At 35.3% G+C, this 288,358-nt stretch overlaps 10 protein-coding genes, 1 long non-coding RNA gene and 1 other non-coding gene across 33 annotated transcripts in view; 5 read left to right on the forward strand and 7 right to left on the reverse strand.

Moving 5' to 3' along the window:
* Positions 1–10,092: 10,092 nt before the first annotated feature.
* On the reverse strand, positions 10,093–38,757 carry LOC129923325 (uncharacterized). 5 transcript variants are annotated; one of them, XR_008775260.1, is made up of 11 exons: positions 38,600–38,757; positions 32,419–32,576; positions 27,509–27,695; positions 25,977–26,165; positions 16,850–16,924; positions 16,415–16,619; positions 15,626–15,739; positions 14,078–14,195; positions 11,061–11,199; positions 10,735–10,824; positions 10,093–10,157 (listed from the first exon to the last, which is right to left on the reverse strand). It is a non-coding gene; the product is annotated as an uncharacterized LOC129923325 (long non-coding RNA). The 5 variants fall into 5 exon arrangements; XR_008775262.1 differs by lacking the exon at positions 32,419–32,576 and having other exon boundaries at positions 25,977–26,160; XR_008775258.1 differs by lacking the exon at positions 32,419–32,576.
* Positions 38,758–46,482: 7,725 nt separating this feature from the next.
* On the reverse strand, positions 46,483–64,024 carry LOC106078846 (dynein axonemal heavy chain 6-like). 5 transcript variants are annotated; one of them, XM_056013656.1, is made up of 10 exons: positions 64,006–64,024; positions 60,082–60,175; positions 59,196–59,322; positions 57,741–57,827; positions 56,302–56,395; positions 54,680–54,833; positions 53,303–53,466; positions 52,546–52,652; positions 50,876–50,985; positions 46,483–46,643 (listed from the first exon to the last, which is right to left on the reverse strand). In XM_056013656.1, exons 5-10 carry the CDS (start codon positions 56,347–56,349, stop codon positions 46,540–46,542), a joined length of 687 nt encoding a protein of 228 aa, XP_055869631.1. In that variant the 5' UTR covers positions 56,350–56,395; positions 57,741–57,827; positions 59,196–59,322; positions 60,082–60,175; positions 64,006–64,024; the 3' UTR covers positions 46,483–46,539. The 5 variants fall into 5 exon arrangements, with proteins under 5 accessions (XP_055869631.1, XP_055869629.1, XP_055869630.1 ...); XM_056013654.1 differs by lacking the exon at positions 64,006–64,024 and adding an exon at positions 63,880–63,987; XM_056013655.1 differs by lacking the exon at positions 64,006–64,024 and adding an exon at positions 60,279–60,735.
* A 2,382-nt stretch (positions 64,025–66,406) lies between these two features.
* LOC106065090 (dipeptidyl peptidase 2-like) lies at positions 66,407–81,585 on the forward strand. 2 transcript variants are annotated; one of them, XM_056013659.1, is made up of 12 exons: positions 66,407–66,668; positions 70,155–70,294; positions 71,949–72,112; positions 72,211–72,346; positions 74,231–74,318; positions 75,156–75,322; positions 76,525–76,585; positions 78,915–79,027; positions 79,440–79,596; positions 79,792–79,856; positions 80,242–80,312; positions 81,410–81,585. In XM_056013659.1, exons 1-12 carry the CDS (start codon positions 66,512–66,514, stop codon positions 81,489–81,491), a joined length of 1,401 nt encoding a protein of 466 aa, XP_055869634.1. In that variant the 5' UTR covers positions 66,407–66,511; the 3' UTR covers positions 81,492–81,585. The 2 variants fall into 2 exon arrangements, with proteins under 2 accessions (XP_055869634.1, XP_055869635.1); XM_056013660.1 differs by having other exon boundaries at positions 66,630–66,680.
* Positions 81,586–89,045: 7,460 nt separating this feature from the next.
* Positions 89,046–191,932, forward strand: LOC106066346 (microtubule-actin cross-linking factor 1-like). 5 transcript variants are annotated; one of them, XM_056014851.1, is made up of 59 exons: positions 89,046–89,076; positions 101,273–101,365; positions 102,645–102,773; positions 103,274–103,330; positions 103,980–104,051; positions 106,961–107,071; positions 107,363–107,458; positions 108,071–108,193; positions 108,453–108,599; positions 109,838–109,900; positions 110,043–110,134; positions 110,372–110,477; positions 110,740–110,887; positions 111,982–112,052; positions 112,246–112,367; positions 113,213–113,721; positions 115,375–117,119; positions 117,364–117,471; positions 118,017–118,196; positions 119,000–119,173; positions 119,335–119,418; positions 120,249–120,454; positions 125,264–125,415; positions 126,073–126,255; positions 127,419–127,575; positions 128,716–128,947; positions 129,804–129,989; positions 131,286–131,405; positions 131,492–131,818; positions 132,427–132,636; positions 133,517–133,636; positions 134,184–134,283; positions 135,659–135,891; positions 136,161–136,385; positions 136,740–136,775; positions 139,334–139,435; positions 143,585–143,752; positions 144,010–144,165; positions 145,726–145,926; positions 147,311–147,439; positions 148,258–148,431; positions 151,176–151,331; positions 151,445–151,651; positions 152,577–152,696; positions 153,434–153,451; positions 167,049–167,221; positions 177,259–177,418; positions 178,352–178,513; positions 179,027–179,152; positions 179,844–180,176; positions 180,432–180,535; positions 180,671–180,803; positions 182,252–182,414; positions 184,306–184,415; positions 185,309–185,446; positions 185,701–185,818; positions 186,331–186,492; positions 188,647–188,769; positions 189,224–191,932. In XM_056014851.1, exons 2-59 carry the CDS (start codon positions 101,303–101,305, stop codon positions 189,559–189,561), a joined length of 10,461 nt encoding a protein of 3,486 aa, XP_055870826.1. In that variant the 5' UTR covers positions 89,046–89,076; positions 101,273–101,302; the 3' UTR covers positions 189,562–191,932. The 5 variants fall into 5 exon arrangements, with proteins under 5 accessions (XP_055870826.1, XP_055870823.1, XP_055870827.1 ...); XM_056014848.1 differs by lacking the exon at positions 89,046–89,076 and adding an exon at positions 89,114–89,342; XM_056014849.1 differs by lacking the exon at positions 89,046–89,076 and adding an exon at positions 96,346–96,418.
* Positions 191,933–196,436: 4,504 nt separating this feature from the next.
* On the reverse strand, positions 196,437–198,098 carry LOC106066705 (deoxyuridine 5'-triphosphate nucleotidohydrolase-like). Its single transcript, XM_056013868.1, has 2 exons — positions 197,729–198,098; positions 196,437–196,958 (listed from the first exon to the last, which is right to left on the reverse strand). Exons 1-2 carry the CDS (start codon positions 198,022–198,024, stop codon positions 196,619–196,621), a joined length of 636 nt encoding a protein of 211 aa, XP_055869843.1. The 5' UTR covers positions 198,025–198,098; the 3' UTR covers positions 196,437–196,618.
* Positions 198,099–203,436: 5,338 nt separating this feature from the next.
* Positions 203,437–217,663, reverse strand: LOC106075815 (tubulin polyglutamylase complex subunit 1-like). Its single transcript, XM_056013866.1, has 9 exons — positions 217,301–217,663; positions 214,160–214,250; positions 212,187–212,326; positions 211,409–211,472; positions 209,067–209,182; positions 208,297–208,432; positions 205,654–205,711; positions 204,650–204,733; positions 203,437–203,772 (listed from the first exon to the last, which is right to left on the reverse strand). Exons 1-9 carry the CDS (start codon positions 217,371–217,373, stop codon positions 203,755–203,757), a joined length of 780 nt encoding a protein of 259 aa, XP_055869841.1. The 5' UTR covers positions 217,374–217,663; the 3' UTR covers positions 203,437–203,754.
* Positions 217,664–221,935: 4,272 nt separating this feature from the next.
* LOC129923352 (uncharacterized) lies at positions 221,936–227,256 on the reverse strand. Its single transcript, XM_056013865.1, has 2 exons — positions 227,097–227,256; positions 221,936–223,404 (listed from the first exon to the last, which is right to left on the reverse strand). The coding sequence occupies exons 1-2, from the start codon at positions 227,158–227,160 to the stop codon at positions 222,440–222,442; spliced, it is 1,029 nt and encodes a 342-aa protein (XP_055869840.1). The 5' UTR covers positions 227,161–227,256; the 3' UTR covers positions 221,936–222,439.
* A 10,510-nt stretch (positions 227,257–237,766) lies between these two features.
* On the forward strand, positions 237,767–243,065 carry LOC129923367 (uncharacterized). 2 transcript variants are annotated; one of them, XR_008775329.1, is made up of 3 exons: positions 237,767–237,982; positions 240,059–241,987; positions 242,086–243,065. XR_008775329.1 is itself a non-coding variant. In XM_056013916.1 (2 exons), the coding sequence occupies exons 1-2, from the start codon at positions 237,922–237,924 to the stop codon at positions 240,898–240,900; spliced, it is 903 nt and encodes a 300-aa protein (XP_055869891.1). In that variant the 5' UTR covers positions 237,767–237,921; the 3' UTR covers positions 240,901–243,065. The 2 variants fall into 2 exon arrangements, 1 of the variants encoding a protein (XP_055869891.1); XM_056013916.1 differs by having other exon boundaries at positions 240,059–243,065.
* A 1,102-nt stretch (positions 243,066–244,167) lies between these two features.
* Positions 244,168–246,987, reverse strand: LOC106060956 (uncharacterized). The gene is made up of 2 exons (XM_013218991.2): positions 246,763–246,987; positions 244,168–245,286 (listed from the first exon to the last, which is right to left on the reverse strand). Exons 1-2 carry the CDS (start codon positions 246,836–246,838, stop codon positions 244,328–244,330), a joined length of 1,035 nt encoding a protein of 344 aa, XP_013074445.2. The 5' UTR covers positions 246,839–246,987; the 3' UTR covers positions 244,168–244,327.
* A 16,819-nt stretch (positions 246,988–263,806) lies between these two features.
* Positions 263,807–271,035, forward strand: LOC129923368 (uncharacterized). The gene is made up of 2 exons (XM_056013917.1): positions 263,807–263,964; positions 269,741–271,035. Exons 1-2 carry the CDS (start codon positions 263,916–263,918, stop codon positions 270,652–270,654), a joined length of 963 nt encoding a protein of 320 aa, XP_055869892.1. The 5' UTR covers positions 263,807–263,915; the 3' UTR covers positions 270,655–271,035.
* On the forward strand, positions 266,057–266,128 carry Trnam-cau (transfer RNA methionine (anticodon CAU)). The gene has a single exon. It is a non-coding gene; the product is annotated as a tRNA-Met (tRNA).
* A 5,923-nt stretch (positions 271,036–276,958) lies between the features above and the next one.
* LOC106071555 (uncharacterized) overlaps positions 276,959–288,358 on the reverse strand; it is a 368,124-nt gene continuing 356,724 nt past the window's right edge. For all 8 annotated transcript variants that reach the window (XM_056014089.1, XM_056014088.1, XM_056014087.1 and 5 more), the window contains 11 exons: positions 287,539–287,630; positions 286,806–286,969; positions 285,600–285,683; positions 283,807–283,935; positions 283,558–283,650; positions 282,899–282,976; positions 282,629–282,715; positions 281,871–282,039; positions 281,698–281,766; positions 281,234–281,278; positions 276,959–279,635 (listed from right to left, as the gene is read on the reverse strand). In XM_056014089.1, the coding sequence (XP_055870064.1) occupies positions 279,488–279,635; positions 281,234–281,278; positions 281,698–281,766; positions 281,871–282,039; positions 282,629–282,715; positions 282,899–282,976; positions 283,558–283,650; positions 283,807–283,935; positions 285,600–285,683; positions 286,806–286,969; positions 287,539–287,630 (1,158 nt within the window). In that variant the 3' untranslated portion in view covers positions 276,959–279,487. The remainder of the gene's footprint in view (positions 279,636–281,233; positions 281,279–281,697; positions 281,767–281,870; positions 282,040–282,628; positions 282,716–282,898; positions 282,977–283,557; positions 283,651–283,806; positions 283,936–285,599; positions 285,684–286,805; positions 286,970–287,538; positions 287,631–288,358) is intronic.

Raw genomic sequence — 288,358 nt, forward strand, 5'->3', positions numbered from 1 at the left:
ATCATTGACATAACATTCTCAATGTAATCATTGACACTAAAACATTACCATTCTCAATGTAATCATTGACACCAAGACATTACCATTCTCAATGTAATCATTTACACTAAGACATTACCATTCTCAATCTAATCATTGACACTAAGACATTACCATTCTCAATCTAATCATTGACACTAAGTCTTTACCATTCTCAATGTAATCATTGAAACTAAGACATTAACATTCTCAATCTAATCATTGACACTTAAGACATAACCATTCTCAATCTAATCATTGACATAACATTCTCAATCTAATCATTGACACTAAGACATTACCATTCTCAATCTAATCATTGACACCAAGACATTACCATTCTAAAGTAATCATTGACACTAAAAAATTACCATTCTTAATCTAAAAACTGACATAAGATTCTCAATCTAATCATTGACACTAAGACATTACCATTCTCAATCTAATCATTGACACTAAGTCATTACCATTCCCAATCTAATAATTGACACTAAGACATTGCCATTGACAACAAGACATTACCATTTTCAATGTAATCATTGACACTAAGACATTGCTATTCTCAATGTAATTATTGACACTAAGACATTACCATTCTCAATCTAACCATTTGTACCGTCTTGAATGGTGTGAATGTTGATTGAATGGTATTAAGGCCTCTTCTGGCCTTGATGTAGTGTTCTTGTATTCTTAATTAAACACATCACATATTATGGATAAAATAATCACAAACTCCTCTCTGGCAGACAAATATTTATTACATCAAATAATAGTTCAGAAAGTAGGCAATCTCAGCCATAAAATATCATCACGAATTATTTCACATCAAATACAAACTACATCCATAGAAAAAGCTCCAATTAGGTACTCATATTATTTAATCCAATTTCATAAAACAGAGACACCTCCGTCTCTTGATACATCATGGCGCTAACTTACTAAAAAAAATGTGGTCGCGTGATCAAAAATGGTACCTCTTTGCTTGACAATGTGTAAGACCCATTTCACTCTAATCATAGTATTACACCATTGACACTAAGAGATTACCATCCTCAATCTAATGATTGTCTCACTGTTATCATTGGCACTACGACATTACTATTCTCAATGTAATCATTGATACTAAGACATTACCATTATCAATCTAATCAATAACACTAAGACATTACCATTCTCACTGTTATCATTGACACTAAGACATTACCATTCTCAATCTAATCAGTGACACTAGACATTACCATTCTCAATCTAATCAATGACACTAATACATTACCATTTTCACTGTTATCATTGGCACTACGACATTACTATTCTTAATGTAATCATCGATACTAAGACATTACCATTATCAATCTAATCAATAACACTAAGACATTACCATTCTCACTGTTATCATTGACACTAACACATTACCATTATCAATCTAATCAATAACACTAAGACATTACCATTCTCAATCTAATCATTAACACTAAGACATTACCATTCTCCATCTAGACAAAATTTACATGGTCACAGTTTAAAAGTGAGGAAAGCAACAAACAACAATTAAATTTAAGAATCTATATTCATTACCCAGCTCAAATACAAACAGATGCTTAGATAATAATAAATAATTAATAATATACATAAAAAATTAGTATAAAAAATATCAATAGTGCAACAACTTGTATTTTTTTTTTTTTTTGCATTTGCACAGTAACAGAACTGGTATAGAAAAATACAAGACATAAATGTGGGAGCCACTGCTGGGCCAAAGTAAAAACACAGCATATTTGTATTTTTTTAAGCAGTGTTTACCCCAGCAGCAGTAAATCTCTACATGGCAAAATAACAAAGCAAAATTTGAGTAATAGTTTAATAATAATAATAATGATGCTGAAGATAAAAGATGAGTGCAGCGTTTTCATAAACCCTATTACAACCTACTTTCCTCAATGCAAAAAGGTGCCTAAATTAATCTTTATAGTGCTTACAGGAGCACCCCGTTACGCCATCCTTGAAGATACCATTTGGCATACAGTCGCCCCCCATGTGGTATATTTTCCAACCCATCACAGCTGTTGAATGATAAGTATTTCTTCTATACTACCCACACCAGCCTCCAGCAGAACATTTTTTTAAGGTAGTTCTGCCAGTGTATGAAAGTTTGGTGAGAACTACTGCTTGGATATATATATATATATATATTTAATTGTGAAACTTGAAAAATCTTCTTTTTATGAAACAAAACTAAATATAACTTTTATTACAACATAACACTAACCTTAATACTAACCTAGATGAAATGAAATAAATCTAGTAGCAATAATATAAAATGGTATTTTAAGTATTTTAAACAAAATCTAACTCACTACAAAAAACCTGTCTGTACAGTTTCAGATCCCTGGGTAATTTGCATTACACTAGACCATTTTTGTAATTTCACCATCCTCACTGCATATCCGCCAACCAATCGCTAATTTCTCAACGTTACCTTGGAAACACCCACACACTCCATAACACTGCTATACACATTTTTATGAACATACAAAATATAAACATTGTATAATTATGTCTTTATATAACTTTTGTTTTATAATTATTTTATCTAAGTAATTGACTAAGTAATTGTAATCATCGTCCTAAATATAATTTTGAGATCTTGTTTTCTAGTCTTAACATTACGAAAGATAACAGTCTAAAAGGTTAATAGTTATTGAGCTAACAAACTAATATTAGAAAATGGTAAAATAAAAAAATCACTGAATACAATATATTTACAGGGTGCGTCAAAAAAAATGTATACACACTTTGAACTGTCATAGACAATTTATTTCCTGTTCTACAATGCTAAATTTCAGCACATGGAAAGCTTACTGTCTAATTAAAGTCAAAGTCATCAAGATAAGGCAGAGGAAATGGTTGGGAGGGAGGGGGTCTGTCAATGAACGTTGAATGGTGTAATATTGAGTTCTTACTTCCTGAAGTACTCTAGACACGTGACAAGACAAACACTATAGGACTGACTCAAGTCCGTTCAGCAGACAACATGAAGTTTATTTTACTATAATAATAATAATATACTGCACTCCTTGTTAGTGCTACAAGTCAAGAAATAATAATCCTATCCGCATAACAGCGGTATCAAAAGTATCCAATACGTTAACAACAAATCATGTCTGCATCTCAGCGGGCAACACTGTGTAGAAATATAGATTAACTAATACATGTCTCAAAAGACCACTGGCAACAACTGCCCACAAGTTACTTTCTAACTGAAATTACTACAGACTTTTCTAAGTCGCTACTGTCCATCCCGGACTAAAATATACTTGACCACTCGGTCCAAAGAATAACACTTGACTTCTAACTTGACTGCTTTACTTGACTGACTGACTGACTTCAAAGTCAACTTTATTCATTCTACTTCCTGTTTTCTACATTAGGAATTCCACGTGTCTTTTAAACTATTAACATGATGTGAACTTTAGATCATGCAATGTCAACTAAGACTGTGACATTACGCCCTTTCCCTCAAAAAAAAAAAGATTGTGTAAAAATCTTTTGAAATTTAAGTAATAATACTATTATATGTATAGTCACATCTTTTGAGAGAGAAATAATCCATACAAATGTACAATGTGTGCTATAATCTCTGGCACATGTCTTATCATGCCATCAAAAAATTTGATGAGACTAATATATGGTCTCATTTGACCTTAGAATATTTGAAAAAATATTTGTCTGTGTAGACAATACTCATAGTTGTCAACATTACTCAAAAAGCAAGTGTTTCTTTACACAAAATTTCAAAGTAAATTCTCAATTTATCAAAAGAATGCTTTCAATATTAATTTTACAAAGGAATGAGCAGCCATGAAAAATGCTCGTATACAAATATACTTAGTTTATCCCATCAGGTTACATAATCAAATGAAAAATATTGACAATGGTTACATGGTCAAATGAAAAGATATTGACAATGTTCTTTAAAATAAATCAATGCAAGTGAAATGTATCTATAATAAATATTTATGTTGTCTCAATGGTTTATGTACAAAAATAATGGCAATGTTTTGACAATGCTACTAAATCATGAAAGTCAAGAAAATATATTCTTTAATGATTTATGAGGAACATATTTAAATCATCAAAGTCATAAGCATATTAAAGCATCAAGGTCGTTATCATGATATTCATTTGGCTCATATGTCTTACTGTGAGCACAAGTTCTTTTAACATAAGTGTAAGTTACAATCTTCTCTGGAAAAAATGAATCAGCTTTTCACGTTATGTAACATCAAATATATGTTACTTCGAGCCATTAATAGTGCTCTAATAGTCTTCATCACTCAAATATAATGTTCTATTCAAAAATCAAATATATTACTTTGAGCCATTAATAGTGCTCCAATAGTCTTCATGAATCAAGTACAATGTTCTTTCAAAAATCAAGTATATTACTTCGAGCCATTAATCATGCTTCGATAGTTTTCTCATATCCATACAATATTCTTCTCAAAATTAGTGTTATCATCACATAATATAAAATATACTGCTTGAGCCATCAATAATGCTCCAAAAGTTTTGTCATTAAATACAATCTTCTCCTCAAAAAATATCAGTGTCTACATCACACATCATCAAATATATTACTTCACATGCCATCAATAATGCTCCAATAATTTTCTCATATTAAATACAATCTTCTCAAAAAGTCTGTGTCTACGACACACATCAAATGTATTGCTTCACGAGCCATCAATAATGCTCAAATAATTTTCTCATATTAAATACAATCTTCTCCTCAAAAAATCAGCTATTACATCACACATTATATATATTACTTCATGAGCCATCAATAATGCTCCAATACTTCTCATATTAAGTACAATTTTCTATTCAAAGATTCAGTTTGCATTACACAGTATCAATTATTTTTCAAGCCATCAGTAATGCTCAAATAGATCTCACTAATTAAATACAATATTCTTTTCAAAAAATCATTGTTTGCATTACATATCATCAAGTATATCGTTTCAAGCATCGAATTAAGCTCAAATAGTCTTCAAAAATGATATGTGGGAAAAAATAAATTCATCAGTGAAGATCAATGTCACAGTCATATCTATACAATTTACAAAGGTTATGTACATTTGAAAAAATGAAAAATACATTTCAATAAATAGTGTCACATACTCAGGTTTTAATATGACTGCGTTCTGTTCAAATGGACTCTTGGAAAAATAATTTACACATATGCAAAAATTGGGCACATATGACCTTTTGAAGTGTCATGTGTACAAATACAATCAAAGTTATCTGTAGAATATGGCATCAACAGATTCAATGAATTACACTTGTACTGGCTAATGAGTCCTTAACGGTGCTAGTGTTATGTAAAATAGTGTGATAATTATAGTTGTTGACTTATGTGAACAATGTCATTGTTTAGTTATATTACTGATATTTAATGATTTTGTGATGGTGTTGTATCCTATTGTATACCAAAATTGTATGTTGTGCTGCCCTATGTCTAGCTTGCTAACTACTAGTGTCATGTGTGTTTCCAGTTCTAATGTTACTGTTTCGTGATGCGTTGTCCAGCCCATTTGTAAGTAATGGATAGGAATTATTTTCTGGAGTTGAGTTCATGAATGCTACATGTTCGTGTTCGTGAGTGTCGATGGTTGCGGCTGAGTTGTCATAACTGCTAGGGCGTCTATGGATTCTATTGTTGCTGTTACTTTGCTATCTGTTTGAAGTATTTCTGTTGTATCTGTTTCGTTCGTAGCCATCACGTCTGGATTGTCTGTGATAGTTCTGAAAGTTGTTGGTATTGTATTGCTGTCTTCTTTGATAGTTCTGGAAGTTGTAATTATCGTTGTTGGTGTTGTATTGCCTTCTTCTATCATTAGGGCTGTAACTTTGGGTTGCTCTGCTGTTTCTTCTGTTGTCATATTTATTGTCTCGATATGTGCCACTTTGATACTGGAAAGTGCTTCTGTTGATTGATCTACATTGGCTCTTTATGTGACCCTTTATGCCGCAGTTAAAGCAGGTTTTATTGTTGCTGCTGTATTTGAATTTACTTGAATCAGTGTTAATGGTGGCAGCTATTTGATGGTCTCTTCTGTCGATGGTGTGATTGGGATGGCTGTCTTTGAATAAATTCAGGTTAGTTATGAGTTCTGTTTCGTTTTTAATTTTCTTCTCTTTCAGGAAAGTGAAAATGTTGTCTGTAACATTCAATAGTACACTGTCAATTAAAAACATATCAATAATTTGGTCTGGTCTCGTCATATCACAGTTGGAGAGTTCAAGCCACTTTAAGATATTTTGCTTAATTTCAAAGATAATTCTGTTGTAATCACCGTTCTTTTGCAATCTGATGTCTCGAAAGAGTTTTCTGTAGTGGTCCTCGGATTTGCCAAAGTGTTCGAGGAGTCTGTTTTTCACAGCCTTGTAGTCAGTCTTTTGTTCAGGTGTCAGGGTGGCTATTATGTTCAGCGGTTCACCTGCAAGATTGGCGAGTAGGTGCTTGGCCATATCTCTAGGAGACATGTCATACGTTGAGGCTATGTGCTCAAATTGCACTATGTAGTTTTCAAGAGTTTCGTTTTTCTCATTGAACTTATGGAACTTCGAGACGTATGGTTTGGCTTGCTGTGTCAGTGGTTGTAATATGTTCGGATTCACTTTTGCAGCTTCCAGTTTAGCTAACTCAACTTTTCCCTCTATTTCTTTCATTTCTTTCTGATGCGCTCTTTCTGCCGCTCGTTCATCTCGTTCCGCTACTTCACGTTCTTTCTTCTTTAATTCATCCAATTCTCTTTCGATAAATTCTCTTTTCTTTTCACCCTTCAATTCCATTTCTCTGGCCAACTCCAAGATTTTATCATAGGTAGACATTGTTGATAGGTATGGGTTTAGGCTTCAAGTGTGTATAATGTCAATAAATATTAAATAATCTTCAACGTGTATAAAATCAACAAATATATAGGATTCCAATCTGTATGTAGTATTAACTGTGTAGTGAGTGCTTAGTTATCAAAATACAAATAATAATGTCTCACTTTGCATGTATCTTTGATATTTAAATAATAGATGGCCAATAAATGTGTTGAGTTTGTAATCAATGTGTGCCAAATACAATGTACAAATGAGTCAATAGTAATAAGTGTTGCGTCAAAATGTACCAACAAAATAATCAGAGTACGAGAAATGTGTCAATACAAAATAAGTACAAGAGCTCAAAAAATAAGGCTCTAATTCAAGTGATAGTATATATGTACACAATATTATTACTTCAAATATATCTTTGTAACATGTTATATGTGCAGTGAAAAAAATGAAAAAAAAAATTAATTAATGAGAGAATAAAGAGATTAATTAAAGTATAGGTGACGACAAGAGAATCACAGATATGTAAATACAAGACTTACACAAACAAACAATATGAATACAAAGAGAAATCACACTACGATTGTACAAACAAAACTATATACCACTAAAAAAATTTCCAAATGATCTAGAAGTCCCTACCGAACAAGGCTGGTCTACTCGGACCTTATTAGGACTAGGAGAACAACAAGAAAATCTCTAAAGATCCCTATCAGATGAAGTGAAATGGAATGGAACAAATAAATTGTGCCGATTCAGTCTCAAAACATAAGACAGACCCACGCCGACCGCCCTTTAAGGTAACAAATATAAAAAATGAAAATCAATTTAATATGGTTCCAAGAGTTATCAATCACTAACTCTATATATAATCAACTTCAATTACTGCTATACCACAGCAAAATCAATGTACTTTATTAATCATATGAATATATTCAATCCTTAATTATAACTTACAGACTTTCTTTTGTAGACTGATGTAGATTAATCCTCTCTTGTAGCTTGTCAAATACAAATACAGCTTGAGTAGTTCAATAATAATCCATGGGTAAGGTAACTAAGTAATCCGATTGAGAATACATATCAATGTGAGCATCAAAGTAGTAGTAAAATAATCCAGTCATATGCCATAAGATGGCTCAAATGCTCAAGTAATGTCAAAAAATATTTCCTCTTGACCTTTACAATTAACACAAGTCCAACAGGTAATCCAAATAATCCAATAAGATAATCCAAAATGTAAGTGTAGTAATGCAGGCACGTGTTATTTCTTCGGCGTACAACGATGACTAGGAGAGCGCCAATAGGTACAAGTTAGTCCAACTTCAACGTCAAAGATCAATAATCCAAAAGTACTTGAACATTCGTATAAATAATCCAACAGTACTTAAGTGGAGAACTTCAGCTTAGATAATCCAAATATGTAATGTAAAGTCTCTGAAAAATTAGAATGACCATAAGTGAACAGAGGTCTAAATGGAGGACCTTCTGTATAGCAATGTAAGGTGAAACCTCGACAATGCAAGAGCGTGTCAAAAGTTGGTGACAAGCGCTCACGTGGAAACGATGTATCATCTGTCTTCAGGCGACGCCTTGAATTTTACACCCACACAAATGTATCAGCTGTCTTCGAGCGACGCCTTGAGTTTTTCACCCACACAAATGTATCAGCTGTCTTCAAGCGACGCCTTCAGTTTTTCACCCACACAAATGTATCAGCCGTCTTCGGTTTCTGCCGATGGTGATGTCACGCCGTGCTAAATCTCAAGATGTCGACAATAGTGGAGAAATAGGCATTGACCAGGTTTAAAATATACAAGCTATTGATGTTAAGTTCGAATTGGTCAATGATAAAGTGGATTCTAGTAAATACGGGTCAGGTCAACCGGTGAAAAAGTGCAGGCTCAGGTTAGTTCAATGATGATCTACTTGAATACTTGTGACTGGTTTCGCTTGAGTGGTGTTGAGTTTTCAGTCCGTGCGTGTCTAGAACACAACATACTGGCCACCAAAAATGTCAATGAACGTTGAATGGTGTAATACTGAGTTCTTACTTCCTGAAGTACTCTAGACACGTGACAAGACAAACACTATACGACTGACTCAAGTCCGTTCAGCAGACAACATGAAGTTTATTTTACTATAATAATAATAATATACTGCACTCCTTGTTAGTGCTACAAGTCAAGAAATAATAATCCTATCCGCATAACAGCGGTATCAAAAGTATCCAATACGTTAACAACAAATCATGTCTGCATCTCAGCGGGCAACACTGTGTAGAAATATAGATTAACTAATACATGTCTCAAAAGACCACTGGCAACAACTGCCCACAAGTTACTTTCTAACTGAAATTACTACAGACTTTTCTAAGTCGCTACTGTCCATCCCGGACTAAAATATACTTGACCACTCGGTCCAAAGAATAACACTTGACTTCTAACTTGACTTCACTTGTCAGCTTTACTTGACTGACTGACTTCAAAGTCAACTTTATTCATTCTACTTCCTGTTTTCTACATTAGGAATTCCACGTGTCTTTTAAACTATTAACATGACGTGAACTTTAGATCATGCAATGTCAACTAAGACTGTGACAGGGTCAGAATAAGATCCTTTTTTGTCCAGTAGATATAATGGTCAGTTTGTAGACTTCATCAAGCCCTAACTTGAGAACTGCTTGATCAGACACAAACTGTGAAAGATGGAATGTGATAATATGAATATATATATATATGAATACAATATTAAAGTGCTGACTTATTTATTACTAAAGCATCTCCAGATTTTCTTTTGCTAAGTCTTTCTTTTAACCAACTGGTGTGGCACAGCAGTAGGCTCTTTTTTTTTTCATTGCAAGTCTATGGTTATTTTTTAAAAATCTTTTTGTCTAACAACACTCTTTAAACTATTTCCCAGGTGGATTCCCTTCTTTAAATTTCTGTCTGTTAACATTTCAGCAAAGGTACAAGATATGAATACATTGCTTATGTCCTGAGAATGTTCTGCATTAGACACTTTAGGCCTACTCTGCTACTCTATCACCTAAATAAATTAAGTTATGCTTCTTTTCCTTGGTCTTTGTTTCACTGCCAAGTTTGATACTTAATACAAAAAGAGTCAAAGGAATTCATCAGATTTATTTAATATTTAAAAATAGAATTGACTCACCATTAGCTGTCCCAAATGAATGTCAGGTTGACCATTAACCCTATCTTACTGTACCAGACATTCATGCTTGTTAGTTTAGCCTAAAGATAACAACGGTAGTGATATTTAGCTGCAAACATTTAACTAAATTTATATAACTGGTAATAAATTATTGTTAAAACAAAAGAAAGTCCATAGAAAAGAGATACAAATAAAACATAAAACAGTCTAATTTAAAACTAAATAAAATGATTAATTAACACATTCTTTTTAAGACTGGATGGCTGCCTGCTTGTGCAGTATGCACACTGGATTATCTTTCACAATGGTGGGAAGCGTGGTCGAGAGGCCAAGTGCGCTTGAAAACCAAGGCAGCACAGAAAACCAACTCCTAGATACCCCCTCCCCCCCCACCGGTCCACAAATGAGATTGGACCAAAAAGCGCTCTGAGCATGCTATAAGCATGAAAGTAGCGCTATATAAAAGCTATAATAATAATAATAATGGTGCCGGGTTCATATTCTGCCAGCTGACATCAAACTTTTGAATTCATTTGTCAGTAATTATATTTTCTTTTTTTTTTTTTTAAATACAAGCCTCATGCAATAGCAGTCTTTAACTTTTTCTTTATTGTTATAAATTATTTTAAGTAGAAGAATCTAATGAAATATACTTACAAAACTTCCTTTAAGATTTCAAGTTAAAAGTTGTGGGTGAACATCATCCCAGGGTATACCAGGACCTATACAGATAGAGTGGTCATGAGTCTGAAATACAAATAAAGTGATTGTGTCTGAAAAACTTTTTTCTTTTATTAATCAGAGTTAATATGTCATCTAGGTATGTCAAATAGATAAGTTTTCCAACCTGTAGGTATGTCTGACAGATATGTCATAAAGAGTCTTACAGTCTAGTAATGTAACATGCTGACAAATTTTTTCTTTAGAATCTTAAGGGGAGGGGAGGGAGGTAAGAAGAGTGCTTTTAAGAAATTATTACTCACTATGGTTTCAATTACAATGGTCAGGTCAGTTCATCAGGGCTGATCAATCCATCATAAGATCCACTATTTGGTAATTTACCTACGCCACTGTCATGCTTTAAATATTTCCAGCCAATAGAAGTAAATTGAGTTGTATGTGCTGAGAAAGGAAGACAAAAAAATGTTTGTAAAATGTTTCACATATTTTAGTTGTTCCTTCAGAGTTGAAGATAATTTACTTCCTAGTCCTAACTTCCAGCAGGATGACAGCAGGCAGGGTATTAACCCAGGACCATCGAGAAGTCCAAACAATATACCACACGACCAGGCAGCCAGCCTGTATGTATTATAAGAGTGATTCAATATGTTATAAATCTATATTTTATATATGTTATAAGTGTGATTCAATTTGTTTAAAACTACAAAATTCATTTTTTTTAGGTTTACTGTTTTTGACAGTCAAAATAGTGGTTTACATTTTTTTCCCACCATTTAAGAATTCCGATTACAATACAAAATTTAAAAAAATAGAAAAAAAAACCACATACACACATACAAAAGATTTGTAAAAAGCCTTGGCAGTCACATCAAACATTTTTTCAAAACCAACAACATGCATATCCTTGATACAAAACACACACACTGGTCATTTTAGCCATAAGAGATGTACCTGTTACCAGATGTACCAGTTAGGTTGATTGGCTGTATTGTTAAAGATTAAAAGCAAACCATTATCCATACAGATCTAGTTTCACTAGAGAAAAGATTTTTTTTCTTGGTATCCAAATTCTTATGTATAAGATTTCTATAATGTGTCTTCTTTCTACTATACTACTATAACATGCTCAGTACACTTTTATTGTATAAATACGGTAAGGGTTATATAATTTGGCTCTAAATGAAAGATTTACCTGCTTTCCATATGAAGGGAGGGAGGGGGGGCAAACATTATAGTTGTCTGACCAATGTTCTAATGCAGTCATAAGACCATATCTAGTATGACAGTCGACAGTAGAAACTTGCAATTAGATTCCAAGCAATAGTTCTACAAGTATATAGTGAATGTAGCACATAAATTATTATTTCCAAAATCTAGACATAATTATTGCACAAAGTTATCCAGCTAGAGCTAAATTTTAAAGTAAGAGGCAATTCACAGTTGGAAACATATGAAAATATAAAGTAAAAATATTAATGTCCATCATGCATCAGGTTTAATTACAAAATGAGGATACTGAACACTTCAAGAACTTTAAATATTTCCTTTTCCACAACCAAGGTAATTAATCGAGCCTAGTAGGAAGCGTGGTCAAGAGGCCAACTACGCTTGAACTTGGCTCAGCTTGGCTGCCTATGAAGGGGGCAAGAGGTTCGACACAAAACTCGAGTTGAGTTGTGTTTACTGAGTGCTTTAAGGCAGTTAGAAAACCTACTCCCACTGGTCCACAAATGAGATTGGACCATAGTGCTTTGAGCATGCTATAAGCATGAAAGTAGCACTATATGAAAGCCATAATTTATTTATATAGTAAATATTTAGGGTTAGAAACATGCTTACAATTCAAGTAGATTTCCTTATTGAATGACAATACAAAATGTAATCATGTATAATCTGGATATTCTTCTTTGTTTTTATTATTCATTAACTTCAACAGACCTACTTTTTTTGCAGTGTCAGAGCAGAAGCACCAACAGATGGTTCATTTTTTTTTTATCTTTTAAAAAAAAAAAAGACTCACAACATAGCAAGTAAACTGCTTTACTATGGAAGTTAGTGGAATTAAATCGATATCTATTTAGGCGAATAGATAGTTCCAGACAGGATGCATGCCATAGTTTTACTTCTTCTAGACTTAATTATTATTTCAATTTATCAGACAATAGTTACCCAGATAACGATCCTGACTGCCAGGTCGTGCAGTTTGCGCGCTGGACTGTCAATCGGATTTATCGATGGTCTCTGGTTCAAACCCTGCCTGCTCCCATCCCCCGTCACCCTGCAGGAGGTTTGGACTAGGAAGTAAACTATCTTCAACTCTGAAGGGACATCCGAAACATGTAAAACAATTTACAAACATTCCAAAGATAAATACATGTTAAATTAGTTATAACTTATGAAGACATATAGCTATTGACATAGTTTTGATTTAAATTTGAGGATAAAATGTAAAAACAAAAAAACCTTCATTAAAATTATAACAAATATATAGTTGTATATTCTATAGCCCCATTTTCTAAAAGATCAATAGCAAATATTCTTTTTTTATGCTTTGTTTAAGCCTGCTTAGCATACTTTATAAAAGTGCATAATTTGACTATAGTAAGTATTGCTTATAATATTAGCTTTTTCTTGCATCAAAGTAAATCAGAAATATTATTTTAAAATCAATTGTTGATTTAACATAATCATCAATTTAGTGGCTCAGAAAAGAAAAAATGTCTGAAAAAATGATTATAATTTTTAGAATAGTTGCGGATTAAAATGTAATAAGAATGCCTTTTAAAACTTGCAATCTATAGGGCAGATGATGTAAATGTCATCTGTTTCTGTGGCCTACAGTTATAAAGGTATCATGATATGGCCAGCACAATGATAAACCTTCTTTACTTTCCCCAACTAATGTCATTAAAATTGCACAGACTTGAGGCACTCTATGATCCTGAAATTCAAAAACAATCTTGACCAAGATTTCAACCTGAAAACTCTAGCCCAAAATAGCAGCACTTAACCACTTAAGTCCTCCCCCCCCCCCCTTAAAAAAAATCAAATGTTCCATTATGAATCAGCACATCATCATTTGCAGAGAGAATTGCTGCCAATCTTTTGCCTATACAGGATATAGCTAGCTTAAGAACAATAAAGATAACTTTATTCAAGAATTTTTAACTTTGGCTGAATGTGCATTGTGACAAGCTAATTCAGGAACTGGCTTATACTGTAACATTTATTTAAATATTTTAGACTAAAATTACAACTATTATACACTAAAATAAAATGTTATTTCATTTACTAAGCCATTATGTTATGGAGTGTTTACCCTGGCCCAGCATCCTCCTCCTTTTGCAGCATTACATGTACTGTAATTTTCAGGGGCCCAAAGACTTTTTCCAGTGATGTAAGCCTCCAGAGAATCATATGTCCTTGGATAATGGCACCTGTGAACAGAATCACTTTTGCATAACACTTTCCAAAACTATTTACATATATTAATATATGCCTTTATTCTAAAAGCAACCTCATAATAATATACTTATTCTTTTAAAAGTTTCATAGAATTTATTACATGCTAGATATCCTTATATGTTCACCTAGACGTCTACAAGCTAGCAGAGCTGTTTGTTAGAAAGTTGATTAGATCTTTCCAAACTCAGAAAACCACTTTCAAAACTTAATAAATAGTGAACAATACACAAGTTACACCTAAAATAAAAATGCCAACAAAAGAGCTATTTAGGCTTCAGATGGGAACCCACAGGCACAAGGCACAGAGGAAGACCAAAAAGAACAGGACAACACAATCTTCATTTCTTCTAGATTACAGGCATTACTTCAAAAGAGAATATAATTATGTTCTATGCATTTCATGATCAATCTAGTCATGCATGTTAATAAGTTACTTCAACTCTACTAAGTCATTGGTTTTCCTGGCCGATTGAGGCATCCCATTCCCTCTCTCTAATGGCATTAGGGAAAATTGAAAATAATTATGTGGTGTTGTCTTTTTATCTGTTTCTATCTCATCATCACTAGCTTTGGGGAGTAAAAAACTTAACCAACATACCCAATAGCATAAACAGATTTAGCTCATTTTTTTTTATCTTTTAAGATGTCATGAGCAATATCCCATCCTCCATCATGTGCTATAATTAAAATATTTTTAAAAGCCATTTAAATCCCAAGCCTGGGTGAAAAAGGAGGAGGGTTTGGCGTGGGGCTAGCGACCCCCACCCTGTATAACCACTATTGCTACAGAAACGGCAAACTCAACACACCAGGTGGGAGGAGGCTTCAGACATTGCCAGTGACAGATCTTTATGGAGACAGCTTGCCGCCCAATGCGCCGAACGGCGCGGGAGGACCTAAGTCTAAAGTAAGTTTAAATCTAATGCATTTCTCAAAGTCTGCAAATAGAGAGATAACAAAGATGTCTGGTAAATGTATGCAGGCCTTCTAACAGAACTAATAATTTCAAAAACAAAAATGATTTGGAAAATATGACCCTAAATATACAATCTGTTGAATTTCAATAATCAATTTATTTATGAACCATCTGGTTTATTATATATTCAAAAAATATTTTGATAAGTTTAAAAGCTATAGAAGATTGTCCTTATGATCACTTGAGAAAAAATGTCAATATACATTAAAAGTCAGAATACTTTTTATATCATTTCTACAATGATTCCCTATAGAATAAGTGATGCCTTTTGATGACAAGAAACTAATCTTTAACTCTTGGACAACTATCAGATACATCCAATATGATCTGGTAAAAACAAAGATCTTCACTTTTTCCAAAAATATACAAGTATTATTATACAGTATGTCTTATAAAGATAGTACAGTATAAAATGTAGACAATTACCTTTATAATAAGTCCCAAGATAAGTTAGGAATGCAGTATTTCCCGTGGCTGTGCAGCCCCAGCTGAGACCTACATATTTATTTAATCAACACTATAGCCTCTCTCATTCCATATCTGATGAAGATAAATTAAAATTAGTTGTTAGAGTTATACAAAGTCCCAGTGGGGCTGAGGGGCGTACACCAGTTGGCTACCTTTCAAGGGGGCTGGATTTAGAATTCCAGTAAGCACCATACATTTTCATAAATTTTCAATTTAGATTTGGCTTGAGCTATGTTGCAGAAAGGGTTAAGTAAGGGTTGGAAACAGCATGGAAATCTTCTCCCAAATACTGCTTCTCCCCACATGTTCCCCAAAGAGCTTAAACTGAGTACTGAGCAAGCTTTATGTTATGATAAACCAAAGAAAAATAATAAATAAATAAACATCTAAATTTCATTCAACAGAAAAGTAAAATCTAGACAGTCAACTGTTAATTAAGGCTAGTAGAAACTAGAACAAATATATTCGTTTTGTAGAGTTCATTTTCAAGAATGTTTTTTTTTAATGTTGCTATCTTGACTAAGGCTAACTCATTTGACACAGAGGGCATTTCAAACCCAAGCAAAGGGGCATAGCACTTGTAATACATATTAACATAAACTTTTTCATATAGAGTTAAATATAAATATCTTTATATTATGAACTAAACTGTGTATGTAATAGAGACCAACAAAAAAAACAAAAACAGTCTAGAGAAAACCAATACATAAGATCATAGAAAGTGTAGGGGCAGCTACAGAAACTTACCCCAAAGTAGTCTATTGTTAAATTATGCCTTCTTTTAGCTCCAGTAATCCATCCCTTCTTTGTCTACTCAATCAATCATATACACTCTGGACTATCGTTTGGTGGTCTCCATGATCCTAGGTTAGACCCCTGCCTGCTGCCACCCCACATCTTCTTGTGGGACGTTCAAGCTAGAATGTAGTTGTTTTCAACTCTGAAGGAACATCTGAAACATGTAAAACATTTTTACAATAACCAGAATGGGTCACCACAATTTAGATCCTGCACACATAATAATTCCAGACTCATCACAGATAATCAGTAAGTCAAATTTAATAAGTAAATACTGTTTGCATCAGTTTAATTTAACTGAAAAAAAACTTTATAATAAATATGTCATAGAAAAAAGCAGTTTTAAAATCAAAATCAAGAAATTACTATTTTTCTAAAATTTACCTTAAATAAATAGTCTAAGATTTCATTCCCCTGAATCTCTGGATAGTTGACAAAGTACTGTAGTTTTGAAGTTGCCTAGGAAAATTTTTTTTTAAGGAATTAGTTTCAAAAAGATCAAACTCATGCCTGTAATAAACCTTCCTCAGTTACCAGTACTATAAAAAAAATCCTGTGTTTGGTACCATGGGGTCAGTCTAAGCTTTATTAGTCTCATTGTAATTTTTTCATTTATGTTTTGAATTCTCTTAATTAAATAACATTAAATCTCTAAAATCAGTGGCCTGACTTTTAAACTTATCTGTTTGTTTCTAGTGTAACAGTGTAAGCTTACTATATCAACTCTATGCAGTCTCATTTATTCTATTTTACATGTTGTTTTTTTTTTTTATTTGCTTAGTTGTTGCTTTTTTTTTTTAAAGCATCAAATTTACATAAAGAAAAAAATAATATCTTTTTGATGTATTTTTTTTTCTGCCTTTTTATTATGTTTTTCTTTTAATACTTAAATAGGCCTACATAGATCTCTATATTGAACTTCCAAATTACAGCAGTTTTTTGTTTAGAAGCCATAATGATATTATGCACATTACCAAATTAGTTAATTTAATTAGGTTTGGACAAAGATGTACATTAGATTTATACAGATCTAGAGTCTAGTAATCTTTAATTCATAACATGTTATGATGACTGGTAATCTGATTATAATTATGACATGTCACATGCTGTAAAATAAAAATGATAAGATTCAACTTGGCAGAATTTAAGTCATTGCATGACTAGATGCATGACGCGTAGGACATAATCATTTTCTTTTTTTCGAAGTAACGTCTGTATTTTATAAGATAAGAAGATTCAACTATCTAATTCTAATATATCTAGATATCTGTCTAGTCGTCTAGATCTAGATCTACTTACGCTAAAATCCGCGGCGTCCTTGTCCTTATCTACCTACGCGTCCTTATCTACCTTTTGTTGGCAGTGGGCAGGGAATGGTTGAGTGTGGTGACTTTATTATAGGCTAATCTTATCTTTTAAATTACAGACACGTCTTCAAGAAGACATGCTAATTACGTCAAATGCGTTTAATGTGTCAATCTAGTCATGCATGTTAATAAGTGGCTTAAACTCTAAGTTGGTTTTCCTGGCTGATCCAGGCAACCCATTCCAGACTCTAATGGCACTAGGGAAGAAGAACTTGTACTTGTAATCAAGGGCGGATTGGATGTCAAAATCGGTCCAGGCATTTCTAAACAGTACATTTCGTTAATTGTATAGCATTTGATGGGTCTCCAATTATATGCCTATCTGTTCTCAAAATCATTGGGTTTTTTTAATGACGTATCGATAAATGTATGCAAGCTCTATAATACTCTATATCTTTAAAAGAAATATAGGACTTATGTTGCTTTTGAATCGTCCTAAAGAATGAAGCCTACTAATAGCACTGTCTACGTATGTAGGCTATTACATTATTTTTTAACATGTGTGAGATTAAATGAGTATTACACTGTAGTCTGTAAAAGATGTATTTAACTTGATGCTCATATAGCCCCTTATATAAGAGAATATTATAAAACCTTTAAAAATTTTATGCGTGCCATAGTGGCATTCATGAGACCATTTAGGCCAGGCATGTCAAACTCATTAAGGTGTATGGGCCACATAAAAAAACTTACTATGACCTGAGGGGCTGCAGCCAAAAATCAGTTGCAAAACAACCTACTAGTTTTATGTAAATTATAAACAATAGAGAGGAAGTGGAGATGGATTGGTCAGACCCTTAGAAAAGATACCAGCAACAGCGCTAGGCAGGCCTTAGAGTGGAACCACCAGGGAACAAGACGCAGAGGAAGACCAAAAAGAACATGGCGCATCAGTGTACTTGAAGAAGTAGAGAAGACCGGGAAGAGTTGGGAAACCATAAAAAAACTAGCAAGAGACCGTGGAGAGTGGCGTGTTTTTGTCGAGGCCCTATGTTCCACGAGGAACTCAAAGTAGTGATGATGATGATAAACAATACAATAGAATACATTATTTAATAGCATACCTGTCCCATAGTTAGCTAAATTTGTAGTAGCCTACTATTTGGTAATTATAAATTACTATGATTACGCGTTATTTTCTTTGTCCTGATGCTTAACATTCTTTCTGGGATACAAGTTTATAAATGTCTGATTGAAGCTTGTTTGCCACTGAGACTTTCATCACTGATGACAAATTTTGATCAGATAATCTCGAACGGGAAGGTGTTTTTGTAGCTTTCATTATGGAAAAGAACTGCTCACAGAGATCAGTGCTTCCAAACAAAGCAAGAATTCGGGCTGCAAATTTCCGCAATTTAACTTTCTTTACAGGTAAATAACTGTAAAAATTTTGGCACAGCCACTTCTATCTACTTTGCTTTCAACAAAGATCCAGACTGCTTTTCCATCAGCTCTAGTTGCACATTATAGCAGCATTTTCAGAAGCAAATAAAAATGGAGATACAAACAAAGAAAATTCTTGCTCGTATGAAACGAAGTCAAGAAAATGGTCATTGAAAAGCATCTACTAATGATTCCAGGTGTAGGACATATTTACCAAATGTATTTAATCTTTTTAGTTCCTGACACGTTGAGACGTGAACAAGATTTTCTATTCATATTTGATTTATCCATAGTCGTAATTTTGCTTGAAAGCACTTGACATGATCACACGCAGTAGTGACAATTTTGTCTTTACTTTGAAGTTTTAAATTCAAGTCTTGCAGGTGACCATTGAGATCAACTATAAATGCAAAAATCCTGAATCCATTCGTCAGTTTGGAAATGTTCAACATGTTCAGAAACAATACATTTTCTTCACGCAGTGCAAAAAATCTCAGCTTTAACGACACACTCCTTCAGAAACTCACATTCACTAATGATTTGCTATGGCTTGCAATTAAGTTCGACAAAATGTAGCTTGCTTTCACTGCAGACTCATTCTCGTTGTTCAGCTTAACAAATACTTGTTTCAATTCAAGTAGCTTGTTATCTCTTATTTTCCAGCGTAATAGTCTAATATTATTTTGATAATTTTTGAGCTGGCCAAGCGGGCCGCATGCAAAGTGTCGCCGAACGCCGTGTTTGATATGCCTGCTTTAGGCCCCTTTGAGTACCGGCCCACCGGGCATTTCCCCAAATGTCCATATAGCCAGTCTGCCCCTGCTTGTAATAATATAACATTATTATTGTTATAAAGGAGGCTGTTACATTTATATGTGTATCTGTGTATGCTGTGTGTTTGTTTTCTTGTAGTCTCCCTTATTCTACTACTGTTCAGTGTTTTCACATCCGAACAGATCGAGACAGCTGGGGGTCACTTACAAAGGCCGCGGCATACACATTTGAGACCAAAAGAAAATCTGCTGCCGAGGACAGACGCAGAGGGCGAAAAGAAAATCTAATTCGACCACCTGAGGACAATGGTTATTCTTGCCCTGTGTGTGGCAGGGTATGTAGGTCACAGCTAGGGGTGCGCATTCATGGGTAATACTGCATTCCTCACTAATCTTCGAAGACAAGCCTTATTAGTGTGTTGACATGTTTTTCTCAAGTTTGTTTGGCCTATAATTGTGTATTACAGTCTCCTGTTAGTGTGTGTTTTTTTTAATCTTTTAGCTCACTTGGTTACCTAAACTAGTCCATATCAATATACTTTTTATAAAGCTTTTATCAAGTCTGACTGACTTTTTGATAAAAATTGTGTACATGTTATTCTCCCACTTCCCATACTCAGATCAAGTTGAAACATAGCACTATTATTCATTGTCCTTAACAAAACATAATTAACCAAAGAGTTAAATGATTATTGGCTACATGTAATTTTAATTGGGGAAAAGTAAAGGCGGTTGGTCATTGTGCTGGCCACATGACACCCTCACTTACAATAGGCCACAGAAACAGATGACCTTTATATCATCTGTCCTATAGACCACAAGGTCTGAAAGGGGAACTTTCCTTTTTTATGTGTTCTTACAAACTGACAGGAGAAGGGATGAAAGGCGGAACACTGGCGCCTCAAAAACAGTTTAGCTTCCTGTTGATGGGGCACGTCAGCCTAAATAACGCAACCCATCTAGGAGAAGGAAAACTCTGACTCCAAACCGCCACTCTGTGGCGATACTCCCCCGTGTGGGAACAGACGTCAATTCAACCTACACAACTATAGTCTCCAACATCTTACAAGCAGCAAAAAAACACATCCTTCAAGGCCAAGTTAAGAAATACAAACCTTTTTGGACACCTGAATTAGATAAATTAGTAAAAGAAAGAAACATGGCCAGGAAGACTATAGAAAAAAAAACTACTAGAGAGAACAAGACAACGTACAACAAATTGACAGGGCTTATAAGATACAAAATTAAAACAGAAAAAAAGAAAAAGTGGACCACAACATGCGAACAACTAGATCTAAACAAGGATGATCGAAAGGCCTGGACCCTTCTGCACCGGTTAACAGGAAAGAAACAAATAACAAACCCCCAACCTATAAAAGGCACTGACGACATAATAACAGAAAACCTTAAAAAGGCTGAAACCTTCAATAAATATTTTGCCAGCATTAACAAGTCAAAGCCAAGAAAACAACTGGACCAGGCCTTCAATAATATCTTAAAGAAAGAAGAAAAAGCTCCAACAGTCAACTGTCAGATCTTTGACACTCCCTTCACTCTACATGAGCTCAATACTGCCCTCAAGCCTCAAGTCAAGAAAATCCCCTGGACCTGATAAAATAACAAATGAAATGATTCAGGGACTAGGACCACAGGCCCAAAACTGTATACTTAACTTTATCAACCATACATGGAAAACTGGAGATATACCACAGGAATGGAGAACCGCAAACATAATACCCATTTTAAAGAAAAATAAACCACCTGGAGACTCAAAAAGTCATAGACCAATTTCTCTAACATCCAACATTGGTAAAATGGCAGAAAAATGATCAATAACCGACTTTATTGGTGGCTAGAAAGTACTTGCTCACTCCACAATGCACAACCTGGCTTTAGGAAAGCAAGTAGAACAGAAGACCACCTCTTTCGTTTTATCCAGGAAATAGTAGAAGGGTTTCATGAAAACAAGCACACTACAGCAGTATTTATAGATTTGCAGCAAGCCTATGATAGAGCCTGGAGAAAAGGTCTATTTTTGAAGATGAAAAAAATGGGCATCCATGGAAAAATGTACAGCTGGATCAGGGCATTCTTAAAAAACAGAACCATCCAAACCCAATTCGAAGGTGCCATCTCTAGTAAAAAAAAGTTTGTAAGAAGGACTACACAAGGTTCAGCCTTAGCTGCACTCTCTTTCTAATCTTCATGAATGACCTTCCGGACCTCATTTCGGTCAATAAGGCACTTTATGCAGGCGACCTTTTAATTTGGACTACAGAGAAATATCCAGTGCTGACTAGATCCAAACTAAATAGAGCCCTCACAACTATCTCCACATATTCAAAATTATGGAAAATGGAAATAAACAAAGAAAAGTCAGTTTATTCAATCTTTAGCCACAGCAACAAAACAGCAAAAAGAAACAACATCCTAAAAATAGACTCTCAGCCAATAAATAAAGAAGAAAATCCAACATATCTTGGTGTAAAACTAGACCAAAGACTGTCTCTAAAACACTTTATGGCAGATTTAAAAGAAAAGGCATCACTAAGATTAAACATAATAAAACACCTAGCAGGAACATCCTGGGGAGATGAAAAGAAAACCTTAAGACAGTTATACACTGGATATGTCAGATCTGTAAATGGATAACTGTCTCTCCATACAAGTAGCTGCCAACAAAACCTATCAATCATCATTAGATACAATCCAAAACACTTTATGGCAGATTTAAAAGAAAAGGCACCACTAAGATTAAACATAATAAAACACCTAGCAGGAACATCCTGGGGAGATGAAAAGAAAACCTTAAGACAGTTATACACTGGATATGTCAGATCTGTAATGGATAACTGTCTCTCCATACAAGTAGCTGCCAACAAAACCTATCAATCATCATTAGATACAATCCAAAACACTTTATGGCAGATTTAAAAGAAAAGGCACCACTAAGATTAAACATAATAAAACACCTAGCAGGAACATCCTGGGGAGATGAAAAGAAAACCTTAAGACAGTTATACACTGGATATGTCAGATCTGTAAATGGATAACTGTCTCTCCATACAAGTAGCTGCCAACAAAACCTATCAATCATCATTAGATACAATCCAAAACACTTTATGGCAGATTTAAAAGAAAAGGCACCACTAAGATTAAACATAATAAAACACCTAGCAGGAACATCCTGGGGAGATGAAAAGAAAACCTTAAGACAGTTATACACTGGATATGTCAGATCTGTAATGGATAACTGTCTCTCCATACAAGTAGCTGCCAACAAAACCTATCAATCATCATTAGATACAATCCAAAACCAAGCCTTGCGGCTAATTAGTGGAGGTATGAGAACTACTCCCAGCCTGAGAAATAGACTCCAATATTGAACCTCTTAAGTTAAGGCGCAACAGAGCAGCATTAGAAGCTATTGAGAGATACAGAAGGTTGGAGGAAATATAGGAAAAACAACCAAAAAAAGCAAAGGACTCTGAATTAACTTACTGATGAACTAGCCCTAAAACACCACCTACCCAATAACAGAGAAAAAATTACCAGGTTTTCAAACATTACACCCGGACTAAACTACAAACAACCAACCATCAAAACACATTTACTAAATAACACCTTAACAAAGAATTAAATCCACTGGAGCTCAAAGTAGCACGCTTGAAACAATCGAAAGCTATCAAAAAACAGCTTTCCATATTTATACAGACGGATCGGCTTTCAAAGCTACCATCAATGCTGGTCTTGGTGCCTTCCTGGTCCTCCCTAAAAATAAACACTTTGAGATAAGCACACCCTGTGGCGATTACTGCTCAAACTTCCAAGCCGAAATTGAGGCAATTACCATAGCACTTCAGACAGTGGAAAACAAATTATATGAAGGAATGCAACCACCATCAGATATTGTTGTCTTTACAGACTCCCAATCTACTCTGCAAGCACTTAACAGCAGCACCTCAAACAGCCCAAGAGAGTTGACAACACTCATTGTGATAATCCACCAGATGATATCAAAATTAAATATCAATATCACACTACAGTGGATCCCTGGACACATTGACATCATGGGAAATGAAAAGGCAGATAAGCTATCAAAGGCAGGTTCATCTATAGAACAACCAGATAGACCTGTTACCTCACCCTAAGGTCAATCACAAAGAGGAGTGGCTCAACCAATGGGCATCAGGAAACACAGGCAGAGCCATGTACAGAGAAATGACTACGCCTAACAAACTGGACAGTACTAACTCCTCTCCCGCAAAGAACAATCTACAATCTTCCAACTAAGAACAGGACACACACCACTATTAAATTACCACCTGAACAAAATAAACTCCACACAACTACCCCTTTGCAGACACTGCGCCCACCCCTTTGAAACCGTAAACCATATCCTCTTTGAATGCCCCTCCCTAATCCACCTTAGGCAGACCCTACTTCCACTACAGCCCAACATAACCAACACCCTGTACGGCAGTGCTGAACAACTGAAGAAAACAGCACACTTTTTTTCCTTGGCACAGTCTACAAAAGAGCTCACAGCAATAAAGCTGGCTAGAAGAAGAAGAAGAAGAATGTGAAAAGTGAAATAGAACTAACAGTATTGAGATATATGCCTGTAAATGTGCAGCTATTTTATAAACTTTGTTTATTTTTTATTTTGCTTGTTACATTTCTTTCTTATTAGAGGCTCAATGTATTGAGAAACTATATTGTGATCTTATATTTCTGTATTACAACATTGTTTCTTTATAAAATCGACTTGTCAGGATGTAACCTTACAAAATGAAAGCTTTAATTCATTCTTCTTCAAGCCACATTTATGTTGCTGACTTTTAGGCTCTTTAGCTGCCCACTTTTCCTCATTTAGACCTTGTGATTTATAAGACAGATGATGTATAGGTCATCTGTTTATGTGGCCCACAGTTAATGAGGGTATCATGTGGCCAGCACAATGACCAATGGCCTTTACATTTCCCCAACTATTTCCAGGTGCCCATTACAGTTTTGTGGACTCAGGAGCGCCCTTAAAATCCTGAAATTAAAAACCCAGTCATCACTCGGATTCAAACTCAAGACCCCTCAGTTTGAAAGCCAAGTGCTTTACCACTTAGTCACCACAACCTGTCCCATAGAAAAAAATGTGCTGTTTACTTTTTAGCTGTTCTACACTGCCATACAGTCTTGGTTATTTTGTGGTAATTGGTTCTGTCTGCGATGAATTAACTTCTGTGAAATTTCTTTTATTAATTCACTATTGTGTTTATTATATTTCTAAGTAAAAAGAGAGAATGGTGTCAAATCATGTCTCAGTGGTTCAAGTGTAGTTACATAAATAATTTAGTGTTCTTGCTACAAGTCTGGAGCATAAAATTGAAAAAATTTCAGAAAGTCAATGAAGTCTCATACAAACTAGAAAATCTTGATGAATTTTATTTTTATTTAATGTACATAATCCAGCTCAGGCTTTAGAAACAGTGTTTCTTGTTTTAAGCACCAAAGAGTTGTTTTTTTAATATTTGGCATGTTCAAGAGAGAAAAATATTATGGGGTAATAGCTTGAACAAATTTGCTTCTTTAATTTTTTGTTATTTTTTTGTTGCCAGTTTCAACGTGACGCTAAATGCTGAAACAATGAACAATACATACATATAGCATATGTGAAGCACTAGGGTCCACATTTTTATAAGAGAAATTAGTGAATTATATAAACACAATAAGGGACTGTAACAAGCAGGGCAATAACCAGTAACCCCAGAAACAGTCATGTAATATGTATGCATCATTCAGTTTCGAAGTGAGACTTTTCAGTTAACCAGGAGATTATTGCAAACTTCATTCAAAGACCAATGTCTGAGTACCACTCATGGAATCAAATTTTTAGACAGTCTTACTTACATGAGGTTAAGTGAAGAAACATGAAGTTAATCTTAAAAAGAAATTTAAAACAAAAATCTAACATAAAATGGAAAAAAATCTTACAGTATGTGCTTTGTCTTGTTAAATGAACAGCCAAAAGAAGCAAGCAAAAGCTTCATCAGCTTGACACCACATCAGGTCCACATCTTTTAGTGCTGATCCCTTGATGTACATGACTCTATCAGACCTCTAATAGAAGACTTGCTTACTGGTTTCCAACTCACGGGGACACAGCAGAATTACATCTCTATTCTTGAAAAAAAAAAAAGATATATAAGGTTAAGCATTCTGATAGCTGAATTAAACATTTTTAAGTTTCTTGGGTTAAATTTTTTCTTTACAACTAATCAAGTTTTCAGTCCAATTTCTTTTGAAATATAGACAAATGGTCAACATCTTAACAAACTATATTTATTACAACTGTTTCTTATTGCCTTAAACTCAGATTACTCTGCTAAGTCATTGGTTTCCCTTGCTGATTCAGGCAACCCATATGAGATAGGCATTAGAGTTTAGTGGACTCTAAGGCATCCTTGATTCCAGAAGTTCAAAACACAGTCTTCACCTGTATTTGAACTCAAGATCCCTCAGTTTGGAAGCCAAGCATTTTACGACTCAGCACCCATGCTCCCAGGTATGTTTGTAACTAAGTTTTATTACATGGTTCCCTGGTCATATGTTATGCACTCTGGGATCCCCACCACCCTAGAGGAGGTTTGGATTACTACATAAACTTCATTTTTCAAGGAACATAAAAAAAATCTTTAAAAGAAACACTTTTTTTGATAACTAAAATCAAAATTTTCAACTAATTAATTAATTTATTTATTGCTTTTATATAGTGCAACTTTCATGCATATAGCATGCTCAGAGCGCTTTGGCTCAATCTCATTTGTGGACCAGTAGGGGGTAGTTATCTGGGAGAAGGTTTTCCGTGCTGCCTATCTCAAGCGTACTTAGCCTCTAGATCCCACATCTAAAGGCAAAGATTAGTTTTAGATACTGATGAAAATAAATATTTATAATGTCAAATGGCCAAGTCAAATACATGCCCATGTGTACCTTTCTAGATTATTTGTGTATAGTTAAAGAACAAGGTATAACTAAGAGACATTACAAAATATTATTAACTTAGCTTCATAATGAAATATGTATATGATTGATTAATAAGATTATGGAATACATTAAGATTATTTATTTGATAATGCCCAACTATATAACATTACATTGAGACATGGTGGCTGAGTGGCATCCGAACCAGGGGAAGTTCTGGGTTCAAATCCTGGTGAAGACTGGGATTTTTATTTTGGGATCATATGGCACTTATGATTCCATCCAGTTCTAATGGGTACCTGACATTAGTTGTGGAAAAGTAAAATCGGTAGGTCATTATGCTGGCCACATACCACCCTCATTAACTATGGGCTACAGAAACAGATGACATTTACCTGATCTTCCCAATAGATCACAAGGTCTGAAAGGGGAACTATAAAATAACATAGCAAAATTATGAAATAACTGTAAAAATACTTAGCTAGATTATGAACTAATCCTAAAAATACTTAGACTAGATTATGAGACTTGAGTATGATTACCTGGCTAGGTATAAAAACAAATGCCAGGGAAATGGTTAGAATCATTAAGAGTCAGCCCAGCCAAATGTCAGAGGAAACATCTCCATAGCCAACAGTGGAGAACGTGACAACAGCAAAATTGAAAGACTCAAAAATGTTGAAGTTTGAGCTGCTGCTTCCTCTCTGAATGTGTTGAATAGTGCAGATACTTGAAGGAAGGAAATCAAAAAGAAAACTTAAGTTAACTCATGTAAACCTATGTATATTTATGTTTATTACTGACAAAAAAATAAGGCAAGCTATTAACTCAAGAAACTGGGTCAGAGAATACTTGGTCACTTAATTATAACTAATTATTTATTCAATTTAACTCACACTCTGTCAAAAACTAACTCTACAGCACAATTTCTAGAGGCTATATTTTAGATTCTGATAAAAAAAAATTTAGGCTATATTACATTTTACACAGCACTATATCTAGTCTAGGCTACATAGCACATAGACACACACAGATTTATTTATTATTGTTCTTTGGAATATACATATTATAATTAATAATTAATAGCTTTTATATAGCGCTACTTTCATGCTTATAGCATGCTCAGAGCGCTATGTTCCAATCTCATTTGTGGACCAGTGGAGGGGGGGGGTATCTGGGAGAAGGTTTTCCGTGATGCCTTTAGGTGCTTTGCTCAAGTTGGGTGTCGAACCTCGAGCCCACTTAATAGGTAGCCAACACAAACGTACTTAGCCTCTGGGCCATGCTTCCCAACATATGTCAAGATCTGTAAGTCTGTTAATAAGAGTAATACTATGTGTACAGAAACAATCAATCTTCTGATCAACACAAACTCGACAGACCCAGATTAGACATATTATTGATCTAAATCAGACAATATGAATAATAATAACAATTGCTAGAGTTCTTAATGTCAACATGAAAAAGCTAATGAAAACATTGCTGCTTATGTAATGTGTCTAGAAGAAAGTGGACTCTTCTAATAAAAATAGTCAAAAAAGTTTGTGATACTCGCTATAGCTCTGCATCAGCAATCGTACACAAAATAAAACTAAATGAATCTGAACATTGACACAAAGAGATGCAGTGATAAAGGAACAGCAACATCAACAAAATACAGATGACATCATATGTAGCATCCTCTTGAGTGATAGTTAAAAAAAAAACCAGATTAGATTTTGCTGTGTTATTAGAGATCACATTAATGTGAGACACTTGAGACTTATTTAAAGAGATAGGCAACTCATTTATTAAATGTTTTTGAGTTCAATTATTGTGCTTTGGAATATGTGCTTTGTAGCCTAGATATAGTGCTGTGTAATATGTAATATTCTGTTCTACAGAATCTAAAATATAGCCTAAAAATAGTGCTATAGGGTTAGTTTTTGATATATTATATTGAATTGAATACTAGAAATACAGATGGATGCCTGCCTGTTCATATGGTAATCGATCAGGCTGACTGTGTATTTTACATGTTTCTGATATTCCTTCAGATTTGAATTTTAAATGTATTTTATCCAAGCCTAAGGATTGCAGGAGATGATGACAGGCTGAGTTTGAACCCAGGACCATTAAGACCAGCAACCAGGCAACCATCCTGTCATCTAGATGTTGTTCCAAGTTTTAACCAAGCTCATCCTCTCGCCATCCAGCGAGAAATTTTGGCTTGGTTGAAGAAATGGTTATTTCTGAAAGATGCGATAGGGTTAACTGTCTGTGATAACCTGACAAATGTGACCCAGGCCAGTAAAACAGTTCAGCGTACTGTGTTGGTGTTCAAGGGACAGTACTGGTATGAATGTTACACATAAATATGACCCATGTGATTTTTGGGGACCAAACTGTCAGTCTACCGTGAAGTCGGTCTAGGGATAGTGAATCCTTGAGTGAAGCAGTCACAAGTCCAGAATGAGATAGAGAGAGAGCTTAGTATGGCAATTTTGAGTTTATTAAGCATTTGTAGTCAGTGTATCCTATAGCCAATTGTGTAGTATTTGATGTTATTTGTTTGTTTTTAAAGTACCACATTATTTTGGAACTCTTGTTGTCAAGTTCATGAGTTAGATGTGTTCTGTTGAGTAGTGTTTACAGAAGGCCTGTTAGAGAGAATCAGAAGGCTATGGCACCTTACCTGAAAATAAAGGCAGCTATCCAGAGAGCTGAAAGGGGCAGCCCTAACTACTTTGTCATATAAAAAACAAATACTGTTATGAAAGCTTCTACTCACAAGAAAACCTGGACAGATCTCAAAGGAAAACGGCCTCGGCCTGGAAAAGGACATGCAACATGCAAAGCCTTTATAGAGCAGGTGCGCTAGCCCAACTTACTGAAGTGTTAAAGAAATAAAGGATACCTCTTGTAGCCATACAGGAAACCAGGTGGAAAGACATTCTCAGAACTAAGGAGTATACTATATTTTATAGTGGTGGAAGCACTAACAACTTAGGTACAGGTTTTGCTGTAAAAAGAAAATGGCAGGTAATGTCATTGGATTTATACCTGTAAGTAATAGACTCTGCTCACTACCTTTTGAGAGGAAAATTCTTCAACATATTATTCATCAATGTCCATACCCCTACTGAAAATGCAGATGTTAACACAAAAGAAGCCTTCTATGATGGACTGGAAAGAATTTATGATGAAGCACCAAAGCATGACATCAAAATAAATCCTAGGAGATTTTAATGCAAAAATTGGAAAAGAACCAGCATACAGACCAACAATTGGCAAAGAAAGCTTACATGAATAGTCCAACAATAATGGCATAAGATTAGTGAATTTTGCATCAGGAAAAGGAATGTCTATCTGCAACACTAAATTTTAACATGAGAGTATTCACAAGGTAACCTGGATCTCACTCGATGGAACACCCAGAATCAAATAGATCATATACTCATAGATAAGAGACATGGATCGGATATACTAGATCAGAGGTGTGCAAATTACGGCCCACAGGCCACATGAGGCCCACCTAACTGTTTTATGCGACCCGCGCATACCTACAGAAATTAGGTGAGCTCATAGATTATACATATAAAGAATGCAAATATATAAAAAATAACTTATTTTAAATATCTATACTATATAAATTATTGAAATTTCTGATTCTTATCAGTTATGATGAAGAGGTGAAAGAAATAGTCTCTACACATCATTCTAAAAAGCCTAAACTAAACGTAGCGTAAATTCTTATTTGCAATATTTTAAAGATCCAGTCAAAGATTCAAACTCAGAGAAGTACTTGAAGATTTGGAAATAAAACATTCCAATGATCGGTACCACAGTATTGTCTGCTGGCTTAGCATAGACAAGATATTGAGAAGAATATACGATCTCAAGGAAGAAATTGTTATGTTCCTTGAAGGACATTGACTATGACTTTGCTACTAATATTTCTGATGAAGAGTGGAAGACTCAAACTGTTTTTTCTTCGAAGGTAATGCACATGAAATGTATGTGTATGCTAAATCTTTTCAAACAAAACTTTCCCATTTTTCCAGGCAAGCAAGTGAAAACAGATTTTGACATTTTACTTTGCTGAAAGGTAAAACTATTTCTAGTAAAACGGTTGAATTATTTGAATTCTTTGATTGTGGAACGGGCTGAATACTTTGAGGGGACAATGAAGTATATGAACTGCCACATTGGAGGACCAGATCCCTTAAGAACCAACACTCATTGAAACATCAGAAATAATTAGGACCACGAAGAATCACAAAGCACCAGGAGAGGACCAAATTACAGAAGAACTAATTAAATATGGAGGAAAAGACTTAAATTCCCAAATACACAGACTAATATCCAGAATTAGGGAAGAAGAAGTAATACCAACAGAATGGAAAATAGCTCTTATAATCCCAATACACAAAAAAGGATCCAAGCTAAAGTACTGCAATTACAGAGGAATCTCTCTACTAAATGTGACTTATAAGATCCTGTCTAGGCTTATAACTAAGAGGCTTGGAAAATACTCAGAAGAAATCTTAGGTGACTACTAATCTGATTTCAGATCAGATAGATCCACAAATGATCACATCTTCACACTAAGATGTATACTAGAAAAATGCCTTGAATACAGCATACCTATCCACCAACTCTATTTAGATTACAAAATGGCCTATGACAGTATCAAATGGAAATATCTAGACATGACACTCTACAAAATGTTTGAATACCTAACAAACTGACAAGACTTATACATATGACTTTAAATCACTCAAAAAGTAAAGTCATAATAGAAGGAGAACACTCACTGGAATTTAAGATTAAAAGAGGATTAAGACAAGGTGACTCACTAACTTGCATGCTTTTCAATTTGACACTGGAGAGTTATAAGAAATATACACATAAACACAAGGGGAAATATTACTAACTTTTTAAATACTTCAGGAGAGAAAATATGGGTCTACAACCAACAGGGACGATATACATCTAACCTCTACAATACCTTGCTTATGCCGATGACATTGCCCTATTGGGTAAAGAAACGTCTGACATTGCTAGTTTTTTCACACAACTAGAAGAAGCATCTCGACCAGCAGGACTTGAGGTCAATGACAGTAAACCCAAGTACCTCGCAATGACAAGAGACAATCAAAAAGATAGGACCATATATTAAAATCATAAATCACAAATTTGAAAAAATGACCCACTAACAGAAATAAAGGAAAGAATAGCGGGAGGCAACAGAGCATTTTATAGCACCCATCATTTACTTAAGAACAAAACAATATCAAGAGAAACCAAGAAAATTATATACAAAACCATAAGACCAGCTGCAGTGTATGCAAGTGAGACCTGAACGCTGACAAAGACTACCAAAAATATACTAAACACTTAGGAACGAAAAATTCTTAGGAAAATCTATGGTGCTATACAAGATGAAACAGGGTGGAGGACTTGTACTTACAATGAGATATATCAATTGTATGAAGACCCACAGATAGTGACGGAGATAAAAGGCTAAGGAGAGATCTGAATGGAGGGATGTGTTGAAGCCAGCTAAAGCCCTCCATGGGCTGTAGTGGCATTGGGATGGATGGATGGACAGTGTTTCCTGCAAAATGACTGAAAAATAATGACATTAAAACAAAAACAAAAATTTGCTCTATTCATATTTTACTATGTCTTTTAACATTATTTCTTTCAAAATAACTATTTTGTATTAAATAGGTTAAATAAGATCTAGATGTAGTGATAAATTTCATCATCTTGACATCATATATATGTGATAAATATACATGACTTGATCATCATATACATAAATCATACAGGAATGGACTGGATTTCTAGATGCACTAAGATTCTACATCATGCAACAATACAGGATTACAGGCAGCACTTTGGCTTTCTTACTGTCACTAATACCGTAGTCTTACTGTAATACTTGATCTAGATTCAGATCTAGACTCTAGTAGACTGTCCCTTACTTTACACATAGTCATAGTCACCATATAGATCTAGATATCATAGTTTGGTCAGACGTGAAGACCTCCTGCAGGAGGACAAGGGATGGGAGCGGGCATGGTTTGAGCCCATGACCATCAATAAATTCAAATGACAGTCCAGTGCGCAAACCGCACGACCAGGCAGCCATCCACAAATACTAGATCTAGAGAAATAAATATATATATAGAGAGAGAGATAGATCTAGAAAATAGAATCTATATACTAATAATGTAATATAGATCTAATATAATTATATAGAGTAGTTTATTTAATCCGGACATTACATGAATTCAGACACTAGCTGTTTTTGTTGTCATTAAATCTTTATTTTGATATTTAATATGAAACTAGCATGTCCATTTCCAATGATTCTTACCCAATTTCCTTCCATTTAGCTGTCTTTTTATGTAAGAAAAAAGAATTTCAAATGTCTACATGGTATCAGGTTTTTGTTTTTTCCTATGTTACCCGGATGACTTTACCTCTTCCTAGGGTTAAGACTATATTTTTTGGTTGGCTAAGTCTATGCTAATGAGCCCGGCAATACTTTTATTCTGTTTTTGGAGCTGTTTTATTTGATTCATAAGCCAAGTTGTTTTATTTTATACAACAAAAATAATAGGGTGTTTGAATTAAATTACAATTTTCTTACCCAAATTTATTTCAGACAGCCAGTTTTGGACATCAATGTTAATGATCTTATATTATATTTGTTTGTTTGTTGTTGTTTTTTTATAGAGAATAAATGGGCAAATGTTTGTAGTGAGCTTGGTACATTGAATGTAGTTAAATGCCTAGATCTAGACCTACTAGATAGATTTATAGAGAGAGAATATAGAGGATTCAGCTATTTAGGCAAGAATGGCTATCCTAACCTGTACTATACTACAAAAGATCATCTGTATTAGAAATGTATTAAATTAATAAACAAAAAACAAAAATTTAGTTAATATTAATGCCTAAATATAGAGACTGTCTGAAATAAATTATATGGTCTCCGGAATAAAATAATGTGAGTCAAATTTGTCTGCATTAAATGAAAACACACGGCCTCTTTGCCCTTAAATATAATAACAAATATAGGTTAGGGGTACAAATATAAGTAGTCATCCTTATTCTCCTTAAACTTAAACTAAAGAAGATTTTGATACTTATTTCTTTTCTATGTCGAACCATTGTCAAATAATGCGCTGTCAAAGTCAAACTTTGAAATTTTGGCCTATAGGTGTCCAAATAGCATAAACTACTCTAGATCTAGTTTATAAAAGATCTATTATAATTTATTATTATTTATATAAAATATATTACTATAGATCTAGACAATCACAATAGTCATTATTATCATAATAATAATAATAATAATAATAATAATAATAATAATGCCTGGATAAGTGTGGCATCATAAGCATTAAAAAGGGCAAGGCAACGAACACCAACATTGAATTTGAAGGCATCGAGGAATTGAACTCCGCCTCTATTTATAAATATCTTGGAATAAACCAGAATGCCAAGATAAACCATAAGAAATTAAAAGAGGACTTTCTTGGCAAATATAGGCAAAGAGTTAATAAAATCCTCAACACCAAACTGTCTGGCAGTAATCTCATCACTGCAATAAACAGCGGGGCCATCCCTGTGCTCCTTTACACGTTCGGTGTGATCAAATGGACTGACACCGACCTACATGACATTGACAGACTCACTAGAAAATTACTAACCAAGTTTCGATGCCTACACCCCAAGTCCTCCACCATAAGGTTATACCTGCCCAGGAAGGATGGGGGTCGTGGATTGCAGAACATCTTCAAATTGTGTAAGATGCAAGTTTAAAAAATACGATCAAAACTGCTCGCCTCCAGCAACAAATTAGTTTCCTTCCTACGGAAATACGACTCCGATGCAACCCCTCTGAACCTACACAATGCTGATGTCAATATCGGTTTGGACGACGTAGGGCATGAGATTCGCCAATGGGAAGAAAAAACACTCCACGGAAAATTTCCGGCTTCGTTACATGGGGACAACATCGACAAGACTGCTTCCTTAACATGGCTCAAAGCAGGTCATCTCTACCCTGAAACAGAAGGCTTTGTTACAGCAATACAGGACAGAGTAATGAGGACAAAAAATTACAAGAAGCATATCCTGAAACTCAATGTTGTCGACAAATGCCGAAAATGTGGAAATGTGGGCGAGTCGATTGAACACATTATGGCAGGATGTCCAGCCCTATCAGAATCAGCCTACCTAGGTCGCCATAACCAAGTTGCAAAGTTAATACACCAACACTTGGCTTTGACGTACAAATTGATCGGTAAGGACACTCCCCCTTATTATAAATACTCTCCGCAAGAGGTTCTCAAGTCTACTGATCATCTGCTGTACTGGGATAGGCCTATTCTGACCGACAAAACGGTAGATTTCAATCGCCCGGATCTGTTGTTCATCGATAAAAAAGAAAAAAACGCTACTATTATCGATATTGCCGTACCACTGTCTCATAATTTAAGAAAAACTGAGATAGAAAAACAAAGAAAATATGGGAACCTAGGCTTGGAGATTAAGCGTCTATGGAAATTGTCCAAAATAACAATATATATACCCCTTTGTTATATCAACCGAGGGGATAATAACAACTGACCTCACAGACACCTTCAAGGCCATTAACATTCCTAGGAACATCTTCGTTGCCTGTCAGAGGGCGGTACTGCTGCAGACCTGCCACATCACCAGAAAATTCCTCAGTGGAGACTGTTAAAGGGACTACGATGAATTTTGTTTCTCTTTAGCGAAACTCGACCCTGGCAGCGCCAGAGAATGACTACTCGTTCATTTCTAACATAATAATAATAATAATAATCTTTATTATCCATAAGGAAATTTGTCTTACAATTTGTGCATTACACCAAACAAAAAACATTATAACTATAAGAAACCAAAGTGTACATACACACCAGACTCACTCATAATTTACATGTGACAAAATTTATACCAGATTGTTCTTATTTAATGATTTGATTGCCAGGGGAACAAAAGAGTGTTTGTGTCTGTTTGTCTTTGCTATCGGTGTCTTGTATCTCTTTTGTGATGGTAAAATCACAAAATCCTGACACAAAGGGTGATTCTTTATTTCGAGGATCTTGTTAGCTTTTTTAGAGATGTTTGTCTCAAACAACTGCCCAAATGGGGTTTGTTTTTTGCCAATGATTTTGCCAGCAGCATTTAGGATTCTATAAAGTTTATTCCTATTTTTAATGCTCAGATTGCCATACCAGGCAGTGATATTGAAACTTAAAATATTGCAGATGTGAGCGTGGTAAAACATATCCAAGGCCTTTTCGCTAACATTAAATGAGGACACCTGACGCACCAGTAGTTATACTGGGTGATTTTAATAAATGCACCTTGAAGGGTGACCTACCCACCTTCTATCAACACATTTCATGTCCGACAAGAGAGAACAGAACTCTGGACTTATGTTATTGTAACATCAAAGGAGCATTCATATCTCGTGAAAAGCCACCACTAGGATCATCGGACCACAAAACAATACAACTGCTGCCTACTTACCTCTACAAAACTTAAAGAAGGAAAAATCATTCAAAAAAACGTACAAGAATGGACTCAAGACAATATTCTCAAACTACAGGGATGTCTAGACTGCACTGACTGGAATTTGTTTAAAGAGACCACTTCCAATCTGGAAGAATGGGTCGACGCAGTGACAAATTACATCAAATTCTGCGAAAACATGTGTGTCAGCACTAAGAGCATCAAGATATACCCCAACAATAAACCATGGGTCACTGCAAAAATAAAATGGGAAATAATAAAAAAGAAAAGAGCATTTATGAGTGGCGATGGACAGACAAGGAAAATTGCTCAACGAAATCTCAACGTCGTTCTTGAGGAAGGGAGGAGAAACTACCGCACCAAGCTGGAAGACTCAATTAATACAAGTGGCATGAGACAGGCGTGAGGCATCATGAACAAAATGGCAGGAGCACAAGTAAAAATTAAAAATAATCTTGCTACAAGAGACGAAAAAACATTGGCCAACGAGTTAAATGATTTCTATTGTCGCTTCGACACGAAAGATTTTAATTATCTAAGACTCAAAGCCCTTGAGGATGTCAATGTTAACAACTATTTTGAATTATACTATGACTATCTCACACTATCTGTCTATACTATTAGTCTGAGTATAGTCACTATAGACTAGTCACTAGACTACTTAATTATAATACTAAAATAGTATGACTATCTCACACTATCTGAGTATCTGTCTATACTATTTGTCTGACTATACCATCACTATAGTCACTAGACTATACTTAATTAAAATACTACTATTTTATACTATATTTTTTCATACTAAATAAAATTATAATATATAGTTAATGGACCTTATTCACTAATTGTAAACAAACAACATTTAGCCACGTGATTATCTATATCCTCTATTACTATACAAAGTATGCCATCCATAGTGGCTGTCACGTGATACATATTTTTTATTGTTTTATCAATATTACAATATAATGCCGTGGCTAAATGTGTTTATTTACGATTGGTGAATGAGGTCCATTAATATTATTTATACTATAATTTTATATTATATATAGAGTCTATACTTTATTAAATTATTATAGTATTAAATTATAGTTACACTACTAACTAGTTATAGATCTAGACAATGTAGTCATCTAGTCAGTAGATCTACTTATACACATTATAATAGTATTATACCATTTAGTCAGTTTAGTATAGATTTCTATAGATCTAGATCTAATCAATCTAATCTATCTCTAGAGATCTATAATCTATATATTATTATATTTTAGATCTAGTCTATATTAACCCTTTCACCACTAAACTGTCTAAACAGTTGTCAGAAACTATCTATCACCGAAGACAGGCTTAGAGAAGGGATATATAACTATAACTCTGATGTATCAGTTATTTTAAAAAATCAATTTTATGCCTAATTTCACAGGAAAAAAACTAATTAGATCTAATAAAACCTAACAAAAATGTCAAAAACATTCTTTTTAACTTTATAATAGAAAAAAATACAATAGACCTAGGGTTCACATTCAGCATCATTGAATGATATTATTATTAGATCTAATTATTATGATGATCATTCACTGATTTTTTCATCATGTTTTAAGTCATAAATAGGCCTGCACTGCAGAGCTCAAAAACATTAAAATATCACGTCATATTTAAATCTAGATCTAGTTGCCTTCCAATCTCCCGTTTCACTTTCACTAGATCTAACATATTCAATACTGGATCTAGATTCTAGATCTAGTATCTACATCTAATCTACTCATCTCTAAATTATAGTCTAAATCTAATCTAGCTGCCTAGCATCAATTTTTTTTATTATTCATTTTCACTACTAAAAAAAATCGTTCTGAACTCAAATTTGTCAAATGAGACAAATTCAACAAATTTATACAAATGGCTCTAGAAACTCTAGATTAGTCTAGACCCTGAGTAGACCTAGCCTAGTCCTAAGTCAATACTAAAGTTAAAGTAGTCGAGACCTAAAACAGTAAAACTTACTTAGACTTAGAGTTAGAGTAAAACTCTAAAAAATTCAATTGAAATTCTAAATTAAGTAAATTACTTACCCCAATCATTATTTATATCCATATAAACATTAATATTCCCATTAGAATCTTATTCTTTTAAAGCCTACACATAAGCCTAAATATGTTCCATTTTAAAGGCTAGCAAAAAAAAATTAATTTTCAAAAAATCTTAAAACTACATGCTGTAGAGATATAGATAAACATCTAAAAATAGCTTCACTATCGCTCTTCTAGGTCAGAGTTAGTAAAGGTATAAATTTGTATTTAAAAACTAGCAGTGCGTGCGTAAACGAAACAACCCAAAATCTGCGACTTTAGTCGGCGCCTTCGACATTGAGGTCACGCTCTAGTTGTCCAGAAGGGCGTCGGCGCCGTAGGCGCCATTATCCCATTGGTGGTTAAAAAGGCTTTTTTCTAACTACCAGGCCTGGACGTGGGGCTCTTTACCTCTGTCCTGTCTGAGGGCTCCCAACGGTAGACGGCCATATCGATTGACTGGGCCAGACCGGACCGTGACGTGTAGGCTACACAGCGCACCGTTCCTGGGCCCCACTCGCTACAAGTGGCTGAGAGCAATGCTAACTGAGGGGAGCTTGTCTCATATTCCTATACTAATACTGTAACCGCCACTGTTCCGTACAAGGACCGCCACTCCAGCTAACGGGACACTGATGACGGCCCCCTTGTGGAACGGCTTGACGGACTTTTTGGACTGGGTTCCGGGCGTTTTTTCCATCCCAACCCCCGAGTGAGAGAAAAAAACAAAACAAAAGCTCACCCAGGGAAGCCCGACCGGGCCTGGTTCGCTACACGTACGCTACTTAGACTATCTAGTTTCCACCACTAGACGTTTCCTCCGGAGGGCCACGCTGAGGCGACGGGTAGCTGGAATTTCCTCCGGCTAGTTGACTACCAGTAGCGGCGACTCCCGGCAACTCTAGTTGTCAAATGGTTAAATATTGACTCTATAGCTTGCCATGTTTGTGTTTCAGACGTCAATAAGATAAACTTCTTGCAGAAGTAATCTTTTTTGTAATTCATATTTATAATTTTAAGTTCTCACTTTCTGGTCTTCGCTTTAAATGCTCTAAATTTTAAATTATCTCGAATTATGTAATTTGAGATCGATCTAAGTAAGAAGGAATACTAATAAAACAAATATTGATCAATAGTCTAGGCCAGGCCCTAGACTATGCTGACATAGTTTGAACGTAGAATTTGTGTACGCTATTAACTTACCCACATTTTAACATGTTCAGATGATTCGTTTAAAAATGATAGATAAATTTAGATACAGGAATTTAAGTTTGTAATGAACATATTGGTTTTCAGAATACGCACATAGATTACTTTGACTGATCTTGCTCCTCGTCAGCAATGCAAATTACCTGGAACAAAAAAGTCTTTCAGAAGTACTGGATACACTATCTGGACAAGAATAGGAACATAAAAAAGGCAAAATATGAAAATACTTTTTAAAAAGCTTTTCTATGGTATGGGGAAGAACTCCACATTCGCAACTATAAATTTCAATATTGTAAAAGGAAATTTTCCCTTTCAGACCTTGCGATCTATGGGGCTGATGATGTTAAGGTCATCTGTTTCTATGGCCAACACTTAACGAGCAGGGTGTCATGAGGCCAGCACAATGACCAACCGCCTTTACTTTCCCAAATTAAGTCAGGTCACCATTAGATTTGGGTGGACCGAAATTCAACATCCCAGTCTTCACCAAGATTCGGACCCAGGACCCAAGGTTTGGAAGCCAAGCGCTTAGCCAATCAGCCACCACGCCCCAGTACAAATTTGTTAATTTTGTTGTTATTGATTCATGTATTTTCTTCGCCAAGGAATAATTGTGCAAAAGATTCACTCAACTTGATCCAAGAATGAGAATGGGTGAAATGACATGTTCAAACTTTTTACAGACAAGAGTTGGTATACGCTTTGTAAAAAACAGGTCTATTGTGTAAGTGATGTGGTTTTTTTTTTAAAGTTTCGGACACTTCTTTTGAAATGAAGATCATTCATTCCAGGCCAAACCTCATGCGTGACGTCGGGGGGATGACGTCATTGACGACGAGCATTGAAGTGCATACCACTCGAACAGGCAGCCACCAGGGGCGTAGATAGGAATTTTCTATCGTTGGGGGGGCCAGGGCTTGACCTCTCCTCTTTTGAGGCCTCAGTATTTTGCGTAATATTTTTTTTATGTAAAAAACACACCAATTTGGGTGCTTTCTCAAGTGGGGGGGGGGGCCGTGGGGATTTTCAAATACCCCCCCCCCCCATTTTTTTTTGTACAAAGCTTATATCAACTCTGTCTGTTTGGTCAAAAAGTTTTGTAGTTTTTTTTTTTCAAAAAGTATTTTTTTATGTTTTCTTGTTCATATATTAATTTTTAAGAGATGGGAATTTCAAGTCACTGTCCACTGAAGGAAAACCTAGATCAAAGTCAGCGCTATTGTGTCTCTAGTGCAATGTTTCCCAAACACTTCGCACGTTCTGAGTATTTAGCGAAACTTTTCGCTTATTTGTTTTTCACTTGGTGGCCTTAATATGGATTGTGTATGTGTGTGTTTATATTGTTACGATCTTCTCTATCAGGCCTTCTGCAAACACTGCCAACAACACAACACATCTAAAACAACTTGACTACAAGAGCTTCAATAAACAAAGTGGCGGTTTAATGACAAATTACATCAACAACAGCCAATAAACACAATTGGCTACACTAACTGAAATGCTTTTCTTCACAACAGAACTGCCTAACTAATCCCTACAAGTCTCTCTAGCTCGTACAGCTACATCTTCGAGGACTCTCAAGGTACTGCACAGTTTTTCTCTTGCTGTCCTGGACTCAACTGTCCTTTCTTTACACCAATGTTTCTCAAACTGTGTGCCGCGGCAAATTAGTGTGCCGCCGAAGATTTGCAGGTGTGCCGCGGGAGTTTTTAGAACGCCACACGTGCAGCGTTACACAGGTCTGCCTACTATTAAATTTTGATTTTACGTTGCGATGACATCTCCACTTGCAATGACCAGTAGTAGTAGTGGATCTTTCCATTACGACGGAAAGGGGTGTTAGCTATTCAGGCTATGGAATTGTCCACTATACATATATTATTATAATGAATAAAATGTTGGCCGCCTTAGCAGACGCACAGCAGTTCTCGAATTGGTAACGATAATAATAAGCGATGTGTTTCAAGTAAATTGGTTAGGTGTATGCTAATAATAACAAATTAATAATAAGCCTTATTCATTGTTATCCATGGAGAAATACGTTAGCAAGAATGAAACTGCGAAAGCGTTAAATGAAAAGCAAGGAACCAAACGAAGGTACAAAGAAGATTACACCAGATATGGTTTCATATCTTCTGAACCATTGCCATTCTTTCTGATCTGCAATGCAACTCTGTCGAATAAGACGCTTGTTTCAAGCAAATTGAAGAGACACTTGGAAACTAAATATCCAGCTGTAAAAGCGCAACCGAAGAAATACTTTTGAAAACATCAGGGCTCAACAAAATAAACAAGCTAAGACACTTACGAACTACCTAAAGCTGCCAGAAAAGGGATTGATTTCAAGTTGGATTTTCTATTCATGACGAGATCTGGTGGTTAATGTGACGTTTCTCTCTGATTTATTTGACAAATTAAATTCAAGGACCATCGGAAACCATCATCACTGCATCTTCAAACTGAATCATTTGGTGAAAAATTGTCTTTGTGACAAAGTAAAATCTCGAAAGGAGTCTTCGACTGCTTTCCTACTTACAATGAATGTGCTTCAACTAAAGAAATCACCCCCGAAATTCTGGACACTTGCAATCAGCATTGTGGCATTAATTTTCAACAGTTGGAAGTAATGAATATGGATGGGTCAGTTATCCATTTGGAAACAATGAAGCTACAAATTTGACAACTGAAGAAGCAGAGAAGCTCATTGATTTAAAGCAACGATGCCGTTCTTAAGTCAAGTTTTGCCGAGAAAAGCCTGGATGTGTTTTAGATTTCAATCAACAAGTTATATCCTGCAATCAGTTTAAAAGCAATAAAAATAATTCTTCATTTGCATCTTCATGGTTTTGTGAGTTTGGATTTTGAGCACTGACTGAAATCAAGTCTAAGAAAAGAGAGAGACTTCTTACAATAGACGATGAAATGTGAGTTTGTTTGTCGACTCTGGAGCCTCGATTAGATCACATTTGCTCTAAAAAAACAGGCACACCCTTAACATTAAATATATTACTTAAAAACAGGTAAAATCTTTTTTTCTTTTTATTATAAAACAACTGTTGCTCTTCGTGGTGTGCCGCGAAACTGTTGTAGTTTTTTTTTTTTTACTGTGCCGCCAGACAAAAAAGTTTGAGAAACACTGTTTTAATAACACACTCTTACATAACACGCACAACAATAGGAGGTTTCTTACCAAGGGAAATAACTCTACATACAAACACATACACATCAACACAATGTCAACATCTCTAATTTTTTCTTTCTCTCTTTGTGTTTCTCTTCCTCTCTCTCGTCGTTTGGTATGCTTTGATTCTAGTATCCTCCCTTTGTTTCTACAAAACTGTATTTAAAATAAATTGAAGATAGCATTAGGGGCACGAATATTTGTACAATGGGCTGGAGGTGACTAAAGATTCTCTCTTTAGGCACTGGAAAACATTGAAAAAAAAACATAACAAAAACATAAAAATAATATTTTTAAAAAGCACCAAAAAAACAAAAACAAAAAAAAACAAACAAACAATGTTACAAAGACATTTAAAAAAAAAAACCTATAAAAAAAACAAAAAAAAAAAAAAACAATGTTACAAAGACATTAAAAAAAAAAAAAAAAACGGACAGAAGCGAGGCTCACTACCCGATGTTCGCCTATCTGCTTCCACTAACATTTCTACCGAGGCGCCACCTTAAAGGTCAGGGGGATCTGGAATTAACTCGGTGTCATTGAACCAGCTGTCTCTGCACCATTTGTCGTGGCGCCTTTATTGACCTCAACCTATCCCTTGGTTTGTTAGCCCGTTGGGCACCACTCACGATCGCTCAACCGTCTTCCTCCATCCCTGTCTATCCTTTCAAAGACAAGCCCCTCCCATCCTTTTATGTTTGTTTTCTAATCGCTTTCTCTGTCTGCCTCTTCTTTTTCCTGGTATTGTTCTCTGAATGAAGGACTTTGCAAGTACTGAGGACATAATGGTATTGCCATAATATATTTTTTTTACAGTGGTCAGCAGGCCTTCATTAACCTATTATAATGTCTTGAATTACTTTCCTACGCTCTTGCGCACGCTCCATTGGCTTCCCGTGAAAGCGAGAATCGATTACAATTTCGCCACACTTTGTCATCAGTGTATTTATAACAGTGAGATGCCCTTGTACCTTAGCGAACTGATTACTCCATATGTCCCCCAGAGAGCCCTGCGCTCAATGGACTTTTAGTGGTGCCACGTTTCTCCCTCAAAAGCTACGGTCTGCGTGCTTTTTCAGTTCACGGCCTACATTTTGTTTGTTAACAGCGCTTTATAAATAAAATTATTATTATTATTATTATTTCCGACCCAGTGCAGTCTTGCCAATGTTGACATTATTTTGACGAGAAACTCGTGCGCTAATGGACACACGCGATGGCTGTGTAGAAGCACGGAGATACTTTTGGGCTGTATGACACGTTGCGGGTTTGACTGCAGTCACTTGGTACAGCGCTTTATAAATAAAATTATTATTATTATTATTATTTCCGACCCAGTGCAGTCTTGCCAATGTTGACATTATTTTGACGAGAAACTCGTGCGCTAATGGACACACGCGATGGCTGTGTAGAAGCACGGAGATACTTTTGGGCTGTATGACACGTTGCGGGTTTGACTGCAGTCACTTGGTACTAGATTGACTAGATTGATATGACGTAATTATCTTCCTTTTTTGAAGTAACGTTTGTAATATGTAAGATAATTTTTATCGACCCAATCAAATGAAAATTGTTTGTCTAGAACTGACCACCTCAAGTAACTACTGTAACCATAATAATATAGATGCAAATACGAATAAGATTCACACACGGAACACATACATACTTACAACCAGCGCTCTATAAGTTAGATTTCTATGTACTTCTCGATTACGACAGATGACCTTTCGTGTCCCTTTTTTTTTTTTTTACATTTTTATCATCACTGACATAGACATTGCAGTGGAATAACACAATGGTAATAACCTTATTTAGAACACTAAGGCTTTTCACACACGAATGACAAAACAGTTCATAACAATATAGTACACACACACACACGCTGACATATTCTATGACTGTGCAGCTGAATGAGTCAACCTTGCCTGGTATTGGTAATGTAGCATTAATTTTTTTTTGGGTCGCATGGACATATGGTCATTTTATTAGGATCAAGCTTCACTCCCCCCTATATTATTTTCGAGCTCTGCCAAGCGCATTAAATTAGATCCATTGATTTCTATTTCCAAAAGACTTTTAGGCTAAAATGTCTGTAAAAGCTAAGAAACTTTTAAAAGGTAGATTTAATTGAAAAAATTATTTTGGGTAAGGATGATATAGGTAACAGGATTTTCTATTGGCACCGATAAAGGCAAACAACTGAAGACAAGACCTCACTGAATGTAGCAGGCCTATATATAACTGGATAGTCCATAAATTAATGAAATTAAATTAACCATTTAAAAAATGTTCCACTTAATAAACAAACATGCTCAAGCCAACATATGTGAAACACAAACATACATATGCAATAAATAATATATCACATTTATTATTGTGCATAGTGTGAGCTATGAAACTACGGATGGCTGCCTGGTCGTGGGATATTGTCTAGTGATATGTGTCTCGAAAATCCCGGGTTCAAACCTTTCCTGGCATCCGTGGGAGTTTTGTTAATCCTCAATATAAAAATTAGGAAAGGTAAGATTTTTAACTGGAACCATGATAGCCTACACTTTCTTTTATGCAAAGACCGGAGGCCAAGCCGGGACACTCCATATTTCTATTATATTTATAGTATACCAGCCTTTAAATACAATAAGTTATGTAGTCATGAATGCATCAATTCAAGTCTCTCTACAGTATCCTGTTCACCAAGGCTAACAAGCCCCATCTGCCTGAAGCTTACTAGTTTGTGCAGTCTATAATAATATTATCAAAGAGTCGACTTCTGTGTCATCTCCTTCAAGTTGAATATAAATAGATATAAATATTTATTTATTATACTTTGAATGACCAGAGTACAATAAATATTTATACTTTAAATGACCAGTACTCATTGCTCTATACATTTAGTATCACACCCATAATCAGTTGATTTTCTACAGTTGGGGGCATGGTATTATACCCCACTAAGAACCAAACCAACTTCCACCGGACTCAAATATATGAGCCACACATGAATTAGACTGGTTGTCAAAGGCTATTTGAGATATATGCCATTAGGAAGCAGATATAGGTAGTGGATTGCTTATATCCATTACCACTTCCAACAATTACAACTTTGCGGACCTTGAGAATAATTTATTGCTTAACTATTCAATGTGATTCTGACTGAATGAGAGTGGATTTGAATGCCTGGATCATATAATTTCAACTGTATAGAAACATAGTCTCATATTATTTTCTTTCATGTGTCAAGAGAAGCTCAATGTATAAAAATTGTATTTTATTATGACTAAATAGAAATTTTTATAAAGAATTTTTTACTTCATTTTTATAGTGGTAAAAAATATAATTATCTTCAAGTAGTTAAAGACTTTATTTTAGTGATATGAACACAACATGTTCTAGATAGTCATCAGAGAAGAAAGTTGCTCACTAACATATATAACATTGTGTGAGCCTACAAACAAACAAACAGGAGAACAAACACAAAGTAATAACTAGAGAACCATTTGTAATGGACATTGTTTTTATTGTTAAATGCTTTACAACTTATCTGTAAGCAAAATTAATCAGAAATTTGACATAAGAGTGCTGCACCTTTGGCTATCCAGTAATCTTGTGTGTTGCTTGAAGGAAGGTGGACAGTTACAACAAAGTTAGTAGAATGTCCTGCCAAAGAAACAAACAAGGAAAGCAAAGTCAAAACAGTGGAGTTCAAATATTTATAGATCAAACTATACACCTAGGGTGCAGCAGCTAAAAAAAACCTTTTATTTTTTAATTTTCTCTAAAAATGTGAATATAATAGACCAGGGCAGAGGCTCCTAACATCATTGCATAAAGAATATTACTGCCTGTTATTATAAAACTACATCTATAGGGTTATTAAATCAAAGCCTGAAGCTATGGTCTTGGTTAGGAGATCTTGTCATCCACAAAGAAGCCCCTCACCTGGCAGCTGCTAGTTCCAAAGGAATGACACAAAAAAAAAGGATATATAATATTATAACGACTCTATCCAGGATTTCTGCCAACACAACATAACCAACTTAAAGAAATTCACAACTCAGGCTCCAAATAATGTAAAAACTTTATTGTCTAATAAATACACAGCCAATACTGAATACTGAACAATAAGTGTACTGCAGTCTAAGCCTCTATACATCTGTACCAAACTCTACAGGCCTTTCCACCTCCTCCTGGATTGAACTGTTTCCTATTGCCTTCACAATGAATCGTGAGACCCTCAATCATGAATCCTCTAGACTGACACCTTTGTTCTTAATATAGGCTTCTCAAAGACCTTCTAGAAAGTGATTGATGATCATAAGACTATCATCATGAATCATCTAGATTGACACCTTTGTTCTTAATATAGGCTTCTCAAAGACCTTCTAGAAAGTGATTGATGATCATAAGACTATCATCATGAATCCTCTAGATTGACACCTTTGTTCTTAATATAGGCTTCTCAAAGACCTTCTAGAAAGTGATTGATGATCATAAGACTATCATCATGAATCATCTAGATTGACACCTTTGTTCTTAATATAGGCTTCTCAAAGACCTTCTAGAAAGTGATTGATGATCATAAGACTATCATCATGAATCCTCTAGATTGACACCTTTGTTCTTAATATAGGCTTCTCAAAGACCTTCTAGAAAGTGATTGATGATCATAAGACTATCATCATGAATCATCTAGATTGACACCTTTGTTCTTAATATAGGCTTCTCAAAGACCTTCTAGAAAGTGATTGATGATCATAAGACTATCATCATGAATCCTCTAGATTGACACCTTTGTTCTTAATATAGGCTTCTCAAAGACCTTCTAGAAAGTGATTGATGATCATAAGACTATCATCATGAATTGCATATGTAGTATTCAGAATACAGATCATTCTTGAAGTGTCATCCCTCATCACAGTAGACCACTCACCGAGTTCTGGCCTGTGCTATCAGTGTCAGCTGATTGCACACACAATTACCCCTACATGAATCAGTAATAACAATATTCTAAAACACAAAAACACCCCTAGATGTCAGCCAATCTGTTTTGTATGCTGCAATCTTACACAAATAAAACACTTTTTAAATCTACTTAATATTAAAAACCAATCTATTGAATGGTCAAAGGTAATCTTAGAAATGTCAATGTGAACACATTTCGTCATTAACCCTAATAAATTATTGTCTATTTTAGCCTTCTATTATAATATATAAATATAACTTTATGCTTATTATTTAAAATCAGAAAAAAAAAGTGTAAAATAAAATTAATTATGATGAAATAAGAACATAAAAAATTAGACATTAAATGCAAGCAATTAAAAAATAAATGCTCAAAGCAGGCACTGAAGCCTGATCATAATTTTAAATTCAGTAATTTCTACTACTAAATGGTTGATTTTTTTTTTAAGTTTCTTATTTTTAGCATTTTGTTAACATCATTTCTCAAAATAGTACATCTCTTGTTTCAGTCAACATATAGGAAAGAATAGGAAACATGTCTAGCTTTCTATAAAGTACAGTTGGTCCAAACCATACTACATCAAAGAAAGCTTCTAATCAAACTTAAACTTAAACAAACAAAGAAACCAGATAAGCCTACTATACCAGTATTGAAATACATAATCTGATTGTCATTTTCTGGGCAAACATGTCATCGGCCATTTTATAGAAGTAATGGCATATTGCTATTAGAAATACGCTCAGCTCATAATCATAACATAGGAGGCACGGTGGATGACTGGGGTCCAGGGTTCGAAACCTGGTGAAGACATTTTAATTTTTTGGGATCTTCTGGTGCCTCTGAGTCCACCCAGCTCTAATGGGTACCTGACATTAGTTGGGAAAAAGTAAAGGCAGTTGGTTGTTGTGCTGGCCACATGACACCCATAGGCCACAGAAACAGATGACCTTTACATTATCTGCCCTATAGACCACAAGGTCTGAAAGATGAACTTTACCTTACTTTATAATCATAACATATACACTTTTTCAGTTCCCTTGAATGTATCCCAAGCAGTGGCATCAAATAGATCTATACCTAACTATTGTCAGGCAATCACAAAAACTATGTACTGAGCTGAGATCTGGACATATATTAAAACTAAGCTGTAAAGAAAATGGACAGCTTCAGGAAACCAATCATGTTAAATCAATGGATGTACTAAAGCTAAAAAAAAACAACAGAAAGCAAACAGGAACTTATCAAAAACCTCAAATACAATCTTTACACTGGAAAACCACTAGAAAGATCACATGCACTCTATATACTGTGACTAGCACAGCCAAAATGCAAACACCATTATTGATTTGATGAAACCAATGAATAAATCTGAGAGTTCCTAAAACACAAACAACACGGCTAGAAGCCTTATAGTAATACTATGACATCTTATATCTCTCTGATGCAGGTCTATTCAACACACAGAGACTGAAGACTAAAATATGTCTGCATTAGAGATTTGCTATGGACTGATGCTTGCACCCTGAATGCCTCAAATGAAGCAGATCTTATCCCTGCACACATTTTGGCTTCACAAACACAGTAGGCATGGAACCAGAAATACTATGACCATAAACTACCTGATGTCAGGTCATTGATTGATAGGTTGAGCAGTATGCACTTTGGATTGTCATCAACCTAGTCCCAAGTTCAAAGCCTGCCAGCTGGCCGTCATGCAGGAGGAATGAGCTAAGAGGTAACAATCTCCATTTCTAAAGGAACACCCACAATGTATTAAAACAAAGAGTCAACATGCAATAATGTGTCCAGTTGGGGAGCACTGTAACAATATATGCTAATATAGATGATTAAACAAACTTGTGTTACACATGCTAGTGCAGCATTTGGTAGACTTCAAGAACAAGGAGGACCAAGGTGAGGACTCAGCATCAACAAAGCTGAAAGTCCACAGTTCTTCCCTCACTTTTATAAGCCATGGTCTCTATAGTCTTGACACATTCAATAGCTGAACTCTTTTTTGATCTGTGCCTCCTAAGAAAAATTTCACATGTAATAGTAAGATCCTTTACATCTCAAATCAACAGTGTCCATACTTTAAAAAAAAATGTCCAAACTCTGCTGGGCTGGGTATGTAGTAGGCATGACTTTAGTCCATTTCCTAAATGAATTTTTGAATGAATAGCTGTGCAAATGAGGATGTTCTCAACACAGAAATGATTGAGAAATTCAGGAATCCTCTTCTTATTCACAGAAAGACTAATTGTACTAGCTACAGAAACTATTGAACACAAAAATCTATCTTGATATTTAACCAATCTTGTTATGAACAGAAAAAAATGTTGTATATTGTTATGACATGATTAGGATTTAGTTATTTGTTTCGGGAATAAGGGGAAAGTTTTACTTAGTGACAAGTGACGTGACAGATCTTTAAAAAACAAGAACGCTCCAAGTGACGCTAAAAAGAAGACGCTTCGTGTAGAGCAGTAACATAGATATACGGATTTACGGACATAGCTGACATCAGACAATTCCCTTCTTGATTATTAAATATATTTGTAGAACAACATCAGCGTCGACTACATATTTTGATTGTTTCGGCCTTTCGCCGGTGTAGTTTGAGTTCAGTGTTACTTCCAGGCAGACGTAGATCTACACTAGTTATATTTCAAAGAATCAATACCGTGCGGAAGCCTTAACAATATCTATATACAGAGTAAATCAGTGAGAGATATACAAAGAAGAAACAAGTGAGAGCTAGATCTTAAAGTAAACAAGTTAGGTCTTGGAGAAAATAAACCTGTGAGAGCTGTAGCAAGACTTAACCAGACATGCCCATGAAAGCTATGGTAGGAGTTAACAAAAGATAGAAAGTGTTTTGTGAGAACATTGATCCCAGCTGTAAAGAAATTTGTTAACTTGTTACCTGTAGTGGAAAGTGTGCCAGCTCTTGCAGCAGTTTTGTAGAGTGGCGCTGGATAGAGAGATAAATCTGGTTCATAGTCTAGGCGAGGATCCATGTGCATTACAGGCAAACTGGATATCATTTAGAAACAAAGAATTAAAGATGACTCAATTTGTATAGAAATAATGAAAGCAGTAATTTCTTTTTTTCTGATTTGTTCCCCTCAATATGACTATCAAAACAGAAAGTTGTTTCTTTTTTTTTATATTACGGTCAATTGATGGAGGTCATAAATAGTCCTACATGTTTCAAACTGCTTAGTTCTTTTTACACTTTTATAAGGTTAGCTTGAGGCCAGTTTCTTATGAAGAAAAGCACAGATCTGAACAACATTTTTTAGAACTATTCTACTTGGGTCTGTTTCGCTGGTTCAGATTTTCATCTTCCAGGGAATGCATTTCTAAATTACATTGTCCTATGTAGTTGAGTTAATTTTATTTTTTTTTCTTCAGGCTGAATTTTTTGTAGTGTGTATAAGAGTCATGTTCACATAAATTGTGACGAGACTAGGACACTCTTGGTTTCATTTCTGTCATCACTTTCTCTAAGTCTAACAATATTTGTTTGCATTATTTTGGATCTTCCATTTTGTCAGTCATTTTTTTTATAGTTGAAACATGTTTTCAAACTTGCTTTTTGAACTTCAACGAGCACTGAGAGATGACTTCAGTTCAGTCAGTAAAGACAGACAAATTCTATTCAGTCAGTAGAAGACAGATGGCTTCTATTCAGTCAGTAGAAGACAGATGGCTTCTATTCAGTCAGTAGAAGACAGATGACTTTTATTCAGTCAGTAAAAGTTAGATGGCTTTATTCAGTCAGTAGAAAACAGATGACTTCTATTCAGTCAATAGAAGACAGATAACTTCTATTCAGTCAGTAGAAGTTAGATGGCTTCTATTCAGTCAGTAGAAGTAAGATGACTTCTATTCAGTTAATAGAAGACAGATGGCTTCTATTCAGTGAGTAGAAGTTAGATGGCTTCTATTCAGTCAGTAGAAGTAAGATGACTTCAGTCAGTAGAAGTAAGATGACTTCAGTCAGTAGAAAACAGATGACTTTTATTCAGTCAGTAGAAGACAGATGGCTTCTATTCAGTCAGTAGAAGTTAGATGGCTTCTATTCAGTCAGTAGAAGTAAGTTGACTTCTATTCAGTCAGTAGAAGACAGATGGCTTCTATTCAGTCAGTAGAAGTTAGATGGCTTCTATTCAGTCAGTAGAAGACAGATGGCTTCTATTCAGTCCGTAAAAGACAGATGGCTCCTATTCAGTCAGTAGAAGTTAGATGGCTTGTATTCAGTCAGTAGAAGACAGATGGCTTCTATTCAGTCAGTAGAAGACAGAAGAAAGGAGGAAGGAGTTACAGTTAAATATTGAATACAATGAAAAAGTAGATATTAATTAAAATACATTTTGTTTGTTATATCCATTACAAGACACACACTGCAATACATGTCAAGTTTGTGGCTTTACAGGCTATTAGTTTGCCCTATGTTGTACTATCTAAGAGTATTTAAGTATTGGTTCATTTAGCTAGATGATATGTAGCTGAATGAAAGTTGTATACAATATTAATAAGATCGTGTTGCAAACATTAATGCCAATGTGGCCTTTTTTTATGAGCTCTTACTTTGCCTGCATCTGGCCTTTCAATTGGTCACCAACAGTCATGTGATCCCAGGCAAAACCATCCATATAGAGTCCATATACAAGCACTCCATCATCAGGAACATCCAACTGAAAATAGATAGGATTGAAATATAAGTTTACTAGATATGCTGTTTTTTTTTTAAATTAAACATGTTTGGGAAACATTTAAGTAAAGTAAAAGTTTCCCCTTCTCCGACCATGTTTTCTACACGGGCAGACGATGTTATGGTCATCTGTTTCTAAGCCAACGGTTAACGAGCAGGGTGTTATGTGGCCAGCACAACAACCAACGGCCTTTACTTTCCCCAGAGTTGGGTGTTCCAGGGGTGCCCTAAAAATCCTGAAATTCAAGATCACAGCCTTCACTGACATTCGAACTCTGGCCCTCAGGTTCGGATGCCAAGCCCTTAACCATTTGACCACCACACCCCTGTGAAGCATTTAGGTTCCTCATTATGTTATGATAAAATTGAAATCTGACAGAGGACGAGGAGGAGAAAACAACAAAAGTTTAATTAAATTTCTCTAATTTTTTTTTTTAATTAATGGGAAATAATTTCATTGAATCAAGTGAAATTCTTTTTATACTTCCTATATTTCCATATCAAGTCTGATCATTTGTTAGTGTTTTTAATTTTGAAGTTCTATATTTTGATTTCGTAAACTGATTTAACCATTGTTTTAAAAATAAATATTGATTTATTAGAGAAATAATTTGATTTTAACTAAGAGTTTACATTTTGATCCATAGGTATTGTTTCGCCCTTTTTAACTGTACGCAACTGCTCCATAACTAGTGCTTCTTCTCTAGAATATGGCAGGAGAATGAACTTGAATGAGAGATGATCAATAGGCTGGTTGTACTTTCTAGCAAAATTTTGAAGAGTTCCAGTCAAGAAACCTGTAAATAAATAGAAGATATAGTCTTCAATAAGTTTTGATTTTTTTTTTTTACTGTTTTTAAAAAAAATGCTTAAGTACAAGTGGAATCTTTTACACATTTTTCTTCCACTTCCCATTCTTAAACCAAATTGAAAATGAGCACAATTATTGATTGTTGATGACACACATGAATCAATCACAAAATCAAGCAAATAGTTAATTACCAGACAGCAGGCTTAGTGTGAACAAGACAGCAGTAGGTCTGTTACAAAGGCAGGAAGGAAACATAATTTGAGATCTAAAGGAAATCTACAGAGGACAGACGTACACTACTGAAAGAGAACCTAAACGGATCACAGCAATGTCTACAACAATTATGTCTGCATTGGGTGTGGCAAAATATGTAGGTCACAGCTAGGACAGCCTAGCCAAGTGAAATACTGCACTCCTCCTTGAGACTCAAATACAAGCCTTCTCATTATTAGTCCTAATGTACTAAGCTAAGTGAGATAAGCCTTGTGTAGAGAATAAGGTGACACATTTTTTTTAAGACTGTAAAACCTTCTATTTTTTATCAATACTTGATCAGCTCAGTGACTAGTACATTAGCCTTTCATCCTAGATACTTGAGACCTCCATTTCAAATACAGAATCAAGCAACTTTCTTACTTTTTAAAAAAAAATAAATTGGTTTTGAAAGGGCAGCACCAAAACTTTCTCCCAGATTCAACCCCTTCCCCAACAGAAACTTATTGGACCATAGTGCACTGAGCAAGCTATTAGCATTAAAGTGGCAATAAACAAAAACAACTAATTAAAGTATTTCCGATTGCACAACTTTATTATTATTAGTCTAGCTCTGTTAAAGATTAATTAGATTATTGATTCAAAATAAGTAATGCTATTAGTTTTTCAAAAAAGTACTTTTTATATTCCTGACATGGTTTTGACACTTTAACTTTGTAACAGCAATCATCTGCAGTTGCCTTAAATCAAGGTGATCATAAATGGGAAGATCAAAACTCATCCTTTAATATAGGGCAATAAAGTCATACCCAATCATGTTACGTTACAGCTTAAGAAACATAAATAATACTCCGAAAAAAACAGGTAGCACAGTAATTTATTTTCAAACACATTTTCATGATGTTTATAGGACACATAAAACTTTGTGAAAAGATATTGTAAGTATCTGACATTTAGATCTACAACTTCCCAACAAAATTACAAACCTTGTGGAAAGAAGAAGCCAGACAACCAAAAAGACTTAGGAGGTCCATTATTGATCCAATTGTCAATAAAACAACATCTCATTATCAGGTCTTTAACCCAAGATGCTAAAGACTTTAACGAAGGATAAGCGTTTCTGGCCCATAATTCTGGGACCTGAAAATGTGTATCAAAATGTGTATCAAATATACTAAAGTGCTTCTAAACATATCGTTAAAACTATTTGATTATTATTGTTACATAAAACACATTAGTGATTTGAAAAACTCGGATTAGTTTAAACCATTAGTAAGCACAGTTGATTTAAGATAGTCCATAATTTATTTTCATTGAAGTTCTAATAATTTATTTTCATTGAAGTTCTATTTTTCTTTTTTGTTATAATATGTGAGATGTGTGGCTGAGTAACAAGAATTCCGTGGCAACCCATCGAGAGGAGGGGGAGGGGGGGGGGGCCTGAGTTTTATTCCAAACTTGACCAGACTTGTGTTTGCTGAGTGCCTGAAGGCAACCCATTATCTCCCCCTGATCCACAAAAGGAATTCTATAATTCAAGAAGCTTGCTATAAAGCAAGAAACTTGTGCTTTACAAACAGAAAGAAATAACCCTAACCAAATGAAAAATCTATTGAAAATGAGTAAGTCATATAATTTACACAACAATGATTTTGTTAGAAAAAACATAATGAATGGAAAGTTGATCCATACATGTGTCAGGTTGTATTTTAAAGCCTTGCCTTATCTGTCCTGGCCCCCTGACACAGTTAATCAATTATGTCAAACAAGAAACACCACTACATCAATTCATATATTGACTTGATGAATGTTTAATGTTATGATACATTGAATGAAGAGTGATGACTAGAAACTCAAAATACCTAAATAAATGAAAAGCTACCAGTATCTTGAAATTCCCATATTGACATAATCAAGAAATCAAACAAAAGACTATAGTTTATCATAAATGTTTGCAAATCAGACAGTAATATCACAACAAAATTCTATTTCACCTTAAACCACTATGCAAAATTGCATCTTAATTTGGAGGATCCTTCAACATGTGATAGATAAAGAATCTAAAAGATGTAATATAGAGCTATGAGGTATAACACAAATGGATACTTACATTAAACTAAATTAGCACCTTAGGATATCACTAAACATTTAGAGGAATTCCAAGACAAAACACTAGAAAACAAAGTAGTAGTAATACCTAAAACACTAAACTGTAGCTTGCAAGTACAATAACATTACCTAATATAATAAATACTCAGAGACACAAGGCTAAAGACACATTTCTTATTCCATATGCTAGAACAAATTAACATAAATAATCTTTCTTTCCAAGAACAATTTGAGAATGAAAAGGGTTGCTTGAATCAGCAAGGAAAAGAAAAACAATGAGTTAAAAGAATTTTAATGCTCTGTTTCACATGAGCCAGTGGGTAACAGGATGAATTCAGGTTGGACATTATTATCTTCTTTTTGAACTAAATTTGTGTAAGAGAAGCTGACTTTAAGTTGAAGCTTCCAATAAAATGTGTGAAGTTTTTCTGGAAAAATAAGACTAAAATTTAACAGATAGATCTACGTTCATTCTAAATGTAAACAATAAATTACTTACATGGTTATTTAAAAAAGCATTGTATACATTCTCCAATTCCTGACTCATCACTACGAAACCTTTGATGGCTTTTTTTCAGTTGTTCTAATGATGTCTAAAGGAGTAAAAATAAATTTTAAAAAACTTGACCAAATTATCTCTTAAAATGAAGCTCTGACTTACTATCATTTCACCATTATCACGAGAATTCCAACAGTTATTGCTGGGTATTTTCTATTCTGGTATCCATTGAATAACAGTTTTTTTGCTGTTGTTGTTGAGCTTTGTAAGTGCTGTTCTGAGGTTTTTAATACAAGAGGAATCAGAGTTTTGCAAGCTTTGGAGGGTTGTTTTCGCATCAGTTAGAAAGACAATCTGACTGTGTGGGGAATTTGGATGATTTGCTAGCATGGTAGCAGCTAGTGCTAGTGCTTCCCTTTCTGCTCTGTGACTGTCAGAGAGCTCTCCAGTTGCAATGGATTTTTCTAGTTTTCCTCCATCTGGTCATTCCATGAGTATTCCAGTTCCTCCATTTGTGGTGGCTTTATGGTGAGCCGTCCGTGTAAACTCTGATCCATTGATTGCTAGGATAATTGGTTTGTAGAAAACAGTTCACTATTTCCTGTTGGTCTGTAGTCAGATTTTCTTTTTATGTTTTCAATATGGTCCCTTATAGTAGGAAGAGGGCTTTCGTCCCAGGGTGGAGATTCATTGTAGTGTATCGAGGATCCCAGAGTAATTTTTTTCAAGTTGTTGAATGCATTGAAAGCCTAGAAAATTGAATGGAGCTACCAACTTGCTTTTACAAGAAATGGCCAGTTAAGAATTTTTGATTTCACTACATGAGATATTGAGGGCGCGGTGGCTGAGTGGTTAAGTGCTTGGCTTTGTGATTTTTAGGACGCCCCTGAGTCCACCAAATTCTAATTTTAATTTAATTCTAATCCAAATTCTGACTTTAGTTGGGGAAAGTAAAGGCGGTAGGTCATTGTGCTGGCCACATGATACCCTGCTTGTTAACCTTGGCCAGCAAAATAGATGACCTTGACATCATATGCCATAAATATTGCAAAGTTGAAAGGGGAACTTGTAAAAAAAAATGTTTTACAAGTTTCGGATGTTCCTTCAGAGTTGAAGATAGTTTACTTCCTAGTCCAAACCTCCCGCAGGACAACGGGGGATGGGAGCGGGCAGGATTTGAACCCTCGACCATCGATAAATCCGAACGACAGTCCAGCGCGCAAACCTCACGACCAGGCAGCCATCCATATTCTGTGTCAATATCATATCATAAGCAATCTTCTTGTAATTCGCCTCGTGAACTATTCGTTAAATAAATCTAGACTTCAGATTTCGTTTACATTTTATTAAACCTTTTATAATATCAGTAAGGTCTTTGTATACAATAATATAAAACATACTCATTAATTATTCTATATTTAAATCTTATTAACATGTACCTTGATTATTATAAGCAGCTTATTGAATCTTTCAGTTTCTTGCATCAACACTATGGTTAAAGAGTTTGTGCGACCTTTGGCGTCAGGCTAGTGAATAAAGAAACAATATTTTGCAATCAATTTGTCAATTACTACTAAGCGTATCTAATATTATTGAAAAAAAAAACACATGGTTTTTGATATTTTAAAAAATATTGTATGCACTATTATGTTGTTTTTCTATAAATAAGAAGCTTTTAATAATGTAGTAGTTTTCACATTCAGCCAGATGTAAGACTGACTTATAACAATTTTGTTTCACTCAAATGTCATAAGATGTAAATAATAAAACAATGACTTAGAATTTTTCAATGTTTAATACAGTCAGATATTTGATATTTTTGGGGTTTTGGCACATCAGCACAATTTAAGCCATGTTGTGCCCATAATCCCTCAAGGGTTATTCTCTCTTCATATCCAAAGAGCTAAATTGTATACAGTTAAGTCATTTGGCTTTTACATGGCTGTATTATTAGAGTCATAGTATTTATGTTTTTTAAAGCAGTTAAAATAACTGAAAACAATGCTGGGAAATCAACTGGTATATCTTAATGTTATTGTTAATCTATATACTCTGTTTGTGTATTTAAAGTCATGGATATTTTTTTTCTTCCTTTTTTCAAGAATACTATTTTTGTAAACTATCACAAGGCTTATAGATATATATTAAAAAATTAATCTTGCTTAATACAAAATAATGGCCATACTACAGGTTTCTTTTTTTACAGGTTTTTCTATGATTAGCTTAACAGAGCTATAATTCTACTAGCTACCTTGTCTATCAAAACTTGCATATTTTAAGACTAGTCCTTCTAAACAGGGAAGATAGTAACATTCTACATATGCATCACACATTTCTACATATTTCTTAAATGCAAATAGGGCTTAGTTTATTTTTTTCCTTTTTTAAAATTTTATTTTGAGTAATGGTGCATTTTTTTTGTCTAGTCATTGTCAACATTCCAGTACAACAGAGACTCGTATCCACAAGTTGTACAGAAGTGCTACATCAAAACAATCTCACTCGTACAACAGCAATCTAGAAACTAAGCAAAGTTCAGAACTATGACAATAAATGTCACACTAAGAACTTTGGCATATTAAGAACAAAGAAAGCAATCTATTATGTTAGGTATTATTGCATGCTAAGAACTACTACTATATAAAGCTAGACACTAAAGCATCACAAGAACTAAAAGACTATCATGTAATACTAAAAACTATGGAATGATAGGATCACTAACAATATTAGAAACAGAAAGGCCTACTAAGAATTAAAAGGATGGCCCAATAAATGGGAATATGGAAATCCATTGCTGGTGGCCCATACTTAAATAGGGGTGATGGACTGTAAGTAAATTAAGTACTAAGAATTGAAAACTACCATTTTTACTTTGAACTAATAATAGTACATACTGTTAACACTCTTTCAATATCCAGTTTGTCAATCCAGGACAGCCTCAGCAAGTTCATAAGTAATATCATCAATTGGACATCCCACCGTCAGCTGCTATGATTCTCGATTGAACATCAAGTATTTTAGCTAGATAAATATTAATTTTACTCTTTTAGTTGTAATGAAAACAAATTTAGTCTTAAATTCCAAACATCTCACCTTTTTTTGTTAATTTATTTGAATAAAAATAATCATTTGATTTATTAGTGCTGCTAACAAACAGTAGGCTCAAGGTAATAGGAGAAAAGAACAGATATATAAAGCAAGAGTTAAAGTAAACTCAAGTTTTGATCTGGTTTTAATGTTCTTCTTGAGCATAATCATATGTGGTTCTCCTGAACTCAACAAAAAGCAAGTTCCAAATCTCAGTCTCTTGTAATGAAACGGCCCACAATCTGTATCTTTTTAGAGAGAAAAGTGGCACAACTAGAAGAAAGTAGTCCATAGAGCACAAGACTTACTGATGGCTACAATGTTGTAAGCCATAATAAAGCAAGGTAAAAAAGACTATATGACAATGAATTATTTTCTAAACTAAAGTATTTCAGAACAAAACCAGTGTAAGTGTGTGTATATTATAATATAGCAGTAAATTGCGCCTGTTTATGCTAATCTGGTCTTTGGTCCCACATGAAGCTGCTTGAGAATGGATAAGAACCTAGGTGGGCAAACGAGCCTGGTCAATTTCAATGACTAAATTATTCATTCAGTTATCTCAAACTATCACAATAATTCTCTTTAAAGTTACTCTAATTACATGCTTATTACAAAACCTAGAAGAGTAAAGATAAATATTTTTGGCTTAAAGTTTTATAAAGAAACTAAATATATCACACAACATTCTACCTCTGCTGTTATATAGACCAGTGTCTCCCAAGAGATGTAACGATCTTTACAAAACATTTCCATGTTGAGCGATGCACACTTTCTGTCACTATCACTACAAATGTATAAAAATAAAAATAGATACAGCTTATTTATAAGAAGAATTGAGAATAAGCAATTTTTTTTTCTAAAAAAAAAAATATTTTGAAATGAATTACTTTAGAAAACCGTTGGTGTGACACACCCCAAGAAGAACATCCTTGGGATAAATGTGATCATCCAAAAAGGGCAGGTGACATTCAGAGACCCTATTTTATGAGAGAGAGTGGCAAAGTCAAGACAAGTCTGGTACGGTAGAATCCAGTCCAAATTCAGAAGAAGAGAGTCCAGTACAGGTTCAGTACAGTATAAATTTAGGAGAAATTTAGTGTTGCCAATTGTACAGTATTTTGTAGTCAACTCATTAGACTCAATAAAGTATAACCCTATTTGGAACCTGAGTTGCAATGTTCTCCCAATTGGTGGCAGCTGTTGTAATTTCAATCAAGAAACAAAGGAGAGAGACACAACAATATCATTATTGTAAACTATGTTTTAGGTTTCATACTCTAATTTAGTGGGGGTTTTTGTTGGCCTAACCAAGGTTAAATAACATTTTAGTTTTAAGTTCTTATTTGATTTACAGAAATTTCTTTTAATAAACCCTAATGCTTTGTTTGATTTTTTGATAGTTTCATCAATATGGGGATTATTCCATGATAGTTTTTCATTTATTATAACACCTAGACATTTTGCATTTTTTAGTCTGTGTGACTGGTTGGCCATGTATAAGATAAGTGGAATTAATTTGTTTTATTTTTTTTGTTACTCTTAACAACTGACATTTTTCTGGGTGGAAAGGCATGCTCCAATTTGATTCCCATTTCTGTAATTCATCTAATTCTCTTTGTAAAATTTCTGTAACTTGTGTTGTTTTTATTGTTCTATATATTATGCAATCGTCTGTGAATAATCTGACTTTTGTTCCTGAACTAATACAATTTGGTAAATCATTTATGTAAATTAAAAATAGTAGTGGACCTAAGACTGTTCCTTGAGGTACACCTGAGTTTACTGTTATTGGTGTTGATTTAGAGCCATTTATTATTACAGTTTGTTCTCTCCCTATCAGAAAATCTTTAATCCACTGATGCAATGGACCATCAATGCCAAAGTATTTTGATTTTTTAAGCAAACTATGGTGGTGAACTTTGTCAAAAGCTTTGGAAAAAACTAGTAAGATAGCATCTATTTGCTCACTGTTAAGTGTTATCTAAACCTTTTGGAAAAATCATCAATTATTCCTATTAGTTGTGTTTCACATGATCTATATTTCATAAAGCCATGTTGGTATGGAGTAAGGACATTATGACATTATGTTTGTCTAAGTGGTTAAGTTTATGATGTTGCTACATGTTATGTGTTCTAGGATTTAACATGTAATGCTGGTAAGTGATACTGGTCTGTAGTTTCCTGGGTCAGATTTTTCTCCTTTTTAAATAGGGGGTGACATTAGCTTCTTTCAAGTCCCTTGGTACTTTGCCCTGGTTAAGAGATGCCTGAAAAAAGTATTTTGAACACTGGTGCTAGCTCATTGCTTAGTTGTTTTTTTGGTATTCATCATCATCAAACTCCATTAGAGTGAGGGCTTGAGAGGCTCAAATCCTCTCTTGCAAAAGCCCTGGACAGAAACCCTGCTGTCTTGCGTAGTGCATAAATGTCGCCATACAGGTCGAGAATTTTGGGTTTCCTAGACCTGTCGAGACGGAGATCAGCAAGTCTGGGGCAGTCAAACAGAATATGAGGCACGGTTTCCTCTTCTTCCCCGCAGCGGGAGCACCGTGAATCAAAATTTGGCCATAGCCGCGAGAAATATGAGCCAACAGGACAGTGGCCTGTCCTGCACTGTGCGTCAGGGGGCCTCATGCGCTCCCAGACTCCACTGGCTTTTTGGGACTTGTCACAGCACTCAAACCACTTTTCCATTTCTGTTTTTTGTATTATAGCCAGGGCTTGATGAAAGCTTACAGCCTTTTTTTGGTATTAGTTTACGAGACTAGAAATCTGCGTATCTAAACTATTACCTTTTGTTTTTAGTAATCTAGGGTTAGATTAGATCTAGATCTATAACAGTAATATTATTTTAGGTGTAGAATATTCTAGAATTTAAAGAATTTGATGTAGATCTAGATGTAATTACTTTACTTAATTTACTAATAATTACTAAGACTAAGGCCTAGAGTAGATCTAAATCTATATTAGATCTTGATCTTAGATCTCATTCTATAGACAGTAGCCTTTGCCTTTACTATCATGCTATGATTTTATTTTTTAAAAAAATCCTTTTCATAGAAACAGGTTAGATTACTAGATCTAGTGAATTCTAGATCTAGTGTTAGTGATCTAGACAATCTAGACTATTGTCACTATAGAAAAATAGATCTAAACCTAGACTAGTAATTTAAATTAAGTAATCTAGGTAGTAATCTAGTCAATCTAGAATCTAGTCTAATCTAGATGGTAGATCTAGATAGACTAGACAGTCTAATATAATATCTATATTATAAAGTAGAATGTGAGGGGTATGTATGTATGTATGTTACTTATAGACATCAAAACCGCTTGACCAATCTTGATAAAACTAGGCAGGAATGTTCCTTGGGTACCAACTTAGACCTTAGTGAATGTATTGTAGCCCTAAAACAAATGTAAGACCCTCAAAAAAAATAAAGTTGTCCGACTCTATTACAGCTATAGTATTTTATGGATCTAGGCCATGTCTACAATGTTGACATGAGAAAAGATAGAAAGGATTTAGACCTAGATCTAATTTTAAGAAATACACTTTGCGCAGATAGTTTTTTACTTTGACACATGAAAATACAAAAGAAGATCCATTGATTTCATTATATAATAAAATTAATCTTCAATTTTGTGTTTCAAAAGCATTTTTTTACATTAATTAATTCCTTATATCTGTGATTACAGATTTCCTGACGAACATTCTTTCATTAGACAATACCGTAATGAATCGCGTACTAAATATTAATTCGTTTAATTGTTTACTTTATAATCCCATCCCTAGATCTAAAACTCTAATTCAACTCTAAGATGATAAAACTTCTCTTCGAACAGATAGTTTTATACTTTAACACATAAACAGATTAATTAAAGTCCATTCATTTCATATTTTGATCAAATAAACATTCAAATTTGGTTTTCTAAAGCTACATTCGTTTACGACAGCTGCAAAGCCAAGTTGAGATAGGCCTAGATCTATATTCATTCATGAATCGCGTACTAAATATAATTTCGTTTAATTGTTCACTTTATAATCCCATTTATTTAACAAAGCTATCGCTCTTTTCGTTTTTAATAGATAAGAATGTATCGACTTCGGGTAAACCATTTTCGCAAAACTAATTTTATTTTCGTAGCGAAAGAGAAATAACGTGAAAGGATCATTAGCTACGTTTAACATACATCTAAATCCAATCCACTAGATTATTCAAAAGCAAATGTTTTAATTTTAAAAAATGGATTTAAGCCTATTAGCTATTTTGATTTGATAGCTTCATTCACACTATTTTTACATTGACACATTCGCTTTACTTATTACATTATTATTTCGTTTAATTGTTTACAAAACACTCTCAGTGACTATATCGACAGTAATGCGCAAATAAAGACCCGCGGGTCGCGGGTAACATATGTCTAGTAAGATTATAAGATCGATCTAATTATCTGAAAAAAGCTATGTTAGCTTGTGAACTGTGTTACCTATACATCTAAATCTAGATCTAGATATATTCTGCCTTCTCCAAGCCACCTGGTTGAAAAAAAAACAACGTATTTTCGAGCACGCTCAGTGTCTGTCGCACACACATACAAAAAGCATCAACGTACCAGCATGCTTAGTGTTTGCGTGACCTAATTAACGGCTTGACCTTAGCTACTTGGTCGATCAATAATTGGCTCCTCCCCCTTTTCTCTCGTCATTGTTGTCAATAAAACTAGAGCAATGTTTTGGGGCTGTGTAGATGGCCTAGTTTACAAAGTCCAAGAAGGAACTAGCAAAGGAGGGAGACATGAGAGGAATGTATATGAAAATTAAAGATGAAAAGAACGGATTTCAAGCTAGATCACACATGTGTGAGAACAAAGATGGTCAGCTCATTACAGAAAACAGCAGGGTCATTGAGAGATGGGCTGAATACTTTGAGGAGATCCTTATACCACTGAAGATGGAGACAATGGAGAATATAAACTGCCAAATGGGGGACCAGATCCCTTAGTGAACCCTCCAACACTCATTGAAACATCATAAATAATTAGGACCACGAAGAATCACAAAGCACCAGGAGAGGACCAAATCACAGCAGAACTAATTAAATATGGAGGGAAAGACTTACATTCCTAAATACACTGACTAATATAAAGAATTTGGGAAGAAGAAGTAATACCAACAGAATGGGAAACGGCTCTTATAACCCCAATACACAAAAAAATAAAAAAGGATCCAAGTTAAAGTGCTGTAATTACAGAGGAATCTCTCTACTAAATGTGACTTATAAGATACTGTCTAGGCTTATAACTAAGAGACTTGGAAAATATTCAGAAGAAATATTAGGTGACTATATACCAATGTGGTTTCAGACCCAACAAATCCACAACCGACCACATCTTCACACTAAGATGTATACTAGAAAAATGCCTACGGTTAGCGAGGGTGTCATGTATATATAGCCAGCACAACGACCAGCCGCCTATACTTTTCCCCAACTAATGTTGGATTCCAAAGTTGAAAATCCCAGTCTTCACCAGGATTCGAATCTGGGACTCCCGGTTCGGAAGCCAAGCGCTTTACCGCTCAGCCACCGCGCCTCTCCTGGCCTAACTGATGTCTTATAATTGATCTAATTGTTTTGAAAAGGCTCAATCTCTTATTCAAATCCTCAAATAAAAATTAAAAAAAAATAAATTCCGCAATAAATAAAATGTTCAGAAAAATGGAGTTTATAAGATTACTACTCAATTTAAATTAGGTCTAACTTATAATGCATACTAATTAGCTTTTTCTCTTAAAAAACTGCTTGCATAACTTATTTTAAAAATTAGATTTTTCGCTTTAAGAAAAAAAAAATAGCCGTTGCATCAGAACTTTGAATGGTCTAAAATATTGTGATGTCGGATTTTCAATATCTTTTCTAGTTTACGATATCTAAACGGGACGGACGGACATACGGACAGACATTTCGCACAAAAATAATAGCATCTTTTCCCCTTTCGGGGGTCGCTAAATATGACTATGACAGTATCAGAAGGAAATACCTATATGACACTCTACAGGATTTTGGAATACCCAACAAGCTGACAAGACTTATAGGCCTACATATGACATTAAACAACTCAAAAAACAAAGTCATAATACAAGGAGAACACTTACGGGAATTTAGGATTAAACGAGGATTAAGACAAGGAGACGCACTTTCCTGCATGCTTTTCAATTTAACACTGGAGAGAGTTATAAGAAATATACACATAAACACAAGGGGAACTATTACTAACTACTTCAGGAGAGAAAACACGGGTCCACAGCCAACAGGGACGATATACAGCCAACCTCTACAATACCTTGCTTATGCCGATGACATTGCCCTATTGGGTAAAGAAATCTCTGACATTGCTAGAGCCTTCATACAACTAGAAGAAGCATCTCGACCAGCAGGACTTGAGGTCAATGACAGTAAAACCAAGTGCATCACAATGACAAGAGACAATCAAACAGAGGGACAAAATAGTGCGGTTTGAGCGCTGGACTGTCGTTTGGATTTATCGATGGTCCCGGGTTCAAACCCTGCCCGCTCCTATCCCCCGTCGTCCTGGATTAGGAAGTAAACTATCTTCAACTTTCAACTCTGAAGCAACATCCGAAACATGTAAAACATTTTTACAAACAAACAAACATCACAAACAAACAAATATCACAAACAAACAGATTCAAATTGTTAGAATTAAATTAGATCTAGATGATAGATCTAGTAGATCTGGATCTATATATCTAATAGCTAGATTATAGTCGTTGCTTACACCTGACTTATACAGGTCAAAATAATGCACCCTGGTGTAAAAATTGATTTTATTTTCGCATTTTAACTTTAACATGCATGATGTAAATGGAAATAAAATAAATTACCCTCGACTAATATAAAAACTGCGATCACAAGTTTCGCCCATCCTAAAACTGTCAACATCCGGCAATTTCACATGTGAATCTAGATCTAGATCTATATAGACTATAATAGATTCTAGATCTACGCGGATAATCTAGACAATTTAGACTCTAGATCTATATTTATAATATTACAATAATATTTATAGATATAGTAACTGTAATAATAGTTCTTGCAACATGTCTTGTCATTTGTATTATCTCATCTTTGTGTTTTATTTGACACAAACTTTTGCTGATTTTCCTTATAAGAAAGGGTTTTTTGACCAATATGTGGACCATTTTAATTTGATTTCATTCTCTAACAGAACATTCAAACAATACTATTTGTATCAAGGTTGGTAGTCTAGTTATAAATAGACATATACTTAATTCTATTAGACAATCTAGACTAATCTAGAGTAATTTATTCTGGACATAGAATCATAAAGTAAAGGATCTAGATTGAATAAGATTCTAGATCTAGAGTAGTTTATATGCTATTCGGACACCTATAGGCCCAAATTTGAAAGTTTGACTTTGACAGCGCATTATTTTACAATGGTTTGACATAGAAAAGAAAATGACGTATCAAAATCTTCTTTAGTTAAAGGAGAATAAGGATGACTACTTATATTGGTTCCCCAAACCTATATTTGTTATTATATTTAAGGTCAAAGAGGCCGTGTGTTTTCATTTAATTCGGACACATTTGACCCACATTATTTGATTCCGGACACCATAATTTATTTCGGACAGTCACTATATTTAGGCATCAATAAACTCAGATTTTAATTCTATATTAACATTAACTAAATTTTAAGATCCCCAGGCATAGCCCCTCACATGAAATCATTACGATGTTTTCAAACTATGCATAAATACGAACACAAAAAATAAAAATATGAACACACTTATTCTACCAAAATTAGGTCACTGGAATAGTGACTTCTACACTGACTTTTAGACTTATTTTATGTTTGTTTATTTTATGTGTGTTGAATGTTTGGGGTTTGCATGATTAGATGTGTGTTGAATGTTTGTGTTTTTTTTTTGTTTATTAATTTAATAAATTTCTAATACAGATGATCTTTTGTAGTATAGTAGGCCCCTACAGGTTACGATAGCCATTCTTGCCTAACTGAATCCTCTATATTCTCTCTATATAGATCTAGATCTATCTAGTAGGTCTAGATCTAAGCATTTAACTTAATTCAATGTACCAAGCTCACTCCAAACATTTACCCATTTATTCTCTGTTTAAAAAAACAACAACAAACGAACAAATATAATATAAGATCATTTTTATTGATGTCCAAAACTGGCTGTCCGAAATAAATTTTGGTAAGAAAATCGTATTTAATTCGGACACCGTATTAATTATTTTTTTTTATAGAATTAGAAAACTTGGCTTATGAATCAAATAAATTAGCTCCAAAAACAGAATAAATATTGCCAGGCTCATTAGTATAGACTTAGCCAATCAAAAAATATAGTCTTAACTCTAGGAAGAGGTAAAATCATCCGGGTAACATAGGAAAAAACAACAATCTGACTAACAAATTTGAAATTCGTTTTTCTTACATAAAAAGACAGCTAAATGGAAGGAAATTGGGTCAGAATCATTGGAAAATGGACAAGCACATTATACAGCGCGCTAGTTTTATAATAAATATTAAAATAATTATTTAATGACCACAAAAAACAGCGAATGTCCGAATTCATGTAATGTCCGAAATAAATAAACTACTATAGATCTAGATCTAGATTCGGTAGATTCTACTATTTCTAGAATCAGAACAAAATCACTGGCCACTGTTTTGACTTTTGTGGTCATTACTTTACATTAATTACAATACAATTATTATAATTATACATCTATGATATTCTATAGACTATAGATCTAATCTTTATTTTGCTATTTAATATGAAACTAGATCTAGTGCACTGTGACTGTATTAATATGTATATAATATATAATGTGCTTGTCCATTTTTCAATGATTCTGACCCTATTTCCTTCCGTTTAGATAATCTAGCTGTCTTTTTATTTTTTATGTAAGAAAGAGTTTTAAGAGGAATTTCAAATTTGTAAGTCAGGTTGTTTTTTTTCTAAGTTACCAGGATGACTTTACCTCTTCATAGGATTAAGACTATATTTTTTCGTTGGCTAAGCTAAGTCTATGCTAATGAGCCCGCCAACATTTATTCTGTTTTTGGAGCTGATTTATTTGATCCATAGGCTATAGGCCAAGTTGTTTGATTTCATAAAAAAAAATTTAATAGGCCTTATATGGTGTTTTTCTTACCAATATTTATTCCTAACTTGACAACCAGTTTTCAACATCAATATTAATTATCTTATTTAAATGTTTGGAGTGAACTTGATACATTGAATGAAGTTAAATGTTAGATCAAAACCTACTAGATAGATCTAGTGATCTAGATTTATATAGAGAGAATATAGAGGATTTGGCTATTTAGGCAAGAATAAGTCTAAAAGTCGGTATAGAAGTCACTATCTAGTGACCTAATTTTGGTAGAATAAGTGTGTTCAGTTTTTTTTTTTTGTGTTCGTATTTATGCATAATTTTAAAACACCTTTTATGATTTCATGTGAGGGTCTATGACTGGGGATCTGAGTTTATTGATGCCAAAATATAGTGACTGTTTGGAATAAATTTTGTTGTTTTGAATCAAATAAACTGTGAAAAAATTATAAATTAATTTCTCCATAATAAAATCAGTAATAAGGAAGATGTTTCTTACATAAATAAAATTTTAAAAAAAGTTGTCTAAATAAAAAGTATGTATGTTTGTATTTTTACCTTTAGAAAAGAAGTACTTTTTAAAAAAATTATTGTATTCTAACTTATTATATAACGAGGAAAATGTACTTATGCCAATAAAGTTTAAAATCTCATTAAATAAATGCATGTAAAATTAATTTTACATTTAGATAGATATAGATATCTAGTAACCAAAGAAATAGAAATGAAATTGCTAGAGTTTTATGAAACATTTGACCTGTATAACTATTTTAGTGTAAAGTACATGTATGCTTGTCTAACCATGTCAGTGTGTTATTTTCTTGTCTGACCACTCAACATACAACTAACAATATTGCATAATATTTAAACAAGCAAAAAAAAAAACATGTGGTGGTCTAGTCATTATGGAGTGCACACTACAGTACACTAGGCCTACATGTGTATGTCTTATCTGACTAGGTTGTTAAAATCAGTTGGACACACAGTCTATTTTTTGTTTGGGGCAGGGAGGCTGTGTAACTATTTTAGTGTAAAGATAGATCTTCTTGACTAACCATGCCAGTGTGTTATTTTCTTGTTTGAACACTCAAAATTGAGCAAATACTATTGCATAATGCGCAATGAGAACAAATGCAGGGTGGCCTTGTAATCATCTACTACAAACATGAATCACACTAGGCCTACATGTGTACGTTTATCTGACCAGGTTGTTAAAATCAATTGCACACAGTCTATTTATTTTATGAGCAGGAAGGGTGTGGATTAAGATGTTTTTTTTCTACATTTGGTTATCCTATTGCTTTTAGATTTATATAGGCCTAATATATAATATTATATGCATAATATATCACCATCAAGAACTACGGTTATATGAAAAACATAACAAAATTATTAACTTTAATATATAATATATGTATATATATGTAATCAAGTTTCATATTGGTTTGACTTTTGCTGATGTTCTGTATTTATAAAGTTTTTATGTCATCAAATTTTATTTTATTATTGAAAGTTATTGGATTTATGGAGGGAAAAAATCAGTAAGAGTGAAAATAATTTGTGATTAAATTTTAGATGAATCCTGGGATCCTAAAGGAGGACCAATTTTTTTCTATGCTGGCAATGAAGGTCCCATTGAAGGATTTTGGACTGCCACAGGATTTGTACATGAAATTGCTCCACAGTTTGGAGCTTTTGTTGTCTTCCCTGAGCATGTAAGTTTTGTCCAAAAATGTGTGTTCTTATGCAACTTTCATGCTTATAACAGGCTCAATGATCTATGGCCCAAACACTGGACCTGTGAGTGGAGGAGTATCAGTGAGAAGGTTTCTAAGCTGCCTTAAGGCGCTTAGAAAACATAGCTTAGCTTGAGTAGGGTATTGAATTGGAGCCCACTTGATAGGTGCCAAGCGGTTTGAGCCTCTCAGCCACACTTTTAATGAAAGTAATTTGATTTCATTTTCTACAAATCAGATTTACTGTTAGTCTAGATTGTTTGGCATCATTAGAATTTATCCAGGCTATCTGCAAACTGCACATGTCCAATAAATCACAGCCGATATGTACGATTGGCAACATGTAACACTTGACTGTACATCGTACCGCCTCTTGTATCAAAATCATCCCGGACTTGCACTGGGTTTAAATTGTTCTACATTGACTTTGCATTGGACTCGCAGTGTTCGGCCTGACCTTGAATCATGACTTCATCTCATATTTTTGAACTGACTTGACTCTTAACTCCAAACAAAACTACCTTGACTCTGACACCTTTATGCTTTTATAGTGTCCCCGAAGGCTTTCTCAAACCAGCTAGAACATTGCTTGACCCTTCTGGATATCCTGACTATATCCGACTTGACTGGCATGAGTATTATCTGCGTCATCACTCATCACAGTTGACTGTTGCCACTCATCAAAGTTGACCATTGCCACTCATCACAGTTGACCGTTGCCACTCATCACAGTTGACCATTGCCACTTATCACAGTTGACCGTTGCCACTCATCACAGTTGACCGTTGCCACTCATCACAGTTGACCTTTACCACTCATCATGGTTGACTGCTTGTCTAGTGCTGGCCTGTGTAATTCACGTCAGCTGGCTACACACACACACACATAATTACCCCTATCTGCATCACCACTAGAGTTTTAACAATATTATTATTTGTCATTAAATTATTGTTCTTGAAGCACAAGTTATTGTAAAATACTTTCCATTTCATGTAATTGTAACTAAATGTACATTCCATTGTTCAAATCATATAAAGTGTGTTTCTTTTAAAAATATATATTCTATTTCCATCATAATTGGTAACAAGAAATGACAGCTTATTTAGATGGGTAGGGTAGATCCATTCATCATCTATAAATGTATGAAATAAATTACACATGTAATAATAGTCTGTGATCTGTAATGTTTGATTATGAACATATATTTCCTTGGTTATATTTATGACCTTTTTCTTGTATGTATTGCCTAAATTGTAAGACAAATTTCCTCATGGATAAAAAAAAGATAACTAATTATGATTATTATTATTTCCGTAGTTATGTGGTTTGCACTGTGGACTGTCATCTGTACGGTCCTGGGTTTGAATCCCATCCACTGCCATCCCCTAGCGTCCCTACTGTCCTACTGAGGTTTGAGCTAGGGTGTAATAATCTTCATTTTTAAATGAATGTCGTAACCTACAAGCCAAAATTCAAAAAGCCACTTCTCTTGTTAGTGAAGCGAGGCTATTTTTTTAAAAGTTGCATATAAGCCATTTTAAAAATCTAATTTATTTATATATTTTGATTCATAAAATGTTAACATTTAGCTGTTAAAATGAGATTTTTTCAATTAATTTTTTTTTTTCAAAAGAGATTTTATGGAAAATCTCTACCATTTGGTGCAGATAGTTTTAAACCACCTTATCTGGGACTACTCACCATAGAACAAGCGATGGCTGACTTTGCAGTTTTCTTGACAGCATTGAAAGAGCAGTTAAATGTGACTCAAAGTAAAATCATTGCTTTTGGTGGCAGGTGAAGTTCTACATCTATAATTTTTTATTTCAATTTAGGTCTCACTTACACTGTCAGTTATGGGTGGCAATAATATAAAGACTTTTTGTATATTTCAGCTATGGTGGTATGTTAGCGGCCTATATGAGATTTAAGTATCCGAATATCATTGATGGTTGTCTAGCATCTAGTGCTCCAATACACATGCAAGATATCAATAGTCCTCGTGATTTTTTCTTTCAACATGTAACTCAGGTAGTAGAAATTCAGACTGATATAACTGAATTTGTCATTTATTAAATTAGTTCTATTGTAGTATTTCTCTGTCTCAATACTAAAAGTTCCCCTTTCAGACCTTGTGGTCCATTGGGCAGATGATGTTTCTGTGGCCTACAGTTAATGAGGGTATCATAAGGCCAGCACAATGACCAACTGCCTTTACTTTTCCCTAACTAAAATCAGGTACCTATTAGAGCTGGGTGGGCTCAAAGATCCAAAAATTAAAAATCCCAGTCTTCACCAGGATTTGAACCCAGGACCCCTAATTTGGAAGCCAAGCACTTTACCATAACCCCACTGCGCCTCCAGCCTGTTGTGTGGTATATTATATTTAGTCTCTGGGCTATCACTAACAACAATCTTATATTTTGTCTAGGTTTGTACTGGTTTACTATACCTAAGGGGAGTATTATTGTATCTCATAAAACTTTTGTCTTCATAGCTCAATTCATGGTGTAAAATTAACTCTTTGCTAAACATTGATTGCAGACAAAGTAGACTAAGGCATCTATTTTCATTAAGCTTAGTTTCTAGGCTACATCTAGGGAAAATTGAGAGGTGAAGATAATGCATTCTCTATTGCTTGAAAAGTTGGAACTGTTACTAAACAGGCTAAGGAGTCTACATTGATTTTCCTGGCTCTGTCTCAGTGAAAATTTTCGGTAATTGTGGTAGTGTTTGCAGTTTTGATGTGGAGGCCAAGGGGAACCGTGAGGCTTTGAAAATCACTTACTCCTGACTTGGTGAGGTACATTGAGAAAAGGCTAAATGTGGCTAAAAAAATGGCCGAGACAGATTTTGGGAGTCAGTTACACAGATCGGGTCTCAAATAAGGAAATCCTTTGCCGAACTGGGATTCGAACACTTAGTGAGGTTGTGACAGAGCGTCGCATGAGGTTTGCGGGACATGTTCTATGACAAAATGAACTATGTATACCAAGAGTTTCGATGACATGGAGGCCAAAACGAGGAAAGCGCAAACAGGGACGTCCTCGTATTACCTGGCGACACACCTTCATGGAGGACCTCAGAACAGTGGACACCAGATGACATGGAGGCCAATACGAGGAAAGCGCAAACAGGGACGTCCTCGTATTACTTGGCACCACACCTTCATGGAGGATCTCAGAACACTGGTCACCAGGTGGGAGGAGGCTTCAGACATTGCCAACGATGGAGACAGTTTGCTGCCCAATGCGCTGAACGGCACGGGAGGACCTAAGTCTAAGTCAGACTTGTTAATCTCTGTCTTGACAGGTCTGGGAAGCTCTTGACTTTTGTTACATATGAATATGTGCACAACGCACAACAACAGGAGTAATCTCCAGAATTTTTGCAAGAGTGAATTTTACACGGAGCCAAGTACATAGCAAAGATAACTTTTCTTTTATTTCTGATCTCAGCATCTAGTCAATCCATCTTACAGCTAGTCTGACTATAACAGGCTAGTTATGCTTGTGTAACACTACTAAAATGTATGATTGTTTTCATTCTTAACTGCGACACGCCTCAATATTATTTGTGTGATTGTCAACATTTTTAAATGTGATGAAATGTCTTCTAACATTTTAAGCAGCTTGATACATCGTGACATAAATCAATCCATATTTACTTTAAAAAAAAAAGACAATTTAATTTTGTATGTCATTAATTTGTACTTATAGAAATATTTGTATGTTCTCTGCTCATGGGCATAGCCAGGATTTGTTTATACTAGAATTTAGTTTTTTTTTTTTTTTCTTTGCATATATATAATTATAATATTAATTTAGCAAGACACTGCTTTTACCGATCTTGTATGCATTATGTATTATAGTCGTTGAAATATACTATACATCTTCCACAATATTTGCATATAAGAATTTCAGGGATATTAATGAAAAATGTTATGATTCTGTCAAGATGGCATTTCAAAAAATGAATAATTTGGCAGCATCTGGTCCCTCTGGTAAATATAATATTTTGCTTTTCCCATCACAAGTTTTAATACACTTCAAAATTTTTTAAAAAAAGTGTTTTTTTTATGGTTTTTCTTATTAGTGCTTAGAAAGCAACCTAAGTTTAAACATTGTGTTTGGTAAAATTCTTAAGTTGCAAAAAAAAATTTTCAATGAAAGATCACAAGGTGGTTATATTAAATTCTGTTAAAGTTTGACTTGATTTATTTCTGTTAACCCCAGGGGAGCATAGAGTGTTCTTCATCTGCTCCCATGTCATTCCGGTATCCTCAGCTTCACTGATGACCGTCCTATTCCAGGTTTGCTCACTTTCCCTGCAAATTCCATTCAAGTACCTGCGTTACAACATTGGTAGTTGGTTTTCATAAGGTGTATCCAGCTGCACTTTCACTTTTTAAACTTTGTGTTTTTGCTATGCCACAGGTTAGCAGCAGATATCTTTTTAGGTTATCTGTTTGTGAAGGTCTGGAGTATGTTTCTATTTGTTTTCATGACTCTCCGTGGAAGCATTTTACCTCTTTTATTACACAACATTTTCATGCTAGAAGCAAACCACTAAGCGTTAAAAGAAAACTTTTGTATGGGTAGTTATGACAGTTTTCTGTTAAAAACTGGGTTATAATATAATATTATAATAATAATAATAATCTTTATTGTCCGTATGGAAATTTGTGCATTACACCAAACAAAAAACATAACTATACGAAACCAAAGTGTACATTCACACATACACACACATGTATCAAATAAAGTAGTGGAAATATCCTTCTTAAACCAAATCATTCGTCTTTAAAAAATTTAAACAATTTACATTTCTTAATGTTTAGGTCTGCGAGTAATCAGCGAAGAATTCAAATTATGCACTGCACTTGAAGATGACAAATCCTATCAACATTTACTTGGTTGGATAAGAAGTGCATTTACTGTAATGGCCGTGTTAAATTATCCTTATCCAACAGGATTTATGGGCAACTTGCCAGGTTTTCCTGTGAAGGTTTGTTCAATGTAGAATAAATGTACACTCTACTATTACTGCTGTAACCTTTTCCAGTCGCAAAGTGACTATGGATTGCATAGAAATGAAATGAATGCCTGTGTATTAGTTATGGTCACAATGATTTTAATTACACATCTCTGCCCCTCCACCCAGCTGCTAGGGTGCAGCATTGTCTGCTGCAACCTCATTTAGGGTCACTGGCTCATGATTTTCCTCAGTGTTAATTCCATATGCCTTTGCCATGTTTGTGTATAGCTGCAAGGCAGCAGAGGCTTGAATTTTAATTCTTCTTGGTGATAGCCAGCCAAGGCTAATGAACCTCTCCTGCTCATAGCTTACTGGTTTTGGTACCAGTTACTTACACTGGCTTCTTCTCCTTTTAGTGATAACAGTTCTGCCAGACTCAATATCTGAACCACACACGAAGGCCAAGAAGAGTTGGACTGGTAGTCAGAGGCTGTTTGAGGTGCTTGCCATTGGAAGCGTTGTATAGGTAATGGAGTGCTTATACAATAACAACATTATGGAACTTATTGTATATAACAGCTTTATTTAGTTTTATTTAATAAGATCCTAGAAAAAATCTTCTCAAGACAATCTTTATAGCTGTAAAAATTAAATATAGATTTACATATACATGGGTGTAGCCTATAAGGGATCTAAATATTAACAACAATTAAAAAAGTGTACTTTATTTTTTTTAAAGCATATATTTATTCAGCAATTAGAACATTTACAGTTATAATTCTCAACAAGGAGACTTGTTTGTTTGTTTGTAAATTGTTTTACATGTTTCGTATGTTCCTTCAGAGTTGAAGATAATTTACTTCCTAGTCCAAACCTCCTGCAGGACGACAGGGGATGGCAGCGGGTAGGGTATGAACCCAGGACTGTCAAGAAAGAACGACAGTACAGCGTGCATACTGCATGACCAGGCTGCCATCTGGCAAACTGGCCTACATCTGATGTTAAGTAGACATTTGGAATGACTTGTTCTTAGATATATGCTGGAATGTTCATACCCTTCACCGCCATCTCTGTCGCCTGCAGGAGGTATGGACTAAAAAGTAGATTTGCTGTAACTCTGAAGCAACATTCGAAACATGTAAAACATTTTATATGTATCTCTCAGAGTTTTAAATCTTTGCATAATTAGCTAATACAATGTTGAAATATTTTATGATGAATTATCTTTGCAGGTTGGCTGTGAATTCATTATGAATTCAACAAGTTTACTGGAGGGGCTGGCCAATGCTGCAGGTAAGCAAAGAAATGTTATATGTATAAAGATTAGGGGAGCACCAGATAGTACCTTTTGATATTTGTCAGGAGCCGGATATGACCAGATAGTAAAATATGATATTTGTCCAAAGCCAGATACCTACATGACTTTTAAATAGCTCATCTTACTGAACATTTTTCAAATCTTCAAATAACATACCTATATTCTTATTAAGTTATTCTTGTTACTTTTATTTACCTTATTGTTTTAAACTCTATTAAGAATGATAAATTAAAGTTTAACAGCATTTATTAACAGACAGGTCTATCACAAAATTTACCGTCATACCATCATCAAACTTCTGTTTCCTATATAGATCACGCTCAATAGCAAGAATCACCAAAATTTTCAATCTATCTTCGAGAATTATTGACCTGAAGTAATTCTTGATTTGTTTGAGGCGCAAGATGCTTCTTTCACTAGATGCCAGTATTACAAGTATTGTATTATGGCCTTTTTTTTTAAAAAAATTGCGTGTAGGATTGGGGTTTTCCATGTTGATAACACCCAATAATGACAATTTTGTATACATTTCACATGATTTTTATGAGTTTTCAGGAGATTTTAATAATTTCAGATATCTAGGAGCTCCTGGATAATCAGTAGGCAGTGGGAACCCTGTTATGGTTTAATTTAATAATTTACACCTAGAATTAGCGCAGTGGTCTAAGGCTGGTGCTTTCTTCAATCACTAATAATAAACCTATTAAAGACTTTTTTCTGCCAGATAATCCTAAGTAGTCATTGAACTTATTTTTAAAGTAGAAGTTGGGCTATTGAGTCTGCTAAATAGCTGTTGTAAGATAAAGCTATTTATTCTGGTTTCTAATGCTTGAAGTTGTTTTATCAAACAAACAGATGTGTTGAAGGAGGGGGCAAGGAATACAAAAATTAATAACTTTTGTCAGCATTAGAAAAAGCTTTTCTTTTGCTAGCACACTCACCCTTGAAAGCCACTGACTTCATTCTTTGAATTTCGACATTCATAAGTAATGGAACCTAGCAAGTCAGTAGTGACTTTAACAGTGGCTTTAGATCTGCCACAAGAGAAACGTTCTGCAAGTAGGGAATATCAGTTTGATTTCCTTTATCATGCTAAGAGAAAAAGAGATTAAGCTCAACCAAAATGAACCAATATTTCTTCTATTAAAACCTCTGCCCTTCTCACTTTTATCTTAAAAGAACTCTTTCTTGGATTTGGCGGTTTACTAAAAATCCAATCTAGAACAGATCTATCATTCTAAGTCTAGTACACACCTGGTCACATCTAGACTATTCTAGAATCTAGACTAGAATTAGATTTAGACATTTCTAAATAAAGATTTACGTAAATTCTGATATCTTAAAAATATTTGTAGTTCTAGATCCAGTCTAGATGAATTAGAACAAAATAATCAATTAATTCCCACTCAGTTTGAAGACTTCTAAGTAACTGACACTTTTAAAGGAACTCCGCTTTATTTAGATCAGTAAGATCTAGTTAACATTTAAATCTTCACGCATCAGCGCTTGAAAGAAAAAAAGCAATACTACATCCTGGTAGATCTAATACGAAAAGTCCATCCCCAGATAGTCACGCACTGATTTACATAAGTGATTAGCAATACTACTTGTGTTTTTTTTAATAATTTTTTTTTTGGTTTCTTTTTGGCTTTAGAGGAGGAAATGCATATTTTCAGGTGATAAACCTTACTTGCATATTTTCGTGTCCATTTGGGTACAAAATAGGCTAACACCAAGAAAAGTCGTCACACACTCTAACTCTTTCAACTCCAACTCTATTTCTTTTAAAGCCCTCTCTACAACTCTGACTAACTTTCTCAATTTCCTTGCCACCAACTCTGATTAACTAAATAAATCATGTCAGTCGTAGAGTGACTAAGGCTCATCTAGTATAAAGTGTGATAAAAGACGACATTTTTTATGGTCGATGTTGTCTTCGCAGCAGTTCTCTCCATGCAGCTGATGTGTCCAAGAAACAACAAATGTCCAATAAAGTTTGGGATGCAGCACCATATACCTCCACACCCATTCACATGCTCCTGAATTCAGGATCTCCCCCCTCGTGATAGTCATGGTCCTCATCTCAATCACTGAGGTCTAGTGAACCTCCAAAATTGTAACTCTATCATTAATATAAACAGGAGGCTGAGTGGTAAAGCGCTTGGCTTCCAAACCAGGGTTCGAATTCGGTGAAGACTCGGGTTTTAATTTCAGAATAAAGGGGAACTTTACTTACTTTTACTTATTAATATAAACAAATATGGTTTATAACCGGCTTATTCATTGTCTTTTTTTTTTTTTCAGGTGTTTTCTACAACAACTCTTTACAATGTTATGACATTTATTCTGAATTCATTGAATGTTCAGACCCATCTGGCTGTGGGTCTGGACCAGATGCCATTGCTTGGGATTACCAAGTAAGAGCCACAGTTGTGACAATAGTGTTGTTTTTTCCTTTTAATAATACTTGGAGGCGTGGTGGCTGAGCGGTAAAGCACTTGGCTTTCGAACCGGGGGTCTCGGTATTATTTTTAAAAAGTAAGTTCCCCTTTCAGATTTTATGGTCTGTAGGGCAGATGATGTAAAGGTCATCTGTTTCTGTGGCCTACGGTTTACAAGGGTGTCATGTGGGCAGCACAATGGCCAACCGCCTTTACTTTTCCCCAACTAATATCAGGGTAGACTCAGAGGCGCCCAAAGATCCTGAAATTAAAAATTCTAGTCTTCACCAAGCGCTTTATCGTCAGCCACCGTGCCTCCGGTCTGTTGTGTAGTATATTATATTTAGTCACTGGGCTATCACTAACAATAATCTTATATTTTGCCTAGGCTTGTACTGAATTACTGTCACCCAGAGGAAGTAATAGTGTTACAGACATGTTTCCTGTTCTCCCCTGGAACCCAGAGCTGAGAGCAGCTTATTGCCAGAAGAAGTATGGCATTACACCTAGAGATAACTGGACAGCTGTACAGTTTTGGGGACAGAGTGAGTGAGAAGTTTGTAAGAGTTAGAATTATAAATAGTTAATGGACACTAAAAAAAGCAAAAACAAATTGTGTGCAAGCAGAATTGTTTAAATTACTATTCATTTTAGCTTTGTAGAAATTGTGGGAATAATTTTATATTAACAGGAAAATACATTTGCATTTAAAACATTAACTATTTTTACTTCATTTTCAGATATTAAGAGTGCCAGCAACATTATATTTTCTAATGGAAATCTGGATCCTTGGATGGGAGGAGGGGTAAGACTCAATTAATATTTCCTAACATTAGGTTTGTAACAATAAATGATGAATGAGTATCACAAAGTCTAAGTAGTCAGATTGGAAGTTAAATTACTTAAATGAAATAGTAAATGGTCTTTTGAATGCAAGAATAGACATTTCTGCACTCAAGGAAAATCCATAATTAACATAGAAATCACCCAAAAGAAAACAATCCATTTTTTAGCTGCAGTTAGCCTTCATCTTGCATTAGAGAACTTGGAGTATAACAAGACTAACTTTGAACTTTGGAATTATCATGTTAGAAAAAAAAAATCATTTTTTTAATTTATAAATGTTACAATTCTATGGAACAAAATTGGTTTCAGTATATATAAATATAGTTATTTGTATGCTTTACCAGGTAAATGAAGATCTTTCTGAAAGTCTTGTATCTGTGACAGTCATTGGTGGAGCACATCACTTAGATTTGAGGTTAGTATTTAAACAAATAGATATTTTTCTTTACAATTTATAGCTATATAGAAATGTGAACTCCTTATCACAAAGAGTGAATGAATCAAGTTTAGGACAGTCAAACATTTGAGGAAACAGCATAATAATTAGAAAAGAAAATGTGTATTTCTTGAAATTGGAATTATTGCTGCAACAACAACAATTAATTGCTGAAATAAAAAAGAATATTGGACATATCTTGGTCAAAAGCAGGACTCCTAACAATATCAATGCTAGCTCAAGGGCAATAACTCCAACCTGGGGGGGGGGGAACATATAAAATTCTGTTAAAAACAAACAAAACAATTTCTGACAACCAACTATTTCACAAATAAATCAGGACAGTACGTACTGTACTCCTTTCAATCTTTATTTTATCTTTAGGTGCCATTACTGATTAGTCTATTTCATAAAAATAATATGCACTCATATTGAGACATTAAGAATAAAAACAATTATTTTCTTAAAATAAATTTTAGGAAACGTAAATTTTCAGCAGTAATCTCTTTTTTTTTTTTAATCTATAAAATAATAATTAAGGTACATATTTACATTTTGAAAAATAACACAAATTGACTTGATGACTTAATCCTTTGGGTTAGGGAGCATAGGGCTGCAACCACACCTCTCCTCCGAACTCAGTTCTGACCAGCTTTCTTCTTTCCAGTACCATCAGCTTCACTGATGACTAACCTCTTCCAACTTTTTCTTGGGTCTGCCCAGTTTCCTCTTTCCTTGTGGATTCCAGTCAAGATTCAAGTGCCTGCCTTGCAACATTGGTAGTTGGTTTTTGCAGAGTGTGTCCTATCCATCTCAGCCTCTGGTGCTTTCTGATATCTTGGGCTTTGGGATTTTGCCTAGATCTTGCCCAAAAATTGACAGTAGTTATCTTTTATGGCCACCTGATTCCTAATCTGGCGTAGGCATCTATTAACAAAGGATTTTTTTCAAAATTCGTTTTAGTAACTCTCCATGTCTCTAAACCATAAAGAGTGGCATACTCAAATAATTGTTTTGAGTGCCAAGCATAAGTTAAAATTACTGTCATGATTGTTTGTTTTTTTTCTATGTTGCAGGTCCTCCAATCAGCTGGATCCTCCTGGTGTGGTGTTAGCCAGAGAAAAAGAAAAAGCTATCCTCAGGCAATGGCTTAGTTGACCTAAAATCATCTAAGTTTCATTGTACTTTGAATACATTACTGTGAATGCAGAAATGTTTCATTTAATAAATTTCTTGTCTTGAAACTTTAAAATTTTCATAGAAAATATGTTTGTTTTTTAGTCAAATCTAAGTTTGGGAGTGGCATAAAAGGCAAAGGGTGTCCCCATCAGACTTGGCAAGTCAAAACTTGAAGAGCTGGACAAGTTTACTTACCATGGCAGCATCATAACAAAATGATGGGGATGCCTACCATTATTATTATAGCTAATAGCTTTTATATAGTGCTACTTTCATGCTCAGAGCGCTTTTGGTCCAATCTCATATGTGGACCAATGGGGGGGAGGGGGTATCTAGGAGTTGGTTTTCCGTGCTGCCTTTAGGGGTTCAGTAAACACAACTCTGCCCGAGTCGGGTGTCTAACCTCGAGCCCCCTTCTAGGTAACCAAGCCAAGTTCAAGCGCACTTGGCCTCTCGACCACGCTTCCCTCATGATGTAGCATGCCGAATAGGAAAGGCAGGGAGCATTTTACAAAGGCTGCAGCCTATTTGGACAAGCCAAGCCATTGGGCTCGAGACAAAAATACACCTCAACACTGGGAGTCGAACACTTAGTGAGGTTGTGACAGAGCGTCGCATGAGGTTTGCGGGACATGTTCTACGACAAAATGAGCTACGCATACCAAGAGTTGCGATGACATGGAGGCCAATACTAGTAAAGCGCAAACAGGAACGTCCTCGTATTACTTGGCGCCACACCTTGATGGAGGACCTCAGAACAGTGGACACCAGGTAGGACGAGGCTTCAGACATTGCCAATGACAGATCTTTATGGACACAGCTTTCCGCTCAATGCGCTGAATGGCGCGGGAGGGTCTAAGTTAGTCAAATGTTTTACATGTTAGCAATATTCCAGATTTGAAGATAATTACAACCTAGCTCAAACCTTCATCAGGATGACAGGGGATGGAGGTGGGCAATCTTGAATGCGGGAACATCAAGACCACCAAACAACAGTCCAGAGCACATCCACATGAGACAAGGCACTATTTCTATTGGATATACATTAAACATCAAATTGTAAATTATATTTCTTTTGAAATAAAAAGATTTCATTATAAATTGCTATTTGACTAATCTTAACCCAGCCTTAGGTAATTGGATGCTCCCTATGCCAATTGTCGTGCATATTAATCAATGACTTAAACTCTGCCAAATCATCAATTTTGTTGTCTGACTCATGCAACCCATTCCATGCTCTAATAGCACAATGAAAGAAGTATTTTTACAAATTTTTCCTAGAATATTGAACAAGGAATATGCCTTTATCTATATTGAAGAGTCTAATAAAACTAATAAATAAAATTCAAGCTCTTCCCTCGTGGTTGAAGATGAACACACTCATTTGCTCTGAACTCCAAGAAGGCTTGAATTAGAAAACTCATTCACACTCAATGCAAGGGTAGATTTGATCTATTGCCGCATTGCTTTTGCTTTAAGTATTTTGCTTGATCTTTTTTTTTTTTGCTGGTGAATATCTCGTAGCACTCTGACGTGATAAAAAAACAAATTATCAGTAATGTGTCATAGACTAGAATATAACTTTCAATTACAAAAACATGTTTTATAAAACACATCCGATGTTCAGAATTAGCAAATTCTTGTTCTCAATGTTCTTTACTTCAGCTTTTGTATTAAGCAAATTGACCTGGCAATCAGACTTGCGATGTCTATAACACATTATGTTAATCACATTCTCTGTACAGATTTAAGTTTAAAGAGACCTTGCCATTTATAGAAAGATCGATGTAAAAGTCATGTTTCTATAGCCTAAGCTGTCATGTGGCCAGCACAATGACAATTTACCTTAGAATACTCAGGGTCTTCCTAAAAATCCCGAAATTGAAAACTCCTAGTCTTCACTGAGATACGAACTGGAGACCCCCTCGGTTCGAAAGCCAACCGCTTTACCACTTAGCCGGCACGGCCAAGATGAAAGCTATGAGAAAAAGATGGTGAAAAAAAAATCTTGTAATTACAGACGTTGGGCCTACTTTATAGATAATTTCGCCCTACATGTATCCCTGAGCAAATAGGACCTATGAAGCTTTGAGATTCGCCAATTAAAAAAAAAAAGTATTCAACAGCTGAAAATTACAAAAATCATATACTGAAACTCGATGTTATTGACAAATGTCCATTGAGCGGAAATATAGGCGAGTCGATCGATCACATAATAGTTGTATGTACACCTTTGTGTCACTGTCCATCTACCTAGGTCGCCTTAACCTAATTGTGAAACCAAAACATCTGGCCTTGACACATGATCTCTAGACTAGTTTAGACTATAGTTATTTTACTGGGATATACCTATTTTTAACTGCCAAGACAGACAGATTTCAGTCGTCAGGCTAGACCAGTGATTCCCAAAGTGGTCCATATAGACCCCCAGGGGTCTACGAAGACCTCCAAGGGGTCTACGAAAGTAAAAAAATAAATTGGGGGTCTATGAGATGTCCACGGGGGTCTACGGTAATAGATTTCATTTAAGCAGGTCGTAACTTAATTTTCACATTCCATTAATGTAATTATTTCATACACTAATATATGATTTGTACCCGAGTTAATCCTTTCAATATTTATCCTGCTATTGAAACGAAACATTCTTGTATTCAATTTCAATACTTATTTAAATAGCTTAATTTTGTCTACATGTAACTAATATTTAGAAAAAAAAAAGGAATGTAGACAGTACAGCATTAATTATTTTAAAATGGGATTCATTCCTTCCTTGTCAAACAACAGTTGCCTAAGTGACTTATTTATGACGATATGAAACCAGTTACGCTGGAGGATCATCTGAGACAATGCCACCCTGACAAAAATTAAGATTTGAACAACTTTCGAACACTCAAAGTTCAGAATAGACCCACAAAATCTCTGTTCGACATCATATAGAGAAGATTCTGGTTTGTGAGCGTCTTTCAAGATTTCTTTACTTATAGCAACATACGGAAAACAGCAAAGGTCAAACATTGATTTTACCAGCCGTTTTACAAAAACATACATCTGTTACTATTAAAAGAATTTCTTTAAGCGACAATACAGTTTAAGGTCGCTTCGGTGGCATGAGTTATAAAATTAAAACCTTCTTATGTAAATCTTTGCAAAAGATATTAATACAGTTTGGTCTGACAAGGTGTAGCGCTGTGTGCTACAAACTGTCTAATGGTCACCATCTTATCTCATCTCATCTATGCCTGTGGTCCTTTCTGGGCAAAGGCCACCAACCAGCTTCCTCCAGGCATCTCGGTTCTGGACGAGACTCTTCAACTGTCTCCACGTCTTGCCAATCTGCTTGGCATCTGCTTCCAAATCGCGGTGCCATGGTAAAGCTCAAGCAGCCTTCCATTAGCTGAAGAACACCTGGGGATCTAGGGAAAAAAGCACCACCACCAATATTAGGCTATGTAACACCATTGTTAAGCCGATACTACTTTATGGAGAAGAGACCTGGAGAACCACCATCACCACCATGAAAAAAATACAGGTATTCATCAATAGCTGCCTGAGGAAGATTCTTATAATCTGCTGGCCAGACAAGATCTCGAATGAGGAACAGTGGCAAAGAACAAAGCAGCAGCCCATTGAAGTAGATATCCTTCAGAGACGCTGGAAATGGATAGGTCACATCCTTCGCCAGCCTGCATCCAGCATAACATGGCAAGCCCTAGCCTGGAACCCACAAGGAAAGACGGTAATGGCGGTAATGGTGCCGTCTCCTTATATTTCCTTAAGGTTGACCGACGAGACCTGGTTTAGGCTCCAGTTACTCGCCTTTGCCCCTCTCCTGTTAATAAAAACAGTTCCGCAGATTTAATATTTGAGCCACAGGTGAAAGATCAAGAAATACACGAGAAACTGTTCTTTGCGAAACCTTTTACAATGATACTTAAAGCATATTAATTAATTAATTAATTAATATTTAATGTTAGAAAGACTAATTAATAGAAAAACAGATTTGTGTATAAAACATTATATCCATAGTTGTGTAGTTTTAAATTACTATTTCACTATTCAACGCACTACAGTTAGAAATTTGTTTAAAAATAATGTTGATGAATTTGCAAAAATTTGCAAGTTGAGTAGGGGGTCTACCGAAAACCAGAAAACATGGCAGGGGGTCTACGAGACAAAAAAGTTTGGGAACCACTGGGCTAGACAAATCAGAAATTATCATTGACATTGTAGAGCTGTTGTAGAAAGGGACTATCAGAGTTCACTAAAACTATTTTATAGTTTTATCATTCATATGGGTGGTGACAACTGAACTCGCAGTCATCTTTGAGGCCACAATATTCCTAGGATTAAGAATATTCTTGAGGCCATGAACATTGGTAGGATTAGGAAGGGTTCGTGTTATTTGTCAGAGTAGGCCTACTGCCGCATTGAATTTTGTTTTCATTTTGAACCAATCTCTATTGTAGAAGTGCCAGAGAATTTGAAAAAGTAAAACAAATGTTTCCTTCATCAGCATAACCTCTCTTATAAAACACAATGTGTCCTCCACCCCCACCCACCCCTTTTTTTTTTACAACTGCGACAATCATTTTCAAAGTGTTTTTTTTTTTTTTTTTTTTTTTCTAGCTTTAATTAGTTCGTTTGAGTTAAAATGTATTGTGCTTTTGTGAATTATCAACACAGGATTTTTTTCCCTTACGGAAAAGTAGATTTTAAAACTTTTTTTTTTCATTCCAAGTGCTTATAAATTGACCCTATATTTATTAATACTAAGACTTCTAAACTTTTTTTTTTTTAACTTTGAATCGGTGAACTTTTGTCTTATGAAAAGTATTAGTACGTGTGTTATTGCACTTAAATAAAATATATGTTCTCCTTCAGACCTTGCGATATATTGGGCAGATGATATAAAGGTCATCTTTCAATAGGCCGGCCTTAGGCGGCCCTTGGCTGGCCTAGGCGAAGTGAGTAGGGTGGCCCCAAATGAAATAGAAAAGTAAGGGAGGTAACGGAAGGCACTAGGCAGCTGATCTTTTTTTGGGGCCCAATGTAAACGAGGGTATCATGTGGCCAACACAACGACCAACCACCTTTGATTTCGCCAACTAATTTAGGGTTAGAGGAATTACAATGTCTGAAACTAATTTTACAAATGTTGTTATTGTCTTTTAAATCACAACATTTCACCACAAATGTACAGTCGTACTTATGTGGTAAAGTATTTCACTGCTTACACTTGTACATGTTCCCCAAGTGTGGAACTAGCTTAGGTCTACTCATGGTCTACTAGTTGTTATTATTATTTTTTTTTTGACTGCTTTCAAATTATAGTCAGTCGACATCGACCTGTTCTTATAGGCCTACTTGTTTATTTTCAAATAAAAAAAAAGTCTGTTTACAGATGTATGTGGGCCTAAATATTGTGAAAGTTTATCAGCAACGTTTTTTTAAAGTGTGATAATAGGCCTACATCCATAAAACTCCTGCAAAAGAACTGACTTGAACTTCACTTTCAGGTCGTATTTGAGGCTAAATAAGCTTTAGCACTAAATGGTGAGCTGAGGGTATTCAAAACTGGTTCCAAATTCTTGAGGCCTTAATTTAAATTTCGCTTCCTAATTTCCACAATCAAAGAATCCAAATAAGTCTTGTACTTTTGAACCATTTCATTACAGATAGTTTTACCTCCCAGCAAAGAAAAAAGAATAAACAAGTTTTCACGTATTAGCCTGGAGAAACTTTGTTAGAAAAGATTTAACATCCACATATATTTCATGCTCAAACAACCTATTGGATGGCTGCCTGGTCGTGCGGTTTGCGCGTTGGATTGTCGTTTGGATTTATCAGTAGTCAGGGTTCAAACCCTGCCCGCTCCCATCCCCCGTCATCCTGCGGGAGGTTTGGACTAGGAAGTAAACTATCTTCAACTCTGATGGAGCATCCGAAATATGTAAAACATTTTACAAAGAAACATTTTATTGCTATGCTTCCATTCTTCATTACAAATATTAGTAACAAAGTCAATATTTTCAAGGAACAAAACATTTTCTTCCTTGTGATCCCACACTCTTCCCAATACCTTCCTCTTACTAATCCAGGGGATTATTACTGTGGTATTGAACATCTTAGTGTTGTGTTTCCAAATCTTCATACAGGCCTACATATACTTCTCGGAAATGCATGTGGCTAGCTCTGGATCGTTTGATATTCAATTCAGCTTTGCGCTAACTTTCCCGTATAGAGTTTTTGTTTGGGATATTGTTCTTTAATTTCATTAACAAACCAATGATTTTCTTAGTCAAAGGCGCAAGGGCTCCATTAGTTATTACAATCATCTTCTTTTTCCATGCCAACCCAACACTTTTAACACATATCGTCTTACTTATCATTGAATACTGTCCTGATTTTGTGTATAAGACTGAGTGTCGCGGTACTAAAAAGGTTTGAGAACCGCTGGACTACAAGGTGGTCACACTTTGCCATCAGCGCATCTACATAAATAAAATGCCATCGTGCCTTATTGAACTGGTCACTCCATATGTCCTTCAAAGAACACTGATGCGCTTCATGGACTCAACGCTACTAGTGATGCCAAGTTACGGTTTGCGGGCTTTTTCAGTACACGAACCAAAGATTTGGAACTCACTCCCCTTTGATCTCAGACAGACAACATAGCTACACTATATTCAAGAAGAACATTAAGACATCTGTTCAAAACCTTTTTAGATTAGTTTGTCATTTTAGCAGTTGTGATTATGTTTGTAATTTTATCACAGCGCCTTGGGCCTACATCATATTTGTTAACAGCGCTCTATAAATTAAATTATTATTTTTTTAAAATTACTTTCTGTAAGTAAATCTTAATGTCAGTTAACTTGTTAGCTATATGTAGTGCTTTTTTTGTGACGGTAGGCCCTACACACCGGTACGGCGTACCGACACATTTTTCAATTTGGGGAAAAAATATTACTTTTCTTGTATTTTAACGTTTAAAATTATCATTATTTATTAGTAGTTAAAAGTTAGGCAATCCATCACTGAATACCGGCACCTATTGTTTAAAGAAAAAAGCACTGTCTATATGTCTACTTTAAAAAAAAAGTGACATTTACAGTCAGTAGGCCCTAAATACATGCACGCACATGCACACCTTTTTTTTGTATGCAACTTCCCTCTTGCTGATTCTGTTTTTATTATCAGCATACATTATAAATTACTAGACTGAACTTTCAGTTTAGATAAAAAAGATGTAAAAATATAATCTAGTATATGCCATGCTTGTAGCCTAGAGATCCACGTATAATACTAAAATCATAGACCCTAAATTATAGGCCATAAATGTATAGAGTGTAGCCTATTATAAATGTGTTTCATTTACGATTGGTTAATGCAAATTTAAAGGACCCTGACTATCACTTGACACACCGAGTCTAACTTACACACAGTAACATACACACGCCAACTTTCTCCCCTTTCCATCCTCTCTATTTCATGCATCACCTATATAGGTAATGACAACGCCACGCCTACTACACGCACACGAACACATCAACTGTGTTAACAGGTGAGAAACTCCATATATAGACTATAGCAACAGACTGTATTGACAGATTACAATGTGTATATTTCCGGTGTGCTACTGTGCTTGAAATGTGTAAATGTGTACAATTATATGCATGTTACAAATTTTTGTAACAATTATTATAACGTTCATGTGGATTATTTATTGCTACTCTGCTAATGTTCCTAATATAGTACAAATCTAGTTGAGTCAGTTGAGCATGACTAATGCTAAAACAAAACATATAGTCTAGATCTAAGAACAAAAAGGTAAAGTTTAAATATTTAGAAAGTAGACCAAGTCCTAGTCTAAATTTACCAAAGATTTAAGTCCTTGGACTAATAATGCTCTATGCAGAGTGTTTTTTAAGAAATAATTATATTATAGCAATATTATATTATTTGCTTTTGGAACTCTTGTGTTTCAAAACTTTTAGATCTATAACAAATGCCCATACACAGGTGAATTTACATAGCTATAAATGTCGCGAAATCGCTTTGGATTTCTTAAAGACAAATATAATACTTAGAAAGACACAAAGATAAATGCACATTTCTTAATCTCATTATTTCATACGCTATAGGGCCTAAGCGTTCCTTCCTCTCTAAGCAAGTGCCATATTATTAGAGCATGGAATGGGTTGCCTGAATCAGCCAGGAAAATCATTGACTTAACCCTAACCTTAATATATGCAAACTGTAATCTATAATATATATATATATATATATAATATAAAATAGTAGGTTCCCCTATTCAGACCTTGCCATCTATAGATCAAATTGTGTTAAAGTCATCTGCTTCTTTGGCTGATTAATGAACATATGTGGCCAGTACAATGCCCAACCGCCTTAACTTTTCCCAATAAAAGTCAGGTACCCTAAAAATCCAGAAATTCAAAATCGTAATTAACCACTCAGCCACTGTACCGTAACCCATGTCTCTCTCTGTGTGTGTGTGTGTGTGTGTCTCTCTCTCTCTGTATATATATATAGTCTATAATGCTCTTTCTTTCAACTCAACTTCATATTGATGAGTAGCAACCCCGCTCCTGTTCGCAACTCTCTTCTCCCTTCATCCGTGGTTCTACTTTCCTACTTTGAAAACAAAAATAATAAATAAATGCCCTCGAACTGGCCATTTGTATCTCTCTATGCAGTCGTCAACTCTATTCAATGGCTTCAGTTGACATTAGACAAGACGTGCTATACAAACGGGCTGAACGTATTGACTTAGATTCAACTCACAGATGACACTTAGATCTAGGGAAAGGGGAAATCTCGGTTGTCTGGTTGTTGTTTTTTTTTAAAGCTTGCTATTAACAAGAAAACTTAGTGGCGTTACCGTTAGTGAATAAGGTAAAAAGATCATGTTTTAATCGCAACAAAAGTACGCAATAGATATATATCTAGATGTATCGATCTTAATCTATAGATCTAAAAGAATGTAAACGAGTGATTCTCAACGTGGGCCGTGTGGATCCCGAGAAGTTCAGGGAACTGCCATATATGACTAAAAATTACCAGGAAGACCACTTGGACTTTTCTTGCAAGGGATGACAGACACTGTAGAATGGGGAAAAATACCTATTACTTTTGCCTCACTATTAAATATCTGCTGAAAGTGTTACTGAATCAAGAGGGTCGGGCATTGCAGGTTGTTTTGCTCTCTCTCTCTCCCCCCCCCCAACTTGTTTGTTTGACTCCGCCCCAATTAAACGGCGTCTAAGATTATAAAAGCAGTAAGCGAAACAGTGAAGACATGATTAGCATGTAAGAATTCTTCGTGTCCCTTTCACCATTAAAGTCAGCATAGACTTTCTAGTCCAGAGGCGTAATGAGCAAAACGTGCGCCCGGGCAAGAACCTTATTGGCGCCCACCCCCCATGTTCCATGTACATCACATAGGCTTATAAATACAAAATATTTAATAATAATATAATGGAAATCTCCTTAGAATGTATTACCTAACAAAAATACCTACGATAATTTATTTTGGCGCCTCTCTGCGTATGGCTCCCTGAGGGTGGCGCCCAGGGCATCGTGCCCCCTTGCCTTTCCCTCTACTCTCCTCTGCTTTGTACACACCATTTTTTTTCCACTCCTAAAGTACTATTTGTAACATTTGTTTAAAATATCTCCATTCAGTTTCCTGGTGTGCGTGTTTCCCCCCCCCCCCCCCCCCCCCGTAGGCTTATTGAATAGTCTATTTTCTTTCGACGAAAAAAATAATTTGTCATATTTAGGTTAGGTGGAAAGGTCATATGCTCCTCTTTAGTGAGGGGAATAATACAGTTAACTTAGTTGCCCTTCTTCAATAGTAACGACTATGGTTCATCTCGTAGGATGGCTGCCTGGTCGTGCGGTTTGCGCGCTGGACTGTCGTTCAGATTTATCGATGGTCCCGGGTTCAAACCCTGCCCGCTCCCATCCCCCGTCGTCCTGCGGGAGGTTTGGACTAGGAAGTAATTATCTTCAACTCTGAAGGAACATCCGAAACATGTAAAACATTTTACAACACCTTTTCGTGTGATTGTGGAGCCCTATTTTGAAGAGACACTACCGTCCGCACATGTCGTAGGTTACGGTAGCTTTCGCTTTGGTCTAGAGCTAAGGTCCATGTTTTTTCTCTGTCCATAGCTTTCTTGGTCACCACCTCTCTCCACGTAGTGCGGTCTAGGGCTATGTCTTCCCAATGGTCAGTATAAATGTTCACTGTTTTGATGTCCCTTTTGATTCCATCCACGTAACGAAAAGGGGAAGGGGGGAACGACAAGTTTTTTTTGAGCCAGACGCGAACTTTCCCGTAAAGAATGACTTTCGGGATACGATAGTCCACCATCCGGCGAACATGACCCGGCGTCGTTGCCTTAGGATTACGAAGATGCTGGTAAGACCCGTTCGCTCAAGGATCACAGTATTGCACACTCTCTCATGCCGTGTGATTTTCAAGATCCTTCGGAGGCAGGGCGAATGGAATGAATTTAGTTTTCTCTCTTGCTTTGCATAGGTAGTCCACGACTCACTGTCGTACAGTAGCGTGCTCAGAACGCATTCCTTGTAGACCTCCATTTCGATTACTTTTTGATTCTATTTTGAGCTACCGGTTTGAATTGTGGATCCAAGGTAGCAGAATTCATTTACCACATCTGGGATGGGGGGGGGGGTGTTGTAGCACGTTTGTTTTCTTCGTGCTAATGGGTAGCCCATACTCTTTACATGCCTGAGAGAAGCGGGACATTAGTGGCTGAAGTTTCTCTTGTGTGTGCCACTTCTGCTGCATCATCCGCGAATAGCACATCTCTTACGAGGGTGGTTCTGATTTTCGATTTGGCCCTCAGTCTGGCAATATTCAGAAGTTTGCCATCAAACTGGAATGGATGCCTTCGTTATATTTTGATGGAAGGAGACAATTACATTTAGCAGTTTGAGTGGGCAGCCTATTATTTGCACATTTTTTAAGAGGCCATCTCTGCTGACTTGGTAGAAGGCCTTAGTCAGACTGATAAACGCAATGTACAAAGGATTCCTTTGTTCTCTGCACTTTTCCTGAAGTTGACGGATATTCGGATTGAGAACATTGTGTCGATTGTAGATCGCCCCTAAGTGAAAGCCACTCTGTGATTCTGGATAGACCCTATCAGAAAGTTTTTGTAGCCTGGCAATACTTAGAGAGAAATTTCCATGTAAATGTTACAGCTGCTTCTGTCACATTTGTTCTTGTACAGGATGATGATTTTAGCATCCCGGAGGTCATGTGAAACAGCACCTTTTTTTTCCATTTGCAAAGCAGTTTGTGTAGTGGTTGACTTAATGTGGTTTTGCACTGTTTCAGAAGATCTGGAGGGATACTATCGAATCCAGTGGCTTTGCCGGGAGCCATCTTGTCTATCGCATTGTTCTACTGTGGTGGGTACTTCATCTAGCATTGTGGGTAAATCATTGGTAGAGTTGAGAGCCTAGGCAGAGACTGAGCTTGTTGTTGTGGAAACACAGATAACTAATATTAGAGAAATCTTTTTAAACCCTAATTTAGAACAAATAAGTATTGATTCAAGCTAGCACCAATATTTCTTTATTCTGAATTTAAATAGAAGCAATTGCCGCTGTTAATTGACCTAATAGCACAATTTCCATATTATCATCATAATCATCTGTAGTTTTTTTTTTTTTTTTGTTCCTCATGGAACATAGAACCTCAGTAAAAATATGCTACTCTCCACGGTCTCTTGATGGTCTTTCCTGTCCTCTCAGCGTCATCTAGTACACTGCGTCGCCATGTTCTTTTTTAAGGTCTTTTGGAATGGGTTGCCAGAATCAGCCAGGAAAACCAACAACTAAGCAGAGCTTAAATCAATGATTAACATACATGACTAGATTGACACATGAAATGTCTAGGACGTAATTATCTTCTCTTTTGAAGTAACGGTCTATAATCTATAAAACAAACAAACAAAAAAAAAAAAAGATAAAAAAGGCTGCCTCCTATCTCCAGTTCATTAAATGTGCAGAAGTCTGCATAGCCATCTCTACATTTTCATTTATGTTGTCAAATCCATGGTTGCTCATAATTTTCTCCCTCTTTTGTTACTTCCCCCTTTAGCATTCAGGTCTCCCATGACGACCGATAATCTATTATGGGTACTTGTCGCAGTTGGTCAAAGAATATATTTTTATCCGTATCATTTGCAAGATTGGTGGGAATATATCACATAATGATATGAACATTTTTTAACTTGGACAAAAATTTGGCTCTAATTATTCTTTCTGAAACTGGTTCAGCAGAAGTTTAAATGCTTTTTTGATTAATTGGAATGCTACTCCATTTTCTTGGAAATCTTCTTCTATTTCCTTTCCAGAGAAAAAGAAGGTTTCTCCTGCTATTTCCTAGGTAACTTGTGCAAATCTACCTGTTTTCAGCAATGTACGAAAATCCCATGTTCCCAAGCTAAGAGATGCTTTCAGTACAAGACAGGACATCGGTTTAAGTAGAGTGGTCGGCCTTACAGAATTCCTTCGTTTTTCCCTGCACAACTTATTAATTAATCTCCTTCGTGGCGCTCTACTCTCGCATCTATGTTTAGTGTTTTCGCTGTGGTTTTTGGTATTGTTTTTCATTGACAGGTTGTAAGACTATTGCACGCCCCCTATGTCCCAGAAAGTGGGATGCACCTTTTGTCTGGCTTCACCAGTAGGCCTATAGCTCTAAGGGTCATTGAGGCACGTCAGCTGTCACCCCGCGCTAATGTGTTTGCATCAGGTGACTAAATATTCCCGATTCAGGGTAGGATCTTAGTCGGATGTGTTTCAAATCATGCATGTTTGACATTCCTCCCGAAGTGGAACTACGAAACTGTAACCAAACACTAAGTTTATCATCAAACTTTAAAAAAAAAAATTAAGCGTATCTTACTTTTTTACGACAGCAAGACACGAACAACATATTCCTAACAGGATAAAAGAAACTCTACAATGTTCAACTTAAGTGTCATAGGCGCATTCTTCAAATAAACAGGATCTTAACTAAATTGTTCTTGCAAAAAACTTCTGCCGGGACATTTACATTTTCCCTTATTAATAGACAGTTTCTTAGTTGACTTAGTAGGCCTGATCAATGTACACCGACCAAGGTAGGTAGGCCTATAAAATAGGATTCTGGCTTGCCGAAGTAAGAGACAAGGGAAAAAAAAACTGCAACACTTGATCATCTCATCAGATAACGTGCATATACCTTAGAGCAGTGATGCCCAACCTAATTCGACCTGCGGGCCATTTTAATTTTCGACACTCGTGTCGCGGGCCAGATGACCGAAAAAGTAACAAAAATAAAAACAGAAATGAAATTGACTTTAAACTAATTTTATGAGAAACCCATGGATGTAGTACTTACAATAACTAATGGGATATTTGAATTTTTTTTTTCACGCGTCGGAAAATGGGTTCATTTCTTTACTTCATACCGCTATATTTGTTTCATAATGCTGTTCATATGCTGCTTTTTTTTGTTAAAAAGCCACACTTTCTTTATAAAACAAATATGTTGGCTTATTATCATGTTCCAAACAAAAAGAGTAAAGATCCGTTCACTTTTTTTGTTACATTTTACATTAAAGTGTTAAATGTCGTGGTATCAATCCATTAGAACAAAGAGAGCCCTAACGTAGGTAAAGTTACATTTTTCAACCTTATTTTGGGGGCAGGAGGTGTGGGAGATTTTCTTAATTTTGTTTTGGCGGGCCGGATCTGGCCCGCGGGCCGTATCTGGCCCGCGGGCCGTATCTGGCCCGCGGGCCGTACTTTGGGCATAACTGCCTTAGAGCTTATTACCTTTAGGATTTGTCTACTCAAATAACTAATCGTCTTCAAAGGGAATTGATCTTCTCCTAAGACTTATTGCCCTTTAGACACTTTTGATTTGGTTAATAAGACTTCTGATAGTGTTTTTTTTTATACTATTTTAACTGTGAATAGACCTTGGGTAGCTGCGTGCTAAATATTAAGCATTGTTTATGTTAGTTTTTATTTTAAAATAATAATTTAGAAAAAAAAAAGAAATTTATAAGGATTTGAAAAATCTCTCAATCTAATCTTTAACAGTAGGCTACTCTACCGGTAGCTCTAGGAAGTTTTTTCTCCGTCTGACAGAGTCTTGATTAGCTTTTTTTTTTCTTCCCGGTGCCAATTTCATCATACTCCCTCTCCATTCAGAAAGTGGTAGGCCTACACGTTCTAGGGAAACTCTAACTAAGCTTTCCCAGGGGAGTTTCCACGTAGTCAATCATACCGCACTATTTATCAAATAAAAACGAAAAATAAATAAAAAGTAGGCCTAAGTGTTAGGTAAGACGTTTTGCCGCCGAGCATATTATTCTATTGTCACGTTAGCGGAGATGTTTTGAAATGTTGGCCTAATATTCAAAACGTTTTGAGTAGATAGTATTGCTTATTGCATACGCCTATCGCAAAAAACGGTAGGTCGGGCTATATATTATATATAAAGGTCTTCTTAGACGACGCCCTTTAACTTACCGTAACTGCCGTAACTTAAAATATTTTAATTTGAGAAACATTGGTAGGCATAATATAAATATAATGTCATTTTCGTTGGTTAATATTGTAACATGAAATGAAAATACAACTTTCTTGCGCCCTCCTCCCTTTTTTTTATGACTTCGAGTCCCACGATTTGAGAAACGTTGACTTGAACTAGACTGAAGATCAGGTCCGTCAACATTTTTACCAACTAGGTCTAATTCATTTGTTAAAACTTGGGTTTATTTTAGCAATCCATTCTTGTGTTTTAGTTTAAATACCCCATCACAATGGCATCCCAACCCTTATTTTCACAGGTAAACAAAACAAAGTTGTTCAGACTCTAGATCTAGAATACTACTATACTAGACTATAGACGTATAGTACTAGAGCTATAGATTCTAGATCTATTAGTAATTAGTATTAATAGGGTAACAATTAATAGTATCTAGATATAGAGCAATTTAGAATAGTACTTTAGTAGACTAGTACTAGAAATCTAGACTCTACTCTGAGTGTCTGAGTCTGTCTCTAGACTCTAGAGTTATTAGAGTCTAGACTCTAACTCTAAGTAGTCTAAGTCTCTAAGTAGTAAGTTAGATCTAGATGATACTAGATCTAGATATAGACTCTAGTAGACATCTAACTGACTAACTTATTGAAAGTTATTGAAGTATTTAATTAGATCTAAATGGATCTAGCCTCTAGATTCTAGATACTATAATACTATAACTATTAGTAATTTACAAGTAACAAGTAATGACCGTAATGACAATACAAATAATTATTAATAATAGACTAGAATTCAGAATTGATTAGATCTAGATCTAGAATCTAGACTAGTTACTAGGTAACTAGTAGACTAGTAATCTAAATCTACTTATCTAGTCTATAGACAGACTCAGTCTTTCAGTTTCAGTGACAGTCAATTACAATAGTAATAGACTAATATAAATAGTCACTCAATTCTAAATCTAGTAGTAGTAGTATCATACTACTACTAGTGTCTAGAGTCTAGAGGTCTAGTAGTAGATCTAAGTGGTAAGATCAGGTAAGTTTATTCCAAGACTAAGTGAGTAAGTCTGTAGACTAAGACTGACTAAGTCTAGAACTATTTAACTTTTAAGACTGTCTTTAGACTACTTACATATTAAGTAGTAAGTAATAGTCTTTATAAGTATTCTAGACTAGTGTAGATCTAGTAGTAGTACTAGATTCTTGTAGTAGTAGAATCTAGATCTATTGAACTATTCTATATATTATAGACTCACAGAGACCAGAGAGTGAGAGACGTATTAAATGATATATAAAATAATATTTTATCTAGATCTAGATCTATATATTATTATATTATCTAGATTCTAGATCTAGTCTAATCTACAGATAACACTATCATCACTATGTGACATGTCACTATCACGACTATGTCTATGTTGTATGACTAATGTTGATGATCATCATGATTTATTAGTCATGTCATTATAAATACTGATACTCACTGTGACTCTCAGTCTCAGTGATACTAATAGATCTACAAAATAGATGCAAAACAAAGATTTAGAGTCTATTAGATAGTCTATGTCTATGAATATTTCTAGATCTAAATCTAGATCTATAGTATATACAAAAAATGTTTTAAATGTTTAAGATTTTCCTTTAGAGTTGAAGATAATTTTCTTCCTAGTCCAAACCTCCTGCAGGACGACGGGGGATGGGAATGAGCAGGGTTTGAACCCTGGACCATCAATAAGTCCGAACGACAGTCCAGTGCGCAAATGCGTGACCAGGCAGCCAGAATCTAGTAGTAGTAGACTTAGACTTAATTTGAGTTGCTGTAGTTACTGTAGGTGTAGTGCAATTGTAGTGATTAAGTGTGTAGAATCAAGATCTAGATATTCTAGATCTAGGTGTAGTCCTAGATTTACTTAATCTATTCAAGTCTAATATCTAGATCTATAATTAATAATATTATTATTATAATTTATCGACTGGGTATATATACTATTTAATATAGATAGATCTATTCTATATTAACTAGATTCTAGATTAGATCAACTAGCATCTAGATTCTAGATCGTAATCTATTATCATTGTCATTATCATTCATTAGGAGTATCAAATATATATATATTTAATACTCAACCCTTCTATTTGACTCTGAGACATGGACTATATATAAAAAACAACTAAGACTTCTTGAGCGCTTTCACCAAAGATGTTTGCGCTCAATCAAGGACACTCTGTCCTTGCAAACGCCGATATGGACAGTATAGAGGGACTTCTTATGGTCACAGCTCCCTTATGGGAGACGAATGTATGCCAAAGGCAGTCTTTTTTAGTGAGCTAAAAGGTGGTCGATGTAACAGAGGCGCCCCACGGAAACGCTTCAAAGACCAGCTTAGGCATCAACTTTCCTTGGCTGACATAGAAGAGAGCTTCTGGATGCATGCGGCGTCGGAACGAGACTGTTGGAGGTCACTCACGAAGGCCCGGGATACACATTTGAGACCAAAAGAAAATCTGCTGCCTAGGACAAACGCAGACGACGAAAAGAAAATCTAAATCGACCACTTGCGGACAATGGTTATGCTTAACCTGGATGTGGCAAAATATGTAGGTCACAGCTGGGGAAATACTAGCCACAGGAAATACTGTATTCCTCACTAATCTTCGGACTCGAAGACAAGCCTTATTATTATTATATATATATACACTTAATACAGTAACTTAACTCATAACATACATACAGTTACACAGTAGTATACCATAATAGTGCCATTAGAGAGCCAGGAAAACCAACAACTTTGCAGAGTTTAAGTCATTGATTAACATGCATAAAATTTGATTGACACATGAAATCATGCAATCATCATCTTTTTTGAAGTAACGTCTGTAATATATAAGATAAGATAATAATAAACTATAATTTATACTAGTATAATAATGTAATTTGAAATAACTAGAATTAACTAGATCTCTACTATCTCTCCCTCTCTCTCTCTCTCTCTTTATATATATATATATATATATATATATATATATATATATATATATATATATATATATATATATATATATGTGTGTGTGTATATGTATATATGTATATGTATATATATAAATATATAAGTGCTTTTTTTAAAAAAAAAAAAAAAATAGGTGCCGGTACTCAGTGATGGATTGCCTAACTTTTAACTACTAATCAATTAATAATAAACGTTAAAATACAAGAAAAGTAATACTTTTTTCCCCACATCGAAAAAAGTGTCGCTACGCGTACCGGTGCGTACTGTCACAAAAAAAGCACTGCACATATATATATATATATATATAAATTCTCATCAACCCAGTTTTCATACTTTTTATTTCAAGTCAGTTTTCTCTGCTTCTATTATCATCTTGTTTTATTTTGTCTAAGCATTTTGTAGTTTATGTGAAAGGAGGCAAATATCTATTGTCTGCGAAATCCAGATCCCCCAAGATGTTTTGTCAATTGTATGCCTGTGTTGTCAGTTGTTGGCTTTCTCATTATCCAGTCTAGTACCTATAGGACGATTGTTGGGGAAAGCATTTACCTTGCCTAACTCCCATTTTCATTTCAAAGAAGTTTGTCAGCTTTCCATTGTTCATTATTTGGCATTTGGAGTCTTCATATAGGCTCTGATGAATTTATCTAGTATACCATAATGTATCATCGGTTTTTAAATGACATCTCCGTCTACACTGTCAAATGCCTTTTCAGTCCACAAAGGTTAAATAGAGGGAGGTCTGCTGTTCTCTGGATTGTTTTATTATATTGCAGAGTGAGGCTTTGTGATCTGGGCATGAACTGTCTTGTCTAAAATATGCTTGTTCTCTACTTAGTTTTTTTTGTCTAGTGCTTCTTTTAACTTATCTTAGGTGACACAACCAGATAATTTTTTGCTTCTTTTTTTTTTTAGAGAGGTTAATGCACATGTGGGAAGCGTGGTCGAGAGGCTAAGTGCGCATGAACTTGGCTTGTCTTGGCTACCTAGAAGGGGGCTCGAGGTTCGACACCCGACTCGGGCAGAGTTGTGTTTACTGAACCCCTAAAGGCAGCATGGGAAAACCAACTCCTAGATACCCCCTCCCCCCCCACTGGTCCACAAATGAGATTGGACCAAAGCGCTCTGAGCATGCTATAAGCATGAAAGTAGTGCTATATAAAAGCTATAATAATAATGTTAACCTACTTGTTAATTATTCCAGTAGTTTGTGTAACACCTATTTAGGCCTCTAGGTTCCATGGAACACAGTTTGGGAAACACTGGAATAGAAAAAAATCCATATTTCCAATGGTTTTAGACACTACTTGGCAAATCATCGTTTGGCCCCATGAGGTTGCCACCCACAGGCTGAGAACTACTGATCTAGATCTAGTTAAAAATTTCTAGATTCTAAATTATTCTTAAATAAAAAAAGATTAGATATAAAATGTTTAGATCTAGATAGATTCTGGGTTTATTTCATTAACATGTGGATATTCTTCTGTGCTTTATTCATTATGGAGCTTTGTTTATGTAAGGACACAGAAAACTATCACAACCAGAATAAACAATTTAGTAGCATAACAACAACAGGACAACTGAAAAATACAATATATATATAATTATAATAAGGTTTGTCTTCGAGTCTGAAGATTAATGAGGAATGGAGTATATCCTGTGGCTATATTTTTCCACATCCATACCAAGCATAACCATTGTCCACCGGTGGTCACTGTATATCCGTTGTTGGTTGTAGCTGAGTAGTTTATCCTAGATATAAACCTGGAAACATAACAAATATAAAACAGTAGGGGGGTGGGAACAAGTAATCTTTATGCTTAATAGTTTAGTTTTAATTAGTGCTATTTGCCTTAGTATTAGTTCATTTTATACATTAATTCTTTTTTTTCAAAGTCCAACACATGATCTAACTACATTTTAATTTCTATTAATAGACTATTTTGTTTATTATTTTTATGAATCAACAACTTTTGTTTTTCTTCCTTACATCACTTATTAACCCATTTGTAAAATACAAAATTAGGTACTATTTCAAAGCTTTGTATACATTAGAACAAAAAAAAATTGAAAAAAATAGACTTTGAACAAATTCAGTACTTGTTATTTTAATTGTTGACTATAAGTTATTATTCTTGCATCTTGCAGAGAAACCAGTAATACTCAATTAAAACCATAATGTCCTCTAGGCGTGATGCTACACCTGTAGAGTTATGTCTCAATAAAGTTAAAGAAAGACAGGTACAATTCCATTTTCTTTAGAAAGAAATCAAGATAACAAATATATGTATGTGTATGTAAATATGTGTTTGTATATATATATATATATATATATATATATATATATATATATATATATATATATATATATATATATATATATATATATATATATATATATATTATTTATATATTTATTTATAGCTAGATTTTACCATACCTGTCACAGACAAATCCTTTGTCAGCATGGCTCAATTTCAGCTTTTTTTTAATATTGTTTCTGTGTTGTTCTTTTTAAGTTTCAAATGTTTTGAAGCTACAGCTGTAGCTTTCAGAAGCGTGAGCTGCTGAGTATTCTTTTTTATTCCTATAAGATTTTTTACCTAAACAGGTCTTTATCGATTCGATTCCAGATTTATCTTTTAATGCTAGGGTTTGAAACACTATAAAAGGTACACTAGCTAATTGAGGACATTTTTTTTTGGTTTAAATTCATTAAATGGAATACCTTCATTATTACCTTTCACCCAACAAACAGTTTTTTTTGTAATCAGTGTATTGTAGCAGCCCTTATGAATGTAGGACCTCCCATGGAATCGTCTAATATTGACACATAATTAACTATTCTCCTCTTTTTTAACCCCTACTTTTAGTCTATATCTGTGCTTTGCTTGTTGAAAAAGTTGGTAGTGTTTTGTTTTTTTATTGATCCCATTGTTGTTGTTTTTTTGTAACCTCTAATATAAAGACCCACAATTTAATAAACACCATTTTGCTTTCCACATGAAATAGTCCGAAAGGGACACATCTTATTTATATCTTATTCATATAATATTTTTTTTAGATCTGTGTGCATTAGAAGGTTGACAGTTGGTGTATATGTGCATGTGGATTGGTTTGTGCACTACACAAATCCTCATGGCTTTGCAGGCAACATACTTTGAAGAAATGAAATTAAAATAAATTATTGGCTAGTAAAGCTGAAGATGTCTTGCAAAGGGAAAAACCATTAAGAGTCATGACTTAGATTCTCAGAGTTTCAGAAAAAAAGGGGAATTAAAAACCTTTGCATAATGTAAAAGCTCAAAAAAAAATGAATCCACATTTTCTGAATAAACTGTGATATATATATATATATATATATACACACACTTTCACAGAAAAAAACAACTTTTGAATCCATATATAAATTCTTACATTACATAGGAGTGATGTAATATTATTTGTATTACAGATTAATAATAAATTCCTGCTCACACTGCATTCAATGAAGTTCAGTTAATATTTTTGTTTTTATTAGCAACAACTGGATGAGCTCCCTCTGACTGACCACTATATTGGCACACAACAATGCCTCCAAGAACTAAGGAATGGATCCAACACATTTTTAGAAGTGACTCAGAAGGTGGAAGAAATCAAGAAAAGCAGAGTGAGTAAATTATTATTGTTTGTCAACCCAGTCCGTTTCATTACTGGCACTGGAATCTAAAATTCAAACTTAACCTTTTTTTTTAAAATGTGTTTTTTTAAAACTCTGTTACATGTTCCTTCGCCTTTCCCTATTCCTTAATCTGTTGGACAGTTAGGGCGCCACATAAGATTTGTCAACTGTCTTTCACCATTCCTCTCTGTCTTTTGCCTTGGGTAGAATCTCTTTCAATGGCAGGCCCATTCATTCTTTTATGTTGTCCTGCCGTCATTTTCTCTGTTTGCCTCTTCTTCTTTTTCCTGGTACTTTTCCCTGAAGGAAGGTCTTTGCAAGCCCCGAAGACCTTGCAGTACTTGTTATGAGGATGCATATTTTAAAAATTGCTTTGTGTGTTTATTTTATAGCTATACTAATATCTATTTTTTTTTTACATGTTTTTAATGCAAAGATACAAGTTTTGCTCCAATGATGAAATAATTTCTTGTATATTTTTATTTCAGGGCCACACTCACAATAAAGAATTTGACAATCTAGAGACAGAACTGTTACTAACAGAGGTAATTTTTTTACTATTATTTTATGTTATTTATTTTGCTATTGGTTGCTTTCAGTTATTTGAATAGGATGCTAGCTTAGAGCTTAATAATCAAAAAGCTTGTCTTTGAATGCAGAGATTACTAGAAGTGTAATATTTTAGAAGGTTATGCAGTCCTAGCTGAGAACTACATATTTTGCCACATCCAATGCAGACAAAAATAAATCTGTCTGTTTATGGTTACTTTTAATTTCTTTTTTTATATCTAGGGGTTGTCTTTGCAATAGCCACTGTGTTTAATAAATTTTAAAACTAAATTTTAAAGGTTAGGGATTAGAAATCAAAATGCATTTAAAAAAATATCTTTATAATGAATTAGGTTTCTTACTTTTGGCTCTGATTAGATGATGAGACTATGAAATGTGTAATTTAAACTGTAAAAGTCATTCATTCATTGTTTTAGTTTGTCTTAATCCATATAGGCTTTGTTATTGTAAGGTTTTAAAGCTAAAGCTACATATACAGTTGAAAATCAATTGGGATGAACCTCAATGTTGAACTAAAAACAAACAAAAAATCATATTTATCTGTTTTTCCTAGTTAGAAAAAACATAGATAAATATGTTTAGATAACCCAAATCTAATTTCTCTTAATCCCTTTGTTTCTCTAGGATTTGAACCAACAGAAGAAACGTTGTTTGGAGACTGTCTTGTTTGTGTCTGAAATTGAAAATTTGCTTCAGGTAAATTTTTTTTTTGATCATTCAGCTAAAATGAATTCAAGTTGAATGTAGTTTATCAAAAGTCCTCCATTGACAAGTTAACTTTGTGTTACAACTTGTTTGTTTATTTTGTAAAGGCTTTCAATTACAATGTAGAATTTTGTATAGACAACATTTTTCATCTTTGTCTACAGAAAGAAAAATTAAACATTTCACAGAACACATTTTCATTTATGTGGCTGTGGAGCCCTACTCTGAGAGACGTTCCTGTCTGCATTTGTCCCAGGTTAATTGGCATTTGGCATTCCCTTTGGTGTAAAGGAGCGAGCCATTTTTCGCTAGGCTTGCTTTTTTTCTGGAGCTGGGGCAAATTCTTTTTCGTTGTCCATACCTTTCTTTATCACTATCTCTCCACATAATGCGGTGTATGGCTTTGTGTTTCCAGTAGTCAACATCATTGTCCACTGCTTTGAGGTCTCATTTGATTACATCAACATATCGAAGGTGGGGACCATCAGTTTTTCTTTAACCCGTCATGAATTGTCCATAAAATGACATTTGGTATACGATTGCCCTCCATCCTGCAGGCATGACCAAGCCAGCTCAGGCCTCGTTGTCTGAGGATTGTAAAGATACTGGAAGACCCATTTGAGCAAGAATCTCTACAAATGTCGTGATATCATTAGCTCTTGATGACTCAACATCACCAGCTACTTACTTCATTCTATAATTTTAGCTACATTTTACAACTTCAGCTATTAATGTTAGGAAAATATAACATCATCAGCTGTTGATGTAAATATATTCCCCAGCTATGGAGAGGTTAGTCCATATCAAATAGAGGGCAGTAGAGCTTCTCTATTCCATTTCTAAATGATTGTTGGCCTCCTTCAGTCAGAAGAAATATGTTTCATCTCATAGAACATTTTTTCAACTTAACAGTTTTATTCCATAATTCCTTTTTGTGTTTTTTTTTTTTTGTTGCTCTGCTCTATATGAAACTTTTCAAAATCAACACCAATAGTTGGAGAAAGAAACACAGATAGACCCACATGGAAAGCAAGCGTAGTGGAAGTGACCTGGATCACAGTTGAAAAGGATGCAATGTTTAGTGATAAAAAATACCCAGCAGGTGACTGCAGATGTGTATCTAGGATTTAGGACTGGCCTCTTAATTCACATGAGTAGTTACAAAGGGAAAAGATCATCTCTTTGAGTTGTAAAATGACACAGACAGACAAGCATCATCCACAACAATATTTCTTGCTTCTTCTTCTTCTTCGTTCTCATTTTTATGTTGGAGCGTTCAGATGACTAGACCAATACATGAGATGAACTGCGCAGTGGTTTCCAAATCAGGGAGCTCTCCATATAGTTTTCTTTCTATTGGGGTGATTTGGGGCCAATGTCTTATACAGCATCTTGACATGGTCAGCATTCTCTGGTGATGCTCCACATGGGCAGATTTCACTGGTTCCAATTTTGAGTTTCCAGTACATATGGTGTTGCATTCTGTTGTGTGCCGGCCCTGAGTCGAAAGATTAGATGTTGATCTTGTCGGGATAGTCAGCATTCTCTGGTGAAACTCCACATGGGCAGATTTCACTGGTTCCAATTTTGAGTTTCCAGTACATATGGTGTCGCATTCTGTTGTGTCCGGCCCTGAGTCGAAAGATTAGATGTTGATCTTGTCGGGATAGTCAGCATTCTCTGGTGATGCTCCACATGGGCAGATTTCACTGGTTCCAATTTTGAGTTTCCAGTACATATGGTGTTGCATTCTGTTGTGTGCCGGCCCTGAGTCGAAAGATTAGATGTTGATCTTGTCGGGATAGTCAGCATTCTCTGGTGAAACTCCACATGGGCAGATTTCACTGGTTCCAATTTTGAGTTTCCAGTACATATGGTGTCGCATTCTGTTGTGTCCGGCCCTGAGTCGAAAGATTAGATGTTGATCTTGTCGGGATAGTCAGCATTCTCTGGTGAAACTCCACATGGGCAGATTTCACTGGTTCCAATTTTGAGTTTCCAGTACATATGGTGTCGCATTCTGTTGTGTCCGGCCCTGAGTCGAAAGATTAGATGTTGATCTTGTGGGGATAGCTTATAATAAGCATCATCTTTCTCATTTATTTTATTTATTATTTGTTTCTTCATTTCTTCTGGATAGAGTGCAGGGTTTAATTGTGAGTTTGTTCTCCCACTCTTGGCAAGCTCATTTCCTTCTAGTTGTTCATGAGCTGGTATCCATTGAATAACAGATATTTCTTGCAACTTAAAACATTTTTATCTCAGATATCTTTGTCTTACTTATTATTTACCTATACCACAAGATTACTGTCTAAACCACAATAAAACAAGTTGCCTTAATTACAGTATTGTTTGCTTACTGTCAAAATACTAAAAATAGCCATTTATATCACTAGCTATTGATAACTAATTATCTGTGATTATCATTATATCATTATATAAATAACTACCTTCTATTCATTAAACTAATTAAAATAGAGAGGCAGGATAATATTCAATGGTTTAAAAAAAAAAAGAACATTTTCTGGGATATTTGAAAGTTATTAGGGAAAATAATCAAATTTACATATGGTGTCAAATCACATTTTTTCTAGCTGGGTACAAACTGTTTCTATTCTGATCTTATGATTATTATATTTAGGGTTTACTGCTTCATGGAATCAGACTTCTAAAGCATTGAAGTTAATAAAAGAACATCTTTAGCATCTTTGCTTAAAACCAAAATGTTTAGTAAATATATAAGATGTAATGTTTTGTAATGGTAGCTTAGTTGTATTTGGGTTATAGCATACTACACATTTTCAGTGTCATAACACTTAACAGAAACTGAAGTAAATCTTTTTTGTTTCAACTGAACAGTTTTATGCCATAAATCCATTTTCTTTTTCACTCTGCTCTAGAATGTTGAGTCAGATATTGAAGCCAGAGCTTTGTATCTAAGTCAAAGACCACTAGTGTTTGATAGTGTTTACAGAGGAGAAGATGTCCCAGCACAGTCCAAAATTCATAAAGTAAGTATAATATTTATTAAATTTTGAACTTTTTTATGTATAGAATTAAATAAACAAAGGGTTTACATTAGGTCTAATGCAAGGTATATTCTAGGATAACAAATCTATATACCAGTGATTATAGACATGAAGACTGTATATCAAAAGGCCCTAACTTAAAGTCAGTATACCGTTGTTTTTAGAGGAAAACTTTAAAGACCAGCTCCTACAAATAAATAATATTTGCTACTCTGTGAAAATATGTTTCAAAAGTAGACAATTTGTTTACATTTTTTCTTCTGTTCTAATTAGGACTGTGTCTCAGCTATACGTAAGAGTTGGTCTTGGATTCAAACAGTCAATGAATGTTTAGGTATTCACATTGAAAATGCTGCTAGCTATCATCAGGTAAATATTCCTTTCGCTTTGTGATATTTTTTCTATTAGAAATTGCTAACTGGTCGTTGGAACACTAGAGATGATGCATAAAACTAAAGTGAAATCTCATTCGAAGCAGTAGACTAAGTGAAACATTATTACAAGAAGTAAATGAGACTGACACTAAAGTTTGAATAGTAACCAAAGTGACAATATCAGTAGAAGTAGACAACCAGATGACATTTTAATACAAGCAGAAAACCAAAATTGCATGCCAAGATTAATACTAAATCAAACATCTCAGTATAATCAGTAAGACATGTATGAAACCATAGGCTACAATAATTGCATCTTAATTGTACCAAGATGCTCTGATATTTTGACCATGATGTTCTGATAGAAGTAGCATAATGATTAGACATTTCTATTCTAATATCCTGAAAGTTCTACCGTGATGTTCTGATAGAAATAGCTTAATGTTTTGACATTTCTATTCTAATGTCCTGAAAGTTCTACCATGATATTCTGATAGAAGTAGCATAATGATTAGACATTTCTATTCTAATGTCCTGAAAGTTCTACCATGATGTTCTGATAGAAGTAGCATAATGATTTGACATTTATATTCTAATGTCTTGAAAGTTCTACCATGATGTTCGCCACCTGGAAGAAAACATGCTTTCATTCTTGCTTTGGATGGACAGTTCAACAGTTAGAGCTCAAGTCAAGACTCAAGATCCTAATGTCATGTTAAAACATTTCAGAGTAAGATTATTTATCATTTAGATTTGTTTGAGATTATAAAAATTGAAAAAAAAGTTTTTTTCAGATTGCAGATCAAGACTATGTCCTTTTTAAATTATTTTTTTATTCAGATAAACATATTTCACATTAAGATTACTCTTTAGTAAAATTATACAAGTTTTTAAAAATCTTTTGAGAATGTTTAATAAATATAAAGAAAGTGTCAGATGCTGATGCACAAATAGGAAAATAATTCTTTTGCTAATAATTTTTATTTCAGTTAATAATCAAACAATTGTTGGACTATCAGGGCCAGTTAGATCTTCTGACAGAGCGAAGCAGAGATATTCACCCAGTTCATTACCGCAAAGAACTGCCAGAATGGCCTTTGAAGGCTAGAGCTCTTGTCCAATATCAGCACAAACATGTGAGTTTGCGATGGCACTCGTTCATTAATTATCTTTGAATAACGATGTTATTCATCTTATGAAAGTAATATGTCGACTTACATTTGCTTTTTGCTTGTCATTAATTTCATTAGTTACCTTTCTTATCAGATACTTACTTATTGTTTCTAATAAATTTTGTTCCCTCTTATGAATCTTTATTACCCTAACCCATCTCATGAAAGTAATATGTTGACCTACATTTGATTTTTCCTTGTCATCACTTTCATTAGTTACCGTTCTTATCAGATACTTACTTATTGTTTCTAATAAATTGTGTTCCCTCTCATGAATCTTTATTATCCTGGAGGAAAACCAAGTTGTCAAAGTTGCATCTATAATTGTTCTGTATAGCTACAAGTCAGCTCTTATCATCATAATTGATATTGAATTGTTTAGGCAATTGTTTCAGTGGTTTAATTGATAGTTGCTAATATCAACCTGCTCTTGTACAATGAAAATTCTACAGCTACAAAGGACTTTTTGAAGTCTTAAGACCTTTGATGCACTTAAACTGTTAAATGGCACAAGAGTGAGGGCCAATTATCTTTCTTACATTCTTTGAACTTCAACCTTTTTTAACAAGAAATTTTTAAACAAGCAATATCAGACATTCCTTAAAAGACCCAATGATATAGCCGCTGTTCAAAGATTTATTCATGTCTGTTAATATAATTCTTTTTCTTATTAGTGACTCACTTTTATTATTTCTTCATTCCCAGTTAATAGTGTGTCTGTTTTTGAAACAAAAATAAAAATATCATTCTAGTTTAAACTATTGAGATACAGCTTTGTTCTTTTACATCATTCCAAATGGAGTGAGTTTCCTTGATTTTAGCTTATTTGTCAAAGTTAGTTGCAATAGTAGTTTGTTCATGACATTGTTGGGACCTTATCCAAATAGCTTGTTTTAGGACTTACAACCCTGGTTCATGTGTATCAAAAATATCATAGTCACAGTTTTATTATGCTTGAAATACAGTTGACCTAAATAATAAATAACCAGACAATATTTAAATGGGGAAAGCTTTACAAGGAATTGTGTGGCATGAAAAATCTTAATTGTGATATAAAAATTATTTTCTAAAAAGGTTTGAAGTCACTTAGATCCCATGGTACCAGAGCAGGTTTAATTAATGATTAGTTGTAGCTAAGTCTTCTTATTGTGGTTGTATTTGTTGGGATTAATAGTAAAGATTTTTGTTTCCTATACATTCAGGTGTCATTAGCAAAAGGGGACTTTGTAATGATTTTGGAAAATTCTGATGCTGAAAGATGGAAGGTAATTTTTTAAAAATTTTTTTTGTATAAATCTAATGCATTAGCAATAACAAATGTCAATATTGTCTTCTAATAAATACATAACAATCTAAGTGAAATTTTGTCCTAAACTGTTAATACTATTACATCTCTGTGTGTTTCAGATCAAAACTTTAGATGGAATAGAAAGTGAAGTCCCTGCTATTGTGTTGGTCATTCCTCCAGCTGATCCTTCCTGCTTCCAACAGATTGATAAGTAAGTGGATGAATGTATACATGTTAGTGAAATTAAAACTAGTTGTAAAGTAGGTCAAGCTACAAACAGATTTTTATTTTCTATCCACAAACCTAAATTCTTTGTGAAGTAGCTCTAATAATCTCTTATTATTAAAGATTCACACACTTTCATGGAAATACTGTCTTATTATTAGTATGCACTTTCAATGAAATCATTTTAACCTAATCTTTTTTTTTTTTACTTTGTTAATTTTAGATTAAGAGAACAAATCAAGGTCAATAGTTTTATTGCAGCTAAAAGATTAAGGTCACATTTGATCCAGTTTTTAAGTTCTGCTATTTCCCAGACACAGTCCAAAGATGTAAGTGCACAGTTGGACATGTCATTTATGTATTTATTAATCATCTTTTCTTGATTTCTGTATTTCTGTAAAAGCTCATAAAATAATATTTTTTTTATATTTTATAATTATGTTTTTTCCTGCTTCTATCGGTGTAGCATCCAACAGACCAAATGGATGATTGAGAATTTGTCTGTGTACATGATAAAACTTGATTCCATCATAAAAAAAACTCACCGTATTATGAATGTACATTTTTTTTTTGTATGACTCAAATGTTTAGCTGGAAGGTTTGTCGGCCCAACAAAAGTATGAATTGATGAAGATGGTGAATGAGGCGGCAGACGTCTTGAAAGGAGCTGATTCAGAGTTCCTTCAACTCAACAATCTTTTCATTTCATTTAGGAAGCTCATCAGTCATATCAAACCAGGTACAATACAATATTATTATAGCTTTTATATAGCGCTACTTTCATGCTTATAGCATGCTCAGATCGCTTTTGGTCCAATCTCATTTGTGGACCGGTGGGGGGGAGGGGGTATCTAGGAGTTGGTTTTCCGTTCTGCCTTTAGGCGCTCAGTAAACACAACTCTGCCCGAGTCGGGTGTCGAACCTTGAGCCCCCTTCTAGGTAGCCAAGCCAAGTTCAAGCACACTTGGCCTCTCGGCCACGCTATAATGTTTGTACAGTAGATATTAAGAACTGGTGTTGCAAAAAGACCAATTTTTTTCCTTCTCTTGATTAAACTGCTCTTACCATATAAATAATATTGTTTTTAATCTGTGAGGAAATTTGTTTTAGATAAGCCTAGTGTATTTTGGAGTGGGGGCAGGGCTGGGTGGGGAATGTGGTTGTTCACAGAGTATGCCTTTGTAAACAGCATATAAAATAACGTGGTGCATGAAAGAAACACAGAACAAAGAACCAAATCAATATGTGTTTGACATACCTCTGGGTGGTATGCTTGCAAATGTCACTGATCAGAAAGATTTTTTTTTTTTTTTGAGATGTGGATCAACTAATGATTATTTCACTTGGCACTGCAATGCTGCTAGGTGGAGTTGTCATATTGGTTCATGTCCTGGTCAGTTCTGACATTTAGTTGGCTATATTTTATTCACCATTTTCATTAATAACATTTGGTTCCTAGTGCTGGCTTTTTTAAGTAATATGTATGCATTCTTAAGTGTTTCACCACTTAGCTTACAAAAAACAACAACAATTTTAACATCACAATAGTGAGATTGTATAATTAAAACAAGGGACAAAAGTGAAAATTTGGGTTCAGTAAATTCAGTTAATTTGCTCTACATTTCATTGTGAAGTTATTATTATTATTATATTGAGCCTTTGTAATTGTTTATGATATGAATACAGTTTAAATCACTAATGAACAACTATATTACCATGTACATATGTTTTTTTTTTTTAAGAATTATTTGAAAAAAAAAATCAACTAAGTTGTTACTAAGTCCATAAAAATTAATGTGACTGGATCCCTAACGCATATTTTTCCTTACTCAGGTGATGCTGGAGTCATAAACAGTACGATACAGAGGTGGAACAAAACTGGAGCTTTAGTTCGTATGTTTGTAGTAAGTCATTTTTCTTTGAAGTCATTTTGTTGGGACAAATCAACTAATTTGTTTGGATTATTTTGTTTTTAGAAAAAGTTCTTGTAAATTCTTTTGTCTACACAAGTCAGTTAAGGTTGTAGTTCTCTCTACTGTACAATGGTGTTTCTAGGTTAGGGTATGTAATAAAATTTTGGCTTATTTTCTTGTCTAGGAACTTGGCATCTACTCCAGACATTATTCTGAAGAACTCTCAAGTCAAAGAAAAGAAGAAATGTTTATGGTTAAGGACATGGGCTCCAATTATACTTACACTTCAAAAGCTTACTTTGAAAGGTCAGTACTAAGATATTTTATTGGTTGACTAGTTATATTGATTGATTGACCAGTGATATATAATGGCTGACCAGCAACAACCTGGTTTGCTGGTGGTATTTTATTGCTTATCGGTGTAACTTGTTGGCAAGGAGCGCTTCATCTTAACTGTTATGCCGCCTAGACAACATTATTAAAAAAGCATTCAAAAATAACATGCACAACACTACCATATTTAAATTAACTTTTTGAACAAAAATGTCTAAGAAAAAACTGAAAAATCTTGGAAGACAACCGCCACCCACTCCATCATAACTACATCAAGTGGTCACAAAGTGGGCGAAGTACAAAAACTCGTTCGTTCTTTATTATGTCAGACTTTATCAACACCTCATTGATCAGGAAACATGAAAAGAACCAAGATGTGTGTAGTCGCTGAAAGCAATCTTAGTCTTAACTATATGTTTTAACAATTGTATTTTAGTTTTAAAAATTATAATGTACAATGAACAGTGATCATTACTACTTGTATTTTAAGGTTGACCATTAGCATCATTAGTTATATTTTTTGTGGACCATGACTTAATATTTCTGATAAGAGAAATATATTATTGGCCATTATATGGTGAACTAGTAATACTAAGGAATGACCTATTGTGTTGGGAAATTGTATTGATTATTATCATTAATATTGTGTAATTGATTAGTATTTTGCATGATTGATAAAGGATGTCTTATTTCTACTGGTTAATGACTCACACATATGAATGCTTCATGATGCTAATTATTCTATATATATGTAAATTTGTATATGTATATAAGATTACAGTTATATTTGCAACACATCCTTTTTTTTTCCTCTATAGAGTTGTGCCTACATATGAAATTGATATAATAACTAAAGAAACCAAAATGACAGCATTCAAATCAGATTTGTATATCTTTGAGAGAAACAGAGATAAGACGAGTCACACGATTAAAAAAACGAAAGCTGACTCAGTTCAAGCAGCTGTTGGGGAAGATGTAGTAGATGGACGCCCAGATGTCAGTTTCCAGTCCACATTGAAAAATTTTGCAATTTCTGGAATTGTGGATCCTCGTACCAAACAACGGTTAACAATTTCACAAGCTTTGGCTAAGGGAGTTTTAAATACGGACTTTGGTACTTATAATAACTTGGAAAAAGGGGAAATTATTCCCATCATTGAAGCTATTGCTCGGGGATATATTAGTGTGGATTATGAAAATCATGAACAGGCACTGAATGAATTAGAGACCAAAGTCTACACTGTGTCTGGTGTTGTCAACCCTAAGACTGGAGAAATTGTCAGTGCAAAAGAATCCATTAACTCAGGCTTATTCAATCTAAAAACAGGTGAGTCTAGAATTCATTTTAATTTTGCATTTAGCAATGTCACATTTTGAATCAGAAGTGTTCTCATATGACTGAGAAAATCTCAGGAATTTTGTTTCTGTTTAAAGAAGTCTTGGATTCTACTAAAAAAAAATCTGGGAAACAAAAAAAAAAAAAAAAAAAATTTCCTTTAACAAAAATGAAAACCAGGAAGTTTTTTTTTTTTAAATTCAAGTTTGCAAAGTGTGTTTCATGTATTTTACAAATTTTATGATTTTTCCCTTTCTTATGGAAATTTAAACATTTTTTATCATGCCAAAGTTTGATTTACTTAAAAATGACAATGTCTCACAAGAACCCTTTTTCAGTCAATATCATTATTTTGTCTTCCATACTGTTTCCCTTCCACCGTTTATGAGCTAATCCTTTGCATTGTTTCTTCCACCTTGCTTCTACCCAGCTTCTCTGCAATGTTTTCAAGTCATTCTCATATTAGTTTTTTCTGGCCATAGTTTACTCCTTCAATATTTTTTTACATTTCAAGTTGGTAACAAATATCAAGTGTTTTTGTTTTGTTTAATGTCTTTGGTCCAGATTTATCATTGAAAGCATTGAAAATGTGGATTTTGCAGCTTTTAAACTCATTTATTTACTCACAAAACTCACGATTGCATAGTCATCTTATAACAACCAATTGATGTTTCCTTTTCTTTTCCAAAAATAGCTGCATGGTTGCATGTATTTTTGGGCACTAAGCTGTTAATTTGGGACATTAGATATGGTTAGTAACTGTAGGCAGAAACATCATCTGCCCCATAGATCCCAAGGTCTGAAAGGGATAGTTTACTACATCTAGATATAGAGTTGAGAAGAGGAAGAATAGACACAGAGTTTATGTTGCACATACTGTCAAAAACTGTGTGTGCTGTGCAGTTTTATAATGCAGGCTTTTCTATTGGAGGATTCTGAAAAGTATTCCTGCCCCCCCCCCCCCCCCCCCCCCCCAAAAAAAAAAAAACAACAACAAAAAAACAAAAACAACAACAACATTTAGCCTAACAACTAGTTCAATGTAGTGAAGCACTAGTTCACAAACCAGAGTGTATATCTGGGAAAGCATTAAAAACTAGGCTTGAATTGGGTCAACCTTTTTCTTCAGTTCACTTTTTTTATTTTCTTATATTCTGTAACATTGCATTTCCCTGTAAAGAGTATAGATGCTGTGTCTTAGTGACATGTATGAAAAAATAAGAACTCAAAGTTATATTGTTTAAGGGCTGCTTGGAATTTTCAAATACTATATTCTGATAAATCACTGATCAAACCAACCAATGTGTGGTTATTTTTTTAAATTTTTATTTATTATTGATATTAACTTTTTTCTATTATGTAAACATTCATTGGTCAATCAGTAATGATTTTTTAGTTCACAAAATTAACATGGAATTTTGTAAGCCTTTGATTGTGGGAACCCTGATATAATTTCATCCTTGCTTTAGTAATTTTAATGATTCATTTTATTTCTTCTTTGCACATGTAGCAATGTGATAAGCTAATACATTTTTCCTTGACATTTAAGAATGATAATCAAATTTTTTTAAATAATGAAATTTGTATGTAAATATTTTTTTTTATAAAAAAAACAAAACAAAACTTGTTTGCTCTTTTTCTTAGGCAAGTTCACTAACCCTGTGACTGGAGAAGAGCTCTCTTTATGTGATGCTGTCAGGGCTGGCTATATCCTGGCTGATTCTGCCTTACAAGATGAAGACAATCCCTTGTTCAGCACTAGCACTTCCATTGTACTGGAGGATGCCAAGTACACAGTTTTGGCTGTAACTAATCTTTCAACTGGACAGGATGTTTCCCTTAGTCAAGCTATTAAGGATGGAATCATTGATCCAATTCATGGAATTTACAAGAATAATTGCACAGGAGAGACAATGCCTATAGAGGAAGCCTTTAAACGTGGTTATATTAAAGGCAAATTATTTGATCCTTTGCAAGATAAAGAGGATGAAAATGTACTTTGCTACCAACAGCTACAGGTCAAGAAACAAATCTTGAAAGCTGGTCAACTAGTCGCTGGAAATCTTCAGTCTTCAGACCCGAATGAATTGCTCTTGAACAAGCTGCGTGAAATAGAAAACACTGCCAATATAATGATACAAAATCCAAAGACAGGAAAACCCATTTCATTGGAAGATTCAGTTTTATCTGGTTGTATAAATTTGGCTGATGGCAGTTTTGAGACCCAGAATGGAGAAATCATTTCAATAACTGAGGCTTGTGCTCTGGGTTTGATCGAAGGACAAACATTAAAGGAGATCTTGAGGGTTTATCAACAGCTTAGTTTAGCTAATCTAGTCAGTTCTGGTCAGTTTGACCCATACACAGGGCTTGTTACTGATTTAAAATCTGGACAAACATTAACACTACAGGCTGCTGTTGAAAGTCGTGTCATTGACCCCACAAGCACATTCTTTTATGACCTAGCACAAAATCGTGTCTTGAGTCTTTCTGAAGCTTTTGACACCGGCAGATTAAATAAACTATCAGGTGAAGTAATTCATCCTTCTACTGGAGAAAAGTTAAGTGTTGAGCAAGCTGAATTGAAAAAACAGATTAATTGTGACATCAACCCTGATGAGATAGTTGAGCGCCTTGAGAGTCTGGCCTTATTGCGTAGGTGCATGGATACACATCAACCAGCTATCAGGGTTCCCAATGTCCAGCATCTTGTTTCTGTTGAGGAAGCTGTGACAATGGGAATTCTTCAAGTTCCTAAAGCAGCCTACGTGGAAGAAGAAACTGTTGGCCAGGTCCAACTCGGCTTAGCTGTTCAGATGGAGCGCATGGATTCACAAGTAGCTCTGACTATCTTAGCAGCATTGGATAAGCACTCTCTTGAGCAGGAAATAGGCCAAGGTCATTTCAACCCCACAACAGGCATGTATGTGAATCCTAAAACCCAGAAACAGTTTACCATTGATGAGGCACACAAGAGTGGCCTTTGGAATCCATATTGTGTTTTCTTGGTGGATACTGAGACAGATAGTGTCACCTCCCTTGGTTACCTTGCAGATAAAGGCAAATTTGATCCAGTATCCTGCCACTACTTGAGTGATACAATGGACACCTCTATGACAATAAATGAAGCCATAGCCAAAGGTTTAATTCTCCCATACATTGAACCAGAAAAATATGTGGACACAAGCTGTGCTCTTAAAGATTTGATTGATTCAGGAAAAGTCAACCCAAGGACAACAGACTTCATGGCAGCCAATGATCTCAGACTGTCTTTGCGTGATGCATTAGCCAATGGATTTTTAACCATGGGTTCAAAGGTCAAAATTGATTCTGAAACTGGAGCTGTGGTTTTAGCTTCAAATGAAATTGTCGTTCAGTCTTTGATACAAGTGAGCCATTTTATTTTAACTGTGTAATTCACTAACTTTGGTATATATGTAACTCTATATTCTTTTGTGACTTCTTTGTACTGTTAAGACCATTTTGTTATATTTCATTATCAATCTATATTTTATTGCTTATTAATATATCTTTAAATTTAATATTTCTATTGTAGAACAAAAATGTCATGAAAATATTCTACGCAAACAATATTAGCATAACTTTTTCATTGTAACTTCATTACAAAAACAGGTAAAAGAACAATCTGATTGGCTGTCAGATATTGCCAATGTTTTGGCATCACAAGGTCTTCCTAGTGAGAAACTGGACACCCTGAAACGCCAAACTGAAGATTGTCTTGTAAGGTTTAAATCTTTTTTTAGAATGATCTTTTTAACATATGTTTTGTAACTTAATGACTATGATATTAAATCAAGGTTAAACCATGGTTGTAGTTGTGTGTTTTAATGAATCTGAAGAGGTTTGCCTATATTGAAAAAAACAGATTAGTAAATGTCAATCTAGATGACAAGCTTGACATCTGTATTTCTTATATTCACCTTTTGTGTTGAGACTGATTGGTCAAGAGGTCTTAGATTGAAATTCCAGTGAAGACTTGGTTTTTGAATTCAGTCCACAAAATTCTAAAATTCATACCTGACATTAGTTGAAGAATATAAAGGTGGTTAGTCATTGTGCTGTGTGACTCTCTTATAAACCTTCAGTCATAGAAACAGATGACCTTTACATCATCTGCCCCCATAGTCGCAAGGTCTTAAAGGGGAACTATTTACCATCTATACATCTTCACATTCAGGAAATATAATCACAATGACCAATCTCTTTATAATGTTGCTATTTTAATTTTAGTTTAACATATGCAAGACACTTTTTCTTTTTTGTAGGGTTTGAAAGAAGAAATCAGTAGGAATGAACCTGAACTTCGAAATGTGATTAGCCAAGCTGAACAGATTATGCAAGAAAATGTTAAAACACAAGATAATCAGAAGGTCAAGGATGAAGTAGCTCAACAATTTCAGAAACTCAAATCTAGCACCACTGACCTGAAAGTCAGATTTGATATGGTCAGTTGCTGTCATTAGTAGTCAATCTGTCATATTTTTTAAAGCAAGTTTCACTTCCCACTCTCCAAACATTCCTCTGATTGTATTCTCCCGCAGTTTTGAATGTGATCTTTCCTCCTTCTTTTGCTGGGTGGTTTACTCTAACATCTAATTGGGGTATAGTATGAGCATGTGGTTGAAAATGTACCTTCAGTCTATCACATTGGAATGCTGGTACCACCCCTTGAAATGGAGTTGTATTTCCATTTGTGATTTGTTCACTAATGAGTGCTGGTGAGCATGCTGAAGTAAGTGATTCCAAACATAAATTGCCCATCAAATGTAGAATTGCCTTTTTTAAAATATGTATTTGATTCATTTGTTTGAGACAAGTAAGTCTGTGGAGAAATGTCAACAGTTTTTGCCAAAGATGTCTACTCGGTAACCCTTAATCTTCTCTCTAAATTACCATTTTTGTCGATTTGATGTTTCATTTTTAGGTTCAATATTGATGCTATTTTTAACTAGATTTCTTCACACATGTCAATTCAGAGAATATTGATGATGAGTTAAAGACAAAAATTAAGAACAAAACTGAATTTGCAAACCCTGTTAACAGATACTGTCTTCCCTATTCTGTCATGTATGTACAGATACAGCATCTCCTTTGGTCTATCTTGTATGTCTACACTTCAAAGTAGTTGATTATCAAATATTATATTAGTTATTTTGATGGTATACATCTAATACATGTATATATGTTAAAATTATCAACTTTTCTGTTATGCCATACATTATATTGCTTATCTTTGCAACAAACTCAGGTCAACACAGAAACAGACAATCGTAGTCAAAAATTGAGCCAAATGGGCAGAAACTTAGAAGAATTGTATTATCAAATGGAGGAGCTAGACCAATGGTTAGATTCTGCAATAGAAAAAACTCAAGATTTTCAGTTGCCGTCAGTGGAAATTGACATACAGTACACATCCATGAAGGTTGGTTACAGTCTAACTATTGAGTTTTTTTTTTTATATTTCCATGAAGATGATTACTTTGATTGATTGCAGGCTGGTCACAGTCTAGTAACTAGATTTAATTAAAAAAATGTTAATCATCTAATTTTCATTAATTTATATTCAATTTGCTTTGTTTTCAGGAACTCTTAGAAGAACTCAAAGAGAGAGAAGAGGATTTGAGTTCAATTGTCAAGTCAGCAGATGCTTTTAAAGAAAACATTCAGGTGACTAAATCAAAGATGATGAACTCAGAGAATAAATTAAAAGCACATTTAAGTATAACAAATATGGAGATGGATTCCCAGTTCAAATCTAGATATAATATTTATTTTTATATTTATTTTCTAATGCTTTGGAACTGGTGCTGAAAGTGGAAAATGTCACTAAAAAGGCTTATGTCAAGAATTAGTTCTTATTTATTTTAAAACTAACAAGCTATATAGTTCTCAGATTCTATTTAAAAAATTTGTTAAAAAGAAATTTGAACCAATGAACTAACACTTTTATGTACTTTAATTCTTTGGCAAAGTTTTTGGTAAATGAAAACTAGATGGATACAATATATTAATATCACACCAAAATAATATTTCAGATATATTTCGTTCAATTTTTTTTTCAAAATGAGTGGTTAAATGTAAAAAAATTAAAATTAATTTAAAAATAATATCACTTACCTCTGTATTCATAATTTTAAAACAAAATAACATAATCTCCTAGTCTGTAAATAAGAATAATAAGATTTCAATGCACTGGTGAAAACCAAAACCATATCTAACAGTCTTAATTAATAATGAAAAAAAAAAGTAACTGCAATTTCAATTTCTGATCTATTCTTTGTAAGCCCTGGTGTGTGTTTTTATAAGATGATTAGGGATCGCTCAGTGAAACATATTTTATGATCTGACAAAAATCAGTTGATATTAGCTAAATAAGTTGATGTCTGCACATACATACAACCAACATATATTTGTGCACTAATCAATTTTGCACTAATCATGTTACCACAGCTAAGACAAACGAATTTTAATTTTAACTAATTTTTTAATTCCAACAGGATGTAGACAAAGATGTGGAAAGTTTCCGCAAGAGGCTAGACATCTTGCCCACTTTGAGGGAAGCTGGTGATGCTGGTGTGCTAGACGATGAGTTGGAGAGTATTGAAGCCAAGTTCAAGGACATATCTAAAGAGTGTGCCAAGCAGATGGAGCGTATTGGCTCCTTAGCTAAACTCAGCAAAATAGTCAATGAACATAAGGAGAGGTGACTCTATTGATTTTTTTGTTTTCTGCCTGACCTTCCATTCCATACTTAGAGAATTAAATTGATCAAAACGCAGAATTTTCTTGCTACATAGCACCGAAAGGAAATGAATGACTATAGACCTGTTTCACTTACTTCCATTGTGTCTAAATGTTTAGAAAAATTGGTTAAAATGTTTCTTCTGAATGATCTTTGTAATAAGTTAGACCCTTTACAATTTGCTTACCAAAAGGGTAAAGGTGTAGACGATGCCATCCTAAATATTTTAAACTGTGTCTACAAACATCTGGACTTACCGAACACTTATGTAAGATTGCTCTTTATTGATTTCTCATCAGCTTTTAACACTATACAACTTCATTTACTCATTGAAAAGATGAAAGCGTTGCAGATTAGTCCATACATAATACTATGGGCTAATGAATTTTTGACCCAGAGAGCTCAGAGGGTTAGGGTAAACAATGTTATATCTAATGAACGCATAGTTAACACAGGGGCGCCCCAGGGGGCTGTGACATCGCCATTGTGGTTCATTTTGTACACCAATGATTTTCAATCCGATAGTTCTTGTTGCTCCTTCACAAAATTTGCTGATGATGCGGCTCTTCTTGCCCTGCTCTCAGAGAGCTCAGACTTAAATGAGTATTTCAAAGAATTAGAACACATTGAAGAATACTGTAAAGATAATTTTTTATTATTAAATGTAAAAAAAAACAAAGAAATGATAATCGATTTTCGTAGGGACAAGAAGGAAAATGATATTGTTTCTGTAGCTGGAGAGACTATTGAAATTGTGCAAACCTTTAAATACCTTGGTACTATCCTAGACAATAAACTAAATTTTACTGCAAATACTGATTATATCAGCAAAAAAGGGCAGCAAAGATTATGACTACTAAGAAAACTGTCCTCGTTTAATGTTAGCGAAAAGGCCTTGGCTATGTTTTATCACGCTCACATCTGCAATATTTTAAGTTTCAATATCACTGCCTGGTATGGCAATCTGAGCATTAAAAATAAAAATAAACTTAATAGAATCCTAAATGCTGCTGGCAAAATCATTGGCAAAAAACAAACCCCATTTGGGCAGTTGTTTGAGACAAACATCTATTAAAAAGCTAACAAGATTCTCGGAATAAAGAATCACCCTTTGTGTCAGGATTTATTGTTTTGTTGTCTTTTTCTGATGAATCAGTATTTGACCAAGAATAAGATTGTCTTCGCAAATAAGAATAATGTTTTATTGATCCATTGAAAAGTTTAAAAACAAATATTTGAGCTCAGCATTTTATTTTCAAGAGAACGAACGCTTAAAGAATTCAACAAAAAAAAAAGATCATTCACATTATCCCATTCATACTGGTGAATTAAATGTTCAGGCAATGAGTAACAAAAGCATTCCGTTTCTGTTCTATCCTTCATCTTCACCTATCCCTGAGTCTGTTGGGGCACTTCACATGATGTCCATTGTCTTTCTCCATTCCTCTCTTGTCTTTTGCCTTGACTAGATTGAATCTCTTTCAATGAAGCCTGTCTTCTTTAATGTTGTCTTCTGCATTTCCCTTGTTACCTTTCCATGCAGGAAGGTCTTTTCCAATTTTGAAGACCTCTATTTATACAGTTGAAGTTTGCTTTTTCTCGCTGTAGTCTTCAGGAAATCATGGGCCCAGTTGCCATTGTGATCCTGTTTTGAATTTCCTTATTTGTGTATACATAGGAACTTTCTATAGTATCTAGATTCCATGGCTAGGATTCTCCTCTCTAGTTGTACCAGACCTGCCTACCGTTACGCAAAATGCGTATTCGTTTCGCAAAATCTCCCAAAAATGACCGCCAGTACGCAAATATGCATTTAACCCGTCGCGTTACGCATTTCGTATGCTTTTTTTTTCTCCTCTCTAGACTAGCTTACAAGCGGTCACGGAGGTCACGCTAAGCCCACCTGTGGGGAGAGGGGCGAAACAGAAAAGGTGGGGTGAACACAATGTGCCCAGATCTATTCATTGATTGGTACTTAATAGCAATTAGATGTCTAGAAATGAAGAACGCGTGAGTGAGGGAGTGGCGGGCTGGTACCAGGTTGGTACCGTCAGTTAGCTGATACACCAACGTGACTTTTTTTTTTTTTTTTTGTAAGTTCATGAGTAGAAATTAATTATGTTGGTGCATTCCTAATTCTCGTATTCATTTGTATAGAAAAAAAAAATTGAAGAGCTATCGATTCAAAACACATTGAGTGACACTGTAGATATCTAGTCTAGATCTAGATCTGGATTCTAGATCTAGAATCTAGATAACTTGTTATACAGGATTAGATCTAGCTTGAGTCTAGCTAGTCATTACGTTATGATTCTCTACATTACCCTATAAACTAGTTATAGATCTAGATCTAGTATGATTTAGAATTTAGATTGACTAGATCTAGATCGATAACATCTACTACCATCTAGTCTAGATCTAGACTAGATTCTTAGTCTTAGTATAGAATAGATCAAGTATGAAGGTAGGCCTATGAAAGTTTGGATCTAGCGGATCCACGGCATCGGTAACACTTTTGAGCCCAGATCTAGAGTAGATTATATTCATTATATAGACATAGATCCAGATCTAGTCTAGATATCATCTCTATTGATCTAGATAATTGTAGATCTAATCATGACATCTAATATTATATATATATATATATATATATATGACAAAATAGAGGATCACGTAAGTGTTACGCATTCTGGTGCCAAAATACGCATTTTGACCGTAAGTGTTACGCATTTGGACTTTTTTTGGTAGGCAGGTCTGATGTACTGTTAGAATTCACTTAGTAATAATCCATATGATCAGTTGTACAGAAGCACATGCATTCCAGAATTCTAACAGACAAATCAATGCATTTCTGCTGTTTTTTTTTTTTGAATTCTAAAGTTTGTGTTTTGTTGAACTTGCTGTGAAAGTCCTTGTTAGAACAAGCTGGTTATGAAGTTCTCTTCAATTCTTATTATATCATTTCTTAACACTTTAAAAATGTGATTTTTTTTTGTAGTATATAGACTATTAAATCTCTGGGTTTTTTTTTTTTGGGGGGGGGGGGGGTGCATTGCATTGGACCCTGCAAAAATAGCAAAAAAAAGATTCAAAGCCCTAGAAGAAATATATATATAACAATTAGTGCTAAGGGTTAAATAGCTTTATATATAGATTCAATAACACGTGAATGAATGAATGCTGTTACATCAATGGTATCCTAAAAGTTTTTCTTTATGCCTCTTATAAGTTGTTTATTTGAAAATATTTGTAATATTTTAAGTCTTTGCTTCCACTATTACCCTTACCTATCCCTTAGTCTGTTGGACCGTTGGGGCACAGGCATGATTTGTCAACCGTCTTTCTCCATTCCTCCCTTTTTTTTGCCTTGTTTAGAACCTCTCTCCATGGCAGGCCCTTCCATTCTTTAATGTTGTCCTCCCATCGCTTTTTCTGTCTGCCTCTTCTTCTTTTCCCTGGCACTGTTCCCTGAAGGAAGATCTTTGCGAGCCCCGTAGATCTTGTAATGTGGCCAAAGGTTTTAAGCTTTCGTCTTTTTACAATAGTTAGCAGGTCGTCATGGGCTCTGATTGCTACAGTAACCCTGTCTCTGAATTCTTGGTTTGTGAGGCGGTCTTTGAATGTGATGCCTAGGATCTTTCTGTAGCATCTCAATTCCATTGCTAGGATCCTCCTCTCAAGCTCTGCATTCAACGTCCAGGACTCGCAAGCATATAAAAATGTGGCCATGACCAGAGAGCGCAGCAGTCTGATTTTGGTGCCGAGGGCTAAGCCCTTATCTTTCCATATTATTTTAAGTTTTGAAAGGGCTGCTGTGGACTGTGCTATTCGGGACAATAGTTCGGGTTTTGTTCCCTCATCTGAGACAAAAGCTCCGAGGTATTTGAAGCTGTTAACACTAGTTAGCTTTTCACCTCCAATACTGACGCCTCTTTTAAAGCCCTGATGGCTATTGGTCATAATTTTAGTTTTTTCGGCATTTATTTGCATGCCATATGCTGCGGAAGTCTTGTCAATGCGCATCACCAGGTCAGCTAGTTCTTCTTCTGTCCCTGCTAGGCCGTCAATGTCATCTGCGAAGCGCAAGTTAGTAATTCTTCTTCCTCCAATGCTAACAGTACCTTCATCGAGGGCATCTTCCATTTTATCCTTTCAAGGAAGATATTGAAGAGTGTTGGTGACAGTAGGCAACCTTGTCTTACTCCAACTGTGGTTTTGAACCAGTCCCCAATATTATTGTTGAAGTACACCGCACTGGTGGCATCCTTTTACAGGTTCTGGATAACTTTGATTATGTTTTTATTAATGTTGTACTTTTCCATTGTTGCCATGAGTGCTCCGTGCCATACTCGATCGAAAGCTTTCTTGAAATCAATAAAGACATGGAAAAGATTCTCTTGGTGTTGGAGATATTTCTCACAGAGTATTCTGAGGTTTAGAATTTGTTCTGTTGTGCTTCCACTATTAATACATTTTAAAAAAAGGCGTATTGATGGTTGAAGTTGTCCATGCCAGCTTCCCCATCAGTAGTGCTCTCCACATAGAAGTTGTTGTATCTCTTGATGTAATGAGGCTTATCTGTTCAGTAGTGCTCTCCACATAGAAGTTGTTGCATCTCTTGGTATAATGAGGCTTATCTGTTCAGTAGTGCTCTCCACATAGAAGTTGTTGCATCGCTTGATGTAATGAGGCTTATCTGTTCAGTAGTGCTCTCCACATAGAAGTTGTTGCATCTCTTGGCTTATCTGTTAATACTTTTGATTATTTCAGACTGTCCCAAGCTTATCCTGTCATACAAGAAAATCTGAACAAGTTAATAGAAGATGAAGACTTTGGTCTGGACCCTCATCGAGCTGCAATAGATAGAGACAATCTAAGAAATATCAAATCTGATTTGATTGGTCAAGAAAGAAAGCTTAAAGGTATACAACTAAAATATTTTTTTGCCTGTTGACAAAGTATTCATATTCTTTATTGCCATATTTATTGTGTCAGGGATCAGTAGTGCCGCAGCTTCTGCCAGGCTGTAGCACTGTGTGCAGCAATCTGCCTAAGGGTCACCAGCTCCTGAATTTTTCTCAGTGTTGTCTCCTGAAGCCTTTCCCGTGTTTGGGTATAGCCGCAAGGCAGTGGAGGTTTGGATTCAGAGTTTTTCTTCTCCTAGATGGGTAGCAAGCCATGGCTAACAAGCCCCTCCTGCCTGAAGTTTACTGGTTTAGGCGCCAGTTGCTCGCATTTCCCCTTTCTCCTGTTAGTGATAAAACAGTTCCGCCGGGCTTAGTATCTGAACCACACACCAAGGCCAGGAGTTGGACAGGTTGTCAGAGGCTATTTGAGACATGTGCCATTGGAACCATTTTATAGGTAATGGTGGGCTTAGAACCATTACCACTTTTGACGTTAACAACCTTGCGGAATAAATATATTAGTATTTATTGAAGAATGTATAATTGTCTAGAAGGAAATGTATATTATCAGTTAAAGACTGTATTGTTTTTGTGTATTAGTGAATAAATTCAATGCATTTGATGGCTGTGACAAACAGCTTAAGCCTGACTTGATACTTTCTTTTCCAAAAGACTTACTGGCTGCTGGGGATAGACTGGTGTCTGGTCTTCTGGACTCAGAAAGAAATGAGGAAGCAGAAGAAGTCCAGGCCATGCTGGAGTTTCTGCGGGAAGAGCATGACAGATTACAGGAAGACATCTCTGAGCAGGAACAGCAATTAGATGCAGCCGCCGCGGAGCAACATAATGTTTTGGGTATGAGCTGTAGTTATAATTAGACTTTGACTATCTTAACATGTTTTGATATAACATGCTTTAATCTTCTTATCATAATTAGTTTCCATGTTTTGTTGGAATTATTCACTTTGCTCAATTGTTGGGCTCTACTAAGTTTCATTTAAACAATTTTTTTTTGTTTCTTGTCATTTAATGTTATACAATTAATGGGAAATGCATGGCCTTTTTATATACTACAAACTTAATTTATATATTGAAAAGAAATATTTTAATTTTTATTATGAAAACAAAAATGAAAACTCATAAACTGTACTTAGACTAAGAACTAGTAAATACTTTATGATCCAAAATCATAAAAATGCATTTGTTTAATGATATTTATCCTTTTCTTCATAAACATAATAAACAGCACATGTAAAAATACATAAAATGGAAATCTGAGGCATTTTATGTCACTACCATCAGAAAATGTATGATAAATAATTAGCAGAAAACCTAAGCACCCCATGTATGATAAATAATCAGTAGAAAACTTCCGCACCCCATGTATGATAAATAATCGGTAGAAAACTTCAGCACCCCATACATGATAAATAATTAGTAGAAAACTTAAACCCCACCCTCCCACTTTAAATACATCATACTCTGTCAAAACGAGTTGAAAGGGAAAGAATCTGGATGTTAACTAAAGGAAACTATTCAAGATCATTTACTTAAAAACAATTAGGGAAGAAAAAACCCCACAACAAATGAGTTTAAATGCATCGACAATCATCAAAATGAGGAGTTCAAATCAACAAAGAGTTAATTAGAAATTTAAATTGTTCTCATTTATTAGTTTCCTTGGTTAAAAGTTTGATAATTTTATAGACATTTTTTTCATCAGGTATTCTGAAGTAACTATTTCATAAATCTACTTTGTCATTTTTTATTAGGTCATTGGTCAACATCCCAATTTTAATTATATAAATATGTTTAGTTGTTCTACATTTAGTGTAGCTGTTTAAGTCCTACTTAAAGTTATACAACCATGTTAGACAAAAATCATATTGTCATTCATTAGCCATTGTAATCAATAATAGAAGTTTTATATTTAGCACTTTAATTTCTTATTGTAGGCATCCAAATTTTATGTTAGACAGTCACTAGTCTCAATGGTATAATTTGAATTTTGTACACAGGTCGACTTGAAGGCATTGAGATGAGCTTGAGAGAATGTGAGGAACAAGTTGCTAATCAAAGGGACATAAGTCTAGATAAGGAAAAATTATCTCAACAAATACAGGATCAGAGACTAGTTAATGCCAAAATAGCTAGTAATCGAAGTCTGTTGGAAAGGTTAATATTATAATTCTCTAGTCTTTATTTGATGAGAACACTAACTATAAGTGACTTGCTTATGTATAATATACATACGATTTGAGATACTTTGTACCCTTAAATGAATACTCGATAGTAAATTCAGCTTGTAACTGAACAGATTTTTTTACAAAATGTATAAAAGAATTCTTTATGTCATTGAATTTTTAAAAAATGGTTAATGGGGGAATGAATTACAATTTTAGGAGAAAAAAAACACTAAATGCTAAATGTTCATTAGTTAATCTGGTTGTAGGGTGATTGTCTATAGTAAAATTTATTTGTTCATTTTTTTAAAATCTAGTTAGCAGGTTATAATTTTTTTGTTTAAAAAACACTAGGCTACTAGTTTTTAAAGCTGGATAGAGTATTTTGAAAGCCAAAAAATGTCTCAGTATCATCCATTGTTGACAGAAGGGGTGTATGTGTACAGTTGTAAACTATTTGTTTGTCTTATAAATTGTCAAAATAAATGAGATATACTCCCACAACTTCAAAAGATCTGGAGTGTAGTCTTATGTTTAATCAAACACCATTCTCTGAAAAGACAAGAAAATCAAAATTTCATCATTACTTGTTTGTTTGTTTTGTAAAATGTTTTATGTGTTTCGGATGTTTCAGAGTTGAAGATAGTTTACTCCCTAGTCCAAACCTTCTGCAGGACGACGGGGGATGGGAGCGGGCAGGGTTTGAACCTGGGACCATCGATAAATCCAAACTACAGTCCAGCGCACAAACCGCACGACCAGACAACCATTGTTAGTGTATGAGGTTGTAATAGTAGTAGGACAGTACAGTGAAAATGAAACAAAAATAAATCTGCATAATTCAGAAAATATTATATCACTAACAGGACAAAAAAGAATACATGTTTGGATAAAAAAGTTATTTTGAATTTCATATTTCTGCAAAAAGTAAAAGAACTAAATTTGCTTCGTTTTTGGTCACATTTTGGTTTTCTATGAAAATAATCCTGCAGCGTGCACATTTTTAAAAATTTCAAGTGCATTTATATGTTTTTGATTTACCCTGAATTATTTAATTAAAAAGTTGTAAAATATTCCCTGGTGTAGTTTCATTCATAGATTGAAGTAAAATATTGCCTTTGGTTCTATATAGATTATGTTTAGATGTTGAAGGCAACAATGAAGCAGAACAAAAGTTAAAGAATCTTATGGAGCTAGCTGAAGCACTTGAGACTCAGGCAGAGGAAAGGACTCAAGAACTTGAAGAACTTTTGACCAACATAGTTGAGTATGAGTCTAAAGCTGTAGAGTTGGACAGCTGGCTCTCTGAGTCCATCAAAACTCTCAAGCCAAAAAGTGGAGCTCCTAAACCAACAAAAACAAAGGTAAACATTTATTGTTGCCAGAGTCAGGAAACCACTACTTAGCAGAGTTGAATTCACTGATTAACAAGCATGACTAGATTGACACATGAACATAATTATCTTCTCTAAGGAAGTAAAACATCTAATTTATAAGATGAACATTAAAATTATTTCATGCTTTTGTTTGAAGTAGTATTTAGAAAGCAACTAATTAAACAACTAAAAAATGAAGGTTTTGTCTGAAGACAGAAAAACATATTGAGGTCAGCTTTGTTCAGTTCTACCACGAGTCAGTATTTCAATATTGTCATTTGTTGTTTAGTTTTCATCTAGTTTCTATTTAAAATTTTATTTATAACTGTGATTTCTGGTTTATTTCAAAATTTGAATTTATTTATTCTGTGGATTGAATTTAAAATGGATTCCATTTACTCTAAATAAGTCTTCCCATTCAGTCAGCATGGCAGGTTTAAACAAATGTTTGTAAAAAAAAAAAAGTTAAAAGTTGTTTCACTTCAGTGTATAATTCAATGTATCCAATTGTTGAAAGATAAAAATAATACAAATAGTCAAACTGAGACATGTCTCTGCATTAATGTGGTTCATCTGTTTCTGTGACCTACGGTTAACGAGGGTGTCATGTGGCCAGCACAACTACCAACCATCTTTACTTTTCTCCCAACTATTGTCAGGTACCAATTAGAGCTGGGCGCTCAAAGATCCCGTAATTAAGAATCCCAGTCTTCACCAGAATTCGAACCCAGGACCCCCGGTTCAGAAGCCAAGCCACCATGCCTCTTATTCCAGATCATTATTGGCAATTATATTTCTTTCTTTCTAGATGAGGTGTTAAATCAAGATCACTTGTTTGTTTCAGGTAGAAGGTCTGTATGAAGGTAAGGCAGAGAAAGATGGAGAGATGGAAACATTAAGACAGATGTGTGATCATTTATCTGAAGCTAGTTGGGTCAAGGATAAATATGCATTAAAAGAACTGCTGGCTGATGTAGAGACCAAATGGAATGACCTAACAGAACTTTTAGTCCAGCAGGTCTCTTTGGAGGTCAGTCTGTGGTTACTAATGAAGGTTACAAATATTTTGTTATACATTAGAAATTTATTAATTTTATATAATATATTTTATCTTAGATGTTTCACATGAAACACTGCACTCATTCTTAATCTTTGAAATTAAAGACAATCTGCCATTAATTGTATTAGATATGGTTTTACAGCCTTTAAGAACTTTTTCTAATAAGTTTGCTTTTTTGGTGAGGATTAAAGAAAAAAAAAATAGGATATTATCTTTTGTAACACTTTAGTTGACAAAAAGGAGAAACTCCTGAGCAGGTTTGATGATATTGTTAGAAAGAACTCATTTTCTAAAGTCATCCTTCAAGGTACAGTGGAGGGGGGCAAGAAATAATGGTCCTCACAAAAAAAGCTGGCTGGACAACATAAAAGAATAGGCCTGCCTCTCTCTTGATGTCCTGCTTAGAACAGTTGCTGAAAAGTGGAAGGACTAGGTTAACAGAAACCATGTGATGAAAGTCGAGGGACAGAGGATGGTGAGGAACTGTGCAAGCCTTCCTGCGCAACAAACATTTTTTTACGAAACAAGATTTCAAAATATGTTACAAAGAAAAAAATAATGGAACTCCTGTTTTCTCAGATGTAAACTTGGAATGGATGGTGCTATGTTATTCAACTGCTTGTCGAGTGATTATACTATTACTGTATTCACTATTCTGTATTCAAATTTTGTAGGCATTGATGTGTAGTCTACCAATTTATAGTTTGACCTCCAGGAACTACAACCTAGACTTAGATTCAAACTTTAGAAATAGACTTGATATGGGCTGTTTGGTTGTGGATGGCTGCCTGGTTGTGTGGTTTGCACTTTGGTGGACTGTATATGTGGGAGGTTTGGGCTAGGAATACCTATCTCCCTGTAAAACATTTTTAAAGGGCTAGATAAACATCTAGATATAAGTGAACTCTAGTTTTTTTTTGTATGTAACTCACAAATGTAAATAATGCATAAATATATATACAGTTAATAAAATCTTAGCAAAAATGAGTTTCACTACTGATATTCCAGTATTTGTACAGTTTTTTTTTCTTTCTCTAAAAAAATACATTTAGGATTTTAAGAACCTAACCATGTTATTATTAAATCATGTTGATTTAAATAATTAAGATTTTAAATTAACTTTGCAAAAGTTCAACTTTTGTGTGTGTGTGTGTGTGAAATTGTCATTCATTGTCTAGTCCATTTCTGTTTTAGTCTTGATTCTTAAAGAAAACGTTTTTATTTAGACTTCAATTAAAATGCAATTTTATTTTTTACTTTTTGTAGGCTTTGTCCGAAATTGATGGCATGTTGAAATATTTAGATAAAGCTGAAAATGAAATCAATACAGCCGAATCTATCAGCATCGATCCTGAGACTTTGAGTATACAGTTGAGAGAACACAAGGTTAGTTAAATAGTCAGTCAAACATGCAAGTCTTACCTTAAAAGTCACTGTAAAATAGTATTCATTAATATTTAATTTCTTTACAGATATTCGACACTGATTTAAAAGGCAAGCGCAATGCTGTAAAAGACATTATCGACAAGTGCACACATATGCTTAGAGAGACAGCTAATTCCCAATCAGATGAGATCAAGTTTCGTCTAGACACCATTACACAGCAGGCTGACCTAGTTTGTCAGCTGAGTGCTGATAGACTTCACCAGTTAGAGGCTGCTCTACCATTAGCTACTCACTACGGAGAAAACCAAACAGAGGTCTGTGCATGGCTGGATGAGATGGAGGCAGAGCTTGTTGCTCAGGGCGAGCCTGGACTAAATCTGGAGCAAGTGAAAAAACAACATGATAATTTAAAGGTACAAAATTAAGTAGTGATAGGATTAACAATTTTATTTAACTCTTTATCTCTGTAATTATTTTCCATGTTCTGCAAGAATTGTTCATTTTTTACATTTTTACATTCTATCCTGTTATGATTAAACTTCAATAACATTTTTGTTTGTAATCAGAAGATGTTACTTTTGGTATAGGAGAATGCATGCTCTTTTTATATAATACAAATACACGTTTATAAAACTAAAAATTAATTTAATGGGGTCAAATCAACGATGGTCTCATTAATTAGAAGGGAAAGAAAATGATATAAATTTCTTCCTTCAAAAAATGCTACTTTGTGGATGCAGCATACACATAAGAGTGGAAGTCATTCGGGCGTCATCTTCTAACACTTTCAAGCTTAACTAGTCAAAATAATACAATAATTTCTTATGACACATTATCCAGTTATGGTCTTCAACTTAATCAATTGTAAAGTTAGTTATTTGGGAGCAGAGGTTTATCATGTTTCAGAAGCTGATATGTAAGAAATAAGCAAATACTCATTGAACACTTGTTCAATATTATTGCATTAGCTAGTGACAGGGAGTTTATGTTTATATATTTACATATTCTTGTCTCTTTTTAGGCCAATCAGCAAATAATTGAAGATCGCAAGTTATTTATAGATGATCTTAACTCCACTGGCCTTGAACTTATGGATATCTGCGCTGAACAAGATGCAGTGGACATTCAGAATAGGTTACTTGACATTAACAAGAGATATGAGGGTTTGAAGTCAAAGGCTCATACTAAATCAAGGGATTTGACAGATGCAAAACGAAAACTAACCCAAGAGGTTGTTGTTTTTTTTTACATTGTTTTTATGTAATATTTGTTTATTATTTGTAAATATCTGTATTTTATTCATTGTTTTCTTTTAAAAAAAAAGTAATATTTTGTTCTGATCTTCAAACAAACTATTCAAATATATTTATTAGAATTACACACCCATGCCTATGATTTATTCCCAGGCTTATATATTATTTATTTTGGCTGGAACATCTCTTTTTTAAAACTTCCAAATAATGTTCCCCAGTACACATTCTAGCCTGTAAATTGTGAATTTCAGTATCTATTATTCTGAATCAGAACTGTCTGCTCTCTTTTTTTTTTCCTTTTCTCTCTCTCCATCACTCTCTGTCTTGAACCCCCACCCATTTTTTTCCTGTGCATCATATGTTATCTGACATATGATTTGAATTGGAATGATCCATTTGATAACGTCCTGCCTCCCTCGGCACACACATGCACACATGCTTTTGACCCATGAATTCTAGTATCACTTCTCCTTTCCCCCCTCCTGCCCATAACAAAAAAAGCTAGTTCTTAGTACAAAATCTGACTTTTCTTGGAATAGCTATTACATTCTCTGTCAAAACCTTGTCGTACCAAGCACCTTAGATGTAAAAGGAATCTGTGTTCAAATTTTCATGTAAATCTGTTTAACCCTTAAAGTGCTGAGCTGTTTTAAAATGAGTGCATACAAAAATGGAAATTATGATTCTGATGTTTAGAGGCTAAACACGCGTTTTAAGGGTTAAGAGATCTCATGATACATACATAAGTACGTCAATGATTGATGTATTTGTAATATATAATAGATATTAGATAAATTAGATTGCAATCTTTCAATGTTTGGGTGAAGCTTTATTCGACTGGAACTAAAAATGTTTCAGGCTGGAGATACATTAGATCATTTAAAGGATGAGTTGGATGGACTTCATCAAACTGTCACCAATGCTGATCCCATTCCATCTTCTCCAGAGAAACTGAGAAATGAAATTGATGAAAATAAGGTATATATATATAAAATGTTTGTAAAATGTTTTACTTATTTCGGATGTTCCTTCAGAGTTGAAGATAATTACTTCCTGGACGGCGGGGGATGGGAGCAGGCAGGGTTTGAACCCGGGACCATCGATAAGTCCGAACGACAGTCCAGCGTGCAAACCGCACGACCAGGCAGCCATATATCTTATATATACTAACATGAACATACACACACACACATATATATATACACACACACATACATACATATACATATATATATATCTTGACTGATCATTATATATATTTTGAAATAATATGTTTATCTTGTATATCCTTAACAAAAATGATTGCAACTTATTATTCTGCCAAAGTCATAATTTCAATGAAGGAATTGATAATTTGATATGAAATCAGTGCATGGTGGTAAGGTATGCAGTTTGGACTGTCATCATGATGGTCGTGAGTTCAAACACTGGCTGCTACCATCACCTGTTTCTTCTGGTGCTGCCAACTAAAATGATATTCCTTCATTCAATTTCTATAGAACTTTTTTCTACATGTTCTACTCAGGCTGTGTTAGAAGATCTGGAGCATCAAAAACAAGCTTTAGCTAAAGCTGAAGATGTTGCTAAAAATCCCAAGGCTTATGGTGTTGAGGATCTTACAGATGGTAGGAGTATTTTTTTATTGTATGAAAAAAAAACAATTTGACCCTCAATGTCAATGGTTAAGTCTTTACAAGCATGTTATAATTAATTGTAATTATCTCATAATCACAGAATTTAAAAAAAAATAAAATATTTAATTCATTTTACTAATTTATAGGTCCACATTTAAGGAAATCTGGTTTTGAAATAATGGTTGCATTAAATAAAATTTGTTTTTTTAAGACCTGTGAAATAATTTCTCTAATCTCATCTATGCATGTGGTCCTGTTTTGGGCATAGCCCACCAACCAGCTTTTCTCCAAGTTCTGGACAAGTCTCGTCAACTGTCCCCACGTGTTGAACATGTTCATAACATCTGCATTCAAATCTCTTCTCCATGTTTTTTTGGGACCCTCCCTGTTTCCTCTTTCCTTTGGGGTTCCAGGAGAGAGTTTGTCTTGTGATGTTGGATGCAGTCTTGCGAAGGAGGTGGCCAATGCCAGCATCTCTGAAGGATTTCTTCATGGGCTGCTTCTTCTTTGCCATAGTTCCTCATTAGGGGATCTTGTCTGGCCAGCAGACCATAAGAGTCTTCCTGAGGCAGACACTGAATTTTTTTCATGGTGCTGACGTTGTTTCTCCCACTCAATGCTCTAGAAACAGTTTCCAGTATTTTTATTTGTATAGCTGTGGTGTTTAATTTAAAAAAACCCAACTTTTTTAACCTATTTACATTGCACAACTCAACATCGGTAGGTTTTTTTTAATCCCCATATTCACACACATTGCAACAATAAAAGCAATGCCAGTGTCAATATGAAATAGTCATCACAATCTCTAAATTCCAGATTACATGAGCAAAAATTAACATCACAAAAAATATAGTTTTTAAGCTTCACATAGGTCAAAAATTATACAATTAGTTTTTTTATTTTTTAAATCTAACTTTTAATACTTACACACCATCAGCGTTTGTGTGCAACCTTGGGTTCCGTGGCACAATTGTCTGTCATATAATGAATGTCTGATCATGTGTAAATATTGTAATAGTTGGCCTCCTTGAGTCGTAGAGTGACTGTAGTTCATCTTGAACACTTTTTCATGTGACTGTGGAAGCCTACTTTGAAGAGACACTCCCGTTCACAAATATTGTAATACAAAATATAAAAGTTATAGATTTAATTGTGTAGTATTGTTTCATTTCATCCTTCATAGTTTACATTGAGTCACTTTATCACCTATATGTTAAACGGTCACTTTAATCTCCTATATGTTAAACTGTCACTTTATCTCCTATATGTTAAACTAAGTCACTTTATCACCTATATATTAAACTAAGTCCCTTTATCACCTATATGTTAAACTAAGTCACCTGGTACTGTCTTTACTTTTCACTAGCTGAAGAACTGCGGCACAAATACAAGGAGATATGTGACATGTCTAAAGATATACGGTTGATGGCGGAGGCTCGAGACAAGAATCTGACAACTGCTCTGAAACTGTCTGAGAAATTCTATGACATGTCAGTGGATGTGATGTCAGGACTAAGAGATCTTAAAGACTGTATGTATAACCAGGAACTGCCTGGCCTTGACCCTGAAGCCATTAAGGAACAACAAGCAGAACTAGCTGTAAGTTAAGTATGAAATTTGTTTTAAAATTGGAAATAGATATAATTGGTAAAACTATAAATAATTTTGTATTTATATATGCTAATCTTTATGTGTTTTTTTTTTTTTTATTTTTATTTCACAAATTTATATGTTTTGAAATATCTCCATTTCTATAAGCTATTAACTTCCAGTTAGCCATGCTCCAACTATCAAATGTTACACTTTTTCATTGTATTAAGAGATGTAATGAATAGTCTTAGATTTTATTAACTCTTCTAATTTTACAGGGATTTAAGAAGGAATTGGAGAAAGCCAGAGAGCTTGTTGGAGAATGTCGACAAATAGGTCACGACCTCTCCAATGTTTGTGGTCAGTCTGGTGCCATTGAAATCCAGAAACAGATGGAGGATCTTAGCCACATGACTGATGAAGTCAATGATAAGATACGTGACCGAGGTGACGAGTTAAGGGGGGCATTCCAACATGCTGATCATTTCAAGAAACTAGTTGATGTAAGTACAATAGTTTGACCGATGTCCTATTGAATAGATTTAATCATGTTCCTTTCAACATTTTTTTTTAAGAATTATGAATAGTTTTGAAGCTCCTGCTACTCCAAATTTGTGTCTGTAATTGTCAGAAATAAAGTTTATAAGTAATCACTTGAGCTTTATCATCATTAGTTTACAAGTTACAATATGTTGATATCCTGTAAACACATTTCACATAGTCTACTTCCAAAAACAAATAGTCACTAAAGACATTAGAAACATGTTAGGACACTGTACAATATTAGCATCCTATCACTTTAAAACTTCTCAGGCTGTAAGTGTATGTTGTATTTTTTTTAATTTTACTTTGTTAAGATTTTCCAACAACATTCAAACAGTCAGTTGATTCAGGTATATACAAATTAGCTAGAGTTGACAATTTTTTTTAAAGGTCTTTTTGTTTTAGTTAACAAATCCAATTTAGTATCTAACTGATTTGTGTTGTCTTCATCTAATTAATGTTTAGTTTAGTCCCAGCTAATTAAATAATTAAAGTAGTATCTAAGATTTACAATTGCCACACCTAAAAAATTTTATATTGACATTTGTCATTGTGGCTTTGAGCAATATCATTTTCTTGGTAAAAAAAAAAAGCCTGTGCGCCTTTAACTATTGTCAGCATTTCCCATGAAATAAACAAAAATATTTGTTTATTCATCTTGTAAATGTAATGTTCTTCAGTTCAAAGTAAGTAAGCTTGTTTATAGCTTTTCTGTAGAACATTTTTTATTTTTTGTATTTTCTAAATTCTCAGCCATAAAAAAAATTACAATAACATAGTTTTTCTTTCACTAAATTCTATGACTTTATTTAGTTGTAAAGTTTGTATGCTTACTCAAAGCAAACATTCAACAAAAAAAATATTTAGGAAAACTAAATACTGGAGTTTGCATATCTCTAATATTGTGGGTATTTTCAGAGTACTTGTAGATTTCATATTTCATTCTGAGAAACATAGTCCTATCTGATTAATTATTTAAATATAAAAATGTACATAAATAAAATTTCTGTTGTGGAATATATCATCACATCAACATCATCTGTCCCTTGATTTTCATCGTAGAGATGCAGTGACAGATCACATATCCAAATCCTTCTTCTTTTCCCTGTCAGCAGCTGTTTTTGGCATGATATCAAGAAAGAGGCTTTCTTTATTCTCCCTCCACTGTACCCCTGATGGATGACTTTTAATAGTGATCAATGTCTTACAATATGACAGAACCAGTTCAGCTTTCATCTTTTCACAGTATTGAGGAGTTTTTCTTTTCTGCCAGCCAAAGTACAAACTCATTTGTCTTCTTTTCCTGGTATCTGATATGCAAGCATTTTTCTGTAGCATTTACTCTCAAAGGCTTGAATTCTTATTTCATCTTCAGCATCCAACTTTCACAATAAAGACCACTATCTAAGAATACAGTTCTAATTTTACTTGGAAACTGATGTTACTGATGTTCTATTTTTTTTTTTAACTTCCAACTCTTATTATGTTTGACCCTAGGTATTTAAAAAAATCAACTTCTTCTAATGTTTGGCCATTCAACTGCTTACATCTTATGCTTTTTCCACCACAAACTAGTATTTTTTTTTTTTCTGCACTGATTTCCTTGCCAACTGCTCTAGCTGCAGCATCCAGTTTTGAAGTAAGATCTTGTACCTGGTCTGCATTTTTTCCATTGAGGTCTATATCATCTGCAAACATGAGATAAGAAATAGGCCGCCTGTTTATGGTCAAGCTAAGAGTGAATCCATCATAATATGCTTCAGAAATATATTTAAAAGAGCTGCACTCCTATGGATGTCTTAAAACTTTCTCCAATTAACTGAGGTATTTTCATTTTGGTGTAAGACTTTATTTGCATTTTGGTATAAAACTTCAATAATGTTTTGATCTATGTTGAACTCATCACTTGCCACATGTTATGTATCAGTTTCTTTGAGTGTTGAAGGCATTTTTCATATAACAGTCTGATGTTAAATTTTGTTCAACAGTGCCTCTTCCTGCTCATAAAGGACCTCCTCAGCTTTTTTCTTAAGTCTGAAAATTATTCTTAGTTTTATCTTGTTTGGATGACTGATCAGACTTAGTGCTCTATAATTTTATCATTGTCTCAAGTTTCTTGGAATAATTAAAGATTTGGTCCATTCTTTCTACCATGTTTCTTCATCCCATATTTTCCATATTTTCATATGTGAGCCATTGTGTTCTGATAGAATGTTATCATTCCAGACGACTAGCCACCTTTAACTTTACTTCTGACTGATATTGGAGCTTCACCAAGGTCTCTGTATTCCCTGTTTGCTTTGTTAATTAGACTATAGTTAGAAATTTATCTTAAAGTTATACAGATCTTAGCAGTGTTCTGTCCACCTTCTCAGCACATCTGCTTCTTCAGTCATTCGAGTTCCATTGTTGTTTTTTAATTACTGTGGTTCTAGCTTGTCTTATGTAAGTTATAGCTTTTAATTTTTTATCCTTTTTTTTTTTTTTTTTTTTTTTTTGCTTTCGCCAATTTTCAATCAACTATCAATTAAAGTGCACTGACCCCCCGATCCATTTTTTAAATCTAATTGTACTAAATCAACTCTAACAAATGCATCTAGAAATTGACTGAATCTAGACAAGTTATTTTGTTTCCTCCAATTGTTTCTTTTCCTAAAATTTTTTTTCGTTTTATTTCTGAATTTTTTTTCTTCTGTTTTCTTATTTTTTGTTTTTCTTATTTTTTTTTTTCACTTTTTTTTGTTCTTCATCAAAGAATTCCTAAGTATTGATACAAAACAATGAGAAAAAAAATAAAAGGAAAATGTAACAAAAGATATTACAAATTTATCTGTTTAACAATGTGAGAAACATTTTTTTTATTTTAAGATGTTTTTACAAAATAAAATAATTCAAAACCTTTTTCCAGTCTATCAATAGCTGGCTTCCTCAAGCAGAACACCAGTTGGCGTTGATGAAACAACCATCACCTGACCCAAATACATTACAGAGACAAATTGAAGAACTGAAGGTAAATTTAAGACAGCTTGTTGTAAAAGTCATCAAAAATGGTCTGTTGTATTAAAAATTACCTTTAAAACAACCTTTGCTTAAAAAAAAATGTCCATAAATATTTTTTATTTTTTTAATGTTTTTTTTTTAAATTTTAATTGTTAGGTCCAAAATCTTTTAGTTACTCTGTTTATTTTTATCAGATGTCATTTTAATAAGATAACAAACACTGAAATAAGCTTAAGTTAAGTTAAGCTGAAGTTAAGCTTAAGAGATTCTTTAAGCATCATTGAAATCAAATTCCTTTATTTACCTGGGAAAAGAAATTACAGTTGGAGCCCAAAAGGTAGTACGTGCATGCTTCCTGCATCTGTTCAAATCAGTATCCTACAGTAGAGCACTTGACAACCAGTGCATGCTTCCTGCATCTGTTCAAATCAGTATCCTACAGTAGAGCACTTGACAACCAGTGCATGCTTCCTGCATCTGTTCAAATCAGTATCCTACAGTAGAGCACTTGACAACCAGTGCATGCTTCCTGCATCTGTTCAAATCAATATCCTACAGTAGAGCACTTGACAACCAGTGCATGCTTCCTGCATCTGTTCAAATCAGTATCCTACAGTTGAGCACTTGACAACCAGTGCATGCTTCCTGCATCTGTTCAAATCAGTATCCTACAGTAGAGCACTTGACAACCAGTGCATGCTTCCTGCATCTGTTCAAATCAGTATCCTACAGTAGAGCACTTGACAACCAGTGCATGCTTCCTGCATCTGTTCAAATCAGTATCCTACAGTAGAGCACTTGACAACCAGTGCATGCTTCCTGCATCTGTTCAAATCAGTATCCTACAGTAGAGCACTTGACAACCAGTGCATGCTTCCTGCATCTGTTCAAATCAGTATCCTACAGTAGAGCACTTGACAACCAGTGCATGCTTCCTGCATCTGTTCAAATCAGTATCCTACAGTAGAGCACTTGACAACCAGTGCATGCTTCCTGCATCTGTTCAAATCAATATCCTACAGTAGAGCACTTGACAACCAGTGCATGCTTCCTGCATCTGTTCAAATCAGTATCCTACAGTTGAGCACTTGACAACCAGTGCATGCTTCCTGCATCTGTTCAAATCAGTATCCTACAGTAGAGCACTTGACAACCAGTGCATGCTTCCTGCATCTGTTCAAATCAGTATCCTACAGTAGAGCACTTGACAACCAGTGCATGCTTCCTGCATCTGTTCAAATCAGTATCCTACAGTAGAGCACTTGACAACCAGTGCATGCTTCCTGCATCTGTTCAAATCAGTATCCTACAGTAGAGCACTTGACAACCAGTGCATGCTTCCTGCATCTGTTCAAATCAGTATCCTACAGTAGAGCACTTGACAACCAGTGCATGCTTCCTGCATCTGTTCAAATCAGTATCCTACAGTAGAGCACTTGACAACCAGTGCATGCTTCCTGCATCTGTTCAAATCAATATCCTACAGTAGAGCACTTGACAACCAGTGCATGCTTCCTGCATCTGTTCAAATCAATATCCTACAGTAGAGCACTTGACAACCAGTGCATGCTTCCTGCATCTGTTCAAATCAGTATCCTACAGTAGAGCACTTGACAACCAGTGCATGCTTCCTGCATCTGTTCAAATCAGTATCCTACAGTAGAGCACTTGACAACCAGTGCATGCTTCCTGCATCTGTTCAAATCAGTATCCTACAGTAGAGCACTTGACAACCAGTGCATGCTTCCTGCATCTGTTCAAATCAGTATCCTACAGTAGAGCACTTGACAACCAGTGCATGCTTCCTGCATCTGTTCAAATCAGTATCCTACAGTAGAGCACTTGACAACCAGTGCATGCTTCCTGCATCTGTTCAAATCAGTATCCTACAGTAGAGCACTTGACAACCAGTGCATGCTTCCTGCCTCTGTTCAAATCAGTATCCTACAGTAGAGCACTTGACAACCAGTGCATGCTTCCTGCCTCTGTTCAAATCAGTATTCTACAGTAGAGCACTTGACAACCAGTGCATGCTTCCTGCATCTGTTTAAATCAGTATCCTACAGTAGAGCATTTGACAACCAGTGCATGCTTCCTGCATCTGTTTAAATCAGTATCCTACAGTAGAGCACTTGACAACCAGTGCATGCTTCCTGCATCTGTTCAAATCAGTATCCTACAGTAGAGCACTTGACAACCAGTGCATGCTTCCTGCATCTGTTCAAATCAGTATCCTACAGTAGAGCACTTGACAACCAGTGCATGCTTCCTGCATCTGTTCAAATCAGTATCCTACAGTAGAGCACTTGACAACCAGTGCATGCTTCCTGCATCTGTTCAAATCAGTATCCTACAGTAGAGCACTTGACAACCAGTGCATGCTTACTGCATCTGTTCAAATCAGTATCCTACAGTAGAGCACTTGACAACCAGTGCATGCTTCCTGAATCTGTTCAAATCAGTATCCTACAGTAGAGAATTTGACAACCAGTGCATGCTTCCTGAATCTTTTCAAATCAGTATCCTACAGTAGAGCATTTGACAACCATTGCATGCTTATTGAGTTTGTTCAAATCAGTATCCTGCAATGATGTGGAGTACTTGAGTCCAGTAAATGCATGGTTCAAATCAGTATTTTACAGTGATGTGGGGCACATGACATACAGTGCATTTTTACTGAATCTGTTCAAATCAATATCCTTTAGTAGAGCACTTGACATCCTGTGTATGTTTACTGAATCTGTTCAAATCAATATCCTTTAGTAGAGCACTTGACATCCTGTGTATGTTTACTGAATCTGTTCAAATGAATATCTTTGTCATGCGGAGCAGAGCTCTGGACATCCAAAATAAGCGTGTTGTTCAGTATTGATGCACTGATGTGGAGCACAAGACGTCCAGTGTATGCATATTTGGTTCCAGTCAGTATCCTACAGTGATGCAGAATACTTGACATCCAGTGTATGCATGCTTGCTAAATCTGTTGAAATCTATATCCTACAGTGATGCCCAGCACTTGACATCCAGTGAATGCATGCTTGGTTCAAATCAGTATCCTATAGTGATAATGGAGCATTTGACATCCAGTATATGTATACATGCTTGGCTCAAATCAGTATCCTACAGTGATAGTGGAGCACTTGACATCCAGTATATATATATATACATGCTTGGTTCAAATCAGTATCCTATAGTGATAGTGGAGCACTTGACATCCAGTATATATATATATATACATGCTTGGTTCAAATCAGTATCCTATAGTGATAGTGGAGCACTTGACATCCAGTATATGCATGCTTATTATAAGTGTTGAAATTAACGACATTAAGTGATTTGTAGCTTTTGACACTTTTCTTAACTTTGTAAAAGTCACCCTCTGATGTCCTGCTTAGTTATGTCACACTTGTTTGATTTTTTTTTCTATAATTACTTATCAGAGCTTCATATTTTATGGAAAGATTAATAGTGTTTTATTTTTTGTTGGTGTGTAAATATCATATTTGATAGTGTTTAACATATCTCCTATTCAGATCTACATCTTAGTGCCAGTGGGTAGATTCTGTCTGCTGGTAACATGCACATGGTCTGTGTTTTCTTAAAAAGCTTGTTTCATGATCTCAAAATTGTATCAAGAGAAAAAAAATGGAATAATTAAATTTATTTTCTTCTCGACAAGAATTAGTAACTGAGTCTACTAATAAGCTCATTTTTATTTTGGAATGGATTTAAATATTTGAGTCAAAATAAATAAGCAAAGGTTTAAATATAATAAAGTGATTCTATGGGGATTTATTTACTGTCCATGTTGCATTGAAATGTTGGTCTGAAATTAAGTGATGATATGAAGATACCAATTGATGTAGCAATGAATTAACAAATCATAAGGTATTATATTTTGAAACATATATTGGGATCATGGTAATATCATGGTAAAGTACTCATATTTTGTAATAAATTACCTAATTCAAGCATCATTACTTAAACATGAACGTACACAATCCATATCAGGTATAATATTTCATCATAGTTCTAGTAAGAAAAAACATCAGTGAAAATTTACATCTTAGGATAATGATATTATGTTATATTACAATAATCTAGCAATACATTTATGATATGGTGATGTACAACTAGTATTTTGGTTTGATGTTTTCAGGTTTTCAAGTCAGATATTCATCCTCACATTGTAGACATGCAACAACTTGTTCAAGAAGCTGCTTCTCTAAAGGACATTTCTCCTTTAGCTTCTGAAGCCCTGATGAAACCAGTCAAAGTGTTGAATGAGAAATGGTCAGAACTAATTCGAGGACTCACAGACAGGGAGGTTAGTCTTAGTGGGTGTGGGCAGATGCTTCTTACCATAAACATAAGCTTAGTACTGAAACAAAGAATGATTATAAAAATTATATGCAATACCAGCACTAGAAAGAAAATATAGCTAAACCTCTAATGTGTGGGTTGTAGGTTCTTCCCTTAACCTAGATCAATGTTGTTGTTTTTAATACTGATAGTCTTCATTAACATTTCATTGAGATTTTAACCTCAAGATTTATGCACATTTTTGTCTAATCTCTTATGTAGAACCAACTGACAGATATGCAGCTGAAAGTTGGAGAAGTAAATCAGGCCATGGAGGACATCATTGTGTCACTGGATGAAGCACAGTCTCAGATGGATGCTATGGAAGAAGTTCAAGGAGATACCAAATATTTGGAGACTCGCATCAGGAAACTGGAAGTAATTACAATTTGAGTCACTACTTAGTATTGTTGAACGTTATTGACAGTTAGTGTTAGTCACTACTTAGTATTGTTGAACATTATTGGCAGTGTTTAAAAATGTCAGTTTGTTGGACCCATCTACCCTGTACATTCCGTTGGTCAGTGAGGTTTTACCAATTATTTTCCTAGCTTGGAATATAGATAGTATGACCAAGGGTTTATAGCTTGGTTCTCTGTGCATTTTGATTAGGTTAGAGAATTTAATAGGAGTCTAAATAATATTTAGATGGAACCCATCTCTCTGTACATTCCATTGGTCAGTGAGGTTTTACCAATTATTTTCCTAGCTTGGAATATAGATAGTATGACCAAGGGTTTATAGCTTGGTTCTCTGTGCATTTTGATTACAGTTAACTTGGTTAGAGAATTTATTAAATAATATTTAGATGAAACTCATCTCTCTGTACATTCCGTTGGTCAGTGAGGTTTTACCAATTATTTTCCTAGCTTGGAATATGTTTGTTTGTTTTACATGTTTCGGATGTTCCTTCAGAGTTGAAGATAGTTTACTTCCTAGTCCAAACCTCCTGCAGGACGATGGGGGATGGGAGCGGGCAGGATTTGAACCCTCGACCATCGATAAATCCGAACGACAGTCCAGCGCGCAAACCTCACGACCAGGCAGCCATCCAATATAGATAGTATTACCATGGGATTATAGTTTGGTTCTCTGTGCATTAACTTGGTTAGGGAATGTACTAGGAGTCTAAATACTTTTACAGCATGAGAAAATGTAATCAGCTAAACTAAGCAATTTAAGAAGAACAAAACATAGGAAAAAAACACAATTTAATATCAAGAAAATGAACTACATTTGTATATGCCAGTGATATTTTCAGTATTCCAAGTGAAGATTGGGCACCATTCCCATGGTTGTAATATTGATTGATCATGAGGAAGAAGCTTTACATATTTAAACCAAATACATCACAATATTGTATGCCAACTATTTCAAAACTTTTACTTAATCCCAGAAAAAGTGATGACTAATTTTAAAAATTATTTTATAATATAAAATTCAAAAAGGAAAGTCATACAATGATATACTAAAAGCAATTGAACATTGTAGCAACAAAGAATGAACTGTAATTAGGCAATGAGACATACAAGATAAATCCAATTATTCTTAAGAACAACAACAAAAAAAATGTTATTCCTTAAATTTGAAAATGCATTCATACACCATTCACTTTAAGTGAAAGGAAGTGTTTCTTCCTGAATAGGTCAAACAGGTGAACAAAAAGTATTTTGTCTCCATCAGTTTTTTTTGGACATAAAAAATGTTGCAACATTCTGATGGTTTTTTCATCTATGAACATCATAAGATTTACATCTCACTCTCATTCCCTAAAAGATTTAAAACTCACTCTCATCCCCTAAATATTTTCTTTTGTTGTTAAAATGACGTGTGCACATTGACTTGTACCTATTATATTAAAATTATTGTTAAAAATAAATCTTTTTGTTCAGTTTGTTTATTAATTGGTAAAATTTTGCATCTCTCTCTCTTCTTTAGTTGATGGAGGCAGATATAAAGAATAAAGACAAGGTTGTACACAAATTAAATAAAGCTGTAGATGACATGCTACAGCAGAGTGATGTTAATGTAACTGAATCACCGTTACATAAAAAGAGAATAGAGATGAAAGAGAAATTAAGAAATACTTCTGCTACCCTTCGTCAGAAAGAAAATAGGCTTCAAGAGTCTATCAGAAAGGTGACACAACTATTTGTATGTTTTAGTCCATTTAAATAATAGAATCAATTCACTCCAATAGGATAGATAACTCTGCTGATGTAGTGGGTATTCTTTCAAACTTTGTCTGTGTTGAGTGATAATACAAGAATAATTTCTTTATAGGAGCATCTTGTTCTTATAGTAAGAGAACACCAGTACATCTAATAGAGTTTAAATGCTTGAAAAATGTTATGCAAAATGAGCTATTAGTTTGACTCTTTGTAGTTTAAACACCTTCATAACCTTCAGTTTCCTAATTGTTACATCTACAGCCTTACAACCAAAAGTCTATTGAAGCAACATAAACATATTTGGCTTCAAATGAAAGCTTTTTGAATGAAGACATTGAAATTGCTGTAAATAGCTTTTTATTTCAGAGTAAAATAAAAAGTACAATAAAAATATTTATAAACCCCCCCCCACCCAAAAAAAATAAAATTAAACATAATGCTAGTTTTGCTAACTATATATTTAGATCTTGGGCATGACTTGATTCTAGTTAGAATATCAAAGATATTATATCAACATTTAAGAAATTGTGATGATTAGTTAGAGATTGATGATTAGTTAGAGATTATCCTGGACTGTGTTCAAACCTAAAAGTGAAAAGTATTTCTTTTTACTTCACCTAAGCTTTTACCCATTCTTCACTTCTAACTATACTTCTATCAGTCAAAAGCACTCCAATATTAATTACAGCAATCATTGGAATCTACATTTTTTTTTTCTTTTCACTTGCCTTCGTGCAGAACAGCACTAGATCTGGGAATACAATCTTAGGCCTTAGTGCAGAACAGCACTAGATCTGGGAATACAATCTTAGGCCTTAGTGCAGAACAGCACTAGATCTGGGAATACAATCTTAGATCTATTACTAAATCTACTATTGAACAGAAGCAATAAGAATCACAGCTTGTTGTGTTTGTCTTAACCATCATAATACTAAAAGTCACAGATTGTTGTTGGTTATAAATGCTTCTATCATTAGTCTTAATATTTTATTAAAATTAGTTATCAATTCTCATAGCCCTAAAATTCATAGTTTCTAGTTACCCGCTTAATTTAAAATTAAAATTTATTATTAGATATAAATGTCCATAGACTAAGATTAATAGTTTGTTGTTTTATCAATTTAGCAATGTTCCCATTATTTGTAAAATGTTTGTAAAATGTTTTACATGTTTCGGATGTTCCTTCAGAGTTGAAGATAATTACTTCCTAGTCCAAACCTCCCGCAGGACGACGGGGGATGGGAGCGGGCAGGGTTTGAACCCGGGACCATCGATAAATCTGAACGACAGTCCAGCGTGCAAACCGCACGACCAGGCAGCCATTTTCAGTATTCTTGTTGTTTTATCTTTAGATAAAGAGGTTTCTTGGAGAGATAGATGATCAACTTGCACAAGTGAATGAGTTTCGCTCTGAATTAAAAACAAATGAACCTTTTGGAGCTTTGCCTGACTCAGCTGAGAAACAGTATGCTGAATTTGTGGTAAGAACCTTACTTCTTTTTCTCTCTATTGTTAGTATCACTGTGTAACTAATGGTAATTTTTGTTAGGTCTTTAATCTATTAAGTCTGTGTCTTCTTCCATCACTTTAGATAGGCCCTCCTGTGTTAGCACTTCGGGCAGCGAATCTAAGTTTTAAGACTTTTGCTTTCACTTATAACTAAAAAGATTGTTCTCAGCTTTTACTTATAATTGAATGATCACTTTTCGCTAACGAATATGTACAAGTTTATTATACTTTCGGGCACGAGGGGCTCATTAGTCAAGGCTGGCTACCCAACTAGAAGCAGGAAAAAGTCTGAATTCAAACCTCTGTTGCCTTGCAGCTATACCAATCATGGTAAAGGCTATGGGAGTCAACCCTGAAGAAAAATCAGGAACTGACGACCCTAAGGCAGTTTTAAGTACCCAGTGCTACACCCGGGCAGAACCTGCGATGCCGCTGACCCCTAACTGTATCGATACTGCTGTTCCGTTGGATACATCAGCTGCCTGCAGAAGGAGGAACTGAGGTGTGGGCAACATCCTTGGGAACTACATCTAATGCCCAGAAATTCATCTCATTTCTATGAGATGATCCATAGTCGCTTTGACACTGAAGGAGGTCATATTGTAAATCAAATGGTCAAATAATGGCTCTCTGTTACCTGTGACAAAATTTACCCAACATATCCATGCAACAATATTTAATACTATTTCAGTGATCTTCTTTTTTTTCTTTTTTGTTGCTCTTTTGTTTTCCGTGTGAAAGTCAACTCTGTTGATTCACTTCTCTAAAGCTTGTTCTTTTCCTTGTTTAGATTAAATGTCAACATTTAGATGAACAAGAGAGAGACATTGAACAATTACTAAATACCGGTCAGGATTTGATTGACCATTGTAAGTCTGCGCATGATGTCCAGGACATTACTGACCATGTGAAAAGATTAAAGGAGAGATGGACAGATACAAAAGATAGAGCCAGAAAACGAAAGGTCAGTCTAGGGATGACTATTGTGCTTGTTGGAGGAGGGGGGGGGGGGAGAACACAGAGAAACAAAAACAAAACACTGCCTAAAACTGTGATTAGCTGTGCTGTAGTAAGGAACTTAAGTTTCTGTAATGTTAATACTTTCTATTAGAATGAATTTTAAAGACACTATAATTAATAATATATGTTCATATATGTCATTTTTATGAATTTTATGTGTAAAAATGTTTTACATGTTTCGGATGTTCCTTCAGAGTTGAAGATAGTTTACTTCCTAGTCCAAACCTCCCGCAGGACGACGGGGGATGGGAGCGGGCAGGATTTGAACTCTAGACCATCGATAAATCCGAACGACAGTCCAGCGCGCAAACCTCACGATGTATGTGACATTGGGTTCATATTTGTTGATGTTTGTAGGCATATCTTCGTCAGGATGTAAGACCGCTTGAGTAGGACTTGCGCTTTACAAACATACAGACAATTTACTGTAAAATTAAGAAGAGATCTCATTGTGTAGCAGACTAGTAAAAAAAGAAAATTAAAGTTAATCTTTCAGGCCTTGCAATGTATAGAGGCAGTTGATAGACTCTTGCTATAAAATAATCCGTCATCTTCACATAATTTAAAAGTGATACACAAGTTATCAACCATTCCATGAAATAACATGCACAATATACTATGTCAAATAAAACTGTCATAGTAGAAATGTATAAATTGTCAGATATAGTAGAAATCTGTAACAGTAACATAAATTCATTCTGGACTTCCAACTGACTACAAACTCAATACCAACTTGACTAGTGACTGACTGTCTGATCCAATGGCTGAATCCCAACTGCCTGATCCCAGTCCAAGGTTCAGAATCGCTCAGCTCATTGCTGTTGTGAATACTAAATCATAATACTGTTTGGGGTTCTCTATTTATGTCAAAACTATGAGGTGATGACAATATACAAATCACAATTTTCTGAAATTACTATCTCCCCGTAACTAAATATCTGATACAGGTCAAGACAACTGACTTGGTATAATTTCATTTCCAAAAGTGGTTTCGGTCCTACCTGATCCAATGCTCTAAAAATGTCGTGCTCTACATGTCCCACTGTGCTGAAAAACGTTCCACACCTTTGCAAGGTGACGCTTGATGGCCCTGGTAGTCCAATTCGACTTGAGCACCATGCAGCAGCAATTAGACTTCACATGCTGGTTAGCTCTCTCTAACCCTCACCTGGTTTGGCCAGTCAGTCAACTGTTTGGAGCCACAGGTAAGAGCTGGGCTCTGAGTGGAGACAAAGGTCATTGAGCTGCCCAGAGAGCTGGACTGGTACTACTCTTCCTACAGAACAACAAACATTCCTGTCTACTTAGTATATTGAGCTTCCTAATGGCTCCACAGTTGTATGATTCATTGTCTGGAAAGAAAATCAGTGAAATGTGGTCAACAATAAGAAACTAAGATAAGATTGAAGTCGTTAAAATTGACACTTGCATCAATATAAACATGAATGTATAGGTTTCAAAAAAAATAAAAAAATGATAAATGTGATTTATTACCATGCATGTGGAACAATATGCACTTTACACTTTCAAAATGACCAGAGTTCAGTTTTTTCTTAAACATATCTCTTCTCTTATTAATTTATTTATCTCAATAGTAAAGTTCAAAATGTGTTCCAGCCAAAATAAACACAAAGAGCGGATCAACTATTTCAGTATAGCAAAGGATGAATGTCATGGATAATAGAATTCAAAGGCTAAAACTAAGTTTTAATTCAATCTGTTTCTTCTCATTTTTGTTCTCAGTAAACAATATTAGTGTTGTGTCTTTAAAAAAAAAAATGAAAGGCATAGATCTAATGTTCAAGGGCATAAGAGAGGAGCAGGGCATAAGAGAAGTAGAAGGGCATGAGAGCAATGGCAGAGTATGTGAGAGTTAGGCTCATGTTCAAATCTTAAAAGAATTGCTTCTGAAGCAGTTTCCAAACAATAGTATTAAGTTGATCAAATTTTAAAATAATTGCTTCTGAAGCAGTTTTCAAACAATAGTATTAAGTTGAAGATCAAATCTTAAAAGAATTGCTTCTGAAGCAGTTTTCAAACAATAGTATTAAGTTGAAGATCAAATCTTAAAAGAATTGCTTCTGAAGCAGTTTTCAAACAATAGTATTAAGTTGAGAATCAAATCAACAGGCATAGCTGTAAGATAGAGTCAACAGCTTTATAATCTTAGGACACTGTACATTTATGTTATACCAGCAACACATGATGTTACAAAAACTCATACTCAAATGATAATAATTTGATTAGTTAGATGATAAAAAAATCCTTTGAAAAAGTTATGCTGAGAGTCAGAAACAAGGTGTAGATTTCCTTTGAATTAGACAGTGGAAATACTAGACTAGAATTTGTATTTATGCATTGTGCTAAATTTTGTTTGTATTTGTAAATAAATTTAACAGTTAAAGTTTGAATCAAGTCAAAATCATTTCTAAATGGAATGAGGTTTCCTTTGCACATGTTACAATTTTGTGCAATAGCTGAACTCTATGTACTGTCAAATTGTAACACTACAAGTCTGAGAAGACTCTATTGCTCTCAGCTAGATCTGAAGTAGCCAAAGAAGCAAAATATGTCCCATACTCCACTTGTTAATATTGTATTGAAATAGAAATGTATTTTATAAGATTTTATTTCCATTATTATGTACTCCACATCAATATTATTCTTATGATTTTGGTTTTAAATTAGGAAAAAATGGAGGGACACCTTCTCAACGTTTCTCATTTCCATGATACTTTAAAAGTCTTCACTGATTGGTTGAACAATGCTGAGATTTCAATGAGAGGTTGCAAGTATCCCAGCAAACTTGTTAAAATTGTAACCAATCAAATAGCCGAACATAATGTAAGTCTAATTTTTTTTAAATGTCTAACTCCTGTAGTTGTTGTTTTTTTTAAATGGTAATCACTTAATGTTTGTCAATATTTATGTTACAATTAATATTTTTATATTGTCAGACTTTCAAAGCTGATTTGTTGGCTCAGGCTGAGAATATGAACATGTTGGACCAGTCAGGGACTTACTTAAAATTTTTTGGCAAGAAGCAAGACACTGTGTATGTCAAGAATATGCAAGTTGGGATCAGACTGCGTTGGAAAAAACTTTTAAGGAGATCAGATGAACGTACTCGATTATTAGAGCAAGCCTACAAGGAGGATAAAAGAGTAAGTTTATCCACATTACCTAGTCTACTCTCATAATGTGCAATAAGGACTCAGTGGCATTTGGAAGGGAAACTTATCTTATATAATACAGAGGTTACTTCAAAAAAGAAGATGATTACGTCCTACGCGTCATGCATTTAGTCATTCATATTAACCAATGACTTAAATTCTGCCAAGTCACTGGTTTTCCTGGCTAGCTCAGGCAACCCATTCCATGCTCTAATAGCACTAGGGAAGAAGGAGTATTTGTACAAATTTGTCCTAGCATATGGGACGAGGAATGTGCCTTTATCTTTATGTCTTTCTGAGTATTTTATGAAATTTTCTTTTTGTATTTGAAGATTATGGTTCAGTGTTTAATGTATAATAGCTACTTTACTTTTGAGTCTTCTGTCCTGAAGGCTTTCTAAATTTAGTGATTTTACTAAAGGTGTTACTCTAGTCAAATGTGAATATTCGTTTGTTATGAATCTCACTGCTCTATTTTGAGTCTGTTCCAGTTTCTTAATGTTTTCTTGAGTTGAGGGGTCCCAAACGGAGGATGCATATTCTATTATTGGCCTAACCAAGGTTAAATAACATTTTAGTTTTATGTTCTTATTTGATTTATAGAAATTTCAGATGGAGACACCACAAGATTTGATTTTTAAATGGGCTGTACTTGTTAAAAAATAATATGGAGTATTGGTTATTTATGTAGAAAGTCTTAAAAAGTTTGAGTCTTTTAAGTCAGGACCTTATTGAAATTCAAAATTTAGATATAAAGGGATAACATTTCGAACCCATTTTGATTGAAATGTCAGCTTTTATTTCCCATTGGTATTCTATTTGTACTCTTAAAATTTGATAATAAAATATTGAATTATTGCTAGTCACCATGATAACTTAACTAATTGCTAAATCGATATGGTTGTATTTTCAACAGTTTGATGACTCTTGGCATGAACTTTGTGATTGGCTAGATCAAAGCATGCAGTCCATGTCAAAGTTTGCATTGTCAGCCAATCAACCGGCAGGAACCAAACAAGATATTGATGAACTTAAGGTCAGTCTTTGTTAATCTCATGTTTTGTTTTTCTTTATTTTGAAAGACATTTATTTTTTACATTTTTATATCACGACAGACACAACATTACAATAGTTGACTAGCATCAATGCATACTTTTTACGGGAACTAAATGAGGTGAAAGATGATTTGAATTTCATTGATTTACTATGACCAGTTATTAAGAATTGTTTGTTACAAACAATATTTTCTTTGATTCTTTACTCATATTTACTTGGCAAATCTGAAACTACTGGTATAGAGTCATTGTTAGAAACATTTAAACTTCATTCAACTTAAGGTTTTGTTTACAATAATTGAGATGATAAATATAGAAAAAAATGTGTATCACTGAGTGTCTTCACAAGACATAACCACCTAATGAAATCTTGTTTAGCTTAAAATGCTCATGGCACTTAATAATGCAGTGAATCAGTGTCCTGGTCAATTCATACATTTTTCTCTATTTACTGATCAACTTTTTTTTTTTTTATTTGAAGTCCTAAATATTATAATTTTTTAATAATTATAATGATTAAAAGTAGAATTATTGTTAAAGATCAGGCTGTCTTTCAATTGTCTTTTAGTACAAACATTTGTTCATCAAAGATTACTTTCATTTGTTTTTTTTTTACTTTTGAGATATTTCAAACAAATGTAATAAACCTTGGGCTTATTGGTATTAAAGCATGCTACCATTTACTTGATAGAAACACATTTTCTAACTATTTATTTAGAAACATGAAATGATTGTGGTAAGTTAATTGTGCACAATTTTTTTTTTAAAATATAAATTTATCCTTTTGCTTGCAATCCCCTTTTACAATTTTATAAACATGCTTCCAAATTTGCACTTGGATTTTAGTGTCAATTAAAGATTAAATGTTAATAAATAAGCAAAACATGTAAGCGCCTAATTAATGCAGCCTTTATTCCTGTAGTTGTAACACTATAGAACCGTGTTCTTTTTATAAGATAATAATTTATCTGCTCCAGATTTTTAAGTCTGTATTTAGTTAGGGCTTAGGTTGCAACATTGAGTTAGGCATTATATTTTTTTTGTGTGGCTTGTTGCTGCTAGAGCTGATGCTAATTTGTTTTTTTGTTTTTTTTAAAGCTTATCATATTTAATTTCATTTTATTAAGAGCCATCTCTCTTAAAAGGATGTTTTTGTGTTAATTTATATCATTATCTAAGATTCCATTTATCAAGGCAGTTGATAGTGATGTCAGAGCTGCCTACTCAATGTGTTTAAATTGAATTGTTTCTTGGAACTAATGTTTTCGTATTTTAAATCTACTATGTTCCTTCAAAAAAAAGTTCATGAGATGTGCTATGCAGATATGTCTATATCTAGTCAGCTAAAACACCTTCCATGTTCAAGTGACTTATAAAAAGTTGTATCTTCACCAGCTTTATAGTTTAAAGTAGTAAAGGGTTAAACTAAAACTGAGCTATTTTTTTTTTTAAAGTAGTTTAATAGATCATCACCAATTTTGAATAATATTTGAACTATACTACAAAAAATTAAACTTTGACAACGTGACTAAATATTCTTTCAAGACATTTGCAAAACATCAGGCATAACAATTAATGTTAATTGCATCATAAAAGGATCATTTTTTAAAAAATTACCTTGAGTCCTTATAATGGTTGTTATCAACACTCCACTGTTGCCATCACTTTCTTCTTCAATAAACTCCATTGTGCTACCACAGGTTTCATTGTTAAGAGGTAGCCAATTAAAAACTTTATTTCAGACTCATTTTGGATTGTTCTACAACTAGATGACAAGGAATCACTTTATCCTAACCAATCTGAACTTTTCTCTCTGCAGCATAACACTGCATCAGTCTGTGCTTGTTGGCATAACACTGCGTCAGTCTGTGCTTGTTGGCATAACTGCATCAGTCTGTACTTGTTGGCATAACACTGCATCAGTCTGTGCTTGTTGGCATAACACTGCATCAGTCTGTACTTGTTGGCATAACACTGCATCAGTCTATGCTTGTTGGCATAACACTGCATCAGTCTGTGCTTGTTGGCATAAAACTGCATCAGTCTGTGCTTGTTGGCATAACACTGCATCAGTCTGTGCTTGTTGGCATAACACTGCATCAGTCTGTGCTTGTTGGCATAACACTGCATCAGTCTGTGCTTGTTGGCATAACACTGCATCAGTCTGTGCTTGATGGCATAACACTGCATCAGTCTGTGCTTGTTGGCATAACACTGCATCAGTCTGTGCTTGTTGGCATAACACTGCATCAGTCTGTGCTTGTTGGCATAACACTGCATCAGTCTATGCTTGTTGGCATAACACTGCATCAGTCTGTGCTTGTTGGCATAACACTGCATCAGTCTGTGCTTGTTGGCATAACACTGCATCAGTCTGTGCTTGTTGGCATAACACTGCATCAGTCTGTGTTTGTTGGCATAACTGCATCAGTCTGTGCTAGTTGGCATAACACTGCATCAGTCTGTGCTAGTTGGCATAACACTGCATCAGTCTGTGTTTGTTGGCATAACTGCATCAGTCTGTGCTTGTTGGCATAACTGCATCAGTCTGTGCTTGTTGGCATAACACTGCATCAGTCTGTGCTTGTTGGTATAACACTGCATCAGTCTGTGCTTGTTGGCATAACACTGCATCAGTCTGTGTTTGTAGGCATAACACTGCATCAGTCTGATCTTGTTGGCATAACACTGCATCCGTCTGATCTTGTTGGCAACTACACTGCATCAGTCTGATCTTGTTGGCATAACACTGCATCAGTCTGATCTTGTTGGCATAACACTGCATCAGTCTGATCTTGTTGGCATAACACTGCATCAGTCTGTGTTTGTTGGCATAACACTGCATCAGTCTGATCTTGTTGGCATAACACTGCATCAGTCTGTGCTTGTTGGCATAACACTGCATCAGTCTGTGCTTGTTGGCATAACACTGCATCAGTCTGTGTTTGTTGGCATAACTGCATCAGTTTGTGTTTGTTGGCACAACACTGCATCAGTCTGTGCTTGTTGGCATAACACTGCATCAGTCTGTGCTTGTTGGCATAACACTGCATCAGTCTGTGTTTGTTGGCATAACTGCATCAGTCTGTGCTTGTTGGCATAACACTGCATCAGTCTGTGTTTGTTGGCATAACTGCATCAGTCTGTGTTTGTTGGCATAACTGCATCAGTCTGTGTTTGTTGGCATAACTGCATCAGTCTGTGCTTGTTGGCATAACCGCATCAGTCTGTGCTTGTTGGCATAACACTGCATCAGTCTGTGCTTGTTGGCATAACACTGCATCAGTCTGTGCTTGTTGGCATAACACTGCATCAGTCTGTGCTTGTTGGCATAACACTGCATCAGTGTTTACTTGTTGGCATAACACTGCATCAGTCTGTGTTTGTAGGCATAACACTGCATCAGTCTGATCTTGTTGGCATAACACTGCATCCGTCTGATCTTGTTGGCAACTACACTGCATCAGTCTGATCTTGTTGGCATAACACTGCATCAGTCTGATCTTGTTGGCATAACACTGCATCAGTCTGATCTTGTTGGCATAACACTGCATCAGTCTGATCTTGTTGGCATAACACTGCATCAGTCTGATCTTGTTGGCATAACACTGCATCAGTCTGATCTTGTTGGCATAACACTGCATCAGTCTGATCTTGTTGGCATAACACTGCATCAGTCTGATCTTGTTGGCATAACACTGCATCAGTCTGATCTTGTTGGCATAACACTGCATCAGTCTGTGTTTGTTGGCATAACTGCATCAGTCTGTGTTTGGTGGCATAACTGCATCAGTCTGTGCTTGTTGGCATAACACTGCATCAGTCTGTGCTTGTTGGGATAACACTGCATCAGTCTGTGCGTGTTGGCATAACACTGCATCAGTCTGTGCTTGTAGGCATAACACTGCATCAGTGTATACTTGTTGGCATAACACTGCATCAGTCTGTGCTTGTTGGCATAACACTGCATCAGTCTGTGCTTGTTGGCATAACACTGCATCAGTCTGTGCTTGTAGGCATAACACTGCATCAGTCTGTGCTTGTTGGCATAACACTGCATCAGTCTGTGCGTGTTGGAATAACACTGCATCAGTCTGTACTTGTTGGCATAACTCTGCATCAGTGTTTACTTGTTGGCATAACACTGCATCAGTCTGTGCTTGTTGGCATAACTCTGCATCAGTGTTTACTTGTTGGCATAACACTGCATCAGTCTGTGCTTGTTGGCATAACACTGCATCAGTCTGTGCTTGTTGGCATAACTCTGCATCAGTGTTTACTTGTTGGCATAACACTGCATCAGTCTGTGCTTGTTGGCATAACTCTGCATCAGTGTTTACTTGTTGGCGTAACACTGCATCAGTCTTTTCTTGTTGGCATAACACAGCATCAGTGTGTGCTTGTTGAGGTAACACTGCATCAGTCTGTGCTTGTTGGCATAACACTGCATCAGTCTGTGCTTGTTGGCATAACACTGCATCAGTCTGTGCTTGTTGGCATAACACTGCATCAGTCTGTGCTTGTTGGGATAACACTGCATCAGTCTGTGCTTGTTAGCATAACACTGCATCAGTCTGTACTTGTTGGCATAACACTGCATCTGTCTGTGCTTGTTGGCATAACACTGCATCTGTCTGTACTTGTTGGCATAACACTGCATCAGTCTGTACTTGTTGGCATAATGCTGCATCAGTCTGTGCTTGTTGGCATAACACTGCGTCAGTCTGTGCTTGTTGGCATAACAGTGCGTCAGTCTGTGCTTGTTGGCATAACACTGCATCAGTCTGTGCTTGTTGGCATAACACTGCATCAGTCTGTGCTTGTTGGCATAACACTGCATCAGTCTGATCTTGTTGGCATAACACTGCATCAGTCTGTGCTTGTTGGCATAACACTGCATCAGTCTGTGTTTGTTGGCATAATTGCATCAGTCTGTGCTTGTTGGCATAACACTGCATCAGTCTGTGCTTGTTGGCATAACACTGCATCAGTCTGTGTTTGTTGGCATAACTGCATCAGTCTGTGTTTGGTGGCATAACACTGCATCAGTCTGTGTTTGTTGGCATAACTGCATCAGTCTGTGCTTGTTGGCATAACACTGCATCAGTCTGTGCTTGTTAGGATAACACTGCATCAGTCTGTGCGTGTTGGCATAACACCGCATCAGTCTGTGCTTGTAGGCATAACACTGCATCAGTGTATACTTGTTGGCATAACACTGCATCAGTCTGTGCTTGTTGGCATAACACTGCATCAGTCTGTGCTTGTAGGCATAACACTGCATCAGTGTATACTTGTTGGCATAACACTGCATCAGTGTTTACTTGTTGGCATAACACTGCATCAGTCTTTTCTTGTTGGCATAACACAGCATCAGTGTGTGCTTGTTGAGGTAACACTGCATCAGTCTGTGCTTGTTGGCATAACACTGCATCAGTCTGTGCTTGTTGGCATAACACTGCATCAGTCTGTGCTTGTTGGCATAACACTGCATCAGTCTGTACTTGTTGGCATAACACTGCATCTGCCTGTGCTTGTTGGCATAACACTGCATCTGTCTGTACTTGTTGGCATAACACTGCATCAGTCTGTACTTGTTGGCATAATACTGCATCAGTCTGTGCTTGTTGGCATAACACTGCGTCAGTCTGTGCTTGTTGGCATAACAGTGCGTCAGTCTGTGCTTGTTGGCATAACACTGCATCAGTCTGTACTTGTTGGCATAATACTGCATCAGTCTGTGCTTGTTGGCATAACACTGCATCAGTCTGTGCTTGTTGGCATAACACTGCATCACTGTATACTTGTTGGATGAATGTTTTACCTGCAATCACAACATCCTTCTGCTTTGGATTCGCCAGACTATGGAGAGCTTTTGTTTTCGCCATAACTCTATCAATATTTTTCGATGTTTTATTTTTCCTTGCAATGGCAGCATCAAAGCTGGCAACAAGGTCAAGGGAGTGATATCTGGTTCTTCAGTCTCCTCATCCTCAGTAAACAATTTTTAAAAATTAATTAATAGTATCAAGACTGTTACAAATGATTATCATATCTAAGTGCCTTTCAGATTAAGATTCATTACTGTCAATGACCAATGCAAACCCTAGTTTAGGCATCATATGCAACGTGGGAATGGTGGAGGCTTTCACAAAGTTAATTAGGTTATCTGTAGCTACATTCAGCCCCTTAGAAAGGATGTTAAGTTGTTTAAAATAAAGAGTAGCTTTTTTTTTCGCAGATTTTATTTCCTGTATGTTTGCCTCTAAATCTTCTGCATGCAAAGCTGATGACACCGTCTTGAGTGTGACTAAATCAACAGTGTGATATACCTACACCTAGAAATACCCTTTAATGGTCAAAGTTAATGGTGAAAGTTAATTGTGTTAATCATATAGGATTAACTTAAAGACGCTAAGGAAAAAAAAAACTTCAGGGCGAAATTTCACACTACGGCAAATATAACTCAAATATTCGGTCTATTAACGGAATACTGGATAGGGAACCTTCTCAGACCATTTTTTTTTTAAGTCAAAGAAAATTGATTTCAAGTAAGTCCAATACAAACACATCAGAGATAGAGGCATTGACAGATATGTAATCGATTGATGGTTATTGAGTGTATAGTTAACTAGAATTCCATGACCTCTGTTTGATTATCTGTTGCATGTGCTTGTGTCTGATCAATTTTACACAAAAAAACGGGCACCAGCTTAATCACAACTTCATCAAATCGTCTCGAAGTGGGCGACCTGTTCATTAAGAACCGAACGAAGCCAAATCTCGTTTGTTCTTTACTTTGCGAGACTTAGTGCCGTACTCGGCGAGACTGCATCAGCGCTGTTCGTGAAAAGGCCAATATGTGCCCTGTATGGAAAGTTCTTGTTTTTAATTGCTAAAGAATGTTTGTTATCATGGCACATTTCCACTAAGTATAAAAAAAAAAACCGTTTCCTTCGATGGCAACTTTCTTTGTGGTCTATTCTATTTGTTCTATTTGTGTACACTTTTCCAACTAATTCATTCAAAATAAAATAAAGGAAGCTATGGTGTGAAATGGAGGCGAGGTGGTTGGGCGGTAAAGCGCTTGACTTCCGAACCGAAGGGCCCGAGTTCGGATCTCGGTGAAGACTGGGATTTTTAATTTCGGGATCCTTGGTCGCCTCTGAGTTCACCCAGCTCTAATGGGTACCTGACATTAGTTGGGGAAAAGTAAAGGCGGCCGGTCGTTGTGCTGGCCACATGACACCCTTGTAAGCCTTAGGCCACAGAAACAGATGATCTTTACATCATCTGCCCTATAGACCAGAAGGTCTGAAAGGGGAACTTAACTTTTTTACTTACTATGGTGTGAAATGCTGCTCTCTTCTGTTTTCTATAGGCGTACTATATCTGCATTATATGAGTATTAGTTTCACGTCTTAAATACAGTTTTTCATAGTTTTACTAAACAATTTTGTGTGAGCGTAAAACTAAAACTAGTGACCAGAACTCGAATGTAAGGCTTTCGCTACGCCGTGGTCCATTTACAAGTGGTAGTTGTCATGATTGATTGTCCACACCCAGTCCCATTTTGTCTTCGGCAATAACGGAACCTGGCGGAACTAATTGGTACAAGCATAACCCGGTCACTGGGCTGACAGCCACGTTCAATCAACCAGGTCTGCTGTCCAGGCATATGTGACTGCTGTCCAGTGGTTCGTGTTCACTCCACGACAATGGCCATTACTGAGCGAAACGATTTGACACTTTGACCGTTAAAAGGTCTTAAATTATCAAAATAATATTCATAATGTAGATCTCACCGTCTCACTACCTTCTAGTCATCGCTTGTTTTTCATCTCTGTGTGTGTGTGTGTGTGTATCCCCCTTCTCTCTTTCTTTTCCATGCCCGTCTTTTAGCTACACGTGTCACGGTGTGTGTGTGTGTCGGGAGAACAGTTCACTTGCTTATGGTTTAGATGTACTCGACTACATTTGCTGAACGGACTAAGGTCATTCCAATCATTCATAATGCGATCCATAATGATTCCATGGAACTTAAGAAAACATAATTTCTTATTTTTACTTCGAAAATAATCCTTTTTTTTTTTTTTTAAAGAGAAGACTGGCATTTTTAAAGTTTTTCTGTGTTGACAAATATTGGCATAGTTTTTTTGTTTCTGTTTTACTACTCGTCTGCTAATGTGTTTCCTCTTGTAGTGTCAACATAGTCCAGGTCAAACTGGTCACTAGGCTCGGACTGCAATGTTTTAGAAAGCTGTGTGCATTAGCTAGCTCCTAACCTCAACATTGGACCATAGAGCTACGGTGATTTGATTTGAAAAACGCACCTCACAGCAGTATATTGATTCAGCAGATATTGATAAAATGTGTATGGCTATTTTATGCATGTCAGGTCGATTTAAGAGTCAAAATAAAACATTAAACTTCTACATCTCGATATTTCTAGTCAGTTGTACGGAAAAATAGAATAGAAAATGATATAAATGATTCTAATCGACAAAAAAAAATATTTTCTTTAAAAAAAAAAAAACCCGTGGCGCCTGATCCAATTAGATTTGATTTGATTTTTTTTTATTTTATTTTGGGCACATCGGCACAATTTAGGGATCCAGTTAGATCTTATGTTAATAGTACAATAGACTGGAAAGAATGAACGACGTGACCCTTAGCATACAACCTTTGACTTGACTGTAAGATTGTTGAACAACTACGCAGACAATGAGATCTATCGAAACATTATGTAGGTCTTAGCCTCTATTTGAATTTTTTTTTTAAACTTACCTTCTTTATGCTCTCTCTCTCCGTCTCTCATTTTTGTATACTTAACCTTCCTCAAATTATCTTTACTCTCTCTCTTCCTTCACACACACACTCTCTCTCTCTCTCTCTCTCTCAAACATGCACACACTTCTTTTTTTTTTAATTTAAGAATCTCACTTAGCTGTGTGTGTGTCTCGGGTTCACTTACTGTTAGCGATTACAAAAGCAAACAGAACTCTTTTAGTTTCTTTGGTTGTTACATCTAATGGACCTCAATCACCATTCGTCAACAAACAACATTTAGCCACGTGATAATAGTGATAAAACAATGGAAAAGCGTATCACGTGACGTCTTTATGGATTACGTATTTTGTATAGAAGGGATAGAGAGAACCACGTGGCTAAATGTTGTTTGTTTACGATTTGTGAATGAAGTCCATTTATGAAATAAGAAAAAACAACAACTGATGTATTAAGGATAAAAAAAACAACAACTTCCACCTTGTAGAGTTGAAGTGAGACTGCTGTAAGAATATTCACTTCCTTTGCACCGTTATAATGTGTGTTTGTGTGTGTGTGTGTTAAACCGTCTATCTGTGATGAAATGTTGGGCGAATTTCCTCCTTACATAATAATAAAGATTATGATTATTACATGGGTTTAGGTCATAGTTTTACTCTACTTCAGTGATGCTCAAAATACAGTCCGCGGGCCAAATCCGGCCCGCTGAAACGTCCGCACAAAGTTTAGAGAATCCCCCCCCCCCCCTTTTTAAAGAAATTGAATAATATAACTTTTCCTACGTTAGGGCCTCACTTTTTCTCGGATGGATTTGGTACCATTTGTTCCTTTTTTTAAATCGGACTCTGAATGTAGAATCTACCAGGAAAAGTGAACGGATGATAATCAGCTAACATATTTGTTTTGTAAAGAAAGTGTGATTGTTTTTAAAAAAAGCAACATCTAAACGGCATTATAAAACAAATATGAAGTCATTCTTGGTTTGAGCAGCGAATAAAAGATTGTTAAACTACGCCTAGAGATTGGGGGATCCATGGGAATATTTACAAAAAAAGAGGCAAGAACATGAGTCGGTGGTAAGATTAACAACAATGTTGCTTACATTTTAAATATACAAAAAAGATGAAGCCATTGGCCGACGCGAAAGAAAAAAAAACACTTTAAATATCCGATTTAATTGATGTAAGTAGTAGATCCACGGGTTTCTAATAAATATAGTTTCAGGTCAATTTCATTTCGTTTTTTGTACCTCTTCGGTCATCAGGCCCGCGACACCGTTGTCGGAATTTATCATGTCCAGCAGGTCGAATTGGGTTGGGCATCACTGCTCTACTACATTTGCTGAATGGATTATGGCGTACATCCGTAAAGCGTACATCCGTAAAGGGGGCAATGGGTAACTAGATAGAATTGGAAGACTGCTTTGGGAAAGCAACATGCAATAATACTATGTTCATATGCTTGATGATTGGATGTTTGAAAATGAATACTATAGTCAAGACATAGACATCGAATCGGATAAGTCAAAAAATTAAGTTGAACTAGGTTCGTTTTGGCATTTTTATCTTATCTTATAAAATTCAGACGTCACTTCAAAAAAAAGAAGATGATTACATCCTGCGCGTGTTCCTAGGTCAATCTAGTCATGCATGCTAACTAATTACTTAAATTCAAGTCATTGGTTTTCCTGGCTGAGTCAGGCAACCCATTCCATGCTCTAATAGCACTTGGGAAGAAGGAACATTTGTACAAATTTGTCCTAGCATATGGAACAAGGAATATTTGTACAAATTTGTCCTAGCGTATAGAATAATTAATGTGCCTTCTTTCTCGTATGAATAGGCCTAAAAGGTATATGCTTTCGTACCTTCCTCTGTCATTTAAAGAACTAGATCTATAATTTACGTGGAAATTGCCGCTGTTGCATTTGTCATTTGACAGCATATAGGAATATATGCTAATAAGATAGACTAAAAATTAGTTAAAATTAGAAACATTGCGTTTACAATCAATATGCCTAAGTCCTAATATTGAATTAAAAAAAAAAGAAACATAAATTTAAAATAACTTTGTTCAATACTAGTTATTAGATATTGATCTCTCGAATCAATTGTATTTAGATCTAATTTAAATCACTATAAAACTCGCTATGGATCAAGATTTTGTGCTCGGTGGAAAATGTGGCCTCTACTGTCAGCACTGCTAGGTGCAGACGTGAACTGTTGACACGCCTTGATGTTGTTCTCATCGGGTCTCGCCCCTCTCTCCTATCTCCAGAAATAATGAAGAAATGACATAGGACGTCCTCTGGTTTTTGTGTGTGTTGGCCTACTAAAATATTTGTACACATCAAACACACACACACACACACCTGGGAAGTAGTCGACTATTGAGTTATCAGAAGTATCGGATTTTTAAACGTTCTCTTTGCTTTTTATGAAATTTATAAAATAAGATTTATTATTTATAGATCAATTTTATTTATTTTAGCTTAATATAACATGTTTTAAATGATTAGATTTTCCCAATTACTTATTCTTTCGTCGTACTGTTGACATTTTAAATATTCGATTACTCTTCCTTCTCACGTCTGCTTACCTTTCTCGCTTGTGACATCCTAACGTTCTTGCACAGCGGCACATCAATGCATCTAGATCGAGACTGTGTAGTGTGTCACATGCTTGATGAATCTAGGGCCAGTTCTAACCTTGTCTGGAATTTAAAGTGTGCCTTTCGTCAAGTTGATTAGGATAAATTAATAGTATAGATATCTACTATATTACTATAACGTCTATGTGTATGTATAATGTATCTTGTCTTAAACTTAAATAAATTAAAAGATCTAGACTAGAGTCTAAATTCTAGATAGAATTCAAACATTATTTATTAGATCTAAATTCGTGATAGCATAGATAGAATAATGATTGTGACAAAGAGTCTAGTTTATAGTAGATCTAAATTAATAAGATCTAATTAATAATCAAGACTATATTTCTATTATTATTATAATTATAGTCTGTATAATATTGGCCTAGATCTAGATTATAGATCTAAGTAAATCTATTATATTATAAATTCTATATACTTTTATTATAATACACACACAGTAGTAGTACTGTCGTACTGAGTAATGATCTCAATATACCACATTTTATAATTTCAAATAGACAAGATCTAGATCTATAGAATCTAGTAATAGTATACCCCTAGACTAAACCTAAATAAGAAATCTAGACCATCACACTCACAGTATAATTAAGTTTGTGTTAAATCAGCTGACAGGATGCTAGATTATTGATCTGTTTATTCATTATTCACTCTATTATCTGGCTCTCTATTGATTTGGTTGGGAAACCCCTTAGCCTTAAAAACATTACATTTCTCCAGTGAGTCATAGATATCTCAGATCTATCATGAATTATTTTTATTATTACAAAGGTATGATTATGATGGTTAAATCTATTCATATAAATGCTACATAGAAAGATAGTTTGCTGTTTCCTTTTTATTTACTGATCTGGACTACTCATATATCACCTATTGAATCATATTGAATGTATATTTGGATTTGGTAAGATTAAGATTTATTTTATTATCATCTTAGCCTGCAAATAATAAATACTTTTTACAAAGCTTATATCAACTCACTCTGTCTGGTAAAAAGTTTGAAAATTTTATTTCTCCCACTCCCATTCTTGGATTAAGTTGAATAAAATTTTTGCACAATTATTCATTTGCATAGACAATACATAAATCAAATTTTAACAAAATTAACCAATTAGTCAGTTAATTACTGGTTATTATTTATTTTGTTTCATACCAATAAGGGAAATTAGTACTCACATGTCGGGTTTTGTTCCCTTAAATAATTGTACAGATTATTTCTCCTACATCCCTTCTTGGACGAAGTTGAAAATTTTAAACAATTATTTTTTGCACCTAACTAAACATGAATCAATGAAAAAATTAACCGATTGGTCAAATAATTATTGGTAATTAATTATTACCGTATGTTTGAAAGGGGAAGGGGAGTGATATAGTTGTAGGTGCAGAATTCTTCATTTAAGCACTTTTTTTTTTTAAAGATTTGTTTATATTTTGCTTTGGGGGGGGGGGGGGCAGAATAAAGTTTTCTTTAAAGTTTTTGGGTCAGTAATTAATTGAAATTAATCTATCTCTTTCATATCTTTAGAGAAGTTTGCTTAATGTTGGTGTTTAAAAAAATTACTCATGCAAAAAAAAAGACTTATGTACCGGTATAGGTTTTAATTTATTTAGATATTGTTATTTTTAATTGGACAAAATAATTAATATGCTTTTTAAACTATATATATATATAAGATGCTTTTTTATCAATATTACAAAATTATCATTTAGTTGCTTTGGTACATCAATCAAAACAACAAAAATCTACACATTAACACAATTGCCATTTTTTTTTTTTACATTTTTACATTTTTTATTTTAGGAATTTATTTGTTCAGTTGTAGGCCTATTTGTAGAAGCTAATTATCTTCAATATTTTCTGACTTATTTTTTGTATGCTCTGTTGGAAAACTTTTTTTTTCTCTTTAGTTTTATTGTATAACTTACACAATTCCTTTCGCACTTAATTTATAATATCCAGATCACCCCCCCCCCCTTATTTTTAGTATGAACTTGTTTGAGCTTATAATATAAATAAATACATATATTGGTAATAGAATCATCTGGTAAAAGGTGACATTACTATCAATATCTGTAATATGTGTATTGGGGAGAGGTGGCATTGTTGATATAAAACAAAAACTCTGTATTGTGTCTGTAGCTAGCTTTCAGATCATTATTTAAAAAAAATATTTTTAATAAGTTATGTTTTGCAGTCACACTTAAGAATTGTTATGCTTATTTAGCCAGAAATGTCATGTCATGCTCATGTATAATATATTATTAAGTAACTTCACAGTCACAAAGCATATAATACAGAAAATAGGAAATTATTTATGTGTGATTATAAGCTCAGAGCTTGTATTGGCTGACCTTATTTCTTTTTCTCATAGCTATTTTTTTTCTTCTTGAAAGCAAGTGCTGAGTTCACAAGACAAAATACAAACATGATAGAAGATAAAAAAATAAAACAACTCTACCTTCATAGATAGCAAATTAGCAATCACTTTTCATGACATGTTCATTTTTGTGTAAGCAAACAGAAATCACAGCTGACAAAAAAAAACCTGTGCACAGACACTTCTGCCAAATTTTTTATAATATATATATATATATATATATAGTTTTCCTCTAAAAATTAAATACCTTGAAGTAAATGTGAAACCTTGAAAGGCTGAGAGGCATTAATTTTTTAACTTGTTGTGTACATAAACAATAGAAACATTCAGTTTTGACCCTATTTGGGGGGAGGGGGGGGGCAGTTTTTGCTTGGTACTTTTGAAGGTTCAGACATTATAATTGTAAGACAAATTTCCTTATGGATAATAAAGATGATTATTATTATTATTAACAAAACCAGTTTTATTTTAAATAATTTTAACTATCTTTTTTTTTTTCAGCGTTTTAATCAGCAACTAACTCTCAAACACCCTACTTTTTTCTCAACGACAAGATTGGGAAGAAATTTGAAAGACCGCTGTGTAAAATCGGATCCAGAGAGAGAAATTTTAAATCAGATGCTTGAGGATTTAAAAAACAAATGGAATTCTGTTCGTTCTGTTGTGTCTAGAAGGTATGTTTTAGTTGTTGTCTTTGTACACCTGTTAGCATGTAGGGTATGTTTAATCCTAGATATGCTAGATCTAATTCCATGAAGTATGTCATGGTAAATGGCAAGTTCTGGTTCATCCTAATTAAATTTATTCAAAGCTTTCTGTATCATAGTATGTTTATGCTAATTTCAATTTATTGCATCCTAAAAAAATCTGTGTGTGGTAATTTTAAAAAGTCTCCTAAGTCACCAAATTCTACTTCAAATTTTTTTAAAAGTCTAATTGTATCAATTAGTTTGAATCAGTCATGTAATCATATGAATGATCAATCTGGACATAATAAACCTATTGCTTTTTTTGGGGGCTTTTAGCTTTCTCTGTGCCCTATGATCCTATCACTTGTCTGGACCAGTTGTGATAGCGAGGGGCAGGGGTATCTTGTGAATGTTTACATGATGATTTTTTAAATGCGTAAAAAAAAGTTCACTCTGGGCTTGAGTTCTCGAGGGGACTAATTCAACTTATACCACCACATCTGTCAAGTTTGATTTATTTCTCTTGTTTAAGATACCAAACAAAAGAATTAATTGATGTTTTTTTTTTAATTGATGTTGTCAGGTGAATGAAATAATTGTGCACAGTTTCAGCTTAATACCAGATTGGGTGAAGGAGAAAAAAAGTGTACAAACTTTTTATCAGACAGACAGAGTTGATTTAAACTTTGTAATGACAAAGGAAGTGTTGTGGCTAATTGGTAAAGCACTTAGCTTTAAAACTTAGGGGTCTCAGGTTTGAATCCTGCTGGTAGTTTGAATTTTGGCATTTTCAGGATGCACCTGAGCCCACCCTGACTCTGATGGGTACACTACCAGACATATTTTGGGAAAGTAAAGACATTTAGTTGTTGTTCTGGCTACAAGACAACCTTGTTAATCATCAATAGAAACAGATCACCCCTACATAATCTGCCCTGTAGATTGTAGGGTTTCGGAAACTGTACTTAATTTGAAAAATGCATTATTACAAATGTTTCAAATATTAATTTATGCTCATATTTGAAGTTGATGTTGTTTCATCCTCTAAGTATCCATCCCTGATCAGATCGCCTTGCTTGCTTCTTATCTTAGGGAAATTGCTTTTTGGGGGGGGGGGGGGGGGCTACTGGTAAAAGTTTGAGAAACACTGATTTTGAGAAAAATATAATTAAATAATCAGTCACAAAAAAAATGTCTTGTTTGCTTTCAATTTGTATGTACTGCGCATGCCTTATTACCTACTTAGCTGATGTAGATTATTTCTGGTGTAGTTTTTAAATGAAGAATAAATCCTAATTCACACGGGCCAACTGTTTATTGATCCTACATCTAGATTTAGAAGGGATAAATGTAAACTCGAATTAAGCTCCAAGGTAACTCGCATATCCGTACAAAACTGAATTTCGATGTACATTGTTTAAATTTTAGTAATAATTAAAACGTTTGTAGAATGTATCTAATGTGTGTGATACGGAAAAATTCAATTATGATCAGCTGTTTCTTATTAACTTTGTGTACACATTCTTGAGTCTAACACACCATTCACTCATATCTATTCTTTCTTCCCTTCCCTTACCATCAGCTGTTAGGCTAGGTTTCTGTCCTACTTGTTGTTTTTTTTCTTTTTGGTGACCTCCCCCCCCCCTCCCAGCGTGTCAAGATCTTCAGTGCTTGTCCCACCTCCTCCTCCACACTCATTCATAAAGTTACAACTTATTTTCAATACATTTCTAGATCTGTGTGTACGTTGTTGTTGTACGAAGCATTTTAGTTTACAAACTTCCACCTCGGTAGGGCCAACCAGATTAGATTATGCAGCCCGCCGATTCGTTTCAGTTTCGACCTTGCTTATGGTTATTTATGACTTTGGTGCGTTGTTTATTTTAAGATTAAGGATTAGCGATTGCAGAATGTCCACTTAGGGAATAGTAAAAGAATAATGGACACGCAAGTGACGTGGTGACTGTCTCAGATGTAATGGGCACCTGACATTGGTCGGGGAAAGTAACAGCGGTTGGGTCGTTGTGCTGACCATATGACACCCTCGGTAACCATCGGCCAAATGAAATAGATGATCTTTACATCATCTGTCCTATAGATCGCAAGTGATACTTTCTTACTTTCTAACAGACACGCAAATAAATTGGAGCGTTGAACGTAAGACATTGTGTGGCTTGCATATTGTTTTATCATAATAGAACAGGAAACGTATTCAAGGTTTGGTCTATATATCAACAAACTGAATACATATGACGGTCCAATAACATGGACCACTTCTTCTTAGCGCATGTACGAGTACACGTTTTCCTCTCCCGTTTGAAATGTCTGATCCTCCTATGTTTCATTTAGATATACCGTATTATCAACCCCCCCCCCCCCCACATACACACTCTTTTCCCCCTCTCCTTTGTTTCTCTAAGTGATATGACCTTTTTTTTTTAAAGGTCCAACTAGGGCCTTAAACGTCTTCTTGAATGTTTCCTTCGACTGGCTGTGAGAGTTTGACAATGACCTGGCTCAAGTTGTATTGTTATCACTTGTGCTGCCATAGATGTCAACGTGTAGTGTACGGGAGGAGGGTGTGTAATAAAAAACAACATTGAACCAAACTCCCACTTTCTCTTAATTGTTTTCTTAATCCTCTCTCTACTCGGCCAATTGTACGGAGTGACCATGTGGTCCAAGTCGCCCTACCCACTCTGACACATTCACTAGTAGTTACGTGTAATGGGGTCAACACGTGGATGGAGTCAACACTAAGTAGTCTACTGTAAACTACATAGAGTGCTTATGGTTAGGGACAGAGAGGTTGTGGATACTTCCTTATTAAATTATTCATTTTATGGTGAGGACATGACATTAAGTGAGAGACATAGCAAGTAAGTAAACATTGAAATGGACGACAATCTATATTCCAAGATATTAGCAAAATGTTTCAAAACTTTAAATGAAATCATAGGGTTTTGAGATGTTTTAAATGCTATTCATCTGCTGTTTAGCTTCGTTAGATCGTAGATGTTAAGGTTAGTGTTTCTCTAGAAATAGTGTTTTAGACTAGTTCGAATGAAGAGACTAGTTTTTAGCGGCTATTGAAAGCAAAAACTGTGAATTTTTATAAAATATCTGTCATGTTTTTATCTAAAAAAAAATCTTCTTTGCAACATCTGACTTAACAATCAATTGCATTGGAAACCGATACCTTTCGTTTTTAAAACTAAAATTGCTGTTTTTATAAGTATGGTCTATATACACTTTTTTAACCATATAAAGGTCTTAGAGAGTATGGGAAGGAAACATCTTTTTTGACGACTTTAAAATGTTACATTTTGTTTAATATAGACTAAGTATTCGTTAAATGTATATTTACGAGGTTATCCTCCTGTGAAGCAACTGTTGTTGACATGGAAACCATTTTTTTAAAGCTTAATATCGAACAAGTTTGTAAACAACCTTTCACGTGAACGAATTATCGATTAACCAGATACCTATGATCGTTTTGTCGTGATCTCACTCCAACATACATAAGTTTGGGGGGGGGGGGAGGAATCGTGCACATTTTTACACCTCATCTCTCCCATATGCCCTGATATAAAGGTAACTCCGAATGTAGTCACCCTTGCTTGACATTTCTCTATACTGGGGACATCTAGTGGACACAGTGCAGTTACACACCTCCAGGCATTGTAAACTCATCCAGACGAAGCATCGTATATCTTTTCATTCAATCGCCCCCCCCTTTTTTTTCCCCCGTTTCTCCTGCTACTAAATAGTTTTACTATGTCGCTGAGACGGTCTCAGTGAGTCTCAATGCTTCTCAAGTACCCCTGAACATAACTGTGTTTCAATGTGAATTAATGCGATGTAGTTACAGTGTCTGGATTTAAGGTGCGTAAGATTCACAAGTATATGTTTGATAACCTCCGATGCATTGTAGTCTTGACATTTTATTCATATTAGCTACGGTCCTGTGTTCTACGGTTGACGGCGTGCGTCATTAGATCGTTTCATTCCAGAGTACTGCCATGTCAATGGGAACCATGGCTGTTGTGGTAGATTCCTACACGAGATTATAAGAAACATATTTGTGTGAACCAGGGCCGATTTTTATGTAGACCAATAATACTTAAGTTACAGTGATAACTTCTTCGAAACATCAAATAATAAGATGAAGCATTTAGTTTGATAGTCGTCACCAAGTCTGCATTGTATGAATCAATCTCGTTACCTAGTCAACGAGCATTTGCTAAACAAACAAAAAGCAGAATTTACTTAAATCCAAAGAATGCTCCATACCTGAAAGCAATCTGGACCTAATCTACGTCATTGATGAGTAGATTAGAGAGATTTCTATTTCAGTGTTGCTAGTGAAACGCGCGTGCTTCTAATTGACATAACCTTGAACGTATTTTCAACAAATGAACTCGCGTACGCCATCTCGTAACAATATTCTTATGGATTTGTCATTTTTACATAGTTTTTTGCCTTCTTGCCTTCCCTGACTTTGTTGAATGATTAGGCGCATAGATCTACATACAACGTTAAGGCATCTTTTGGCACAAACATGTCTTTGTTTTCTGTATAGATCGTCCATTGTGTAAAAAGGTTTTATATGTATGCACGTCGATTTTGACAAAATCAGGGCACAGAAAGGAATTATCGTCGTAGGCTTGATGATGTAACGCATTTTACCACTTGGCACGTAGGTGAGGTAGGAGTTTTCTAAGCCTGCCTTCTCAATAGCCGCTGGGGCCGTATACACACTTGAGCCGTGTAAGGGCTGTATCCGATAGTAGTTAGATGTAGTATTGGCTATTATTATGCAACAACAGTTTAAGGGGTGTTATCTTAGATTAAACAAGTTTAATGGTTACATCAACTCCTGCTGTGTAGGGTTAAGAACACACCACACTGCTGGCCTACATATGGATTAGGAACATTAGGCAAGAGGCAGGTGTTTATCATTGATCAGTTTAATCATGTTAACGAGATCTAGCTCTAGATGTGTACACGCCAGTCTATAGTGTATTGTTTGAGTTACTTCATCATAATAAATATGGATTAATCAATATTTCTGTTTACTTCTTCATGGATGAATATTATACTGTTTCTGGTGTTAGATGACATGAGTATTATTGTTTCTTGACCTCTATATGATGTGTATATTTATTCTTAGGATCTGTATGGACATATATTATTACTGTATCTTGACATGTATGTTACAACTGACCTTTACACTGTTATTGTTTCTTGACTGCTACATTGATAGATATTATTTCTTGACTACTACATTGATAGATGTTATTGTTTCTTGACTGCTACATTGATAGATATTATTTCTTGACTACTACATTGATAGATGTTATTGTTTCTTGACTGCTACATTGATAGATATTATTTCTTGACTACTACATTGATAGATGTTATTGTTTCTTGACTGCTACATTGATAGATGTTATTGTTTATTGACTGCTACATTGATAGATGTTATTGTTTCTTGACTGCTACATTGATAGATGTTATTGTTTCTTGACTGCTACATTGATAGATGTTATTGTTTCTTGACTGCTACATTGATAGATGTTATTGTTTCTTGACTGCTACATTGATAGATGTTATTGTTTCTTGACTGCTACATTGATAGATGTTATTGTTTCTTGACTACTACATTGATAGATGTTATTGTTTCTTGACTGCTACATGGATAGATGTTATTGTTTCTTGACTGCTACATGGATAGATGTTATTGTTTCTTGACTACTACATGGATAGATGTTATTGTTTCTTGACTGCTACATGGATAGATATTATTGTTTCTTGACTGTTACATGGATCGATGTTGTAGTTTCTTGACTATTACATGGATAGATGTTATTGTTTCTTGGCTGCTACATGGATAGATGTTATTGTTTCTTGACTGCTACATTGATAGATATTATTTCTTGATTTCTACATGGATAGATGTTATTGTTTCTTGACTGCTACATGGATAGATATTATTGTTTCTTGACTGTTACATGGATCGATGTTGTAGTTTCTTGACTATTACATGGATAGATGTTATTGTTTCTTGACTGCTACATGGATAGATGTTATTGTTTCTTGACTGCTACATGGATAGATATTATTGTTTCTTGACTGTTACATGGATCGATGTTGTAGTTTCTTGACTATTACATGGATAGATGTTATTGTTTCTTGACTGCTACATGGATAGATGTTATTGTTTCTTGACTGCTACATGGATAGATGTTATTGTTTCTTGACTACTACATGGATAGATGTTATTGTTTCTTGACTGCTACATGGATAGATATTATTGTTTCTTGACTGCTACATTGATAGATATTATTTCTTGACTACTACATTGATAGATGTTATTGTTTCTTGACTGCTACATGGATAGATGTTATTGTTTCTTGACTGCTACATGGATAGATATTATTGTTTCTTGACTATTACATGAATCGATGTTGTAGTTTCTTGACTATTACATGGATAGATGTTATTGTTTCTTGACTGCTACATTGATAGATGTTATTATTTCTTGACTGCTACATTGATAGATGTTATTGTTTCTTGACTACTACATTGATAGATGTTATTATTTCTTGACTACTACATGGACAGATGTTATTATTTTTTGACTATTACATGGATAGATATTATTGTTTCTTGACTACTACATTGATAGATGTTATTGTTTCTTGACCACTACATTGATAGATGTTATTGTTTCTTGACCACTACATTGATAGATGTTATTGTTTCTTGACTACTACATTGATAGATGTTATTGTTTCTTGACCACTACATTGATAGATGTTATTGTTTCTTGACCACTACATTGATAGATGTTATTGTTTCTTGACCACTACATTGATAGATGTTATTATTTCTTGACTGCTACATGGATAGATGATATTATTTCTTGACTGCTACATGGATAGATGTTATTGTTTCTTGACTATTACATGGATAGATATTATTGTTTCTTGACTACTACATTGATAGATGTTATTGTTTCTTGACCACTACATTGATAGATGTTATTGTTTCTTGACCACTACATTGATAGATGTTATTGTTTCTTGACTACTACATTGATAGATGTTATTGTTTCTTGACCACTACATTGATAGATGTTATTGTTTCTTGACCACTACATTGATAGATGTTATTGTTTCTTGACCACTACATTGATAGATGTTATTGTTTCTTGACCACTACATTGATAGATGTTATTATTTCTTGACCACTACATTGATAGATGTTATTATTTCTTGACTACTACATTGATAGATGTTATTGTTTCTTGACCACTACATTGATAGATGTTATTATCACATGGATAGATGTTGTTATTGTTTCTTGACTACCACATGGATAGATGTTATTGTTTCTTGACCGATCTACAGATGATTATTATTAATTCTTGACCTCTTAATGGATGGCTATTATTGTGATGATTTTGGTGATAGATTTGTTCCACTCTCCAGTTATTTAACACCTGTGTAAGTTACCTACTAAGTTCTGTTTACTGACATTAGACAGTTTATATGAAAATACAACAAAATTGGCATATTTTTGTAGTTATGTGTGAGCTAATACAGTCACACATATATATGCAATGTTAAATGACAAAGTTGAAAATCGAAATCCACAAAATGAACTTTACTTTTGGTATGTTAAATTAGACTTGCCACATGAATAAAGTAATATTGAAAACATAGTTGTAAATTTAGGATGTTCAAAATTGTTCAATACTTTGAAGGCACAAAATCTGCTTGATGTCAACATTTGATTTACTTATGCCTCCTCTCTCTCTCTCAGAGCACTTGACTACAGTCTAAAAATATTCCATTTCATCCTCTTTTTGTTTTAATAGCTTACTCTCATTTCTTACTATCACATCATTCATGACACACATTCAATAACAATTATCATTGGCCTCCTTCAGTCGTGAAACGACTATGGTTCATCTCGAGAACTTTTTCATATGGCTGTGGAGCCCTATTTTGGAGAGACACTTCCGTCCACATATATACACATATATTGCATGTCAGGGTGGCTTTCACTTTTCACTTTGGTGATAGAGGAGCTGGCCATTTTCCGCGTGACACGCTTTTCTTCAAGAATCAAGACCCATGTTTTCTCGCTGTCTATATCTTTCTTGGTCACCCCCTCTCTCCAGCTAGTAAGGTCTAAGGCTATGTCTTCCCAGTGGTCAGTATCAATTTTTATTGATTTTAAATCCCTTTTTATCACATCAATGTAACGGAGGTGGGGGTGACCAGTTTTTCTTGAGCCAGATGCAAGTTGCCCATACAGAATGATTTATAGGATGCAATTTGTCCTCCATTTGGTGAACAACATGTCTAAGCCAGCACAGGCGGCATAGCCTGAGGACTGTAAAGATGCTGGGAAGGCCTGTTCTCGCGAGGATCACAGTATTACACACTCTTTCTTTCCATGTTATTTTTAAGATGTTTTTAAGATGCTTTGAAGGCAGCGCAAGTGGAATGAGTTTAGTTTTCTCTCTTGTTTTGTGTAGGTTGTCCACAACCCGCTGCCAAACAGTAGCGTGATAAGAATGCATGCCTTGTAGACCTTCATTTTGGTTGCTGTGGTGAGCTTCTGGTTTTCCCAAAGTCTTGGTCAGAGTCTAGCGAAGGTTGATGCGGCCTTCCCTATGCCGTTTTAAAAGGGAAGAGAATATAGTAGGGTCTCTATATTTGTTATGTTTGCAAGTCTTATTATATCAGATCTGGTCGGCTCCTCTCCATTAAGTAAAGTTCTCCTTTCAGACATGTAGTCTATAGGGCAGTTGATGTAAAGGTCATCTGTTTCTGTTTCCTACGGTTAACGAGGGTGTCATGTGCCAGTACAATGACCAACTGCCTTTACTTTCCCCAACTTATGTCAGGTACCCATTAGAGCTGGGTGGACTCAAAGGCACCCATGACCCCTGGTTCGAAGCCAATTGCTTTACAGCGCCTTCCTCTCCATTAAGGTTAGAACAGAAAGATTTTAAAACTCCCTTTATCCCTCTTTCATTCAGGATGTTTCAAGGTCACTAGTCATCACCTAGAAGTACATAGAAGCTTAATTCATCAAGTGCTGGTTGTGTGTGTACTTATGTATTTGAATGCTGTTGTGCATCTATATTGATATTGTTATAGTAGTTATGCTACCTTGAACAATTTTAGTTGTAGTCAAACTGAATTTCCATTTGTTTGGAGACCAATAAAATTATCTTATTTTAACAGAAATCCAGAGACAAGAAGGAAATTATGCTCCAACACTTAAAATACATTTTATCACTTCTCTTATAAATTACAGAGATGTTCCTTCAAGAGAGACGATAATTACATCCATGTGTTAATCTATTACAGCATGTTAGTTATAGATTTAAATTCTGCTAAGTCATGGGTTTTCCTGGCAGATTCAAGCAACCTGTTCCATACTTTATAGGCACTAGGGAAGAAGGAGCACTTGTACAAATTTGTTTTAGCATATGGAATAAGAAACATGTTTTTTTTGTGTGTATGTCTTTATGAATGTTCTAATAGTTTGTTTTTCTATTTTTGTAATTTATGGTTCAGTGTCTATTGTGATATTGCTACTTTACTTTTTTGTCTTAATGTGTCTCTAAATTTAGTGATTTACTAAAGGTGTCAAATAGGAATATTCGTTTGCCATAAATCCCACTGTTCTATTTGCTCTATCAGTTACAGTTTTAAGTTGTTTTTTTTGAGTGTAGGGGTCTGAAACAGAGGATGCTTATTCTAATATCAGTCTAACCAATTTTAAATAGCTTTTTTAGTTATGTTATTGTTTGATTTGTAATGATTTCTTTTAATAAACTCTAATGTTTTGTACAGTTCATGAATGACTAAATCAACACTTGAATAAATAAATTTAATCTAAAGATTTGTTTTTTAATTATTAATAAATTCTAAGATTAGGATGACCTAAAAAAATCAATTTCACCTATTTAAATATAAACGTCCTTTACATTACAGCCAAAACAAGCTGGACGAAGCATTGCTAAATTCTGGGCGGGTGTCTGATGCACTTCAGTCACTTTTAGAATGGCTCCAGAAAGCAGAGGCGGCGTTAGATGAAGAGATGCCCATCTTGGGTGACCTTGACACTGTACATATGCTAATTGAACAACACAGGGTAAGTGATACATATATACATACTGTTGCTTCGTTATTGAGATGTCTGATTTGACAAATTCCCCTGGCAACCAATTAGTTGTTTGACTGACTGGTCAAACAAGCAGAGGACTAAAATATTGCATTACTTTCACAAGTTTTACAGCTGAATGCTTCTACCTATGTCCACCCCTATGTATACTGAACTATATTGACAGTAATAACTTTCTTTTAGAATGTTGTAAATGTATTGTTAATATGACAGAGTCATCATCCATCATCAGACATAGTTGGTCTTTTGGCACTTTTTATACACATTATTTCTAATATAATTTCCATCTAATTCCATAGATGACAATATCTTTTATAAGCCTTTAGAGGGTAATGTTAAAATTATCACTTTGAATAATCATGATTGGAGGTAGATCTAGTTGGCTTCAATTCATTTACCTCAAGTCAGATCATAAATGCAATTAGCATATTGGCTTCTTTGTAACTTGGGTAACTTTTGAATTATTGACTTTAAATGATTGATGTATCTATAAAAGAAATGTTATTGTATTATGTTTTGATAGCAAAAGCTATGTAAAAAAAAAAGTTTGTTAGCCAACAATCATGACATGCAGTAACTTTGGTTTATAATTTTTGCTTCTACAATTGCATATTTTTATTCACAAATTTATGCTAAAAATCCTTGTCTGTAATCAGAGTTTTTTTTTTGCTAAATATAAGGTTGATAGCCTCTTAAATCGTGTTTTTTTTTTTCAAAGGCTGCTTATTGTATCATATAAGTTATTAATTTCATTATAGATTTTTCTAGTGCAAGTCTATCTTTTCTGCAATGGTCTTATTGCATTTTACATTTGTGTTTGTTGTGAGTACCTCAAAATCACATTGGTTTATTTCAGCAAAATGTATATGTTAATATTTACAAAGTATTTTTCTGACTTAATAGAACATCCAGCAAGAGTTAACTGCTAGAGAAGCAACTGTCCTCACAATGCGGGCCCCTGGCAACTTACCAGCACAACAAGCCTCTGAACTAGCACAGCTCTGGGATCGTGTCAATCATTTATGTGATATCAGAGAATCTAAACTTAAAGAAGCTTTGAAATTGGTGAGTAGCCATAAAACTTAAGAATTTCATATTTATTTGTGTCCTAGTATCTATTTTAAATCTTTGAAATTATTCAGTAGCCATGTAAGAGAGGCATTTAATCATTTTGTATCAGAGGCAGTAATCAAGAAAGAGAAGCAACCGCCTTCTCCTCCTTTGATTTTTAAACAAGATTTTAGCTTCATGTAAAATGGATTCAATTGATGCTATGAAAAACTTATTTTGTCACAAAATAAAGATGTCAAGATACTGTATGCCAAAAGTACTGAAATCATGTCTGAATACATATGAGTTACTAAAAATGGTATTCAAAGCAATGTTTATAATCTGTCAAGAAGGAGAAAATCACATTTGTCTACTTCAAATTATACAGCAAAAAAACACTAATTTACATCTATCCCATACCTGCTTAACAGTCAATAACAACACTGACTGGTCAGTAGCCATAAATCCTTGATATATGATTTTAAGATTCATTTTGATCCTGTTAAAAAATATTCTTTATTCCTTCAGGCTGAAGAGTTTCAAGATGTTGTTACTCTCATGAGAGAATTTCTACCTCAAGCTGAAGCTCAACTCAAATTTAGAGCATTACCTGAAGATGAAATGGTTATATTTCAATTGATTGAAAAACATGAGGTAATGATTGATTGATTTGGATATTTACTAATAAAAGTGGGTATACTAGTTTAGTAGTGTTATTTTGTAACTATTTATGCTAAATTAAGTACCCATAATGTGATAATGATTTGTCACGTTTTCCATTTTCTTTTGTTTATGAAATTGATAGGCTGAGTATATTTGTGGGAGTGTTCGGGGAGCTGTTTTTTTTTTAATAAACTTTTTTTTTCTTTACACAATCCCTTCTAGTGGTTCATTTTCATTTTGAAGCTGCTGTTTTTCCAATTATACTCTGTTTCAGAGTAATTATTTAGAATAATCATGAAGGACAGTTATCATAGAAAAGGAAATAGCATGTTCCCATCTATTTGTTCATCCTTGTCTACCAATTGACATCATGTTACAGGAGGCTTGTCTACAAGTTTGATATCATGCTATGCTGATGTTTATATTCATAGATATTTTACACAGAAAGAGGCTTGAGGGTTATAGTTTCTGATATCCACTCATGGTTTCTGCTTTGATTTTTTATATTAACTATTACTGCTGTAATACTCTACTATACTTATGATATAGAAGAGAAAAAAAATCAATGTTGTAATAAAATTTACCTTCCTGTTTGTCTTTCCAAAAAAAAGAAAACATTATTGTTTTCCAAAAATCAAAACTTAGGTATTGCATGTTTTCTTTTCTTTTTTTTTTTTTTTAGAAATTTCAAGAGGATTTGAGAAACCACCAAGAAAGTGTTGAGAAAATCAAAGGGTTAGCTGAAGATATTTTAAGTAGCTGTCATCCCAATGCAGTCAGATTTGTCAAATATTACCTGACTATAACCCAGACACGATGGGATCAATTGTTACACAGAGCAACTACCAGAGGCCAGAGGTTACAAGAAGCCTTGAGAAATATTCAAGGCAATGCAGCCTTGTTGGAAGAACTGCTAGCTTGGCTAACAGATGCCCAGGCTTTGCTGGCTACCAAAGAGCGTGACCCCATACCAGATGACCTTAAAGTAGTGGAAACTTTATTAAAGGAACATTTAGTATGTACTTCATTTTGTCTCTGTCTTGTGATTGCATTGGCAATTTAATATATTAAAATCATCAATCTTTGTAATGAAATATGAAACTACAAACCACATTGTTTGATTTTAGCCATAAATGAATTTTTTTTATCCAATATTTTAAACCACAAGCACATTTTTTTTAAAATTACAAATCACAATTTTAAAAAAAAATACCATTTGATATAAATATAACTCTAATTCATTTTATTAATTTTTTTTTTCTTTGGCCAGGAATTTCATGAAGAGGTTACCAGTAAAAATAATGATGCAGAAAGATTGTCTAAACTTGTCACATCTGAATCCAAGATGGCTGCTCAGAGTAAAGGCTATGGAAGGTCAGTCATTCATATTTAAAGCAATGTAGTAGTATATATCAAATTATTTAAAATCTCTTATTGTAAATAAATCTAATTGTTTATTAGATCTTACTTTTTGGCAAAATGTGAAATATATTTATTGCTCTTTTCTAGCAATATGAAGTTAAATGAGTTTGATGGTTACAACCCAAGAGTAATAGCCTTACAAAACAAATGGAGGACAGTATGGCACATGTCCATGGACAGAAAGAAACGTCTGCAAGATGCTCATGATACACTTTTAGAGGTAAATTATTCAATACCATAGCAGACCTGCCTACCGTTACGCAAAATGCGTATTCGTTACGCAAAATCTCCCAAAAATGACCGCCAGTACGCAAATACGCATTTAACCCGTCGCGTTACGCATTTCGTATGCTTTTTTGTTCTCCTCTCTAGACTAGCTTACAAGCGGTCACGGAGGTCACGCTAAGCCCACCTGTGGGGAGAGGGGCGAAACAGAAAAGGTGGGGTGAACACAATGTGCCCAGATCTATACGTTGATTGGTACTTAATAGCAATTAGATGTCTAGAAATGAAGAACGCGAAAGTGACTTTTGTTTTTGTGTAAGTTCATGAGTAGAAATTAATTCTGTTGGTGCATTCCTGATTCTCGTATTCATTTGTATAGAAAAAAAATCGAAGAACTATCGATTAAAAACACATTGAGTGACATTGTAGATATCTAGTCTAGATCTAGAATCTAGATAACTTGTTATACAGGAATAGATCTAGCTCGAGTCTAGCTAGTCATTACGTTATGATTCTCTACATTAATATTAGTACATTACCCTACAAACTAGTTATAGTATGATTTAGAATTTAGATTGACTAGATCTAGATCGATAACATCTACTACCATCTAGTCTAGATCTAGACTAGATTCTTAGTCTTAGTATAGAATAGATATAGATCAAGTATGAAGGTAGGCTTACGAAAGTTTGGATCTAGCGGATCCACGGCATCGGTAACACTTTTGAGCCCAGATCTAGAGTAGATTATATTCATTATATAGACATAGATCCAGATCTAGTCTATATATCATCTCTATTGATCTAGATTTAGATTGTAGATCTAATCATGACATCTAATATTATATATATATATATATATATATATATATATATATGACAAAATAGAGGATCACGTAAGTGTTACGCATTCTGGTGCCAAAATACGCATTTTGACCGTAAGTGTTACGCATTTGGACTTTTTTTGGTAGGCAGGTCTGCCATAGACATGTTATTTCAAGGATTTCTTCTTGCAGAAATATGTATTTTGTTATGTTATAGATCTATATCTTTAATTTGGTTAATGGCATATGGTCATCACATGACTAGTTTAATAACACTTTGAAATTATTGCATTTGTGTCATAAAAAAATATTGGACTTTTTATTTTTGGTTGTTATACATTTATTTCCTAAAAAAACCTTATGGCATGCAATATTTTCTATAATTGTAATGCATAAAACATTCTATTTGGCTTTTTTCATAATCTTTTGACTGCACTACTTGTCATGAAAAACGAAAATAAACCATATGAGCATCTAATAGTCTTCTCTACGTGTTACAATTTATTTTCTTTTTAACTCAGCTATTTTGCGCATTTTAATTTTGATCTTAACTCATTTTTATTCCTCAAGATTCAGATTTGTCCATCTGTATGACTTGAATGTATCTTTTCTATTCACAGTTGGAAAGCTTTAAAAACTTTGACTTTGATCTCTGGAGACAACGATATCTTAATTGGATCCAGGCTAAAAAGTTTAGAATAACTGATTTCTTCAGACGTCAAGATAAAGATAGTGATGGATTCCTTGACAGAGAGGAATTTATAAGTGGAATGTTGAAATCAAGTTTGTGCATTTTGTCTTTTTACATAGATTGTTGTGTGTATGTGTGTGTTAATATTTTATTTTGTTCAAATTTAAAAGGTTATAGATGTTTATTAGAAAAATGAAGCTATGTTAGCATTGATTTCATATTCTCTAGACATAGTTTTAAATCTTAAGGTCAGGTTTAAAATCTAATTCAATTTTTTTTGTGTGCTTAAACAACACTTGCATTGAATAAAACATTTGAATGTTTACAATTAAAAATAGATGTAAAGAAACAGACTCCTAAACCTTGTTTCAAGTGTAAACTTTTAGCAATTTGTACCTTGTGAATGTTTTGTATTGTTTATCTATTAGCGCATTGGATAAATTGGACATAAAAAAGTAACTAAATGAAATTCTCTTAACATAAGTATTTTAAGTAAGACAAGTATTACACATTAAGCGTGGTAAGCGTGATCGAGAGGCCATGTGCGCTTGAACTTGGCTTGGCTTGGCTACCTAGAAGGGGGCTCGAGGTTCGACACCCGACTCGGGCAGAGTTGTGTTTACTGAGTGCCTAAAGGCATCACGGAAAACCAACTCCTAGATACCCCCTCCCCCCACTGGTCCACAAATGAGATTGGACCAAAAGCGCTCTGAGCATGCTATAAGCATGAAAGTAGCGCTATATAAAAGCTATAATAATAATAATTAAGTCAACTTTCCTTTCTTATTAGATGCCCAGTTAATTTGTACATCAGCTTACCATCAAATGACTTCTTTTACTGACATATCCAGTTTTGTATCCCTTTGTAATGGGGCCCGGTGGGTTGGGTGAGTGATTAAGCACTTGGCTTCAGAACCTGGTATCCTGGATCTGAATTTTGGTAGAGCTGAGATATTAAATTTCAGAATTTTTATGGTGCCCCTGAGTCTACCTAGTGACCTAACACTAATGGGCACCTGATTTAAGTTGAGGAAAGTAAAGGCTGTTGGTAGTTGAAGAAATTAAAGGTGGTTGGTCGTTCTGTTGGCCACATGACACCCTGCTCGTTAACAGAGGACCTTAAGATCAACTGTCCTATAGATCGCAAGGTCTGAAACTATACTTTTACTTCTCTGTTTGTATATTTTATTCTCCATCAGATCTTAAATTTGCTGATGAGCAAGTGCTTGTAGAGCTCATACTGTTTCAATGTTCCATATTTAACTAGGGTAGCCACTTTAGATTCTCCCTGTTTGCGCATAGGGTGTCAAGCCCTCTCCAAGCTAGTGCCTACAGATTTTAAGTCTTCCTATAAGGTGTGGTACAATGCTAGACATGGAAAGCACTGTTAATGCTTTCCTCTCTTTGACACCATGTTATGGCTGTCTTAGGTGATTGTATTTTGTCTTATCTAAAGAATATGTCAGTAAATCTTGGTCAGCACTTTGCTTAGGGGGGGGGACTTCAGCAAGTTCTTATGTGGGAGAAGATTTCATGTGACATGATCTCCAATGCTATTCCTAGGTTCCTTCTCACTCAATATTGCTGAGCAATGTTAAGTCTTTTTTTTTTTTAAATCTTTATTGGTGACATCCACATATAAATAGGTCATAGTTTTTTTAACAGCTCCAGCTTTTCCTATCTGGCATGTTTTTATCATGGTATGCATCTCCATCATTTGTGATTACCCTGCCTAAATAGGTGAACTTTTGTTCAAGCTCTGAAAGTTTTTTTACTCTGTTGATAGGAATTTAAGTGATAAAATGTAATTTGCTGGTGTTTTGATGTGATTATTTATGTGGTATAATTAAGTTCTTGATTCTAATCTTACTGTTATGATTTTTTTTCTTCTTAAGATGTAGAATTATAAATTATTCAGTATGTTAAAATCTCAATTACAAACATGTTCACTCTATTTTAGTAATGTATCTATTTTCCATCCAGAGTTCCCAACTAATCGCACAGAGCTTAGCGCTGTCTTTGACATCTTTGATAAAGCAAGCAATGGGTTTATCGAGTACAAAAACTTTGTTGATGCTTTGAAAGCAGATAGAGTAAGTGGCACAATATTCTATAGTAGTATTTGACAACTTCATAAGTGCTTGATAGCTGTATTATATCATATTTATCCTTGACTAACCAACCATAGCTTAAACAGTTATATGAAGTTATAAATTTTTATTCATTTTAACTAACTCAGTTATAATCAACAAGCTGCTATTATGTAATACATTTTACCTAGTTTTAAATTGGTTTGTTCACCAAAAACTAACCTACATCCCCTTTACCCAAGCAACTTTCTCTTAAAGTCAGTAAATTAAAAAAAAAAATTTAAATTATAAATACTGAAAACTACAGAATGTCCCTAAAATGCTACAAAATAAGTATTGTCACTCTTCCCAATATTTGTCTTGAATAATGGAGCTACTTATTTCCTTCTTTTACCCTGACCTTCTCTATTATTCTCTTTTTCTGAATAGTATTTTATAGCCAGCTAATTTAGAGGAACACTCATAGAAATGCTGAATTTTTTATTTAGTTAATTTAATTTTTGTAGTCTATTAACTTGTTTACATTTTTACGATCTTTGTATTATTTAGGCTACACAAAGTAATTAAAAATGTAATCTTTTCGGGCTAAATTCATCAGTTACATTTTCATTGTGCTATCTTTGGTCTTCATTTGGTTCTTTCCTTTTGTAGATTATAGCCTAAACCATTTTATATTTATTCAGTCTATAGTAAAAATATATATTCAATATGATCATTGTTGATCAAAATGATGTTGCTTTAGTATATGGTACTTATCAGTTGTAAGTTATGGAAATCAATAAAATGTTGTTTTTTAACATATTATGTAGGTTAGAGTTTTGATTACATCTTTTTAACAAATATTTTTAGAGTATTATAAATAAACTTTTCTAAGATGACCTAATTATAATTAACAGAAAAATAGAATAAAGAACAACAACCGCAGCGCCAAATCGGATGTAGAACTGATTCATGAGGAGATAGAAAAAGAGTTGTCTAATTGTCAATGCCGCCAGTCTTTTAAAGCAGAATGGTTGGAAGAAGGCAAATATAGGGTCAGTACTGTGGAAATCTGTTATCATTTGTCAGTGAGCTTTTGCCAGTTTAGAAACATGGAAAACTTGTATGGTCAATGCTAAAAATGTGGTACTATCATATTTTAAAATGTACATGTCTTCTTTTCAAAAAGATAATTTTATTGTATCTAACAGTTTGATAGACTAAGCACTCTTTCTAGATATAAAATATATCTTTTCACAATAATTATTAATATATATATATCTTAAGTTTAGTCAATTTAAAATTCCAGTTTGGTGAAAAACAAAAAACTTGCCTTGTGAGATTTTTGAATCATACTGTTATGGTCCGTGTTGGTGGTGGATGGGTGACATTGGAAGAATTTCTGGAACAAAATGACCCTTGTCGAGGTAACTTATTTAACTTGAAGAATTTTTCATTAATGTTTATATAATGGCTTTTTAAAAAATGTTTTGTTTATTGATTAAAGGCTGTTAACTTTTAATGCAAGTTTTAAATTGAATAGCTCTTTAGTGGTTAGAAGCAGAACAAAAATGAAAGTATCTAGAGACTCCAATAATATACATGTTACTATAATTTGTAATTTATATGTAAATTCAAGTCAAGGATTGTAATTAGTTCAAGAGAGTGATCACTGGTAAATTTTTGCAAACACATCATAGAGAATATATTTTAAGAATGGTATAATCTTTAAATTTCTATTTTCTAGTCATGTTTACAGTACATCAGCTCACTGTATTGAGGTTAATGATTGTCAGTATTTATTCCATCTTCCTTCATAGTAACTGTATCTTATGACTTTTACCCTAGAACTTTTATTATAAATATGAGCTTGTGTACCAATAAGATTTAACCATATTTTCACAATATTTAAACCAAATTATTTCTCTTTTGTTAACAGCTAAAGGTCGCACAAATTTTGACCTGCGTGAGACTCTAGCTCTGTCGGATGGTTCCATTGTTGGTTCTAGACGAGGAAGCAATAGTGGCAGAACGTCACCTTTCCCCACTGGAGTTCGGCGGCGGCAAAATGACACTGGCTATGCCTCTTCCAACTCATCAGGTATGGGTCAGAATCATGATGACCGTTCTGGTTTGCTATCTCCTACTTCTTCATCAACATCGCTTTTGTCCCCAATAGCAGTAGCAATGGCAAGTCCACAAGCACGTAACAAAGCAGCATCCCAAAGATATAGTTACCATGGTGATATCTCATGGGAAGGCTCTCAAGCAGCTGTAGGTGGGCACAGCCCTGATGGACAAAGTGAACAAAGTGGAGGTACCAAACATCTGTATAGCTGAATATAACCAGCAGAAATAATGTTCTTTATCCTTTCTTTCTAGATGTGTAATAATTGTCTTCCTACTAATAACAACATTTTTATATTTATAGTTTTACTCACTACTAATCATAGCAATACCTTCTTTCATTTAAGTCAGGGGTAGGCAAAGTTCATGTTTTAAGGGCATTATAGAAAATGCAACTACTAATAAACTGCTCATGGAAAACTTTTTTTACCAAACTAGCAGTAATCAGTTGCAACGTATTGCAGAGTAATCCTTTTTTTTTTTTCATTAACAATCTTATTAAGCACAGCATGGCAAAAATTGCAGATGTCGGATGTAACTACAATATTAATACTGCCAATATTTTAAACAATATGAAATATCCTCACCCTTAATCTTTGGAATTGAAGACATTGCCATTATTGTTATATAACTAAATTATATTAGATTCTAGCAAGACAAGATTGAAATTTGCCTTGTTGCACAATGGAAACAAAAAGAAGAGACCCATGTTCTTAGGAGTTAATTTTGAAAATAATCAACATATAATTGGAGAATGTTTGCTGACCTGAATGTGGAAGTATTTTTGCATAGCTTAGAATTAGATTACACAAAGCATACTTTTCTTTTACCAATGAAATAGTCAAGTATATGTGTTTCTTGTGACTATAAAGAGGTTGTTATTTATTAGAGGTTATAAAATGAAACAGTTTTGTCCCTGAAGTGAGCAATGTACAAGATGACTTGTCATTCATCTTAAAGTTTATCTTTGAGCTCTTCACATTAAATTTGGTTTAATAAAACATTTTGTTCTTGCACTCAATCACCTTTAAGAAATGGTTTTCAGTATTTCAAGAAAACTCAGGCGGAAATAAAAGACTGAGTTTTTATTAACCGTGAAATGAACAAACTAATGAATTATGACTTCCTCTTGAACTTGAAGCTTAATAAACATTAGTACTGGTAGTGCAGAACTGCCTTGTGAACAAGGTTTAAGTACTTTGACCTTTTAGGAACAAATGAACATCAAATGTCACATTTGGGCAAACTTAAAATAAAATGTCCTCAAGTATTAAAATGATTATGACTTCGGATTTGGAATCTGCACATTCAATTTAGTATAGAACAAAACGCTTTTGCACTGTTGTATTTCGTTATTAATGAACTGCTGACTAAGGTTATTATGATCTATTGGGAATAAATCTCTTCAAAATGGGAATCTGTTTGTAGTTTTTTGGTCAGAACAATTTCTAAAGCATAATACTAAATGAAGAAATAATGAAAAGTTGCACTTTGCCCACCCCTCTACATTACACATTGCAGTATCCATCTTTTAGATGTTTAATTAAAACATATTTATAATAGACTCAACCAGTAGTTTCAATGAAACTTTTTAAAATGTCAATTGTATTTATTTTTAAAATGTATATTATCAGTCTATATATCTAGATCTGTATTAATTTTATGAAAAAAATTATTCTTTGTACATATTATTAGACTTTTTTAAATTGTATATTTATCTACATCCTGCATATACATATATAGATGATATCAAGTTATACTACTTCTCACTGTAGCCTACAGACCTATATTGAGACTGTTCACTGCATATATTTATATTAGTATTATTCCCACTCAATGTATCTAAACTAAGTCATTGCTCTAAATTGATAATGTATCATTGCACTTATCTACTACATCTGTAATTATTGCATGACTGTACTTAACTATACTATAACTAAAAAAAAAAACAACAATTTATAATTATAGTTTACATAATGGAATCCTTTTGTTATGAAGTAATTCTGGTTTAGTTTTTCAACTTTGTAAAAACTAGGTTTTGATGTGTGGATAAATAAATACAACAAATTTGTAGTTTGTTATATTGTGTATTCCTAATTTGTGTTTTCTTCACAAATTTCATTAACAGGAAGTAATGACTCTTCCCTACGTCGAAGTCGAGTGGCCTCCTCCATGGTAAATCTAGCCAGCCCTTTGAACAACTCACATCATTATATGAATTCAACCCTTAGCAGAAATGCAGACACTTATGGTCAGTTAATATTTTGATCACTATAAACATAATAATATTGATAAATTAACACATCTCATCATTTTAACATATTTTTTTTTAGCACCGTACACTCTGGTTCTCTAGGTGAGATCTGTGAGAGGTTTCAGTACTGTTGAGTACTAAAACAAAAGCTTGTGTTAAATTATACCTCAAATACAAGCCCCAGCCTTTATTGGAAATGAATCTAAAGGCCATCTTAAGGCCATTAGCAGCAAAGCATATTTTGTCACTCAAACCATCATATTGATAACACCTATGGATCGCTTTTTTCTTTCTCTCTGCTGGGTGTTTATAGCTTTGTTAACCCTGCAAATGTATTTATTTTTTTTTTTTATTGAAAAGCCTTCCAAAATCTTATGTAATAAAATTTGTATCTTTAAACTTCATTTTATTTCAAACTTAATGTCTACTTGCTTATTTCTCTATGAATTAGGTTCCACTGGAAATTTAAATCGTTCTAAACGTCTGAGTACTTCATCTTCAAATATTACTGGACGAAAGACTCCAACACCAATTGGAGGCAAACCAAGGAGTCATATCTTTACTACTAGGGCCACTACGCCAACTGTTGCCTTTGGTAGCTCTGTCAGATCAAGGCCTACGACTCCAACATTTTCTCCTCACTCTTCCACTCCTCAAAGGCCAGGAAGTGCTACTCCAACAAAAGGTTTAACAGGTCCAGCAGTTGGTCCCCCTCGACAACGCAAGCTGCCCACAACACCGAGGACTCCAACTACCCCAACTCAGCAAACATCTCAGCAATTTAGATAGCTGTTTAGTTGTACATAGGTGGCTAGCAGCCAACAATTCCATTGTTTTAGTTTGTAATAAGTTTTTCTTGAGATTCACATTCCACAATCATGGCAATAGTAGGACAGAGAATCAGACATGCATTGTGGTTGTCAAAATTAAGATTCTGGTTGTACTAATTGACAAATTATTGTGGATAACCTAACCCAAGCTGACAAGAAATAGTGTCTCATTGTGGGAATAAGTTGTTGACTGTTAGCATTGCTTTGAAACATGGTGCTTACCAAATGTTAAGGAATTCATTCATTACTATTATTGCCTTCACTGTAACCTTTTAGTTTGTATATCTCTATGGTAATGGAAATAAGAGTATATCATTTCAACTTTACATATATAATTGCATTGTCTCATTTGTCTCTGGTGGGTGGGTCTCTAGACTTTGTATACAAAAATATCTAATTATGTTACATGGCTTTTTCAAAACAAATTTTTTTTTTATTATTATTATTATTATTGGTTATTAATTATTTAGATATACACTTAAATGGGAATCAAAATTTTTATTGCTTTATTATTATTCCACATTTAAACTTTTATAATAAGTCTCATATAATCCAAGTTTTTATATTGTTATTTTTTTAAACCTAATTGAACCAATAGTAAATGTAAATTGGAGTTTAAAAAAGAAATCTTTTTTTAAGCAGTTGGAAGTGAAAGTATTATGATAATGTTACATTAGTAGTGTTGTGTCTAAATATTTAAAAAAAAATATTTTTATGAATGGAAAACAAATATTTTTTTTACTTTTATTTTAGAATAAACTTGTGATGCATTTCTACAGTTCATGAAAAGTTTTAATGTTACACATTTGTTTTATTGTCATATTTTTAATTGTATGAAACAAATATTGAATCATCTAGTAATTTTCTTAAGATTGAGGAGACTATACATTCCATATATGTCCTATCTAGACATGATATATGTCTTTATATATCAGCATAACATTCCATTCACTTTTTGTTTGTTTCCTAAATGATCTGATGTGTCTGTTACTTATGTACAATGAAATTGATGACTATTATCACGTTCATTCCAAAAATAGTTGTATATTTTTATAAGCTTATGTAATGGTACTGGTTTATACACCCTGGTGGTCAAAGGGAGCAGATTCTAAGTCCATATTGCCAGCATTTCATTTTGCTACCTGTTGTATTTTTAGAAGCTTTAGTTGAAAACAAAAATAAATAATTTTCATACCCAGCTTAGCATATTGTAGTAGAGATATAATCATTTCTCTTTATACATTTATAATTCAGTCCACCATACCTTTTTTTTATACCAAATATGCTATTAACAAAAAATATAACATTTTAACCCAAAGTCTCTAAAATATCCCTCAATATAATAATCATATTTATTATAAATTCTTGTGTCAAATCTTATTTTGTCCCATTAAAGACGTTTTCAATTATATCATATCCTTTTAAGCATTTCATATCCTCAGGTCCAATTTATGTCCTGTCTAGAAAGTTTTTTTTTTTTTTTTCATGAACATTATTTGAATATTCTTTCTTATTCACTTAACATATCATTTGTAACTTTTTGTATATTCAGTCAAAGTACATTAGGTAATAATTGTCCCAAATTTTATTTCATTCCATTCATATTTTTGCTTTTTTTTTAAACTTCATCCAAAATATTTTGCTCTATAAATCTGTAAAAGCTGAAATTAAAGTCTAAGTGTGCCTTGCAAAATTTAAGTCAAATGAAGAACTGGACCCAACTTTTATCTCATAAAATACTGACATTATGTTTCATATGGGTGAACTGAAGATCAGTAGGTCTTTTTTATCTGCATTTCATTTCCAGTGCTCTTATTGTTATGACTACCCTATACCTTTTTTTTAATAATGGCCAGTAATACTTGTGTAGCTTTCAGACTTCTAGCAAATTGTTAGTTTACATTAAATGTCTAGTAATATTTCTTCATGAGTAAATACTTTTTTTTTTCATCATTCATTGACTAGTAGTATCTAGAATCATATTTTGGCCTTTTTTCACGTAAAGATTACCTATAATTTAATGGTGATCTTATTGTTGGTGCTCTTGATATCTTTTTGGCCAACTGTATTTTTGTAGAATTTATTTATTATCGAAAAATGAATTTGAAGTTTGTTTGAAATGTTCTGGTTTGGCTATCTTTTAAGAATTTAATGGTAACAGTGCGTCATTCTAAAAATGTATCATGCCTTGTATGATTAAAAGGTTGTCATATAGTATGTACCTTAAATTTAGTTAGTCATTAAGACTGTAGTGGTAATAGCACTTTATACTACATGTGAACAAATGTATTATGCCTGTATAAATATAAATTAAAAGGTTTTCAAACTGGTTTCCAGGTTATCTCAATTATTTATGTTTTAGTTGTATTATTTTTTATTACAGTAAAACGTGTAAGATGAAACAAATATTATTAAATTATTAATAAAATAATAATCCTAGTCCAAACCTTCCACTGGACGACGGGTATGGCAGTGAGCAGGGTATGAACCCGGGACCATCAAGACAATTGAACGACAGTCCAGTGTGCATACCACACAACCAGGAGTTGCTGTTAACTTAATAGCAAATTAATATCATATTATTGATAAAGAGATTTTTTGACATGACAACTTTGGTGTTTGTATTATATTTCAGAAGAGCGATTTTAGATAATCTTTTAGTATTGTTTTGTAATGGGAAAATAAACAACGCTGTCCCAGCACAGTTACCAACAGAGCTATTGGCATTTTCATTGGCATTTTCATTAGATGGAACTAGAAAGTAGATGTGAATCTAGCTTAACTTCTGATTTAGTGCTCTTATGATCTAGATCTAGAATCTAAATTATGTACAATTTAGATTAGATTTACCTAAGAAATAAAGCCTAGATAATCTATCAATAGAAAGCAACATTAGATTTAAAAATAGTAGCTTTGCTTGAATATTTTATAACATTCATTACATTGCAATTATAGATAATCTATTAACAGACTGAAAGCAACATTAAATTAAACAATAGATTAGCTTTAATATTTTATAACATTGCAATATAGATCTAGACAAACATCTAGAAATCATAACCTATGACTACAGTTTAAGTGTAGATTTAGATCTAAAAAATGAAAACCCAAATAGACCTATTATCAATAATACAATTTTTCAACATTTTGGAGGGAAAAAAATCAATAGTAAATTTGTGAAATAAGCGATTTCAAAAAATCAATGAATGTTTTTTTTATTTTAAAAATAATGAAATAACCCATTATCAATAATATTTTTAGACGTCTTGGCATGAAAATTAAATTTAAAATACGTCCCGATCAGAACGGGTCTCATACAAGGAAATCTCCCAACTGGGAGTCAAACACAGTGAGGTTGTGACAGAGCGTCGCATGAGGTTTGTGGGACATCTACGACAAGATGAACTATGCATACCTAGAGTTGAGATGACATGGAGGCCAATACAAGGAAAGCGCAAACAGGGACGTCCTCGTATAACTTGGCGCCACACCTTCATGGAGGACCTCAGAACAGTGGACACCAGATGGGAGGAGGCTTCAGACATTGCCAATGACAGATCTTTATGGAGACAGCTTGCCGCCCAATGCACTGAACGGCGAGGGAGGACCTAAGTCTAAGTAAGTAAGTAAGATACATCAAATAAGCAATTTCCAATAATCAATTTCATCATGGTAGGACTTTTTTTTGGATCTTTTGACATTAACATGAACAACCTACCAAATGATACTTAATTTTTTTTTATGTTTTAGAAGGAAAATGATGGACAGACTACACAAAACAAATAATGTCTTTTTCCTTTACGGCAGTCACTAAAAATGTCTTTTTTTTTTTATACGAGAGAGTTGTCAAGGGTTCCTAGACATTGGTGCACAGAGTTTTTATAGCATTTCATTTAAAAAATTTATATGACTTTAAAGGGAAAAAAACTTTTCCACTATGTCACACAGCCTAGTCAACGAGGGTTAACAGACATTTGCGAATGATTACTTATAGCCTTTGTGCCAATGTAATAACAATATGTTTAGAATCCTGGAATAATCTAATAAAAATTAAATTTTTGCAATGTTCGAGCATAAAAATTAGATGACCATAACCTTATGGAGAGATTTTTATACCATAATTTTAGCGATGATTGGTAAGAAAATTAAAGTAATATAGATAAATCTTGTTCATTTGGAACATTCTTTACCAATGAAAAGTCTTTTGTGATGTTTCAGCAAGAAAATTAAATGTAAAATAAGTCTAAAGTGTGATTTTCAACAATCGTTTGTAGTAAATTACTTTCTCATTTTAAAATCCTGTACAACTTTTGTTGATTTTTTATTAAAATATCAATAATTAACTAGTGACGTATTGTCCAAGAATATTAAGTGTTTTATAAGTCAATTATATTTATATAATAATAATAATAATAATAATAATAATAATCTTTATTATCCGTAAGGAAATTTGTCTTACAATTTGTGCATTACACCAAACAAAAAACATTATAACTATAAGAAACCAAAGTGTACATTCACACCAGACGCACTCATAATTTACATGTGACAAAGTTTATACCAGATTGTTCTTATTTAATGATTTGATTGCCAGGGGAACAAAAGAGTGTTTGTGTCTGTTTGTCTTTGCTATCGGTGTCTTGTATCTCTTTTGTGATGGTAAAATCACAAAATCCTGACACAAAGGATGATTCTTTATTTCGAGGATCTTGTTAGCTTTTTTATAGATGTTTGTCTCAAACAACTGACCAAATGGGGTTTGTTTTTTGCCAATGATTTTGCCAGCAGCATTTAGGATTCTATAAAGTTTATTCCTATTTTTAATGCTCAGATTGCCATACCAGGCAGTGATATTGAAACTTAAAATATTGCAGATGTGAGCGTGATAAAACATAGCCAAGGCCTTTTCGCTAACATTAAACGAGGACAGTTTTCTTAGTAGTCGTAATCTTTGCTGCCCTTTTTTGCTGATATAATCAGTATTTGCAGTAAAATTTAGTTTATTGTCTAGGATAGTACCAAGGTATTTAAAGGTTTGCACAATTTCAATAGTCTCTCCAGCTACAGAAACAATATCATTTCCCTTCTTGTCCCTACGAAAATCGATTATCATTTCTTTGGTTTTTTTTACATTTAATAATAAAAAATTATTTTTACAGTATTCCTCAATGTGTTCTAGTTCTTTGAAATACTCATTTACGTCTGAGCTCTCTGAGAGCAGGGCAAGAAGAGCCGCATCATCAGCGAATTTTGTGAAGGAGCAACAATTATATTTATATTATGCGATTTCAAACAATTATTTGATGTTATTTTTATTATAAAACAATATCTGGAACAACTTTATAGGTAATGAAATATAAGTCAGTATAGAGATTTTCATTTAGCTTTTATATATACCGGTATGCTATTTATTTTTAAAAATCTGGAACAACTTAATATTGATCATGAGGTTTTGCACTGTTTATAGCAAGGAAATTAAATGTGATATGCCTTATTTTTGTGTCTTTGTGAGTATTTTATTAAGAGTAATGAAGACACATGTTTTTTTCTTTTGTAATTACACAAATGTTGTGGGCTTGGTTTAAAATACACTAAAAAAATGTTTGCCTCATTAATTTAAGATAAAAACGTAAATCTAATTTGACTATATGATGCCATTACCCACTGTCTCATCAAATTGGATTTGAATTGCTGGTACATAATCAGGCATCACATAGTAAAATTTGGAATGTTCTGTTCTCCATCCAACTAAACTATACACCCAAAAATAAAGTCATTTATATGAATAGACTGTTAAGTTTTTTTTCCAGTTCATTTTGGAAACTAGTCCCATGATCCAATGACATTTGGTTATAGAGTACTTTTTGTTGGTAAAGCTTAGGGATTATTTTGTACTTTGTTCTTAATATATAGTTTATTTATTTTGTTAGTTTGCTCAAAATTCCTCATTTTGTTTTTGAAAGTGGCTCCTCTCATTACCAAAAATGCGATCATTAGTTAAGTAACACAAAGCAGATTTTAAGCCACAAACGTTACCCATTTCCTTGTCTTAACAATGTAATTGATGCTATATTGCTGCAGAAAACAATGAGCGTACACTTCCTAAATGCATGGAAATAGACAATTAATCTAAAATGAATTTTAAAAAAATTGGTAAATGGTGGTTGGTAGTACTAGGTGTTGATTTTCGCATTTTATAAAAAAATGTGATAAATTTTAGTTGTGATCCTGTGCCTATGAATAATGCCTGACGTAAAGTGTTTAGAGGGTTGATCTGTTTTTGTCACTGAATTGTACATTTGTATTGAGGAGATAAAACAGAACCAATAAGTAACTAAGTATTAAAAGTGACAGGCTTACTTTCCTGCACTATACAGTTGGCCATTGATTGGGCAATTCTATGACAAGTAATGGTGGCTGTGTTAGCAGGTCTGACAGTTGCATACCAAGGGCTTTTCTGTTGGGTCTCAAATGTGTCCTGTGACCTTCCTGAGTTCTAAAGCTGTCTTTGTCAAAAGTACAGAGTATTTTCATATTAATGGTTTTAATGATACAATGTATTATCTTTCTCTAACCCATAGATTGAAGTACTTTTTCTAAATCACAGCTAATGGTAAAGATTTGTAATTTTACTTTGTGCAAGTAGTTTAACAGTACCAGTACTTTTGATTGTGCATGAGCAGTGGCAATGTGTTTAGAGCTACTGATACTGGCACATTTTTAACAAGGACAAGGTATTATCTTGTGTTGACCAAAGAATGCCAGGGTGTAAGTTTATTCCCCATCAAGCCACTTTAAATTTTTTTTACTGGGGTAAAAACCAAATTAGAAATATAACGTGTGTACAAATATTTAATCGTGAGTACAATATTAAACAATACCAGCTGATATTTCCAGATCTCTTTGTTCAAGAATTTCTAAGCAAAAAAAAAAAACAAAACTTTGAAGGTAAACATGCTAAAAACAAGCAAACATTTTTTTACAACAATATCATTAATACTTATCAGAAAAAGAAGTTAATTTGTTCCTGTAGAACCAAAACCACCAGTTCCTCTTTCAGTATTATCCAAAGAAGGTTTCTCACATAGCTGAGGAATGTAAATTCTTTCACATATCAGTTGAGCGATTCTGTCCCCTTTGTTTACTTTAAAGTCAGTATCGGAAAAATTGAACAAAACAACTCCTACGTTGCCTCTGTAGTCTTGATCTATCACTCCGGCACCAACATCAATAAAGCTTTTCGCTGCCAACCCAGAGCGAGGCGCCACACGTCCATAGCACCCATCTGGAACAGCTATTTGGATATCAGTCTTCACAATCTCTTTACCTTTGGCAGGAACAATATAGTCATATGCACTGAAATATAGATATGCATTTGATGATTTTAGGAAGTTTTTTTTAAATTACAATATAATTTATTTGAAATTAAGAAAGAACAAAAATGTGTTTAAAATTTAGAGCATAACTAGACATTGTACAAGTGCAGTTCATGTTTTGTAAATAGCCACCAATCAATTTACTTGTAATAGTTGTAAGTCAAAGTTGAGAACTGACTTATATCCAGGAATTGCCTTCGATTCTCACAGTTTAAGGATAAGTGCAGATCTATCTATCATTTTATGTCTATGTATACTACACAAACCCAGTCAGTAACAGTTGTGATCTTCTAAACATTTAATTCTGTAAATAAATGACTTTAACTTTAAGGTTTTGACCTACAGTCCTACAGACCTAGTCTAGATCTAGATCTAATTCGACCTAAACACAGATGTCATGACTGTGAATAGGGTGACAGCCTATAGAGTCTAGATCTACAAATCTACAGTTGACTGGTCACTGGAAATAGCTTAACAAAATAAACTTAATACACTAGATCTAATAAATTCTAATAGTAATAGGGTTACAGTTGCCTGGGAATACTTAGGCTTTGGTTTGGAATACAGCTGGTCGGGAATAGGGGCCGACAAGCATAACACCCCTAACTAGTCTAGAAATAATCTAGAATCTAGTCTAGATCTACAAGATGAGGTAGATCAAAAGATCTAGTAGATTTAGTCTACCCTAGTACTAGATCTAGATAGTTCTAGTACTAGATTTAACTAGATCTAGTCGTAGATAGTAGATACCTGTAAAGATCAAATCCTGCAGCTAAGGGCGATCCCCTCGTCGGTGTAGTAGCGTTATCAGACAGTTTAGCAAACTCCATTATTACCGGTACTGCATCATTATGTTTGTTTGCATCACATTCACATCTTTGTCGCTTATTTGAAAGAGATTCATCGTTCGGGTAACAACTAACTTCAGCGATATTTTCGGCTGGCATTATTATTTTCCTAATAATAATCTTAGATCTGGAGAGTTGCTTCTTACTGAACGACCTAATCGAAAATGGATTAACGCGCCAAATGAGAGACTTTGACATTATTGTGTGCTATTTAGCCTTTTTTAAGGCTAATTTTGTCTTTCTTCACAAGTCAAAAAAGGTAAAACGTTTCATCGAAGGCCACGGGTTTTTCAGGTCAATAATTTGGCAGATGTCTATTCGCACGTAAGATGACTTTTTCACTGCGCGCGCGTACTACTATCTTTTGCTCTCAGTAAATAATTTAGATCTAGACTTTTTTTTCTGCAAATTATTATTTTTAAAATATTAAGATAAGATAAGATACTTTTTATTGATCCAATCAAATGGAAATTCAGTTTGACTACAATTGACAACCTCAGCGTAATTATTATACTGTACAATAACAATCTTGTAACACTCTGACCGAATGTCTAAATTGTAAATGTCACTATTAGGGGAATTTTATTAATATTATATTAATAATGCGTCTTTTTTTTTTTTAAACCGACAGACACATCCAGTTGTACCATAAAAAAATGTACGTCAATGCCCAATGCCGTTCAACATTTGCTTTTAACACTAGCACTACACACCGCCGCGGCTACGCCCGCTGATTTGTTCCTATGCTTTATATTGTTGATTATGACCGGAACACCCCCTTCATTTTTCCTTTCTCTCTCTCTCTCTCTCTCTCATTTATGCTTTTGTTTGATACCTGTGCGTTGTAATTTCCCCCACATGGGCCTAACATTTTGACTTGACTTGGTAAGACCCGCTTCAGCATGCACTCACGATTCCGTGACGATATATATAGCCTAAACGCTGTCATATTTTGGGCCCGTTAATTTTAGTTGGTATTACTTTTACTTATCCGCCGGCCAACAACAAAAAAGTTAGTCCTTCGTACACACCCCCTTTCTACATTTATCTTATTGGTATTTATCTAAATTGTTCTCTCTAAAAAATATTTTATTAATAATAATCGTTTATTTGACCCCTTTAATTAGAATATAAAATAAATCTAGCATATGAGACCTAGATTTATCTTTTTAGTGCTATTAGGATTTAGTAGTTTTGACAGAGCTACACATACTAAGTATCATTCCTTGCTCTCTCTCCCTTCTCTCTCGAAAAAAAAAAGGACACTATTATGTAGTTCTATCTTATTAATATGTTATTAGGATTTTTTTTTTTAATTTAGACCGTGGAATGAAATGGCGTAAGGCATATTAAAAATAGTAGACTTTTAAAAATACAGAATTTGTGACATATAGGGCCTATATATCGCTATTTGTGTTTTTTTTTATTAGACCGCGGCCTTTTGAGGGAAATACCGAAAATAAAAAACAAAGGTTTGATAGAGCTTGCGTTTTTTTTTTTTGCAAATTGCGGCGGTCAAGTTACGTAACGCCTATCTGTCAAAAGGGGTTCTTAGAACCTAGGAGTAAAAGGAACCTGTGTACGAAATGTGATGCATTAGATTTAGATATCGCGCTCCACCATAGTTTGAGAAACATTGCACGAGATCAAAACAGGAAATGAAATATATCACAACTAAGAAATGCTCTTTATTACTCGTGTCACTATGGCACCCCTGTAATAATGCAGTGGGTACCGAGTCACATAGGTGTGACTGGCAACACAATCGCAGACTCTTTGGCCCACCAGGGAGGGCAAATTCCACCCACTAATCAGGCTGTAAGCTTTCATCAAGCCCTGGCTATAATACAAAAAACAGAAATGGAAAAGTGGTTTGAGTGAAGGGACAAGTCCCAAAAAGCCCGTGGAGTCTGGGAGCGCATGAGGCGCCCTGACTGCACTTCCTCGTGGTGGAGGCTGTCCAGGCCTGAGCAAGCTATTATAGCACAGTGCAGGACAGGCCACTGTCCTGTTGGCTCATATTTCTCGCGGCTATGGCCAAATTTTGATTCACGGTGCCCCCGCTGCGGGGAAGAAGAGGAAACAATGCCTCATATTCTGTTTGACTGCCCCAGACTTGCTGATCTCCATCTCGACAGGTCTGGGAAACCCAAAATTCCCGACCGGTATGGCGACATTTATGCACTACGCAAGACAGCAGGGTTTCTGTCGAGGGCTTTTGCAAGAGAGGATTTGAGCCTCTCAAGCCCTCACTCTAATGGAGTTTGATGATGATGATGACTCGTGTCACTTATAAATGTGATCTTCGCGATGACCAACAAACTGGTCATAAGTCCCTTTGCGCCATTGTTGCTATATGCCACAAGTTGTGAACCCTTAAAGGTCATATGGGCCCGATTCATTAAGCCCTTTCGCGCCATGGATGTTACGCCATATAGTCCTGGTATGGTATGCTTGCAAATCTTGGACGATGAATGCAGAGCTCGAAAGAAAGATGCTAGCAATAGAATTGAGATGCTACAGAAAGATCCTAGGCCTATCACTAAAAAAGACCGCATCTCAAATGAAGAAATTAGAAACAGGATTAATAAAGCATTGAACTCCATGATGACCTGCTAACTAAGTTTGCGAATGTGGGGACAAGAGACGCCCTGGTTTGATCAAAGAGATATGCCGCAGATAACATGCCTTATTTAAATATCATCATCATAAACCTATATAGGCCTACCTTACCCTTGAACGGGGTCACCACATTTCAAAATCATATTTCTTTAAGCAAGTTATGCATTTTAAACATTGGTGAAAAAGGAGAATGAGATACAATTTAACCTACTCTCTCTCTCTCTCTCTCTCTCTGCATATATGGCATACTTTTATATCTATTAATATTGAATAAGATAAGAGACCTCAACAACAATGCTGCCCAGGACCTTCACTTACTAAAATCCGGTACTTTTATAGGCCTACATTTTATAGGCCCTATACAGTGTGGGGCATAGAGATCTCCCACATTTTGAATGAATCTACCAAAAGAACCCATCTATCTAGAAAACAATGCTTATATGTTTGAAAAAAAAAAAAGTTTTGTTTTAATGGGTTTTCAACTTTGTTTTCCGCTCTGGTACAGTGACATTGCGACTGAGCACAAAGCGTCGCTTTTACAGATAGGTTATTTTCATTTTATGCTTCAAACAAAGTCACGATGTTTACCTATAATATTCATTATGGCTTGTGAAAGGCAGTTTCGGGTCACCTTGGCATTAGATGACATGGGTAGCGGTAGGTCTACGGAACTCGAGTACAGTCTGAGGCGTGCAGCTTAATTAATTATTACATTGTCGTAAAGTGGCCATTGATGCCTTGTTTAAAAATTAAATATCAGTTTTAATTAGAACTTTATGAGTCACTTGTATTCATTATTCATGATGTGGTCATTGATGATGTGACATTGTTATCAGAAGTTTAATTTATACATATTCAAAATACTGTAGTAATTATGTAGGCCTAAACGAAGTCATTAGGCCTACACACACCAAGAGACAGAGAGGGAATCAATACTAGTCAAAAAGAGCCAAGATAATACCGTTGGTACATCTAGTGAGAGATATTCAAGTAAAGGGGGGAGGCTGTGATGTGTGGGAAGTGAGAATTGGAGGTCACGAGGGGGCATTGACAACAACCATTGTTGAGTTCTTACTCTTCTACCCACAAACAGCACAGAGAGAGAGAGAGAGAGATAGATATACTCATTAATGTTTAGCAATCTTATTCATGGTAAACCAGTTACACAGTAGCTCAAAAGACCTAGGTGTTATAATAAATGAAAAAGTATCACGGAATCCCCATATTGATGAAACTAAAAATGAAACAAAGCATTAGGGTTTATTAAAAGAAATTTCTATAAATCAAATAAGAACATAAAACTAAAATGTTATTTAACCTTGGTAAGGCCAATAATAGAATATGCATCCTCTGTTTGGGACCCCTCAACTCAAGAAAACATTAAGAAACTGGAACAGACACAAAATAGAGCAGTGAGATTCATAACAAATGAATTTTCACAATTGATTTAGTAAAATCGCTAAATTTAAAGACCCTTCAGGATAGAAGACTTAAAAGTAAAGTAGCAATTACACATAAATCACTGAACCACAATCTTCAAATACAAAAACAAAACATAATCTATGGCCTCCTACTGTCGCGAAGCGATACAGTTTGGGGTCAGCGGCGTCCCAGGTTCTGCCAGGGAGTAGCACTGATTGTTGCCTTACAAAACCTAATAAAATACTCAATACACAAAGAAAAAGCCACATTCCTTGTTCCATATGCTAAGACAAATTTGTAAAAATGCTCTTACTTCCCTATTAGAGCATGGAATGGGTTGCCTGAGTCAGCCAAGAAAACCAATGACTTGGCAGAATTTAAGTCAGTGATTAACACGCATGACTAGATTGACATGGGAACATGTGTAGGATGTAATCATCTTCTTTTTTGAAGTGACGTCTGTTCTTCATAGAGTTTTTTTGGATACAAAATTAATGTACAAGTATCTTATTTATAGTAAAATATTTTATATTGAACTTTTAATATAATGAAAGCTAGAAATTTTATTTAGAATTTAAATTTGACTATATTCTGTCTTGAAATAATACAATCTAAACAGAAAGCAAATTGTGATATTTAAAAAGAAATAATAAAGACAATTAGAATGAATGAAGCATTCCAATAAAACAAAATTATTTAGCTTGATAAATTGATCAAACTTTATTTAAGATCGATGTTTACTGAAATGTAAGACACTCATTAATTGATAGAAGCAGTACATTTGCACAATTATTAGTGAGATTGAAAACTTTTATCCCTTTTAGGAAATCGAGTAATTCATTTATACCATGATAATGATAGCATTTTATTAAAGTATGGCCTTGGACTGCTATTCATTGGTCTCAGTGGTTCCGGGTTGATATCCCACCTGCTGCCATCTAAGATGTAGGTTATCTTCAACTCTGAAGGAACATGTAAAACATTTTTTTTTACAAATAATATTTTAATATCCAAACAGGGAAACAAAAATATAAGTTTATTACATCTTAATTGTGAAGCATGTTATCAACCACATGAAGCTATCATCCACATCAAGTTATCAACCAATTCAAGTTCTCAATCCTAAAAACATCTTGTTCTACTACAGTCACATGTTTATAATATCTTCTTATCTTATCTTATATAATATAGACGTTACTTCAAAAAAGAAGATGATTACCTCAACAACACTACACAGATACAATTTGCTATATACACATGAAAGGAAAAACCAAAATTATAGACATCAAGAAAATATGTCATGAAAAATGCATTCAAATTTGAACTTCTATAGCACACTATCACCAACTGAACAAACATTTCAGAAATATTAAATTGTAGGTCTATTCATTGTTATAAGCAAATATTTACTAAACAATCATATTGATAATTTACTTGCTAGAATCTGTCTGTGGTTAATAGATGTATTTTGAGATTGTAAACAAATTATTGACAATTATTATTATTCATAATCCAGCTAAGACCAAAAACATTGTCAGATGTGGAATAATAACTAGAAAGAACACAGTGTGTAACCTAAACTATTCAATACTGGTAATTACAATATTATCAACATCAGGTACATGTTTTAAGTCATGCTCAAAGTGAAAACAAATAACCAGGTAACATTTAATGATGTGCCAGGTGACATCTAATGGAGAAAAAAAAAAAAAAGATTTTTACTTTTTTAATTTACATTATCAGCAATCACAGTCCAGTATTAGGAATTCATATTTCCTTTAGCTGCAGCCACTGTAAGATCTTGACTTCTTACTTTACATAGCTTGACAATCTCGCTTTCTACAATTGTCTGGCATCAATTCTTGAATTTTCTCTAAAATTTTGCTAGTGCAATTGTTTGACCTGAAACAAAAAACACGCCAAGAGTTAAGTAAAGAGATTTTTTTATTTTCATATCTGTGTGTGGCATGAAGCTGCCGAGATGTTTCAGTCTAAAGGACAAAGAGGATAGCAGACAGAAAAAAAGGCAAGCCAAAAAATAAAAAAAAATCACACAATACAGCAATAGGCATGCTTTGAATATAATCCACTTTTCAAGATTGGACTCCATAGGCATCTTCCAATTCCTAAGAAATGAGATAGTGATCATTCTAAACCACAAAGGAGGAGCTTATGTCAATAGTGTTCATTCTGGACCTCAAAGGAGGAGCTTATGTCAAATGTATGCGTTACTAATGTAAATTATAGTTCACATTAAAAATTGAAGACTACTTGACTGCCAGTGGTGCATTAGGCTGCAAAAGTACTTTGCCATCATACTCTGTTTTGGGTAATTTCCTTTAGTTGGGCAGATTTTCATCCTACACCATCTTTGCTTCCTGTTCAATTGATCTCCATGTTTGCTTTAGTCTTCCAGCATTTCTCTTCCCTTGTGAGTTCCAGTCAAGAGCCCGCTTTGCAATATTTCCCATTGTTCTTTGCATTGTATGGCCAATACAGCCTCATTTGTGTCTTTTTCTATTGGTGTTTGCTGGGTTTTTCCAACATACTAGAGGTTTGATTGGCCATCTAGCACAATAGGGCACAAGCACCTGGTAATGAATGCCTCGAGCATGTCTGCATTGCTATTTTTACTTTAAATCTCTTCAGATTTGTGGTGCAGTTATTATTGTGCAGAGACAGTACTTTTGCCGTAGAGAATTAAAAGCATCCCTAGCCTTGAAGACAACAAATGTATAAAAAATCACAAATGATACTTGGCAATGTTTGGAAACCTCACCTTTGAAAGGAATATGTCTGACGCTTCAATTACAAATTGATCATGGCTGTAATATTCCCCCTGACTTGTGTTTTCTGACATGGCCTAATTAAAGAGAAAAACAAATGTCTTAAACAAAATTGGTAAGTTAATTTGTCTGTATCTGTATATATATAAATATATAAATTTAAATGTATAGCCTATCAATGCACTGGTATGTTTTTTGTTTTTTTTTTGCATTGGTTATCCAAGTTATATTTTGTTTTCTTTTTAACTTAAAGCCAATTTTTGTCCATTTTTGAGAATCATGAAAATATCGCCACATGTTTTTTTTAAGGCAGTTGTTATTACACATTTTTGTGAACTTTATAACTTTGTATGCAATAATTAGGTCAACTGGTGTTCAGCCAAGCAGCAATACTAATGATTTTGTAGCACAAGACATGGATTACTGAAGTAAACTTTTTTTCACAAAAAATGACACATTTTTAAAATTTAGATACATAAAAGAATGGAACTGCCTATCATTGAAAGAGATTCTATACAAAGCAAAAGACAGAGGAGCATACAGAGAGACAGTAAACAGATCTTTTTGGTGCTTACACAGACTAAAAGTCACTAGGGATACGTGAAGGCATACTGGCATATGTATATTAAAGAGAATGACCTTGTATAAAAAAAAGTTCTAATAATAGAATATATAGTTCAAGATGTTTAGTAGGTGAAGACATACTGGCATATGTATATCAAAGAAAATGGCCTTGTATAAAAAAAAAAGTTCTAATAATAGAATATATAGTTCAGGATGTTTAGTTTATAGGCATGAGTTTATCTTCAAGATCATTTGCAGGAATAAAGTTTTGTTGTTTTGTTTTTAAAAAGAACACTTGCTTTTAGTTGATGTTGGGCACCCCATGTGCTTCAGTCATTGCCCCTTTTATCTTAATGCAGCTTCTTCATCAATCCAGCAAATTTCTGTCTCCCCAGGAGGGCTCTCATTACATAAGTGCATGTCTTTATCTTACCTTGTCTATTACACTGTATAATGTGTCTGGTCCAAGGTTATAACTTGATTCCATAATTCTAGAAAACAAAAAAAAAATCAGTGTAAGTTAAATCTTTTTTCTGTTTATTTCCCATTTATAAGGGTACCAATGTAAATTCTACACAACTAATACTGAAATGTAGGCAAGAGATTACACTTGCATGTAGGTACAGGTTGGTTGCAAGAGAAATATTTCATTAGTTTATATTTGGCTTAATCCATTATCAAAACATTCTTGAAAAGCATGACAAAAAGACATAAATAAAAAGTGTTTGATTTGTGGCTTTGTGTACATCTCTCTAAGATAAAACTTTAACTTAGATATAAACTAGAGAATGTAAATAAACTTTTAGACTTAAGGTCAATATCCAAAGAGCTTGCTTGAGGCATGTTGGCTGAATGGTAAAGCTCTTGGCTTCTGGATTAAGGGCTCTTGGGTTCAAATCTCAGTGAAGACTTTGAATTTCAGGTTTTTTAATATGTCTCTGTGTCCACACAACTCGGGTACCTGACTTTAGTTTGGGAAAGTCAAGGCAGTTAGTGGTTGTGATGGCCACATGACATCCCTAATAACTGTTTGTCCAGAGAAACAGATAAGCTTTACATCATCGCCCTATAGATTACATGGTCTGAGAGGGAAACCTTTGCCAAAATCTAAGCATGAAAGTGCCTTTGCTTTAGACAAAATATCAGGATACACAAGCACAGACAGAACTGAATAAATGTGTTGACCTTTACAAAATATCAGGATACACAAGCACAGACAGAACTGAATAAATGTGTTGACCTTTACAAAATATCAGGATACACAAGCACAGACAGAACTGAATAAATGTGTTGACCTTTACAAAATATCAGGATACACAAGCACAGACAGAACTGAATAAATGTGTTGACCTTTACAAAATATCAGGATACACAAGCACAGACAGAACTGAATAAATGTTTTGACCTTTACAAAATATCAGGATACACAAGCACAGACAGAACTGAATAAATGTGTTGACCTTACACAATTACCAGAAAAAATAAATTTAGAATTGTTGACATGTTCTTTACTCTTAAAACAAGTTAATCCAGAGAAAAATATATTAATTGTCCTTTCTTTCTAGTCAGGTTGAAATCATGACTTATATCCACTGAACATCTGGAGTCAACAGGTTTTATGCTATGAATAATACAAGAGACTGAATCAAAAGATGCAGAAGAAATATTTGGTTTCAGTTATTTCTAGCCTTGCTTAAAGCTTTAACTATGTGCCAACCAAAGATACACAATTTTTCAATGTCTATCCCCTTTGGGCACTTCCATGTACATACATACTTGCTTGAAGCCAGTAGACCAAAATACAACTCAGATGCAGTACAATTTGGCCAATTCTTGATGGATTACAGCAGATACGATTGAAGCTTTTACATAAAATGTGACCATTGCATGTGAAGACAGGCTCTCAAGCATTGGTTCAATCTATCACTATGGGCCATTCCGAAACTTCAAAAAGGTAAATAAAGTATAAAAGTCATGGACTCTCATTTTGGTGAGAGGCATTTGAAGGGACAATCACTGACTTGCAGTCTCTAGACATTTGTTCTCCAATATAGATATCATCATTTCCACTGCACATAGGCATTGTGTGATGCTGCTGGGGCATAAAGTTGTGATGACACACAGACACTCTGGACTGCATGAAAGGCTGACACTACCCATCAAGCTGCCTAGTTAATTTCATCATGCTTCTATGTTCATCCCAAATGTTGGTTGAGGAAAAGTAGTTTGATTATTATGACAAATCTCAAAAGCTGGGGAGCACATAGGGACAAAGTGATGAAGGCTATACTACAAGTCTGAATAATCTATCACTGATTTTGCCAGTTTAATTTAAGTATACAAGTTTAATAGTGAAATCCTTGCTGTGAAGAAAAGGAAACAATCTCTCTTATTTTTCAAGTCCACAATTTTTCAAATCACAATTCGGTAACAATAAAACAAAATTGATTTTTTTCTTTGTCTAAAGAGAAAGCTTACATATTTATTTCAAATAAGGCTTGCCCATAGTTATAAGAGTATAAGCTAGCCATACAAAATGACAGTGGAAGTGGTTTTTCATATGTAGATCTCAATTTTTAAATAGATAATAGCAACAGTGAGTTGAAGTAGGACTTTATCATTAATGGACAAAGATAATGTTGACGCTTACTGGTATTCATAGTCAAACTAATAATGTAACTTTCAGTCAAAAATATACTGAAGGAATGCTAAGTAATTTTTAAGTTAAATTTCAAATTGGGTTTTAATACAGCCAGAAAGCAGTGGAAGCTAAAAGAGAAATATTTTAAATGAGACAGTATTTTCCACCATCCAAAGCCAATATACAAGGATAAGCCAAAGCTAATAAGAAACTTGTATATGCTTTGGTTTTTTTTTTAAAAATTAAAAACCTGAAATTCTGTCACTTGATAAATTTAAATAAATAATTATTAAAAAATCATCTTTAATTTCAATAGCATATGAAAAATAAGAGCCTATAAATCTACATGTGGCCCACACTATAAAGAAATCTTAGAAATTTGCATGTTGTCTTTATGTTTAAAATTTATACAGAAAACAATACAAATTAAATTACCTATGCACATCTTTCTTTGAGTTAGACAAAGATTCTCGAAGTTGTTGTAAGCTGGTTTGGCACAGAGTTTTCTGAGCTTTGCCATTTCTCTGAAGATCTAATGTAGTATAGAGACTCTTGGATAACGTCAGAAAATCTGAATGGACAATGTTAATTACAACAGTTGTGGCCAAGTACTTTTCACTAATAATTTAGAGTTAATTGCAGCATAACCTTGTAGTGTGAACTCAAGATTATTACTGAAGGAAAGGGCAGGGACAGGGTATGAACCCCTGACCATCAAGACAACAGTCCAGATAATATACCATACAACTAGGACGCCAACCAACATTAAATTATTTAAACCCCATCACTTGATATCATGACGAAAAAACTTATTTTCTTTAAAACTACTAATAAAACTAACAGCTTACATTGCAATATATGTGTTATTTAGCGCTGCTTACAAAATACTTAGCATATATTATTATTATTATTATAGCTTTTATATAGTGCTACTTTCATGCTTATAGCATGCTCAGAGCGCTTTTGGTCCAATCTCATTTGTGGACCAGTGGGGGGGGGAGGGGGTATCTAGGAGTTGGTTTTCCGTGCTGCCTTTAGGCGCTCAGTAAACACAACTCTGCCTGAGTCGGGTGTCGAACCTCGAGCCCCCTTCTAGGTAGCCAAGCCAAGCAAAGTTCAAGCGCACTTGGCCTCTCGACCACGCTTCCCACTATATAGTCTTATATAGTCTATCAGTTGATAATCATTTTTTTTTTTAAACTTACCGTTAAGAACAAAACAAGTAAAGACAGTAGATCTAAATATAGAAAAAGAAATTGCTTCATGATCAAAGCACTCAATTTTTTTCAACAATTTTTCTTGTACAGGGGCAGGCACATCTCTAAAACAGATAATAAATATCAATTTAGAAGACTATAATCAACTGTAGTAAATTGGTAAATTATATATTTAATAGCACATACAATTTCCCTCAAAAAGTTTTTAAGCATTTTAGAGTCAAACCTATAGATAATTACTTTGTTACGGTCACACTTCAATATACATGTTAACTAGTAGAGATGAGCCAGGAATATAAGTCAAGGTTATTGACTGGCCAGGTTAATAGGTCACATTCTGTGTGTGTAGAAACTTCAGGAAGTGCTTGAAAAAAATATTTCTGTGAGCAACTGTCCATGTCACTGAATGAAAGAAATTTGTAAAGAATGGTCTTGACTTGTGTAACAATCCAGAAAGGTTTTTCTTAGGAGACTATAAGATGAAACATTTATTCTACACTCTCTAAGACTAAGACTGCTTTATTGATCCTTATAAAAATTTGTTGTGATTACAAGGACTCTTTTCTCATACAAAGACAAAACAACAGAAACATACACATAAATAGAACAGACACAACATAAAGAGTTCATTCAGGGACTACACATTGTGCTTAAATACAGGCATCTATAGACTCCCATATATCACATTGAGAAATAACACTGCTCTTAAAACTACTAGTGACAGTTACATTATATGTTCTCATTAGTTTCAATGAGAGATGTAAAATTTGAGATGTACAAATTGATGATAAATGATACACTCAGAGTTTGATCCAAATTAATGTCATTAAAACAAAGCAACTAACTCACAATGATATTCCCATGACATAGCTTTCTATTCTGAACATAAAGGATTAGAGTGATAATTGCTTTTGTATATAGTAGGCACTTTTGTCCTCTTGGCTGTAAAGTAAGATGATTTCTATGATTATTTGTTGGGATTAAAGTGGAATTACGATCCATGAGACATTGTTATTGCTGTAAGAGGCCTGAGAGTTTTAGAACTTATAGTAAGATGCAGTTCTAGTTAATTGTGGTACTTCAGCTTGTGAGTGTCTTGCTACAGTGTTATTTAGAGTTTAATTTCATTATTTTATTAAATATGTAATTTATCTTGCTAATCGATTCCTGGTATTTCTTGAATCATTGACAGATAGGCATAGCTTTGTCATAAAATCTAAGTCAAGAGTTCACTACAATGAGTGCAGTATGTCACATAACCACACAAACTCAGTTGCAACCTGCATATTTTGCCACATCTAATGCAGACAAAACCACTGTCTGCTGGAGGTCTATTAAGTTTTCTGTTTGTTGTCTGCATTTGTCTTTATCAAGCTCTCTTCTTTGTGTCCCAGATATTTGTCCTAGCATGCTCCTGAGAGCTCTGTAGCTGTCTCTTTCAGAAGTTTTCTGCTGCCCACTGTTTTCATCTATGAAAGTGTGGGCAAAATGGTGCATGATTTGATCTTTATACCATACATTCCACAAAAATCCTAATTTCTAATCTACTTAACTAAAAAACCTTGTTTTCAACAGACTTACTTAAATAATATTATTATGTTTGAAAAAAAAAAATCTTTAAAATCTCATAGTCAACATGCTGATAGGTGGCTAGTGCAAACAACCAAGTCTTTAGGTTGATTAGTTCATGTATGGCACTTAGTAAAAGGGTTCATATTTCTTTGGAAAAATTAATACTAGACATTTTCCAGACTAACGAAAAGCCATGAACCCTGTTATACCACACATATATATTATTTTTATAAATGGAAATAAAAAACAAAAAAAATAGAACAATAAACATTCTTTTAAACATATAATATACTATTAAAATTAAGTACAAGTAAGCCTAATAACTATAGTTATTTTGTTTAAAAATAAAAATATTACTAGATCTACATAAAGACAACATTTTTATTCAAAATTAAACGTTTGATTTGATAATTACACAAGCTGATAACTTCTTTGCTATGGTGACCTGGTGCTAGTGGGATTTTATAAGCAAAATAAAAAGAAAATATAATGACTGTAAAATTGAGAGGGTTTTTAAAAAAATATATTGTTCATTTTTGCTACATCATTTTTCTGAGCCTAAAGAAATTTCTGAATTTTTTTTTTATATTCCTAACATATAATTTAGATGACTTTCATCCAAGTAGCTGATTTGTCAATGTTTAACTGTTTTACCTACTTACTTGATCTATGTTTAACCATTTCAACTACTTACTTGATCAATGTTTAACCATTTCAACAACTTACTTGATCAATGTTTAACTGTTTCAACTACTTACTTGCACAAAGCTTGCAGTACTTGTTTATGGATTGCTCCATTCATTCCACGAAGTCTCTTTGAAACTATACAAATAGAATATAACAAGTGAGTCAAATGACTACATCAATCAATCACACTAGTGATATCTGCTAATTAAAGTTCTGGTTGTTATTGTTTTGGGTTGTAAGAGGAATGAGGTCATGATGGATAATGTTACCAATTTTAATGGCTGAGTTATATGGAGATATGGCCATGCTCGCCAAATGTAAAAACATGATATTCCAATCGCTTAAAGTGGAAAAACAAAAACTGTAACAGGAAATATAGAGGACCCATAAACAACTAAGTAGAAGGACTGAAATGATTGCAGCTGACAGAGATATTTGAATAATGCTGGCTGCACAGTCATGATGCAGGCAAAGAAACTGGCTGCCTGGTCGTGCGGTTTGCGCACTGGACTGTCGTTCGGACTTATCGATAGTCCCGGGTTCAAACCCTGCCCACTCCCATCCCTCGTCGTCCTGCAGGAGGTTTGGACTAGGAAGTAATTATCTTCCACTCTGAAGGAACATCCGAAACATGTAAAACAAACAAAACATAAAAAAATAGTCATGATTGTAGCTACTGTAAAGAAAAATGTTTATTGGGGTTTTTCATTGAAATGAAAGGCGTGAACTCTACAACATACTTTGTTTGTGCTGATTTCTGCTTTCTAACAGGTGTTAGAGATAACTGAAAGTTTAAAAACAACACTATTGTTGAATTTGATGACTCTTATGCATTTTACTGTAACTTACGTTTTGAATTGCTGAGAAGTTGAAATGCTGTAATAAGATTTGTTTCAAATACTGGACGACTGTAATGTGTTGAGGTCAAGGTCTGTACAGCTTTCATTACAATGTCATCAATCCTGTAGTCAGAGCTACTGCTTCTAAAACTAAATCAATTTAGAGACATTTATTACACAGAGCTACTGTTTCTAAAACTTAGTCAAATGAAGACATTTATTTGATGATAATGTATGTCCTAAGAGTACTTTAGCCCTAGAAGGTTACAGACACCAAATGTAAAATGTAATTTAACACCTAGTCTTTGTTTCAAAGTTGCATTTAGTGATAATAATAATCTCTATTATCCATAAGGAAATGTGTCTTACAAATTTGTGCATTACACCAAACAAAACATTATAATTATAGAAAACCAAAATATACATTATTATTATTTTATAAGCAAGTTTATCTTCTTTTTTGAAGAAACATAAAATAAAATAAGTTTATTGGTCCAAACAAATGGAAATTCAATTTGACTACAATAGTTCACCTCAGCATTGCTACAATAACAGTAACAATAGAGATGCAAACATGAACAACATTAACACACACGAAACACACACCAGGGCTTTATAAATTAGCATCTATGTATTTCTTGGTGATGACAAGTGACTGCAATTTTTAAGACAAGAAGATGGTTTTTATCTCAAGGTACCTGAGATGGACTTTGGGGTCAGGATAGGAAGAAGCAGTCATCTTGTAATGCCCTTGGAAGAAATAATGCTGTTCATTGTAAAGCCAAAAGTTAACATACAGGTTAAGTAGCTTTGCAGACACAATTCAGTTGGATGAGGTGAAAACATGCACAAGATATACATGCCACTGTTTTCACTGATTTCTCACAGAATCAATACAGAAAATCAAAGTCTGATTGGAACTTCTAGAATCTAATACAACTTTTTTTTATTGCACAAATGAAATGTCAGTGTCATTGTGTTTCATTTTGTTTCAGACTTTTTATATAAATTTGGGGCATCCCATCAAAAAAGAAGATAACATCCCAGTCCAAAACTCATGAAGGATGACAGAAGTGGGCTGTGTTTGAACTAGGACCATTGTGACAACAGTCCAAAGTTTATATTACTTGACCAGATAGACTTCCTTAGTTGAACTGTCAAATCAGATAAGAAAAAGCAAAGGATTGAGGGGCAAAAATAAGTGACTGTAATGGAGCTAATGGCCACATTACAAGATCTACGGGGCTCGCAAAGACCTTCCTTCAGGGAACAATGCCAGGGAAAAGAAGAAGAGGCAGACAGAAAAAGCGATGGGAGGACAACATTAAAGAATGGACAGGCCTGCCACTGAGAGAGGTTCTAAACAAGGCAAAAAAAAGGGAGGAATGGAGAAAGACGGTCGACAAATCTTGCCTGGTGCCCCAACGGTCCAACAGACTAAGGGATAGGTAAAGGTAAATGGAGCTCATTTGTAAAAGGGATCACTGTTTCATAGATGAAATATGGAGGCAAATCTTAGATATTTTACTCTTAATAGTTACAACAAGTAAAGAAGTTGATATAAGTTTCTATATAAAAGGCAAAGCAAAAGTAACTTTGACTGGTGACCAAAGAAGTGTTTCAGAATTTTCCATGTGGAGACAAAGCAAAGAAATGTTATTCTTACTGAATATAACTAACAGGTAAGAGAAGTGTGTTTATGGAGAAGGGTGACACAGTGTGACTGATTAAGGAGAGGAGAAAAACAAAGGTATTTCAACAAATAAGAGTACCAAAAAGTGTGTCATGGTGCAGCTAGTTTCAATGGAAGATGTTTAGAAAAAAAGGATCATAATTAAAAAAACAACAACATAGAAATTAAAACTATCACTATTCAACTAGATTCATATAGATTCATAAAAAATTACTATATTAACTTCTTTATCAAAGTGTAGCATAGGTATCAGTAGAAAAAAATATAAATGTTTAGAGTTTACAACTTACTAATTGGCTAAAAAACTCAAAGGATCCACTGGTCTGTTAGCCAGAAGTTTGGTGACAACATCTTTCAACATTGAAGACACATTGTGTTTCTCTTAAAAAAAAAAGGAAAAAAAAACAATCTAGGTATGGAACTGACAAACCAAAAGTTATTTAGTATACATGATTCTGATGTTCCTTCAGAAGTGAAGATTATTACATCCTAGCCCAAACCTGCCTGCAGGACAGTAGAAGATGGGCCAGGCAGGTTTGAGCTCAGCACCATCCAGACAACAGCACATAACAGACGATCAGTGTATGTGTGCGTTGGAGACTTTTGATGAAGGGAATTTCCTCTAAAACTGTTCCATTAAAAAAAGAAAATCAAAAATATTTTATATTTTAGGTCTAGAGGGAAAAAAAGTGTGGCGTGTATATGAAAGGGGAGGAAGTGTCAGCTAACAATGCATGTTATAATAAAAGTAAGGTGTTATGGTATATGACAATACATAAATGATTAGCCAAAACGTTGCAGCTGTTTGATTTTGTTTTGATCTAGACCAGTTGGTATTGTTTTTGAAGTCAGTAAAATATGAAGTTTCAGGTGCATCTAAAACTTTTCTAAGGCTAATTAGATCTAAGTAGTAATTTAAGTTAGTTCTAGATTATTTTTATAAAATGTTCTTACTAATGATGATGTAGATCAGTGATACCCAAAATACGGCCTGCGGGCCGGATATGGTTTAATCTGGCCTGCCGAAACATCAGTACAAAGTGTAATAAATCCTCCTTCACTCCCCAAAAAATAGTTGAAAATTGTATCTTTGCCTACGTTACGGCCTCACTTTTTCTCTGATGGACTGAAATTGAATGTTAGTATGTTTATGAAATGGGAAAGCCAAAGAAACTTCTGAATTTAGAGCTTACCAGAAATAGTGAACGGATGTTTACTTTTTTGTGGAACATGATAACAAGCAAAACATATTTGTTTTGTAAAATGTGGCTGTTTTAAAAATCAACAACATATAAACAGCACTATAAAACAAATAATGATGGCATTCTTGGTTTCAGCCATGATGTTTAAACTACATCTAGAGAATAAATTGTAATATTTACCAAAAAGAGACAAGAAAATGAGTCGTTGCTAATTCTGTCTACAATGTTCTTTACACTTTAGGTAGACAAATGAAGCCAGTTTCCGACACATAAAAAAGAGATAAACTTCCAATATCCCATTAATTAATGTAGGCCTAAATACTAAATCCACAAGTTTCTAATGAAAGTGTTTCAGGTTAATTTCATTTCATTATTTGTACTTTTCGATAATGTGGCCCGCAACTAGAGTGTCAGAAGTTAAAATGGCCCGCAATTCGAATTAGGTTGGGCATCACTGATGTAGATGAATAAGTTTCACAACGTCTTATGAGTTCTAACTGTATTGAATTTAGTTATTATACAAAACTAATCAAACATTACCAGTCGAACATATTTAAGGAATAATTCATTTTAAACTTCCAATATTTAATCTGCAATAGGGCGCTGTCCAATGTCTTGCTCCTAGCTGTATCAAAGTAGAGTATTCCATTCATTCTGTTTCCTAGCTAATGCGGAATTATAATCTACTGTCATGTCATTAAAGAAATTTTTGATTATCAGTAACTTCTACAAATCAACCTATTGAATCAACACAACTCACAAATAAACATGTTCTTCTAGACACTGGTCTGGACAGCATAGAAACACTACTTACCATTCAAAAGTTATGCTAGGTTGGATGTCTATCCTGTATGTGGGGGAAGACTACATGCTCAAGGCAATCTTTTTGGAGAACTAAAAGAAGGACAGTGTGACAGAGGTGCCCCCAGAATCACTAAAAAGATCCAATCAGGCATTATTTTGTTCTCACTGTCAGGAAAGTAACTGGTGTGTGAAACAGACAACTGGAGAGCTCTCATGAAGATTGCGACATACACATTTGAGACTCAAAGAGAAGAGAAGTTTTTAATACCTCAGAACTGTCATTTCAAACAAATGAACCAAACCTGAACTACTGGCTAGAAATGCACAGTCCACAGCAGCACTTGAAGCTCAAGACAATCTGCAAAGACAAGGGCTTAGCACTCTGCATCAAAATCAAGACTGAGGTGCTCCTTTGTGATTGCAACATTCTATTATGCTTGAAAATCTTTGGTGTTAACTGCAGAATTAGAGAGGAGGATCCTAGCCACAGAATCAAGACATTATATGAAGGATCCTAGGTATCACCTACTACAAAGAAAAATGCAGAATTAGAAAGGAGGATCTTACAATAGCCATGGAATCAAGATGCTATAGAACAACCCTAAGTATCACAGGTACAAAGATCACATGACAAATGAGGAAATCTAATGGAAAAAAAAACACAAATTAAAACTGTATGGCCTCCTGCATGGAACAGTATCAGGGAAAAGAAGAAGAGAAAGTGATGAGAAGATAACACCAAAGAATGGACAGACCTTTCATTGAAAGAGATTCTAGTCAAGGCAAAATGAAGAAAGACAGTCAATAGATTATATGTGATGCCCCAATAATGGTCCTACAGACTACATAATCTAAGTATATAGTTGATTGAAGATATTATATGATGTAGAAGTAGGCCTAGATATACCGTAATCTAGATTAACTAAGTCTAGGAAGTTGTAATACTGAAATTTTCAAATTATGGTACACACTACAGTATTACAGTCTAGTGGCGTCTAGATAGATCTATGTATGTTACAGTATTTAGACATTTTTTTTTTTTAAAATCTAATCTAATCTAGATTAGATTTTGTTTTAGTTTTTGTATTGAAAGATTAAGAATTAAGGTTCAGTGTTTTATTATGTATAATTGCTACTTTACCTTTGAGTCTTCTATCATGAAGGCTTTCTAAATTTAGCGATTTTACTAAAGGTGTTTCTCTAGTCAAATGTGAATATTCAATTCGTTAGTTATGAATCTCACTGCTCTATATACTAATATAGATCTAATTTAATTTATAAATATAAATAAATAATTTTGTGTCTGTTCCAGTTTCTTAATGTTTTCTTCAGGGGTCCCAAACAGAGGATGCATATTCTATTATTGGCCTAACCAAGGTTAAATAGCATTTTTGTTTTATTAGATAGAATCAAGTCAAAGATTACCCATGAATTGTCGCTCAGATTCCTGTGCGATCTCAACAGTTTGTCCGGTAAGGTTTTTTCTTCTATCCGCCATATTGTTGACGCTGGTTACAGTCCTTGAATTTAACAAAAAACAGCCAACTTGTATTGTTTTGTTTTTTCGGTCATGCCAGATAGGATACACTTTTTTTTCGAAATTTAAAAAGACTTTATTTATATTTTTTAGAAGTATTTCAATACCAGATATAGAACAAATACTTTCATATTAGATCTGAAACTATCACATTGATATCAATGCTTTGAATCAGATATTATTACGGTCTTAACGTATTTTTATAACGTACAGCGGTGAGCGTTACTTAAAAATTCCATGTCATCCTTGAGGAGAATGAGCTAGGAACACAGACCTATATATAATATGTTATCTTTTTTTATGAGGAAGAGTTTAATTAAATCACAGACCTATATATTATTATAGTTACCAAAACAAATGAGTTTTTATTCGCAATTCTTACACACTGTGTATTTTAATTAGAATCTAATTTTAATGTCTTATTGACTTATAAGATAAAGTACAAAACAATAATTATTTCCACGTTCACACTTATGAACACTTTTTGGATGCGCAAATTTCGTTCCATTTTGTTATTTATGTTTATTTCTTCACAGATTCCCCCCCCCCCCCCCATCTTTCAATTAATTTCATAATGCAATTCTCCTCTAGGTGGTAGATAATTATCACAGTGAATGTGAGGGATTATCCTTAGATCATTTAAATTGTGATTATCAAATATGTTTTTACATCTGTATGAAAGCGTGTGTGTATGTAATACATCTATATCTTATCTTATATAATACAGACGTACGTTACTTCAAAAAAGAAGATGATTACGTCCTACGCGTCATGCATTCAGTCTCTTTTCTAAAGAATAGATCTAATTAAAAGACCAAAAAAATTTTCAACGTGAATATAAGGGCTTATTAAAAGTGTGAGTTTATTTATTTATTTTCTGGGTATATATAGTAAGATTTTTAAAGATGGGTTATTCTAAATACGGTGCCTCTCTAGATCTAGATCTATGAGTGACAAAATACAAATAAATATGTAAAGAAAGTAGGCATACTTAGTAGCGAATAGAGTGAATAAATTAATACTGGCTGTTCCACTGAATATATAAAGGGCCTAAATAGTGTGAACTTATTGGGGGAGGGGCGTTTCATTAGAAATAATTTGTGTTAGTTAGTGGACATAATAATTCATGTGGATATTTACTAATATATATATATTTTTTTTTAAAGTTAAGTCTGTATTTTTTTTTAGATAAGATAACATATATAAAGTCTACAACTGATTGGCAATAATTTTAAGTGTTTCTGTATACTCCAAAATTTGTGTTTATGGATGGTATGATTGGTGTAGGATGAAAGAGACAAAACTAAAAAGGATTTACTAAATTTGAGGGCTAGAAAATTGTGATAGATGTGGGGTAGCGTTGCAATGCAATATATATTGTTGGATTTAAAAGTGTTGAAGGCGAGGTACACATAAACCAACTATTTAAACAGTAGCGTACGTCGTACATCAGTTTCAAAAAAGTTGATTATGTTCTGCGCGTCATGCATCTAGTCATGACTTAAACTCTGCCATGTCACTAGTTTTCCTGGCTGGCTCAAGCAACACATTCCATGCTCTAATAGCACAAGGGAAGAAGGAGCGTTAGTAGCCTACAATTTTTTAATTATTTTTTTTTGTATTTGAAGATTATGGTTTAGTATTTTATATGTAATTGTTACTTCACTTTTAAGTCTTCTATACTGAAGGCTTTCTAAATTTAGTAATTTTACTAAAGGTGTTACTCTAGTCAAATGCGAATATTCGTTTGTTATGAATCTCACTGCTCTATTTTGTGTCTGTTCCAGTTTCTTGATGTTTTCTTGAGTTGACGGGTCCCAGACAGAGGATGCATAGGCCTATATATATCCTACGCGTGTTTCTAGGTCAATCATGTTAATCAATGATGGGCCTATGTAAGAAGTGTTTTTGCATACTCTATGATATTGCGGGCCTTTCGTCTGTAGAATGAAAGAAACAAAAAAAAAAGTACATATAATATGAAGGACTAGATGCTTGGCGAGTAGGACGTAATCATTTTTTGAAGTAACATCTTTATTTTATAAGATACGATAAGAAGGATAAAGTGTGTTGGGTTGGGAGGGAGTTGTGATACGGCCGTTTTATTGTGAGGTTTAAATAAACATTTCATTTGCAATTCTAGAGCGATAAGGTTAATGTTTGTGCGACCTACTGACACACGAGAGACAGGCCAGTAATACCAGTCAGCGTGATGTGTCGATGGACAAGGGACAGTACTGTGTTATGAATGTTGCATGAAAATATGACCCGTGATATAATACATAGAAAAATAAACACGTAACGTACCATTAAAATATTAACATCAATTATTAATATCATTTGTTTGGTTAAAACAATTAATACTGAGAAGTAATGAAATTTAGTAAGCACCTCTTTGCATCATCCTTTTTTTTTTCTTGACATTAAGAACAACGGGGTTCTATGAGATTTTGTTATTAGGTTGAGTCTAGTACATCTATTCCCTCAAAAATACTGAAAGCGAATCTAGATCTAACCAATCGTACTGCTTCATTCTTTCAGTGGCTGTTAGGCTTAGTAACGGCCTAGTCCATATCAATGATCGTCACTGGTACAGTTATATAGATCTAAATTAGGCATTGGAGGCGCTATGGCTGAGCGGTAAAGCGCTTGGCTTCCGAACCGGGGACCGGGATTCGAATCCTGGTGAAGACTGGGATTTTTAATTTCGGGATCTTCGGGCGCCTCTGAGTCCACCAAGCTCTAATGGGTACCTGACATTAATTAGGGCGATTGGTCGTTGTGCTGGCCACAGACCACAAGGTCTGAAAGGGGGAACTATACTTCTTAAATAAGGCATTTGGATAACCAATCGAGAAATAAAAAGTAACATTTTTATCCCCACACCCCTCCCTGTCTCAAAAAGTAAATAGATCGTGTGTCCGACTGATTCTAACAAACTGGTCAGTGTAAGGCTAACCAAGAACTTTATTAGGCTACGTGTAATCGGGTTACTGATGACCCTGTGATAGTGTTTATTAGGCGAGAAAATACACGCTGACATGGTTAGTTAAGCAAATGTAGATCTACTCTTAACACGTATTTTATTCTTTGATTGCAAGATTTTGATCTAACTGCATAGACCTAGATCTAGTTATTTGATAGATATGCAAGACACATAGAAAGTCTCTGGTCATCCATTGCACCCAAACTCATCCTCGGACGTCTTGACCAAATTTTGCTTCTGGAAAAGGATGGGCTTTAGGGCGAGAGAGTGAGGTCAGCGTGTTGCTTGAATCCTCATCGCTCACTTTTTCAAAATTTTCAGCGCAAGTCACTTAGTCCTTTGTCACCCCCCCCCCCAACAAAAAAAGCCCTCAGCTCCCTGGATGACAAAAGTGGTCAGCATCGAATATTATAGATATGTGCTGCCAAAGCGTATTATAGATACCATCATTTTATCAAACTAGTCGGTTCTACTGAGGTCCACATCTACAATCATATAGATTTACTCAAAGCGTTATAATAACTAACTCTAGGGGAAAAAAGCATTTTCATCCACCCACACAAGTAAATAGGATGTAGGACCTAGGGCTGCTTTTATGCCAGCAAACAGAGCTTTGCTATTTCCTAGACATACTTTTTTGAAAGTATTTATCCAGAAGTTCTTGGCAATCTGACTAACAATCAGTTTTGCCACTTTGATAGCAATTTCAAAACCTGTTGAGATTTTGGACTAGGTTTTGTCTTATGAGCGAGGTGTGCAGATCTCTTTCTCTCGATGCAAGGTTCCATGTGTATAAATAATCAAACCAGTCTACATTGTATAAAGAATTGTTTTGCTACTATACGAAATCTGCTAACATACGGAATAACTTGTTGTCAAGGCAACGCTTCAACTAAACTGTTGCGCCGTCTAGAAAGTATCATAAAAAGAGCATCAAAAGTTACACTCACAATATTACGCCTGTGTGTAGTCGCTGAACTCATGTTGTGTCTGTTGAACTCTGTTGTATTTATGTGTATGTTTCTGTTGTGTTGTCTTTATATGAGAAAAGAGTCCTTGTAATCACAACACATTTCCGTTAAGATTAATAAAGCAGTCTTAGTCTTAAAAACTGACCTCTGTCCCCAATTTAGTGTTAATTTTCATTTTTAAATTATTACTTCTATTCACATTTCTATTTAGCTAATTACCTTTCTATTTACTCATTTTTAACAAAAAATGGCAAGATTTCTAATTGAACAAAATTAAGATAGTTGTTACATCATTTACTTTTAGGGGGGTCTATATATATAATACGTTATAAGCCAGGGGTTCTGGCGGGCCGCATGCAATGTATAAATAGATTGCTAAGGCTTGACCTAAAAGGATGAAAAATAAAATAAAAACAAGACGTGTGGGCTTTAATATTTTAGAAAACATTTATAAGACAATAATTAGAATGTAATTCTTTTAAAATTGTTCGTAAGGGAACGTATGATATAAACAATCATTGTGCTAATTTATTTCTATAACTCAGAATGTAATGCTCGAATCCATCTAATCTTTAGTGAAAGGTTTATTTCATATATACTGAATCCATTTTATATTAGCTTTTGGTAAAAATATATCATTTATAAGTTTTATACCTCTTTAAAGTTAAGTATCTCATATTAACCCACTTTCCCCTATAGAGCATTATCTTTTTGAAAGCTTCAAATAATTATTACATATATCGGCCTATATATAACAGGCTATGATTATATTTTCTATATATAATTGGCTATATAGGCCTGTTTATCTTTTTTTGAAAGAAAATGCAAAATAATCATATTAATAAAAAAAAACAGAAGTGAAATAACACATTTAGATCTATAATTAGTAAACAGTCTCATGAAAATGTATCATTATAGTATGGTCATTATAAGCTTATATAGTTACCATTTTAAAAAAAAATCTGTTTATTTGAAAAATAAAGGTATTTATGTTGTCGGTTGATCTATCTCCGTGGATACTGTATCCGCTATGGCTTGTTGAATCTATCCTTATGGATACTGTGACTTGTTTAATTGTCTATGGCCAACCACTCGTATTGTAAGGTGGCATCGTACACATCACACTCCAAATTAAACCCATTGTTATTAATGCTATGGGCAGTAACTCTCGCTCTGGCTGAATAACCCGAGGTTGTCCAGTTGGTGACAGAAAGAAATACTATAGGAGTTGTTGTCATCGTGTAAGGGGGGTAAAAGTTTACCCAATGGTACGAGCTGTAATAATAATTACATTCCCCGGATCCTTGTTGGATGTGTTGCGCTTTGATATTGCCCACTGAACTCACCGGTGCACTGGTATTTAGAGTCAGGACTTCCTGCTTCAGTAGGTTGTTCTCTTTCTCCAGCTGTGAAATTCGCATCTCGTTGTTTGAGATGTAGCCGATGAGATCCGAAACTGTAGGCTGAGAGAAGGAGATCTGAACATTCGATTGCAGTGTGACCGGATGTTTGTCACTGCTTAGACCTGATATTTCGCACAAGTACTCTCCCGCTTGTTCTTGGAGTGGCCTGGTCCAGGTGACAAGGAGATAGCCCTTTTCACCATTGAACGGAGATCGTTCACAACTCCCTTCAACTTGAGCCTGGCTGGCGTAGTATCCATCAGCAGTTGGAGGGTCAAACAGGGTCACACTGGCCACAGCTTCTCGACGGCCGAAGTTGGTGACTTTGGTGATAAGAATGGACGTAATGTGAGCCACGTCTGCGTTCACAGCGCTTGGTGTAGACGATGGAGTACTTTGCCCGTTGTAATAGTAAGGAGTAGAAGTGTCAGTACTTTGCCAATCGTAGTAGTAAGGAGTTGTATAATAGTTAGCATATGTCACATACTTCAGAAATGGGTTTGATGTCACTTGAGGGCTAGCAACATCTTTCATCCATGGATAAGTCTGTAAAGAACAACGCAGTTGGAATGTTGTTGTCAGGATTGGATGAATAGCTGAAGGAGTGGCTCGAAATTCTAGCTGAGAACCAGCTGAAAAAAATGATGTAAAATTTTATGGCTGGATATATTATTTATTTTATTTTTTAATACCATTATGTTTTTTTCTCCAAATCTTTAAATTTCTTTTCACTTATCATTTTTTTTTTAAAAAGATAACTAGTTGATTGGAGTAGCACCATTAACAAAATCACTAAACTTAAAGACACTTAGGACAGAAGAATAAAAAGGGAAGTAGCTATAATACATAAAACACTGAACCATAATTCTCAAATAGAAAAACAAAACCTAATGAAATAGACACAAAGATAGAGGCACATTTATTATTCCATACCCTAGAACAAATTTGTACAAATACTCCTTCTTCCCTAGTGCCATTAGAGAATGGAATGGGTTGCCTGAATCAGCCAGGAAAACCAACAACTTGGTCATTGATTAACATGCTTGACAAGATTGTCACATGAAATGCGTAGGACGTATTATCTTCTATTTTTTTTTTTTAGATGTAACGTCTGTAATATATAACATAAGATATAGGCCTACCAAAATGAAACAGCGCATATGGTATGCTCAAATAACAAAATCCAACGACATTTGAAAACAATCTTACAGACGGCCTACATAATAAAAAAAAAAAAAGGGAAGAAGACCAAATATAAGTGATGTTTATAAAATTACAAAGTGGACAGACCCTATCCTCCGCAAACTTGTAATAAAAAGCAGATGGTTTTAAACAACATTATTATAATATATTTTCACATATTGTCTATTACTCTTGTGCCTAGAGTTAGAATTATGTTGCAGATTAATAATGGCCAATCTGAGCATTCTTATGACAAGACAGTAGGCTACTTATGAGAAGACAGTAGGCTACTTATGACAAGACAGTAGGCTACTTATGACAAGGCAGTAGGCTACTTATGACAAGACAGTCGGCTACTTATGACAACACAGTAGGCTACTTATGACTAGACACTAGGCTACTTATGACAAGACAGTAGGCTACTTATGACTAGACAGTAGGCTACTTATGACAAGGCAGTATGCTACTTATGACAAGACAGTCGGCTACTTATGACAACACAGTAGGCTACTTATGACTAGACAGTAGGCTACTTATGACAAGACAGTAGGCTACTTATGACAAGACAGTAGGCTACTTATGACAAGACAGTAGGCTACTTACGACAAGACAGTAGGCTACTTATGACAAGACAGTAGGCTACTTATGACAAGACAGTAGGCTACTTATGACAAGACAGTAGGCTACTTATGACAAGACAGTAGGCTACTTATGACAAGACAGTAGGCTACTTACGACAAGACAGTAGGCTACTTATGACAAGACAGTCGGCTACTTATGACAACACAGTAGGCTACTTATGACTAGACACTAGGCTACTTATGACAAGACAGTAGGCTACTTATGACTAGACAGTAGGCTACTTATGACAAGGCAGTATGCTGCTTATGACAAGACAGTCGGCTACTTATGACAACACAGTAGGCTACTTATGACTAGACAGTAGGCTACTTATGACAAGACAGTAGGCTACTTACGACAAGACAGTAGGCTACTTATGACAAGACAGTAGGCTACTTATGACAAGACAGTAGGCTACTTATGACAAGACAGTAGGCTACTTATGACAAGACAGTAGGCTACTTATGACAAGACAGTAGGCTACTTACGACAAGACAGTAGGCTACTTATGACAAGACAGTAGGCTACTTATGACAAGACAGTAGGCTACTTATGACAAGACAGTAGGTTACTTATGACAAGACAGTAGGCTACTTATGACAAGACAGTAGGCTACTTACGACAAGACAGTAGGCTACTTATGACAAGACAGTAGGCTACTTATGACAAGACAGTAGGCTACTTATGACAAGACAGTAGGCTACTTATGACAAGACAGTAGGCTACTTATGACAAGACAGTAGGCTATTTACGACAAGACAGTAGGCTATTTACGACAAGACAGTAGGCTATTTACGACAAGACAGTAGGCTATTTACGACAAGACAGTAGGCTACTTATGACAAGACAGTAGGCTACTTATGACAAGACAGTAGGCTACTTATGACAAGACAGTAGGCTACTTATGACAAGACAGTAGGCTACTTATGACAAGACAGTAGGCTATTTACGACAAGACAGTAGGCTATTTACGACAAGACAGTAGGCTATTTACGACAAGACAGTAGGCTACTTACGACAAGACAGTAGGCTATTTACGACAAGACAGTAGGCTATTTACGACAAGACAGTAGGCTATTTACGACAAGACAGTAGGCTACTTACGACAAGACAGTAGGCTACTTATGACAAGACAGTAGGCTACTTATGACAAGACAGTAGGCTACTTATGACAAGACAGTAGGCTACTTATGACAAGACAGTAGGCTACTTATGACAAGACAGTAGGCTACTTACGACAAGACAGTAGGCTACTTATGACAAGACAGTAGGCTATTTAAGACAAGACAGTAGGCTACTTATGACAAGACAGTAGGCTACTTATGACAAGACAGTAGGCTACTTATGACAAGACAGTAGGCTATTTACGACAAGACAGTAGGCTATTTACGACAAGACAGTAGGCTATTTAAGACAAGACAGTAGGCTACTTATGACAAGACAGTAGGCTATTTAAGACAAGACAGTAGGCTACTTATGACAAGACAGTAGGCTACTTATGACAAGACAGTAGGCTACTTATGACAAGACAGTAGGCTACTTATGACAAGACAGTAGGCTACTTATGACAAGACAGTAGGCTATTTACGACAAGACAGTAGGCTACTTATGACAAGACAGTAGGCTATTTACGACAAGACAGTAGGCTATTTACGACAAGACAGTAGGCTACTTATGACAAGACAGTAGGCTACTTAAGACAAGACAGTAGGCTACTTATGACAAGACAGTAGGCTATTTACGACAAGACAGTAGGCTACTTATGACAAGACAGTAGGCTACTTATGACAAGACAGTAGGCTACTTATGACAAGACAGTAGGCTACTTATGACAAGACAGTAGGCTATTTACGACAAGACAGTAGGCTACTTATGACAAGACAGTAGGCTACTTATGACAAGACAGTAGGCTACTTATGACAAGACAGTAGGCTACTTATGACAAGACAGTAGGCTATTTACGACAAGACAGTAGGCTATTTACGACAAGACAGTAGGCTACTTATGACAAGACAGTAGGCTACTTATGACAAGACAGTAGGCTACTTATGACAAGACAGTAGGCTACTTATGACAAGACAGTAGGCTACTTATGACAAGACAGTAGGCTACTTATGACAAGTCAGTAGGCTACTTACGACAAGACAGTAGGCTACTTATGACTAGACAGTAGGCTACTTACGACAAGACAGTAGGTTACTTATGACAAGACAGTAGGCTACTTACGACAAGACAGTAGGTTACTTATGACAAGACAGTAGGCTACTTATAACAAGACAGTAGGCTACTTACAACAAAATATAAACACATAGACTGATGTAAACAGAGAGAACATTTGATTTAGTTTAAAGCAAGTTTCGTTTCAATTCAAATTACATTTTTAATAAGGGCTTCATGTTTTTAGAAGATTCTAATTATTTCTGTTCCAGTTACTTTAATGTTGTTTACGATTAAAGAAAGAAAGCTCTCAAAACGAACAATTTAAAAAACAAAACAGTCTTCAATTGTGAGCATACACTACCTGCTAATGGCACGACAGCTAAAACGGAAATTAATACCAGAAGAAGATGACTGCAGGGATTCATACTGCCGTTTTATAAGCCTACGATATTTCAGAGGAAGAACGATGTAAGAGTCTTTTTTCTAATCTTTTATACTTTTAGTTAAAACGCATAACTCAGTGGTTCTAAAATTGTTATGTAAGTAGGTAACTAGTGAATTGTAGGCTTTGTATCAACAGATAATCCGCTGCCGAGGACAGACGCAGACGGCGAAAAGAAAATCTTAATCGATCACATGCGGACAATGGTTAGTTGTGCTTGCTCTGGATGTGGCAAAATATGAAGGTCACAGCGGGAGAGGCCCATATAATAAGTTCTTCAGAGTGGGACGCATTTATGATACGGATAAAAAGAGGATATTTTTCAAGCAGATATACGGATATCAACAAATTAACGGCAGTCTGGAACGTTATGATAATTGAAAAATTTGATATCTCCTCTATATTCAACGAGAATGGGAGGGGGGGGGGGGGGGCGGAGCTTCTCTTCCAAAGGCTCCATCTACGCTGCGTGACTAGGGGGCCCTAAAGGTAACAGCTCTAGAACGGCTCTGAGGGCAGGAAATACTTGAGTTGAACAAGTTTAATTTCAATGTTTCTAAGAACTTGTTTCTGCTGTTATCTGGTGTGAAAAAAAAATTACATGAACAATAATCTCTAACACTTTACATCTCTCTTGTTATGTTATTCTATATCTAGTACTAGGGTCCCATAACCGAAGGAACAAAATAATGTATAGCTAGATTGTGCAACTTTTGTTTCAGTAATAAGAGATATTTTGACATAACAATTTCTCATAGGACATTGATATAATTGCATACAAAAAGTAACATTAAATAAAATTGGTTAAAATCAATTCCTGCTGCATGTGGTCTAGATCTTAAAATCTATTAGTACACGCGGGAGGGTGAGGGTATTAGTATACTATAGCATTGTATGCTAGGTGCTGAGACTGGTTCGAGTCTCGGTCGGCGCAGTCCCTTATTTTCGTAGCATTTAATTCCCTACTTTCTCTCTTAAAAACTTGGTCCCTGGTGCTGCTATTCATTTATGTTTAATAAATGTATGTATCACATATAGTATTGCATACACAATAAATAAAGATTTGTGCATTAGGGGACAGGGTCTTTAATAACACTTTTCAATGCCAAACGACATTTACCTATAATGGAAATAAAATGACCAATGCTATTTTTATGGGTTTATATTTTGAGGTATTAATGTTGAATGCGACATGTGTCCGTGTATGTTACACGTGACAGCACATGATAATAGCTGACCAGGGGACGTGAACTGTCGGTATTATTAGGTCACATTGTGTGTTTGTGAAACAAAATGATCCTTTTAGATAACCTCGCTTTGAATAAACTGGATGTACGGTCAAGGTGGAGGTTTGGGAAGCTTGGTGAATGAACCAGTAGGGACCAGTAGTGACGTAGGCAATCCAAAGAAATATTTGAACGGCACTATAAGAGACGCAGAGTTAGCTATCGGGGTCGTTGGTCATTGTTCACTGTCATTGGTCGTTGATTGTTAGTCATTTGTTTTTGTGCTCATTCTTGGCTGGATTCTTTTTAATCGCGTATTTCTTCACTTTATTTTATTTCTACTTTAGTGTTTCATGTCAGTCAGTTATGACCAACGACTAATGACCAACAACCCCGATAGCTAACTCTGCGTCTCTCAAATATTTATTTGGATTGTACACAGGGCCGGATTTAAAGGAGGGAAGGCGGAGCTACAGCCCCGAGGCCTCCAAAAGAAAGGGGCTTCCACAAATGAGATAAAAATATATCCGAATTCCGACGGGTCAGAAACTTTTAAAGTTTTTTTTTTCTAACATTTTTTTCACATTTTTACAGCTGGCAAAACTGTGATTGAGATGTGTACGCCTGTAGCATGCACGGAATAAGTCAATACAGCCCCGGACTTACGACAGTACCCTCCACAAACTCAGAAATGTACAGATTAAATTTACAAGACTCTATTTCTTTTATCTAAAATATAGCATGTTTTTAGATAGAAGTAGATAGATATAGGCCTAAGTATTTTCATTCCTAAGTGGATCTTTTTTAAAGCTTTCGAAAAATTGAAGAGGCCTTCACAAAAATCCTGCCCTGGGACCTCCACATACGTACATCCGGCCCTGATTGTGAAGTGTTTTTATATTTTGAATTACTTTATTGAACTGATTTTTAAATAATCAAACTCAAGAAAAACATATTCAGCATTTTGCTTCTTAACTAGCCAAGTAGTGAAGTACAAAAATGCTTTACGTTTTGGATTTTCCTTCAAAGTTGAAAATGTTCTTTGTCCAAACCTCCCGCAGGACTACGGGGGACGGCAGCGGACCATCGAGCTAACTTAACGACAGTCCAGCGCGCATACCGCATCCGTCCAGTAGTATAGATTAATACGCACCTCCAAATTCACGAATGTCAAATGATTGTGGACTAACACCTCCCCAAAACAAAATCGTGACATTGAAAAAATTTTGTTAGTGTTCGGTAAAGAACGGTTTGTTCTATTTGTTTTTCAACATTTTGGGCAGGACGGAACCACGTCGCGAGCCGGATCTGGCCCGCGGGCCGTATTTTGGTCATCACTGGCTTAATGTTATCAGATAATAGCATTAGATCTACTAAATCAATACCAAAAAAATGCGAGTTAAGTGGCAGGCTATTGGGCTTAGGGCTATGACAGTTGAAAACAAGTGGTCAAGCAAAATTGTAAAAGTACATGTCTCCTCATTAGACGTCAAATTGGTAAATATATGAGTACAAAAATAGAACTAATGCAAACAGAGACAATTTAAGTGAAGGGGAAAAAAATAATGCTATGACCAATACCAATACTAATACCAAATGACCACGTGATTTGCAATGACTATTTCATCAGTTTCATGACTTATTTCATACAACGGTTAGAAAAAAATAAACAAGGCAGCACTAGTTAGAGCAGTGTATTTCAAACATCGACTTGTGTCGGCCCCCTATCCTATTGACCAGTGTTTCTCAAACTTCGACTTGTGTCGGCCCCCTATCCTATTGACCAGTGTTTCTCAAATTTCGACTTGTGTCGGCCCCTTATCCTATTGACCAGTGTTTCTCAAACTTCGACTTGTGTCGGCCCCCTATCCTATTGACCAGTGTTTCTCAAACTTCGACTTGTGTCGGCCCCCTATCCTGTTGACCAGTGTTTCTCAAACTTCGACTTGTGTCGGCCCCCTATCCTATTGACCAGTGTTTCTCAAACTTCGACTTGTGTCGGCCCCCTATCCTATTGACCAGTGTTTCTCAAACTTCGACTTGTGTCGGCCCCTTATCCTATTGACCAGTGTTTCTCAAACTTCGACTTGTGTCGGCCCCCTATCCTATTGACCAGTGTTTCTCAAACATCGACTTGTGTCGGCCCCCTATCCTATTGACCAGTGTTTCTCAAACTTCGACTTGTGTCGGCCCCCTATCCTATTGACCAGTGTTTCTCAAACTTCGACTTGTGTTGGCCCCCTATCCTATTGACCAGTGTTTCTCAAACTTCGACTTGTGTCGGCCCCCTATCCTATTGACCAGTGTTTCTCAAACTTCGACTTGTGTCGGCCCCTTATCCTATTGACCAGTGTTTCTCAAACTTCGACTTGTGTCGGCCCCCTATCCTATTGACCAGTGTTTCTCAAACATCGACTTGTGTCGGCCCCCTATCCTATTGACCAGTGTTTCTCAAACATCGACTTGTGTCGGCCCCCTATCATTTTGACCAGTGTTTCTCAAACTTCGACTTGTGTTGGCCCCCTATCCTATTGACCAGTGTTTCTCAAACTTCGACTTGTGTCGGCCCCCTATCCTATTGACCAGTGTTTCTCAAACTTCGATTTGTGTCGGCCCCTTATCCTATTGACCAGTGTTTCTCAAACTTCGACTTGTGTTGGCCCCCTATCCTATTGACCAGTGTTTCTCAAACTTCGACTTGTGTCGGCCCCTTATCCTATTGACCAGTGTTTCTCAAACTTCGACTTGTGTCGGCCCCCTATCCTATTGACCAGTGTTTCTCAAACATCGACTTGTGTCGGCCCCCTATCCTATTGACCAGTGTTTCTCAAACTTCGACTTGTGTCGGCCCCCTATCCTTTTGACCAGTGTTTCTCAAACTTCGACTTGTGTTGGCCCCCTATCCTATTGACCAGTGTTTCTCAAACTTCGACTTGTGTCGGCCCCCTATCCTATTGACCAGTGTTTCTCAAACTTCGACTTGTGTCGGCCCCCTATCCTATTGACCAGTGTTTCTCAAACTTCGACTTGTGTCGGCCCCCTATCCTATTGACCAGTGTTTCTCAAACTTCGACTTGTGTCGGCCCCCTATCCTATTGACCAGTGTTTCTCAAACTTCGACTTGTGTCGGCCCCTTATCCTATTGACCAGTGTTTCTCAAACTTCGACTTGTGTTGGCCCCCTATCCTATTGACCAGTGTTTCTCAAACTTCGACTTGTGTCGGCCCCTTATCCTATTGACCAGTGTTTCTCAAACTTCGACTTGTGTTGGCCCCCTATCCTATTGACCAGTGTTTCTCAAACTTCGACTTGTGTCGGCCCCTTATCCTATTGACCAGTGTTTCTCAAACTTCGACTGTGTTGGCCCCCTATCCTATTGACCAGTGTTCCTCAAACTTCGACTTGTGTCGGCCCCCTATCCTATTGACCAGTGTTTCTCAAACTTCGACTTGTGTCGGCCCCTTATCCTATTGACCAGTGTTTCTCAAACTTCGACTTGTGTCGGCCCCCTATCCTATTGACCAGTGTTTCTCAAACTTCGACTTGTGTCGGCCCCCTATCCTGTTGACCAGTGTTTCTCAAACTTCGACTTGTGTCGGCCCCCTATCCTATTGACCAGTGTTTCTCAAACTTCGACTTGTGTCGGCCCCCTATCCTATTGACCAGTGTTTCTCAAACTTCGACTTGTGTCGGCCCCTTATCCTATTGACCAGTGTTTCTCAAACTTCGACTTGTGTCGGCCCCCTATCCTATTGACCAGTGTTTCTCAAACATCGACTTGTGTCGGCCCCCTATCCTATTGACCAGTGTTTCTCAAACTTCGACTTGTGTCGGCCCCCTATCCTATTGACCAGTGTTTCTCAAACTTCGACTTGTGTTGGCCCCCTATCCTATTGACCAGTGTTTCTCAAACTTCGACTTGTGTCGGCCCCCTATCCTATTGACCAGTGTTTCTCAAACTTCGACTTGTGTCGGCCCCTTATCCTATTGACCAGTGTTTCTCAAACTTCGACTTGTGTCGGCCCCCTATCCTATTGACCAGTGTTTCTCAAACATCGACTTGTGTCGGCCCCCTATCCTATTGACCAGTGTTTCTCAAACATCGACTTGTGTCGGCCCCCTATCCTATTGACCAGTGTTTCTCAAACTTCGACTTGTGTCGGCCCCCTATCCTATTGACCAGTGTTTCTCAAACTTCGACTTGTGTCGGCCCCCTATCCTATTGACCAGTGTTTCTCAAACTTCGACTTGTGTCGGCCCCTTATCCTATTGACCAGTGTTTCTCAAACTTCGACTTGTGTTGGCCCCCTATCCTATTGACCAGTGTTTCTCAAACTTCGACTTGTGTCGGCCCCTTATCCTATTGACCAGTGTTTCTCAAACTTCGACTTGTGTTGGCCCCCTATCCTATTGACCAGTGTTTCTCAAACTTCGACTTGTGTCGGCCCCTTATCCTATTGACCAGTGTTTCTCAAACTTCGACTTGTGTTGGCCCCCTATCCTATTGACCAGTGTTCCTCAAACTTCGACTTGTGTCGGCCCCCTATCCTATTGACCAGTGTTTCTCAAACTTCGACTTGTGTCGGCCCCTTATCCTATTGACCAGTGTTTCTCAAACTTCGACTTGTGTCGGCCCCCTATCCTATTGACCAGTGTTTCTCAAACTTCGACTTGTGTCGGCCCCTTATCCTATTGACCAGTGTTTCTCAAACTTCGACTTGTGTTGGCCCCCTATCCTATTGACCAGTGTTTCTCAAACTTCGACTTGTGTTGGCCCCCTATCCTATTGACCAGTGTTTCTCAAACTTCGACTTGTGTCGGCCCCTTATCCTATTGACCAGTGTTTCTCAAACTTCGACTTGTGTTGGCCCCCTATCCTATTGACCAGTGTTTCTCAAACTTCGACTTGTGTCGGCCCCTTATCCTATTGACCAGTGTTTCTCAAACTTCGACTTGTGTTGGCCCCCTATCCTATTGACCAGTGTTTCTCAAACTTCGACTTGTGTTGGCCCCCTATCCTATTGACCAGTGTTTCTCAAACTTCGACTTGTGTCGGCCCCTTATCCTATTGACCAGTGTTTCTCAAACTTCGACTTGTGTTGGCCCCCTATCCTATTGACCAGTGTTTCTCAAACTTCGACTTGTGTCGGCCCCTTATCCTATTGACCAGTGTTTCTCAAACTTCGACTTGTGTTGGCCCCCTATCCTATTGACCAGTGTTTCTCAAACTTCGACTTGTGTCGGCCCCCTATCCTATTGACCAGTGTTTCTCAAACTTCGACTTGTGTCGGCCCCTTATCCTATTGACCAGTGTTTCTCAAACTTCGACTTGTGTCGGCCCCCTATCCTATTGACCAGTGTTTCTCAAACTTCGACTTGTGTCGGCCCCCTATCCTATTGACCAGTGTTTCTCAAACTTCGACTTGTGTCGGCCCCCTATCCTATTGACCAGTGTTTCTCAAACTTCGACTTGTGTCGGCCCCCTATCCTATTGACCAGTGTTTCTCAAACTTCGACTTGTGTCGGCCCCCTATCCTATTGACCAGTGTTTCTCAAACTTCGACTTGTGTCGGCCCCTTATCCTATTGACCAGTGTTTCTCAAACTTCGACTTGTGTCGGCCCCCTATCCTATTGACCAGTGTTTCTCAAACTTCGACTTGTGTCGGCCCCCTATCCTATTGACCAGTGTTTCTCAAACTTCGACTTGTGTCGGCCCCTTATCCTATTGACCAGTGTTTCTCAAACTTCGACTTGTGTCGGACCCCTATCCTATTGACCAGTGTTTCTCAAACTTCGACTTGTGTCGGCCCCCTATCCTATTGACCAGTGTTTCTCAAACATCGACTTGTGTCGGCCCCCTATCCTATTGACCAGTGTTTCTCAAACTTCGACTTGTGTCGGCCCCCTATCCTATTGACCAGTGTTTCTCAAACATCGACTTGTGTCGGCCCCCTATCCTATTGACCAGTGTTTCTCAAACAACGACTTGTGTCGGCCTCCTATCCAATTGACCAGTGTTTCTCAAACATCGACTTGTGTCGGCCCCCTATCCTATTGACCAGTGTTTCTCAAACTTCAACTTGTGTCGGCCCCCTATCCTATTGACCAGTGTTTCTCAAACTTCGACTTGTGTCGGCCCCCTATCATATTGACCAGTGTTTCTCAAACTTCAACTTGTGTCGGCCCCTTATCCTATTGACCAGTGTTTCTCAAACTTCCATTTGTGTTCCCCCACACCTTAACCTATTAACAAAAAAAAAAATAATACGTTATCGCTCCCTCCTCTTAGTGACCTGTGGTATCGGGGGAAGGGGCACTGGTAGATACTGAAATGTGACCAAGGAACGTATAGTTAGATAAGCTTCGTCCTAAGCAAGAGCCAGAGTTTAAGACGTCTTCTAGTGGGTCTGTTTCTGTTATGCAAAAAAAATAGTAGTGTATGAAGTCGGTAGAAACTCGACCGCTTTGACTCAAGAGTTGAAAAGAATCGCGTTAGCGAAGACGTTTTGAAATGTTTTCTACAAAGACTATCTTAATTATTATTTTTTTTTGATATTTTCGTACGAATAAATAGCTATTCAAATAAGGATTTATAACTACAATCAAGTAAATAGACAAGGACGACAATGTCTATCTTATCTTATATAATACGTCCTTGAAACATACATTGAACGATAGCAAAGTTCCCCTTTCAGACCTTGTGGTCTATAGGGCAGATGATGGAAAGGTCATCTGTTTCTGTGGCCTACGGTTAACAAGGGTGTCATGTGGCCAGCACAACGACCAACCGTCTTTACATTAGAGCTGGGTGGACAGAGGCGCCCGAAGATCCCAAAATTAAAAATCCCAGTCTTTACCAGGATTCGAACCCCGGTCCCCGGTTCGGAAGCCAAGCGCTTTACCGCTCAGTCACCGCGCCTCGTTAAACGATAATTTAGTGAATTGTGTATATCTAAGTGACCTTGACTTTTGAGAGAACAAATAAACGAATTTCTGTTTGCGAATAGAAAGTAGATGAAAGCATTTGTGTTGTTGCTAAACGATCAGCTAAAAATAAGTTTAAATATTTTAAATTAAATAATATTTGAAAAATAAATATTTGATTAAAATTTAACCAGATAGCCTAATATCAAGATCTTCACGTGTCAGAAAATAATCCTACGTCATGTGTGTTATGTGATTTATTGTTTATGTTAGATGTTTTGTAAACATTTCTACAGTGGCTGAGTGGCAAAGCGCCTGGCTTCTGAACCGGAGTGTCCTGGGTTCGAATCTTTGTGAAGACTAAAACAGATGACTTTTGCGTCATTAGATCACATGGTCTGAAAGTGAACTTTACTTTTTACTTGAAAGGATGTGACGCAATAAAATTAGAGCATGAATGTCTACTCTTAATAAAGATGACGTTTCTGTTATTTTATTCTTGTGTTTATCTTGCAAATTACAGACGTTACTGCAAAAAAGAAGATAATTAAGTCTAAAGCATATCTATGTGTTCACCTAGTCCTTTATTTTAATTAGAGACTTAAACTCTAAGTCGTTGGTTTTCCTGGCTGATTCAGGCAACCCATTCCATGCTAGGTGCTAGGGAAGAAGGAGCACTAGCAACAGGGGCGTAGCTAGGAATTTTCCATCGTCTGGGGGCCCGGGGGGCTTGACCTCTTTGGGGCCCCTGCATTTTACGTAACATTTAATTTTTAATGTAAAAAAAACACTTATTTTGGGGCCCCTCTCAAGTGGGGGCCCGGGGGGATTTTCAAATTCTCCCCCTCCTCCCCCCCCCCTAGCTACGCCACTGACTAGCAAGAATTAGTCTTATCTTATAAATTAAGAGGTTATTTCAAAGGAGAAAATATTCACGTTTATTGGTCTACATTAATTCATTTCTCTGTAGTAGGTAACAGAATATATGCAGTATTTCTTATCAAATTAAAAATAATATTCCAAACTTAAAATCGATTTTGTATTAGCTATCCTAATGCTTTAAATAACTTTGTCGGTAATCGAATATATCTGTATCTGATCTACGAAGCGATAAGACCGTTATCAACTCAAAGACGTGAACCGTCAAACGTGGCATGTCAAATATAAGAAACAGATCTTTATTACATGACCTTTGAATACAGTTTTAGCCTCAACCTGTTGTTAGCAGTTATAACCCTTATTTACCAAAAATAAAATCTTAGCTAGAGCTAGTTCTATACTATAACTTAAAGGGTTGATGTGTCAAGTTTGTTCTATTGGCTACTTCTCTTGAGTCTAGTAGATCTAGTTATCTTGTCTTATCTTATATAATACAGACGTTACTTCAAAATAGAAGATGATTACGTCCTACGCGTCATGCATTTAGTCATGCATATTAACCAATGACTTTAATTCTGCCAAGTCACTGGTTTTCCTGGCTAGCTCAGGCAACCCATTCCATGCTCTAATAGCACTAGGGAAGAAGGAGTATTTGTACAAATTTGTCCTAGCATATGGGACGAGGAATGTGCCTTTATCTTTGTGTCTTTCAGAGTATTTTATTAAATTTTGTTTTTGTATTTGAAGATTATGTTTCAGTGTTTTGTGTATAGTTGCTACTTTACTTTCGAGTCTTCTGTCCTGAAGGCTTTCTAAATTTAGTGATTTTGCTAAAGGTGTTACTCTGGTTAAGTGTGAATATTCGTTTGTTATGAATCTCACTGCTCTATTTTGTGTCTGTTCCAGTTTCTTAATGTTATCTTGAGTTGAGGGGTCCCAAACGGAGGATGCATATTCTATTATTGACCTAACCAAGGTTAAATAACATTTTAGTTTTATGTTCTTATTTGATTTATAGAAATTTCTTTTAATAAACCCTAATGCTTTGTTTGATTTTTTTTTTAGTTTCATCAATATGTGGATTCCATGACAGTTTTTCATTTATTATAAAACCTAGGTATTTTGCGTTTTTAGTCTGTGTTACTGGTTTACCATGAATAAAATAAGTGGAATTAATTTGTTTAGTTTTTTTGTTACTCTTAACAACCGACAACTTAACTGTTATGAGACATTCGTTTACACCATGGCAAATTTTATTGAAACCTTAATTTAAGAAAATAAAATAAACTCGCTTCTCCAAATCCCATCCACAGGGTCTTTATCTAGCTATCATTCCCATCAAGTTCTACCAAGTTCTAAGTTTTCCCTGATCCAAGATCATATCGCGGTGTAATCATGAGATTTTCTTCATGTTTGAGACCTGTCTTATCGCTGACTGAATAGCACTCAAAGAGTTCTAAATAATCTAAGTAGAATAACTTGTAAGATTATTGTATAGCTTTCAGGGAACCAAGTTGCGACATGTAAAAGGCAAGTCAAATACAACGAATAGACAAAGGTCACGTGACATTGCTAACTGCTAACATTTTTAACTGATCAGAAACCAAATCTTAGCCAGATCGACTACTAAAATTTTCGATTGATCTTTTGGTTAATTCCTGCTTGTTATTTTATATTCTAATTCAATCTCCGCGCTAATACTGGTTTTGTAAAGATGTGCAGACTTGTGACGTTGTCTCTGTGCTGTTTGCTTGTAAACAGCTACTTTTGCAGTGGTGAGTAGACAGCAGTATTAAATAACAGTAAATAACCTGGAAAGGTCTAGAAACTCTAGCTACATAAAAGGGGCTACAGTGTACCCACAGAGGACCAAAAGTAAATCCATAACGAGGCTATTGTGTATTCTTATGAACTCAATGTTTTATAGTGGACCTCTAGTCTGACTATTTCCTGGCTGGCCTAGAGGAGGATGTGTATCCACAGAAGAATTAGTCTTAGATTTTCTCGCGCTGTTCGGCGCAATGGGCGGCAAGCTGTCTCCATAGAAACTGTCGTGCGCATCTAGAGTTGCTTCTTGCTTGATGTTTTATTTTATGCAACATAATGGTTTGTGCGATAGTTCCTAAGAACGCACTATGTTGAAGTCATTGCTCTGTTTGTTTTTGCTGATTAGCAGTCTCTCTGTTGTTGTTAGTTTATTGTGCTTTACTAGATATATATGTGCGTTGTAGTTTTAAAATCAGTAGCAATATAACCTTGTGAATGGCGGTCTCAAGGAATGCGCATTTTCCTTGTTTAGGGACGCAGGCTTGGAACTCTGTTGTAGTCAAGCCTGATTGTTATGGTTTGGTCCTTGCATCCATGGCTTTGGGTTATGGGATTCGCGAGCCCTGATAGAATGGTGGTACCGAGCTTAAGGTGTGCTATATCTATTTTAAATGATGTGATTATGTGTACTTGCTTTTGTAAATACCATTGAGATTTCACCATTCATATCATAATACTTCCTTTGTTCGTTAAATTGCTAAACTTGCGCACTTGTTGTTAACTAATGTAAGTTAAACTTATCGTTATTATTCGTGTTAAACAATTGTTGTTATTCCTAACTGTTCGGTTAAATGGCATTTATTTGATGCTTAGTAAGTCATAGTTTTATCTGAGATTACTCTTTGTTTTGGTTTATACTGTTGAGGTGGAGAGCCCGGGGAAGTACCTCATACCCTAGATCAGGGGTTCTCGACTTGTGGGTCGCGACCCACTTGATTGACGATTTGCCACGGGTCGCCTAAGACCATCGAAAATATGGATGGTTATTGTCTATTCTTCTTTTGCTGTATGTGTGTGTGTGTGGGGGGGGGGGGGGTCGCGGCAGAGTGGGGGATTGTAAAAAGGGGTCGCCGAGCATAAAAGGTTGAGAACCGCTGCCCTAGATGAACCCGAAAACAACAACAAAAAAACATACAGAAACCTGCCTCCAGCAATGTCTGCAGGCTTTTCCCAAGTGATGTCCACTAGCCTGTCCTCCATGAATGTGCGGAACCTAGTTGTACGATGACGTTTCGGCATCCATTTTATTGCTATGACGACGCGATTCATTCTGGAGGAAACATGCCCTGCAAACTTCACGGGAAGCTCGGTCACAAGCTCATTAAGTGGTAGAGAGCCCGTTCGGCAAAAGATTTCTTTGTTTTTTGACCATCTCTGTGACACTTAAAATCCTTCTTAGTCTTTGCTGCCGAGGCACATTTAGCCTTATTTTGATTTTTACAGCTAACTTCCTGTCAGATTTCTTATATTTAAATAAACCAAAAAAAAAAAAAAAAAAACAAACACCAACAAACAAAATACTATAGGGGCTTATAGGCCTAACTAGATTTTATTTAATTCATTTGAAGAGTATTCAATGACTCCTTCTTAAGGTGTAGAAGTGTTAATATAAACAAAATACTTGTTTATGGTTCTGGCTAGTCCGTTTATATCTAGAGTAGGCTATATAAATACAGTATTTTGTTTCTATAATAGTTCGTACTAAATATTGCCTAACACTTGATTATTTACATTTTTAGTCTGCAAATACAAGTTACAAATTTGAGAGTCTAAGCTTTTCTTTTGCTGGTCTAAGTTTTAAGTTAGCATTGTATAAGGTTGTCAGCACATTCTTGAGCATAATTCCCATTTGGATAAACAGTAAATGTGAGTTACTCAATTTGACCCATGTCACAGACGACTCAATGATAACTAAATTCATGAAATATTATTTTACTCGCACAGGCCTATTTTGTTATAAAAATTAGTATAGTTTTAATTTTGTGTCATATGTTTGTCAAAAATATACTTTGGTTTTTCTACAGGAACTGTTGTGGTGTTAGAAGCCAATCCTAAAGTCATTCACCCAGTGGTGACAAAGAAATTCCATCTTCGATGTTCTGTCAAGAAAGACAACTGGCAACCTTCCAATCTTACTAGCACGCAAGGGAGAGAAGTCTCAGAAGTGGCTAATTTTAATCATCTCATGTCCATTGTGATCACAGAAGGCCAAAGGGAGACAATTGCGAGTGTTACAGGATGCGACCCACCAGTTGTCGAACCTTCATTTACAAGACTCCTTCATGCCGTGGGCAATGCAAACCATTCGAAAGAACCAGACGAGATGGGGTACTTGCTGCTGACCTGGGACAGACCTTTAGCAGAAGACGCTGATAATTTTACTTGTCAGGCGTACGCCCTTGACGGGGATAAGTTTCCAGTTTCTTTAAATGTCTCCCTGGAAGTGACCGCAATAGAACCAACAATGTCTGACCTGACTAGATACATAGCTCTTAATGACAGACACATCGAATCTTTAGAGAAACAATTGACTAAAACACACAAAACCATTGACAGTGACATGAAAGAAATAAAATCCGAGACCAATAAATTGATTTCTGCAATGGATCTCAAACTAGACCAAATACCCGTATACAATATCCAAACCGGGAGCTTTAAATGTGAGCAGAAGAGCATCCAATTCCGCCAACCGTTCGAGTACACTCCAAGGGTATTTACATCCTCTGAAACCTATAACTGGCAAAATTATAATAATAGATATGATATATCGATCAGCGTTTTACATACTAACAACACGGGTTTCACGGTGAACTGTCGCAGTGACCAGGATTCGAATAGATTTATCAACTGGTTAGCGATAGAATAACATCTGATGTTGTTTAGTTATAGTTTTAGTATTGTTTAATATTGTTTATTATAGAAATAGTATAGTCTACCTAAACAAGAGCCACCTGTACTTGTTTACTTAGATAAATCTTGTATAGTTCACTTATATAATATCAACCTGTAAACTTTACCTACACGAGATCGACTTGTATAAATGTTTTATATATATTTATATATATAATATTGTGATGAATGTGATTTATTATATTTATCTCAGTTGTCGTTATGTTTTGACCCAAGGCCAATCTTAGGCATAGGCAAAGTAGACAGCCGCCTGGGGCCTCCGATTGTTGGGGCTTCCCACAGGACTAAAATTATTTTTTTTAGAGAAGTCCAAAATTTTGTGGCCAAAGTTATTGTTAGAGTACACTGTGTTTTAATTAAATTGCCAAATTTTATTTTTTCACTGTTTATTTTATTTTCTTTACATTTTTGTTTTGGGGCCACCAATTTCGGCCAGGGCTCTGTTTTGACCAATAGATTGACACATGGATATTAGTAGGACGTGGGGATGTGTACACAGCATGTCAGAGATGTATGTTGTCATCCAGTGTACTAAAGCCATACTATATGGTATGACCAAATAGAAAAACACATAACTGTGGAAGATGGACAGAAAGAGAAATATACAGGTGTCAGATCTTAGAAAGAAAGTGAAGATGGGCAGACAAATATAGAGGTGTCAGATCTTAGAAAGAAAGTGGAGATGGGCAGAGAAATATAGAGGTGTCAGATCTTAGAAAGAAGGTGGAGATGGACAGAGAAATATAGAGGTGTCAGATCTTAGAAAGAAAGTGGAGATGGGCAGAGAAATATAGAGGTGTCAGATCTTAGAAAGAAAGTGGAGATGGGCAGAGAAATATACAGGTGTCAGATCTTAGAAAGAAAGTGGAGATGGACAGAAAGAGAAATATAGAGGTGTCAGATCTTAGAAAGAAAGTGGAGATGGACAGAGAAATATAGAGGTGTCAGATCTTAGAAAGAAAGTGGAGATGGACAGAAAGAGAAATATAGAGGTGTCAGATCTTAGAAAGAAAGTGGAGATGGACAGAAAGAGAAATATAGAGGTGTCAGATCTTAGAAAGAAAGTGGAGATGGACAGAAAGAGAAATATAGAGGTGTCAGATCTTAGAAAGAAAGTGGAGATGGACAGAGAAATATAGAGGTGTCAGATCTTAGAAAGAAAGTGGAGATGGACAGAGAAATATAGAGGTGTCAGATCTTAGAAAGAAAGTGGAGATGGACTGGTCACGCCATAAGAAAAAATACCAACAGCAGAGCTAGGCGGGCTTTAGATTGTGGAGATGGATTGGTTACACATTAACTCTTTCTCTCCGTAATTATTTTCCCACATTTTGACAGTATTTATCATTTTGCTCATTACTATTTCACTACCCTGATATGATTAAGCTTATATCACTTTTTCGTTTGTTATTTGAAAATGTTTTATTTGGTATGGAATCAAAAGGGAATGCATGCTCTTTTTAAATAACACAAAGTCAAGTTTATGAAGTTTAACATTAATTTAATGTAGTGAGGTCAAATCAACGATGGTATTGTCAGAAGACAAAGGGTTAAGAAAAGATACAAACAACAGAGACAGTCTAAATATTGGAACCCCCCAAAGCAGAGGAAGACCAAAAAGAATATGGCAACGCAGTGTACTAGATAAAGCCGAGAGGACAGGAAAATAGCTGGGAGGCAATTAAAATAAAATAGCAAGAGATCGTGGAGAGTGGCGTGTTTTTACTGTGGTCCTATATTCCTCGAGGAACATAAAGGACAAATGATGATTAGTGATTTCTTATGTTTATAAATATCCGTTTGCATTGTTTACTTATCAAGTTATGACGTTTTGATATAGAATATCAACATGTAAAATTTGAGTATATAAGTTAAACATTTAGAATGATGAATAAGACTTGTCTCCGAGTCTGAAGATTAATGAGGGCTAACAATGTGACAATCACGTGGAATAGAGAAAGTAGTCAAGACTGAAGAGCAGATGCGAACATTTGGATTTGTTTTTTTTTTAAAGGATTGTTTTGTTGGATTTAGGAGGAAGATGTGTTATATAGTCTGGTGAAGGAGAAATGCCTTAGAAACTTTTTTGTGCTAGAAATTAAAAGACTACCTCGAAATGATTTTGTTGATGGAATCATTTCCTTTCATTCTTCATGTAATCTTATTATGTGTTATCCCCCTTTTAGGTTTATCTTATGAAGAGTTACGCCCTTATATAAGGGGTACAATTCGGTTGAGTGAAGAAATACTTTGTTTACTTTATAAAAGTGTTAGTTTCATTTATAGTGGAGATTTTCATAAATGGCGTAAAAAACTATAAATAGCTCGCTTTTTGGCGTATTCGGTTTACACGATAAAGGTGTTAACTAAGTTTTTTTTTGTAAAGGAATATGATAATTTCTTTTACATTTTTTTTAGCATTGCAGATTTTTTAAGCTCTTCCGTTTAAATCACAAAATAATGTCCATATTGAGGAAGCATTAGAATTTCATGCTATGACTTAAAGTCTTAAAACTTATTTTAAAAACAAATAGGCAACTTACTAGCAGAAGTAAATGAGATTTTGATATAAAGATGAACAGTCACGCATTGGGATAGTGTAAACGTTAGAGCTCAACCATAGACATAAATAAATATAGACTGGCCGAAGGAAGTAACTTCATGTAACTTGAAAACATGTATATCTATTGTATTCGGATTTCCGAATGTTGAAAAATTGCATGATCTTCATTCTTAGAGATTTAAAAAAAAAAAACACTAGTGAAAATAATGTAATACTTATATAGGTTATGGCTGAAATAGATATGAATACTTAACTTTTATACTGCTCATAAATGCTGTATAATAAAGTACACAAAATTGCAAGTCACAAATTTTCGTTTCATAAAACTCTTTAATCGGCCAGTCTATATTTATTTATGTCTATGAGCTCAATTCTTTTTTTTTTAATTTTCATTTAGCTGTGACGTTCAATTTCAGCGTCCTTGACATTGCTTAGTTTATCAAGGAAAATCTCCAAGAGCTTATTTCACGCTTTACGTGTCTTTGTCACTGACGGAAAGTAAAAGAGCGCCCTCTATGCACCAAAGTGATGATTTAATATAAAGTTATAATAATGTTCAGACAAACACTGGCATAATATGATTACCGTGACCGTGTGATTATGCTTTAGTTGTATTTATGACAGGTTAAACGCTAATGTATTCGACAAAATAGAAATATGTGTGTTTCTTTGATAACGTTTAATTTTGGAAAGATTTCATGTGTCGCAAATTCAAAACAAAACCGATTGATTCCCACGTGATAAGATCCGTGTCACAGAACAATTTATGTAAAAAATAATAGAAAGTATTATAGCTCCATTTCTATTGCTATGACATTGTTTAGGCTTCTGTGGCTAGCCAGACAAAGTCAGCAATGGCGCCATGTCCGGTGTTGATGCAGGTTACGTTAAAACCCACTTCGTCGACATTTTCAGCATTGACTTGAAAGATGTAAGGCTCCTCCAAGGAGTTGGCAGTTAGCGTAAAGCCCAGTCGGATAAACGAAGTCACGACTTGAGGTTTGGTCACGTAAGGCGTGGGGAATCTGATAAACTGGCTTCTACACACGTCAAATCCAGTTTGCAAGTTTTGTCTTTTAAGTCCGTGAACTTGAGAGATCAAAGCTGAAGTTTGGTGGGTTATGTTAGCAGTCAGCGTGTCCAGATCTTGGCGCAGATGGGCATATAAATCTTGGTGTAATGTGATGTTAGACTTAAGAATGTCCACTTCTTGCTTTAATTCTTTATTTACCTCCTCGAGCTGAGTTATATATTTTTTGTGCTTTGAAAGCTCAAGGTCGTGGGCGGCAATATGGATGACAAGATCTGAAATACCGGGCTCGATCACGGAAACTTCTAAGTTCTGGGTTAGAGTGGTAGGATGTCGGTCAGATGTCAAGGCCGTGACCTCACAACTAAACGTCCCTCCCTCCATGGGCTTGAACCACGTGACTTCGAGGTACCCCTTTTCCCCAGGCACAGGAGAACTGTCTGTGTCGCCATCTACTTGGACCAGATTGGCGTAAGAGCCTTCGGCCACTGGCTTGTCGTAAGGGATGATATTAGCCACAGCTTCGTTGGTCAAGGTGACAGAGTTGTATTTCTTCAAGATAATTGACACGATGTGATCCACGTCTGCCAAGGCTGGAGGCTCAGTGTTGGTCTGTTCCACGCCTAGATTCCCATGTATCTGACGAGCGTTGAGTGTATTATCCAACTTAATGGAACACCTGAGTTTCAGGGTAGTGGTCAATATTGGCTGAATTGATGATGGAGAGGCGCTGATGACTAGATAGGCAGCTATAAAAGAAACAAAAAGAGAGATAAAAATCAAAGCTTGCTAGTTTGGTATATGTCTATTCACATGTCTAAATTTTATTTCTAAGAATTTACTTCTACCGAATACTGAGGGAAAATGCTGATCTAATCAATCATTCAATTTTTGATGGCATTATCACAGCAGTGATGACACTTGATGAGATGATAGTAGACAGTGTTTTCAGTAGTCAGTGTTTTCAGTAGTCAGTGTTTTCAGTAGTCAATGTTTTCAGTAGTCAATGTTTTCAGTAGTCAATGTTTTCAGTAGTCAATGTTTTCAGTAGTCAATGTTTTCAGTAGTCAGTGTTTTCAGTAGTCAGTGTTTTCAGTAGTCAATGTTTTCAGTAGTCAATGTTTTCAGTAGTCAGTGTTTTCAGTAGTCAATGTTTTCAGTAGTCAATGTTTTCAGTAGTCAGTGTTTTCAGTAGTCAATGTTTTCAGTAGTCAATGTTTTCAGTAGACAGCAAGACAGATAAATGCGCTGCTCGGTCTTGCATGGATGCGAACTTTGGACATTGACTGCAGATCTCGAGAGGACGATAGTAGCAATGGAATTGAGATGCTATAGAAGAAATCTAGGTGTCACATCCAAAGACCGCATTACAAATGAAGAAAATTCGATACAAGATCACAATGGCAATTGGTTCCCAAGATGACCCGCTGACCACACTCAGAAAACGAAAACACAAAGTGTATGTCCATATCGCGAGGTACTCAGGGCGCTCCAAAAACCTTCTGTCAGGAAACAGTACGAGGGAAAAGAAGAAGAGGCAGGCAGAGAAAGAGACGGGAAGATAACTCAACAGAATTGAAAGACGAACAACAGAAAGAAGTGGACAAAAACGGTCGACAGATCATGGCCCCGCAATGCTCCAACAGTCTGGGAAGGTGCCGGTGACAACAATACTGTCAGAGTCGTCAACGGACTTGTGGTAATGGTGGAGAATATTGATGACATCGACTGCAGCAATGAAGTCTGTCAGGGAGAATATTTATGAACGTACACTGTGATGACCAAAGCGTTGACGTTTATTCTGGGGTTCAATAGTTCTATTGTTCATTTTGATTCAAAAGATGGGAGCTAATTGACACCACGACAAGCGTTCATTTTTTAAAAATCTAAATACATTTTTATTTTTTTTTCTGGGTGGAGGGGGAAGGAAGGAGGGTCCAAAGGTCGAAATCACTCTCGAATACCTAATATTTTACTGTGTAAGATTATAACTGAGTGTTCCTTACAAAGTGGAGGGGGCAATGTAGTTTCAAAATGGGAATGATTCCTGGGAAGGTGGTGTGCAGAAAAAAAAATCTAGTAAAACCACAAGGAAAATAGAATGGCGAGTTTTTTCCCCCAGTCGAACAGTTCAACTAAAATTGCGTTTAATTGAAACGTACTATTTATTATCAGTGGCCAGTGTGTTCTATTTTGGTCTACAATAGTAGCTTAGTAAATCTGACCTGAAACAGTCTGTCCAGTCATCTGAATAGAAAGTAAAGAAGCAACAATGAGACTGAATGTCCAAATGACAGCCATTTTGTTTTGATGGTGTTGGTGATCAGTCACACCACAAGGTCAGCATGACTGAGAACTTGTCCAGTCTTTAGACTTGTTTAGACAACACACAATCATTGTAGAAAGTAGACAAGCACTGAGACACGATGTGATCCAGGCAGTAGATCCAAGTCTTATCTTTCTAGTCCCTACACACTCTGTTTTTGTCACGTTTTTTTTTTTTTCACGGAATAATCTTGTTTATTTTTAATAGAGAGTTTATCTTGTTTTTCTATTTAAAAAAAAATGGGCATCCATTTAAATTATTCAAGGAGGGATGGGATTGCTGCCTGGTCGTGTGGTATGGGACTATCGTCACGATGTCCCTGCCAGCTTCCATTCCTTGACATTCTGCATGATATCATGATACATTCGTCATACATACACATTTAACATTAATGTAAAGCAGCATCAGGGATCAAGTTTTTTTTTTTAAATTAGAGAAATCAGTGAATTTAAAGAGACAAAAATAAGGGACTGGGCCGACCAAGGCTCGAACCTGTGACCCCTGGAAACAACAACTCTGCCTAGAAGAATCGCATTGAAAGCGAATGTAACCTCTAGACCATTGGAATGTCTAATAAAAAAATCTTATGGTCCAGAGTCATTCGCTCGTATGCAAATTACCACCAAAATATCACTAACAATTTCAACAGTGCCGACACAGAGAGCCGTTAGGCAAGTATTAGACAAACAATGGCTCTATCCAGTAGCGGTCTTAGGGGGTGACAAGTGGGGCAACAGCTCCAGGCCCCGCACCTGAGGGGTGCCCCGCGATCGGAGATTTTATTGTCACAAACTTGATCACTACACATTTTGCTAATAAAATCCGATTGGATATCGATGTTTATATACGAAATAAACTCTTTGAATTGGTTGCTTCCGCCTGCGTGTTTTTTTTCCCCCAATTGTCTACTGTGTATAGACAGCGTGTGGCCATGGGAGTATTTAAAAAAAAAATTAAGTTGAAAGAATGTTTTTATGCAGAACAATTACAATACAGTATATATTGTACTTAACGCGGCCAATAGTAGGCCAACAGTAGGCTATGTTTTGTAACAAAAATAAGGCCCACAGCGTTAAAGGCGGACATTCTGAATTATTATTGTTACAGCGTTAGTGACGGATTAGCCCGTTAGCGTAATGTGGTACGGTATATATAGCCTACCCTTACGGCTCAGGGCCCACACATGACACTCGCCCAGGGCCCCGCGCACTGCTAAGGCCGCCCCTGGATCTATCTAATTGTGTATCTCTCATTATTTCAGTAGGTAATGTTTGTGTTTGTATTATTTTTACATGTCGGACGTTAATTCAGAAATGAAGACTTTAACGTCCTAGTTCAAACTTCCTACAAGAGATGAGAGTGGGCAGGTTTGAACTAGGGTCTACAAGTAGCGGATGAAATATAGTCCAAGACGGTGGTGGAATTAAAGGGAAACTCCGATGGTTTTTCAAATTTGAATTATTGACATATTTAAATTCTGCGTAAAAAAGTTGCAATAGTTACTAAACAGTAGATATTTTACCTTTTTTTTTTAAATGTTTAGAAACATTTATATTTAATAACTTAGACAGTAGGCCTAATATCTTGACATCTAAAAAAAAACAACAACAAACAAACAAAAAAAAAACAACAAAAAAAAAAAACAACATTGGGGTTCTTAGAGATTTTGTTTTTGGGCTCTTAATACGTCACGTCCCTTAAAACTACTGTAAGCAATCTAGGTCTAACCAATCCTACTGCTTCATTCTTACAGTGGCTGTTAAGCTTAGTGACTTAGCTATTTTATCATAACTTATGATATATAGTCACTAGTACGGTATAGTATAGATCTAAAAGCATTAGGATAACCAACTCGAGAAAAAAATCTAAACATTTTCATCCACACCGCTCCCAGTCCCTTCGATGAAGTCCAGTAGGGAATCGGCGCCGGAGGCGCCATTATCCCGTTGATGGTTAGAAAGGCTTTTATCCAACCACCAGGCCTGGACATGGGGTTCTTCACCCCTGTCCTGTCTGAGGGCACCCAACGGTAGGCGGCCATATCGGTTGACTGACTGGTAAAACCGGGCCGTGCCGTGTACACAGCGCGCCGTCCTCGCTCTTTGCCCACTCGCTATAAGTGGCCGAGAACAGCGCTAACTGCGGGGAGCTTGTCTCATGTTCCTATACTGTAACCGCCACAGTTCCGTGCGAGGGTCGCCACTCCAGGCTCCTGGTACTGATGACGACCCCCTTTGTGGAACGGCGTGGCGGACTTTTTGGACTGGGTTGCAGGTTACTTGTTCCATCCCCACCCCGAGTGAGATAAAAAAAACAAAAGCTCACCCAGGGAGACCTGCTAGAAGGCCTGGTTCGCTACTCGTTCTTAGCCTGTCCAGATCTACCTCTGGATGTTTCCACCGGAGGGCCACGCTGAGGCGACGGGTAGCTGGAAATCCTCCGGGCTCCCTGTCCCAGAAGTTAATAGAGCGTGTGTCCGACTGATTTTAACAAACTGGTCAGTGTAAGGCTAGAATAGAACTTTAGTAGGCTATACGTGTAGTCGGCCATGACAAGAGTACCGCGCGAAAGTATTGGTTGTCAGACGAGAAAGTACACACTGCCGTGGTTAGTCAAACCTGTAGATCTAATCTTAACATGTATTTTTTTTTCTTTGCTTACAAGATCTAGGTCTAACTGCAAAGACCTAGATCTATTTCTTTTACTGTATGATTTTCAGATATACAGAAAGTCAATAAAATTTAAAAAAATGAAGATAGATTTTTTTCTGAATATTAAAAAATAAACATAAATAAATACATCTTTTTTTTTTATTATTGTGCAACAATTTTAGTGACACTCATCCAGGTGGGGACTGGTTATACGGGCTAATTCCCGGTGGGCAGGTACCAAATGGTCGCGACCAAAGATTTGTTTTTCAATGCAGACAATTGCTGGCTAATGACTCTGGACCAGAAGAATTGTTTGTTTTTTTGTGGTCATTCCGATGATCGAGAGGTTTACATTCGCTTTGCAGTGCGTACTGCTATGCGGTGATATCGTTTCCGGGGTCACTGGTTCGAGCCTTGGTCGGCGCAGTGCCTTATTTTTCGTCATATTTCTCATTATAAAAGCTTGATCCGTGTTGCTGCTTTTCATTTAAGAAGAACAAATCCCAAGCAGAGAACGTGGGGCCATTTGTGAAGTCAATACAATTAGATCAAATGTCAAAACTAAGAGACTTCACTAAGAGTCTTCACAGTAGACTAAACAGTTTTTTTTAGGAGTTGGTTTTCCGTGCTGCTTTTAGGCGTTCAGTAAACGCAACTCTGCCCGAGTCGGGTGTCGAACCTCGAGCCCCCTTCTAGGTAGCCAAGACAAGCCTCTCGACCACGCTTCCCACCATATTGCTGTATAATGTCCTAGTTGAAGTTCATTTGATACACTGTCCTGTCATTCCGGACTGAAAAATGTTCAATATCTACTTCACGGGAGACGACGTTTATCAATCACGGGATATTTTGGGGCTGAACCATTTTAACTCAGCCATTGACTTTAGGCCGTAATTTTTTATTATTTTTTTATATTCAGAAGTTCTTTTTATTATTTAGTAAAATATTACATTTCCAAAAAACATATAAGACAAAATCGTAAGTTCCATTTTTCACAACAAATTAAGATTAACATTGTTCAGAAATAGTTCAAACTTGATGATGTGTCTATTGTTCTCTATTGTAGACACGTGTAACTACACACGTGTCATCACGTGTACCTACACACGTGTCATACACGCCAAACGCGGGAAGTCTTTGAAATTGGGATTTTTTCGAAAGGAACTGTCTTTTTTTTTATTTATTTATTCAGCAGTTCAAAAAGGTTTTACATTGTCAAAAACAAAGAAAACAAAATTTCATGGTCTCTCACGACAAGTAATACCATGCTTCCCCTGACATTGTTCATGGTTCATTTGGTTGTTGTATTTTACGGCTGTAAAACAAACACATGTATCATACATGTCCACACATGCCAGACGATGAAACAGGGATTCTTCCGAAGGCAACTGTCTCTAGTTTCCATGGATTCCTGGAAGCCAAAACCAAATCCCGGGAAACACAATCCTAAATGTTTGTGTTGGTGCGTTTACCAGCTGACAGATCAGCGTGAATTCCTTTTGTCCTGATGTTTTTATGTCCAACACTATAAACTTAAAGCTGGGCTAATCAACAACGTTCCTGGACATCACTCAGTCATCCTCACGTTGCGGATAAGACGCGAGTTCCGCGCCATTGTTTACAGGTCCAAAGCAATTTTATTATATAATGTGACCGTTTCAATACATCGCCATCGGAGAAGGCTCCTCAAGTAGGCAGAACTGCACCGGCTTCCAGATGTTAACCTGTCCTCAAACCAAAATCGAAGCCAAACAGCATTGCAATGAGCTCATGAGGAATGTACTAGACTAAAACAACACGAGCTTCAATAAACACAATGATTTTATTCGTCCTTCTTTATTCTCTCTACTCCAGCCACTTGTTCTCTATACTCTGACTTCCTTTTACACACACTCCCTGACACACTGCTGTTCACTCAAGCATGCACACTCAAGGTCCACTGGTCATTTCATACACAGGCACACACACTGCACTACCAGCCTCGCAAAACACATACACTTACTATCACATCTTAAAAGCTTTAAGATATCAATTGACTATACAAATGATTTCTGTCTCACTATAAACAAATCAGTAAACTGAATACATGTTTAACACCACAGAATGTTCAATTGTTAATATTATCAATAGTAACAATATAAATTATAAAATTTGTAGTAAAAAAAACAACAACAGTCTAGGTTTACAAATAGACATTAATTATATACAAATTGCATAATAATAAAAAGATGTACATGCATCTAATTATCTGCGTCAGGGTAACGTACTGGTGGCCGAACTTGCCTACCATATCGAGTTATTACAGGCGGCGGATTGGTAGTGTTAGTCTGTACTGCTGGAATACAAGCCAGGCAAAGAAATGTCTATTCCAGACACACTGTCAAGAGCATCGCTACCAATCAAATATCCCTCAAGTGATGACTGGGATGCACAAGTTCATCTGATCGTCAATAGTTTACCCATGTCAGATGAATATATGAACATTTTTCAGCAGGCCACTGCAGATGATTATCCTATTTAGTGGACTAGATCAAAGTAGATTTTGAATACAAACATGTCTGGTCTGACGATAATTTTTCCACCAATGAAAACCCCGGGACAATTTATCTTCACAAGTTGACATCGAGAGATCCAATTACTGGATATGTAATTATTGTGTGCGGTCCCTTCTTTACATAAATTGTTCTAATTAGATAACTCTCATGGGATTGTCATATTTACAAAAAATATTATATGTGGTTTATTCAATTTATAGTTTCATTTACACTAACAGACTACAGGAACGGTGTAACGCATCCACGTCCAAACCACTTATATTACTCCGTTTGTGTTAATTATTTAAATGGTTCATGTTCATTGACATAGTTTTAAATAACTTTTTGGTAAATAGAGATACTAATTCTACTGTTAAAAAATAATGTTGTGTCTTTAGTATTTACATTACAGAAAGTAGTTCTATGAATGGGTAACAGTCGGAATAGGGGAGACAAATATACCTTTTGGGTTTTCAGTGGGTTTTTGTTTGTTTGTAAACTAAAACGTGCAAGGAATGGGGCTTGGGGGGTGGGGGGTGGGTGCATTGAATTTCGGTGCAAAAGGGAAAATACTCTAGTTCCCACTGAAATTAAAAAGTTATTTGTTTTATTAAATCGCGTAGAGAAGTGCTGAATTTAAGCTTGTGGAAGCACTGTCAGGACTTTACGGAGGCCCCTATCCACTTTTGAAGACTTAAAAACCAAAATGGACTTTATTTATGATAGAATATCGACTTATTAGAGTAGGCTAACATTTAATAGCATGCTGTATCAATTTAGAAAGTGTTCCTTAATGTGTTTCACTGAAACCTGACTCAATGATACGACACCCGACTCTTCTGTAGATCTCCATAAACGTTACGTTTGTAGAGCAAACCGAACAATTAATAGTGGAAAGTCAAAAGGAGGAGGACTCGCAATCTATATAAACAAGGAATACTGTAACGCCAAGAATGTGAACATCAGGAATAATTTGTGACCCTAACATTGAACTTATGTGTGTCCCACTTAGGCCTTACTACTTGCCTAGAGAATTCACACATGTGTGTGTTATTGTTGTGTACATTGTTATGCTCTTTCCGCGGTGTTTAGTACTTGAAAATGTAACTGAGTCCAACTGGAGGTAACACTGAACTCAATACTGGAACAGATAACACCGTCGAAAGGCCAACAGTCGATACATAGAGTCGACGCTGGTGTTAAAACAACAAACACTTTTAATACTTAATACGGGAACCGTCCGATGTCCTCTATTACTAGCCATCTATATAATACTTCTTATTCTTACTGTAAATAAGAAAACGTCTTGATTCTAAAGCGTCGCCTAGAGAGTTCTTGTTTTTAACTGTCACGTCACTTGTCACTAAGTAAAACCTTCCCCTTATACCCGAAACAAATAACTAAATCCTAATCATGTCATAACAACATACCACCGACGGCTGACACAGCGACTGCGTCGGAAATAATTTTTGATGCGCTTCACAATGTAGAATCAAAACACCCAGGCTCTGTTTGTATCGTGTAACTCAGCGGTTCTCAACCTTTTAAGCTCGTCGACCCCTTTTTACAATCCCCCACTCTGCCGCGTCCCCCTTCCCCGACACACACATACAGCAATAGAAGAGTAGACAATAACAATCCATATTTTCGATGGTCTTAAGCGACCAGTGACAAATGGTCAATCAACCACCAAGAGGGTCGCGACCCACAGGTTGAGAACCCCTGGTGTAACTGGAGATTTCAGCAACCTGAATATTGACAACACACTGCCAAACTTTAGGCAGGACGTCTCCTTCCTCACTAGGCAGGGCAGAACACTCGACAAATGCTACGTAAATATTAAGCAGGCTTACAAATGTAAAAGTTTGTTCCCACTTGGAGAATCTGACCACACATTAGTCCATCTTATACCAAATTACAAACCTACTCTTAAAACTACAAAGAGAGTAATAAAAACGGTCAAGATGTGGTCTGAAGAGGCTGTAGAAAAACTAAGAGGATGCATTGAGAAAACTAAATTATTGAGAACTGTCCCCAGACATAAACGAACTAACAGAAACTGTTAACTCGTACCTATTATTCTGCGAGGAGTTAACGATTCCAACAAATACAAGACAAGTCTATGGAAACAATAAGCCCTGGATGACCAAAAAAATGAAACATCTTATTACTAAAAAGAAAAAGTATAAGGCTAGCAACGAAGAGTGTTAAAATGCTAAAAATACATTGGAAAAAAAAAAGCGATAATCGAAGGGAAAAAAAAACACAAAGAAAAAAAAAGAGAATTTCTTTGGAAATAGCAACTCAAAAGCATGCTGGGAATGAGAAAATAACAGACTGTGCCTCAAAACGAGAACGACTTTCAGTGGATGATGAGGAGAAATTCGCCAACGAACTAAATAATTTTTTATTCTAGTTTCGACAAAGAAGATTTTGTTGACCTACAAAATGAAATTTTCAACACTCTGACCAAAGAAAAACAAGAACCCTACTGGGTCAATTTTGTAACTTAAGATGAGGTGACCTTATTGTTTAAATGAGTAAACGTAACAAAAGCTTCTGGATCAGATAAAATTAGGGCAAGCTGATCAAGCTATGTGCATAACAAATCTCTTTTATCTTCTCTCACATCTTTAACCACTCGTTGCAAACGTGCGTAATTCCACACATCTGGAAAACCAGTACAAAAGAAACCAAAAATAGATAGCTTAGATTTTAGATGATTTCCGCCCAGTAGCACTAACATCTATTGTTATGAAATGTTTTCAAAAATATAAACAACTTGTAGCAAAAGTCAATAACAGCCTAGACCCTCACCGATTTGCATATAATGCAGCTAGGGGAACTGAGGATGCAATTCTATTGCTTATAGACCAGCTTTATTAGCATCTCGATACACCCAAAACATATGCACGAGTCTTCTTTGTAGATTTCTCCTCGGCTTTCAATTAAATTCGCTGATGATACTGCCATAGTCGGTCTTATTTCAGAAGACGAAACTCAGTATCGAAGCTCGGTAGAAGAGTTTACAAACTGGTGCACCGACAACTTTCTAGAACTGAATGTAACAAAAACTAAAGAACTTATAATAGATTTCAGAAAGAAAAAACAACTATACGTGAACTGCAAATAAACTTGTTGGCAGGGCAACGCCTCATTTAAACTGTTGCGCCGTCTAGAAAACATCATAAAAAGGGCATCAAAAATTACACTCACAACATTACCACATTTAAAGGAAAAAGTGTCTGAGAAAAATAAAAAAATCTTGGAAGACAACGGCCACCCGCTCCATCAGAACTACTCCTGGTCGTCGCGAAGTGGGCGACTGCTGTCAATCAAGACAAGAACAGAGCGGTACAAAAACTCGTTCGTACCTTACTCGGTCAGACTATACCAACGCCACTCGTTGATCAGGAAACATGAATCGGACCAAGATGCCTGTGTGTAGTCGCTGAATGAACTCATGTTGTGTCTGTTGTATTTATGTGTATGGTTCTGTTGCGTTGTCTTTATATAAGAGTCCTTGTAATCACAACACATGTCCATAAGGATCAATATAGCAGTCTTAGTCTTCTTCTTTTGTTATACTTGGTATCAATACTTATTATTAATTTAATTTTTCTCTACCTTGTAAAAGTCCCCTCATTGAGTGTGAAGTCCTGGGAGGCTGCACTGTGTACACACGTAAATACGACCCTCGTTTAAACAGGTCTTTAAAAAATGAGCAACACGTTATTAATCATAATTTTGGAATGAATAATAATCTGAATGCTGCCCGACTCAATAGTTACTCCTCAAAAGAATTCGAAACGATGGTCCACGATTGAGCAGTAAAAGATCAGTGATTATTTCTGTCAATAATGGTAGGCAACTACGTATAAAGCTTCATTCACTCGTTTATATTTTAATTGAATTGTATGTTTAGTACGGCGCGACACATCCATATGATTTGTCTTTATATAGTTAGTGAAATGGTCCGTTTATAGTATTCATAATTCGGTTATCCGGACGATCGAGTATCCAGAACCCCCATTCACAATGAATCCGGATAATCGACGTTCTACAGTATTTCTGAACGAACACCAGAAACAAACAAGAAAACCTAAATCTAGATAGAAAAACTTAGTTTCAACACATGCATTACCTAACAGTGTTGCCAATCGTAAGATTTAAAGTATTGTCGGGAAAAAATTAAATTTTTTTTTTTTTTTATGGAAACAAAAATTGTTGACCCGTCAAAATTAAGATATTTGTAATTTATCTTTATTGTTGCTATCTTTGGAGTCATCGGGGCAATGGCCCTGTCTGAAACTTATAAAAGAATATGTTGAACGTGAAGCGCAGGAAACAAGATTGTAGGAGAGTTGTTGCCAACTTTCTATCTGTAGTGCTATATGTGCATTCACTTTGCAACGAATGCTGGTGGGGCGGGAAGCAAAACTTTTGTAAACATGCTTTCATTAAACATACTTTCATTCGTTTCGTTTTCATTTCAAAATAGCCACATTGTCGATGCAATATCAATTATTCAGAATGCAGCACCTAAAATCTTCATGTTGGCCACACACTGGCTATAGACTCTTGGGGAATGCTGGGGATATCGAGACATCTTCGTCAAACCACTCCCCATTGTGGGAAACTCTAGCACAGGTCGCTACTAGCTCTGAGTAGTCACCTTTCTTAATCTTCAGAATCGAAGACATGTCTTATTATCAACAATTTCAAATGTCGAAAAACAACAACAAACAACAACAAACAACAACAAACAACAACAAACAAACAAAAACTATTTGCTCCAACCAGGAGATTTGTGTGTCTGGCCATGAAACACACCAGATGAATAATTCTTAACATTTCTTTCGGCTAAAAGTAAAGTTTCACCAATGAGAGCGGAAAAAAACCTGTGCTTGGTTTTTTTAAAACATTGCGGTCCAACTACTTTTTCTATATCTAATGTAGACCAGATTGTAAAGAAGGTGCTAAAACCTAGATCTAGGTTTATTTTAACTAAAATGCAGTTGTGTGTCTCAGAAGTGAAACTCATTACATGACGTCTGACATTAAGTTGATGACATGCAGGAGATAAGATTTCCCTTGACGTCTCTGACCACGTGGCTAAAACAATCACGTCAACAGACAGTGGCGGTATTTTATTTTATACCTCAGTGGCTGCCTGGTCGTGCGGTTTGCGCGCTGGACTGTCGTTCGGATTTATCGACGGTCGAGGGTTCAAACCCTGTCCGCTCCCATCCCCCGTCGTCCTTCGGGAGGTTTGGACTAGGAAGTAAACTATCTTCAACTCTGAAGGAACATCCGAAACATGTAAAACATTTTTACAAATATCATCAAGAGTTTAGAAAAGTACAAACAAACATCATTATCAATTATTTATCCGCGTCACATCTTCTTATCTTATATAATACAGACGTTAATTCAAAAAAGAAGATGATTACGTCCTACTAGCCTATTGGTTATTTGTTTCTGGATAAGAATTAAGGATTATTGATAATGTCAATGTAACAAACAAATGAGCAATTAGTATTATCTGTTCATAGCGCGTTATGACAAGCATTGGAGAGTCATTTCCTGGCATAAAACTGCAAAGTGTTGGATCAGAAAAAAAAAAAAAAAGAAAACAACAAAATATAAAAATGTTTTTTTAAAGGCAAAGCTGCTATACCGAAAGAACTAAACAATTATTGCCATACTGCCATATATATCTATATATATTGTTGTAACCCTATTTGCGACGCAAAAGGGTTAACTGTGTGTGATCAGCTGACATATGTGACACAGGCCAGTGATACAGTTTAGCGTACTATATTGAAAGGCAAGGGACAGTACTGGCATGAACTTTGCACGTGAATAGCGCCCGTGTTATGGTCATCGGATCATAAGCCTGCGCAGACCAGAGACGTAAATATGGAGTTGAAGCTAGGTGCTGAAACAAATGTGATACATACATATTTTAGACATAAATGAATAGCAGCACCAGGGACCAAGTTTTTAAGAGAGAAAGTAGGGAATTAAAATGCTACGAAAATAAGGGAATGCGCCGACAGAGGCTCGAACCTGTGACTCTGGATTCGACACCACCGTCTAGCGATAACGCACCAAGCGACCATCGGAATGTCCAAAAAAAAACATTTTTCTGATGCAGAGTCATTTCGCCCGTATGCAAATTACCACCCCAGTGGTCAAAGGTCACAAGCCCTAGCTAGTCCCTCCCCCACCCCGCAGCATCCATTCACCAACAATTTCAATAGAACCGACACAGACAGCCGTTAGGCATGTATTAGACAAACAATGGCAAGTGGACAATATAAACACATTACATATAGTGCGCATGAGCAATTAAGCTGTGAACCGTAAATTACTTTCTCTCTTAAAAACTTGGTCCCTGGTGCTGCTATCCATTTGTAATATATGTATGTATCTCAGACCAGAGACACAGTGTGTAAGAAAGCGGCAGTTCAAGACCGGGACTGTTAGTCGGCCATGAAGTCGGTCCTGGTGCAGTCCTCCAGTGAAATGTACGAGTCCAGGTAGAGACAGTAGAGTTTATGAGTTTAGTAAAGTGATATACAGTCTCACTTTGTAGCAGTTGATTGTGTTGCCAATTGTGTCATATATTGGCTGTTTTATTTGACCCTTATTAAAGTACCAGATTATTTGGAGCCTTGTTGTCAAGTTGTTGATGTGTTGATGTGTTGTGTTGTGTGTTTAGCAGTGTTTACAGAAGGCCTGAGTAGGATAGGATCGTAAGACAAAATTAATTACCACTCATTAATTAACTAATTTGTTTAATCGTTTCATGCTTTGTCATCGACAGTGAATAATTGTACAAAGTCTCAACTTGATCCGAGAATGGCAAGTGTGAGAACTATCGTGCACAAGATTCCACCCAGACTGACAGAGTGAGCTGGTATAAACTTTGTAATAATTGTCAGACACTTAAAACCAACAAACGACTTGCAGTAACTTTATATAGGATACTCATACAATGGTCTCTCTCTTTCCAATGATTTCTTAAACAAGAATGACAAAACAGCTCATAACATCACATTACACACACACGATACAGACTCGAAGCCAGCTTGGCACACCAGTACAAATCATTTCACAATATAAAACATAAATACACAACATAAATATAATAACAAACTGACGCCTAGGGCAGGCATGTCAAACTCATTAAGGTGTATGGGCGACATAAAAAACTTACTACAACCTGAGGGGCCGCAGCCAAATATCAGTTGCAAAACAGCCTACTAGTTTAATGTAAATTAGAAACAATAAAATAGAATACAATAACTAATGGCATACCTGTCCCTAAGTTAGCTAAATTTATAGTACAATTTGGTAATTTAAAATAACTATGATTACGCATTTCTATTCTTTGTCCTGATGCTTGACATTCTTTCTGGGATACAAGTTTATTAATATCGGGTGGAAGTTTGTTTGCCACTGACACTTTCATCACTGATGACAACTTGTGATCAGATAATCTCGAACGGGGAGGTGTTTTTGTAGCTTTCATTATGGAAAAGAACTGCTCACAGAGATCAGTGCTTGCAAACATAGCTAGAATTCTGTCCGCAATTCAACGTACCGTTCAGGTAAATAACAGTAAAATTTTGGCACAGCCACTTCTATATACTTCGTTTTCAACAAATAATCTAACTGCTATTCTCTCAGCTCTAGTTACCACATTATCGGCAGCATTTTCAGAAGCAAATGAAAATTGTGATAAAAACAACGAAAGTTTGTGTTCGTATGAAACGAAGTCACGAAAACGGTCATTGAAAGCATCTACGAACGATTCCAGGTGTAAGACATTTTTACCAAAAATGTTGTAGCCGCATTTAATCTGTTTAGTTCCTGACACGTTGAGAAGTGAACAAGATTTCCTCTTCATATTTTTTGATTATCTACAGTCGTAATTTTGCTCGAAAGCACTTCACATGATCACACGCAGTTGTGACAGTTTTGTCTTTACTTAGAAGTTTCAAATTCAAGTCTTGCAGGTGACTAGTGAGACCAACTGCAAATGCCAAACCCTGAACCCATTCGTCAGTTTGGAAATGTTCAACCTTTCATGTTCAGAAACAATCCAATTTCTTCACGCAGTACAACAAAACTCTTCAATACTTTATGACAGGAGAGCCAGCAAATTTCGTGTCCAATGTCAGTTGGAAACACTGAAAATTGGCGACGATTTAAGCCACGGGCACGAATAAAATTGATAGTGACTGAAACTGGTCTTAGCACATGTTGGAATTGTAATTGCTTTGTGCGTAATGTTTCTTGGTGAATGATGCACTGAAAATGAGCAAATTTAAAATTAGCATTAGTCTCTCTTATTTTAGCAAGTAGCTTTGCATCAAAACCATTTCACAATGGTTGGTGCGCCAACCGTTGTTAGACTAGCTAGCTTTAGATAAATTGTACTGCAATATCACCTCCTGTTATTTCTCAAAAACATCCTCACTTGTTGTGGTGTTATGCATAGAACAAGTAGTTCCTCGTGTATCTCAAAAGTCCTGTCACAGGCCCTTATGAATATAGCCAACTGTGCTACACTCGTTACATCAGTTGACTCATCAACTATTTTGCTCTTTAATTGTTCACGCAAGTTGACTGACATGTCGTTTATTCTATTTGCCACGGTGTTCCTGGTTAACGCTATTTCTTTGAATGCTTTCACCTTTTCTGGACAAATTACTTCGGCACACTCCATCATAAAATCCCCTTTACTAAATGATTTGCTATGTTCTGCAATTAAGTTTGACAAAATGTAGCTGGCTTTCACTGCAGACTCAATGTCGTAACAAATACTATTGTTCAATTCAAGTAGCTTGTTATCTCTTATTTTCCAGCTTAATAGTTTAACATTATTTTCATAATTTTTGAGGTGGTCAAGCCGGCCGCATGCAAAGTCGTCGCCGCCGCATGCGGCCCCCGAACGTCGTGTTTGACATGCCTGGCCTAGGGTGTTTTTATGTAGGCCACATACTATTGCATTGTTTATTTCAAAGAAAAAAAATGTCACAAAGTATTGCAGAACAAAGCAATGATAATGAATGACAGCCATAAACAGATCTCAAGAAAAGTTGAGCCTACTTCAACAAGGCTTATGAGAAGACAACAGCTAGCATATCGTACATAAGATCAAATTAAGCCCCTGAGCCATTAACATGGCCGCCTGTTAAAAATTATAGAATATAGGGCTACTTAAAAATAATATAGCTTGTCTTCGAGTCCGAAGATTAATGATGAATGCAGTAATTCCCGTGGATACGCAGCCCCAGCCGTGACCTACATATCTTGCTACTTAAGCACTGTATTAAAACTACAAATTGATCATTTTTACAACATTTCGAAAAGGTCAAATAGAGTCATCCAGACAACAAGTCAAATTCAATAAGAGTCTAATAGACTAATAAATACGTGTGAAGGTACTGGCAATGATCAATACTAAAAAAAAAAAAATGCGGAAGGTCTTTAATTAGTGTTTCGTGCGAGCTCGTAGTGTGAATAGTGTATGTGTGAATAGTGTATGTGTGAATTGTGAATAGTGTATGTGTGAATAGTGTATGTGTGAATAGTGTATGTGTGAATTGTGAATAGTGTATGTGTGAATAGTGTATGTGTGAATAGTGTATGTGTGAATAGTGTATGTTTGAATTGTGAATAGTGTATGTGTGAATAGTGTATGTGTGAATAGTGTATGTGTGAATTGTGAATAGTGTATGTGTGAATAGTGTATGTGTGAATAGTGTATGTGTGAATAGTGTATGTGTGAAAATAGTGTCTGTGTGAATTGTGAATAGTGTATGTGTGAATAGTGTATGTGTGAATAGTGTATGTGTGAATAGTGTATGTGTGAATTGTGAATAGTGTATGTGTGAATAGTGTATGTGTGAATAGTGTATGTGTGAATTGTGAATAGTGTATGTGTGAATAGTGTATGTGTGAATAGTGTATGTGTGACTAGTGTAGGATGCGAATGCGTGTTGAAAGAGGGAATAAGATAAAGTGACAGTGATTAAATCTTAATCTTCTTATCTTATATAATACAGACGTTACTTCATACTTCAAAAAAGAAGTATTGTTTTTTATTTATAAACAATGTATTTATAAACAAAGTTACATACTAGACTAGTTTGCACTTCTGTGTATTCATATCTAAGCAGTCTCTCGTGCTCGTACAATGAGCAAGGTGAAGGCTACAGAAATGAACTAGGCCTACCCAACTTGGGATTCGAACCATCTATTTTTTTTAACCTTTGCGTGGTGGTGGAAGGATCGAATCTTTGGAAAGATAAGGATCAAATTACATTGAGTGCTACACAAGAGCAAATCTTCGGAATAGGTATAACAGTAAATACTTGAATGAACGAACTTTGACCACCTATCAGAAACAAAATGAAGAAGCTTCACTAACAGAAACAAAATGAAGAAGCTTCACTAACTTTTTAAGTTCAGATTATAATTTAAAAATATTGTTTTATCAGTTAGATTAGAGGGATCTCGTAAGTCATACTGACACAAGTATTTGCATCTTTTTTACTCCCCCCCTCCCTCCCCACTCGCTAGTTGTCGTAGAATATAGAGGCGTCTTCTTTTGACCAAGTAGATTACTAAAAGGAAATCAAGACCACTGATACTGTTATTTTCAAGCAGTACTATAAGAAATCGATCTTGTGTTTTGTAAATGGACCTCATTCACCAATCGTAAACAAACAACATTTAGCCACGTGGTGCTCTATCTCTTCTATATAATTTACGATCTCGTGTTTAATTCATGATGGTTGTCACGTGACAGTTTTTTTTCCATTGTTTTATCAATAAGATCACGTGACTAAATGTTGTTTGTTTACGATTGGTGAATGAGGTCCATTGAGTTTGCCTCTAAGAATTTAAGGCTTTGAATAGTAAACAATGAACATTGATAACAGACAAGTCAAATATTTCAAATGTTGATTACATATAACTTTAAACATATAATAATAATGGCAATGTCTTCGATTCCGAAGATTAAAGATGACTGCAGTGTTTCACATGACTATTCAAAACCAGTTGTGACCTGCATATTTTCCAGAATATAATTGCAGCGATAAATGTTCAAATGAATTATAGTCGTCGAATTGGAGCAATGTTGTAAGAACGTTTCGACGATACGTGAGGGACACGTGAAAACGTGAGGGACACGTGAAACGTGAGGGACACGTTAAAATATGAGGGGCACGTGAAACGTGAGGGACACGTGAAAACATGACGGACACGTGAAAACATGAGGGACACGTGAAAACGTGAGGGACACGTGAAAACGTGAGGGACACGTGAAAACGTGAGGGACATGTGAAACGTGAGGGACACGTGAAAACGTGAGGGACACGTGAAACGTGAGGGACACGTAAAAACATGAGGGACACGTGAAACGTGAGGGACGTAGCTCAGAATCCCGAACAACATAACAAAAAAGCCAATCTCTGGTTTGAAAGGAAGAAAATGGAATGGTGGAAGGTGGATCTAGGTATCTAAAAAAAACATTTTAATGCTGCAAAAAAAAGAAAATATGCAGGATTTGTTTCGTAGTCTAAATAAAATATGTAAATCTATCTGTTTTTATAATGATACCCTCATACAAGAATTAATCCGAGTAAATTAAACTACTTCAGCGAGGGGGGGCTGTGTTTCAAAATATCAGGGAACCATCGCTCTTCAAAATGTCTGGGAACCATCGTTCTCACCAACCACGCCATTCGTTTTACGCGCGAAACTGAAAGTGAAAAACTTTCTGCTTCAAGATTTCTCAGTGAACTGCCATTTTTGTTTTTCCTCACAAGAGATTGCATTTCAAAATGATTCTCCTAACATTCTTTGTGACATCTTCTATAACTGTTATTACCGGTAAATAGACTTACATATTTCTTTTGCTTGACTAATTTTATTCAATCTTTTTTTTTTTACATTAAATATTTTTGATTCATTTTCATGTGATTTGAAGTCTTTGATTGTTGGAAGAATATTTAAGTCTTTGCAATGATTTTTTTTAAAAATGTTGAACAACTAATAGGCCTATATTTAATGACTTAATTCAAAAATTAAGCCACCATTTTACCAGATATTGTGTAAACATGTACAACATTGACGTTATTTTGTCCAATCATTCAACTTGTTAGTTCTAGCAGGTAAACTATATTGGTAGTGATTCTTAAGCCGCATGTCTCGACATAATATTCTTATGTTGGCTTTTAGCTTGCCTATAATTTTAAATGTTCTTGGGAAAACTAAATATTTCTGTGTAGGACGTAATCATCTTCTTTTTTTAAGTAACCTCTGTATTATATAAGATATTTGTTTTAAAATTAATATTTCAATAATAGTCAATAATAGTCAAACAAAAACGTAAGTCTCTTGTTTTTACTTCCAATTATCTGCGAGCCTCGATTTAGGTTTAGGAAGCGGGGAGAGGAGAGGAGCCACTTGGTTTGATCCGCTGCTTTAACGGTGGGGCGGGGTGGCGGTGGTGCTAAGATTTCTAAGAAATGTCGCGGTACAAGGGAAGCGGGTAGACCAAATAACAATTCGCTGGAATGAATTAACTCACACACACAGTCACACACTCACGTAAACATGCACGCTAGGAAGACGCTCTCACACTACATTCACGTGCAGATAACATGTCAGCATACAACACACACACATCAGCATAACAGTAGGGACACACACACACACAAATCACCATATAAGTAGGGAAATACACACATGAAAGGTTAGCACACACACACACATACATACACATTAAAACATATATATATATATATCAGTGTCTACCAAGCAGTGGTTCTCTCAACCTTTCTTCGTGGATCTGAGACATGGGTACTTTATAGAAGGCAACTTAGACTTCTTGAACGCCTTCACCAGAGATATTTGCACACCATCATGGACATACGGTGGCAAGACCGCACTACAAACAGCGATATTCTTGCGAAATGGCATGAACTTATTATAGTCCGACAGTCAGGCTGGGCAGGGCACTTAGGCCTACCTATACCATATGGGGGACGAACATATGCCAAAAGCCAATCTTTTTATTAGTGCGCTGAAAGGTGGTCGGCGTAACAGAGATGCCCCACAATAACGCTTCTTTGGAATACTAACGCGATGTTTTTAAGTCTCTTAGGAAAAAAAAATGCATTATTTTACTTTGTTACAATGTTATAACGTAGAGATTATTGCATCACTTGATGCTTCGTAATAAAGCCATACTGAATATGCTAATTGCAATATTTAATGTCAGAACGCAACCGTTTTAGAAGTTACACTACAAAGACTTTCTTCCAAGCCAATAATAGCCCAATAGTTTTACGCAAAAGATGCAATGTAAAACGTTACGACGTGAGGTGTGGTTTTCTATACTGTTGTGTGTGTGTGTGTGTGGGGGGGGGGACTTAAGAGACTTACTTTCTATTCTAATCGCCATGTAGGCTACAATTACATTGAGTACTAACAGAATGAAAAAGCAAACTCTTCGGATTTACCCAATCGTTTATTTTCGTAATTACAACAATATTCCAGAAATGACTTCGGGTATTGGGAAATATTTCCTTCCTTAACAAATACAAAAAAAAAGTCAAATTGTTCATCCGAGCGAGGTTCGGTCACCTGGTATTAGTAAACTCTTTGTATAGACCAAGGAGTCTTTAGCCCACTGCGGTGACGTAGCATTAAGGTACTCGATGTGGGCCCGGGGTTTAAAAATATGTTGTTGGTCCCTCTCCCCTAGAATGAGTATCGGTATGTCAAAATGGTGTAATCGTGTATGCACTAGTACTTTTGACTAAGACCTACCTTGACGAACCACATGTAGGACACGATGCATTATGTTTTTAAAGTAATCAAGGAAAGGGAAGAATGGGGTCAAGATACACATTAAATCTGGAGTTACCTTCTCCGTCAGCGTATAGACTTTAAAACACCACTTCAAATATCAGCGCGTAGCAGAGTGGCGCAGCGGAAGCGTGCTGGGCCCATAACCCAGAGGTCCGTGGATCGAAACCACGCTCTGCTAACATTCCTTTTTTTTTTCTTTACTTACAGATTGCTTAGGCTTATTTTTTTTTTTATTTATAATAATGCAAATTATCCTATATTTTTGTTTAAGAGCCCTTTAAAAAAATGAACGATCAATATATATATAATAACAAATGAAATTATCCCCACAATGGCTTTTATTTTTTTTTTTGGGGGGGGGGGGTCTTTATTTTTTTACATTTTATTTTAATGTATACTTTTGAACATTGAGTACGAATTTCTACTATATATTTGTAAATTACCACTAATAGATTCATTGATAACAAAATCTCTTAAACTGTCACACGTATCCGCATGAACTTTAGTCCTACACAGGTTCCTTTACCACCTAGACGCTTTCTAGGAACGGCTTTTGACTGAATCGCAACCTTGGGACCGCAACTCGCGAAAACCCGTTAACTCTATCAGACCTTTGTATTTTACTTTCGTTATTTCCCAAAAAGGCCGCATTCTATATAGTTCTATATCTAAAGCATAAAACATATCATACACATTTCGTATCTTTTTTTCCCTCAGTCTACTTATTTTTAATATGCCTCATGTCATTTTCACTTCCTTTTAAAAATAGACTCAAAAATACTGCATGAATTAAAAAAAAAAATCAAATCTTACCAAACTAGATATCTAGATCTAATGTAAATACCCCCCCCCCTCTATTTTGTCTCCTGCCGAGGACAAACGCAGACGACGAAAAGAAAATCTAAATCGACCACCTGCGGACAATGGTTATTATATGCTTGCCCTGGATGTGGCAAAATGTGTAGGTCACAGTTGGGGCTGCGCAGCCACGGGAAATACCTTATTAATCTTCGGACTCCAAAACAAGCCTTATATTTCGTCAATATATCTTTCTTGCGTTTGGGTGTACCAAAGTGACATGTTAAATTGTAAATTTTGCAGCAAGGTTTGTTTTACCACTTAGCAGAGGCGGCCTTAGCAGTGCGCGTGGCCATGGGCGAATGACTTATGCGGGGCCCTGAGCCGTAAGGGAAGACTATATATATATCGTAGGCCTACCACGCCACGCTAAGGGGATCGTCCGCCTCTAACACTGAAGGCCTTAAATTATTTTTGTTACAAAACATAGTACCTTACGTAAGTAGTGTACTCTTTGACTCTTTAACTACATAAACTTGAAGTGTTTTCCACCTTAACTTCTGGATCTGATACGCACACAAAACTCTATGTAAAAGACATACGCTCTTTGTGGCTAACATCAAGCGTGCAGTCAAGGATGATGAAAATATATGCCATACGGTCCATAACCTCGTTTTGAATTCTATATCCGAGGAACGGGTCGCGAGCCTCGGCGTTTCAAATTCGCCGAAGATGTTCTTGCTGCAAGTTTGGGTAGAATTTGTCAAGCTTCTCAATCAAGCCTAAAAACTGACCGTTGCTTGGCGCGTACAGTTTCTCTGTTCTCTCACGAAATGCGCTGTGTTTTTTTTTTTTGCTAAGATTGTAACGCCAATGCAGTTTTTCTTTTCTAATAGTTCTAGCATCAAGTTATCCATTGCGCTACCATTTGACATTCTCAGAGCTTAATCCAACCACGCTTACACACATATAAGTATAAATGGCCGCATGGCCGTGCGCTATTCTCGCTGTACTTTTGTTCGCTTGTCTCGATGGTCTAGGGTTCATACCTTGCCCGGGGAGATCGAGAATCGGACTAGGAAGCAGATTTTCTTCAACTCTGAAGGAACATCCAAAACATTTAAAACATTTTACAAAATTTTTATCGTGATTTACAGAAGCGTCGTGCTGCTGAATTGTATTACCAAGATGTTTCCAGTCGCCACAGCTTTCGTTTGCTAATTGGCCTCCAGTACCTATCGTGCCAAACGACTTACTAGGAAAGGAAAAATACTGTTTTTAGTCTTTGGTATAAGAACAAAGTGTACGATAGGAGCTCTATACAGTCGTCCATTGACTTTCGCATATCCATTTTTCTAATGAAATAAAATACATCCGCGTTTTTTTTTTCTTCATTTTTTTGTACACTTAACAGGGTGTCCGCGGCCTCCTGAAATTCCAGGATGTCCTTGAATCTCCTGGAATTTTAGAAAAAAATCAAAAAGTCCTGGAAATCTCCTGGAATTTTAAAATATCTCCTTGAATGTCCTGGAATTTCGCCGATCGAAAAAAAAAAACGGCATAAAAAAAAGTTCGGCACCGTTTCTGCGGACGGGCCGTCGCGGCGTAAATAGATTCGAAATGAGCGTTTCCGAGTTTGCGCAAAATGTGTTTACTGCTCCTTGACAATAGATAGATCTAATCTATTTATAGATCAGTTTCGTTATCGGACCGTTTTTTCACTGAGCACGTTCTGGCTGTGTCAATAAGCTGACCAGTGACGCGTCTACACCGCCTTTCACCCACTTGTGAAGCGTGTTCTCGTGATTGAAGATGGCCTTGGCTCAAGCGAGCATTTCACCTGGCATTATAATGATTATTTTCTGAAGGGCCCTCCCTCCCCTAAAATCTTGTCTTAAGTTAAGTCTTAAGTCTTAATCACGGCTTTTGACACGGCCACCCGATGTATATATCCCAGTAGCCTATTGGCTGAAACTTTCAAACTTTCTGGATGCTGATTGGTCAAAATAACAACAGTACCAAACAAGGAATCCTTCTCACTCTAGTTCCTTTTATGACGGTCAGTTTGTAGGCTTGATTGAGAAGCTTGACCAATTCGACCCTAACCCTAATATTATATTTGCTTTACACGTTCCAATTCTGTGTATACTGTAATGCGACATAACAGTAGGCCGACTGCGTGACTCATATTTACGAACTAAACGATCTTGATTGGTTTCTTCCGGCTACGTGTGAAACAGTGATAGCTGCTTAGAATGTACAGGTTATAAGATGCTGACTTTACCGAAAATGAACTATATTTCGAGAGAGAGAGAGAGAGAGAGAGAGAGAGAGAGAGGGGGGGGGAGAGATAGAGAGAAAGAGAGCTATATAAAGCTATATAACGGTCGACCTCGAGTTTTCCCCCTTGTGGCCAATGAGCTGAGAATTGTTTTCTCATTTATATGTATATACCTTGAAATTTTAAATAGAAACGTTAGAGCCGTTTTCGAAATAAAATTTATATATAAATATATATATATATTCATACAAATATACAAGAATTACTAGCTTAAGAGTATAGGTTGGATGGCTGGTTAGCTAAGTAGATATAGCGTCACATAATAACGCAAATGTCATGGGTTCGATCTCCATAATGATCTTTTTTTTTCTTTAGTTTTGATAATTAAAATACAACTGTTAAGTTATTGAGAAATATTGCATAGATTGATTTTATTTGTTTTTCAACGATAACTTGTTATATGTAGTATGGCTGCCTGGTCGTGCGGCTTGCGCGCTGGACTGTCGTTCGGATTTATCGATGGTCGAGGGTTCAAATCCTGCCCGCTCCCATCCCCCGTCGTCCTGCGGGAGGTTTGGACTAGGAAATAAACTATCTTCAACTCTGAAGGAACATTCGAAAACATGTAAAACAAACATTTAGTAATCATATCATATTACAATAAATCATGGGAACGTAATGACATCTTATGAAATGAACTTATATTTTCAGGTTACTCACATTTAGAGCTGAAATCTAAACCTGGTTCGATTCATCCAATATTAACCAAGAAACTCCAAATGGAATGTACGGTTCGAGAACTAAAGTCCGAAGATCACCAGTTTCAGAATGGGAATTCCGCATTCAGCAATACAGAGGCCATTGACGATAAGTCTACATCCAAAGCTTCCGTTACCAAACAGGAAGTGACGCTGTCACGTCTGCTGTCCTTAGTGATCACGAAAAAGAACGAAGATTCAGGACTGAACGAGACGATGGTCAGTGTCACGGGTTGTGACTCTCCTGTGATAGAAAAACAGTTTGAGGGAACATTTCAAGCAGACGGCACCACTGAAGGTTCCACCAAGACTGGAGAAATGGGTTATATCAGTTTGACTTGGAACAGACCAGTGGACGAACACTCAGGATTGTTTTTTTGCGAAGCGTACGCTTTGGATCCTTTTAAACATTCAGTTTCCCTGACCGCTGGTCTAAAGATCAAGTCCATTGAACCCAAAATATCCGATCTCGTGACCTACATCTCGATCAATGACCGTCACATTGAACAGCTGCAAGCCAAGGTGTCAGAAATCAAGACAGAAAACACAGAACTGAAAGAAAGAAATACCAATATAACTCTAGAATACGAAGATCTCAAGAAATATGTAGACCTCAGAATTCCAAAGTTTCAATTCGGCTCCTTCACTTGTAGCTCCCAGGGAGTAACGTTCGATCCTCCTTTCAACAAAACTCCTGAAGTGTTTACCTCCCTTACCGGTCTGACCATGGGATTTAGCAGTCAATACAGCACATCGACCTATTCTCTCGGAGTACAAAGTGTTGATAATCTTGGCTTTTCTATAAGTTGTACTATCAACGGGTGGTCATCTTCAGCTCAAGTGAAGTGGTTGGCCGTAGAACTGTAATCTCTCAGGGGACATTTTTGATATCCACACAACCAGAATGCAACATGATTTGCTCTCGTGTCTTACACATGAGTTACTATTACAGCTTTAATTTCATGTTCACTCGTTTTAATCTCTTTGAGAAGAAAGAGAATCGACTAGAAAGAGAAATCAATTCGTAGGAGCTTTCAAGTTTGCCAACCTAATGTCTAAGCAACTCAAATCTTAAAGTCATTGTTGGTTCAAACTTTGTATTTGCGCGTTGATTATCTTATTCAAGCTATTGTCATTATTATTTGTAAACATGTAACCAATTTTTGTGTAGCATATCAATACATTTCTTTGAATTATGTAAGTTGTATTGTTTTATAAATAAAATCTAATCGTCCCTGTTGAAGTTCACTTAACCTAGTTTGTTTGACATGTATCGGATTTTCCTTCAGAATGGAAGATAATATAGGCCTACTCCTAGTCCAAACCTTACGCAGGCAGGGTACGAACCTGGAACCATCAAGACGGCAGTTCAGAGCTCATACCAAACCCATAGGAAGCCAAAGCTAGACCTTATTGAAGTCAATCTACGAAGCTTACCCAGCGTACCCTTTAGTTGACCGGCTTTCTATTCTCTTGCATAGGTAAACAATGTTTAGAAAAATATCATATTTATCCACGTGATAAGTAACAATTTAAAGAGACACAATGACGTCATATTTGTGGCATTGTCCAAAAACAAAAAGGTTTTGAGTACTATCTTCTTATCTTATCTTATATAATACAGACGTTACTTCAAAAAAGAAGATGATTACGTCCTTTTATGAGTAGTTACATACATACTCATCGATTTGACACACATCACTGAACCTAAAGAAACAGACAAACAAATAAAAAGCATCCCCTTTCTAGCCTAGTGCTTCTTTCTACCTAATCGACCCCCGAAAGGATTTAGTATATAGGCATTTTTCTGAGCGGGAGACTCTCATCAACTCTAGCGACTATAAAAAATGCAAAACAATGAAAGATGTGGTATGTGTGTGTGGTAAAATTGTTTTTGAGATTAATTATAATCCGTGCATTCTAATTAATTGTGTAAGAAATTACTTTTCTTTAAATAGGTATTATAAGTTATTTATAACTATAACAAGATAGTGTCCCCCCCCCCACCCTCCTCATTTCTTCTCGACACTAAACTTACATAATAGGCCTACCTTTTTTTTTGGGGGGGGGGTTCAAGGGAGAACAAACGAGTGATCAAGTGTAGTGTGTGTGTGATTAAGTGTAGTGTGTGTGTGATCAAGTGTAGTGTGTGTGTGTGTGTGATCAAGTGCAAGTGTAGTGTGTGTGTGATCAAGTGCAAGTGTAGTGTGTGTGTGATCAAGTGCAAGTGTAGTGTGTGTGTGTGATCAAGTGCAAGTGTAGTGTGTGTGTGATCAAGTGCAAGTGTAGTGTGTGTGTGATCAAGTGCAAGTGTAGGGTGTGTGTGATCAAGTGCAAGTGTAGTGTGTGTGTGATCAAGTGTAGTGTGTGTGTGATCAAGTGTAGTGCGTGTGTGATCAAGTGCAAGTGTAGTGTGTGTGTGATCAAGTGCAAGTGTAGTGTGTGTGTGTGATCAAGTGCAAGTGTAGTGTGTGTGTGATCAAGTGCAAGTGTAGTGTGTGTGTGTGATCAAGTGCAAGTGTAGTGTGTGTGTGATCAAGTGCAAGTGTAGTGTGTGTGTGATCAAGTGCAAGTGTAGTGTGTGTGTGTGATCAAGTGCAAGTGTAGTGTGTGTGTGATCAAGTGCAAGTGTAGGGTGTGTGTGATCAAGTGCAAGTGTAGTGTGTGTGTGATCAAGTGTAGTGTGTGTGTGATCAAGTGTAGTGCGTGTGTGATCAAGTGCAAGTGTAGTGTGTGTGTGATCAAGTGCAAGTGTAGTGTGTGTGTGTGATCAAGTGTAGTGTGTGTGTGATCAAGTGCAAGTGTAGTGTGTGTGTGTGATCAAGTGCAAGTGTAGTGTGTGTGTGTGATCAAGTGCAAGTGTAGTGTGTGTGTGATCAAGTGCAAGTGTAGGGTGTGTGTGATCAAGTGCAAGTGTAGTGTGTGTGTGTGATCAAGTGTAGTGTGTGTGTGATCAAGTGCAAGTGTAGTGTGTGTGTGATCAAGTGCAAGTGTAGTGTGTGTGTGTGATCAAGTGCAAGTGTAGTGTGATCAAGTGTAGTGTGTGTGTGATCAAGTGCAAGTGTAGTGTGTGTGTGTGATCAAGTGCAAGTGTAGTGTGTGTGTGATCAAGTGCAAGTGTAGGGTGTGTGTGATCAAGTGCAAGTGTAGTGTGTGTGTGATCAAGTGCAAGTGTAGTGTGTGTGTGATCAAGTGTAGTGCGTGTGTGATCAAGTGCAAGTGTAGTGTGTGTGTGATCAAGTGCAAGTGTAGTGTGTGTGTGTGATCAAGTGTAGTGTGTGTGTGATCAAGTGCAAGTGTAGTGTGTGTGTGATCAAGTGCAAGTGTAGTGTGTGTGTGTGATCAAGTGCAAGTGTAGTGTGTGTGTGATCAAGTGCAAGTGTAGTGTGTGTGTGATCAAGTGCAAGTGTAGTGTGTGTGTGATCAAGTGCAAGTGTAGTGTGAGTGTGATCAAGTGTAGTGTGTGTGTGATCAAGTGCAAGTGTAGTGTGTGTGTGTGATCAAGTGTAGTGTGTGTGTGATCAAGTGCAAGTGTAGTGTGTGTGTGATCAAGTGCAAGTGTAGTGTGTATGTGATCAAGTGCAAGTGTAGTGTGTGTGTGATCAAGTGCAAGTGTAGTGTGTATGTGATCAAGTGCAAGTGAAGTGTGTGTGTGATCAAGTGCAAGTGTAGTGTGTATGTGATCAAGAGAAAATGCTAAAATCGTTACCGCCCTCCCCTATAATTAAAAATAATTCGTAGTTTAACTGTTGTAGCAAGACTTTCGACAGGTCACCTTCACTACAGTTGTTTACTCCACCAGATTTGTGTGTGTGTGTTTATCTTGAGGGGGGGGGGAAAGGGTGGTGGTTGTGAAATATGCATACATTTTAAAATATCACTCAGTAAAAGAATTGTAACAATTGATGAACTAATTACACACTTGGCACAATCTCCTAACTAAAGTACGGCCGCACCACTATCACCAAATGTAGATGCATTTTTAACAGAGGTATAAGATAATGTTGATGAATTGTAAACACAATATCGGATGTACAGCTGAAAGACACCAACAGCTTGACCAACAAGGCGGATCTTATTTTTCATTGACATTTAACTTGAGCTGAGGTTTGTCTGCTGAATTATCCAATGCACCCCCCCCCCCCAGAAACATGAAAAAAAAAAGGGTCATGCTGAAAGCTGCTGCGATATGGTTAGTAGGCCTAGCTAGTTTAAATTGACAGCTGGTCGACTGGTTAACAAATAACACTAATGAAATAAACCTAACCTTTTCCAGTTCTTACATTACACGGTCACCTGATCAATATCTGTCCTATACATTTTGATAGATGTCTATAATAGAATAAGACATTGTGTCTAAACATGATGACGTGAGGCCCCTGATTATTAAAACAGAAGATACTTGGAAGACATCAGTGCTTTCGTTTTTTTGTTGTTTAAATGACGTGTAGAAAATAGCAGACGACATTTGGCGTGGTGTTGCTAGACTGATTGCAGATCTGTGGAGTAAGATTATTCATCTAGAGTTTTGGTCTAGTATTTTAGGTCATACTTATGAATGGTAATTTTTGGGACCAATTTATAAAAAAACAATAAACGTAAATATAAAACAAAAGAATAACATGTCTTACACAAAAGTAAATAATTTCTGCTTTCAAATGGAAAGCTAGGGGTAGGGGCCAGTATGATATATCTTAAATAATTTTCCCTTTTTTAGCAAAGGGTCATCAAAACATTTTATCTTCTTATCTTATACAATACAGACGTTACTTCAAAAAAGAAAATGATTACGTCCTACGCGTCATGAATTTAGTTATGCATATTAACCAATGACTTAAATATATACATTAAAATTATGCTGTTAACATTGTTTTAGATATTAGACGTATATGTCTTTTTTTCAAAAAACTTTTTTTTTTGTGCTTAAGTTAGAGAACAAACCCAAATTTTAACCTGAAGTCATTCTACCTAGCTTTAAAATATTTTTTTTTTTTAGTTTGGAGAATTGAAACCTTCATGGGCACACAGGTAATTGTAAGGTATGTTACAATCCCATGTAGAAATACAAAAGTCCAGCCATACATTTCTCTTGCACCTGGCTCTGGCTTATTCTTCCTTGTTTTTCGCTTTCACACCAGTTAGGTTTTTTTCCACTCCTTCTGCTAAGCACATCTTCTGATTAATCCTTTTTGGTGTGCACATCTCATTAATTCTTCTTGGTGTGCACATCTAATTTATCCTTCTTGGTGTGCACATCTAATTTATCCTTCTTGGTGTGCACATCTAATTTATCCTTCTTGGTGTGCACATCTAATTTATCCTTCTTGGTGTGCACATCTAATTAATTCTTCTTGGTGTGCACATCTAATTTATCCATCTTGGTGTGCACATCTGATTTATCCTTCTTGGTGTGCACATCTCATTAATTCTTCTTGGTGTGCACATCTAATTTATCCTTCTTGGTGTGCACATCTAATTTATCCTTCTTGGTGTGCACATCTAATTTATCCTTCTTGGTGTGCACATCTAATTTATCCTTCTTGGGGTGCACATCTCATTAATTCTTCTTGGTGTGCACATCTAATTTATCCTTCTTGGTGTGCACATCTAATTTATCCTTCTTGGTGTGCACATCTAATTATTCTTCTTGGTGTGCACATCTAATTTATCCTTCTTGGTGTGCACATCTAATTATTCTTCTTGGTGTGCACATCTAATTTATCCTTCTTGGTGTGCACATCTCATTAATTCTTCTTGGTGTGCACATCTAATTTATCCTTCTTGGTGTGCACATCTAATTTATCCTTCTTGGTGTGCACATCTAATTTATCCTTCTTGGTGTGCACATCTAATTTATCCTTCTTGGTGTGCACATCTAATTAATTCTTCTTGGTGTGCACATCTAATTTATCCATCTTGGTGTGCACATCTGATTTATCCTTCTTGGTGTGCACATCTCATTAATTCTTCTTGGTGTGCACATCTAATTTATCCTTCTTGGTGTGCACATCTAATTTATCCTTCTTGGTGTGCACATCTAATTTATCCTTCTTGGTGTGCACATCTAATTTATCCTTCTTGGGGTGCACATCTCATTAATTCTTCTTGGTGTGCACATCTAATTTATCCTTCTTGGTGTGCACATCTAATTTATCCTTCTTGGTGTGCACATCTAATTATTCTTCTTGGTGTGCACATCTAATTTATCCTTCTTGGTGTGCACATCTAATTATTCTTCTTGGTGTGCACATCTAATTTATCCTTCTTGGTGTGCACATCTCATTAATTCTTCTTGGTGTGCACATCTAATTTATCCTTCTTGGTGTGCACATCTAATTTATCCTTCTTGGTGTGCACATCTAATTTATCCTTCTTGGTGTGCACATCTAATTTATCCTTCTTGGTGTGCACATCTAATTTATCCTTCTTGGTGTGCACATCTAATTTATCCTTCTTGGGGTGCACATGTCATTAATTCTTCTTGGTGTGCACATCTAATTTATCCTTCTTGGTGTGCACATCTAATTTATCCTTCTTGGTGTGCACATCTAATTATTCTTCTTGGTGTGCACATCTAATTTATCCTTCTTGGTGTGCACATCTAATTATTCTTCTTGGTGTGCACATCTAATTTATCCTTCTTGGTGTGCACATCTCATTAATTCTTCTTGGTGTGCACATCTAATTTATCCTTCTTGGTGTGCACATCTAATTTATCCTTCTTGGTGTGCACATCTAATTATTCTTCTTGGTGTGCACATCTAATTTATCCTTCTTGGTGTGCACATCTAATTATTCTTCTTGGTGTGCACATCTAATTTATCCTTCTTGGGGTGAACATCTAATTAATTCTTCTTGATGCTGTGCACATCTTCTAATTAATTACTGTTGATGCTGACACCCTTTTTATTATTTTCATTTAATTTATCCAAATAGCTTTTCCTCATTAGCTCTGCATACCACAGATTTGTTTGTCTGCAACCATTCACTTAACATATTCAAGTTAAACATGTTCTTAGTTGAGTATGGCCAATATGTTATTCCTATTGACATGTCTGTTTGTATAAATAGGAACTTAGACCACAACAAACATAGCTAGACATAAACTTAAGTTTAGCAAATGGACGCAACTCTAAGAATTGATCACAAGAATCAAGTCCAACAAAGTGAAGCCATGCATAACATGATTTATTATTCAGACAATTGTTGTACAAACTAGTCAGCTGAGAAAAAGAAAATTATAAAATACAGGAAATATGAATATATTTGAAACACTGTATGATGGGATATACATGATGTCATTTCCTGTTGGTGTTAATTCCCACAATTTCTTCAAACAACTAAAGGCGACTACATTTGTAGTTTCTAGGCTAAGGTCAATTAGTGAAACAAAAAAATCAATTTTGTGCACAAATCAATGTCAAAAATACTTTGAAAATGAACAGAAACGGTTTTATTTTAGCACTTCTCTAGTCAAGGCACCTAATTCTGTTTGCAACATATAATCAAACTACAAAAAAAACTGAAGTACTGATGGTGATAGTAACATCTACTAGAAGGTTAAACAAGTCAGAACAAAATGTATATGTGTCGTAGATAAATATAAAGTTCCAAACAAAAATAGAAACAGAAGCGTCAACAAAACCCATGCACTAGAGGTAATTATGGGATAGAAACATAGAGCCAGATACATACAAAAAGATGCTATACAATTATATTCATTTGTTCAAAGAGTTAAAAAGTATTTAAAAAAAAAAACTATCCAATGGACCTTCAATAGTATCCAGTGTACTCCAAATCTAGTCTAAACATGAAGTCTAAACCTAATATTGGATTGGAAAAGATTAAATCCACGATAAAAAAAAACAAACTGCTATCAAGTAAACAGCTAAATGCCGAGTAAAAAAAAAAAAAAGTTTCTCTTGTTGAAATACCAAGTCTGATTGGACTCGACTACTGTCTAAGATTGATTATAAAATAACAGCAATTGATACATGTTTTTCTTATGTACTAGGCATCTACCGACACAGAGCTACAACAGTTAATGTGGTATATAGTTACATTCTCATAAAAGGTCAGAGAAACCAATAGCACCGAAGCGTGTGGAGACAAGGTTTCTATTCAGTTAGTGTCGACTGTTTCAGATAGATCACCTTTTTTTTTTTTCCAGTATTCACAAATATTCACCTTTAAAAATGCACATAAAATTTCAGTGCTATACAAATCACCAGACAATAATCTACTGATGTATAGTACATACAGCCATAAGGACTTCACAAAATAATATAAATAAAATGGGTTATAGAACTTGTCTTCTGTTGGGGGGCCAAAGGAGAAAGTGTGTCACTAGTTCCTAACAACAGTAGATTTGAATCATGCAGATCAAACTAGTCAGTAGTGTTACAGTAGTCTAATTATAAATAAGTTCATTCTTATAAATAACTTAGATATGCAAATACATACAACAGAAAAGTCTCTGCATATATAATGAAGCTTACAAATTATTGGGTGATAGAAACATTTCCTTGTCCCCCACAGACCAGGCAACACCAGTAGGAACTGACAATTAATTCATTTGCACTAAAACACTGACATTCAACTGACACTGACTCAACACCCAACCCATCTTTACAATAAGTCAACACTACCTCATATAATGTGATATTAAAAATACTTTAAAAAAAAATATTAAAAAAATCAAATTCACTCAAATAAAAAATGTGAAGAGTTTAAAAATAATTTTGTTGGCATTTTTTTTTTAAACTAAAAAATGAGTTTCTTTGTTGATCCTGTCTAGCGGACCATTCTATCAATAATTCTGTTAAAATGTCTACAGTTTAAACATTTTCATTAATAGTACATCTCCAGATCAACTCTCAAAATCATTTATGATTTTAGTACCTAACCTAAGTATTGAATAAGTTCACACAATAATCTGACCCATATATATATATATACCACCAAAGTTCGGCTAACACATGTTAAAAGTCAACAATCGTTCCGTTAATGTTATGTATCAAGTAGCATTCAAAACAAAAGCTGTACAATTGAAAAATGAGCTTCCAGGAAAAGAGAAGCCACTAAAGCCTGTCTATTTACACACAGAAACTGTATCCACTTCACTATGCACATGGTCCGAGCTAAATCTAGATCTGCAGCACAAGACTAACCACAAGCCATTCTCTTCCTCTTTAGGAGACCAAGTCTTCCGGAACAGAGAGTTTTGAAGCTTTGCACAAGAACTACAACCATTTGATATCATGACACAGAGCAGATTCATTGCAATCATTAGAGAATCAATAGATTACAGGGCAGTAAGACAGCATTTATGTAACGATTATATTAAGCAGTTTGACTTTATACATACAACTGATGACCAAGATAATATTTTAAATATATATATATATATGTATATAAAATAGAGAGAGAGAGACACTCCACAAGGAAACAGACGTTCACTGTAAGCTGCTACAAGGTATGGTAGACCAATTAGGTCAAAAATTGAGAAAAAGTTGAACAACCTTATTGTATTCTATTGTATACTAAATTCTGTGTCTTCTTGTGTACACGTAGTGTCTTTTTGGGGTGTGGTCATATGTACATCAGAAATGAATTGTCAAATTTTATTAACTGCTAAAGAAATGATTTCATAAAAATGTTCACATGGTTTCTTTTCCACCTTTACAAGCAGCTTGCTTTTCTAGGATTTGACTTTGCTTTGCCCTATCATAACTTTCGTAACAAAATTCACTATGGCTGAAGCTGGCTGCTCAGGATCCAACTCTGCAAATATGTGACAAGTATTTTCATTTGAGGAGCCTTGTTTCCTGGCTACAAAGCCAAATATTCTGAAAAACAAAAAAATGTGTATAAAAAAAAAAACTCTTCCAAAAATTATATTCTGACTAAAACTATAAGAAGCCCTAAAATAATGTTTTTTTTAAATTTTGTAATTACAAATCTCAATTCTGTTCTAAGTATGTCAGCTTGGCATTCAAATTTAAGAACTTGGATTTGTTCAGTTTATATTCAGTTAATTTAACAAGTGCATCGATTTCCATTTGGCCAGTGTTTCATTATATCATATTGTAATTGTTGTGTCTAGGTGCCTTAATTGTCACACACCCCCCATCCAATAAAATCTAAGTAACAGAGAAATTCAGACGTCTGACAGTTAACTGCGAAAGAATGAGAAAGAATCCAATTAGTGTTGACGCAAAAATATATTTTGATGCTGCTATCAAAACAGTTGATAGAAATGTGAGTAGAAAGAGTTACCATATTTCATTTCCAGTTGGAATACATTGTCATAGTGTCGTAATACTAATAAAGTCAAATGCGGTAGGAATTTACTTTATGTTTTTGTAAACTTTTATTTGCTAAGAACTTTTTTCCATCTTAGACTGAATAAAAAGATAAATTTTCTTTTACTTTTCGAAACTGGATGTTTTAGCTATTTTTGTTTCCACTTTACAAAGAAATAAAAGTATTGTTATGACCCTATTGGCGGCGCAAAAGGGTTAACTATAGGCTCAGCTGACACACACGTGAATCACTCAGGTCAGCGGGGCCATGGACAAGGGACAGTACTACGATTACAGGCAAATATGACCAATGTTATGGTCATGTGATCGCAAGCCTGCAGTACGAGTGACACAGTGTGTAAGAAAGCGGCAGTTCAAGACCGGAGACGGTTGAGACCAGGACTGTTAGTCGGCCATGAAGTCGGTCCTGGTCGAGTCCTCAAGTGATAAGTACGAGTCCAGGAAGACATAGAGACAGTAGAGTTGTGTACGGTGATGTACAATGTAATATTTTAATTGTTGATGTGTTGCCAATTGTGTCATATTGGCTGTCTTCTACTTATTCACTCATTATTAAAGTACCAGATTATTGTGGAGCTCTTGTTGTCAGGTTCTTGATGTGTTGTGTTAAGAAGTGTTTACAGAAGGCAGGAGTAGGAGAGATCGTAACAGTATTAACACTTCAGTGTAGAAGGCCTAACATAGAATGGCATGTTTTTGAGGCTTTGTTCTTGTTATTCCCTTAAACCTTTAATTTTATTAACTCTATTATTTTCAGTCTAAAAACATATTTTAGGGATTCTTTTTTTGCAAATGTATTTCATATAGGAACAAGAGATGAGCTTTATAAAACTGTAGGAGCAATCGTTTGGGTGATTTTACCATCACAAAAGAGATACAAGACACCGATAGCAAAGACAAACAAACACAAGCATTCAGTTCCCCCGGCAATCAAATCATGAAAAAGAAACTATCTAATATAAATATTTCGCATTTAAATAATGAGTGAGTCTGGTATGAATTTATATTTTGGTTTTCTATAATTGTAATGTTTTGTTTAGTGTAATGCACAAACTGTAAGACAAATTTCCTTATCGATAATAAAGATTATTATTGTTAAGCAATATTAACTAGCCACATACCTAGCATCCCCTTGTGTTCCAGGACCATCCAGTTCTCTCTTCCATCTGTTGAGAGAGTAGACATTAAAAAATGTATTAAATATTCACTTACCATCAAATTTGATATAGGGTTAAAAAAATTATAGGTCGTAACATTTTTACATACAAAAATCTAATTTAAAGCATTTCTTTTACTTGAAATGCATTTGTCAGCTAAAGAGTAAAATAGATTATGTGACTGTATATTTAGCTATTAGAATACTAGAAGAATTTTACTGAAAAATTAATTTGTTAAAAATGAATATTCATTCCGTATATTGTATATCAAATGTATATCTTCTTTGGTGTTTATGATAACAGGCAAGTCTCAATTTTTTTTTGTGATTCTTGAAAAGAGTAAGTCATTGGAAATGTGCAAAGCGTCATCATAATAATGCTAGTAAACTTTTTCATTCAGTTTGAGAAGTTTATCACTTAAAATTTACCTTCTTTCTTGTGGGTCCATGCCACAGTAAGTGACAGCACTCACTGGGTAATGACGTCTGAAAAACAATCTGAGGAGAGAAAATAAGATTGTAGTCACATAGGGAAGACTTTTTCATCCTTATTCTGACCGTTAAAGTTGAATGGTCAAGTCTATCAGAGTTATCTGACTTACTTCCTGTTGTTGTCAGTCAAACAAATGCCCTGATTGGACACTTTGAAGTGCACCACAGTTGTCCTTCCTGGGACATTATTTTCAAATGTCATCTTGACTGCTTTGGCCACAGCTTGAGGTCCTGTCAGGGACTCCATGTCCACAGAATTAATGAAAATGACATTGCAAGCTACAAGAAAAAAACAAAAAAATTCATTTGAAATTTAGATGACAATATTTCCTAATTAAGATTATAAGTAGAATAAAAAAGATACTATTACCCACAGCTAAAACTAAAGCTTCAGGTTTTCTATCAACACAATTTTTTACTATCGACATTGATGAAAAGGAGATGCTGTGGCTGAGGGTAAAGCGCTTGTTTGAATCTTGGTAAAGACTGGGATTTTTAGTTTGGGGATCTTCAGACGCCTCTGAGTCCACCCAGCTCTAATGAGTACTTGACATTCATTAGGGAAAAGTAAAGGCAGTTGGCTGTTGTGCTAGCCACATGACACCCTTATTAACCACAAGTCACAAAAACAGATGACCTTTACATCATCTGCCTTATAAATCACAAAGTCTAAAAGAGGAACTTTACTTTTTTTTTAAAAATAGTTAGAATGTGACAATGGAATCTTTTCATTTTGAAAGAACATGTTTAAAAACATTTCAAATTACAACTTTCTTATGTGGGAGAAAGAAATATAATAATATTCGTGTAATCAAACAACTATTGAAAAAATGCATATTAAAGTTGTAAGCAAAATGTTTTATTCTACCTGCTCCTTGAGCCAGCAATGTGGCTGCAGAGTTCAGTTCAGTTGCATTGATTGGCGATTCAGGTGTTAGAAGTCCATCAATTGAATCTAGTGTCAGAGAAAAAACAAGAAATGTAGTGGACCTTCAGTTTAATATTACATAGATCATACTTTCAAACTGAATGATTACATTATGTAAACATAAATCTACTTTTAGTCTGGGAAGTTAAGAAGTTGATCACTGTTAAGTTATGTGTTACATAATGAGTTCGATAACTTCTTAGGACTAACCTGCTTCTGGTAGAACCAACTTGCAAGGTAAAGCCAAGGGTGTTATTGAATGTTGGTAAACTAGTGCAGCCAGACTGCCTGGAGAAATTAAAAAACACAGACATTCTATTTGATTCAACACAGACATTCTATTTGATTCAACACAGACATTCTATTTGATTCAACACAGACATTCTATTTGATTCAACACAGACATTCTATTTGATTCAACACAGAAATTCTATTTGATTCAACACAGACATTCTATTTGATTCAACACAGACATTCTATTTGATTCAACACAGACATTCTATTTGATTCAACATAGATATTCTATTATAAGTTTGCTAGATATCATTTTTGGTTTACATGATTCTCTTCAACAATGATTTCTCAAAAAAGATTTTAAAGGACCAAAGCATTCCCATAGACTTTCCATTTTTAATCTTGAGCTACTCACAAACACAAACAAAGTCCTACTAGATCTAAATGATTCAATGTTTGTAAGATTACAATTTTGTCAGACATTTAAAGAATAATCTTACAAATGTTCTGCAACAATGACAATGTACATTCCGAAAGCTTTGCTAGATACTTCCACATCAAGAAAGTAATTTCTGGAGTCATTTCAACAAATACAAAGCCATTTTATTTCTAAATAACACTTATACAGAACTCACCAAAGACTGGCTCGTTACTACATCCTCTCAACCGAACACCCTTTGGTGTTGGTTCAATTAGAAAATGTCGAACTAGATCAGCTTGTGGATCACCTGAAATGAAACAAGACATCAAGTGAAATATTGATAAATCCAATTTAAGTTGCTGATTATAACATATTGATTAGCCAAATTAAAAAACAAGCCACAGTGCATTTAGTGCTCCCAGCTTAATATATATATATTGCAGCCCATTAAGTCAGTATGTACCTGAAGGCTTGGCTTGCACATTCGGTGGGATAGTGGCTACTTTCAAGGCCAAACCAAAGGCTCCAGGGAAGGAGTTACTATCTCGGATGACAAATGTGCCAGGTAGTTTATCTTTCAAAAGTTGAATGGCTAGAAAAAGGAAAAAAACAATCATTACAAATAATCTCAGTAATGTCTATGAGAAGCTTCCGCTCACAAACCCTACCACAAATTTCTTTTAATTATCAGGTTTAGAGGTTAGGCAAATTCAATTACATTAAGTAAAAAGATACATTTCCTTGGTGGTAAGGCAAAATAAAATAAGCTTTCTAACTACATATTATCATCTTTGTTTTTATATGTATTTATAGTGATACCACGTCTGTTCCAGACATTACAAAGCTAGGGATCTATTGAGCCGTCATCCTCCCTACATTGCTCTATGCCTCAGAAACGTGGACAGTGTACAGAAAACATATAAAGAAACTGAATCACCTACACATGACATGTCTAAGAAAAATACTGAATGTCAAATGGAAAGACAAAATACCAGATACTGAAATCCTTAGAAGAGTGGGTCTGAAAAGCATCCATGCAATCCTGATGCAGTCCCAGCTGCGATGGGCAGGACAGAATGGAAGACCACCGCATCCCTAACCAACTCTTGTATGGCCAAATAAGTGAAGGAAAGCACTCCCAATGTGGTAAAAGAAAGCGCTTCAGGGACACCCTCAAAGGTTCTCTGAAGGTGTTCAGCATAGACCCAGCCACCTGGGAGACAGAGGCACATGACAGAGCATCATGGTATCGCGCTGTGAAAACTGGCACACAGGTTGCTGAGGAAAAAAGAACAACGCTGGCAGAAGAAAAGAACCAGAGAAGAAAAGCAAGGCCCACGACACTGGCTCCAGGTGGAATAACCTGCCCAGTGTGCAGCTGAACATTCCGGGCTCACATAGGTCTCACCAGAAACATGAGGAGGCATAAAAACCCCAGAGCAAAGCCCTCAGCCCCCTGGATGACAAAGGGGTCATCATCGAACCATGATGGACGAACTATATATATCTTCTTTGTAAATTTGACTAGATCATATAGTAATGTCTGTAGATATGACTAAATAATGCACAGTCTGATACTCTAAGCATAGCAGGAAACAGGAAATGCACTAGTCAGCTTATCAGTTTGGGTGTCAGTGTGGTACTACAGAATTCAGGCAAAGGGAAGGGGATGGATAGCGAACCAAGTGCTAGAGACAATATTTTTAGTGATCAGCTATTTTCATATTTGATTAGAGTTTGACCTTGTTGAGTATAGATTCAAGTGAAAATGTTGACATTATTCATTTAGGGTATTGTAAGACACATTTCCTAAGGGATAATTTAGATTATTATTATTAAAAAACTAAAGCTGAAATGTATAAGACTCTGTAGTACTTGAGTCATGGTGAAATTGGAAACTTTTCAATCAAATTGCTTTTACCTAATAATGGTTGACAGATTTTGAAATAAAGCATTGAAACTGATTTCTAGTTATGAGACAAAAGGCCCCTCAAAGAAAATAGTTATGAGACAAAAGGCCCCTCAAAGAATAATGTGAATAAATAGTAATGCAGAATATTCACACGAAACAACACCATTTTGGTTTTTATAGTTACAATGTTTTGTTTGGTGTAATGCACAAATTGAAAAAGACAAATTTCCTTAGGGACAAAAAAGATTATTATTATTATATTGTTCATTATTGACAATAGTTCTAAAGCAGAAAAAAAAATCTTTAAGATAGTATCAAACTAGACAAGTCGTCCCTCCACTTACCATCTTCTCTGCTGATGTTTGGTTTGTACCAGTACTTGGAGGTGTCTTTTACAAATTTGGGAGTTGTGTGAACCATATCAGAGTCTGCAACAAAACAAATCAATATAACACCATTTGTTACTGCTAAAGTCTATAACAAAACCCAAAATTAATATTTTTTTTATCTTAGCAAAAAAAAAAAAATTTTCATTTGACAAAACTTTTATATTTAATTGACTTTTTTTTTTCATGAGTTAGGCCTACATTTAGAATTTGCTTCACTCCACAAACAGTCCCATACCCAGGCCCCAGTGATAAATGTAAACCTTCTTAGATTGTCTGCAATGATTCAGTTTCAATTTTCCATTCCCAGAAATTGTAATGTCAAGCTGAACTAATACCATATGCTAGCAATAAGAGACAAAGTGGTGCAAGGATTGCACTTTCACTTGAATGCTAGGCTGAAGTGATGGACATTAACTTCAACCTTTAGTTCGTTCGAACCTAATGCATGATTCAAAGAGTTTCTTGAAAACATTCAATACAAAGTGTATTTGCTGTAGAAACTAAGTACTCAATGACCTGATTCACTATAAAAAGTCATGTCTGTCTTTCTAGCTTCTTCTAAAAGTTTTGTATAGTTACCTATCAACCATATGTGAGGTGCAGTGGCCGAAGCCCTTAGTTTCCGAACCGGGGGTCCCTGGTTTGAATCCTGGTGAAGACTGGGATTTTTTTTTAATTTTCGGATTTTTAGGCGCCTCTGAGTCCACCCAGCTCTAATGGGTACCTGACATTTGTTGGTGAAAAGTAAAGGCAGTTGGTCATTGTGCTGGCCACATGACACCCTCGTTAATAGTAGGCCATAGAAACAGATGACTTTTACATCATCTGCCCTACAGACCACAAAGTCTGAAAGGGGAACTTCACTTTTTTTTTATCAACCCTATATTTCTCGAAACTACTCAAGAGCATCTTTAGACTGTTACATTGAGTTTTCCTGTCTATTAAGCTGCAAGAGTGTTATCACTTTAAGATACAGCAATCAGAATGTTAGAAACCACACATTCTGTTCTCTGTCACATTTTGAGAGTAAATAATGACTTGAGATGCTTGCATTTGTAGAGTGTTCAAACTTTTAAGTAAACAAAACAATTTGAATGTAAGAGACATGATCCACAAGTTTGGTCAGTTGTATAGTTCAGTAAAAGTTTGCCTGTCACCTACCTGCCAGGGAAGACAAACTGCCTCGCCTTGAAAGTCCAAAGTAAACACTGGGTGAGCTCTGGCCTGTCATTGAATGAGGTCCAGGACTGATCACAGAGCCAGACAGAGAATGGGCAGAAGACAATTGTTGCCTCAGCGTGTTAAAATTACCAGGAGATGGTGGGCTGGAGAAAGAGTAATCGCCAAGATAAGTGGACAAATTATAATTATAGATTCAATCAATGTATTTGGTAGATTATTTAGACTTTTGACTTAACTACTTTGCATTGAAAGCAATAAAAGGGCATGTGATGTTGATAACCTAGGCTATTTGCAAGCAGTTAACAAATTTAGAATTTAGTTTTGACTGATAGCCTTGTGTTCTTCTTCTTTGTTACTTCAAAATATTTTCATTCACTTAGTCTTTTAAGACTTCATTCTCAAATCATTAAATCCTACAGAATATCTTAGAACTTTAACTCATTAGCAGACAATACTATCACATAAAATGCCTTTTTTTTTTTTACCAATTGTGCATTATACTGATTACAACAATGCAAAAATAAGAATTTGAGATCAACTAGAGTTTTTAAAAATTAGTTTAAATTATTTGAAGCTGTGTATCCATTTATTAAATTGGTGTCTAGGTTTTTCTATTTGTAAAGAGAATTGTAAACAAAAGTTATATGTGTGGAACTCATTCCAATCCTCAAATCTGGAAGTGGATAACAAATCTAGTGATGTATATTCTTACCTGCCAGTCGATGGGTTGATCAACATCTTGGGGCTGGTGTCTATGTGCAGGGTATTCTGCCCTTGGTTGTCCAAATGTTGTGTCTGGTAGGACTGCAGGGAAGAAAGGAATGATATCTCTACTGAATTCAGAACATTTTCCCATTCTAAAACATGTGATCAGTTGTTTTTTTAAATACATGAGCTACATTATGTGTTAATTATTATAGTCAGTACTGATTTATGTCTGTTCACTAGATTGTGTGGCCAATACAGAGGCCACAAATAAACCTAATAATTACATGTACATGATACAAGGCAAGCAAACAGAACCTTCATCAGAGTTGTAATAATAAGATTGTAGTTAAAGAGTGAGTCTGGTGTGAATGTACACTTTGGTTTCTTATAGTTATAATGTTTTTTTTGTTTGGTGTAATGCACAAATTGTAAGACAAATTTCCTTACGGACAATAAAGATTATTATTATTATTATTATTATTATTATTATAACTCTACAACCATGTCAACCTCAGTCTTTTTATGAAAGAATTATTGAAATTATTAGAGTCATCACATTATATGTTGCATCTCTTGTCGCTAACAAGTACACAAGTTGCTTTGTGGCATAACCATTAAAGAATCCATTAGCTTATTTCTAAAAACAGTACAAAACAATTCATGGTCATTAAACAAATGTCTTCATCGTACGTTCTCTTTCTTTCCTCATTATTATCTTATCTTATATAATACAGACGTTACTTCAAAAAAGAAGATGATTACATCCTACGCGTCATGCATTTAGTCATGCATATTAACCAATGACTTAAATTCTGCCAAGTCAC

The sequence above is a fragment of the Biomphalaria glabrata genome, chromosome 16, assembly GCF_947242115.1.
Source record: "Biomphalaria glabrata chromosome 16, xgBioGlab47.1, whole genome shotgun sequence".
Lineage (NCBI taxonomy): Eukaryota > Metazoa > Mollusca > Gastropoda > Planorbidae > Biomphalaria > Biomphalaria glabrata.

Excerpts from the sequence above, each read along its gene's own strand:
- LOC106078846 (XM_056013656.1), bottom strand. The coding sequence starts at position 56,349 with ATGAGTCAGGAATTGGAGAATGTATACAATGCTTTTTTAAATAACCAT. Across the intron at positions 53,467-54,679 it reads TGGCTTCTTCTTTCCACAAG|GTTTCTTGACTGGAACTCTT; the intron begins GTTTGTAATTTT and ends ATTTATTTACAG. Across the intron at positions 50,986-52,545 it reads AAAGGCCAGATGCAGGCAAA|TTTGCCTGTAATGCACATGG; the intron begins GTAAGAGCTCAT and ends AATGATATCCAG.
- LOC106065090 (XM_056013659.1), top strand. The coding sequence starts at position 66,512 with ATGTCTTGTCATTTGTATTATCTCATCTTTGTGTTTTATTTGACACAA. Across the intron at positions 66,669-70,154 it reads ACAATACTATTTGTATCAAG|ATGAATCCTGGGATCCTAAA; the intron begins GTTGGTAGTCTA and ends ATTAAATTTTAG. Across the intron at positions 76,586-78,914 it reads GGGGCTGGCCAATGCTGCAG|GTGTTTTCTACAACAACTCT; the intron begins GTAAGCAAAGAA and ends TTTTTTTTTCAG.
- LOC106066346 (XM_056014851.1), top strand. The coding sequence starts at position 101,303 with ATGTCCTCTAGGCGTGATGCTACACCTGTAGAGTTATGTCTCAATAAA. Across the intron at positions 133,637-134,183 it reads ATGAAATTGATGAAAATAAG|GCTGTGTTAGAAGATCTGGA; the intron begins GTATATATATAT and ends TGTTCTACTCAG. Across the intron at positions 180,177-180,431 it reads CTTTATTAAAGGAACATTTA|GAATTTCATGAAGAGGTTAC; the intron begins GTATGTACTTCA and ends TTCTTTGGCCAG.
- LOC106066705 (XM_056013868.1), bottom strand. The coding sequence starts at position 198,024 with ATGTCAAAGTCTCTCATTTGGCGCGTTAATCCATTTTCGATTAGGTCG. Across the intron at positions 196,959-197,728 it reads GCAGGATTTGATCTTTACAG|TGCATATGACTATATTGTTC; the intron begins GTATCTACTATC and ends TCTATATTTCAG.
- LOC106075815 (XM_056013866.1), bottom strand. The coding sequence starts at position 217,373 with ATGGCGGATAGAAGAAAAAACCTTACCGGACAAACTGTTGAGATCGCA. Across the intron at positions 214,251-217,300 it reads ATCTGAGCGACAATTCATGG|AGAAACACAATGTGTCTTCA; the intron begins GTAATCTTTGAC and ends TTTTTTTTTAAG. Across the intron at positions 211,473-212,186 it reads ACTTCTCAGCAATTCAAAAC|TTTCAAAGAGACTTCGTGGA; the intron begins GTAAGTTACAGT and ends CTATTTGTATAG.
- LOC129923352 (XM_056013865.1), bottom strand. The coding sequence starts at position 227,160 with ATGAATCCCTGCAGTCATCTTCTTCTGGTATTAATTTCCGTTTTAGCT. Across the intron at positions 223,405-227,096 it reads AGCTGTCGTGCCATTAGCAG|CTGGTTCTCAGCTAGAATTT; the intron begins GTAGTGTATGCT and ends CATTTTTTTCAG.
- LOC129923367 (XM_056013916.1), top strand. The coding sequence starts at position 237,922 with ATGTGCAGACTTGTGACGTTGTCTCTGTGCTGTTTGCTTGTAAACAGC. Across the intron at positions 237,983-240,058 it reads AAACAGCTACTTTTGCAGTG|GAACTGTTGTGGTGTTAGAA; the intron begins GTGAGTAGACAG and ends GTTTTTCTACAG.
- LOC106060956 (XM_013218991.2), bottom strand. The coding sequence starts at position 246,838 with ATGGCTGTCATTTGGACATTCAGTCTCATTGTTGCTTCTTTACTTTCT. Across the intron at positions 245,287-246,762 it reads GACTGGACAGACTGTTTCAG|CTGCCTATCTAGTCATCAGC; the intron begins GTCAGATTTACT and ends TTTCTTTTATAG.
- LOC129923368 (XM_056013917.1), top strand. The coding sequence starts at position 263,916 with ATGATTCTCCTAACATTCTTTGTGACATCTTCTATAACTGTTATTACC. Across the intron at positions 263,965-269,740 it reads TTCTATAACTGTTATTACCG|GTTACTCACATTTAGAGCTG; the intron begins GTAAATAGACTT and ends TTATATTTTCAG.